General features: G+C 46.1%; 3 protein-coding genes, 3 long non-coding RNA genes and 1 pseudogene across 9 annotated transcripts; 4 read left to right on the top strand and 3 right to left on the bottom strand.

Annotated features, from left to right (window-relative positions):
- Positions 1 to 1,133: 1,133 nt before the first annotated feature.
- Positions 1,134 to 2,205, top strand: LOC146187585 (uncharacterized; the record flags this gene model as incomplete). The annotated part of the gene is made up of 1 exon (XM_084608230.1): positions 1,134 to 2,205. A coding segment is annotated over exon 1 (723 nt), but the record flags the coding sequence as incomplete, so codon positions are not given.
- Positions 2,206 to 2,693: 488 nt separating this feature from the next.
- LOC146187584 (uncharacterized) lies at positions 2,694 to 9,563 on the bottom strand. Of its 3 annotated transcripts, none has more exons than XR_014708276.1 (4): positions 9,425 to 9,563; positions 7,929 to 8,054; positions 7,280 to 7,446; positions 2,694 to 3,049 (listed from the first exon to the last, which is right to left on the bottom strand). It is a non-coding gene; the product is annotated as an uncharacterized LOC146187584 (long non-coding RNA). The 3 variants fall into 3 exon arrangements; XR_014708274.1 differs by having other exon boundaries at positions 7,288 to 7,446; XR_014708275.1 differs by lacking the exon at positions 7,280 to 7,446 and having other exon boundaries at positions 2,700 to 3,049.
- A 1,066-nt stretch (positions 9,564 to 10,629) lies between these two features.
- On the top strand, positions 10,630 to 12,032 carry LOC146187583 (uncharacterized; annotated as a pseudogene).
- Positions 12,033 to 45,307: 33,275 nt separating this feature from the next.
- LOC146187581 (cytoplasmic aconitate hydratase-like) lies at positions 45,308 to 238,299 on the top strand. 2 transcript variants are annotated; one of them, XM_084607747.1, is made up of 21 exons: positions 45,308 to 45,589; positions 46,005 to 46,097; positions 62,285 to 62,453; positions 69,850 to 69,987; positions 70,440 to 70,538; positions 87,113 to 87,182; positions 96,358 to 96,541; positions 102,099 to 102,410; positions 110,457 to 110,557; positions 115,962 to 116,078; positions 118,376 to 118,535; positions 123,308 to 123,528; positions 126,503 to 126,659; positions 138,145 to 138,209; positions 140,710 to 140,769; positions 178,264 to 178,368; positions 187,936 to 188,078; positions 193,863 to 194,010; positions 198,053 to 198,181; positions 234,558 to 234,743; positions 238,104 to 238,299. In XM_084607747.1, the coding sequence occupies exons 1-21, from the start codon at positions 45,580 to 45,582 to the stop codon at positions 238,212 to 238,214; spliced, it is 2,778 nt and encodes a 925-aa protein (XP_084463873.1). In that variant the 5' UTR covers positions 45,308 to 45,579; the 3' UTR covers positions 238,215 to 238,299. The 2 variants fall into 2 exon arrangements, with proteins under 2 accessions (XP_084463873.1, XP_084463874.1); XM_084607748.1 differs by lacking the exon at positions 70,440 to 70,538 and having other exon boundaries at positions 45,310 to 45,589.
- LOC146187582 (uncharacterized) lies at positions 164,749 to 172,044 on the bottom strand. Its single transcript, XM_084605839.1, has 2 exons — positions 171,959 to 172,044; positions 164,749 to 165,445 (listed from the first exon to the last, which is right to left on the bottom strand). Exons 1-2 carry the CDS (start codon positions 172,042 to 172,044, stop codon positions 164,749 to 164,751), a joined length of 783 nt encoding a protein of 260 aa, XP_084461965.1.
- A 5,207-nt stretch (positions 238,300 to 243,506) lies between the features above and the next one.
- Positions 243,507 to 270,288, top strand: LOC146187579 (uncharacterized). Its single transcript, XR_014708273.1, has 4 exons — positions 243,507 to 243,589; positions 268,200 to 268,310; positions 268,847 to 269,068; positions 269,865 to 270,288. It is a non-coding gene; the product is annotated as an uncharacterized LOC146187579 (long non-coding RNA).
- On the bottom strand, positions 258,687 to 266,141 carry LOC146187580 (uncharacterized). The gene is made up of 3 exons (XR_014708272.1): positions 265,993 to 266,141; positions 264,553 to 264,678; positions 258,687 to 259,777 (listed from the first exon to the last, which is right to left on the bottom strand). It is a non-coding gene; the product is annotated as an uncharacterized LOC146187580 (long non-coding RNA).
- Positions 270,289 to 288,358: the final 18,070 nt, after the last annotated feature.

Raw genomic sequence — 288,358 nt, 5'->3', positions numbered from 1 at the left:
GGGGCAATAAAATCTCACCTTCACCGCTCAATTAAAACATGCAGCGATACGCCGCTCATGCAGACGTGTATCCGTAAAACAAGCCACCACTTTTGCGACGTGCCTGGGAGGCCGAGCCGAGCCGCCGAGCTGTGACGCAGCATTGTCCCATCGTCCGGAAATGCGCACATGCAGCGGCAATCAGTTTCTCATCGAGCACACACAGTCTTCGCCTTGCTGTAAAGCTCTACCACAACCAGCATAATAAAATACTGACTGTTTGTTACAGATAACCCACTCTGTACGCAGCACGCAACGATGAACGTTGAACCGGGGCCGATGACGCACCCATTCCGCGGATGAAAAAAGCTTTGGTCTGAGCCATATCTGAGCTTTGGGCAACTACGCAGCGGATAATAAGTGGCCGAGAGAGGCCGTTAGAAACAAGTTAAAATATTATTAAAAATGTGACACGTTTTTTCTTGCGTAAGAAACAAAAACTGCATTCATTCCTGAATGCAGTTTTTGGGATCTTGGGATCTGCAAGTAGATACAATCATTAGGAAAATATCCAGAGTATCCGGAGTACTTTCTAAATTGAGACATTGCCTCCCTACATGTGTAAAACGCTTTATATATAACTCTCTTTTTATGTCAATAATAAACTACTGTTATTTAGTCTGGGGGACAACCACTTTATAAAACATTAATCAGTTACATATAATACAAAATAAGGCTGTTCGAGCGATCATGAATGTCCCATACCTTGCTCATTCCGAACCACTATTCAGGGAGTTAAAATTAGTGCCGCTTCCTGAACTTTATCACCATACTCTCAGAAAGCGTTATCAAACAGGTATCAGAAAGAAAAACAAAACTCTTGAAATTATATCGAGTCTAACACTAAACAGAAATGTTCGGGACACTCGCTATCACGAGACTTGGGAGGTTCCGTGTAACCGCACAAAATATGGTGACCAGATGCTGCGATTTCAACTGCCGAAATTACTTAACTGATTACGCACACATATATATATATTTTTTTTTTTTCAAGTTACAACGCGTTCGCCTCTGTGTTTTTTGCACTTATTTATTGACTGTTTGTTCAGATGTGTGGTGATATTGTTACTTTCCTATCATTATTTTTTGTATGCAAAGTGTTACCTGCCTAGTTTTTTTGCACAAGTTCTTTTCATTGATTTCATGTCTTGCTCATATCTAATGTATATTTGCACTGCTGTGTCGCTGTCAAGAAGACGGTCAGTGGGCGCTGCCAAGCCCTATTTTTGTGGCTTTTTGCCCACTGTCCGTGACATCAGTGTCTGTGGGTATTGATGTTGAAATAAATTGGAATTGGAATTGAATTGCAATTGGAACTTTTCAAGCTTAAAATTTTCGCTTTTAGGTTATGGTTCGCGCAGCTATGAAATAACTGCCGACACTGAGCAATTCTGACGAACTTCACTCATTTCTGCTCTTGCATTTCCTTTTGTTTGTGCAGCTATGGTCCACCACCAAAGAAAGGCTCCTAAGGAGAGAGGCACACCCGCTCTACCAACTACATCAAACTCAACAGTGCAGGAACAAGGACCTGGCGTTTTTGCGGATTGCGATGAGCCTGGGGGAACGAACTTAAGTGAAGAGGTTGTCTATCAGCCTAGCGATGGACAAACAGAGCAAAATGAAGGCTGCGATGCACATTCATCCAGTAGTTGTTGCGCTCAACTGAGAAAACAACTGGAAGATGTGAGAAATAACCACAGACAACTTCAAGAAGTGCATAAAAAAGCCAACTTGACTATTAACTCTCTTAGAAAGAAGGTGCGAAAGCTAAAAAGCGCCGTAGAGCACTTTGAAAAAAGGATAAAATTTTTAAATAAAGATCAAGTTCGTGCACTTTCCCGAAAAAGCAACAAGGGAAGCATCTGGTCGCCGCAGACTATTAAACAGGGGCTTCAACTGAAGTTTTCTTGTGGGAAGTCTGGTTACAGAACTCTCAGACAGCTCGGCTATCCACTTCCGGCAGAAAGAACTCTATCTCGTCGCCTCCACTGGCTCAAGTTCTCACCAGGAATTCTTACAGACGTTGTAGAACTTCTCCAAGCGAAGGCACAAGGCATGGAAGATGTAGAAAAAGACTGCGTCCTCTTTATCGATGAGATGGAGATTGCCAGAGGGTTTCAGCTTGACCGCGCTGAAGAGATTGCCCAGACGGCCATAGACGTCCGACGGTCGGCCGACGGACGTCCGTTTTCGGACCTTCGGACATCCGACGGAAGTCCGGTTATGTTCGATATACGTACAGCGGACGTCCGTCGGACTATCGTTCGTGGATCCGGATCGCGTCCCACGGACGTCCGACGGGCAGCCGGAGGCGGACATTCGGACGTTTCCCGGAACATGCTTGCAGGGCCCGCTATTGGTGTAAAAACTTGCCAATAACATTTGTGTAAAGCTCAGGAAGCATGTGCCATGGAAATTTCAGTCACATACTAGTGCTCAATGCCTTTGTCGTGAGAGTAAAGCAGACAACAGAATATGCAACAGGTTCAAGTTTCCTGTTGTCTGCTTTACTTTCACACACAAAGCACTGAACAGTAGTGTGCAATTACAACTTCCATCAAAGAGACACATATGCTAGCTGAGCTTTACACAAATGCACCATTCCTGAAAACATGCTAAGTGCATAGGCATACCAGCATGCGAGGTTGTAAAAAAAGCATTTTTTTTGCTTTATTGCAAAAACTGCATGCATAAATAGTCTACACTAAAAAAATATCGATGTTAAGGAATGGCATGGTAAAATGCAGGCCAACTGCAGTATTAAGAATCTACTTGAATAATTTTTTTAATTATCCTTGGCCGTGACAGCTCTTCCCTTGGGGAGGTGGTGAAAGAAAAGGTGTTTATTGAAACCTAATATTTCGGAACTAGCGAGGAGATGATCAAGTTCTCTGTGGGCGGCCTCCGCAGGCCGGGATTCCAGGAGCAGTTACTATCCTGTGCATTTGCTCGATCAGCTGTTGCTGGTCTTTCAGGCCTAAGATGGAAAGAGCAGGCTGGGCTCCTCCTGCAATAGAAGGGAAAATGAAATTCAAGTTATCTGTGCTGAACTTTGATTACACATCTCGAAGGGCAACTGTCAGTTTCTCTCAATTGCTTTTTCCAGATGGCACTGTATGCATGCATCTCCATTCAGAACTGTCACATACTATATAGAAAGGTCATATAACTGCAGCAAAACCCATGCAGAATAACAAGATACAAACGTAGTTTGACCAGAACCTGGCATTCAGTATTTTAATGTTTTTATGTCGTCTCTTTCAACATGCCACTCTGACCAAACATGGCATGTTATGCTTGCTGCTATGCGCCTTCAGCAATGCCCAAGACATGGAGTGCACATGCAGGGAAACTAAGCATAAAGGATGCTGTATATGAACATAAAGCACAGCCAGAGCATTGCAATATTACACAGGTACGCATTGGCGGCAGAAACCTGCATTTTGAGCGGTTTAACAGGCAGATTTCTAAAGTCATTGTTCCTGCTCTGAAAAGAAGTGATCAATAATAACATCATTTAAAATTGTTACCTTTTTGTTCTGTAAACTGCACATTTCGCTGGTTTCCATGTACCCTCTACCGAAGACATTTCCTGGGCGTGTCGGGGGTATATCGACATCAACATCTAGGCTACAAGCGTCTAGAAAGCGTCTCCTCAGAGCACCTGCGACGAAGTAACTTATCTGATAACATGTAAGCTGCTGCAGCAGAATAAAGAGAGACATTTGACATGTGGCTAAAGCCCAATGTGGAAGCATAGCCCGCTGCAGTGATTGCGCAGTGTTCATGCTTCTACAAGAGTTAAAAGTAAAGTTATTTGTTTACCCACAGCGCTATATGTGACATTACAATAGCAAGGCTTATAGTTACACAAAACACAAAAAGCTGACAACCACAAGCTCCTGATGTATTACCGGCAGCATGCAGCATGGATGTTACTGAAATATGGTTGCATAATTCTGGCAACCAGCTGTGCATGTATGTCATGGATTTTTCAACTACGCTCAACAAATTACAAAAAATAATGGTATTTATAAATGCAGCCAGCTGTTCACAAGAAACACTAGCTTTTTATGGGGAAGGTAGTGGGCGCCAAAGAAACTGCCCCTGTAAAGGCACCTAATTTGCCCCTATGTAATATCAGGGACAAGTGTGTGGACTACACAAACTGCAATCAAAGCACATAACTTTCACATCGACCAGGAAACTCGGACCATACTTGTCGATGTGAAAGTTGAACGTTAGTTCTTTCATGTGTGCAAGAGAAATAAGGTCACAATTCGTTTACATCGCGATTCTAGTCCAAAATCTCCAGACATACTGTCCAGAGACTTTCGCCCCCGCAGTATAGGCCAACACTTGGGTAAGAGATTAGTAAAAGTGTATAAAAGACATTAGTGCATTTGGACAGCCATAGCTATAAAAATGGTATTGACATTGGAGTACTGCCTTAAGGCGGGGCCTAGGGCATTACAAAAGCAAGAGTTAGTGTCCGCTGGTCCTCATTTGAACGAACAAAAAGAGAGGGGGGGGGGGAAGAAATCTACCTCAACTACATGTTTTGAGTGACACCAAGCCGCAGTTAGTATTAAAGATATCACACAGTTTTGCGGAAGATTTGAGAGCGCTTTGCTGCTTTCTTACAGGATTGGACAAAAGAGCTCACCATCTTCAGAAAGGCACGTTATATAGAAATGAAAATAGTGAATTTACTGCATCTGGCCACAACTTGCACACGGAGAGGAAGATGAACTGAAAATTTTATAAATGAATGTACGTATTTACAACAGGTGAAACAATGACCATCTATGCCGAAGAGGAAAGAGATCAAAATCTAGCTCAGAACGAGTTCTCCAGGCCGCGGGGCCGTTTCATTAACTTCGGGACTCCGCCCACATTTCTCATCCCCAATAAAAACGAACTCACACATGACTGGCTAACAAACATTTTGGCATGTCTTTCCACTTTCATAAGTTCTTCATCCTCTCCCTAATACAAGCAATGCAACAGGGACAACAAATTCGTTTCACAACAAACGGAATTTAGAGAATGGACCTCGAAATGATTGGCTCACTAGGTCACATACCAAACTCTCTCCCCTAGGAAAAAAAAATTAGAACCCATCAAAACGGTGTCCCACGTGCGCAACCATTGCCCAAAGCTTGCATCCTTGGCGGCTCCTTTTACAGGGCAATTATTGCAATTATTGGCGTCCGAGTCAGCACCATTGCGGACCACATCAGAATAGCCAACCCACATCCTCCCGCTCCGCATCATACCGTCACTGTTACACACTTGCCCTTTTTCAACGCCACCATCTCCCACCATTGTTGACATCCAGGGTTGGAATCCTTAACGAGATCCTACTCAGCGTACCTGCACTGAATAATTGTCACTTTTATGGGCTCCCTAACAAGGAAGAGGGCCTTACACCCTTCAACCTGACAGTGTTTTTTCTTTGAACGATAAGCAGTTCTTCCAAAAGAGGTGCTCGTTTCAAAGCTGTGCTGCCTCCGGGTGATGGGTCCAGTCAGAGTACTAAGGACCCCTTAGTACGCTTAGTACTAAGGACCCCTTAGTTGTATACTGTTCGTAAAGCTCCTAAAATAAAAATGAGCCGCCTACATGACACAGCAATGAGAACAAACTGCCGGTCCCCGCGTCTTCGAGTGCGACAGCAAAGTCCTCGGAAGAGGGGACTTCTTTCCCTCTCTGCCTACGTTTCCGTTAAGCACTGTTGCTGCTGTAGCTGCCTCTCTGTGCGCGTCTCTCTGCCTCCTGTCCGAGGGCAAGTGGGAGACGGCCGCAGCTGGGCATTGAACAGGTGACCCAAAAAGAGCAGACTAATAATGGTGCCTAGCATACCCACCGATCCCTTACAGAAATCATTAAAGAAATGAAAGCAACACATCAGATAACGCTACAATGTTTCTAAGTGCAAAGTCGACAACTCCAAGTCATATAAATATATGTACATCTCCGCACATTAGCTAGACAGAAACAGTGCAGAGTAAACTAATAATTCAGTGTCTAGCAACACTATTAAAAGGGGATAAAGGCCACGGGGGGCTACGATTATTAGTACCGTTTTGCCTTTAAACTACAATAACATACTTGTTGCAAGCTTAAAATCAAAGATTCACACCTGTCCCACCCACAGCAATGGAACACACATCTGACTTAAGTCTGCAGAGAAAGAGCAAGCTAGACTATTACAGACGCACCCTTGGTTATTTTTCTGGCATTTCTGAGGGGGAAGAATCCGACTTGTCAGTAGCATGTATATGAATAAGAATCCTATGACAGTAAATGCATCAGATTTTCTGGAGTGGCTTTTCTTTGCTGACCACATATGAGGTGAGCTATAATTTATCCAACTTGGCCTAGGTTTATTCTATGAATAACAAAGCTATAGCAGGTACACAGTCGTCCACTCAGGCTGAACATGCGAGTGCATGGCATGCACTTTTTGAGATGCCACTGCATCCATCGCAGCTGCACACCGTAGCGAAGAGGCAGACAGCGTGAAGTACCAGCCTCTAGTCCCTCTACCACCACTGGGGTCCCAAACTAGGGACCCCTTGTTTTTGTCAGGACAGGCCCCCTCAGGGTCAGCTAGTGAGTAACCTCCTGTATTTGTATCTGATGGCAATGTTTTCGACCACCACCCACAATACGCAGCTGCGCATCATAGCAGTTGTGAAGCAACAGCTCCTGATCCTTCTATGCGTAAGCCACTTTGCCTTGATGCATGCTTGCGCACCATAGTAAAGAACCTGTATGTGAGGGATGCGGAGAGGAACTAACAATAAATCACATATTACTTCCATGCACTAAGCTTGAGAAATTAAGGAAAAAATATTTTAAACGTTTTTACAATGAACAAATCCCGTTTCATCCTAGCCTGCTTTTGGGAGAAGACAGACTAGTAGAAACTTCTCATGTTTTTAAATTCCTAAAAGAGGCAAAGCTCCTAAGCAAACTTTAAAATTTCTCATCTACAAAATAAAAACACCTTGCTCTTGGTGCATGATAGCCTCAGTTGCTTATGCGCCAAAAAACCCAACACAACACGCACCATAGTAAAGAGGCAGACGACATGACGCAGCAGCTCATGGTACCTTTACACATGAGCCCCCCCATTGTACTTCGATACGCACCATAGCAAATATACAGACTACGCCACACAGCAGCTCCTGGTCCCTCTATGCATAAGCCATCTTGCCTCAATACGCACCTGCGTACCTGAGTGAAGAGGCAGATGTGAAGCTGCAGCTCCTGGGCCCTCCATGCACAAGCCACTTAGCATCAATGCACGGCTGTGCACTGTAGTAAAGAGGCGAAGGACGTTAAGCAGCAGCTCCTGGTCCCTCTACACATCAGCCATTTTGCCTCGATGCGCATCTGCACACCGTAACAAACAGCCAGATGTGACAAAGAAGCTCCTGGTTTCTCTACACATAAACCACTTTGCCTCAATGCACGTCTGCACACCGGAGCAAAGAGGCAGATGACGTGAAGCTGGAGCGGCTGGTCCCTCTACGCACAAGCCACTTAGCCTTGATGCATGGCTGTGACGGATGAATTGCTATTTTGCAAACTGCATGCCACACATTCCCATTCAAGCTAAGAGTGGACGACTGTGTAAACGTAAAATACTGGTTATTTACTTCAATGGACAATGACAAAAAGTAACATGGTGGACAATGTAAAAAGAATTTGCTGCATAAAGTTTGTTGAAACCAGTTCTACATCCTACATGTAAACAAGCTAAAACCTTAATGTCGAAGGGATGTCCTGTGTGTTTAAAATCACCACGCTCAAACAACTTCAACACTGACAATCATGATTCAATATTAATAATATAGATATGATACAATACTCACTTTTAGCCATACCAAAGAAATGAGAATGCAAAGGGATGTTGCTGTTTTTCCCTCGTGGATGACAGTTTTCCAGGTTCAAAATGCTGCTTCCTGTTGGCCTACGAAATCGGCTACAGCAAATGGCATCTGAAAAATTTTTGGAAGCCTCATGCTAGTCTTCAACAAGAAAAGCATTGTCATACAGAAGCAGAACACAAATACTTTTACAACACACTAAAAGCACCAACTGCGGTGCTGTTTTTAGGATGACTAGGTAGAGGTTTTGCTGTAGCAAGCCAAATGTTAGCCTTCAATAAGGAAAGCATTCCCATACAGAAACAGAACACAAAAACTTTTACAACACATTAAAAGCATCAATTGCACAAATGCTTGTAAGATGACCAGGTACAGGTTTCTGCTATAGCCCACATCATGTGACCAGCGGTTATCAGAAGCCTTGTATGTGAGCATGATGCCCTAGATTCAATTTATGGCTATCACTGTATTAACAAGCATGGGTTTAAAGCTACTTTAATATGATAATCTAAGAACATGGTAAGAGCTTTCAATGTGAGACATAAGGCCAGTATCATGCACTATAAGGTGCTGCATGGCTCTAGTGTAGCTTTGGCATTATCTCACTGTCAATAATGCAGTGAAGTTCTGAGGAGCCTTTGAATATCTGTAAGGACAAAGCAACAACAATTTTGTTTTCATCTCACTTTTGCTCAGCTCGGTCTTTTTTTCTTTTTTTTTTAGAGCCCGCGGCTTGCATGGCCTCCCTGTATGCCTGTTTTGTATAAAAGAAGGCGTTGCAGGCACCAGAGCTCACAGCCCAAATTTATCGCGGCGGCGGTATGTCAAATTCGTGCCAGAACAGCGCAGAACAACGGGTCAAGAAAAAGACAAGTGCTGACTTTTTTTTCCTCTCATCTCCTTGTCCGGTTGTTCTGCGCGGTTCGGTCCCACATGCATAACCAACATGCGCAAGGTGCTGCCTTGGTTTGTCAAAGATGAATGAGTGTACTAAACCATTAGTTATTTAGTAGCTACAGCACAGTGTACACAGCCGTTCCTTCTAGAAACTGTAGTTGCTGTAAAGATCAAGAGAGAAAGATCAGCGGCTGTCCATTAAAAAAACTCGCGACGTTTTCACAAGTGTAGGCATGTCGCACGATAGGCTCGAGGAGTGCAAAAGTTTCTGGTATAGTTTTTACAATCCAGCACGTTGCGCATGGTTAACAAATTAACTCCTTTAAAGCTCGGGCAGGCACTCCTTTATCAGAGACAGAGAAGTTGCGCGGCTTACTGGCGCAGCGTCCAGTAATGCCGAGAAAGATGGCCCTCAGACTTGAGGCTGCACTTTAGTTAGTCGGCGCGGAGCCATCCTGTCAGTCTCGCCTAAAACACTCGACCGTTCGGCTGCTGTACAGAGCTGTTTCCTTACCCAAAAGCTCACCACTATCGGTGCATCGAAAAGTTCCACTAAAGAAACAAACGTTCGGTGAAATACTTACTTTGGAATCGGCGGGTGAACAAAGTGTGCCAGCCGCACCAAGCCACAGCAAAAACAATGCTAGCAGTGCATTACAGCCGTAGGTATTTGTAACTGCGCAGAAAATGCAGAACACGGAAACGTGAAGCCATCTTCCATGACTAAACTTCAACTTGTCAGGTGGATTGGATTGGCTCATTTCAGATTTTTTTTTAGGATAGCTTCGGTTTCGTTCTTTTTGAGCATGCTGCTTGCTGCGTCTATTCAGCCACTGATTAAAATTTCACCGAAGCATCATGATAGGAAAATGTTTAATGGTCATTTAACTTTTAATCAAAAATTTTTGATGGAAGAATTCAACGACGAAACATGCGGAAAATAAAAAAAAAACTGTTTAATGGAAACGCTTTCTATCGCATCGATTCGCTCTGGCATCATATAATCATATAATGCAGACTTGACGGCATTACTGATTTATACGCAGTTCAGACGAGCACGACGACTACAAACTATATCATAGCTGTGTAAAAGCAAATCCAGTGGCGGACGTATGGCGGCTGTCCGCTGGGCGAACGGATTCGACCATCCGCTTTCGTACGTACGCCGGAATTCCGGCGGACGTCCGAAATCGGCCGCCGAGTTACGGCTGAGTTCGGTTGTCCGTCGGACGTCAGTGGCCGTCTGGGTGTGTATGGGGGAGTGACATTGCCACAAAAGCCAGATGAGCCTGCTAATCACGCTCTGGTGTTTATGGTTGGAGGTCTCAACCAGCGATGGAAGCAGGTGATAGCTTATCATTTCACTGGAAGCCATGTGGATGGCCGCACGCTCAAGGACATTGTTCTGCAAGTTGTCCAACTCTGCGCCGATATTTCCCTCAGAGTTCGGGTTGTAACGTCCGACATGGGCGCCTCAAATCGAGCGATGTGGCGTGAGCTGGGATTTTCTAGCCACCGAAATTCGAAGACAACCTGCTCAATACCACACCCTTCGCTCAATGATATGGAGTTGTTCTTCAACGCAGACGCTGCTCATGTTTTGAAGAATATTAAAGGTCAGTTGATAACATCTCATGCATTTACATTAAGTGAAGCAACAGCCAGCCAGTGCGATCTTCCCTCACGTGAAGTGAAACTGGATCATGTGCATGCTGTGCTGGAGTTTGACAAGGAAAGGGAGCCAAAGCTCGCACCGAAGCTCTCTGAAGCCCATGTCTCATCTGGACATTTTACGAAAATGAAAGTCGGACTTGCCGTGCAATTTTTCAGAGAAGCTCCCAGTGCAATCCGATACCTCATCAAGGAAAAAGTGCTGGACATAGAGGCAGAAACAACAGCTTGGTTTTTAGAGCTGGTATCAAGATGGTACGCATTAATGTCGTCGCGTCATCCATCTGTTGCCCTAAGTCTGCACGATGTGGCGAAGCATCATAGAGCTCTGGAAACTCTAAACCTGGCTCTAAACACCTTTCAAGGGATGAGCATGGGCAGCACGTCTCAGTGGAAGCCATCGCAGGCGGGCCTCCTGATCTCCACAACGGTCGTGCTTCGCCTGCAAGACATTCTTTTGAACTCGGAGGGCTACAGCTTCTTACTCACCAGCAGGCTGCTAAAAGATTGCCTTGAGAATCTTTTCTCTGTGGTTCGTCTCAGGAAGCCTGTCCCAGACGCCTATGATATGAAATGCCCACTGAAACTTGTGTGCATAAGCAAATTTTTGCACACGCCGTCGTTGACGATTCTGAGTACCTGGTTGACCTTCTGTCAAACGGGAAACGTGAACTCGCTGAAGCCGAGGTAAAGGAAATCGATGACTCGGAGGTTCTTTTCATTGAAGCGCTAACATCGACTGAATGCAGCATTCTGTTCCATATTGCCGGATTCCTCGTTAAAGAAATTCTGAAAGCCATAAATAATTGCGAGCAGTGCAAAGCTACTCTGCTCGGTTCTAGTGACGCTGAAAATGCATATCTCACAAGGCTGAAGGAGTACCTCGAAAATGGCGACAACCTGCATTACCCCAGTCCTGAAGTGATGAAAGTGCTGAAGTCGTGCGAGGAGCATTTTAAGGGCATCACAGAATGGGCGGAAAGCCTTCTAACTATGAAATCTCCAGTGCAGGCTGTGATAACATACCTAAGACAAATGGTTCCGTTTAATGTTGAAACATGCCAGGTTCACAACGAAATCATTCAGAAGTTGTTATACTCGACCTACGCTCGAACGAGGCTGCGAATTCACCTGCGACAACTGGAAGAAAAAAAAGTCAATGGACATGCAAGCAAAACGTGTGCTGGCGTCAGCTTGCCGTGAAGAGATTTGTAAATATTGTGTATAAATGTCAAATTCACCATAGTTCGCTTGTCTCCTATTTTTTGACAGTAGCTTTAATAATTTACAACATAAATAAACTGCATTATTACAACTCCTAAGTGAAATTTATGCACTTACGTTTCTCATTAACTCTTCACACTATATAAGAAAAACTTCCTCAGTCGATGAGACACGCGCATTTTCCCAATATAGGCTCTGTTGATAGATGTTATTTTTTTGCCTTTTCATGAGAGTATTTTTCACAGTCAAGTTTGCGTTCACTTAATGTTTTCGGTGAAGGTATGAAGGCGCCGAAATTATCCCATGCTTTGTTAAAGTGGTTACTTTTTACGGAGCGGCGGGAGAGGGCGCACATCGAGGCACCCTAGCTAAGGTTATCTCTAAAGCTCTGGGCTTTAGAGGTAACAGTGGCCGGGTGAATAAACCGGCGGTGGAAACTAGCAAAAAACGGCTGGAAGATTCGTGGCTTAAAAGCAGAGAAGTGACATAATGTTAGTAATGTAGGAGCAAAATTTATTAAATAGAATGATGGTTTAGTTAACAATTCGAAATCAATAATTAAGATATATGGAGAAAAATGAGCATGATAGCTACTGCTACCACCCCGTTTCAAAGGGGACGCTCCTATATTCCGTCCATCCATCCGTGACAGTTGACAGCCGTGTTGTGCGGACGCGTGTTCCATCGCTCCTCCGATTGCACGTGGGTACCGGAAACGGACGGACTGGCGACAGCGGGAGCTTCCGAAGCGTCAAATAGATGAGCTCTTTCTTTTATTAACTTTATTTCGTTTTCAGCTAGTTAGGTTAGGTGCAGCCTAAAGAATAGATTTTAGCTCTTGGTCCTAGCGGCCTGGTTTTTCGTGCCGGCAGCTAGGTTTTCTTGGCGTTCATTAATTAGCTATCTTGTTTAGATAAATATTTTTTCTAGGCTATTGGCATTCGCAGAATTGGTTATTAACGCGTGTTTGCTAGTCGTTTCTTGTGTCTTCTTTTGGCAATTTGTATATTCTGAGAATTCGTAACAGTTATAGTTCAGTCGATGAGCGCTTAAGATGTGCAATCAAAAGAAGGTAAAGTGTACTCAGTGTGAGGCGCAGGTTAATCTCAAAGAAACGCGTTTTGACTCTGTAGCTGAAGCGGAAGGCAGAGACTTTTTGTGTCCGTGTTGCGTACTGAGTGCGCGTCTGGATAGATCTGATCAAGAAAGGGGCAGTTTAGTGTCTCGTGTGGATGACTTAGAAAATGAAGTACTTTTGTTAAGAGCGGAAAATCAGAAACTGCTTGGACAGCTTACTCAAATTGAAAAAGAAGGGGCCGACTTTATCCTTGGAACCAACGAGGACGAACATTCCATTGCGGGCCACGTGGCTGGGGCCAGCACTAGCATGGAAGGCATAAGCAAAGTAGGTCAGGCGGATCCGAACCGTCAGAGTTATTTAGAAGCAGCTAAGACGCCGGAAAAAAGGAATAAGTAAGGCAGAATGAAAATCCCAGAGATAAGGACACAGATAACCGAAAGCAGGAGCCAACAGCTGGGAGAGGGAAAGAGAAGGCCCAGGTACTTATCGCCGGAGATTCTAACATGTACAGGTGCAAGCGAGATATCTTGGAACGTGTAAGGGGTGATAAGAGAGTGTTGGTTGGAGCCTTCCCAGGGAGAACAATGAGGGCAGTGCTAAAAGAGAGTAAAAATAGGCTGTTGAAGAATTCCGCAGAGCGCAGTATGGTAATAGTAGCCGCGGGGCTAAATGATGTCCTAAATGGTGACGCTGCAGCAGTGGTGGAAAGTTTAGCTAAGGGAGTTGACGAGATCAAGGAGATAGCACAGCAGACGCAGATAGTTGTATGCACAGTACCAGAGGTGCTAGGATTGAACGGAAAGATGGAAAAGGACGTGGTGACAGTTAATCAGGACATAAGAAAGTTAAGCCTGGAAAAGCGTTTCGAAGTGGTTGAGGTAAACAGGGAGGTGCATAAAGCAGGTTTTGGTAGGGCTTTTCAGCGAGATGGCATTCATTTTAACAGAAGGGTGGGAGCAGAGATCGGCTGGCGCCTGGCAGGCAGGGCTGTAGCTTTTTTAGGGGGTCCGCGAGGACTCCGTGCACAGAGGTAGTTATAAGAGAAGCAGAAGAAAGTGTAATAATGGAGGCTGAGCCCCCAAAAATGGGAAAGAGTAGGTCGAGAAAGAAAAGTACAAAAAAGAAATTTAACACTGGGATCAGCTACATAAACATGCAAGGAGGTAGAAAGAGAGCGAAATGGCTAGAGATAGAACAGCAGTTGAAGGATTACAAAATAGGTGTGTACGCTCTTTGCGAGACTCATCTCAGGCATCTAGAAGATCTGCCGTTTATAGAAGGCTACGTCTGGGATGGGTGCAACAGAACGAGAACGGAAAAAATGGTGGAGGGGTAGGTATGTTGATACACCAGGGAACAAATTGGCAAAGAATTAAATCATCTTGTAAAGAACATATCTGGGTTTCAGGAACAATTGCCGGCATAAGGACATGTCTAGGGGTTGTTTATTTAGGAACAGGACATCAATGCAGGCAAGAAAACAGGGATCTTGTTGAATGTCTCAGTGACGATATAAGCCAGTTTGGAAACGGGGCCAATATTATTCTACTGGGGGACATGAACGGCCACATCGACGATCTGGATGGATACGCGGATTGTAACGGCAAGCTAATGCTAGATTTCTGTGAGCGACACGATCTAGTTATAGTAAATAGAGAAACAAAATGTGAAGGCCAAATCACGTGGGAATTCCGCAACAGGCAGACGACCATTGACTATTGTCTAATGTCACAGGAAATTTATAGCAAGGTCACAAAAATGCAAATAGACGAAGAAGGGGAGTGTAGTCTGGGAAGTGATCATAAACGTATTAGTCTGCAGATGGGGCCCTTGATGAAAAGAGAAATGGAACTTAGACAAAACGTAAACGCAAAATTAAACGACGATCAAATAGCACAGATAGCAGCAGACATAGAGGAAGCAATAGAAAAAAGCCCCATGGAAGACTGGAATTATGAACTGGTAGAACTACTCATAAGGAGGAAAATTCAGGTTAAATTAGCAAACCGCTGGAAGGGAAAGAGGAAGCCACGGAGCCGGTGGAATAAGGAAATCAGGGAAGCTATTGAACAACGACGGGCTGCTTCAAGGGAACACCGAATGGCAAAGAAGGCACAGGTATCTCAGGAGGAAATCGACCAAAAATGGGAATCATATCGACAAAACAAACTTCAAGTGCAGGCCCTCGTCCAAAGTAAAATAAGACAGTCCACCGATCGCTGGATGGCTGATATGCACGATGCCTCTAGAGGCGGAGCAAGAAAATTCTGGAACCATATAAGCTGGCTAGGGAAGAAGAATCAAAGAAAGCAGGATCGGATTCAAGATAACGAGGGAAATTGTTTAAAGGGAGATAACGCTGTGAACTACATTACATCAGTTATAGCCGAGTCATTTAAGAGCGACGATAGGGTAATCTCCGCAAATCAGGAAGCAACACAAGGTAGCAGAATACAAAGCAGCTTAGAACTGACCAATCTAAACTGGAAAAAGGCCGAAAAAAATATTCCTAAAAACACATCTACAGGAATAGATGGAATTCCGATCAAGCTGATTAAAGAACTCGGTCCAAAAAGTAAGGAAACGTTGTTAAAAGCTCTGGAAATAGTCATAACGAAGAAGCAAATTCCGGACAGCTGGCGGCAGAGTAAAATGAATTTGGTTTATAAAGGGAAAGGAGACAGGATGCACATAAAATCCTACAGGCCGATTACCATAACATCTGTTATGTGCAGGTTAGCCATGCAGGCGGTGAAATTAAAGGTGCAAGCATGGGTTGAAAGTAACAAGATACTTGGAGAATTTCAGAACGGCTTTAGAAATGGTAGCCGCTTAGATGACAGCCTGTTCGTGCTTACCCAATGCATTGAAATATCTAGAGTGAAAAATAGACCTTTGTATTTGGCCTTCCTGGACATAAACGGGGCGTACGACAACGTAAGCAGGGAACTCCTGTGGAACATATTAAAAGAAGAAGGTATCGGCTATGAGATAATAGAGTTCCTACAGGAAATATACCGGGATAACAATATAGAAGTTGCGTGGGAAGGGATAAGAAGTACGGAGGATGTCAAAGTATGCAAAGGATTAAGACAAGGCTGTCCTCTATCACCGGTGCTGTTCATGCTTTATATGATAAACCTGGAACGGAGGATTCAAGACAGTAACCTAGGTTTTAACCTGCCATATAGATTAGGTGGAAAAGCGGTAGAGCAGCGCCTCCCCGGTTTGATGTATGCAGAATATATTGTGCTGCTAGCTGAGAGTCTGGAAGAATTGCAAACTCTAGTTAAATATTGCGGAGACGAAGGGGACGCTGTAGGCTTCAGTTTCAGAGCAGTTAAGTCGGGTCTGATGATTTTCAACGGCTCAACTGATCAGGGCCTTAAAATACAAGGCCTTGAAATACCTAGAGTAGCATAATATAAATATCTGGGGGTATGGGTAAACGAAGGATTGGCATACATTGGTAAGCATGAGCAATCACTTAAGGCCAAAGGGCGACGGAATGCCGGGATAATGAAGCATAAGGCATTGTGGGGATACAATAGGTATGAGGTTTTGAGGGGTATTTGGAAAGGAATTATGGTGCCCGGACTTACTTTCGGAAATGCGGATTTGTGCCTAAAGTCAGAGGTACAGTCGACATTAGAAACAAATCAGAGATCCGTTGGACGATTAGCACTAGGTGCCCACGGCAAAACTACAAATGAGGCGGTACATGGAGATATGGGCTGGGCATCTTTCGAAGTACGGGAAGCTCAGAGTAAAATATTATATGAGGAACGCCTGAGGAAATTTGACAGTAACAGATGGGCAGCTAAAGCATTTAAATACCTGCACTTAAAAAGCGTTGACTCACAATGGAGGAAAAGAACTAGGAAACTAACTAGTAAGTATGCTAGTAAGAAGGACGGAGAAATAAAGAGCATTAAGCAACAGGCGAAAAAACCAGAAGGTAAAAATTAGATAAATTCGATGGAAAAGAAACAGAGTGTGGAATTATACCGAAAGTGGAAAATGCAGATCAGGAAGGAAGATTTCTTTGATAACTCAAGAGGCAGTGCCCTACTTTTTGAAGCTAGATCAGGGTGCCTTAGAACACGCAGCTACAAAAAGAAATTTAACAATGGAGATGACGCATGTGCTGTATGTGGAAACTCCAGTGAAACAATTGACCATATTATACTCGAATGTAATGGTATCCATCTGGAAGTTGGTGCAGGCGCAATCACTGTTCCTGAAGCTCTGGGGTTTAGAGAAAACAGTGGCCGGGTGAATAAACCGGCGGTGGAAACTAGCAAAAAACGAATGGAAGATTGGTGGCTTAAAAGCAGAGAAGTGACAATGTTAGTAATGTAGAAACAAAAAATTTAAGGAATAGAATGATGGTTTAGTTAACCATTCTAAATCAATAATTAAGATATAAGGGGAAAAATCAGCATGATAGCTACTGCTACCACCCCGTTTCAAAGGGGACGCTCCTATGTTCCATCCATCCATCCATCCGTGACGTCGACGCACCTCCTCCATGCCGTCGACTATAGTGAACTAGAATACTTTCTAGTGGCGCGAACAGAAGGAAAATGGGCGCCTCTTGCCACGGCCGGTCTCGAGGGAGAGAGCGCGCGCTCTTTCTTACGGCTTTCTCAATCGCCGCGTGAACAATGGGAACTTTTCTCCTTGAGTTACGCTCTCCGCCGCCGCAAGGGGCGCGACCTGCTCACTTTTCGCTCCGCATCTGCTTCAGTAGCGGCGGGTGGCTTTTGCCTGGTTTCGCGCTGTCGCCCGCGGGTTTCGTGGTGAGTGCAGCCCCTAAATGAAAGATTACAGAAGGTAGATGCTGCAGCGGCATCCTGTCAGGGTGCTACATACGTGAATGGAGTCTTTATATTAAAAAACACTGTCGCTCAGCAAACGTTCCACAAGCATATGACATGTATTGCGGCATGGTATCTACTTTTGTTCATTTTAATCTGAATTTTTTCCCAAGCCTGTACAGGAAGAGAAATAAAAAAAATAATGAGCAGTGATCACATCGAAGCTTCTTCAAGGCAAACACAACAGCAACAATGGGAAAACCGTCTTTCAGCGCTAGATGAGAAACCATCGAGGTAACACCGAAGATAAAAATAATTTTATAAAAATGTAATGTAAGTTGCACAATGCTTACATGACATAAAGTATTAGTAGTATAACGTCAGAGTAAACGATTTTAAGTTTTGTTTTCAATTTTGCTATAATTTATAGACCAGCAAATGTTTTATGTTGTATTATAAACACTATTTTAATTTTGGAAATAAACGTTGGTTTAATGAAATGTTTACAGGATATCATGATTATTTCATGAAAAAAACAGGAAATCTATTTCAAGCACTAATTCCTAGCAATATTTTCTTTCTTTTTGTAGTATGTTTTTGAGCTAATAGTTCCTTGTAACTACCTGTGCAGTGATGCCTTCCTTAGAGAGCAGTCGCTGACCCATTATTTTGGTAGAATGCTTTGCTTATTACACATTCGCCACTGTTACTCAAGGGACACTCCTCAACAATGGATATAAAAGCTTTTCTCTGTGCTATTTATTCAGAGGTGCCTTATAGGAGTTGTATGTCGCGCTGTATTGCGTAGTTGTGTACCGTCACCAATGGTAGGCTACATGCTCGTGCAGGGTTGTTTTGTCATTTTCATGAACGTTAGAATAATGCTGCATATATATTAGATATATGTTGTTAAAATGTTTATAGAAAGGGTATGCTAGCGTTTACTTATAGCTTTATTAGGCGTTAAAAAAAAGAACGTTAGAAACACCGAAATAACATTTCACAAAACTGAAATTGAACACTACTGTAATATTTTGAGCGATAGCTGGGCCGAAATGGAGGAGAACAAAAAAAATGATTTGCAGTCGTGCCTCATTAATATGGACAGTTTTGTTCCCGAGCAAATTTGTCCTTAAAACGAGTTGTCCGTAATAACGAATCGCGAATAAAAATTTTTCAAATATTATGCCATGAAAGGATCTGCTTCTGCGCATAGTGGGGTTCATTGAAGTTGGAATTAGACAATATTTTTGCCGCTCCAATCTCATTATCCTGGTTGTAATTATGCCTGAAATAACATAGTTCGGCTTCACTCGCCTGGATATTTATACGCTTGATGGCATATCTTATGTCTAGATGACCTACTCTTACCACGGCTGTTCACATCACACGACTCGACGACCCGGTCGACTACCCAATTATGTTTTCTGCGAAGCCAAATTAAACTAAAGAGAAATAGTGTCTTCAGATGCATTCATGCAATGCTGTAAATAATAAGAGCTGTGGTCTAGGCAATTTAACTTGTACTATGAAATAATAAACCCCCAAATGAAAGGGCCATCATGCACGTTTTTCACTGCATACTACTGGCATCCTGCATGCAAAATGCAGGAAATAAAACATCTGGTTAGGAAAGAAGAGATTTTGTTCTCGGCACTGTCCATAACGCGCCGAACATGTATGATCTTCGAGGGGCTCTTTGCAATTCCACGCTGTCCACTGTCCGGACAGTGAGTTTCCATATTAACGAGCGCAAATACATTGGAAAAGTTTGGTCCCCAGAAAAATACGGTCCCTAATTCGAGTCGTCCAAAGTTTGTAGCCCTCTTGGACAAGGTTGTATCTTTTTTTGAAAAAAGCTGTCGTGCACCTACCACACACAAATGTCCTTGAAGTCCTTCAAATCTTAATCCAGCCAGCACTTGAGAACTCACCTTTGCTGAGTTGCCCGGAAGGCATTGATAATAGCCATGCTATAAGGTCCGCTTCTTTAATATATGAGAAATTCTCAGATTCCTTCTTGTCAATTATGCTAAGAAAGTGACAGACAGCAACGAAAGGCCAGCTCCTTATGTGCACAAACCTTCCAGAAAGATTTTGAGACTTTAATTTTCTAGTCGCATGTACCGTTTTGATGAATGAGTGCAATGTGTTAACTTTGAAGGACATTTTTTTTTTTGCTTGCCGCTCTTTTCAATTATGCATTTCTGTTTATGCCCATTTCCTTGGTTAAATGTTGTTTATTTATCACTGTATTAAACTGACTACGACTGTCTACGTGTGCGTCAGTCGCGAGACTACGTATACATCTGCTGTCTTTCAACCTACTGATTTGTTTTAAGCGAAGCTAGAACAGCCTACTTCACTAGACAACTGAAATTTTAACTGTATGCGTGAATTTTTGTTCCTTACTCTGAATCTGAGACGTGCTATAAATTTTCGTCAGTGCCTCTTTTGCTCTAAACGAAAACGGCAGCGGTTGACAGAATATCCACCGAACAGTTTGCCATGCACTAGCGTCAGGCCGCGCTATACCTGCTTACACCTTTCAAAGGCACATTGCATAAAATGGTACATATAGTTTTGTGAAAAATTTAGGGGCAAAAAATGTTGATGTAAGTGCACCGAAACTTCATTCGACCGTGCGCGACAGCACTGACGAAGGCGCTCGCGCCTTTGAAAGCTGTAAGCAGGTATAACGCCACCTGACGCTAGTCTGCATGGCAAACTGTTCGGTGGATATTCCAAGTATTCTGTCAACCGCTGCCGTTTTCGTTTAGAGCAAAACAGGCACTGACGAAAATTCATAGCACGTCTCAGATTCAGAGTAAGGAACAAAAATTTACGCATACAGTTAAGATTTCAGTTGTCTAGTGGAGTGAGCTGTTCTAGCTTCGCTTAAAATAAATCAGTAGGTTGAAAGACAGCAGATGTATACGTAGTCTCGCGACTGACGCACACGTAGGCAGTCGTAGTCAGTGTAATACCAGTAATAAAAAAAAAACATTTAATCAAGGAAATATGGGCATAAACAGATATGCATAATTGAAAAGAGCAGCAAGCAATAAAAAAACTATCCTTCAAAGTTAACACATTGCACTCATTCATCAAAACGGTGCATGCGGCTAGAAAATTAAATACTCAAAATCTTTTTGGACGGTTTGTGCACATAAAGAGCTGGCCTTTCGTTCCTGTTCGTCACCTTCTTAGCATAATTGACAATAAGGAGTCCGAGAAATTTCTCACATATAAAAGAAGCGGGCCTTGGCTATTGTCAATGCCTTCCGGGCAACTAAGCAAAGGTGAGTTCTCAAGTGCTGGCTGGATTAAGATTTGAAGGACTTCAAAGACATTTGTGTGTGGTAGGTGTACAGCTTTTTCAAAAAAAGACACAACCTTGTCCAAGAGGGCTACAAACTCTGGTTTTGGATAATGCAGTCCGCTAGAATCTTGTCCTCGCAGAATAGTGTACATGGGGCTGCTTCTCTCGCTGGTTTTAAGAAGGATAGCACGTCACACCCGAAGTCACTGAATAACTTCACAATGTATCCAGCGACGTAAGCTAAACCAGAATACGTGACAGTAGGCAATGGGATGACAGGAGATACCATCCCTTCTTTCAGTTCCTCGGTTACTGATTGCGGCAGAGCTGAAATGATTTCGTCGGTGTCGACACTAGGTGACTAGGCGCGCAATACAGCGCGACATACAACTCCTATAGTCACCTCTGAATAAATAGCACAGAGAAAAGCTTTTATATCCATTATTGAGGAGTGTCCCTTGAGTAACAGTGGCGAATGTGTAATAAGCAACGCATTCTACCAAAATAATGGGGAAGCGATTGCTCTCTAAGGCAGGCATTACTGCACAGATAGTTACAAAGAACTATTAGTTCAAAAACATACTAGAAAAAGAAAGAAAATATTGCTAGAAATTAGTGCTTGAAATAGATTTCCTGTTTTTTTCATGAAATAATCATGATATCATGTAAACATTTCATTAAACCAACGTTTATTTGCAAAATTAAAATAGTGTTTATAATACAACATAAAACATTTGCTGGTCTATAAATTATAGCAAAATTGAAAACAAAACTTAAAATCGTTTACTCTGACGTTGTACTACTAACACTTTATGCCATGTAAGCATTGTGCAACTTACATTAAATTTTTATAAAATTATTTTCATCTTCGGTGTTACCTCGATGGTTTCTCATCTAGCGCTGAAAGACGGTTTTGCCATTGTTGCTGTTATGTTTGCCTTGAATTAAGAAGCTTCGATGTGATCACTGCTCATTCACTTTTTTTATTCATCTTCTTGTACAGGCTTGGGCAAAAATTCAGATTAAAATGAACAAAAGTAGATACAATGCCGCAATACATGTCATACGCTTGTCGAGCGTTTGCTGAGCGACAGTGTTTTTTAATATAAAGACTCCATTCCCGTGTGTAGCACGCTGACAGGATGCCGCTGCAGCATCTACCTTCTGTAATCTTTCATTTAGGGGCTGCACTCACCACGAAACCCGCGGGCGACAGCGCGAAACCAGGCAAAAGCCACCCGCCGCCACTGAAGCAGATGTGGAGCGAGCAGTGAGCAGGTCGCGCCCCTTGCGGCGGCGGAGAGCGTGACTCAAGGAGAAAAGTTCCATTGTTCACGCGGCGATTGAGGAGGCCGTAAGAAAGAGCGCGCGCTCTTTCTTACGGCCTTCTCAATCGCCGCGTGAACAATGGAACTTTTCTCCTTGAGTCACGCTCTCCGCCGCCGCAAGGGGCGCGACCTGCTCACTGCTCGCTCCACATCTGCTTCAGTGGCGGCGGGTGGCTTTTGCCTGGTTTCGCGCTGTCGCCCGCGGGTTTCGTGGTGAGTGCAGCCCCTAAATGAAAGATTACAGAAGGTAGATGCTGCAGCGGCATCCTGTCAGCGTGCTACACACGTGAATGGAGTCTTTATATTAAAAAACACTGTCGCTCAGCAAACGCTCGACAAACATATGACATGTTTTGCGGCATGGTATCTAGTTTTGTTCATTTTAATCTGAATTTTTGCCCAAGCCTGTACAAGAAGATGAATATAAAAAGTGAATGAGCAGTGATCACATCGAAGCTTCTTCAAGGCAAACATAACAGCAACAATGGGAAAACCGTCTTTCAGCGCTAGATGAGAAACCATCGAGGTATACACCGAAGATGAAAATAATTTTATAAAAATGTAATGTAAGTTGCACAATGCTTACATGACGTAAAGTATTAGTAGTATAACGTCAGAGTTAACGCTTTTAAGTTTTGTTTTCAATTTTGCTATAATTTATAGACCAGCAAATGTTTTATGTTGTATTATAAACATTATTTTAATTTTGGAAATAAACATTGGTTTAATGAAATGTTTACATAATATCACAATTATTTCATGAAAAAAAAAGCAGGAAATCTATTTCAAGCACTAATTCCTAGCAATATTTTATTTCTTTTTCTAGTATGTTTTTGAACTAATAGTTCCTTGTAACTATCTGTGCAGTAATGCCTGCCTTAGAGAGCAATCGCTGCCCCATTATTTTGGTAGAATGCTTTGCTTATTACACATTCGCCACTGTTACTCAAGGGACACTCCTCAATAATGGATATAAAAGCTTTTCTCTGTGCTATTTATTCAGAGGTGACTATAGGAGTTGTATGTCGCACTGTATTGCGCGCCTAGTCACCTAGTGTCGACACCGACGAAATCATTTCAGCTCTGCCGCAATCAGTAACCGAGGAACTGAAAGAAGTGATGGTATCTCCTATCATCCCATTACCCACTGTCACGTATTCTGGTTTAGCTTACGTCGCTGGATACATTGTGAAGTTAATCAGTGACTTCGGGTGAGACGTTTGTGCTATCCTTCTTGAAACCAGCAAAAGAAGCAGCCCCATGTACACTATTCTGCGAGGACAAGATTCTAGCGGACTGCATTATCCAAAACCAGAGTTTGTAGCTCTCTTGGGCAAGGTTGTGTCTTTTTTTGAAAAAGCTGTCATGCACCTACCACACACAAATTTCCTTGAAGTCCTTCAAATCTTAATCCAGCCAGCACTTGAGAACTCACCTTTGCTGAGTTGCCCGGAAGGCATTGACAATAGCCGAGGTCCGCTTCTTTAATATATGAGAAATTTCTCAGACTCCTTCTTTTCGCTTATGCTAAGAAGGTGACATACAGGAACGAAAGGCCAGCTCTTTATGTGCACAAACCGTCCAGAAAGATTTTGAGACTTTAATTTTCTAGCCGCATGTACCGTTTTGATGAATGAGCGCAATGTGTTAACTTTGAAGGACATTTTTTTTATTGCTTGCTGCTCTTTTCAATTATGCATATCTGTTTATACCCATTTCATTGATTAATTGTTCTTTTTTTATCACTGGTATTAAACTGACTACGGACTGTCTACGTGTGCGTCAGTCGCGAGACTATACGTATACATCTGCTGTCTTTCCACCTACTGATTTAAACGAAGCTAGAACAGCCCACATCACTAGACAACTGAAATTTTAACTGTATGCGTAAATTTTTGTTCCTTACTCTGAATCTGAGACGTGCTATGAATTTTCGTCACTGCCTCTTTTGCTCTAAACGAAAACGGCAGCGGTTGACAGAATACTTGGAATATCCACCGAACAGTTTGCCATGCAATAGCGTCAGGTCGCGCTATACCTGCTTACAGCTTTCAAAGGCACACTGCATAAAATGGTAGATATAGTTTTGTGAAAAATTTAGGGGCAAAAGGTGTTGATGTAAGTGCACCCGAAACTTCATTCGACCCTGCGCGACAGCACTGACGAAGGCGCGCGCGCTCTCGCGCGCACGCTCATAATTGACGATTTTATTGCTCATACACGATAAATCAGACATAAGGGGTGAAATATCAGGACCTGCCGGTTGCAACCGATGCGGGCGGAGCGAAGAGCGAGCGCGCGTTTCCCTTGCGCGTGAACGGCTGTAGCGGAGGAGCAGCAGTGGGGCGGTGGCGACCCCACCGAGGCGCGGCGGGAGGTGGAAACAGACCCCATTGGAGAGGCCGTAAGAGAAGAGAGAAACGTGCTCTCCCTCGAGACCGGCCGTGCTCTTGCACGCCGGACGCCACTGACCGCCGCTGGTGGCGCTGCAGTTACGTTTACTAGGACCGCGCGCGCGTCCGCAAAGGGAAGTCAAGGCTTGGCGCGCCGTGCAATCTGCACATTCTTGCGATTTTGCCCTCGAACTTTCAGTTCTGCCTTCCATCACAGCAACTAAGACATCTCAGCTCTTCAAAAGCACCATGCGATGTTCGAAATGGCCAGGAAAAAGACCAACTCGCACTTTTTGCTCCGAGATGCCGAAGCGCGGCTATCAGTCACCTTTGTTTGCTGCTCTGAGGGACAATAAACATCGCACAAAGTGGAAAGGAAGCTTGTGAAGGCAGGAAAAGCCTCTCACAGAAACATTGGCAGTTTGTGAGCATCTCATCCTGCTGCGTGACTACGCATATATATGATAAACGGCAGAAGTGAGGATATATACCGCGTGAAAAGCCATCACTGTCACTTGATGCGGTGCCTATACATACTTGCCGGGTTGTCCGGCATATATTACCGTGAAACCCGTGAAGCCAAGGCTGGATGTGGACAATATTGACGTTGCAGAGAGTTGCGCTCAGTGCAGATTCTTGCTATTAAGCCTGTGGCACCAAACGATAGCCGACATATTTTATACCGCGTGTCCAAGCTAACTTCAGCCAAGAGTTAAAAATAAACCATTTAAGATAGGCCAGAGAAACCACTTGCTGACAGCCACCTGGCGCACCAGGTCTGAACAAAAGGAAGACTTCGGGGGAAGAAAGCTTCGACTGTTTGCGTGATCTTGAATACTACCACTGGCTCGATAAAGTAGACAGCTGAGATTAAATTAAATTCAATTCCGCGTGTCATGGTATGTCCTTGGATCTCTAGCTGGCACATTTATTAAATAATTTATTCATTCTTCATATCACACCCTACTGATGTCCCAAGACAATAAATATCGATAAAAAAAAACGGTGCAGGCAATTTTTCATTTTGCAATTCTAATTTACTAAGTATTGCTTTCAAATAAATGTGATGTGCAAAGTTGGGGAGGACTTTCTGAAACCCCCATTTAATTTATTCCCGATAAAGAAAACCTCACGTGCATAGTTTTTCCCACCTCTATAGAAAGCCCGCGAAATAAAAAAAAAATCACGTGATGACGCATTCATGCGCTACGATATTGTTGTGCTCCCAACCGTGCATGGTTTGAGTGACAGAAATTAGCTGCGGCCGTGACTCAACAGCCCAGTCTCAGCGCTATACAGGCTGATAATTTTTGTATTTCGCGGGCTTTCTTTAGAGCTTGGAAAAACGATGAGGCTTTCTTTATTGGAAATAAATGGAATGGAGGTTTTAGAAGGCGCTCTCAAATTCTGCAAACCCAGTTATTGTCTAAAGGCAATAGTTAGTCAATTAAAAAAATAATTACTAATTACTTAACTTCAAAATAAAACATTGCCTTGGGTGACCCAGTTGGCTGGCAACTGTATACAATAGTGGTCTCTCTATCTTACCTCAAATCCTACCTCAAACTAACTGTGAGAAAGGCTTTAATCTTTTTCTGAAAAGAAAAAGATGTCACATGTATTAAACTCGGCTAATTTTACTAATTTTAAGGACAAAAGAGGCCTTTTGTACCCTTCAAGTGATACCAGTTTGTGGCTGACCTTGAGAATGTGTTTACAACCTGCTTCAGTCTAAATTCAAGCAGACAGCTTGTACTCAGTATATGCTACTGGCCAAGCAAACCTGCTAACTTCGGTGCTCTGACCACTGTCAAATTGGTGCAGCTGAAATCACTGCTTAAGTACCCGCATGCACTTTTTCACAAAATGCATTAACCAGCGCAATGTCAAGCTTCAAAGCACCTGAAGATGAGCAGACGGATGCTCTTAGGACTGTTTGTGTAGTCAATTTCACAAAACAACTCATTGTTGATTGCTTTTGTCCTATATGCGCTCAAATAAAATAAAATAGCAGTGGAGAAGCCTTGTGAAGTACCTAAACAAAACTGTTCTGCCCTCCTCATGTATGTATTTTTGGCATATATGTTATGCACATGAGATGATGAAAAGATTTTAATTAGCACCTGGCTTACAGCGATGATTTATAACAGATATTGTTGCTGTGAACAGAGAATAATGGTGACGCCCCAGAATATCGCTGGATGATTTGTTTCAAAGCGTAGGATTTCTTTTTTCATGACCACTTTGTCAAAAAAAACAACGTAACAGCCTGAAGCTGCTCCTCACTTTACCAGTTGGCAAATTTCCTAACGCTAAGCAGATATCAAGCTGGTAATATGCGTTGTGGGGCTAGTTGGTTCATACTCAGATAGGTTGTATGCGCACAAAAATACGACACAAAAAGACAAGGGAGACAGGACGGAGCGCAACTTTCAACTGTTTTATTCAGGAAATGTACACGACATTTATACCAAAAAAAAATTATCATTGCATAATCATCAGTACCACGTGCGAGCCCAGGAAAAGCACGAAGGAGGGCACAGGTCACCCACCTCTTATATAATTTATCTAATCTTTATCATACATTGTCACAGATGGTGCGCTAATACATGAACTTCCACTTTTTCTAATATGGTAGGCATCAGCCAATTCTCACGCAAGCGTGTCAGTGCTCATCGTATACAGATATGTGGCGCAAATAAACACAAACACAGGAGAAGGAACACAGCACACGCGCACACTACCAACTGTAAGAAGAACCGGAAAACACTTCCTCTTCTACACTCAGGCACGTCTCAACTTCCTCTTCTTCTCATTTTCAACTGAGAGGAAAGTGGTTTTTTCGGCCCCAAGGAAACTCTCTTCTTTGTGTCGTCTGGTTTCGCAAGATGGTAGCCGCAACTCAGACTGCAAAATCAAACATGTTAATAAGTTTGTGAAGTGTGAAAAAGGGGTCGTGTACAGGATTCCGTTGAAGTGTGGGAAGGTGTACATTGGGCAGTCGGGCCGATGTGTTAATGACCGGTTAAGGGAGCACAATTTGTCTTTGAGGAACGGTACCGGTTTGCACCTGCCGGCGCACATCAGTGAGTGTGGAAAAGATAATGACCATAAACAGAAAGCAGAAAAACTGTGTGATGCAACGCTACAAGGCACCGGCATCTTGTGCAGGAGCACTGACACGCTTGCGCGAGAATTGGCTGAGGCCTACCATATTAGAAAAAGCGGAATTTCATGTATAAGCGCACCATCTGTGACAATGTATGATAAAGATTTTGTCTTTTTAGATAGATTAGATAAGAGGTGAGTGACCTGTGCCCTCCTTTGTGCTTTCCTGGGCTCGCACGTGGTACTGATGATTATGCAATAATTTTTTTTTGGTATAGATGTCGTGTACATTTCCGGAATAAAACAGTTGAAAGTTGCGCTCCGTCCTGTCTCCCTTGTCTTTTTGTGTCGTATTTTTGTGCGCATAAAACCTATCTGAGATATCAAGCTAAAATGAGCATTCCTGGTTACCAGTGGATACCGAATAGCGCAGTGTAATATAATCATTATTGGCTAAAGGAGAGTTACTGCGGCGTGGTTGGAGAGATGCGAGAACCCGTACGTGCGCACGATGCCTGGCCACTCTGCTACCAGTCTGCTGCTGACAGTTGAGTTGGCTGTGTAATAAAGCGGGCTCTGCAGGGCTAAAAAAAAAATACCCGTCCTGTACAAATAAATGTGCCGTAACGATTTACAGTGCGCGATAACTCGTCCCGCATGAGCTGTAGCAGACGGCAGCTAAATAAGAGCGCTTTCATCCTAGTTGGGCGAAACCCCGAATAATGTCGAATGAAACGCCTTCTATCATGGGTGGAGGTCCACATATGTCGGCATAGGGAAAAAAATTACTACTTTTACTGAATAGGCGCACAAAAGCATCGGTACTATTTCGCACTATTGCAAGAAAGCATTGAAAAGTCGACTAGTAGATGTTGCAGTGGCGCCATCTGGCGGCGTCAATGAAACTCGGCGTGCCCGAGCGTCGTCGTTCGCGCCACTAGAAAGTATTCTAGTTCACTATACCACGGCCGCTCAATAGGCTCCCAAAGCATCGCTGGGCGGCGCTGCGGCTCCTGATGGGCAGCGCCATCTGCGGCAGAAAAATACACAGTGGGGCGCCGCCGGCTTGGCTCGCTGCCTTTGCGGCGTGCGCCGCGCGCTTTCTCTCGCACGAGCACGCGCCCTGACGCGCCCCCGCAGGCGCATCGCGACATGCCGTCTGCATTCCGTCTTGATTATTGGACAACCTGCCGCGTATTTCCATGGAGGAAGCGTAATTATAGGCGAGAAAACTTTTATTCACGTTTGTACTGCCCAGCAGACGACAGACGGCAATGAGTAAATACTGATTGTGAATGCGTTTCCCACGTTAGCGAAAACGTAGGAAGTGTATTTCGACGTAAGTCTGCTATGTAATTATATTATTGTATATAAAATGTTTAAAAACTGCAAACGTATTATCAGTACTCTGAAATAAAGAGGCTCGCTCGTTGATCATCGTTTTGGCCTGTAGCATTAGATCTGTATACGGTTTTGTTTTTATTATAACGACGTTGCTAACGCAAATCTTGCAGTAGAAGAATGAGTTATAGTCCGAAGGAGGTGTTTCTTCAAAGGTACGAACGCTAGCAGTCTCAAAAGCACATGTGTGCTGCACGCGACATAACCAGCTCGCTGGCTCGGAAGGCAGGTGATATCCAAGCTTGTACTACACAGTGTTTTATTTCGGTTCTTATTAAATGGTTGTGCTTCATTTCTATTTGGTTTGCATTAACGAAACCTGTGACGCGAATAGGGTGCTCCGCGCGAGTATTGTCAATCGAGCCATAACTAGGATCGCTTTTGTATTGCACTTCCGACATATTTTCGTTATGAATAATAATAATGTTGGTTCATTTATTGGCTAATTTGCGGAAATCTGTAAAAGAGTTTCAGCTCAGCAAGGCATGTCCCCCCCCCCCTCCCCCCTTTCCAAGAAAAAAAAAAAAGGTCTCGTTCCTAGATATTGTCTTGGTCTTAGGGTACATTCACACAACATTGTCGATCGTGGACGTCGCACGCTGGATATCTGTTGATTTGGTTGCTTTCAGAGCACTCGCAAAGCAGGGAGAGAGCACAGAACAAAGCAAGACACGCGGGTAGCGAAGAGCTGGATATTCCTTCACCCCCTTCGCTTTGTATGCATGGTGTTAAACCACTGTACTCTTTCGATGCCTCTCCAAGCCGTCTTTACCAACTGTCGACATTTCTGAGTTTATGGAGGAGGAAATTAGCTCTTTTCGTTTCCACAAAGAACGCAACACTTCTTAGAACGCTGTCACGCGGTTGGAAAACAGGTTTTGTGGAAACGCTTCCAAAGGAATCTGCAAAGTTTCACACATGAGCCTCGTCTTTTGGCGCTTCGCCTACTATTGTGGCTGCCAATAACACAATGCTACTTAGTACCTCCGTTTCGCATCAGCGGAAGCGTTTTTGTATCGCCAAATAACCGCCAGGCGCAACTCAATCGCCGCACGCGCACAGGAAGCTAGCGGAGCGTCTGCTCCGGCGACGTCCCATCGTTTCACATTTCGCCACCATGCCAGGAATACGGCGCTGCCATCGCGCGGCGAAACTTGAGCTTGGGTTCCCTATGGAGTGCGCCTCCATTGAGCGGCCGTGACTATACCGTCGACGCCGTCGGCCGCCGGCGCGCCCTTGATTTGCCGTAGTTGCGCTGGCCGAGCCATCAGTGGTTCGAGCGCTTTTGACGCGTCTACGCTGTTCTTTTGTTTTAGTCGTTCTGTTCCTTGCATTCATCTGAGAGAATTAAATTTGCAACGACTAATGATGCTAAAAATAAAGCATCAGGGCAGGGAAAAGACCTATATGTTTCGTGTCGCTCTGTCGGAGTGCCTACCGCTCGAATCAGGACTAGGTTTCTATGTTCGGTGTGCCATCGGACCCTGCGCAACTTGCGTAGTGGAAGCGGCTGATTAAAAGACAGGACCGCAATGTTGACTTCAACGTGTGTTGTCTGCGAAAAATATTTTGAGGAGAGCTCCATCGAGAGAACGTTCAAAGTGACGGTGAACGGCATCGTCAACGAGCTCGCTAGAGACCACGCCTTAAGCCCGAAACCGTGCCAACGCTATTCGACCATTATCCGAACCATCTTCTGCCTAAGAAGACATCGAAAAGGAAGTTGAGGAACCTCTCTTACCAACCGGCCGCTAAACGACAAAAGCGTAGTGCCAGTAATGCCATGTGGTGCAGACGACAGCCACGGACCGTCGAGGATGTTTGACAATGCTTCCAAGGAGCCGGCAGCAGAAGAGCCGAGCGAGAAGTCATGCCCGCAGCAGCAGACGTGCAGCTTTCAACCTCAGGATCCGTTTGACTCAATTTACATCCCTGCAAGTTGGACCAAATTAACCGAAGCACCTACTGGCTCTGTAGCCTACGCGCGTTATCGAGCCGGAAAAAAAAAAAAAAAGAAAAAAAAAACTTTGCCACTTTGTACATAGAAAAAATGTTAACTTTTGGAAGCTTGAAGCCTGAATGCAGTTCTGTGAACGCTACCGTGTCTATTCTCGGAAAGGAAAAAAACAGCATGTACAATACAACGGTATCTAAAGCTGAAGAGCTATAGGCAGAGTGCACTGGAGGGTACGTCTTTGTTCCGGATGTGGCCTGCAACCAGCTGATTCAGGAAGCACATATCATTAATGGGAATGTATTTTGCAGAAAACGTATCGCTTGACCGTCAACTCTGAGAGGGTTAGCTGCGCTTAATGCAAATACCAGCGGAAGCTTACACAAGATGCGCAGAAAGAAGGAAACATGCAACCAGCCAAAGAAATGCTGTCTCGCGCTTTGAGAAGAGCTAAGAGAAAACTGGCATGGAACGCAGAAGCAAGTGGCTCTATTGAAAGCGCAAAATGAGGCGCTAACTATAAGTGAGTCTGCGGTTGAAGCTTTTTTTTTTTTATCCCGCGCGTGACCTAGACAATTGTGACCGTACAACAACCGCTCGGCTGCTGAAACCGCGAAGCCGAAACTGGTGAAGAATGTAAAATTAATTATAAATTACTTAGCGGTGGTAAGCGAAAAACCACGTGGAGAATTATACAGGAATATCTAGCGCATCATTAGCAAGTGAAAAAAAAAACTACCACAAAAAATTGCTATCATACTACTTTAAAATTATTGCGGTGTCATATGTGCGGCGTTCTTCCAAAACCTTTAGCGGTGCATTTCTATATTTTTACTTGTTTATTGTTGCTGCGCCTTTTTGCTCAAATTTTACTGTATTGTAAACTTTGTAAAAAAAAGAATCAATGACACAATCACACACTTTTGTTTCTTGCCTTTCCTTCAGTTACAAAAGAAAGCACACCGCATAATAATCATTTATGTATGAGGCAACAATTAAGTCACTTCCTAATAAGACACATGAATAAAGAGTAAGAACAAAAACTGAAGTCAGATTCAGACTGCTTGTGTTTATTGTCGCATGCGATCTTTGAAAACATGCGCGCGTGCCATATGTTACGAAAAAGCAAGATCACCCTTCTTTTCTGTAGCATATATGTGACGCTATGAAACGTCACTAACTTGATATATATCACCTTAGCAATAAGCATGACTGAAGTGCAAAAACGTCGACGTAACTTATCCGAAAGCATGAGGCCCGTATTGACGTTCGTAGCACTTGACTGCGGCATCGCGATATACCATGGACCATAAACAAAGACCGAAGAGTAAATAAAATTCAAAGTTCGATTAATGAACAGTGTAAAATATTAAGGGTATTTTCTGATACCTGTTTTACACGGACAATAACAGTCGTCGTCGATCCTTTCCGGGTTAGATCGCGATTGAGAATATATAGTTGCCATAATTCGGGACAACCACCTGGGATATGAGCTGACGGAGCGCTCACTCAGAAGGAAGATGCATACGATACCCTACATCTGCGATGGCGATGCATGGATCGCAATCGAGTGGCTTCAGATCAAATAAAATCGGCATCGGAATATTTCATAGCAATATATTGAACCCGGCCCGGACTCGATCGTTTAATCAAAACAAAGTATTGCGACCAACGTGTAAACTTTAGGTGCTTGTTTCAAATTTCTTGTCTCGCTGGATATCAGAAAGTCAATATGTGTTCTGCTTAACACCTTATCCGGTTCAGCTGAATAAATAAAACAGTAAGATATAGCAGACATATATGAACCCGACAGTATTTGTTAAACGCTTCCTCGAGCGCTATTGCGTATGATTTTCTTCGAACAGTATTAGGACGGTACGATTGTCTTCCACGAAGACTGTTTTTAGACAAAAAGTGTGCTCAAACCGTCAAGAGACAGGTTTCGCAGTGTAAAGCGCGGCGCGCTATCCGGACCTATATATGCCGCCTATGCTGCCAAGGCCGCGAACGCGGAGCGATAGCATGGATGGATGGATGGATGGATGGATGGATGGATGGATGGATGGATGGATGGATGGATGGATGGATGGATGGATGGATGGATGGATGGATGGATGGATGGATGGATGGATGGATGGATGGATGGATGGATGGATGGATGGATGGATGGATGGATGGATGGATGGATGGATGGATGGATGGATGGATGGAATATAGGAGCGTCCCCTTTGAAACGGGGTGGTAGCAGTAGCTATCATGCTCATTTTTCTCCATATATCTTAAATATTGATTTAGAATGGTTAACTAAACCATCATTCTATTTATTAAATTTTGCTCCTACATTACTAACATTATGTCACTTCTCTGCTTTTAAGCCACCAATCTTCCAGCCGTTTTTTGCTAGTTTCCACCGCCGGTTTATTCACCCGGCCATTGTTATCTCTAAACCCCAGAGCTTCAGGAACAGTGATTGCGCCTGCATCAATTTCGGATGGATACCATTGCCACGGCCGCTCGATGGAAGCGCACTGGGTGCGGCCTGCTGCGTTGCGCCGCCGTCAATGGGCAAGCGCGTCCTTGGGGAGTTTACAGTTGCGCCCGCTATTTCTGCTGAGGGCGCCACTGTTCGGGGACACGTCGCTGCCGGGGTGCTTCCTTTCTGGGCGCGTTCGCCTCGCGTCTGCGTGGTAAACGGAAATTTTTTTGTGAGCGCGTGTGCAAGCACGTTAACGTTGAGACTGGATGCGTTTGTTTTTTAAGGCGAAAGCCGTTCTAGGCTCATGGAGCGAAAATCTATGCACAGAAGCTGTGCCTGTTATCTGTGTGTCGCATCTGTGCACTGGTGTGCCAGTCGCAAAAGCGGACGTGCAAGGAGGGAGATTAAGAATGAAAATGATTGATGGTGATAGGTAATCAACAAAAGTTATAAATAGACATTGATAGAGGTAATGACTAATGCTAATGATTAATAATGGTTAATAATGACTAAAATGATTTGTAATGACCAGTATATCAAACTACGACATGTAATGACCGCAATTGATTAGAAATGAGTAAAAGTGCTTAGCGATGTGTGGTAATGTTTATAATAGCTAGGCAATGCTCATCATTACTGTTAATGACTACGAAATGACCAATATGTGAAACGACGACATTTAATGACCACAGCTGATTCTAAATGAGTAACCTGCTTAGTTATGAGTGATAAGGGCTACAATGACTACGCAGACAGACTCATCATGACTGAGAAACGACCAATATATAAAACGACGACTTGAAATGACGAACTCTGGCAAACGATGAGAGGCAAACGATAGGAGAAGGGTAGGCTTTCGCCGTCCTCCGCCTAAGAGACATCTAAGAGACCCTCTAATTTTATCTGCTGAGCTCGCTTCAGGCAAAGACAGCAGCGAGGAGTGGAAATGCACTCGCTTCCTTTGAAATGAAAGCGGCGCTGCGGTTAAAAAGTCCAGATGCTGAAGCATAATGCCCTATCAGCTGGCATTGAATTTGATACAAGGGACAGCAGATTGGACTTGTTGGTGATTAATTATAGGTTAACCGTGCAAACAACGTGACGGGAGCAGGAGAAGACTGCACAACCGCGCTAGTTGTGTCGTCCTCTTTTCCTGTGTTCCCGTCACGTTGTTTAACCTATTTAGTTAGTTATCAGGGAGCTGGTCAGTGAGCTAGGATTGTTAACGATGTGTTGTGAAGCAGATGAACACGATGAGGTAGCGCCACGAGCTTTTCTTGCAGGTTATGTTGTGAGAACATACCAGAAAAAGCTACGAAGAGTTTTTTTTTATATAAGCATGCAATTTGTTCTAAATTTTGCCGCGCTAGACTGAGTGACCTTGCAAGTAAAGGAGCCTGTGCATACAACATTTGTTTATACTGTTGAGACTGTTTGAGCTGATGCGATAAAATGAAAAGCCACGTTCCACAGAAAATCCGGCGCCCGCTCTGTCGGCGGAAAGTCGGATAAAAAACCTCTCTGGGAAGAGGCACTTTAGTTGGTGATATGGTCAGACACCTTTGGCGCAATGAGAACACATGGCATGTTCAATGTGGCAGGAGCTGCCAAACCAGAGAGAGTCAATGAGATGTAAGGGTGAAATGTGAATTATTGAAAGCGGGACCCTTAGATCCCAAGTCAGGCACACTATACTCCTATAGGGCACGTTCGTACGGCTTCGGTAAAGAGGGGCTTTATATAGCTATGTGTAGGGTACTATTTCATATAATGCGGTGGCTTAAGGGTGCATTCTAATGATATGCGACAGAGGCAGCAGTTACGGGATACGGTGAATAAGCAGGTAGCAAAGTGCGGGCACTCTAACAAGTAGACTTAAGAACCCCAAGTTTTGTTTATCACTGCCAGGTTGTTGCTTAATTTATGCGATATTTGGTAATGGTTTTGAGGCGGCATGTCAGTCGAGCAAGAGCCTGTTGCAGGAAATATGAGTCAACTGGACCAGTTACAGGTTAATGAAAACCAAGGACAAGGGAGGCTTGATGTAACCCGCAAAGGAAGTAATCAAGCTTTGTCAGCTTACGAGTATCTTCAATAACAGGATGATGAAGTCTGAAGAGGTCCGGCGAAGTAGCAAGCTGTGTAAACTTTTGGTTTCATCATTGTTTTCTCACTGTACACAATACCTGCAGCTAATCTATAAAAACAATGATCGTGCCCATGCTAAGGCGCTATGCAAGATATCGTTAAGTTGCTGTCCCCACTGATAGCGAGCTGGGCTGGAAATGTCAACTCAACAGTGGAGCGACGTTTATGGCTATAGGATAAACCTCTCTCAGGAAAGGTTTTCCGTTTGCGATTGGTAATTTTCTTCCTTTTTTGTGTGGCCATTAAATAAGCGTACTCGGCTGCTCGCCGAATCTCTGCTGCAGTTGCGCTCTGACGCGTGAACATTCTTATGATCAAAGCTAAAAGTTTCACAACAGCAACACTCGATGCGCGCTCTTCCATTGAAAATTACGAACCAGCAAAATTGTATGGGTTTGCGAGCAGCCAATAAAAATAGTAATAAAAAGTTTCGGCGCATATACGTAGCACCTTGAGGCAGACCGGCTCTATCAAGCGCGCTTACTTTGTCCGGTCATGCAAAATGCGGGAAGCCATGACGGATAGCGTTCTGGCGTACAAAGTTTAAGGTCTCCAACTGAGTCGAAGATCGCAGGTTGTCATCTAGATTTAACCTAATAAACATCTTCATATTTCCACCGTAAAATTTGTCACAATGAGATAGAAAGGTTGGTTACATATCGCATTTTCACAGAGGTTGCTCATAGTAGGACATTTTTTTCATTGGATAGCGCTGGCAGCTTAGAACAGGTTAACATCAATTTGTGTATAAAAGCTGTATGCAGGAATGAGTAAATGGTATGAAAATGACACACGGAATTCGCGACATAGTTAATTAAGTGGTTATGCATTAGGCTACCATGACAGCTGAACAGCATCGAATTGTTCACAGCCGGGTCACATTTTAATGTGACGAACAACTGAAATGCGATCACGGTAATGCGAGGTCTCTAATCGAGTGGCCTTGAACCATCGCCACTATAAGTTTTTCGGGGTACACTCCAGTATACATCCATACATCCTTGCCGAGCAAGCGCTAAGTGCTGACATATTCACACTAGACATGACAGTATATACTAATTTTTGTTGCCAAATTGTGTGAAGCGGAGCTCTTATATCATTAAAATAAAGGGCTTCTACCACGCCGACGCCTCCCTCAATGCGCAGCCAGGTGCAGCTCTCCGCGCGCGCCTGTCCCCGAACGGTGGCGTCGCGGCGGTGGCGACTGTAAAATCCCTTGATAATTTGAAAGTAGCGACACTCTCCTCCGCGCCGCGCTTTCCTCCTCGATTCTCCTCGCGCGGCGGCGGCGAGCGCTGCGCACGACACGCTTTTTCCCCTTGACGCCCGCCGGCCGGCCGCAGCAGTGAGTGAAGCGCGAGCTTTTGGGCCAGGTCTGCGCTTCAGGAGTGCACAAAATTTTTGAAAAATTGCGAGAAAAGCATTGAGAATGCCGAAAGTAAAGTTCATGAATTGATTGGTTTCTTCTTAGAACAGTTTGAATGGGGAATACTGATAAACAAAGCTTTCAGGTGAGTTCTGTGCTACAGACACTTTTTAAGTCTCATGATAAGGTTTTACTTTGTGAACTTAATCTAGTACTGCCTCTGACTTTGTGTTTTTTTTTTAGAGCGTGAAATCTGTCACCGCGGTAAAACTTCGGAAAACGATCCAGGCTGGTGCTTTGAACTTCAAGATCAGAGAAGGTCAAAGCAGGACTTAGTCTATTTCGCTACTGTCAAGCTATCTCTCTAAGCATAGTATATGTCACGTGATCAACCATGAGATTGGATTACTGGTTAATTGTACATGTATTTCGATCAATTTCTGAGCCAAATTAATTGGTATTTAGTAAATTGCAAATAAAATCTAAATTTTAGCTGCAACATCGAACCGTATACCGTTGGAAAGCTTAGGCCAAGTGTAATGGCACTGTGCTAGTTAGCGATCCGCGATAATCTGCGTTAATTAGTTAATTTTGTATAAAACCAAATGTTGAGCTGTTCCTTGCCGCTTCGAGGTAAGGAAAAGGTTTGCCACGGCAGTCTTGATATGATGCTGATGGAGGAATTAAATAATTTTATGAGTACGCGGCCACTCACTGACTACGCGTGTGGTTAAATGACAGCAGGGTACACTGGGAGAAGTGGTGGGCCCTATTGCCGACACACTGAAGTTCTGAGGCAAGCATGCTGCTGCCTCATGCGCTATGTAAAAGAGCGTGATTTCATTGAACGCAACAATCAAATAAAAAAATTACAAGGTGCCCATAGGTCTTCAACGTGCGGAAATGAGAAAGGATATAACTGCCAATTCTTTAACTGTCGCTATCCTATCTATCACTATATCTACTAATGCCAGAGACCTATCGTAACTGTCACTATCCACAACGAACACTATCACCTCACTATCCGGGCCTATTACTATAATTTACTATTATTATTTGTAACAGTCACCATCATTACCTATCACTATTCAAAACCATCACTATTTAATCTGATGCCGCCCCATGACCCATTGATATACTTCAATTTTCATTGACTTACGTTGTCAGTCATATCTCTGTTATCTCATAATATCTGACGAGACAACTATACATTGACTTTTAATTCTTATACGTTCTTATTTTCTTATAAATGGAGGTGGGAAAAGAGCAAGCCACAGAAATAACTGACTACTATCAGCGCGAGGTTCATGTCTCTGTCGAGGAGGCTTCCTTTACTTCAGGACAGGTCGGTGAGAGAAAATTGATGGAACTGCGTTTGGCCTGTTTTTTTTTTTCGAGTTCGTGTAATATTGGCGGCTCAAACTGGTCTTCAGTGAAATGTAGCTAGAACATAGAGCGATGAGTTAATCACTCAGGCTAGGTGAAAAAAAAATCTTCTTGCATACAATTGAAATGAGTAATATGTTACAGTGTTAAGAATTGTTGCTCGCAAAATGTTCCTTTATTTTTACATCATAACTATATTCATTATTGATTGTTTAAGTTTCGTAAATACAGAAAATTGATGCAATGATTCCGGCTGATTTGACATCGATAGGATAACTTTCCTCGCAATAAATGAATACGCGGAATCGCGGTTTTAGAGCTCCAGCTTTCAAAGCGAAGTTAACCTGCCAACGCCTAGTAGTCATAGTCAAAGTGAAGCGTGTGTGATCATATGAACACCTCCTGCACATTGGCCGTATCCCTGGTAAAACGAACGCATACCTTTTAACCCACGCGTGCGTCGAAGCGTGGCAACACATTCAAGAATTGAAAAAAAAAATGCCGTACGACCTAACTAGTGCAGATTACCCGCAATACTTCGGGTTTACTTGCCAAAGAGTTTTTCAGGGCCAGTATTAATTGCTCCCGAGTGACCGACGCACACTACAAGTACAAGCTGGAAAGGCTAGCTCCTCTACAAGCCCGAATTTTGAGTTTTAGTGAAGGAGGCCAGGGATCCTAGCATAATAGCGACAAATGCAATCGAGAGACTGTAATTTTCCAGTTATCTCTGACAGCAAAAAGCAGATTATAGCGCCCTGTTTCTGACTGTACAGAAGTCGAAGCGTGTTAAATGATGGAGCCTTGGAGCCTCGCATCACCTGACGCAGCGTCAGGTGATGCAATAAAAGCACAGCGCGCAATATTCGCTCGCCGAGACTAGGAGAAAAATGGCGCGAAGGAAAAAGAAAACACAAGGAAAACGCCGGACGCGCGTTGGTTTCCAAGGGCAACGGCAGGGAGACCAATCGTCGCTCAGGAAATCGGGCGCAGAGCCGGCCTTCAGCGAAGGGGCGCGCAAGGAGCGAGGAGGAGGCGAGGAGGTAGCGCGGCGGCGGCAAAGTTCAATCGTTGGCGTAACTTTCAAAGTATCAAGGGGTTTTAGGCGACTGGAAGTAGGCGCCTCCCGCCACGGCCGGTCTCGAGGGAGAGAGCGCTTCTCTTCTCTTACGGCCTCTCCAATGGGGTCTGTTTCTACCGCCCGCCGCGCCTCGGTGGGGTCGCCAACACCCCACTGCTGCTCCTCCGCTACAGCCGTTCACGCGCAAGGGAAACGCGCGCTCGCTTTTAGCTTCGCCCGCGTCAGTTGCAACCGGCAGGTCCTGACATTTCGCCCCTTATGGTTTATACAAAATCCGTAATCAACATCGAATATTTATCGTGTACGAGAAATAAAATACAGTCAACAATCCACTCACGCGTGCGCTCCTTCGTCAGTGCGGCCGTGCACGGTCGAATGAAGCTTTGGGTACACTTTAACATTTTTTACACCTAAGTTTTGTACAAAACTAAATTTACCAGGCTATGCAATGTGCCTTTGAATGTTTTCAGCAGGTGTAGCGCGACCTGACGTGAGTGCATGGTGAACTATTGGGTGGAGATTCTGTCAACCGCTACCGTTTTCGTTTAGATCAGAAGAGGCACGGGCAAAAATTCATGGCGCGTCTCATATTCAGAGTAAAGAACAAAAATTTACTCATATAGTAAAAATTTCACTTGTCTAGTGGAGTGGGCTGTTCTAGCTTCGTTATAAACATATCAGTCAGTTGAAAGACCGAATATGTATATGTAGTCTCGCGACTACTTTTAATCAAGGAAATCGGCATAAACAGTTAAGCAGAATCGAAAAGAGCGGCAAACAATAAAAAAATTGTCCTTCAAAGTTACACATTGCGCTATATGTTCATCAATTCATCAAAACGCGACCTGCGTCTAGAAAATTCAGTCTCAAAATCTTCCTGCACGGCTTGTGCACATAAGGAGTTGGCCTCTCGGTCTTCTCTGTCACTTTCCTGGTATAATTAATTGAGAAGAAGAATTCTGAGAAATGTTTCAAATATCAAAGAAGCGGACCTAATAATATAACTGTTGTCAATTCCTTTCGGGCAACTCTGTGTTGAATTCTGAAATGCTGACTGAATCAGGATCTGAAGTACTTCGAGAACATTTGTGTGTATAGTAGGTGCACGGCAGCTTTTTCAAAAAAAAAAAAGCTTGTCCAATAGGGCAACAAGCTCTGGTTTCGGATGATACAGTCCAGTAGAATATTGTCCTCGCAGAAGAGCGTACTACATGGGGCTGCTTTCGCTAGTTTCAAGAAGAATAGAGCAAGCGTCATACCCGAAGTTGATTAACTAAACGATATATTCAGCGGCGTAAGATAAACCGGATTATGTGACAGTGGGAAATGGGATGGTAGGAGATGCCATCACTTCCTTCAGTGCTTTGATTTTGCTCTCAGATGAAACGTCTGTCTTGACAATGTAGTCATGTGCCGCTAGCTGTTACGGCCCTCGCATCTAGCATATATCATTCCCTTTCGCACATTAACCGTACTTTCCCGGAGAGAGCCTCAATGGGTCGCTATATTGGGCTTGAAATGAGTCTTCAGTGAGAGTGTCCTTCTTTAACGCTTTAAAGTTTCTTGCATACTTTCGATATAGCAGGTAAGTCAGGTAACTCATTTGTAAGTCATTACATCGAGTATCACCTTCATCGTTTATTGGACTCATTTGTAAGTCATTACATCGAGTATCACCTTCATCGTTTATTGGCCTCTTTTTACCACATCGAGCACAAGTGGTGTCATGAATATCAAACCACTTTTTAGTGCTTTCATAACAGGCTTAATATCATGTAAAAATCTCATTAAAACAATGTTTATTTGCAAAATTAAAATAATGTGTATAATACCACACATTGGCTAATATATGAATTGTAATAACATTTAAAACTCAACTCTACAATGTTTACTTTGACTGTTATACTAATCTGTTATATCATGCAAGCATTTTGCAATTTACATTACATTTTTATGAAATTATTTTCATCTTCGGTGTTACATGAATCGTTTCGCATCTAGCGCTAAAGGCGGTTTTGCTGTAGCAGACAAGTTGTTGTCATGTTAGCCTTGGAGAAGCTTCGATGTGATCACTTCTCATTCAGTTTTTTTTTGTTCCTATTCTTGTACAGGCTTGGGAAAAATTCGGACTAAAATGGACAAAAGTAGCTACCATGCCGCAATTTATGCCATGCTTGTCGAACGTTTGCTGAACGACAGTGTTTTTTATATCCATTCACGTGTGTAGTACGTTGACGACATGCCGCTGCATCATCTACGTTCTGTGTTCTTTAATTTCGGGGCTGCACTAACCACGAAACTCGCGAGCGACAGCGCGAAACCAGGCAAAAGACACCCGCCGCCGCTGAAGCAGACGCGGAGCGAACAGTGAGCAGGTCGCGCCCCTTACGGTGGCGGAGAGCGCAACTCAAGGAGAAACACTCCCATTCTTCCCGCGGCGATTGAGAAGGCCGTAAGAAAGAGCGCGCGCTCTCTCCCTCGAGACCGGCCGTGCTCCCGCCGGTTTCGGGCGACGTAGCAGGCCGCACCTAGTGCGCTTCCATCGAGCGGCCGTGCCATTGCATTCGAGTATAATATGGTCAATTGTTTCACTGGAGTTTCCACATACAGCACATGCGTCATCTCCATTGTTAAATTTCTTTTTGTAGCTGCGCGTGTTCTAAGGCACCCTGATCTAGCTTCAAAAAGTAGGGCACTGCCTTTTGAGTTATCAAAAAACTCTTCCTTCCTGATCTGCATTTTCTACTTTCAGTATAATTCCACACTCTGTTTTTTTTCCATCGAATTTATCCAATTTTTACCTTCTGTGTTTTTCACCTGTTCCTTAATGCTCTTTATATCTCCGTCCTTGTTACTAGCATACTTACTAGTTAGTTTCCCAGTTCTTTTCCTCCACTGTGAGTCAACGCTTTTTAGGTACAGGTATTTAAATACCTTAGCTGCCCATCTGTTACTGTCCAATTTCCTCAGGCGTTCCTCATATAATATTTTACTCTGAGCTTCCCGTACTTCGAAAGATGCCCAGCCCATATCTCCCTGTACCGCCTCATTTGTAGTTTTGCCGTGGGCACCTAGTGCTAATCGTCCAACGGATCTCTGATTTGTTTCTAATGTCGACTGTACCTCTGACTTTGGTTGGTTGGTTGGTTCACAGGAAGGGAAAGGCGCAGTATCTGTCACACTTGTTCTGTGGACACCTGAACCGCGCCGTAAGGGAAGGGAGAACGATGGGAGTGAAGGTGTAAAGAGAGAAAGGGGAGCCGCAGTGGAGGGCTACGGAGTAATTTCGACCACCTGGGGATCTTTAACGTGCGCTGACATCGCACAGCAACACGGACGCCTCTTCGTTTCGCCTCCATCGAAACGCAGCCGCCGAGGTCGGGTTCGAACCCGGGAACTCCGGCACAGTGGTCGGGCGTCTTACCACTGCGCCACCCCGGCGGGGCCCTCTGACTTTAGGCACAAAACCGCATTTCCGAAAGTAAGTCCGGGCACCATAATTCCTTTCCAAATACCCCTCAAAACCTCGTATCTATTGTATCCCCACAATGCCTTATGCTTCATTATCCCGGCATTCCTTCGCCCTTTGGCCTTAAGTGATTGCTCATGCTTTCCAATGTATGCCAATCCTTCGTTTACCCATACCCCCAAATATTTATATTCTGCTACTCTAGGTATTTCAAGGCCTTGTATTTTAAGACCCTGATGAGTTGAGTCGTTGAAAATCATCAGACCCGACTTAATTACGCTGAAACTGAAGCCTAGAGCGTCCCCTTCGTCTCCGCAATACTTAACTAGAGTTTGCAATTCTTTCAGACTCTCAGCTAGCAGCACAATATCGTCTGCATACATCAAACCGGGGAGGCGCTGCTCTACCGCCTTTTCACCTAATCTATATGACAGGTTAAAACCTAGGTTACTGTCTTGTATCCTCCGTTCCAGGTTTATCATATAAAGCATGAACAGCTCCGGTGATAGAGGACAGCCTTGTCTTAATCCTTTGCATACTTTGACGTCCTCCGTACTTCCTACCCCTTCCCACGTAATTTCTACTTTGTTATCCCGGTATATTTCCTGTAGGAACTCTGTTATCTCATAAACGATACCTTCTTCTTTTAATATGTTCCACAGGAGTTCCCTGCTTACGTTGTCGTACGCCCCGTTTATGTCCAGGAAGGCCAAATACAAAGGTCTATTTTCCACTCTAGATATTTCGAGGCACCTTAGCTATTGGTAGCGCCGCCCCGCGGTGGCGGCGGGAAGGCATCACCGGGCGGCCACGCGAGCGCGCGCCCTCGGCACACTAACCAGTATATTCTAGGCACTATAGTAAGAGTAAGGTTGGCGATGGTTTGAACAGAAGAGAAAAGAAGCGTAACGCGCTCTCCCTCTAGACCGGCCGTGGTTGAGTTTGGGCACTGTGGGTGCGTTCCAATACCCCCTCGTAGACGTCTACTTAGACGGCTACGCGAGCAGCCGCCATCTTGGGACGCGTTCCAATTCTCGCGAAGCAGTCTCGCGAAGACGGCTTCGCCGAAGTCAACATCGATGCAGACTACTTTGCTGTCTAAACATGGCGGACAGAGCGCGGTTCGCGCTGAGCGAGTCGTGCGTGCGGTGATTGCAGTAGCTGTTCGGTGGTCGTGCTCTTTGCGAACGCCGGAATATGCATATGAACGATCTTTCAAACGTGAGTTGTTACGTCAATGTATGCGCTAGCTAGAGGCTAATTTAGCTGTCTTTATGGTCGTGAGATTCATAGCACTGCAGATTCTTGTACCGCGCTCTGAGAGGAAAGCGTTCGTTGGATGCTGTTGGTCTTCTTTTTTAACTTGACGACGAGTTTCTTCAGTCTTGATGTTATCGACGAACTCGTCGCTTTCTCTGCACCTCGCCGGGAGTCAGGACGGCTGCTGTACGGCGCACGTGTGTGTTTCTATCTTGCTGTAGTAACCGTGTCAAACTCTTCTTCCGCGGATTTTCAGTTAATCTGGGAAGAACGAACTCGCCTGACGATGCCGACTTGTTGCGCATTGATTTTTTTGTGCCTGTACATTATTAAAACGAGTTGTCTTTGGTTTCCTCGTCTAGTGACTGTAGACAATAGGTGTAACGGCATGAATTTTTTCGTTTGCTGTAGCCGCGGTTATTACCTTTCGTCTGTAATCCCCTCAAGTTTACTGTATTTTGCATGTTTTCATTATTACAGCTGTGTGAATGAGACATCTGAGAAGCATGTACACTTCAGCATCAGTAATAAAAAAAGGAAAAACGGACTAACGTTCTCTTCCGTCAATTCTTGAGCGGGCTCATTGCGTGAGAAGTCGGTCTGCTAAAAGTTAAACTATTAATAGTCTATCTACGTTGTGGCGATTACACATGTAATATTGTTGCTGCAAAAAATCGGCAAACCGTTAAAAACGTGATTTTCACCTGTATTGTCGCAAATCTTTAAAGAAAACAGCGTTATAATAATTATTCAAACGTTTTAGTTCAACCTTTATGCCGCGAGGTGACGCCAGGCGTAGACAGGTAGACGCGTTCCAATACGCGAACCCGTAGACGTCTACGTAGACGTCTACGAAGCAGTCTTGCTAGACGTCTAAGAATTGGAACGCACCCTATATAGTCGCTGCTGATCGCAGCGCCTCTTTTGGTTGCCACGCTAGCTACCATAGGTTGGCTGAGTGCTCTCACTATTTTGAAGTTCAGACTGCTCGACGTTCGTTCCTCTCCGTAGTATGTTATGGTGGCTATCCGTAGCCGCCGTAGCTTCCTCTTGCTGCTCTGCTTGTTTGTGCACCAATCATGTGATGAGGTGGCGAGTTCCACTGCCGGAAAGATTAGAGACCAACTCGTTTTCCTCCTTTCTATTTATCAGAACACTAGACACTAGTCGGTTCGGACGGGAGTGCGGTCTTCTGGCTGTGTGGTGGAAGCTGTTCTTGCCCGGCGCTACGTGAGCTCCGTGTCTGCGGTTATGGCTAGCGGTACGCTCTTTGCTGCTGCTGTTCCTCCCGCGTCGCACAGGGTGCAAGACGCCGACCCCGAAGCGGTGTTCCGTGAGCGGCCCAATTAAAAGCATCTAATATCGCTGTGAAGGAGCCGTTGTCAACGTATCAGCTGACTGTGTTTGCATACTAGCTGAGGTTTGAATTCGTCCGTGGTCAATCGTATAGGTATTAAGCGTTGAGCAATCGCAGATTTCCCCCTTCTGTCACCTCTTCCCTGCTTGTGCTTACGTTTAGCCTTGTTCAAACAGCGATTTTGTTTTAACAAGCGGAAAGGCGCAACGCAATGCTCCAACTGCTGCTTCAGCGAAAAGCTTACCGAGAAAGGCCGAGATAGCGTTGTTTTGTTGCGTGATTAGCTGGGCACCGATGGGTGAAATTGTGGTATTTACAGTGAACCCGTACAGTGGCTGCTTGAAAACTTTGACCGTGGATGGCAAGGAGTACCGGTATTACAGCCTTCCTGACCTTAAGGATGCCCGCTATGGTGAGTTTATGACTGCTTACTAGCGAGCGTCAGCGCGGGTCGTGCGACCACGCCACGAGTGTGAACCAAGACGAGTTGCCGGTTCTGTCCAGATTTGCGGATGAAGCAAATACCGAGCTATGGGACGCAGCAAGACGCCATTGGTGTTTTCATTCTAATTTTCCTGTTGCACTGGCATGTCTTGTGTGCTGTTTTCTTCCATTACGGTCTGCCAGAGTCAACTTACGTATGTGGAAAAATGATTTCATTTTGTGGACAAGACAGTGCGCTGACAGTGTTAACAGGTATGCAGCTTTTTGACGTACTGTTTACATACCTACAGGCTGCTAGTTCGGTACATACATGCTTGGTCAGGGTTAAAGTTGTTCCTCCATTGAAAGGGAATGGCCACATTGCTGCATGGTTTTTCAGATTTCACACAGACAAAATACATCTACAGTGACGCCTTTCATGCAACCGGTTTTAATGCTATAACATCTGCCTTGGGAAACCCGAACCATGGTGTCTTTCCTTGTAATCATTGATGCATGCTTGTGCATGTGTGCACACTTGGATTGATGGATATCAGCTGTGCATTCTTTGTGTTGGCTAAGTACAAAAGTTCTCAAACTGGGTTTTCTTCCTAGTGCTGTCACATTTCCATTGCCTAATTCCGGAATCAGTCATACTGTAACTGCTTGTGACAGACTATTTCAGTGCACAGCTAGAAATAGTTCTTTTCACAGGTTGGAAGTCCAGCACTGTTTAGAAAGCTGCTAGGGTTTCCCAAGACTGAATGTTACAATGCAGACCCCTGGCTTGGGCAGAACGTTGGAGAGCCAGCACTTACATGGCTGTCCTGTGTAAGGTGTATAAATGCCTGTAACCTTCTTCCCCATCATTTGCAGTTAGTACACTAACTACATGAAATCAGTGAAGAAAAGTAGATGGTTCAGCTAACAGGAGGAGGTTCAGGAGTGCAAAAGAAGACACGGACCATGCGAGGGAGCAGGTTTGGTGCTGTATTTCAACAAGCTTTATTTGACAGAGATGGTTGAAGTACTCTCTCTAATCTACCACAGTGTTTGTATGATCAAAACTATGAACCAAGAAACCTGTTATCATTTCACTAAGCTAAGCTTGCAGAAGTGCACTGACTGCTACTCAAGGTTGAGGGCATTTTGTGGCCACCGTTAATGTGTGGCCATATCGTATGATTCATACTCTATGACAAGTTCTGCCAAATGAATCAACTGTTTAAAGTACATTAAATGTATTAACTGTTTAAGACTTTTTAAATGTGGCATGTATGTATTTTGTCTGAATATAGGCATAACTTATGCAGCTTGTCTAATTACGAGACTGGTGCAACTATAGTGGCTGGGCAGATTGTTTATATACAGACACCGCTATCTCAACAGCTTTGCAGGAGTGGACACAGGGCAGCTGAATACATGCTCTTTTTGACATGAATATTGCAGCACAAAAGCAGCGAACCATCTTAGCTGTCCCATAAGTCAGCCTTCTAATTTAGGATGCTTGCATTTACAAGACAATTTGTGCCTGGTAACACTCATTAGACTGCCATGTGCGTGCTGAACCACAAGGATTGGGGAAAATTGTTGAAGCAAAAAGGCTGTTGACGGCCCACGGTGCTTAAATATCTTGTAATGCGCTTCCTGCAGCACTGCACCCCATTAACTTTGCTTCCTTGGTCATTTGAGTGGTAGTCATTTTGCCAGGAGTGTTCCACCAGAGTGTGCACCAAAAACATACCAGTCTTTGGCAATGCGGGATGCTTGACGCAACTTGAGCCAAGGATAAAAAATCTGCGGGGCACTGCAGCTGGGTGAAACCAGCAAAGTTCTTCATCGTGTTGCGCATTTTGCTGTGTTGTTAAAATTATAATTATTAAATAATTGTGGTGAATTACACACAAGTGTTGATCTTCACTGTATGGTCAAATGCATTTCTATAAATTGAAGAGGTGGTCGGGAAAGCATTGAAGAATGTGCTTTCTATTCTTTCCCAGAGTTTGAAGAAAGCTATTCAGATATGAAAAAAAAAAAAAGGTATAATGTGATTCTGCTCCACCGTATTGTGGTGCTGCCAAACATATTTTGAATGGAATGAAGGGTGTGTGGTCACATAGGTGAGCAGCAGGCGCCACCGTGGGTGTAATTAAAAATGCATCAGCACATTTTTCTGGACCAAGATAAGCACACCATGACTTGCAATAAATGATGGGCTGGCGACTGACAGCCAGATCTGGTGGAGCTTAGACAAAACAATGGAAGAGACAGCAATCAAGTCTCATCGTTCAGGGTAGTCCGTGTGTTTATAACTCTGCAGCAATCCATCAGACTGAGCAGCGGCTACCTCAGTGCTTACTTTTAGTTCCTTCAAAACGCAGTTGGCAGTAGTGCAGTGTGGTAGTGTAGATTATTTTTCATACTTTGTGGGCTTTATTTGAGTGCAAAAAAGAAGAACCACTCAGGATGCAGTTGCCATTGAAAACTCAATTGGTTGCTTCAGTGACAGCCTAATGAAAGGCACTTTAGCCTTAAAATGAATGTCAGAAATTTTGCATAATTCATCTTAGCTAATAAACCAAATAAGCACGATGTCAAAAGCTCTCTGGCATGGCATGATGGTAAACTAGTATGTGTTGCTGGTTGCACCCAGCTGCGGTCTCCTAATTCTTTTTAAAATTCTTGGACCTTGGTGAATGAAAGCAACCAAAAATGCCATCTAGAAATGCAGTGGGTCTACTTGCTGGGGGACACCAAATTGGGAAACAAGGTCAAGCAGTGAGAGCCTGTTATCACATTATCTCTCACCGGGTCTTTGCTCTGAGCTATGCGCTGGGGCTGCAATAAGGCTGTGCTGGTAGATGTGCATAGCAGTGTGTGGAATCCAGGCAGACCCAGTGCACCTTGTTTTTTTCTTCTTCTCACTCAATTCTGCAATTATTAAACAGTATTAGAACTTCTGCTTCCTCTCTGAAGGAAAAACTGTGTGTTGGATAAAAGCATTTGAGTGCAGCTTAATGAGGTGCTCTTCCGCATACAGTTCAGGAGCAGACAGGTACACTTCTGCAAGGTAAGACTACATGTCACATCACTTAAAAGAAAATAATGGTTGGGAAAGTAACAAAAGCTAAGTGGAATGAGGCTTCCACTTGGACTGCATATACAAATAAAAAGCATTCAATGCAAATTGGGTGTAGTTTCACGAAAAAAGCGACGGAAAACACAATCTCGAACAAACACACTGAAAACGGAAGCTAAAGCCCAGATGGGGCATCACGGTTTACCATGAATTCTGTATAAATTGCACGCTTTGATACATATCTGTGTAGGATAAAATGTGCATTAGAGAGTTTGATGTTGAAGCTTTGCCAGGTGGCTGAACAGGCAAATGACATGCACATGTGAGACAAAAGGGATAAACCAGTTTGTACTGAAAGAATTAATCCGAAACACATGTTGTCAGCCATGGCATGAGCAGATTTTCAGTTCCAGCTTGTCTTTTCTTTTTAATGTAGCAGTTTAGATTAACTGACTGGTTAAGCATAGATAAAATAATGTATTATAAACTTTATAAACTTTACCTTATAAAGTATTATATAATGCATTATAAGCATTGTGCAACAGCCTCGCTACTGTTAGTTGAAGCTTCAATTCCTTGATCATGAACACCGTGAGCTTGAGTACACACTGGACTGCGCGGAGAAAGGCTGATGGAGAAACAGTAGTGTACATACCTTGCAATGTCTTGAAAGGGTCTCTCTCTTGGCCCCACTCGGTCTACTCACGCGAGCACGGCAGTTGAAACGGGGCCATGTTATCGCTGTAAGGCGCCAATGGGAAAGGGCATTAACACGCTAGGGAGGAGGTTTGGCTGAGTGACAGTCACAAGTTTTTCGGACACTTCTCTGCCACCTGAGGCAAGAGAAAGGAAAATAGGAGAGCACCATAGGAAACGGGCTATTGCTGTGAAAAGGGCGCGATAGGCAGCCCGAATCCTGCATTCGCCTCTCCTTAATTGCCCTCCTACCCATCAGCAAAAGCATGCCAGCAGGTCCCCAAGCATACAAACAATGCTATCATCACGTAGCCGTCAAACTGCATTTCAGCTCCAGCCAAAAAGATGCCTAAAAGGCAAGGTGCACAAGAAAGACAAACACTGGCAAGACGCACAAAAATAGAAAAAAGACTTGAAGAATATATTCAGAGTTCAGAAGACCAACTAAATACAACTGTGTACAGAAGGATGTCAAGGGCAAAGTTTTCATGTTCGTGGGTGCCACTCCAGGAGCCTGCTAATTCTTGGTGGCCAGTTGGCAGTTGCTGGCTGGAGATAATCTCTGTCGGTGTGGAAACAAGGTCGTTGAAGAGGCTTGAAGCGTGGAAACTCTGCAGCGATCCAAGGCGCACTGTTTCCCACCATGCTCACACACGCGCTGAAGAGCACACGCAGCACAAAGCCATCGCCTCCGTTTGTGGGCACGTGCATGCACAGCCACTCGCACACCACAAAAGGGTGACATCGATCTTCAGGGGTTAAGCTGTCCCCAAGCACCTTAGCAGCCATAGCCACGGTGGTCTTGAGTGAAAGTGGGCATCGTCCATGCACCCCAGATGTCACCAACTTCCCCTCCACACGCATAGGTATCACCCCCCCCCCCCCCCCATTTATGGTCAAAAGAGGCACGGGATCCCCTTTACGGTTACATGTCGTCCCTCTATGAGGTTTGAGAACGAATTTAATTGTTAGGCTGGTCAACCCGGGAAGCACGTGTGTTGGTGTGTGATTGAGGAATAAGTTCAAATAGGTCACTTTCTTTACAAACAATTGAATGTTTATAAATAGTGTTCCGAATTACGCTGCATAATAATAGAGTACAATAAAAAATAAAACTCCACGACAAGATATTGATAAACAAATGACGAATTAAATGACAAGAGTTTTTCTCTTGTCATTTAATTCGTCGTTTGTTTATCAATATGCAATGAACAAAACGCTGTGACAAAAGATGACTATAAAGTTAATAAAGCAAGTATTCTAGGTATAAGTATGGGCAAAAGTCACATAGAAAACACAGTGAAAATTATTACTAAGTCAGGTAAAGGTTAACAAAAGTGAAAATAATGTTCGATTGAACAACAGTCTGTGGTGAATGAAATTTTCACGGCTTTCTTGTTTGTTGAGGCGTTGAAGGCTGAGTTGCTCGGTAGCGGCGGCTGTACTGGTGCAGGGAACGATGCGTCGATTGCGGGCCCGAAGAAACACAATACGCTTTCTCGGAGCGCCGCGAGAGTGGCCGGAAGTCTGAATTTCCCCAGGCGCTCTGGTGCGGGCGTTCTGCGGTCGGTTATTTTATACACTTGTCTTGTGCGCAGCGTCCACGTCAAGGACAGTTGGTCGCTGCCCCTGCCGACAGGCTGAATCTTGCCCAGAGGAGTGGCGGGGTCCCGTGAATTTCGCTCTATATCTGGGGTATAAGCACCCGCACCCCACTGGAGAATACACAAGCGCCGAGTACGATGTTATTACGCCCCGATAGAGGGGTGCAGTAGATTGGGTCCGTTCGATGCACTTAAGATCATTCGTCACTCACTACGGTTCATGACGCTTACCATATACGCACTGATCAGAACCCGCACAGCACCACAGCACTGTAGTTCGTCGGTCATGTCTTGAGTACATGTCACAAGTCACGATCACTGATAACAATCAAGTGAGCACAAATAGACAGGCACATCGTGTACGATTTTCATTACACAATCAACACAATGCAGCTAGGTAGTAGTGCAAGCTGAATAATTATTACAGCCGGCTCATGTAATCTGCTCCCACGTTCTCTCTGCCTTTAATATACATGACATGGAAGTTGTATTCCTAAAGCTTAATACTCCAGTGAAGAACGCGGCTGTTCGCAGATTTTGTTTCTTTTATGGACTTCAAAGGCTGGTGATCCGTCTGAATGAGAAACCTTTTGCCGTAAAGAAAGACTTGAAATTTCTTGATTCCCCAAACGAGTGCTAAAGCCTCTTTCTCAGTGGTTGAATAGGCTACCTCTCGAGGGAGCAACTTGCGGCTCGCATAGGCAACTGGGTGCAAGATTTCGTCATGTGATTGAAGCAGAACGGCTCCAATACCTCTTTCAGAAGCATCCGTTCGCTGGACGAATTCCCTGTCAAAATCTGGAAGTTCAGAATCGGTGCCTCAGCCAGTTTTTCCCGCAAGTTCTTGAAAGCCCGTTCTTGCTCGGGGCCCCAGCTCACGACTGAAGGTTGACCCTTCCGTGTTAGATCTGACAGAGGACAGGTCAGGTCAGCATAGTTCGGAATGAAATCACGGTAGTTACCCGTTACTCCTAAGAAGGATCGGACCTGCTTCTTTGTTGTTGGAAGTGAAGCTTCTTGTATCTTCTATAGTGTCTTGGTGAGGGGTGACAATTCTTCGGATGCAATTTGGTGGCCCAGGAATGCTATGGTTTCTATTCTGATCTCGCATTTGAGCAGTTTGATGGTGAGACCAGCCACTTCGATTTGAGCAAAGACCTCATACAATGTTTGGCGATGCTGTTCCCATGTCGCACTTGCACACTTGCACTTTGAGCACATCGTCGAAGTAGTACGCACGTCGGGAATATTGGCCAAGATGGTCCGCATCAGCTTCGTAAAGATGGCTGGCGTATTTCGAAGGGTTGGAATTGAAACCTCCCCGTGCACATCCGTGAAAGCAGTCATCGCCTTTGAATCGGGGGACAACGGCACTTGCCAATATCCCTTAGATAAGTCCAGCCTGGAAAAGAATTTCTTGCGGCCTACCGAGGCGATAAGGTTCTCCGCACGTGTAAGGACTAGGCGTCGGCTGCGATGACTTCGTTTAGCTTCCGAAAGTCAATACATAGCCGATGCGTCCCGTCAGGCTTGCCTACGACAATCACAGAGGAGTTGTAGGGCGACTCCGATGGCTCATATGTCTAATTGGAGCAAGTCGTCCACTTCTGATGCAATTGCCTGTCTCAAAGCTTACGGTAGTGGACATTGTTTTACATTTATTGGCCTGTCGCTCTGTAACTCCAGTTGGCACTCGATCAGCGTGTTCTTTCCCGGAAGGTCTGAAAATATGCTTTTGTACTGTTGCAGAAGTTTCTTGGCTTCATTCTGGTCTATGTTGGTCAGTTTCTCGGAAATGGGCACATCCCCGATAGACTGCGTCTGGGAGGGCTTAGGAAGCTCTATCTCTCCAGCATCTGTGTCTTCTGCTGATATTACTGCACCGACAGCTGCCACGATGGTGTCTTCTTTTCTTTGCTGGTATCTCTTGAGCACATTGATGTGGAATATTTTTGTGGCATGGCCCAAATCCACTTCATAGTCGACATCGCCCCTGCGGTTGATGACCAAAAAAAGGACCCTTCCATTGCATGAGCAGCTTATTGGGCTTTGTGGGAAGAAGGATAAGAACATTCTCTCCCGGTTTGAGTGAGCGTTTGCGGCTCTTGATGTTGTAGTAGCGGTTATAATGCTCTCCTGCGCGCTCTAGCTCTTCGTGGGCAAGTTTACAGGTATTCTCCAGTCTGTCCCGTAGAGCAAGCACATACTTGTACGTAGTTCGCAACTCATCAGGGATGGTTGCATTCGTCCAAAGCTCTGTAAGTGCAACCAGGGGTCCACACATATTTCGCCCATATAGCAGTTCGAATGGGGAAAAGCCGAGGCTTTCTTGGGGTACTTCCCTGTATGCGAACAGGAGTGGAGCCAGGTAGCGATCCCAATCAGTTGGTCTCTCCTGACACATGCGCTTGAGCATTTGTTTTAGCGTGTAGTTAAATCGTTCGACTAGGCCGTTCGCTATCGGGTGGTAGGGAGAGGTATGCAGCTGTTTTTACTGACAACAGACGGCTAACCTCTTTCATTACTTCGAACGTAAAATTAGTGCCCCTGTCACTGAGGACCTCTCTGGGCACTCCTACACGGGAAAACATTTCGACAAGTGCTTCGGCTACCCTTTCGGTCTCTATGCTAGGAAGTGCGACTGCATCAGGGTACCGAGTGGCATAGTCCACCATGGTCAGGATGTACCGATTACCTTGAGCGGACTTCGGGTTGAGTGGGCCAACAATGTCTATCGCCACCCTCTAGAACGGGGTCTCAATGACGGGCACTCGAACCACAGGCGCTCATGTGGTGTGACCCTTCGGAGTTGTGCATTGGCATAAATCGTAAGAGGCAACGAACCGCTTAGCGCCAGCCTGCATTGCGGGCCAGAAGAATTCTGTCTGAAGCTTCAGTAGGCTTTTCTTCGCGCCTTGGTGGCCTCCCATCGACCCATCATGTGCGAGCTTGAGAATAGCTGATCTGCACTTTTGGGGCACAACAACTTGAGTGTACTCCCCGCCTGACTCGGCGACATATTTCCAACTGAAGAACGCCGCTAGCCATGAAAAACTGGTGGCTGCCCTTTCCTTTCTTCGCTTGTGGCTGGTCTACGCGATCGAAGCACGAGCGTAGGGTCGCGTCATTCTCTTGCTCTTGAACCAACTCTTCCTGGCATACACTAGGGAGGCCTTGCAGGACTTTTACCTTTTTCAGCGTTTTATTCCTGCACGCCTGCGCTCTAGCCAGTACCGGACAAGCTTTAGTTGCATCCCAAATGGATGGGTGTGGTGCTCTCGGTGTCAGGCGCTAACTGTTCGACTTTTACTTCAGCGGACTTTGTAGTCTTGCTTTCTGTTGTCTTGTGCCGGTTTGGATAGGGGGTGCATATTTTGCTGACATGTAGTCACGTGGGGGGCTAAACTGAAAGTACTAGGGTTTCTCCGCTAGATAGTGCCTCTGTTGTTTTTATGCGATTTTTAATGGCAAATTAAAATTGTAAAGCCTCTTTTCTTTGATATTGTAGTGCTCGATTTGTACTATATGAGGCAAGATCTTTTCATCTCCTCCATAATCTCATGACATATTTTGGCCAGTGTTCTGTCCCTTTAAAGTATGGGGTGTCGACATCGAGCCAAGCTTCTGGGATCATTAGGACTGAGCGGTCAAGTAGGTAAACAGGAGACTTCGTATCGATGATATCTTCCCTCCGTACTAAGTTCTTCCTTACCACCACCGTGTTGCAGCCTGTGTCTCTCAAGACTCGGACTGTCTGGCCCCCAATCATGCCGGCTACGACAGGTAAGCATTCCCTGACTGTGCATTCTTTACTGGTGAAGCCAGCATTGATGACGCGAATCTTTCCTCCGTTCTTAAGTTCGAGGTATCCATTCTCAACGCATACTGCAGCGGAATCCCGATTTTCTCTCTGTTTTGGGGCCCCATTTGCCCAGCATCTCCAGCTTGGATGACCTGGCTTGTCGCATTTGTGACATTTCTTAGGCGGTCCCGATCTGTCGGAGGTGGCGGCCTGGCAATATTGGGGGGGTGTCCTGTGCGTGAACAAATAAAACATTTCTTTTCATCTTCCCTTTCCCTTTCTCTCGGTAGTTTTGGAGATGGCATTTTCTGCCTTGTCTTTCGGGATACTTCGCTTTCCGAAGTTTGACCAGCCATGGGCCTCCACATACTTTTCTGCCCTTGCTACTGTTTCCGAGAAGAATGTGTCCTTCTTTTCTTTCAAAAACATTTTAGCAGAGTGGCACAGTTAGAAAGGAACTGTTCCTTTAGAATCAGGTCCAAGAGATCTGCGTAATCTTTCTTTGTGTCCGACAGCTCTATCCATCTGTTTAGGAAGTTCTGTCGATGCGTCACGAATTGTGAGCACGTTTCCTCATTCCGGGGACTAGCAGACTTGAATTTTTCTCGGAACTGTTCCTCTGTCATTCGGAAGTGAATCGTGAGTGCCTGCCAGTGCTTGTTGCAGTCCAAGCACTCGGACGCAGACATGAGACTAAAAACGCTGAGCGCTTCGCCGCTTAAACGTAGACTAAGGGCTGTAGCCCACTGATCGTGAGGCCAATTCTGACTCACAGTGACACTCTCGAAACGCATGAGGTAAGCGTCAAGGTCGTCCCTGCCCTCATTAAAAACTGGCATCAGTTTGTGTGTGCTTATGTGTTCTGGCCGACCAACTTGACTCTCCCCCATTTCTGACCTTGTCTCTCCGGAGCTATTAGCGTCAGTTGCCGGATTATTTGGTAGGTCTCGTCGGAGCATCAGTAACTCCTTTTCTCCACTAACCGGAGTTGGGCTTTCTGCGACTCTCCTTTTCTTTCATCTCTGCCATCCGTAAATCAAACTCCTCTTTCCGCCGCGCACGTTCCTCATTGCTTTTCTTGCCACGAGCTCGCTCCTGATCTACCCATTTGAGCAGCTCTTGACCCTCAAAGCCAAAAGTTCTTCCATACTCAACAAGTCGTTCTAACTCTACATCAGCCGTCTTAGGAGTGAAGCATTATGAAGTGCTAAGACACAACACTAAAAAAAAATTCTCTCTCTCTCACCGACACTTGGCTGACCAGTCCTGTTGCGGACGCCAATTATGTCACAACCCCCCCCCCCCCCCCCCCTTTACTGTCAAAAGAGGCGCAGGATCCCCTTTACGGTTGCTCGTCGTCATTCTATGAGGTTTGAGAACACATCTAAAAGTTAGGCAGGTCAACCCGTGAAGCACGGGTGTCGGCATGTGATTGAGGAATAAGTTCAAATAAGTCACTTTCTTTACACACAGTTGAATGTTTATAAATAGTAGTCCGAATTACACTGCATAATAATAGAGTACAATAAAGAAATAAAATGCCATGACAAGATATTGATTAAAAAACTACTAATTAAATGAAAAGAGGAAAACCCGGCAACGAACAAAACGCTGCAACAAAAGATGACTATAAAGTGAACAAAGCAAGTATTCTAGGTATAAGTATGGGCAAAAGTCACAAAGAAAACACAGCGACAATTATTACTAAGTCGGGTAAAGGTTAACAAAAGCAGAAATAATGCTCGATTGAACAACAGTCTGTGGTGAATGAAATTTTCACGGCTTTCTTGTTTGTTGAGGCGTTGAAGGCTGGGTTGCTCGGTAGCGGCGGCCGTACAGGTGCAGAGAACGATGCGTCGATCGCAGGCCCGAAGAAACACAATACGCTTTCTCGGAGCGCCGCGAGAGTGGCCGGAAGTCTGAATCTCCCCAGGCGCACTGGCTCGGGTGTCCTGCGGTGGGTTATTTTACACACTTGCCTTATGCGCAGTGTCCGCGTCAAGGGCAGGCAGTTGCTGCCCCTGCCGGCAGGCTGATTCTTGCCCAGAGGTGCGGTGGGGTCCCGTGAATTTCTCTATATCTGGGGCAGAAGCTCCCGCAACTTCCGCTGTATAATAGGTGAGGCAGCTTGTGACAATCGGAAACAGCCGCGATATGGGGCTCCTTAATAAGCAATCTTCGCTTGTTCAAATGGAAAGAGGAGAGAAAAGACGTACTGTACAAAAGAAGGCACAATCTCTGTATACATAGGAAGTGAGAACGGAAACGAAATATGCCAGGAGAGACGAAATAAAATATTAACACTCACAGGGCTTGTACTGAGTGGGCAAGAAAAGAAAAGGGGAAACAACCTTGCTTCTGAATATACGGTCTGACATGAAATCTTGCACGGTAAGGCGGTATGCCTTTGGTTGCGGATAACGTCTATTGTCCAGCATCAATCATACAGGTGACCATTGCCTCAGGTTGTATCGATGCGGGGCACCCTTGCGTTCTGCTGCACCAGGTGTGCTTCTGTTTGCCTGTGGTGACAGGGCACTGACACAAGCTCATCACACTGTGACACATAGGCCTTCAGGTACACACGAGTAGGGGGATCCTCCAGCAGGGACACGAGTGGTGACCAGACTCTGACCACCCAGTATGGACCAAGACACTTAGGAAACCCTTGCTTGCATCACTGAGATCGTGGTTGTGCTTCAGTACAAGGTCGCCCATTTGAAAAGTAAGGCTGCAGTGCTTGTGGTAATATGAGCCTTCTGCTGGGCTCTGGCTGCTGGCAAACTCTGCGTTGCTCTTGTGAGAGCCTGACATAGCTGGTCTCAAGACACAAGCAGTTTGCTTGCACCTTCTCTTCCCCAAGCTGGTTCTGAATGACTCGACATCAGATTTACCAGCTCCCTTCCGAAATTGAGGAAGGTAGTAGAGAAACCAGTTGAGCAATTCTGGGCTGTTCGAATGGCGAACACAAACCCACTCCAAAGGCCTCCAGCATTGGCTTCAGTGTTCTGTTGATCCATTTGTTCATGTTGGACTGGGTATAGTAGGATGAAGTGGTGTAGTGCTTGTTTCTGAGGGAGTGGCACATATTGCCAAACACCCAAGCGGTGAAATAGGATGCAGTGTCTGTGATAAGCCTTTCTGGAAAGCTGAACTGGCAGAAAGCTTCTTGGAGTTTATCCAGCATCGCTCCTACTGACACTTTCCGAAGAGGGTACTACTTGGCCCACTTAGAATTAGGGCCATTGACTATTTCCAGGTAAATGAGCACCTGTTTGGTTCTGGGGTAAGGCCCCATCAAATTGCAGGTGGCCATCTGCCATGGACATATACTGTCAACTGGTTTCACCATGCCTGTTGGCTTGCCACCCCTTGACTTCACCATTTGGCAGACATCACAGGGACGACATTAGTTGGAAATCTTGCACTTCACGTCACGGATTGACTCAGATTCGTGAAAACTTTGGAGCCAGTCAGGTGACTGAGCAATGGTTCGTCATGAGAGAAACACAATCTGACTTTTGGGGATAACTACCATAGATGGGTCAAGGGACTCATCGTCCTTGGCTATGTCAGGAGGCTGTCATGGTCCAGTAAATATGAATCCCTGATGCTCGTCAAGACACACGCTGGCGCTTGCTCTCCTGTGCTTGCTCAGTAGAAGTAGTGTGAGGACACTCTGTCTCCCAGAGACCATCGCTCACCTTTAAAAAAAAAAAGGGCTCATTTTGCATTGCTGTCATAGCTTTGCATGATTGAAAACAGTCATCCCAAAGGAGAGCCTGGTTTTGTCCCACCCAAAACATCTGCTAGCGTCTCAGAGGTACTCACAGAGAGCTTTCCCTTTTGCCCATTTGACGAAGCGCTACTTGCCTGGACAGCACAATGAGTGGGCCCATTTGCGAGCATCCCCTTCATGCCGATCTGTGTCCAATGTTTTGCCGTCTTTGCTGGTCAGCTTAAAGGTGCCTCATTGGGGCACAGAATAATGTATCAGCTACTATGTCTTTCTCCCCTTTCTATACTGCACCAAAAAGTCGAAATGCTGTGTGCCAGCTGGCTCGTACACTCGTGGAACAGCCATCTGAGCGCACTGTCTCTGCAGGGAGTCCAGCCGACACCTCACTGTTCCCTGAGCAGAACTGACTGCTAGCGGGGCACAGCTGCGGTTGTGTGGAGCTGCCAGTAGTGTCAGCATCACACATGCTGTTTTCGCATTGGGTGTAAAGGTCAAACAGTGGAGGCATGTGGTCAATGATCGCATTGCAGGGCAGTCCAGAGAATCATGTAGTGCGTTTCAGTTTTGCTACCAAGTGCTGCACAGGGGTCGGCGCACATCAAGGCTTGGCCAATGTGCTATCCAATGGCTCAAGGAGGTAGGACTTTGCATGTTGGGCGCCAGCTGTAGTTTCTATATGGACACGGGCCACCAACTACCACAGGTTCGAGTTTCGTGCGAGCCGAGGCTCCGATCAGCTGTTGCCACACACACACTGAAGCACTGTAGCCCGCACTCAGCCTCCGCAGTGAAGAGAGCAGTTCGTTGCAATGAAACAAGTCTCGAAGTTCACAAAGGAGATGTTTAATTGAACGCCGTTCTTCTGCGATACACACTCACCGCATCCCGGGAGCGTGCGAGGAGCAGGGTACCGCTGCTCGCCTGAAGTGACGAGGAATGCGTGCCGTGACCTCTCTCGCAGTGAACACAGGATGGTTGGTCTCTTTGAGAGAGTGACTGGGCAACCAATGCAAGGTACGCTTGACAGGGATCGCTGGACCCTGATCGACATTCTCAGTCAAGCTGCGCTCTAAAGTATGAACCTGAGTGGGCAAGCTACGTGTATACATTGGTCTGTACGAATAAAGATTGGAAGATAAGAACAATAGGGTACGCACCTTGCAATGTCTCGGAGGGTCTCCTTTTTTTGGCCCCGCTTGAATTGTTGCATGAGCGCGGCAGCATAAGGAGTGCTGTTTTTCTGCCGAAAAGGCGCCAGCGGGAAAAGGTCGTTGGGACACCGAGGCAGAGCTGTGGCAGAGCGGCAGTCACAAGCCACAAATCGTCCAGGTACCTCTGTGCCACCTGAGCCAGGACAGAGCCAGGAGAAAAGAAAAGAACACCGCAGGAAAAAGGCGGCGGCGGCACAAATGGCTCAGCTGGAAACCCAAATCCCACAAGATCTCTCTATTGATATCAGCAAGGCCTTATACTTACTTGATCATGATATTATAGCTTGCAAGTTGTCCACTCATGGTATCTGAGGTACACCTTTTGCCTTACTGAAATCATATTTGCACAACAGGAAACAATTGGTCTAGTTATATAATGAACACTCCTCTTTCTTAACAGTGCCAAATGACATTCTTCAATGAAGCATGTTTTGTCTGCTGTGGCCTAACTTGTCTGGAAATGACACTGTAAACATAGATAACAATGCCTATTTTGTAATATACACAGATGAAAGCACTCTCCTTTTGTCTAGCTCGGAGGCTAAGTAATGACCAGATTTCAAAAATGTAATAATTTACTAGGTAAACTACATAGTTGGTTCACTAAAAATTCACTAATGATTAATCCACAGAAAAGCAGAGCAATACTCTTCCGAGCTGACGATATAGCCATCAACGGAATACAACCACTTCGTCATGCAAATCGGGACATATTCAGTTCGTAAGGCAGCATAAAAGTTTTGGTGTCATGTATTCTGAGCTACTTAGCTGGGATCAGCATGTCACCAATATTTGCATCTATCTGATGTAACTATTTCGCTCACCCAATGTCGTTAATTGCTACCAACAAAAGTTAAATTACGAATATACGACGCACTCTTCCTGTCTCGCACAAGTTACTGCAGCAAAGTATGGGTGACTACGATCAAAGTGAACATCACCGAAGTGCAGTGGGTGCAGAAAAGAATTATGAGACAGGTGTCAAGCATAGATCTTTTATCTTGAACACAATTTGCATTCAGAAAATACATTACTAAACTTTAGCACTGGTATTATAATTAAATTTCACTTTCATCTTATTTTTTCACTGACGACTTTAAGAAATTGTAAGAGATATTGCATGTTTAACATCAAACCGAGACCATGCACATACTCGAAATACCGAAGCGCGATTTATTCCATGGTCTGTAAAAATTAAAAATTTCAGACATTGCAGTATAACTTGGCATGTAGCCCAAATGAGTGCTGAAGGGTAGAAAATTCCATAATAAATGAAGTGGGCTTTTTTAGTGTTATTACTATGTTCTGTAGCTATTTTCTGCATATTTGATGAGGATAGAGTTCAAGGTAATTTAGTTTTATAGTTATCTCCATCGTTGCACATTTTAAGGACATATTACAAATTACATATACAAATTACAAGGGCATTTTACAAATGCACTTCCACTTGTCAAACTGTTTGTCTTTGCAATTTTTCTACATATATGCACTGTTATACCATCCCGTTTCTATTTTTGTGCTGTTATTTGCACTGTGTAACTCGATGATTGCTGTCAAATGCCATATTTTTGCTTTGCTGTTTGTAGAGTTGCACCACCATCTGCCAAGTGATGGGGCTCTGTGGCCTCGTCAAGCTAACAGCTTTTAGCCCATGGGACCCTTCTTTCCAGCGTGTTTTCTTTGCAAATAAAGATATGAAATGTAAGTTGCGAAATAAATTGTGCTTAAATATGTGCACTCTGTGGGTTTATCAGACGGTTGCACTGCCTCTAAGCTGGGCAGCCAGCTATTGATGGCAGCCTGCATCCGGTGCCTGAAGGATTCAATGCCAGACATAAAGCGGGAGCGCAAGTTTTGATGGAGGAGCTACACTAGGTAAAGAACGACCTAAGGAAAAAACTACACTGAGTAACATGGACTTACTATGTGTGTTAGTAAGGAGATACATGGAAGTATGTCAAAGGTTACAACATTTCTTTCTTTTGGTTTTCATCGGTCAATATGTTTTAGGAAGGGGGCTGAGCCACATTGTCATTGCCTTCCAGGCAAGCTGCCATTTGCCGTGCGTGTGCTACTCGAGAGTGCGGTGCGCCACTGCGATGGTTTTCAAGTGAAGCAGCGGGATGTGGAGGCGCTCCTCGACTGGCAGTCTCTGCAGGGCAAAGATGTCGAGATTGCTTTCAAGCCGGCCCGGGTGCTCCTGCAGGACTTTACGTGAGTGTGGTATTCTGCAATTTAAACTCTGCAATGTTAAGAATGATAAGGTGTTCATTGATAGGCCCAGCTCCGGGATGTATTGGAACTCCTTTGACGCCGCTATAATCAACACAATCTACTTTACTTTTCCTGTAAACGCTCTGTTTTCAGAGAAATCGTGTTAGAAGTTAGATGTGTTCTGAGACTCTTTAACGAGAGGATGCATTTGCCTTAGCTGTGCGCATTGCTAAAATTCAGTCAGAAAAAGGACGAAGAGAAGAGATGTACGCCACGACGACTGGACTAGCAACTGTGTTTACTGAAGACTGCAAATACCCAGCAAAGCTGACAGGGAATGTGCAGCATCACAATCCGAAAATCACATGAGGAAAAACACTTGAATCTATCGCGGGCGATCAAAGAAAGCCACTTATTTTTCCAACAAGCGCATCAATGTCTTATTGGTACTGTTAAGGCCACTCACACTGATGAAGTAGGCCTCTAGAATTTCATGCCCTTCTTTGCCCCCGACCTCTGCCAAGAATAGTAATATTGCCTAGCAGGGTGTAGCAATCACACTTCCTGCAATGATGAGGCAAGTTGTATCCATCATCAGTGGAACTCAGGGACTTGTGGTGTTCACGCAGCCAGTGATTAATACATCAGCCTGTTTGGCTGATATATACCTTTTTGTAGGTAAGCGGAAACTTGTAGACCACGCATGTGGCACACTGCGTGAACAGGTTCTCATGCTGAGTCAAATATACGGGAGTTCTTGACCCGCCTTTTGAGGTGTGCAAGCACTAGCCAGATAGCTTACAAGGGGCAGAAAACAATGTTCCTTAATGACAATAACTTGGAGAAGGTGGCAAAGGCTGTGAAGGATTGCAAGGTGCTTACAAATGTCCTTTGCTGCAAAAACGCATAAGTGAGCCATTGTTACGGAGGCAGGCTCTCCAGCGACCCTCAACGAACACTTGCAGCACACTTGCAGCCTGTCGGCTGATGCCTTTCTAGAACTGCTGTTCGTTTATATATCCGCCACAGTGGTTGATTTTAAGGGTTCCCTGTACCTACAGAAAAAAAGAATTTGCATTGGTTCCAGTGTGGCTCCAGTGTTGTGCCACATATTTATAGCAAAATTTTACAGGTCGCTTTAGGGATTCCTTCATGACAAGCATGTGCGTAGTGTTTAGGTACATTGACGATTTCTTAGTGCTTGTACAGCTTCTTGCTAATGACTCCCTTCCCTTGGTTGCAGGCGACGTTTTAACGGCTTTCAAAGCTTTATCACAGACTCTAACCTTCACGCATGAACTACTTAGCCACCATTCCATAAGGTTCCTAGAACTTCATATAACTTTTCATGACGAAGGGCATTTATGCTGGATTTTTTTACCCAAGCCAAAAAACCACTCCTGCCTTTTTGGCCTGCTCACTCAAAGATATTGAAAAAAGCCATTTCAATCAATCGTTTTCGAAAATCATTGGAAAAAGGCTTCCACCACGCTATCAAAGACAGCTTTGACAACGATTTCCAACATTTGGAAGCCACTGGGTTCCCTGGAGCACTTTTAAAAGTGGTGGTTGAATCGTTGCTTCAGAAGGTAAAGAGGGAGCATGTGAAGCTTGATCATGATGTTGCAACTTGGCAAAATAAAGTTGAAATTATGCCTTATGTTCACAAGGTAACCCACAACATTTGGAAGGTAGCTATAAAGCAGGGCATAGACGTGTTTTCTGCCCCTTGTAAGCTATCTGGCTTGGGCTCGCACATCTCAAGAGGTGGGTCAAGAACTCCGGTTTGTTTGACTCAGCATGAAAACCTGTTCACGCAGTGTGCCACGCACATGGTCTACGAGTTTCCGCTTAGCTGTGAAAAGGTTTATATTGTCCAAACAGGCTGATGTAATAACGATTGGCTGCGTGAACACCACAAGTCCCTGAGTTCCACTGATGATGGATCTAACTTGCCTCATCATTGCAGGAAGTGTGATTGCTACCCCCTGCTAGGCAATATTACTATTCTTGGCAGAGGTAGGGGCAAAGAAGGACGTGAAATTCTAGAGGCCTACTTCATCAGTGTGAGTGGTCTTAACACATTCCTGTCTGCAGGAAAAGGAATTGTTTTTGGGTGGTGTCAATAGTTTTTTTCTTTAAATAAATTCGCTTGGTACAAGAGTGTCTAGTATTATATTGTAGTGGAGGAATTCCTCTTCACAGTAATATTAGTGACAATCCACATATTTATTTTATAAGTCATGAAGAAAAGATCAGCAAAAACTTGTAGTTAAAAAAAATGCACAAAAGTATAAAAGTTTCTTGATACAAATACAACAAAAAATTTTCAAAATATACATTTTTTACAATAGGGACCAATGCAGCATTGCAGTGAATTCTAGCTTTCTGTGTACACTATTTGCTGAGTTAGGCAAGAAAACAGTAGTCGAGGGACAACATGACTCCCTGCGCTGCCGGCGGCAAGTAATATACTACCCAAAAGACGTTGTCACCCTGCAGATAACAGTTGTGACCTTCAGAACAGTGGTCTCTTTCGATCAGTGCGCAACAAAAGTGGAAATGTTTTGGGAGCGAACATGAAACTTATCAAGGCATGGCTGTCCACGTTCCATGTCGGTTTGTCCTAGTTTCGCTGTCGGTGCTAAACTCTGAAGAGCTGAATTCGTCTTTCGAGTCATCACTGCTGCAGTTCGCATCCAAAAAATAGCTCTTCGATGTGTCAACTTCAGCGGAAACACCCGTTTTTGTGCAGCAGGAGCGCACGACGCCTTGATGTAAATGAGCAGCGTCGATCATCATCATCATCATCATCATAATCATCATCATCATCATCAGCCTGATTATACCCACTGCAGAGCGAAGGCCTCACCCATATTTCTCCACTTAACCCGGTTCTGTGCTAGCTGCATCCACTTGACCCCTGCAAACTTCTTAATCTCATCCGCCCACCTAACTTTCTGCCGCCCCCTGCTACGCTTTCCTTCCCTTGGAATCCAGTTTGTTACCCTCAGCAACCATCGGTTATCCTCTCTTCGCACTACATGTCCTGCCCATGTCCATTTCTTCTTCTTAATTTCTATTAGAATGTCGGTAACTTGAGTTATTTCTCTGACCCACTCTGCACGCTTTCTATCTCTTGATGTTACCCCTACCATTTTTCGTTCCATAGCCCTCTGGGTTGTCCTCAACTTAAGTAGAACTCTTTTGGTTAGCCTCCACGTTTCAGCCCCATAGGTGAGTACAGGCAAGATGCAACTGTTGTATACTTTCCTCTTGAGCGATACTGGTAAGCTGCGAGTCATAATCTGCGAGTGCTTGCCAAATGCGCTCCATCCCAATCTTATTCTTCTTGTTATTTCCTTTTCGTGGTCCGGATCTGCGGTTACTACCTGTCCTAAGTAGACATATTCGCCTACTACTTCCAGTATTTCGCTACCTAATGTAAACTGCTGTTCATTCCCGAGGCTGTTGAACATTACCTTAGTCTTCTGCATATTGATTTTCAAGCCTACCTTTCTACTTTTCCTGTTTAGGTCATCAATCATTATTTGCAGTTCATCCCCCGAGTTGCTTAGCAAGGCAATGTCATCAGCAAATCGCAGGTTACTGAGGTATTCTCCATCTACCCTTATCCCTAACTGCTCCCATTCCAAGTCTCTGAATACTTCCTCTAAACAAGCTGTGAATAGTACTGGGGAGATTGTGTCTCCTTGCCTAACACCTTTCCTTATGGGAATTTTGTTACTTTCTTTATGCAGAACTATGGTTGCTGTGCAGCCACTATATATATCTTCCAGCACTTTCACGTACGGCTCGTCTACCCCCTGATTTCGCAATGCCTGCATCACCGCCGAGGTTTCAACTGAGTCAAATGCTTTTTCGTAATCAATGAATGCTATGTATAAGGGCTGGTTTTATTCCGAGCATTTTTCTATCACCTGATTGATGGTATGGATATGATCGATAGTAGAGTACCGTTTCCGAAACCCTGCTTGATTGCAGTCTAAGGCTGTCCTGATTCTATTAGCGATTACCTTAGTAAATACCTTATACGTAACAGACAGTAAGCTGATTGGTCTGTAATTTTTAAGGTCCTTAGAGTCCCCTTTCTTGTGAATGAGGATAAGGTTTGCATTCTTCCATGGTTCCGGTACCGTCGATGACACCAGGCACTGCGTATACAGGGTGGCCAGTTTTTCTAGCACGATATCCCCCCCGTCCTTCAGCAAATCTGTAGTTATCTGATCCTCTCCAGCTGATTTCCCCCTTTTCATAGTTTCTAGTGCTTTCTGGACCTCGTCCTTCGTCACTGGTGGAACCTCTGACTGTTTTTCCCTACCGCCAATCTCATTACGGTCCTGACTACTTTGGCTACTGTAGAGATCTGTATAGAACTCCTCGGCTACTTTGACTATCTTTTCCATATTAGTGAGGACGTTGCCCGCCTTGTCCCTTACCGCATACATCCGGTTTTTGCCTATGCCCAATTTCTTCTTTACCGCTTTAAGGCTTCCCCCGTTCTTTACAGCATGCTCAATTTTCTCCATGTTATACTTCCTTATATCGGCCACCTTGCGCTTATTGATTAGCGTCGATCGCCTGACTCCAGAGACCATCTGGACGGGCGCGGCACGGCGGAAAATTTAAATCATAAGCAAAACTAAAAGAAGGGTTCCTCTATTTCCCATTGGATGACGTCACTTGTCAAGGAGTGCTTTGAAAGCGGGAAAATTCGAATCGTGAAACCATTGATAGCGGGCTATCTATGGGAGTAGGCACAGATAGGAAAGCATTAACAGTATCAATACGACATCAATGCACTTGTTGGAAAAAGAATTGGCTTTCTTTGATCGCCCGCAATAGATTCGAGTGTTTTTCCCCATGTGATTTCCGGATTGTGGCACTGCTTGTGTTGCACATTCCCTTGTCAGCCTTGCTGGGTGTTTGGCGTTTTCAATAAACACAGTTGCTTGTCCAGTCGTCGTGATGTATGTCTCTTCTTTTCGTCTTTCTTTTTTTTGACTGGTTCTCCTCTTCACAATGTACTAACTGGCCCAGATTTTCACTCTTTTGCTAAAATCCTTGAAGTGAAATGTTTGGAGCCATGCAGTATTTATTGACTGGAGTAAAATTTATTCGTTATCATTCTTATGGCAGTGGACTTTTCCATGTCAGCCTGCATTTATTTTGGCTTTGCTCACAGCCAGGTAAAATTCACACAGCCTCACGCGTGTTGATGCTTCGTGTACTTAAAATCCAAATGCTCTGTGCTTGTCCAAATCTTCATCAAACGCGCAAGAAAATTCAAACGCATCCTCTCTAGAAGACAAGATTCACCGATGCTCTAGAATATTGGGCAGGGTGACGACTGGAGAGCAGGCCACTTTTGTGATGACTGCTACCAGCTCTCGCGAGAGGGCGCAATGTGTGACAGGAAGGCTCTATGTGGGTACTGGGGCTACACTGAAGTTGCGCACTCCTTTTGAGGCTATCTTCGCATGAAATGGCAGCTACGTATTTCGGGTGTTCGACAGATCGGCGCAATTTTTTATACTTTTTTGCAGGTGCATGCTTGAGAGCAGCGCGTGGCTTTGGTATTGCTATGTCATATTGGTTTCAAGAAAGCTTACATTTTTTTGCTGTTTATTTTCTGTCCCATAGGAGAGTAAAGGTTGCTGCCAAGTTGCTTTGGCTTAATTTAAAGGGCAACTGAAGCGGTTTTAGAATTCAGCTAAATTAAAGGAGCCAAACGTTTGAAGGGTGAGATTAAATCATTTCAAGCCGGTTTGCGCTAGCATTTAAATTGACAACATAATCGCTGAATGAAATCATTTCGGCATTGAGGCTTCTCCGCTGTACACGATAACGAGTAGGGACACCAGTGACGACGTCATTTGTAGAGGTGATGCATTTCCAATGCAGGAACGTTTGCTCTGAGGAAGTAGACCAACGAAGGTAAAGCTCGCGGGGCATTGTTCGGTGCCATCTGGTGAGTCACATAAGGCAAAAGGCGTTGAAATTATATAAATAATTATGTCTGGTTTCACCGCACAGTTGAGAATTGTTGCATTTTTAATAGTAGATTACATCATAACTTTAAATGGCAGCACGAAACCTTTTCGTGAGCTTAATCTACAAGTTTCATACACAGTTATACCTCGTTAATCCAGATCGGAATTGACTGGCAAAAATGTCAGAGTTAAATGAATTCCGGATTATCGAGTTTATTATGAAAACAAAAAAAGTACTGGGCATACATATACCTTTATTTCATGAAAAACTGTTACTTTTGTTTGTTTCTTCATCGGAATTTGCGTAATAATTTTTTCAGTCCCATCAAGTGGTGGTGCGCATGCTCACTGTCGCGTGATCTGACGCAAAATTTCCCCAGTACAGCGAGAGCCCCAGTGGCCTCTTTCACAGTGTGACATCGCGGCCTTGGCTGCTCATGACTTTCATCACCGGAACAATTTCCATCTTCATCCAGAACTTTCAATAATATGTTGTCATCGGTGAGCATTCCAGCGGCGGAAACCTTGTCCTCGCTTAACTGGAAGGGCGGTCGCCATCATTGTGGAGCGCAACGGCAGCAGCAACAAGCCCCAAACACAGTCGAACAGAGCAGCAGGCGCTTATTTGCATGGTTCGCGCACTGTCACCGTCGCATCACAAACAGTCGGGGCAAAGAAATCAGGCGGGCAGCCAGTGCAGCCACGGGGACAGCAGTGACAGTCATATCACAGCAAAATACAGTCTCGCTGCCTTGATATAGATGATGATGTGATTTTTCCCTTTGAAGCGCACGGTCACTGGCGCCACCTAACCACTGCTCACATGATCCGCTATCATCGTCATATTTCGTGCCTTTCAGTTATTCTTTTTTTTTTTTTTGTCGCTGTTTTTTCGTTTTTGCCGAGCAAATTTTCCATTGCCTGCCCGCTGTGGATGCACATCCGTGCTGTATTGCACAGTTACGCAGGAAAGTTGGTTGCCCTCATCGGAGTTCTCAGAGTTAACCGATGTGCAGGTAAATCCCTCCGAGATAATGAGCGTCTGCCGTCATTGAACTATACACAGTCTTGCCAGGACTGCTCAGCGAGTCCGAGTTAACCGGATGAACAAGTTTTACTGTATTCTAATGCATGCACTTCAGGAAGTTGTCAAAAAAAGCATTTCAGCTTGCCTTTAACATCCCAGAGTGACTCTGAAAATTCCAGAGTGATGACTCCGCAAAATAAGAAGTGAAAGGCAGTACAACAGAGATAGATGTACTTATTAGAGTGCAATACGCTTAAACTTGAGTCAAAGAAATCCCGGCAAGTTCAGCTTAACCCATCTTGGTGGGAATGTGGACCCTTTCTGGTCCACTGAGGTGTTTGTCCTGTCTGTGCAGGGGTGTTCCAGCCGTGGTGGATTTTGCCGCCATGCGAGATGCAGTGCAGCGGCTGGGTGGGGACCCCTGCAAGATCAACCCCCTGTGCCCCTCAGACCTGGTGGTGGACCATTCCATCCAAGTGGACTTCTCTCGCATGTGAGCCACTGTGTGTGCTTTGCACGTGTGAGGGAAATGCACCTGCAGAGGTGCGTGCCGCGACTCGGGGGCATTCAGCCTGGCCCACGTGTCCCAGGTTGGCCAGTGCCTGTGCTTGTGTTCTGTCCGGCGGGCGCGTTCCAATTTCACCAGTAGATAGGTGCCTCTTTCCCTCGTGTATGAGAGACCATGTGCGGTCTCTGTGTGGGAGGCTTAGGTACCTGGAGTACTTTTGTTATCCAAAGCGGTGGCAGATTTGGTTGGGAAATTGGGGGGGGGGGGGGGGGGGGGGGGGGGGGGGGGGGGGGGGGGGGGGGGGGGGAAGTAGCTCACTGATCGGCCCTTCTGCTCAGCTTGCGTACCCTCAGAGGTGCATCATCTCATGAGGTGGGTTTGGAACGTGCCCTTCTTCCCTTCCTGGGAGGAGGGGCTGAAGTCAGCCCTGTTTCCAGCCTCTTGTGCCAGGTGCCCAACCCCGGAGGAGGAGGAGGAGGCCTGTGGCCACGCCTGCAGCACACCATCTGCCCTTTCCATGGCCGCCCGGCCGTCGGGTGCGTCCCTCTCTAGAAGGGGCCACCGGGTGAGTCGCTCCACGGGGCGCACGGTAGAACACCAGGAGAAAAGGGGTTGCCTCTCTCCAAATATACACTTAGCTAGGCCCTGAAAAAGTTTCCTTTCTGAAAAGAATAGCAGCTGAAGGATATGGGATCAACCGTGTGTTTGAATGTCACACTTTGGCAGTGTCACAACACATCGCTACACCACACATGGCAATTGCACCTATTGCCTTTGTTCTCTTGCTCTCTCCTGGCTTTTGTTTTTCCTGGTACCCTACACCTAGCATCTTCGTAACTCTTGGTAACTGCAAAGTCTACTAGCGTCATGCCATGGCACTGCGGTTTTCATGATCAGTCACAGCAGGCTCCTTTGGCTCCTGACAACTGGCACTCACACATGTACAGTATTTTACATTTTTATGGTGAACACTTTCAATTTCCTGCTTCAACCGTTGGCTCGTTTACAGTGAAAATGCACACAACTTTTGTGTTGTGGCAAGTTTTCCAACGTTGGCCCATGCATGGTGCAAAAGCGTAATCGCCTGCGCCGAGATAGACTATCTGAAACCTGTAAACGTCATTTTCTCACTGAAGAGCGTCGGTGGAGCCATCTCACAATCAGCCATAACACTGCCGCCACTTTATTTTTTGCACTGTTCAATCTTATACCACAGCTCCACACTCCACACTGCATTGAAACAAAGATGTGAGAACATTGTAGAAGAATAAAAACTCCCGCAGCATACAACAAAATACATAAACCAGAAAAACATAGCTGAGGGCTCCACAGTGTCACCCTCCCGCTGCTCACAATATTAGCTGAATTGGATGAAGTCACTGACATTAAAGGAGGTCAAAGAATGCCTTTTTATTGCAAAAGCCTCATTAAGCCAGTTGTTTTTCATATTTATTTTGCACTAAGCGGGATGCACATGTTTGAAGTGCATCAGTTGAAGCAGACGAAACAGCCGGAATCGCGCCTTCAAGAAGGTGCTGTGTACCTTTCAAACCTCGTCTCGGTGCCTTGTGTTCCACTGCAGTGAGATGGTTGTGTTGTGAGATGGCTTCAATGCCTCCCTTCAGCAAGAAAACGGCATTTGTGGGTTTAAGTTTCTATCTCACCGTGGGCATAGAATTTTTTTATTTTACCCCTCAAGGCCAAGCCATGAGAAATACACGTGTTATAAATGAAAAAAAAAAAATTGTTCTAACTACAGTCGAACCCGGATATATCGAACCCGGATATATCGAATTTTGGTTATATCGAACTCGCGGAATATCCTCTTGAAAATCCCATGTAAAAGTATAGGAAAGCTGCGTCGTATATCGAACTCAATTTCACCGGTCGTTCGATATATCGAACTCCGCACCACGCATTGGACGGTGCGCTTTTCCCCCAAAGACGATCGCATCACCTCGGCCGTTTGCCGCGTGACATTTTCAAGCCACGCGCGGACGGAATGAGAGGACACAGCTCTGTGACGGCTGGTCTAGGGCAGCGCCACGCCCTTCCTCCAAAGGCGCGCGCAACATCTGCGGTTGTCGTTTCCCTCGCGCCAGCACGTGAAGTTTGCAAGTCATCTGTGTGAAGGAACGAGAGGGAACTAATGCAGCCGTGATGTTCGGGAAAGGGGAAAAACGCGATAGAGCGGAGCGCAAGGGTGTGCCCACTCCTGCTGAGCTCTATCCCTCCCCTTGCTCTCTCTTTCCCAGTCTCGTTCGCAGCAGCGCGCACTACGCATGCGCGGACAAGCCAGCTCGGCCCGTTGCAGACGCTTCTCCAGTGTGTTTTGTGAACGCTCTGCGCACGGCGGCTGGCGTGCGATGAGCGTCTCGTGTCGTCCTGCTGAAAGCGCGTAAGCTACAGTGGCCGCGGACGTTAAAAAACGGCAGATTTGTTTTTTTTTTTTTGCAAGTTGGCGGGCTGAACATGCGGCGCAGCATAAGCTAGCCCCGCTGGGGTGGTGCAGTGGTAAGACGTCCGACTACTGTGCCGGAGTACCCGGGTTCGAACCCGAACTCGGCGGCTGCGTTTCGATGGAGGCGAAACGAAGAGGCATCCGTGTGTTGTGCGATGTCAGCGCACGTTAAAGATCCCCAGGTGGTCGAAATTACTCCGTAGCCGTCCACTACGGCTCCTCTTTCTCTCTTTCCACTTTCTCTCCTACCTTCCTTCCTTCCCTTATGATGCTGTTGAGGTGTCCACAGAAAACAAGTGAGACAGTTACCTCGCCTTTCCCTTTCTATAAATCAATCAATCAGCGTAAGCTATGGCGGCTGCGAACGTTAAGAAGCGGCAGCTTTTTTTTTTCTTTTTTTTTTTTTGCGAGAGTCGTTCATTCTTGCATCTACGAATCAATGAAAGCATGCGGTCGGCTGCGGTCATGCCACTGGCTTTTAACATTGTTCGTTCCAAACGGCATTTGCAGCCATCGCTCTTTCCAGTGATTTTGTAGCAGTGGACTACGCCCGCCCCAACCCAAGCGTGGCACGATAAATCGAACCAGGCTTGCACAATCAAGCCATCACGCAGGCACTCTGCCAAGTTCGCTCTCTATCAGGATCTATGAAAAGTGTAGTTAAAAGATAAACACGTCGTGGCGCTATCGCTGCGCAGCATCTTGGCGCGCTGCCAATAAATGAGCTGTGGATGCGACGGTCGAAATGGAGGAACGCGCCATCGAACGCCTTTTTTTTTTTCAAATTCTCGGGGGCAAAAATGGGGAGTGGGTTCATTATGCGAGTGGGTAGACTATGCGACAAATACCGTATCATTTTTCACGATCGCAAGTGGCGTCTCAAGCCGATTTTTGTATATCAAATTATCGATATATCGAACTATTTCGCGATCCCCTTCGAGTTCGATATATCCGGGTTCGACTGTATACAACGCTAGAAAAGAGCCTGAGTATTACAGTGGTAGCTAAAGCAGAGTAAGAAAGGTAGTTATCATTAATATTCACTACTTCCGCGGAAAGGTTCCACTCGCGTGCAGTACGGAGTACAACTGACTAGCTTCTGTTCTTGATGATTCGGTGCAAGGCTGGACAAGTAAGTATCGTTGCAATATGCAAGCTCTGCACACAGTTTCACCACAAATGAGCCATCAGTTGAAGAAGGAAAATTTTTGAAAGTCCTCATGATAAAAATGCAAAACACTGTACAAATGTACACATGTAGGTGTATGTTGAAGCATGGACAGAAGTTTACTGAATGTGGATTCACAAAAATAAAATTTGCATTTGTTGACTCCTTAGCCAATTGTCTGGTACTGGTTCCAGTGGAGGGGGTACTATCATTTCTGGTGTATAAGTCACACTTTCTGCAAAAGCATTTTTAAGCATCAGATGATTTTAGCTTGCGCTGTTGGCAACCTTGAGCTGACTTCGGGCCAACACCAGGAGCAAACATGCAGGCTTGAATTTTCCTTCATTCAGGCACCGAAACATGAATATCAGGGTACTGAATAAGATTTAATGAGGCGAGTTCTCCCCTCAGTAAAGATTCTTCCCCTGAGATGGCATCACAGTACCACACACAGGTGCGTGGAACACTGCTTGACACCGGCAATCGGTTTGAAGCACAGCACATTTGGAGTCAAGTCTGTCGCTGTGTTGCAGCGCGAGCTCATGGCAGTTCATTTTCAGCAAATGGTTTCATATACGTTCTTTGTAAACGTGCTGCTTCTACATTCTTCTCTGACTCCTTGGAAGCATGCAGCCTCAGTCTGCCTTCGTTCCTCAGTATTGAGCCATTGTCCACACCCTCAGCAGCATGCTAGTTTGTGTCAGGGATAATTCTTTTGCTCACAGTTACCATTGTTCGCAATGGCATATAATTTAACTCAGCTTCCTAGGTCCTTCATCTCATAGTGGTGTCATGTTAAGAAACAGCATCACACTAATTTCGTTATAACTTCAAGTTGGGCTAGTTGGTAACGGCCTGCCGGAATCATTTTCTAGCGCTTTATAAAAAGAAACACAAACATTTGTGTGTATCGTCTTTATTTGTATCTGTTTTTATATACCGCTAGAAAATGATTCTAGCAACCAATGCAGTATGCCCAGTACCCAGAAATGTGGTGCCACAAACACAGTCACATGAGAAGAAACACAACACAGGCTCACACTACCAACTACTATAGATCTGAACACACTTCCCCTTCACCACTCATCCTCTTCTACACCCAAGTACATCTTCTTCACACACCTCTTCTTTGCCAAGGAGATAGTAGCACTTTGTTCCCCTCAGAACTCAAACATCGTCCAAGCATGACAGTCACAAATTCTACACCCAAGTACATCTCCACACACCTCTTCTTTGCCAAGCAGCTATTACCACAAACGTCCCAGTACAACACAACCATCGTCCAAGCAGGACAGTCACAAAGTCCACCACATAGACACACACTAGCAAACAACTACCACACATGTGCAGTAAGACATGTCTATCCAAAGCACGTCACTTGTGAAGTTCCTATGTAAACAAAAGGATCTGTAACTTGCCCGGCATGTCAAGAAGCGATGCGAGCATTGAGCACATGTACTTGTGAGAATGCAGCATGCGCACGAAGCAATACAGATGTGGTGCTGAAATTAGAACTTTCAAGAATATGGTTTAGTTTGTGGGGTTTAACGTCCCGAAGAGACTCGGGCTATGAGAGTCGCCTACGAGAATATGACTTGAGCAGATGTGGTGGCAGTGTATGCATTGCCTTCTCATCCAGTTAAATATCAGCAAAATGGTGACTTTACCCATAAGATAAAATCACCTTGTTGAGCAAAGTATTGCCATGACAAAAGGGAGCATGTGTGCTGGTGCATCATATTTTTCTATGTATGTAATTCACTTCGTCGTGTAGGACACTCCATTGGAAGATTTGGGAAAAACTTGCTGGTTTAAGTTCATATCACTCTTGGTTCTGTGCGTTTCATTAACTTGCACAGTGTTAGTGCTTGAGAGTAGGCATTTTTACTGCATCCCTTACATTTTTGTCCATGAATGTGCAGTACAGGTTCCACACACCGGTACTCACTGTGTGCAATGATTAGGTCATTCATAAATGACTTGTGTCATTTACTTTTCTCAATGTAACTGATGAGCCCAAACGCTAGACACAGGTGTGGAAGTGCTGCTCCATTCTGCTTCAAACTTCTTTTCTTGTTCCATCCTGCTCCAAAATTCAATATTGCTCCAAAACTGCTCCAAATTTAGCGGAACTGGGGAACAGTGCACAGCACCAGAGGCAAAGATAACGCATCTTGCACTGCACTTTATAAAAATGAGATTTTTGTAAGGGAAGGAAGCATGGATTATATATTTGTTTGCAACTAAATTTAGTATGAGCCGCTGTCGATTGAAGATAATTGCAGAGAAAAAATGCACTGTGCATGTAACGTAGCACCTCCTCCCAGCCTTTTGAATCGCCGGTGGAGAGAGAGGCGAGAGCAGCAAGCGAAGCAGATAGCGCAAACTACTGTGAGCTGTTAGGAAACTTGTCCGACTGCAATAACTTCATGAGTTGTTCTAATGATTCTGGTGTGGAAACAAGACTTCACCATTGAACCTCTTTGTCAGTGACAAGCTTATCAGGCCTATGGCAGACAAAATCATACTTGAATCTTTATGTGTTGTTACGCCAAAATTTCAGTTGCTAGGAAGCTTCTTAAGAGTGTTGGAAAGCCATACAGGGCCTATGCCAAGATGTTAAAATGAGCCCCAGCATTGCTCAAATAAAGAATGATGAACTATTGGCATAAGATAGTGAACTGAAAAAAGCAGAAGGATGAAAAGGCTTCAGTGCTATCTATCTTTCTTGAAGGCACTACTGACCAGTGCTCAGAAATTTATCAGCACAGGCATATGATCAAAATGGATATGCACAAGATAGAGCAGAAATGTTGTGCCCATTAATCTGAACTCCAAATTAGTGACGCTGCTTGAGCACATCGAAGTGGTAGACTCGACATTTGAATCTGTTAAGTCAAAATAGGCAAATGCTTAAAGTCACGCTAGGTGTTCAGTTATGAAGGTCACCAGCAAGCGTTATCCTTGCTGCTGGTCTGTTCCAAGTTTGTTGGTCGTTTGTCCTGTCAGAGATGAGTGCGAAGTTGGCAAGGCATTGAACTTGCAGAAAAATTAATCGTATTGGAGGAGGGAAAACTGCGATCATCAGAGGCATCTGACCTTAGAAACTTGCTCCAAGATATAATTGAAATGCTCAAAAATTCTGGTTTCATTGCTCCAAAATGCTCAAGCCTGCTTCACTCCTGTCGACATTCCACGGAGAAGGGAACGCACAAGGGCAGTAGCACTTGTGCTTTCCCTTGTCAGTGGTTCGTCTAATGTTTGCACCCATCCTTAAGAAAATCATAAAGCAACAAAATATTATTCTCTCATTTACGAATGGCCAAAGGCTTGGTAAAACAGCAGCTTATCTTGCAGTTGTCATGTTTTTAAAAGGCCAGTTGCAATAAATGTGCCATTAGGGTGCTGTGTACAAATGGTGCCAGCCCTGAGGGTTGTGACGCGTTCCTGAGCACAGGGTCCCATCCATGACGCAAAGATTGATCTGGAAGGGCATCGCTGCTCCTGAGCAAAAAGCTTTACTGGGTGTGCTGTTCTTGCAGTCCACTTGCGTCAGCTCATCTCTTGGGGAGCTTTTGTCCTTTCTTGAAATTCTCCAGGGCGACCAGGGGTGCTGGCCAAGAACTGTGCTCATTAGAATAACAACTAGGGTTGTCCATTTTGATCCCAGTGACCTAACCACAGTGACCACAGGATGGTAACATCTCGAATTAGTCTAGATTTGAAGAGGGATCAGTACAGAGGTTGTCCATCAAGGAATTAGCAGTGAGAGCCAAGGTACAAGAAACAAGGATCTGCATTACAGAATAGATATTCAGTTTTATCCGAGGAACACAACTTGAGTGCAGAAACGATGAATGATATCTTCAGATAGCATTGCTCAGACAATGCAGAGAGCTGTGTAACGGAAAGTGGTGTAGGGAGTTAAGAGATAGGAAGCATGCAGAGTGGGTCAACCAGATTTAAATGAAATTCTAGTGGAAATCTAGAGGAAAAAATGGGCAGGACATGCAGTGCGAAGAGAGGATAACTGATGGTCGTTAACGATAACCAGCTGGATTCCAAGGGAAGGAAAGCATAGCAGGGGACGGTTGAAAGCCAGTTGGGCACATGAGGTCAAAAAGCTTGCAGGGTACATGGAAAGTGTAGCACGGGATTAATTAGAGGATTATGGGTAAGGTCATCGCCTTGTATAGTCCAGCTGATGATGATCATCATCATCATCATCAGTCTGACTATACCCACTGCAGGGCGAAGGCCTCTCCCATATTTCTTCAATTAACCCGGTTCTGTGCTAGCTGCATCCACTTGACCCCTGCAAACTTCTTAACCTCATCCGTCCACCTAACTTTCTGCCGCCCCCTGCTACACTTTCCTTCCCTTGAAATCCAGATTGTTACCCTAAGCGACCATCGGTTATCCTCTCTTCGCACTACCTGTCCTGCCCATGCCCCAGGCCTCGTTTTTACTGCTTGTATAGCACTTCTCCATCTCTGATTCCTGTACAGACCGTCCGGTGAAGCCCATGTGTACAGGCACCTCTTGTGCTGTTGAAAATGAGTATTCGCTATGGTCAGGTTGTTTTCTTGACAAAACTCTACTAGCCTCTGCCCAGCTTCATTTGGCTCACCAAGACCGAACTTGCCTGTAATTCCGGATATTTCTTCACTCCCCACCTTAACATTCCAGTCTCCTATGAGAAAAAGGACGTCTGATGATGGAGTGCGGTCTAAAACGCATTGCAGGTCGGCATAAAATCTCTCAACATGAGCTTCTTCAGCAGTAGAGGTTGATGGATAGACTTGGATAACTGTTATGTTGAAAGGGTGGCCTTGGATCTGAAGTGAAATCATTCGGTCGTTTTTGGGGTTGTACCCTAGCACTGCTTTGCCCATTGTTCTGTTTACTATGAGAGCGACCCCATTCCTTCTCCTGGATTCGTGCCCACAATAAAAGACATAATGGTCGCCGGAGTTGAATTCTCCCATTCCGGTCCACTTGAGCTCGCTTATACACAAGATATCAATGTTCAATCTGTCCATTTCTCGCTTGACGACATCCAGTTTACCTTGCGTCATAGATCTTACATTCCATGTTGCTATTTGATATATCTCCTTGCAACAGCGGACTTTCCGGTCGCTTCCCGACACATCCACTACTGAGCGTCCTTCTGGCTTTAGCCCAGCCGCTTCATTCATCCTGGAGCTACTAGGAATCGCCCTTTGTTCATCCCCAGTAACATGTGGGACGCCTTCCAACCTGGGGGGCTCATCTTCCGGAGCGATATCTTTAATGGTATTGTGACTGGCCATAGGGTTTTCTTGGCAGGAAATACTGGAGTGGGTTGCCATTACCTTCTCCAGCGAATCACATTGGGGATGGTACGTGCCCATCCCCAATGGTACGGCGGCACTCTACGCCGTACCATCCCCAGACAAATGGCCTCGTCGAACGTACAAACCGGACACTGACGAACATGCTTGCGATGTATGTTGACTCGCGGCACAAGAACTGGGATGACGTGCTTCCTTTCATTCAGTTCAGTTCAGGCGTTCAGTCGTGTCCGACTCTTCGTGACCCTATGGACCATGTCACGCCACGCTTTCCGGTCTCTCACTATCTTCTTAACATCACATAGCTTCATCTGCAATGCCTCGAGAATGCCATCTAACTATCGCGTTCGCTGCCTACCCCTTCTCCGGCAACCCTCAACCTTTCCCAACATCAAATCTTTCTCCAGCGACTCCTCTCTTCTCATCAGATGACCAAAGTAGCTGAGCTATAACTTTAGAATTTGACCCTCCAATGAGCAGTCAGGGTTTATGGTCGACAATATCGACTGATTTGATCTTCTGGCAGTCCAAGGAACTCTTAAGAGTCTTCGCCAGCACCACAATTCAAACGCGTCAATTCTTCGGCGGTCAGCCTTTTTCACAGTCCAACTCTCGCATCCATACATCACAACTGGAAAGACCATAGCACGGGTTATACAGATCTTGGTTGGCAGACTAATGTCTCTGCTCTTTACTAGGCGGTCAAGGCTAACCATTGCTCTCTTTCCCAGAAGCAGGCGTCTCCTAATTTCATGGCTGCAGTCTCCTTCCGAGGTAATCTTGGCGCCCAAGAACAGAAAATCTGTCACAGCTTCCACTTCTTGTCCATTGATGCTCCAGGACTTGATAGGGCAAGACGCCATGATCTTCGTCTTTTTAATGTTCAGTTTAAGCCCAAACTTCTCACTCTCTTCTTGTACGCGCATCAGAAGTCTCTTGAGTTCCACTTCACTTTCTGCCATTAAAGTGGTATCATCCGCACATCTAAGGTTGTTGATACGTTTTCCAGCAATCTTCACTCCAGCTGAAGACTCGTCCAGACCGGCCTTCCTCATGATGCACTCTGCATATAGGTTAAATAGGCAGGGCGACGGTATGCAGCCTTGCCTCACCCTTTTCTCAATCGGAAACCAATCAGTAAGACCATGCCCAGTTCTGACTGTGGCCTCTTGCCCTTCATAAAGGTTCCTGAGGAGACAGATGAGGTGAATTGGAACTCCCATCTCTTGGAGAGCTTGCCACAATCTGCTGTGATCTACGCAGTCAAACGCTTTCGCATAATCAATAAAGCAGAAGTAAATGGGTTTCTGGAACTCTCTTGCTTTTTTCATGATCCAGCGAAGGTTGGCAATTTGGTCTCTAGTTCCTCTGCCCTTGCGAAACCCAGCTTGCACGTCCGGAAGCTCCCGATCCGCATACTGCTGCAGCCTACCTTGCAGGATTTTTAACATCACCTTGCTAGCATGCGAAATAAGCGCGATCGTGCGGTAGTTGGAACAATCTTTGGCACGGCCTTTCTTTGGAATGGGGATGTAAACTGACCTCCTCCAATCCTGTGGCCACTGCAGGGTTGTCCAAATCTTTTGACATAATGTATGCAGCGTGTTAACAGCGTCGTGGTTGAGGTTTTGAAGCAACTCAGCTGGAATACCATCAATTCCGCTCGCTTTGTTCTTAGCAAGGCTGGCTAAGGCCCATTCAACTTCACTCTTCAGGATGCCCGGCTCGAGATCAGTAATCACAACTGTCCTATGTTGGGTTTGCACATCCGGGTCCTTCTTGTACAGTTCTTCTGTGTATTCCTGCCACCTCTTCTTTATCTCTGAGGCTTCAGTGAGGTCCTTGCCTCGTTTGTCCTTTATCACGCCCAGCTTAGCACAGAAGCTTCCTTTGATATATTTGATTGTCTTATACAGAGCTCTTGTGTTCCTTAATTGGCTGTTGTCCTCAACTGCTTGACACTGTATGTTCAGGTAGGCATTCTTATCTCTCCTTGCTATTTTCTGAAAATCCGCATTGAGAACCTTGTATCTTTCTCTTTCCCCCATACCTTTTGCCATTCTCCTTTCCTCAGCTATTTGCAAAGCCTCTTCAGATAACCAGTTTGCTTTTTTGCATTTCTTTTGCTTTGGAACTACCTTAGTAGCAACTTCTTGCATTATATCACGAACATCAGTCCACATCTCTTCGGGCTCTTTGTCTTCTAGATCTAATTCTTGAAATCGATTCCTCACTTCCACAGCATATTCTAATGGAATCTGATCCAGATCATACCTGAAAGGCCTTCTAGTTTTCTGCGTTTTCCTGAATCGAAGCTTAATTTTGGCAACAAGAAGTTGATGATCGGTGCCACAATCGGCCCCAGGCCTTGTTTTTACTGCTTGTATAGCGCTTCTCCATCTCTGCTGGCAAATAATATAATCGATCTGATTCCTGTACAGACCGTCCGGTGAAATCCATGTGTACAGGCGCCTCTTGTGCTGTTGAAAATGAGTATTCGCTATGGTCAGGTTGTTTTCTTGACAGAACTCTACTAGCCTCTGCCCAGCTTCATTTGGCTCACCAAGACCGAACTTGCCTGTAATTCCAGATATTTCTTCACTCCCGACTTTAGCATTCCAGTCTCCTATGAGAAAAACGACGTCTGATGATGGGGTGCGGTCTAAAAGGCATTGTAGGTCCGCATAAAATCTCTCAACGTCAGCTTCTTCAGCAGCAGTGGTCGGTGCATAGACTTGGATAACTGTTATGTTGAAAGGGTGACCTTGGATCCGAAGTGAAATCATTCGGTCGTTTTTGGGGTTGTACCCTAGCACTGCTTTGCCCATTCTTCTGTTTACTATGAGAGCGACCCCACTCCTTCTCTTGGATTCGTGCCCACAATAAAAGACATAATGGTCGCCGGTGTTAAATTCTGCCATTCCGGTCCACTTGAGCTCGCTAATACCCAAGATACCAATGTTCAATCTGTTCATTTCTCGCTTGACGACATCCAGTTTACCTTGCGTCATAGATCTTACATTCCATGTTGCTATGTGATATATCTTCTTGCAACATCGGACTTTCCGGTCGCTTCCTGACCCATCTACAACTGAGTGTCCTTTTTGCTTTAGCCCAGCCGCTTCATTCATCCTGGAGCTACTAGCAATTGCACTTTGTTCATCCCCAGTAACATGTGGGACGCCTTCCAACCTGGGGGGCTCATCTTCCGGCGCCATATCATTAATGCCATTGTGACTGGCCATAGGGTTTTCTTGGCAGGAAATACTGGAGTGGGTTGTCATTACCTTCTCCGGTGAATCACATTTTGTCAGAACTCTCTGCCGTGACCTGTCTATCTTGGGTGGCCCTACACAGCAGAGCTCACGACTTCGAGTTTCGGAAGCCCCTCTGCCACAACAAGGCAGTGATTCTTAGTCTTCTCCATATTGATTTTCAATCCTACCTTTTTACTTTGTCTAGGTCACCAATCATTCTTTGCAGTCCATCTCCTGAGTTACTTAGCAAGGCAATGTCATCAGCAAATCGCAGATTACTGAGGTATTCATCTACCCTTATACCTAACTGCTCCGATTCCAAGTCTCTGAATACTTCCTCTAAGCAAGCTGTGAATAGTACTGGGGAGATCGTGTCTCCTTACCTAACACCTTTCTTTATGGGAATTTTGTCACTTTCTTTATGCAGAACTATGGTTGCTGTGCAGCCACTATATATATATATATATATCTTCCAGCACTTTCACGTACGGCTCGTCTACCCCCTGATTTCGCAATGCCTGCATCACCGCCGAGGTTTCTGCTGAGTGAAATGCTTTTTTCGTAATCGATGAATGCTTTGTATAAGGGCTGGTTATATTCTGAGCATTTTTCTATCACCTGGTTGATGGTATGGATATGATCGATAGTAGAGTACCGTTTCCGAAAACCTGCTTGACCCTTTGCTTGATTGCAGTCTAAGGTTATCTTGATTCTATTAGAAATTACCTTAGTAAATACCTTATACGTAACAGGCAGTAAGCTGATTGGTCTGTAATTTTTAAGGTCCTTAGAGTCCCCTTTCTTGTGAATGAGGATAATGTTTGCGTTCTTCCATGGGTCCAGTGCCGTCGATGACACCAGGCACTGCGTATACAGGGTGGCCAGTTTTTCTAGCACGATATCCCCCCTCTTCTTCAGCAAATTTATGGTTATCTGTTCCTCTCCAGCTGCTTTCCCCCTTTTCATAGTTTCTATTGCTTTCTTAACCTCGTCCTTCGTCACTGGTGGAACGTCTGACTGTTTTTCCCTACCGCCAATTTCATTACGATCCTGACTACTTTGGCTACTGTAGAGATCAGTATAGATCTCTTTGACTACTTTGACAATGTTGTCCATATTCGTGATGACGTTGCCCGCCTTGTCCCTTAGCGCATATATCTGATTTTTGCTTATGCCCAATTTCTTCTTCACCGCTTTTAAGCTTCCCCCGTTCTTTACAGCTTGCTCAATTTTGTCCATGCAATGCTTCCTTATATTGGCCACTTTGCTCTTATTGATTAGCTTTGATATCTCGGCCAATTCGATCTGGTCTGTTGGATTGGAAGCTTTTATACTCTGGCTTTTCTTAATCAAATCTTTCGTCTCCTTAGACAGCTTACCGGTATCCTCTCTAACTATCCTACCGCCTACTTCTACAGCACACTCAGTAATGATATCTCTAAAATGATTATTCATTGCTTCTAGAGTAATGTCGCCATCCTCTGTTAGAGCTGAATATCTTTTCTGTAGAGAGATCCTGAACTCGTCTGCCCTCCCCCTCACCGCTAATTCGTTGATGGACTGCTTTCTTACTAATCTGTTGCTTTCCTTCTTTAGATTTAGACTAATTTGGGACCTCATCATCCTGTGGTCACTGCATCGCACTTTCCCGATTACCTCTACATCTGCCATAATGGCGGGGGTTGCACACAGTATGAAGTCAATTTCATTTTGTCTCCCCGTTTTGGCTTTTCCATGTCCACTTCCGGTTCTTCCGTTTGCTGAAGAAGGTGTTATGATTTTTAAGTTATTGCGCTCTGCAAACTCAACTAGTAACTCCCCCCTGCTATTCCTAGAACCAATAGTCACCTACTGCCTGGTCTCCTGCCTGCTTTTTCCTTACCTTGGCATTGGAGTCGCCCATTAGTACAGTATACTGATTCTCTACTTTTGACTGAAAAACAACAAAGCATGAATAATAAATTTCGGGCCAGTTGTTTCATCCCAAGGGAGAACAGTCTCCCCTTTTGTTGTCCTTGTGCTCTTCTGGCTTGCAACAAAGAATAGCCTATGGATAAGGAAAAGCAGCTTTAGTCATGTCAGGAACAGGTCTGCCTTGACATTTTCTCCTTCCATGCATGATTTTCTTGTCACAATGGCCTGATCAGGTCACATTCTGGGGCCGGAGCTAACATTGCAGCGAAAAAGACCTTGGAAGATTACCATGGTAATAATAGTGGAAGGCAACAGGTCTGTAGGTTATGAAGGCCACTGCATGAGTATTCAAGTCAAATTTAAAACCTCACTGTGGACCTTTTACAGTTATACCTGGCTTATAACGAAATTGTCAAATGTCCGGTATTTTTTGTTGCGTCCAGGTTTTTGTTGTATGCAGTTTTCATGTGAATGCAGAATGAAAAGGAGCTTAGGAATTGAATGTAAGGAAAACCATTTTGAAAATGTCAAGTCAGAATTGCTTCAAGTTATTGAACTGGCAAAACTGAAGACGTGGCGCGACTACAGCACCTGTCTGGTGGGGGAAATAGTATGGCCGCACCAGGAGAGGGAGACCTTCATGCATGTTCTCACTCGGTCTCCAGGAAACCGACTCATTTGACTCGCGCTGCTGTTCGCTGGTCCTGCTACCGACGCGCGAAAGCTCACATGCATTTGTGTAGCGGCAATGGGTGCACACTGCTTGCCTCTTGTCATTCATTATTTTGCACTGACTTGAGTGCCATATTTCAAAAGTGAAAGCAGCAGAGACTGTTGGCACGTAGAGCGCTGAAACACGGCGCAAAGCATCAACTCTGGTTGCAGGCAGTGATTGTAGACGCTCCTCAGACGTGAGTTCATGTTATATTGTCGTGAAACTTGCAAGGTTCTGCCAAATATTCAGTAATTCAGCACTAGCTAAGATATTCAGCCCCGTGGGGCGGTATTGAAATTGAAAAATTTGGTAACATCAAGAAATTTGCTACGTGGAGGTTTATTACATAGAGGTTTAAGTGGGGAAGAGGGGATTGGAATACGAAAATTTCCAAAAAAGTTGATTTTAGAAAACTTGGCTTTTCGGCATCTGAAACACTCATTCTCTCTTGTACTGAAATATTTTTCCCCAAAACAAATTCTAAGTTCTCCAAATAAACATACAGGCAACGAAATGTACAGTCGACGTCACCCTTGTGTAGAGCGCTCGGGCAGTGCTCATCCCGCAATAAAAACTGAAATTAAGAACCAGTCCACGATTTGCGGACAAAGTGCTCATGCTCATCTTCTTCACAGGTCTGTGTGGATCTACTTCCGTACAAGGATTGCTTGTAAAAAGTAGAAACTGCGACGAGGTATCGAGTTTTATGCAGGGAAGTGCGCCGATCGAGCGCTCTACACACGGGTCACGTTGACTGTACATATGCAGTGTATGCTAGTTTAGAACATTTTTCTCAAAAGTTGGTTTTGAGCACATCACCTTGCTCGTGGAAAGTATAACATCGTAAGGGATGCACGGATTTGAATGCCCTTTGTTTTGTTGCAATTGCTGACATATGCTTTGTATCAAGACAGTCTCAAATTTACCATCTAGGCTCACATTTTTTTTATTAATGAGTAATGAGGCCATTGTGCATTGTAAATATTGGGGAAAAGTGCATATTGCACCCTTAGAAAAAAGCCGGGAAATTCAAAAAGAAATTAGGAATGTCTTCATTTTGACCATACTTATTTATTTAAAGACTCATAGCCAGTGTTGTAGCAGGGGGCGGCAGAACGTTAGGTGGGCGGATGAGGTCAAGAAGTTTGCAGGGGTCAACTGGATGCAGCTAGCACAGAACTGGGTTAATTGGAGAAATGTGGGAGAGGCCTTCGCCCTGCAGTGGGTATAGTCTGCCTAATGATGATGATGATGAGCCAGTGTTGTAGCCAGTCTAGCCTTTCCACAAGCAAGCAAGTGAACAATGTATATTCTGTGATAAAACGAAAACTGTTGAAGATATCACAGTGAAACTTTGCATCCGACTGTTTGATGGTTTTTTCAAGCCAGAGTACTAATTTGTATCACTCTAAGTCGAGAAATTCAAGGCTAACGAAGAAGCTTCTAGTTAAGTTGAGAACAATGCAGAGGGCTATGGAACAAAAAATGGTAGGTGTAACATTAAGAGATAGGAAGCGTGCAGAATGGGTCAGAGAAATAAGTCTAGTTAATGACGTCCTTGTTGAAATCAAAAAGAAGAAATGGGCATGGGCAGGACATATGGGGCTGTGCATAGAGGTGACAATCGATGTTTGCTTAGGGCAACAAATTAGATTCCAAGGGAAGGAAAGCGTAGCAGGGGGTGGAAGAAAGTTAGGTGGGCTGGTGAGGTTCAGAAGCTCGCTGGGATAAAGTGGATGCAGCTAGCACAGGACTGTTTTAATTGGAGGAATATGGCATAGGCCTTTGCCCTGCAGTGGGTATAGTCTGGGTGATGATGAATGATGAAGTCGAAAAATAAGGAAGTTGCCTCCGATCCCCTCATCCCCCCTTAATGTAATCTGCAAGTAATTTTTAAGAATTGCCCCTGGCGATTGCAACCTGCCTGTTCTTGTTGATGTCAACTGGTCTTTCTGGGTTCAATCTGTCGTTGGTGCTTTAAAGTAATGTGAGTGGGACAAGGTGCAGTGGTGCGCATCGCGACCTGCTTTTGGGACTTTTTGTTGCATTGCTGATACCTTTGGCTGCAGTGAAGGTAGATTAAAATTCTTTGCATTTGGGAATGGAGTACCAGTTGTTTGTAGTCGTGGTAGGTAGCAGCAGTGCATAGCATGTGTGCCGAATGGCAGACCTTGGTGTCACCGTGCGCCCCTGTGCGACTCGTCCTCTTCAGTGTGCTGGAGTGTGGGGGGACGGCTGCAGGGGTGTGTCTCCATCATGCAGGGCGGAGGCACTCCAGAAGAACCAGGACCTGGAGTTTGAACGCAACAAGGAGCGCTTCCTCTTCCTCAAGGTGGGCACTGAGAGTAGTTTAGATGGTCCCAGCCGTCTTCTGTTTTTTCGCTGTGCCCTACAATTAGGAAGTGGATGGAAACAGTGGGGCTCAGGAAAAAGATGGGGCTTGCCACACTGCAAAGGGCATCTCAAGTGTCTTGTCCACAGGAGTAATGCCTAACGGCACTAGTTCGCCCCTTGACATAGCAAGCATGGCAGGACTTGGGGAAGTTTTTGGCTTCTATGAGTCCTGAATGAATGGATGGCCCCATAAATCCATTCATTGTGTGCTTCATGCTCCTGGAAACCCAATTCTGAAAGTTCACCTGAGTCTTCCTGTTGCATGGGGCAGGCTAAAACTAGTGCTGTCAGGCAACAGTAGAAAAGAAACTTGCACTTACAAGCATGGACATTCTTGTAAGAAAGCTAGGCAATTGAACTATATTGTTTGCAGACTTCTCTGGTCTTTGTTTAACCTAGTTGCACTCTAATTCACCTGCTGTGCATGTTTGGCTGAAAAGCATACTAGCTGTTCCCAACGTAACAATTTCCTTTATAATGTGATTGAAAGGAGACACTTGTTTTACTGATCCTCACCCTGGACTAAATATTTAGAGTGTATTGAGATGATGGGCAAAAGATTCATTTTAATGAAGCTTTGACCTTTGAAATTTAAGTGAAATGGATTTAATGGATGTTTCAGCTGCATGGGAAAAGGACAGTTTTTGGGCAGAGATTATGATCTGGTGGCTTATTGCATTTTTTAGATATTAAATCAAGTCTTCTGGCATCGCTTTGCATGAAAAACATCCTTCTCCATGCATTCTCCAGAGTTGGCACTTGCAAAGTAATGTTGAGCATTGCTTGCGGGTGCAAGAGAATTTTAGGCATTGTGGTGGCCTGTGAAACAGCGTGAAACAGAAGCCAGGAGGCAAGTGGGCCTGTTACGGTATGCACACAAAGGGGCCTTTAGTATTGGAGAGAGAAGACAGAGAGTTGTTTGCTCTCTGGACTTACTCTCTCCACACATGCATTGTTGGCCGAACATTCTAAAAGAGCTGTACATGGGCACACTATTCAGGGTGAAAAGTGAAGGTCAGCGAAAACAGGTCTTATCTCTGAGCGTGTGCAAACACAAAGGCACCCAAATAAGGGGCTTGTCAAAGTATGAGAAGCTGAAGGACGTCCAGAAAATATGGAAATGTGGAAAATAGCATGCCTCCCGGTAGAAAGCAAAAGCAATGTCACTGGGGAACATGCTTGAGGATAGATTGCTCCCAGCATACTAGTGGGTGCCCCTGAAAAAGATTGGATAGCTACTGCCATATGTTACATGCATCTGTTCATAATCAGTTATCTTTAAGGATTGCACTGCTCATTGTGGAACCTACGCTTTCGTGGGTTGCTGTTTTTGCGTGTTGCATAGAGCCTTTAGGCTGTGAGATCCTTTGGCTAATTCCATTACACTATACAGTAGACCCTTGTTAAGGTCAACTCATGGGCAGTAGAAACAATGCAAGGCCATTGGTTGCTTTCCCATAAAAGTTTCCTGTTGTTTAGGTGAATTTTTGCAGCGACCCCTCACAAGAGCGTACATGTGACGAGGGAAAAAAAATCAACATGCTCCTGCACAAGGAAGCGGGTCCTTGCAGGATGGCTTCCATGTGTCACTGCAGAAGAGTGCGAAGAAGCCATCGTGCATCTGTGCAGTTGCTTGGGGTGAAGCTTTTTTGACGATGCACAAAGGGCACGATGGCACCAACGGAGATGGCCATATTTTGCATCACTGCCTCCTACAGACTAAACAGCGTGCAGACTGCTCGTTGACTGGAGTTGTTAGCCACTTTGCAGAATGCAGTGTCGCTGTGTAAAGATAGCGGTGTTACGCACTATGCCTGTAATATCAAAGAAGACAGCTGGTGCATTTGATTAACTGACTACAACATGGCAACCAGAGTGTAACAGCCGCCGGTTGCCTTCTGTCTTTCCGGGGCAATTGAAGAGAGGCTGCAATACTTGAAGCTGTATGGAAAGCAAACTTTAAGGAAGGAAGGCAAATACAGCTGCTGCTGTGGGTGCAGTGAGAAGAATGAGAGTGGAGAAAGAAAACTAGGCACTCCCAAGTAGTGTAAAGGAGCTGGTTTGATTCACTCACTCTTATATTACTTCATATGTAGTTTAATAAATGCTCTCTTTACAATCGTCCTCTATCTGGAAGGGGATTTTATTGATTGTTTTCATGTGACATGTGTTTGGCCTGGTCACATATCCCGGGCATCGTAAGGGAGCTGACTGTAATGGAGTAGAACCTCGGTGATACGAATCTCACGGGGTCGCAATAAATTCGTGTCATCTGAACATTCGTGTCCTCAGAACGAAAGAAAATAAGTATCCAGAAGCATGGGAAAGGTAGTCGCGCAGATCTGTTTACAGCCGATAAGGTTTGTTACAGTTGCGCGGTCACAGCTCGCCACTTGCGGCGCACAGACAGAAGATCTCGACGTCGGCGAAATGCAGGTCGCTTGTCTCAGCGAATTTCTCGCTGCGTATTCAGCACGTCAAGAGATGGCGACGTGCTGGCTGAGTGGCGCCACACTCTGCTCGTGACTAGCTGTTGTGAAGTCTACGATGTGCCCGTGCGCGCCGCCGACTACTACTTATGGTCGCACGCTTGCTGCAGTCTTTTCACGCCGTAAAAAACGATCGAGATGCCGCCGTTGTGCGGTCCGCCTGCTTCTGCATACTTCTTGCTGCGCCTACAGCACGACAACGGGCCGCACAACGCTGCAAATTGCTTGTGGATCATGATCGCGGAGCCAACGATCTGCGGTCTATGCGCTCGTGCTGCGTATGCTGCTGCCAATTGCTGTGGTTGTGAAATTTGGTTTTTGGGCCACACGCTGCAGAAAGCTTTGTGCGGCATGAGCCCGTCAGACAATCACGACGTCGGCGAGGGGCAACCGATGCATCACCGCAAACTGCTCGTGATGCGCACTTACAGCGCGGCTAACGATCGCGGAGTGAATGATGTGCGGGCAGGGCTTAGTGCCATAGCCTCCTGTATTTTTTCTGTGCCTGCCGGATCGCGGAGCGAACAAAGGGAACGCGCCGTCGCTGCAGTTGCGCGGCGCCGCCACTCATCGTGATAGGGGCGCCACTCATGTTTGGGTGCTGCTGCGCATGCAGTTTCAAGGGCGCATTGGTGGTCGCGCGCCGCTCGTGAGGCAGGTTCCCCATATTTCTATGGATTTCCTGCGCTGTTTAATAGCGTCCACAAATAATTTTTACAAGCTCGCTGATTCTTAAACGTATGCTGAACCGTACATGCATAAATATTCACGCGAATAGCACATGCATGCTAAAGCAAGGGACTAATCGCATTTATAATGTCTATAAAGCATCATTTTAAGCAAGAACTTGTACAGCTTAATTGTAAGGTAGTAGCTGTTGTAGGCACCTCATGTCGGATGTAATCGGGGGCTGTGTAAAAAATCCTATCACGGTAATTTGTAGTTCTAGTAGTTGATTGTTATGTGGTAACTAGGAAATGTCGAGTATTTTATTGATGAATTAAAACATGAACAAGAAAATTAAAATAAAAAGGGGGCTCAAACGTGTCAAAATGCTCAGAATGAGAAGCAAATGCCTAATGATGCTAATTCACGGAATTAAATTTTTCATTTCGTGAATAACTATTATGGTGGTGTTAAAGGCGCTATATCGGCATCCTCTCTTAAGACAAAGCTTGAGTGTCCCCCTGATTTTTCGGTACCTAAACACTGCGTGAACATCAGAAAGAAAAACCAAGCTTTTTCATCCAAAAGAACGAGGAAAAAGAAAATTTATTCCCAGCTTGAAGAGGAAACACAGTGAAGCATCAGTTTTAAACTTCACATATTTTCTTGACAGTGGTTTCTGAAAGTAAGTTACAAGGAAAAAAGAATTATTCCCAGCTTTGAAAGGAAACACACAGAAGCATCAATTTACAACTTCACATACTTCCTTGACAGTGGCTTCTTCCTTTTTTCTGTCAAGACCAGATACATAGGCCGTTCAAATATATTGCTCGAAGTTTTGAATTACACATCCGTGTAGAATAAAAAATACCACCTCTTACACCTTAGGTGAATGACATTACAAAGAGTCTGTGATAATTCAAATTGACCCCACGAGGGTGGCGCAATGGTTAGGGCGCTCGACTTCTGTGCCCAACGATTCAAGATCGAATCCCGGCCTTAGCGGTCGCTTTTCGATGGTGGCTTAAAGGAAGGCGTCCGTGTGCTATGCGACGTCAGTGCACATTAAAGAAACCCAGGTGGTCAAAATTTTCGGAGTCCTTTGCTACGGTGTCTCTCATAGCATGAGTCGCTTTGGGCTGTTAAGCCTTACAAACCAAATGCTTAAATCCTTTGCACCGTTTTTCTGTTCGGCGCACTTTAGTGTCTTGTTGATTTGTTCGGGCTCGAAACCACCGTCAGGCGGTTTTGTCATTTTGCGACATGATGTGCAACAAGGTTTATCTCGAATGATCGCTGCCACACGCAACCTTATTCTTGTTGATTACGCTGAAGGCTCCGCCTTCTAGAATACGGGTCCGCGAGCGATGGTCTCGCCCGACGAGTGAAAAACCAAGTCTTTCTTAAAAACACCGGTTTATTCCGGATCAACAGAAAAGTATAAAATAGAAAAGAAACAGCATTGGTCAAAACTGCGCTGGAAACATGCCGTCAAAGTCCACGACAATGGACTATGCAGAATAAAATGGAACCTGGATCAGGGCTTCACCGCGGCAACACAAAACACACTGTGGCGCGGATAGGGCAAGTAATAGGGCCAAAGCGTTAATGACGGTACAAAAGCAGTGTTACTCGCGTCGCAGCACTCACGCTAACACTCCTAAGGCATTCTTGTAGGCGCCGCTTCCGTCTTCGTCTCGCAGGACTCCGCTCCGTCGTCCGTGTAAATCCCGCTGGCCTGGGACGCTGCCTCGCCGCCCTTCGCTGGCCGGCCGCCCGGCGTAAAAGCGCCGAGCCCTGCTTCCGACGCGCTTATCTACCCTCGGTCTTGCGCCGATAACATGCCGCCCCCGCTCCGGACAGCTCGCTCATGCGTACTTGCATTGCCCGGGCGGATACCAACACAAGCAGAAAAAAAGCACGCGCGGTTTGAAACACTAAAAGGGGCTGTGGGGACCCCATACTCCCCCCCTCTCAAGACTGGACACCTCCCGAGGTGTAAAACAAAAATAACGCAGGATAAGGACGGAACTGGTACTGCTGCTGGTGGGGCGCATGCTTGGAGGTATCCGCCGAGTGTGGGTAGCCAAAGTGCCTGGTAGGTGAAGTGGTTCTATGTGGCTAATGGACGGCCGTGGTAAGCTCGGAGATCGGCCACATTGACTGGTCCGGTTTCTTGACCATCCTGCACATGGCGAATAAAGTAAGAAAGCAGAGACACGCACTTTGTTATCGTGTAAGGGCCAGTTCATCGTGGAGCGAGAGAAGCAGCAAACCCTTTTGCTGCATCACTTAGTGGGTGCGTGCGGCGAAGGACTTTGTCGCCAACTGTGAACTCCAAAGGTCGCCTTCCCTTGTTGTACTGGTTACAGTGTTCCAGGCGGGCAAGGTCCAAGTTTTCCCTTGCCTCCTTCAGAGTCTCGGCCAAGCGGCTGGAAAGATCATGCACAAATTTAGAATGGCTAAGACCGGGTAAATCAGAGCCATTCAGAGCATTCTCAATAGGGACCCTGAGCTCACGACCAAGGAGAATGGCCGCTGGCGTAAAACCTGTTGACCGGTTTACCGTGGTTCTTGTGGCTAAGGCCATCTCCTGGATACGAGCGTCCCAGTCCTTGTGCCGCTCCGTGAATGCCACCATCATAGTCTTGAGATTTCGATTCACTCGCTCTGTAATGTTTGCTTGAGGGTGGTAGGGCGTAGACTTTTTGTGCGGCACGCCAAGAACTTTGCAGGTCTCACTGAACATCCTACCAGTGAAATACGTAACATTATCAGTGATAAGCTGAGCTGGGAAGCCAAAGCGAGTGAATGTTTCTAGTAGCTTATCCCAAATTATTTTCGAGTCTAGCTTACTCAGGGGATACAATCCTACCCATTTCGAGAAATGATCAGTGATTACTAACAGGTAGCGATTCCCTTTCACTGATCTGGGATGGGGATCCATTATGTCGCAGGCTACGATTTCCCATGGGTATTGGCTCTCTCCAGGTTGCGTGAGGCCCAGTGGCTTCCCTCCCCTCGGCTTCGAGGTCTGGCAGGTATGACAAGTGCGGACGTATGTCAGGACATCCCTTCTCATGCGGGGCCATGTTGCAACGCGACACAATTTGTCATATGTTTTCTTGTCATCGCTGTGGCCTGCGAGGCGTGTATCGTGGAAGTACTCTAGAAAATGCTTACGTAGGCCCTTAGGAACGACCACACGAAATGCGGATTCACCACTCTCGGTGTCTGCAGCAGGTATATACCGCAGGATCAAGCCACCTTCTGCTTCCACGTAGCTGTCGTAGCTTCCGTTAAGCACCCGGCTCCCTGCAGGGTTGGCGCTGTTCAGGCTTTGGCGTATCTGGTTGCACTGGTCGTCTGAGAGCTGAGTGTCGAGGAGCTGCTGACGGGACACCAGTGTGCCCCAGGTGTCTGCAGGAGCTGTCACAGCATGGACCGCGGGTGCTCGCTCTCCCTCACCAGGAAGTGGAGCTCGGGACAGGGCATCGGCCACTTTGTTTAAAGTGCCTCTTCTGTATTCTACCCTGTAATTATACTTTTGGAGAGCGAGTGACCAGCGGGCTAGACGGCCAGCTGGATTTTGCAACCTTGAAAGCCATGATAGGGCCTGCTAGTCGGTCTGAATAGTGAATTCTGCGCCATCCAAATACATGTCAAATTTCTTGAGGGCAAACACAATCGCGAGACACTCTTTCTCTGTCACAGTATAGTTCCTTTCCGGTGCCGTCAGTGTGTGACTTGCAAACGCCAATGAGCAAAGCTTTCCTTGATGTTCTTGAAGCAATACCGCACCAATTCCGTACTCACTTGCATCCGTTTGTACTGTGAATGGCCGGTTAAGGTCTGGAAGCCGCAGGCGTGCAGTATCCGCGATGACTGCAGACAGTGAACGGAATGATCCCTGCTCGGCTTCTGTCCATGACCAGCGGGCACCCTTCTGGAGGAGCTGATGGAGGGGTCGCGCCAGGTCAGTGCAGTTTGGGATGAAGGGGCGGTACAATTCCACCATGGCCCAAGAAACGCTGGAGGCTCTTTATGTTGGTTCGTGGTGGGAGCTGTAGAATGGCCTGAAGCTTCTCTTCATCCGGGCGAACTGTGCCCTGTTTCACAATGAAACCAAGAAGGTTGATTGTGCTTGTCACCAACTGAACCTTGCCGGGGTTAATGGTGATACCCGCATTCTGCATTCGTTGAAGGACATTCGTTAGATGAAGGAGGTGCTTTTCTAAGCTTTCTGAGAACACTACTACGTCATCCATGTAGGCCATAGCGTAGTTAAATTTAGCGCCTCCGAGCACAATGTCCATCACCCGTTGAAAAGTAGCAGGTGAATTGCACAACCCGAAAGGCAATCGCACAAATTCGAACAGTCCCCAGTGGCAAGTGAGAGCCGTTTTCTCAATGTCACAGCGGTCAATAGAGATTTACAGAATACCCCTACTGCAGTCAAGAGTTGTAAAAAGTTTTGCTGACCCAAGTGAGTACATGACAGAGTCAACAGACGGGAAAGGGTAAGAGTCTCGCACTGTCACAGCATTCAGACGTTGATAATCTACACACAACCGTGCTGTGCCATCTTTCTTAGGCGCGAGAACAACAGGAAACGCCCAGGAGCTTTTTGATGGTCTCACCGCACCGGTAGCCATCATTTCGTCGAGGGCCCCATCCAGCAGCGTTCGCTTGTGGACACTCAAGGGCCTTAGATTAAATCGGATAGGACGAGCATCGCCGATGTCGATCCTGTGAGTTAGTACGTTGTCCTTCCCCGGAGCCTCTGTGAACATTGCTGCAAAGGGCCTGAGCACTGTCTCGATTCTGCATTTTTCCGCTGGTGACCCCGTGAAGGAATTCAGAACGGTTAGAATACTACTTCCGTTCGTGGCAAGCAACTGTGACTGTGGCTCAGCGGCCTTGGTCCTGAACTGAAATGCTTCTGTACCGGTGCCGTACCGGTAGGTTCCCTTACTGAGATCCATCACGATTACTGCCTTCACTATGAAGTTACGGCCTAGTATGACTGGCCAGGATAGTCCAGGGAGGTGTAAAAAACACTGTCTAATCTTTCGACCATTTATAGTAACTGTTAGGCGGGCTGCTGAGGTTGCGGGTACTATGTGAGTCGACGCCATACGAAGGTTAGTGTTTACACTCCGCAACCGGATATGTTTTGTCTCACAGGAATTCTTTACCTGATCGCCGAAGGCTGACACCGTAGATCAGTCGCATTTCATGTATTTTTATCTTCCGTAGTGGCACGGGAGAGTGTTCGGAACATCAGAAATTTCACACATTGTACACAATGCGTTCCGGCTGGAGAATTTTGCGACTTTGTATCAACTGGATTTGTATCGCTGAGATTTTACTGTAGCACTTTCACCCTCTTGTGACTGGTTGTTGCATTGATAACGGCGGAGTGGAATTGTTTCCTGGAAAAACGCTAGCAGAAAAGCCCACAGGTGACGATTTTGATAAGATGAATATGTTATTCTGTCACGCTTCAAGCCATGTATATATACTTTTCAACTTCTGGAAATAAAATCAGTTGTCAGTCAGCGCTGTGTTTGTGTCCTTCTGATCTTCGTCCTCGTCCTTCGCGCTGTTATTCCAAATGTATTACCAACTAGCCGGCACAAGAAGTTTGATCTGCTGGAAAATGTGTTTCTTGTTTTATTTATGTGCATGTTATGATAGAATCTGTGATTTTTTTTGCACAAACTACTTTATGAAAAGAACTCACGCCAGAATGTAGTTTTGTATAATTTTTGTATAGATGTTTGTTTTGTTTCTCAAAGGTATGAGACATGTCTATCTTTTTCCTTGTGTAAGTTTTAACGAGCCCTATAAAGCTTTGGCAGGCGAATTGCATTCATTAAATGTTGGTGATATACAGTATTATTATGAAACAAACTGCAGATGAGGTGCAAGTTGTGTTGTGGTCTTCTCCTCCAGTGGGGTTCCCAGGCGTTGCAGAACATGCGCATTGTGCCCCCGGGGTCAGGCATTGTGCACCAAGTGAACCTGGAGTTCCTGGGGCGCGTGGTGTTTCAGAGCGACGGCTGCCTCTACCCGGACAGCCTGGTGGGGGCCGACTCACACACCACCATGATTAACGGCCTCGGGGTGCTGGGCTGGGGTGAGTCCTTCTTTCACTCTTAGGGCCTGTGCTTTGGTCTCTTTTTTGTCACAACTGTTTCTGGACATGGAACAGAAGCCTTGTTTTCTTACGTAGACTAAGAATCTGTTTTCTTTGGAAGCTTGCTACATTGTCGGTACTCACTGTTTAGGGCACAATTCTTACTCAATTGCCAATTTTTAATCCCTAGTTACAATATATTTTGCTAGGACAGAGGACTGGCCTCGTGCACCAGTGGTAAAGTGGATGAGGAAAGCAACGCACCAGATGCCCCAAACTATGCGATGGACATTGGCCAGAATAGCCACCACCAAGTTAGTGCTCCCCACTGTGGAGTGCTAAGGGGCCATCAGTTTTCTACTATGTCAGCAAAAGAAACTTATTTGCATGTTGCTAATGCCTAAAATGAATGCAGCATCTGCAGTTTCTGACTGGCATTTTTCACACACCGCCATCACTGAAGTGCACATCACCAGAGGAGCCATTCAGTTTATTTCGTTTTTCTCCCATGGTAAAACTACCGCATGGACATAGCGAACATTGTCAGGATGGCCTTGTTTTAGAGCGCAGCTTTTTGGCGCCCGTTCCTGGGTTTCATGCCATCGTCGGCATTGACCGCGTCGGCCTCATAACCAGCTCCACCCCCCTTTCATTCCCCCCAGTTCGAGCCGGCACTTTGGCAACCAGAGCCTCGCAAAAAGGGGGGGGGGGGGGAGGGGGGTACACTCAGCGGCTAACTATGGGGGCAGGAGTGCACGCAGCAACCGCAGAACACCATGAAAGGAGGGGGGGTGGGGGGGGGCTCGCTGAAGGCAGTGCTAGCAGCGACTGACTGATGCCGCTGCCGCTGCTAGCGAGTCAAGACAAAGGGGAGGTTGCCGAAATGCCGGCTCGCTATCAGCGGATCACAATGCGTGCATTCCGTTTTCACTCTCTTCACTCGCTAGCGGCATCAGCGGCATCAGTTAGTCGCTGCTATCTGTTCGTCGCGCAACGTTCCTATGGGCCCACGCGTTGCTTCCCACAAACTTCCGATAACTCATTTGCTCTCTTCTTTTCTCCGACTACAAAGCTTCTTTCATGACAGCCAAGAACTGTTAGTGGAGTGTTTCTTGAAGGAATACGTGTGAAAAAGTAAAAAAAGTTGTCTGTAATTGTACATACGTGTCTTGCTCGAAATCTTTGCCTCAATCTATTGGAAAGGTGAAACGCTGCGCTCAAATTTAGCATTAGGAAATAACATACCGTGTACACGCGTGTCATGGCCGCACGCATGTAATGGCCACACCCTGAACTTTAGAAAGAAAATTGGAAAAAAAAAACTTTTAAAAAATTTCCAGAGTAAAAGCCGCACCATGAGTTTCAGGAAGTTGGGCAGTGCCGTCTACTGTGCGGTGCAAGAAATACGGAACGTTTTGTGGTTACTGCCGCCAGGTGGGGCCCAAAAATCAAGTGAAAGCCAAAATGAAGTGTAAGGTTAGAAGTAGAATTGCCAATAAGAATTAAGAACAAAATATTTGAGGAAAAAAAAAAGTCGAGCATGGGGGCAGCGGCCACCACCTCCGTTACAAAGGGGGCGCTCCTAGCCGCAGCGATGCCCGCCCGTTACAAAGGGTGAGGCCAGCAAATCCAATCCAATCCAATCCAAGTCTGTTCGCTCCTCCGTTTTACAGCCATTTCCTCAATTGCCCGAAGCATATCACGTGCAATCTCGCAATCTGAACGCATCGCTGCCCTGATTTGTTCTGCGCTCGTGAGCTGAAGATTTTCTTTTTCCTCGATGGGAAAATATGTTAGTTATACCGCTCACTTTAAGCTGGAAGTGATTCACTACGCTAAAGAAGAAGGAAAAAGAGCGGCTGGACGAAAGTTCAGCGTTGACGAAAAATGTGTACGGCGAGGAGTGATGTTTTGGACATGGGACGAGCCTGAAATCCCGACGAGTTTAGCGGAGGAGGACGAGGAGTTTTTTGGCATTAATAAAGGCAGGTACCACCGCAAATAATTTTTTTCGCTGTCTTTTTTCTCATGTAATCGCCGCACCCCCTGATTTTCACCCCAATCTGAGAAAAAATAGTGCGGCCATTACACGCGTGTATACGGTAATCGTGGGCAATTTTTTTTCTCTTGTTGGTGCTGCAGTCACTGGCACCGCCTGGATTTCTTTCTGGCTCCTTGGCATTCAAGTTGATGATTTCAGGAGCTCATCCTTTTCAAATTTGCTAACCAGTGTTACTTTTCTTATCAGAGTACCCTCTTCATTACTTGTAGCACACACACAGGTTTTGGGAACTTGGCAGGGAGGAATAGCTGGCCAAACACTGTGGCACCTTGTTCAGTACTGGGTTGACCTGAATTTCACCAACAAGACTGACTCCGTATTACTCTCCAGTCCTGGTAGCTTGCATAGAAAAGGAAGGCTGGAAAAATAGTTACAAAATTTGAAATAAAGAAAATAAAAAAAAGGAAAATTTAGTATGAAGCAGGATTTTGAACCCCAGCTCTTCAGACCTTTACCGTTGCGCCACACTGATTTTTTTTCTTTATTTGTTCTTCACAATCAAAAGTACAGTGGGATTAGTCTCACTTAAGTGCAACGCCACAAAGAGTGCGAGCCCCATGTTGCCAACAAAGTTGTCGTTTTCATTATTATACAGTCTAACCTTGCTATAACCAACACGGATATAGTGAATTATCAGATAAAACAAACCAAAATCAAAGTTTGGTTGGTCGATAGTTTATTTCCGTGGGAGTTCTTTCTGTATAACGAAACAAAAATTTCAAAATTTGATGCTAGATAGATTACAGTCGAACTCGGATATATCGAACTCGAAAGGAATCGCGAAATAGTTCGATATATCGATAATTCGATATACAGAAATCGGCTTGTGACGGCACTTACGATGCAAGAAAACGATACCGTATTTGTCGTGTAATCAACCCACTCACATAATATACCCACCCTCCACTTTTGCACCCGAGAATTTAAAAAAAAGAAGCGTTAAGGCCAACTTGCTCACATGCAAGCGATGTCAGCGACGAGCGGCAGCGACAGAGCGAAAGATTTCCATCTTGTTGGAACTGGTAGAGCACACCGCGGCAGTTCAAAGCAAGGCTTCTGTGTCGGCGTGGAAAGAAATCGCCAGCGTTTTCGCTTGCATGTCGCAGTCGTCTCATCCACAGCTCATTTCTTGGCAGCGTGCCAAGAGGCTGCGCATCGGTAATGTCGGGGCGCGTTTATCTTTTGATAGCTTCTGCGGTGGCGGGGAGCGAACTTGGCAGAGTGCCCGTGATGGCTTGATTGCACAAGCCTGGTTCGATTTATCACGCCGCGCTTGGGGCGGGCGTCATGATCGCAGCAGCTTACCGTGTGCTTTCGTCGATTCATACATGCAAAGATAAACGACTCCCGCAAAAAAAAAAAATTTAAAAAAAAAAACCTGCCGCTTTTTAACGTCTGAACAGCACAATGATAAATGATAACTCACAAAAACAAAAACAAAAAAAAAAAACTTGGAGAGCTGCCGCTTTTTAACGTCCGCAGGCGCCATAGTCACGCCAGCCGCCACGCGCAGAGGGTTCGCAACACACGCTGGAGAAAGCGTCCGACGCCTGTCTAAAAACGGGCTGAGCTGGCTTGGCGCATGCATAGCGCGTGCTGAAGGGGAGAGATAGCTCGGCAAAAGGATGGGCGCACCCCCGCACATAGCTTGCAAACGTCATGTGTTGGCGCGCGGGAAACGATGATTGCAGATGCGCGCGCCTTTGGGGAATGGGCGCGGCGCGGCGCTGCCCAGACCAGCCGTCACCGAACTGTCCCCTCTCATTCCTTCCGCGAGTGGCTTGAAAACGTCACGCGTCAGACCGCCAAGGGTGATACGATCGTCTTTGGGGAAGGCACACTTTCCAGTGCTTGGGACAGAGTTCGATATATCGAACGACCGGTGAAATTAAGTTCGATATATGACGTGGCATTCCTATACTTTAACATGGGGTTTTCAAGGGGATATTCCGTGAGTTCGATATAACCAAAATTCGATATATCCGGGTTCAATATAACTGGGTTCGACTGTATGTGAAAAATGCCCCTGACACTTTACCTGTCAGTCATAATGGGGGCTGGTGATGTCAGTGGCCACAGCTTGCTTTGGTGCCTCATTGCTCGGAAATTCATGATATCCTGCTTGTAGGCCGGTGTTTTGTGCTAGTGCTTTGTTGTCAAGCTTGGGAACGCAATCTACAGGTGATGCAAACAAAGCAATGGACCCGGTCAGCGGTAGCTTAATTTCGACTGCTGCTAGCGCTCACTACTCGCCATGCACCAGCAGTCACAAAGTTTGTTTGCGTCATTTTACTCATAACCTAGATGGGGAAAACAGTTGGAATCGCAGCAACAGGAAAAAAAACTCTTCAGCTTCCAATCGAAATGCTGCTGGCAGTAAACGCGTCTTTCGTTGCTTGGCAAGCATGAGGCATGAAATGCCATACTGTTGGATTTTGCTAACATTTCAGTTGTTATGGGGCTTGTTTTAGTGTTGCTTTAATGTATCCTTTATAAGCATCCAGAATAGACTGGAAAATAAGTAAAATGAAATGAAAATTTAAAAATTCAGTGCCTGTAGGGCCAGACTTTAGCATTGACATAGGCTGTGCAGTTATTTATTTCCAGATCTGGAAGTCTGTTTCTGTTCAAAGAAAATTTTTAGAACAATAAATATATCTTTGTTGCTGCTGGACAAACATCACCAGAAAGAGCCACGAAAGTTGCTTGTACTGATGGGATGGAATTGTCCACATTTGTTTACAACAAACCTGCACTAGAGGTCCTGCTTTCCATTTTCAGACATGTTCCTGGGTTTTGTCATTGTGTTGAGTTTTTGCAACTGCTACATTCTGACTACATACCACTGTGCAGAGAGTGCGCATTCACGGTTTCAGTCGTCATGCCCTTGGTGGCTTGTGACGTCACTTGAAGAAACTGCCGCAGTTGCAACTTCTAGCAAGCCTTCCCCTTTGACAGCTTTTTTGAGAAAAATACGACAGATTCTTGTGGGAAAAAGTTCTTTTGTCCTTGGGTCTTCAATCTCACTTTTGCACAGCCAGGACTAGCCACACAAAATGGACCAAATGTCTGTTGTCACTCTTAGATTTCAACAGCAATATAACAAGTATTGGCAATTTAATGGGGGGTAGATGATGTGGGGATTTTCTAGTGTCAAAGCTCTAATCCACGTTCAAGCCTTTCACAATCGTCTTGTAAACTGTCCGTGCAGCAGGACCCTCTCGTTGCACCGGCTTCCGAGATAGGCTCATATCTCGGAGGCAACACGAATCACCGCAGCAGGGGACATGACCAGGTCAAACCTCCGTCATTTCTTGTCCTTGATTCCTGCGTAATTTGGCATAAAAGGAGCAGCTGGATTTTCACCATCATTTTTGTTTTGTTGTTTTGTTAGGCTGTAATGCTAACTTCCAGTATTTCTTACTGTAATTCCGTAGCCATAGTACTTGTAAAATGAAGCAGTTAAACAATTGAAAAACAAACATTGTTGCACAGGTGTGGGTGGCATTGAAGCTGAGGCCGTCATGCTTGGCCAGGCGACCAGCATGCTGCTGCCACCTGTGGTGGGCTACCGGCTGACTGGCCGGCTGCCAGCAGGTGCCACCTCCACCGACCTAGTGCTCACCATCACCAAGCACCTGCGCCAGGTGGGAGTGGTGGGCAAGTTTGTGGAGTTCTTTGGCCCCGGCGTGGAGCAGCTGTCCATTGCTGATAGGGCCACTGTGTCCAACATGTGCCCGGAGTATGGTGCCACTGTCGGCTTCTTCCCTGTAGACACCAAGACCCTGGACTACCTGCGCCAGACAGGTGGGCTCATACTATCGCAGACTAATTTTTCGGACCTACCTTATTATTTGAACTGTGCCATGGCACCGTCACGCGTTCCATAGATAGTCATTTCATTTTATTACCTTAAAGACCCATGAGGGCTATTACATAAGCGGTGGGTACACATATTTTGGTGAGCAAGTGTTAACACAAAGTAAGGCATTTAATGCAGAAATTTGAGCAAGTTGGTTTTTAGATTCAACAGACATACCGTATTTACTCTCATAATGCTCGCACTCACAACATTGGGCATAAAAAATTGGAATTTTTTTTTTTCCTCGCATAATCATCGCACCAGCAATTTTACCACCACAAGAGTCTGCTAGTAAAGCCCCTCGATAATTCGAAAGTAGCGACACTCTCCTCCGCTCCGGCACTTTCCTCCTCGAATATCCTCGCCCGCCGCCTGCGCGCGCTGCACACGGCACGCTTTTTTGGGCAGCGCTTCTTCGTCGTCCGGGGAATTGGCTGGCACGCGCGCGCGCTCTTAAGTTTGCGCTTTTTCCACGCTCTGTTATGGAATATAGGCTCGAGTAAGACATGCGACTCGCTTGACTGTACCACGAGCCACATAAATTAGCATCTCGTACGCGCAATGAAAGTGCAAATTACGAGCGCTTGCCGCATGAACAAAAACCGCTTGCTGCATACACCTCACAATCCTTTTGACTTTTCATTACCGTGTGTCTCAACACGGCATAATATATTAAGCATAATATTTGCTATATATGTGAACATTCCTGTATATTCTCAGCATACCGATGCTGAGTTAAACGTAGATTTACCTCAAACTAATTTTAGGGCCCCGCCGGGGTGGCGCAGTGGTTACGGCGCTCGACTACTGTTCCCAAGGATGCGGGATCGAATCCCGGCCTCGGTGGCCGCTTTTCGATGGAGGCGAAAAGCAAGGCGCCCGTGTGCTGTGCGATGTCAGGGCACGTTAAAGAACCCCAGGTGGTCGAAATTTCCGGAGTCCTCCACTACGGTGTCTCTCATAGCCTGAGTTGCTTTGGGACGTTAAACCCCACAAATCAAATCAAATCAATTAATTTTAGCGGAAGTAAAGTTTATGGAGTTGTTAACGAGCGGAGTTTTATTAATGCGATGGTTGCTAGCAAGAGGCTGGAACAAATGCTTTGATGGTCATCCCAAAATTTTCAATAAGGTTTAGACTGAGTTTGGTACCGCGCAGTGCACATGCAGCTGCTTAGTTGTTTTCGTAGTTAAAAATTTTCGCGGCTGCTTGAAAACGATTGAATATCAACTTTTTTCTGTTAAGCATGAAACGGATCTAGCTCCTGCTGTCGGCAGCCTTGAAGTGACGTCGAGCCGAAACCGAGATCCAAAATCAGGCCACCGATTTTCCGTCGTCCGCACCCCAAAATTTGGCCCTGTCGACCACCGATACTTCACCTTGTCGGAAAGTTCATCCACATTGGTGTCAACTCTAATTTTAGTATAACCAATACTTTTTTCTTTTGCTTTGACTAGACTAAAGAAACGTGACCCAAAACGTTTTCAACTCTTTTAGTGGCAAAATGTGGAACAAGTACAGGCCTTATGTCGATAACTGCGACAGGATGCGCACGTACAAAATACTGCTATGTCAACTCAAGACCAAAGAGTATTGTTTTCTTTGTACACACTAGACCTCTCGGGTCTACGGCCGACGGCTACTCTACGCTACGAAAACGGACATGACGCCCGTTAACTATAAGCAAATAATTAGGTAGGCCCACCTAAATTTGGAAGTCGACTGAGTTGGCCACATACAAATTAGGTTATAGACACCAATTTCCGGTCAGACTCAGACCAGGTCAAGTTTTGGGGATTCAGAGGGCCACATTTCGGGGGTGGCCCTCCTAAATTTGCAGATTACCACTGAATTCCCCATACTCAAAAAGGTCGGACACCGATTTTGGTCAAATTCGGACGAGGTCGAACTTCGGGGGTCCAGAGAGCTAAATTTTGGCAATGGCCCACGTAAGTTTGGAAGTATCCCCTGAATTCGCACTACGCAAATGAGGTTGGTCATTAATTTTGCCACCCTTGGAAGTGGTCAAATTTAAGGGGTTTCTGGGGCTACATTCTGAGGGAGGCCCACCGAAATTTGGACGTAACCAGTAAATTCGCCATATTCAAATTAGGTTGGACATCAATTTTCGCCAGATTAGGACGAGGTCTAATTTCGAGGGTCTAAAGAGACAAAATTTTGATGTGCAGATATATATACTCTGTGGACAAGTTCTGCGAAAGAGTCCTCTACACGCTCCTGCGACATAAGCCTATTAATGAATTAACAATCTCCCTCATTGCACGCGTTAGCGCTGAAAAGTGAGACCTTTAGTTCAGAAATTAAAGCGGCTATTGTATGCGCATTGTATGCATCAGCAGTCGCTATTATATAGCACATTGAGCGGAACCATGAAGTGAAAACAATAATGCGCATAACGGCGCAAAATGATGAGTGACTTAAATGAGATTATCAGCTTTGTGATGCGCTTGCAAGCAGTTTCATGTCGCTTGGAACAAATGCACAGTACGTCGCAGAGGTGACTAGTCTTCGTCGGGGTGAAGTTCTTGCGGCCGATGTTGTTGAACCACTTTTTATTCGAATGGTGGCCTTCTTCCCGCTCGTAATTGCGAAAAGAATGAAGCCTTTTTCACGACAGTTTGTGCAATTAAATACGCAGCAACTAGGCATAGCGCTGCACTAAAACAGCGCGCCTAGCGCGAAGTGCAAGCGCGGAATGCTAGGGAGCTCGCTCCTACAAACAGCGGCTGCCTAAAAAATGGCGCCGGCTAAAAATGAAAACACAGAAAGAGCGAACTTTTCGCGCGCTTTTCCCGGCGACGGCCCGCGGAGCCAATCACCGTTGAGAAGAGTGCCGATGGGAGAGTTGAGAGAGGAGGATCTGCGAGGGGGCGCGAAGCAGCGGCAAAGTTCACAGAAAGTCGCTACTTTCGTATTATCAAGGGACTTTATCTGCTAGTAGTGACAAGCGCCATCTTTGGAGCGCTACTGAACCTAGCTGGCCTCGTTGTGTGCACGCGCTACCAGGCAGCGATAGCGTGCTTGGGTAGATCATCATCATCGGTTATGCTCGTCTATTTTTTTTTTTACCTCCATGATGCTTGTAGACGCTGCCATTTTGCGAGGTGTCTTCGCGTCTCGTTGTCATTGTTCCTTCGTTCCGTCTGTGTTACTTGCTTTGTTCTACCATCTACCGTGTTCTTGGTGCTGCATCGCGGTGTCGCGGTACGCAAGTTATACAGGGGCTTTTAAGCTGGAAGCTTTTGAGTACGGGCTACAGCATGGCAACCGCGCTGCCAGCAGGCATTTCGGCGTCAACGAGTTCTGCGCATAAGGAGACAGCGATTACAGTGTCGACACGGACTCGGATGAAGTCTCTGATCTATGTATGGTCTGCTGTGAGCATTATACCACGAAACGCGGGGAGTGATGATGAGGCTGCGTACAGTAAATAAAGTGCTTTAGCAATTTGTGCTTTTTGCGACCCTGTACTTTTATAACAAGGGTAAGTTCTGCTTGAAAGTAATGCTTTGGTTATATTTACAATAGCTGACCTATGAATCCCAATTCGCACCTATTTAAATTTGCTTTTAGTGCTCCAAAACATTTGCTCAAAAATTTTCTGCACATAATTATCGCAACCCCCAACTTAGCATCAATTTTCTGTGAAAAAAAAGTGCGAGCATTATGCGGGTAAATACGGTAGTTCTAGCACTTTAAACAGGGACGAAGGAAGAACACAGACACCGCATCAATTAGTTTATTGACAGTAATGCGTAGTGCGTGCTGCTGCGAACGAGACCGGGAAAGGGAGAGTGGAAGGGGAGAGATAATGCTCAGCAGAAGTGGGCACACCCTTGTACTTTGCTCTATCGCGTTTTCCCCTCTCCCGAACACCACGGCTGCATTGGTTCCCTCTCGTTCCTTCACACACATGACTTGCAAACTTCACGTGCTGGCGCGAGGGAAACGACAACCGCAGATGTTGCGCGCGCCTTTGGAGGAAGGGCATGGCGCTGCCCTAGACCAGCCGTCGCCAAGCTGTGTCCTCTCATTCCCTCCGCGCGTGGCTTGAAAACGTCACGCGGCAAACGGTCGAGGTGATGCGATCGTCTTGGGGGGAGGTGCACCGTCTAATGTGTGGTGCGGAGTTCGATATATCGAGCGACCGGTGAAATTGAATTCAATATACGATGCAGCTTTCCTATACTTTTACATGGGATTTTCAAGGGGATATTCCGCGAGTTCGATATAACCAAAATTCGAAGTATTCAGGTTCGATATACAGTTGAACCTGGATAGAACGAAATTGAAAAAGCCCGTGAAATATTCGTTATAGGGAGGTTTTCGTTATATGCAGTTTCCGCGAGAAAGTTCGAAAAATAAATACAGAAACGAAACTAAGCTGAAAATCAAGGCTAGTGAACTCGCCCAGAACGCTTTTATTGCACTGAGAAGTAACGAGTGATTTTGCTTTGCTGTTTGTTGACGAGGGTCGGCACCACTGATCGCTCGTAGGTCATTGAAGCACTTAAAGCTGAACCACCATCATTCAGCGAGCCGGCGACGCGCCGCAAAACGTCGATGGCGTCCAACACTTCATTCGTTGAAGGCATAGCACATGGTGGCTCGACCTCTGGGAATCCATCACCGTCGGTCTGACATCGGATACTTTCCACCAGCGCCTCATCCGACATCTCTTCAGAAGTCACGGCACAGTCATCCACATGCAAAAAGTCGCAGAGCTGCACGTCATCCGGGGCTGCTCCGTTCACGCGCAATAAACCCCAAGCTTCGGCGAGATCGGGCGGCGATGAAGGCTCCAAGCGCTCCTCTTCATCGTCAGCTTGCGCAGTCTGAACTTCTTTTGTAATGCGGGCTTTTCTGAAACAGTTAGCGATAATGTCCGCACCTGTTTCTCGCCACGATGCTTCAAGCATCTCAACTGTCCACTTTCATTTCCCGCTGAAGACGAATGTTCAGAAGCAGCCTTTGAATCAGTCTACGCCGGTAGCTGCACTTCACGCTATTAATAATTCCTTTGTCGAGGGGCTGAATGAGTGAAGTGCAGTTAGCGGGCAAATACTGCAGTTCAATATTTGAAAGGTCGAGGCCTTCAACATGGTGCGCAGCACAGTTACCTAGGAATAAGCAAATGGTGCGGTTCTGCTTCTTGACATCTTCATTAAATGCCTTCAACCAGGCACCAAATATAGCCCACGTCATCCACGCTTTCGTATTGGCTACGTATTTCACGGGCATCCGGTGCGTTCCTTTGAAGCACCTGGGGCGGGCACTCTTGCCGATAATCAGTGGGACGCGCTTGTGAGTTTACACACAGCAAAACAATTATGCGAAGTTTGCTTTGCTTGCCGCCGTGGCAGACGTCACCTTTTAGGCTGAGGGTGCGGTTTGGAAGCAACTGATAAAAAAGAGCCGTCTCATCACAGTTGTAGATTTCGGACGCGTCTTAGCGCTCCAAAATTGCTGGAAGTTTCTCTTCAACCCAAGAATTGGCAGCATCGCTGTCCGCAGACGAGGACTTACCGCTTATCATCTTTCCAGCGATGCCATGCCTCTTTTTGAAGCCTTGCAGCTATCCGTTGCTCGCTTTTAGGTCATCAAAGCCCAAGATGCAAGCATAATCACGTGCCTTTTGTTGCAAGAGAGCGCCGCTGATCGTAAGATTTCTAGCCCTCGTGTCCATGAACCATGCGAACACCGCTTTGTCCACGTCGGCATATGTTGATGGCTTCAGCTTCTTTTTTTTGCCGTCAGCACCAGACTCCATTGCACCACGAATCGCTTCTTTCGCGTTGAGTATGGTAGAGAGAGAGCTGGCTGGGATTCCAAACCTGGCAGCTATATCCTTCTTTTTTTTGCCTCCAGCAGCGGCGTCCAGAATAGCAATTTTGTCCTCAAGAGACAATATTTTCCGTTTTTTCGTGGACGCATTCATTCTCGATGTCTTAAAGCACCAACACGACCCGGCGCACAGATACATGAAGACAAAAACGAAATGCACACGCCGGAAGCAAGCTTGCCGGAACGACGTAGGGCAACAAAGAGATGGACCCGAAAAGCACCGAATGAAAACAAACAACAAAGTTCGAGAAACGCCTGTCGCGCCACCTAGTGTCACGCATACGAAGTGGTGATTTCTGCATCAGTCAAAGAGGGGCGCTGCTAGCGGAGCGCCTGTGCATTATCATCATCACCACCGCGTGGGCGAGTAATATGCTCGCTCGCCGCGGCTGCGAATGTTTTTTTAGGCGGTCATCATTCTTGATCATTAACCAACGAAAAAATCTGGCACAACTTTGCTCTATGTTCTTAAAATATGCGGCAAAAAGACTAGGCGGTTGACGGCCCGAATTCGTTACTTCAAGGTTCTCTCCCCTAGCCACTTTGTTACATTGAGGTCAAAAATACATGGGTTTCTATGGGACTGGCGATGGGGAATAGAAAAACTTCGTAAAATCGAGGAATTCGTTGTATGGAGGTTCGTTATAAGCAGGTTCAACTGTAAACGGTTTCGACTGTATATGGTATTTGCAAACACAATTAAACTAGATTTGCACAGAAGTGTATACCCTACTGAGAAATGCAGTATATATTTTACAGAGTTTCATGTACCAGTTTTCTTATACAGAAGCGTCTGCATGAAAGTGGGTGCAGCTGTCCTATCGCTGCTGAATAAAGTAAGCTTTTGTTAGTTGAGCCTTCAAGGAATCCAGAAAAAAAATGTCCAAGTTAACCGGGAGCTCGAGTTATCGAATGGGCCTGAAAAAACTGCCTAAAGCTGTTTACATCACAGTAATTTTGTCTGATAAACACCTGTCTGCATTTTAGAGGAAGTGAGGATGTTCTTTTGTCAAATGCGTCACTTTGCGTAGGCTGTTGGGAAGACCCATAAGAAGGAAGGTCCCTCTACATAAAATGACTCCGTCACATTTTGAAAATGCTTCACTGCATAGCCCATGCGTTGAAGCATTGCGGTGAAGTGCGGGGAAACTGTAGTGAATTTGAAAATGTTCGGTGTATTCGGAAATTTTCCAAGATTCGTAAATTCTGAATGTCAGTTTTCCAATATCAGTGACTGACGAGCGCGCATACCGCAGCCTTTATACCAGCCATGCATGGATGGAGGGAATTGTTACTTGGAAACTCAGTGTACAGCTGCATTGCAGTCAAGTGCGTCTTGTTTTTCAGTCGCATATCAGACAGCTTGTGGCTGGCCCAGGGGGCTGTCGTTTGACTGGTTTATCGTAAAATTGGAACCTGGTGTCTGCACTTAGCAACCAAATCGTGAACTGCACTTTGAATTATGAGTCAGATATACGTTCGAAATTAGGGGATCACGGAAAGTCTTCCTTTTACCCAGGATTTCAAATTAAGTCTGACTTATCCAGATGGTGCGAGTGATGCCAGTCTTCCTGACTCTCAGGCCCAATTGTTGAAATACAGCCTTGTTTGATGTGAAAGTAGGACAAGAACTACACAAGGGACAAAAAAAGGGAACACCTTTCCAATGTTTTCTATCCCAAATGAAGAACCAGCAGGCTCAAATTATGTGGTTTTTAATAGCCAAGTTGAAAATGACAGAGATGCTGGCCACATCAAAAATGGAGCTGCCATATAAGCTGGCAGTTTTCACTGGCATGTGCTCCTCAAGCTTAGCACAGTCCAGCCTTGGCGTCCAGGTTCCGGAAGGCTAAGACAGAGGAGTGGGATTTATTCTTATCAGGGTCAGAAATATCGATGGAGTTGTCCTCTTGTGACTCAAGGAGGCAGCCATATTTTTTAGTATGCCCCAGTTACCTATTTCATTTTCTTAACCTCTCAAACAGATGACCTTCGCTGGCACTGTGCTTCATCAATTGCCATTCATTTACATTAAGCGGCCCTAAAATTTAATGTGTGCCACCAGTGAGGTTTTATGACCCTTGAGCCGAAACCACATTTGGCTTGACCGTACATCCCTTCTTCAGGGCGGGATGAGGCGACTCTCCGCTATGCAGAGGCATACTTGGAAGCCAATGGGATGCTGAGGAATTACTCGGATGCCTCCCAGGATCCCTTCTACTCACAGGTGAGCGACCAGGAAAGAGTTGTCATTTCAGCATTTTGTTAGTAGATGAGTCCTTTTAACCTTCCCACTTGCAGGTAGCCTACCAGCCAGTGGCAATCCACAGGTGTGAATACAAAAGAACCCGGATATATCGAACTCGAAGGGGATCGCGAAATAGTTCGATATATCGATAATTTGAAATACAGAAATCAGCCTGGGACGGCACTTACAATGCGAAAAAACGATACCGTATTTGTCGCGTAATCAACCCACTCGCATAATAACCCACCCTCCACTTTTGCACCCACGAATTTTGAAAAAAAAAAAAAAAAAAAAAAGCATTAAGGCCAGCTCGCTCACAAGCGATTGAGCTATCTCAGCGACGAGCGGCAGCGACAGAGCGAAAAATTTCCAACTTGTTGGAACTACGTCCCTCTCGCCGCTCGAGCCACCGCGGCAGCTCAAAACAAGGTTTCTGTGTCGCCGCGGCGAGGCGTTTTCGATTTCATGTCGATGGCGCGAGTCACTCCGTTTCAGTCGTCTCATCCAAAGCTCGTTTCTTGGCAGCGTGCCAAGATGCTGCGCAGTGATAACGTCACAGCGTGTTTATCTTTTGATAGCTCCTGCGGTGGCAGGGAGCGAACTTGTGGCTGATTGCACAAGCCTGGTTCGATTTATCACGCCGTGCTTGAGCCGGGCGTAGTCCGCTGCCACAAAATAATTGGAAAGCGTGATAGCTAAATGCTGTTTGAAGCGAAAAATGCTAAAAGCCGGTGTCATGATCGCAGCTGACCGCATGCTTTCGTTGACTCATACATGCAAGAAACGACTCCCGCAAAAAAAAAAAAAACAAAAAAAGAAAAAAAAACTGTCGCTTCTTAACTTCCCGCAGCCGCCATATCTTACGCTACGCCGCGCGTACAGCACAACGATAAGAATGAACAACTCTCGCAAAAAAAAGAAAAAAGAAAGAGAGAGAGAGAGAGATCTGCCGCTTCTCAATGTCCGCCGGCCCCATAGCCACGTTAGCCGCGGCGCGCAGAGGGTTCGCAACATGCGCTGGAGAAAGCGTCCGACGTTATGTCTGAAAAAAGGCTGAGCTGGCTTGGCGCATGCGTAGCACGTGCTACTGCGAACGAAGGCCGGAAGAGAGGAAGGGGAGAGATAGCTCGGCAAAGGAATGGTCGCACCCTTGCGCTTCGCTCTATCGCGTTTTTCCCCTCTCTTTCCCACCAGCTCTCTCTGGTTCATTCACGCACACGGCTTGCAAACGTCACGTGCTGGCGCGCGGGAAACGATAACGCTGATGCGCGCGCCTTTGAGGAATGGGCGCGGCCCTGCCCTAGACCAGCCGTCGCCGAACTGTCCCCTCTCATTCCTTCCGCGCGTGGCTTGAGAACATCACGTGACAAACGGCCAAGGGTGATGCGATCGTCTTTGGGGAAGGCACATTTTCCAGTGCGTAGTGCGGAGTTCGATATATCGAACGACCGGTGAAATTGAGTTCGATATATAACGTGGCTTTCCTATACTTTTACATGGGATTTTCAAGGGGATATTCCGTGAGTTCGATATTACCAAAATTCGATATATCCGCGTTCGATATATCCGGGTTTGACTGTATTTGCCCGATTAGTAGGTGAAGAATTAAGCGCAAAAATCAGAGACAAAATAGACATGTAGGACAGTCACAAGTGTCCTTCTTTTTGTCCTTTGTCCGTATTTTTGCGCTGACTCCTTTACATTATGAATCACCAACTAGCCCGGTAGCTTGCTCTTCTGGACTTGTCCCGTTGCTCTGAAGAGTCACATTTTCCACATGAGTGTCATTTCTTTGTGCAAGCTGACCTTGTGCTGGAGCTCCCTGTGCGTAGATCGCACACACACACAACAAAACACCCAGGTTTAGGGGCTGTTCACTGTCGTCGACAGGTGGAAGTGGTGCCCATCCCTTTGTGAGTTGGGTTCCCCATGCCTGCGAGCATGTAATAATGGTGGGCTTGTTTTACACCGGAAGGTAACTGGTGCCCAAAAGTACTAGTAGTAGCACATAATGAAAAATTTCTTAACATTTCTTGATTGTAAGTATTTAACACTTCCCTGAGACGTGAATAATACAGTGTGCATGCATTGTCTCTTTCTTGTGCTGCCCTCATTGCAGCGCCATTCTCTAATGAGGCTTCTAAGGTTGATGCTGGTGGCAAAACTATTTCAGCTGTTGTGTGAAACTTGCAATATCCGTTGGGGTGCTGCTTTTTGCTTTCTTTTTTATTTGCTGAAGATAATACTTTAATTATGTCATCTTGCAAAGAATCAATTTAGATTTCTCCCACTCTGGATGTTTGGGGGCTATCCTGGGCTGTGAGCGCTACGCATTAATTTTGGCCTTCCGCCGATAACATGCTCGATTATCTTGAGTATTGCACCTCCATTGAGGTGCCACTGCTTTGCGACTAGCTGCCAGACCACGCTAGGTTGTACAGCGCCCTTTCAGAAGCCACATGCAGGATGGGGTGAAAACCACAGGTAGTGTTATGCCTATTTTGCAGACTGTTCCCTCACTCATTGCCCTATCACCTTTTACATGTCATTGTCAAACACTAATCAAAATTTAGCAGCAGTGAAATTCGCGGGATATGCTCACAATTTAGCCTAGTGAAAATATAGCTGTCTTAACGTTGGCCTTCAGTAGTAACAAGACGCTGTGCTAGCAAAGTTGTTTGTTTAGAAATAAGTCATCTTACGATGCTTTCGTTCTTCATACCTTTATAGTTGAGTTACTCAGACCAGCAGAAAGTTCTACCACAGTAAAACTTCATTAATTCAAAGTCATTAGCATTGAGAAAAATGTTAAAACACACTGGGGGCGCAGTCGTAATCCGCGAATCGGCGCATTCCTGCAGGAGTTTGGGGCTCACACACTAAGTACTACAGTCGACGACCGATTTTTCGGACTCTCAACGGACCACGAAAATGTCTGAAAAATCGGGCAGTCCGAAAAAACAAATGTGCACCAAAAAAGCTCAATTTATTGCCTATTATTCACTTTGAGGCCGGAAAAAGTCATGAATGCTTTTCTGCACCACGCTCCGCTTCCGTGCTAACAGGTCCACCAGAATTTCGCTTGCATCAGCTCAGCTTGCGTCGGCTGCGCTGCTGCAGGTGAGTCATCATCGTCCTCGCTCTCAGACTCCACAAGCACTTGGCGAATAATTCCTGTATCTATGAGCCCAGAGCACAGTTGCAACTGGGGGTCCACGTCTGTGAACTTTGAAAATGAGACGGCCGATGGAATTTCGACACCAGCAGTGCGAAGATCGTGAATGAACTGCTCACTGCCTGACAACTGCTCGACGATGCTCTCCTCGTCCAAGGCAGCCGACTCGTCATTCAGTACAAATCCCGCGTCGCAGAAGCAATTGCGCAGCGTTGTGGGTGCTACAGACTTCCACGCATCGGCGAGGGTGCTAAGTGCTCCAAGCAAATCGACAGAGTAGGTTTTCCCACTGTCGAGGCACACCGCAACCACCAAACACTGAATCACAACACTGACTTTGTTGAGTGCCTTCTCGCTGTCACGTTGCACGAAAAAAAAAAAATGTTATAGAATCCGGAAACAGAACTGAAGCCGATTCAATAAAATGCGAGCCACAGTAGCGACAGAACGTAGTTCTCGCATCAGCATGACCACGGCTAGGCCTACACGGCAAACACACACACGCTAAAAGAAAAAAACAAAAAAGCACTCCGGCAGCGACGTTGTCCCGGAAATGGAAGCTGCTAGGCAAATATTATAGCCTCGATTCAGCGTGTTTAGCTAAGGAGCGGCACGCAAGGCCGGCACCAGTTTCGAGGCTATCGAAGGAAAAAGTAAACAAACAAGATGGTGGTGACACCGCTCAAAATATGTGGCAGTTGGCCCGGCTGACGCTTGGAATGTCCGAAAAATCGAATAGCCCTCCTTACGAAATTTTGAGCAGCGTAATACATTGACTTTATAAGGTATGTCCTGGGGCCGGGAAAAAGTCAGAATAATCAAGCATGTCCGAAAAATTGAGTGTCCGATAAATCGGTCGTCGACTGTAAATGGTGTATATTTATGTTGAAGAACTCGCGAGTCGTCTACTGGACAAGCACTAGGAAAACGCAAGGTTAAAGGTTAGGCTCTGGAGTCGGTCAAAGTCGCACGCGTAGCTTTCGGGGGAGGCAAGACAGAGACAGCAGTGGCTGGGAGACTGGTTCAGTGTGGGCAGTGAAGCGCATTCGAATCGCATTCAGTTTTGGAATGACGGGACTGAAGCGGTGGCGGCGCACGAAAGTGTGCTTCGCCGCGACGCTTTCATGCGCAGCTTTCGCTCGTGGCCGTGGCCAGACTGAACATAGTTTTGCAAAAATGCTTTACTAGCAGAAAATAATTACCTAACCGCTTCGTTCAAAAGTTTTGTATGCTCCTCTTATGTCTCAAGGTGTGCTCTCGCCCCAATATATGCTTGTTTGGTTTTTCCTCTTACTTTTTGGACGGAAAAAGGGACGGGCAATAGCTCGGCAATAAGCAACTCAGTGCTAAACACCACCCCCTTTCGAGATGCACACGGTGGAAGGAAACATTGGACAATATGCAGGAGCGCTTGTTGATAAAACAAGCTAACTATCATAACGTATGAATAATATGCTTCTGATTGTATGCTTAAATAATAAAGCATGAATCCATAGATTTCGGCCTCCTCGGCAATTTCTAGACGGAAGCCCAAAAAAGTCCTAGGATCACCAAGGACGCATATCATGTGAAGGCTTCTCAAAGAAAAAGGAGAATATGCAGATAAAATATTTTTCCTGAAGAAAAAAAAAACCTCTCAGCGACCATCGTCCATAGTGTGCATGCAGGAGTGCAGCCGACACCACAAATAGCAGACATGGAGACAATATGTCATTGTGACGACAGCAGCCAGTGGTTGCCAGACCTTCGAATTAATAAAAATATTCACTTTTCTAAACTCCCACTTCCTCTCATAGGCTGAGTCGCTTTGGGACATTAAACCATTTTCCATGCATATTTTGCCTCATAGTTCTTTGCAGAGCCTAAGGGTTAAGCTGTCATTGCCATTCTATCGTCTGGCACATCTGTTTGCCAATCCTAGGCTATGCGCATTCCTTGGGAACTATGTCGTTTCTTTACTAAAGATGTCTTTAATTTGATCAGAAAAGTCATTTATGGTGTCTGGAGATTCATTTTTCATTAATTTTTACTGTACCTGAGTGCTGTGACCTCATTGCTGTACGTAAAGTTCTTTCGTCCCCTGACCTTTGCCACTGTCATCTGACCGTCACCTCTTCTGCTGAAACGACCTCTAAGAGGTGTTAATGTAACAGAGCCTTTCGTAGTACTGCTGTTCAGGTGGCAGTATCACGGTGTGTGCCTGTGTAGGTGGTGGAACTGGACCTGGCCAGTGTGGTGCCCTCCCTGAGTGGTCCCAAGAGGCCCCAGGACCGGGTCGCCATGGACGCCATGCAGCAGGACTTCCGCCAATGCCTCGCGTCCAAGGTTGGTCGCTGCTCTACTGTCATGACACTAGTGCAGTCCACTTATAACGATACCAGATATAATGATATGTTGCTTATAGATATCAAATTCTTTATCAGTTTTCCCATTGGGCCAACGTAAAAATAAACCAGATATAATGATTGATTATTGGTGGTACATCGGATACAATGATAGCTTTATCACCGCCCGGTAGATGTTAACCACGAAAGTTTGCCTGAATGTTCAATAATAAAAAAAATACTAAGAAGTGAGTGACGGGAAAACTCGACATGTGCGGCAAATATGGACTGTTGTGGAGAAATCTGCGAGCGCCATTGCGTGCGTATTTGAAAGTGAGCCCTATCATCGTCATCGCAATCGCTGCCTGTTGCCACGCAAAGGGTGTGACCGTATCATCATCGCCATTGCCGATTGTGTGTCTGTGGAAGATGGCACCGACCACATTGGCAAAGCGATAGCTATGACGTGAAATGGCAGATTCGTCGGGATTTCTGGCAGGGTTTCAAGGTTGGAAGCCTCTTGAAAAAATAAGGGCATTTGCACTCTATGATTTTACCCACTGGGGATGTCTGCAGTTCATCCAGTCGCTGATCGGTTTTGTGCATGCAAAAAGGACGGCCGCCAGCGCTCGCGGCGATACTCAAAGTGATTGTTCAGACTTTTTTAGGTATGCTTAAGTTATTTTATGGCTATTGATGTATCCTGTAATAGTTTTTAGTGCTCTTTACGATGATTAGCGTTGTTCAACCCGATTTACTCAGCGCTGATAAGTAGGCAGGCCTACATGCATGGGAAAATATGCGTGTGTGTGGGCTTTTTTTTTTCTTTTTTTTTTTGCCTGTCCAGATGTAACGATAATCTGTTATAACGATCAGATTTTCTGGTTTTCTCAATATTGTTTCGAGTAAACTGCATTGTACTTAGAAACAACACAGGATTGCTGTCAACTGCAATTTTATTTTAGGTACAGATGGAGAGTACACACGGTCTGTCCTCGATGTATCAGACTCGAAAGTGATCACGAAATAGGATCCTCCATGTAGTGAATTCCTCGATGTTACAAATTTTTTCAATTCCCCATTGAATTGCATCTCTGTGAGATGTCCATGTAATGAGCATGCTGCGGTAGTTGACTTTGATATCGCGAACTTGCGGCAATGGCTGTCTCTTAGCTTGTGCTGATTACAGGAAATTTGGCAAAACCCCGCAAGTTTCGTGACGATATAACACGAACTGACATGAAAGAAACATTTGCGATCATGATGAGCGACTGCAGTTGATGCATCGCACCACGTCTCAGCTCTGACAGTGCATCTACCTGCCAAACACAACCGTCTCCACTGTTTTCGCTTTTAGAATGTGGCACTACAGCAGTTCATGCTCAAAATTAGCGTGAAATAACTGCGCAAAGAAAAAAAACGCAGGGCCATTAGTGCGCACTCATCGCCGCTGCGCGGTTGCTCGCAAACTCTCACGCGTCAGTGGGACTGTCAAAACTGCATACAACTAAAACCTGGATCTAACAAATGTCGCAGGCATTTTACATTTTCGTTATAACCACATATAAAATACTGCGACGAATAAGGTTTCCTCTGGCCTACAGGTAAAAGTATGGTACACGCAAGCTATAGAGACACTGGCAGCAGGCTGGGTTTCGTTAGGCTTATCTCGCTTCAAATTGAAGCCACTGTGGAGGTTTTTGTAGCCGCTACCTGGCATAAGAGACCTAGTTGTGTTACTGCTGCACAGTGATGCATTGTGTTACTAAGGTGCAGGTGGTTTTTGCACCGCTTTTAGCAAGAGGGTAGTGAGCACCGCCGATCAGCCAGGTTAGCTTCATCGCATGGCACCAAAACCACACCCAGGCAGTGTGTGAAATGGCACTGCTCGACTGAAAGCCAATCATGTGCCATGTTCATCATGTCACAGTAGCACATGCTGCCTAGCGTGACATTGGTCCGCATGCACAAAATAAACGCCCTTGGAAAAGTGCAGGGTCACAGCAAGTCGTTGAGTGTAATACCTCATGTTCTGTTTCTGGGAGTGCATTGGATTTTAAAGGGAATTAATTTGAGGGGAAGTTTGATATTCGATGCTCATCTTGGTTGGGTTGTAAATCGTTGAAAAAGAAATAAGGGAAGCGGATGTGACAAGAGCTTTGCCCTAGAATGTTCTTAAATTTCTTGTTTTGTTTATTTACGGGGTCTCTTCCCCTTGGGTCATGATGGTGTATCTGCTTTCTCTCAGAAATGAAATTTCCCTCTGTATTTCTGAGCTGGCGTGGCTCTTTGTCACAGGTGGGCTTCAAGGGCTACGGCTTAAAGCCCGAGCAGCTGGCGGCCCAGGCCAGCTTTACCCACGAGGGCCAGGAGCACCGCCTACAGCATGGCTCGGTGGTCATTGCTGCCATCACCAGCTGCACCAACACTAGCAACCCCTCCGTCATGCTGGGCGCTGGTTAGTCTTCTACTGCCCTGCAAAGTTGCTGGTTGGGCATCTCGTGTATCAGCTCGGCAAACTTCCAACTGTTGCTAAAGATGCTCTGAAAGGAAAGGGAAGGAAAAAAGAATACAGTCGAACCCGGTTATATCGAACCCGGATATATCGAATTTTGGTTATATCGAACTCACGAAATATCCTCTTGAAAATCCCATGTAAAAGTATAGGAAAGCCGAATATATCGAACTCAATTTCACCGGTCGTTCGATATATCGAACTCCGCACCCCGCACTGGAAAGTGTGCCTTCCCCAAAGACGATCGCATCACCCTTGGCCGTTTGCCGCGTGACGTTTTCAAGCCACGCGCGGAAGGAATGAGAGGGGACAGTTCGGCGACAGCTGGTCTGGGCAGCGCCGCACCCATTCCCCAAAGGCGCGCGCATCTGCAGTTGTTTCCCGTGCACCAACACATGACGTTTGCAAGCAATGTGCGTGGGGGGGTGTGCCCATTCTTTTGCTGAGCTATCTCTCTCCTTCAGCACGCGCAATGCATGCGCCAAGCCAGCTCAGCCCGTTTTCAGACAGACGTCGGACGCTTTCTCCAGCGTGTGTTGCGAACCTTCTACGTGTGGCAGCGCGGCGGCGGACTTGGCTATGGCGCCTGGCTTTTTTTTTTTTTTTTGCGAGAGTCATCCTTTCCTATCGTTGAGCTGTACGCGCGGCGTAGCATAAGATATGGCGGCTGCGGACGTTAAAAAGCGGCAGGGATTTTTTTTTCTTTTCGGGTTTTTTTTTTTTTTTTTTTTTATCGTTTATCCTTGCATGTATGAATCAGCGAAAGCAAGCGGTCAGCTGCTGCGATCATGACGTCCGCCCCAAGCGCGGCGTGATAAATCGAACCAGGCTTGTGCAATCAAGCCATCACGGGCACTCTGCCAAGTTCGCTCCCCGCCACCGCAGGAGCTATCAAAAGATAAACGCGCCCTGACGTTATCGCTGCGCAATATCTTTGCAAGCTGCCAATGAGCTGTGGATGAGACGACCGAAATGGACTGACGCACGCCATCGACATGCAAGCGAAAATGCTCGCGATTTCCTGCCGCTGCGGCGACACAGAAACCTTGTTTTGAGCTGCCGCGGTGGCTCGAGCGGCGAGAGGGACGCAGTTCCAACAAGTTTGAAAATTTGCGCTCTGTCGCTGCCGCTCGTCGCTTGCATGTGAGCGAGTTAGCCTCAACGCATTTTTTTTTTCAAATTCTCGGGTGCAAAAGTGGAGGGTGGGTTCATTATGCGAGTGGGTTGATTACGCGACAAACATGGTATCGTTTTGTCGCATCGTAAGTGCCGTCACAAGCCGATTTCTATATATCGAACTATTTCGCGATCCCCTTTGAGTTCGATATATCCGGGTTCGACTGTATTATGATAGAAACAGGCTTGTAATTACCACCCGTATAAGAACCTTAGTCGGTGCACGCTCTCACCCCCTTCTCCTTTGCGAGCAGCCTTGATCGCCTCGATTATCTGTCAGACACGCTGATCTTTGTGTCGTGTCACAGTTGAACTTGTTTTAAGGCCTTTCTTGGCTCATGGTCAGAATCTCGGGTGTGCCAGATCTGTGCACGAGATGTGTCCTCCCTGTCTAGCATTCCTGCCATCTCTATGGCAACATAGAGGGCACAATGATGAGCCGCACTGCGCTGTACCGTCAATCCCACACTTGGAACTGGCGTGCGCCAAGGAACGCCACGTAACAGGCATGACAGTGCACTGTCCAATCTCACATTTGCAGGAGCACTGCAGTGAACGCATGCCAGTAATAATAATAATAATAATAATAATAATAATAATAATAATAATAATAATAATAATAATAATAATAATAATTAGCTGTCAGGAGACGAACGGCGCAGTATCTGTCACACTTTCTGTGGACACCTGGCCGCGCCATAAGGGAGGCGAGGAAGATAGAGTGAAAGTGGAAAGAGAGAGGTGCCGTAATATAGTGTTGTAGAGTAATTACAAACGCCTAGGGATTTTTAATGTGACTTCAGACAGCACACGCACACCTTTTTGTTTGCTCTCCATCGAAACGCAGCCGCCGGCAGTCGGGACAAGGAAAGGAAATATCCACTGTGCGGCACCATGCATGGCCTTGCTAGCATGCATTTCAACAATACAGGAAAATCAGGGGCAAACACAGGCGCTTACAATGCCGCAGGCTAGAACTGGCTACCACTCTTCATCCTTCCCTAGAACTGTAGCCAAGTGGAGCGCCTTACTGTACAAGTTTGCCGATATTCCACCCATTGAATCGTTTGTAATGGCCGTCATACCTTATATATTATTCAGAAAATACAGTTGAACCCGGATATATCGAACTCGAAGGGGATCGCGAAATAGTTCGATATATCGATAATTCGATATACAAAAATCGGCTTGTGACGGCCCTTACGATGTGAAAAAACGATACCGTATTTGTAGCATAATCAACCCACCCTCCACTTTTGCACCCGAGAATTTGAAAAAAAAAAAAAAGCGTTAAGGCCAGCTCGCTCACATGCAAGCAATTGAGCGATCTCAGCGACGAGCGGCAGCGACAGAGCGAAAAATTTCAAACTTGTTGGAACTGCGTCCCTCTCGCCGCTCGAGCCACCGCGGCAGCTCAAAACAAGGTTTCTGTGTCGCCGCGGCAGAAATCGCGAGCGTTTTCGCTTGCATGTCTATGGCGCGCGTCACTCTGTTTTGGTCCTCTCATCCACAGCTCATTGGCAGCGTGCCAAGATGCTGCGCAGCGATACCGTCTGGGCGCGTTTATCTTTTGATAGCTCCTGCGGTGGCGGGGAGCGAACTTGGCAGAGTGCCCGTGAAGGCTTGATTGCACAAGCCTGGTTCGATTTATCACGCCTCATGATCGCAGCAGCTGACGCGTGCTTTCGTTGATTCATACATGCAAGGATAAACGACTCCCGGAAAAAGAAAAAAACAAAAAAAATACACCTGCTGCTTTTTAATGTCACAACGATCAAAAAGGGTGACCCGCAAAAAAAAAAAATCAGAGCGAGAGCTGTCGCTTTTTAACGTCCGCAGGCGCCATAGCCACGTCAGCCGCTGCGCGCAGAGGGTTGGGTTCGCAACAAACGTTGCAGAAAACATCCGACGCCTGTCTGAAAACGGGCTGAGCTGGCTTGGCGCATGCGTAGCGCGTGCTGAAGGAGAGAGATAGCTCGGCAAAGGAATGGGCACACCCACGCACATGGCTTGCAAACGTCATGTGTTGGCACGCGGAAAACGGTAATTGCAGATGTGCGCCTTTGGGGAATGGGCGCGGCTCTGCCCAGACCAGCCGTCGCCGAACTGTCCCCTCTAATTCCTTGCGCGCGTGGCTTGAAAACGTCACGCGGCAAACGGCCAAGGGTGATGCTATCGTCTTTGGGGAAGGCACATTTTCCAGTTCGTAGTGCGGAGTTCGATATATCGAACGACTGGTGAAATTAAGTTCGATATATGACGTGGCTTTCCTATACTTTTACATGGGATTTTCAAGGGGATATTCCGTGAGTTCGATATAACCAAAATCGATATATCCGGGTTCGATATAACCGGGTTCGACTGTATTTCCTTGTAATAATATTTTTTTCTTTTTGACTGTGTGTATTCTCCCATGGCTGATTGTCAGTCACATGTTCTGTTTTCCTGCCTTAAAATGCGACTCGGCACTGTTTTCAAGAACACTGCATCTCTACCTGTCCTGACTGCGAAGAGGCAATTCGCAGTATTTAATAACTAAATAATAAATAAAATAAAGTTAGCATTTCGTTATTAATCTAAGCAGGACAGGGACGCAGACACAAAGAAAGATAGGAGAGCGTAGAGGTCTTGCAGCTGTCTACCTGGCCTGTTTTTTTATTCTCCACTATCATATATGTCCAACTCCACATGACTTGCATTAACCATTGTAGCTCCTACACCTTGCAGGCTGTGTCATGTGGAGAAACAGCGTGTGCGAATCTCTTCTCGCTGTCAGCGCAGCCAGTTTATTTTATCTTAAAAGTTAAATGTTACAACTTGATAGAGTTTTTTTTTTTAAACGTCTGTTTTCTTTGCGAGCATAATTACTGGACATGACAAATGATAGCACACCCAGTTGTGCACCACTTATTTTTTGTATATAAATTTCACCTTTATGTAAGGTGCATATTCACGAAAATTACAGGTGAAGCTGTGTGCATGATAGTTACTACATTCGCTGACACTCAGAAAAAATCTCGTGAGGGCAGACATTTTTTTAAAGCAATGATTATCAATGCTTGCTCATAATCCAGTCAATTTCTGACAGTTGATGAAGCATGGCTGCATCGTCATACACAACAGTCCAGTAAACTATCCCAGTGAATGGGCTGTTTAAAAAGCAGGAAAGTGGTGACCGCTGTTTTTGGATACTCCCAAAAGTCGTCAGCGACCTCCTGCAAAATCTCAAATATCATGCAGCACTTCTGAATAGGCTGGGAGAGGGATGGCCTACAAATGGTGGCATGAAATATCCTCATTCACCACGAATAACACTGCTCCATCTCATTTGTTGATTTTTTGCCATGGCCAGACTGGCTTTCAAAGATCCACCTCATTTAGCCCCTTTCTGGCTGTGTGGGAAAAATAAGGAGGCAATTTCCACTGATATTGATTCCTTTGAAGGCCTCTAGATGTTGTTCTTTCTATTTCGATGATGGACGAAGTCTGTGGGGTCACTTCCCATTGCACTTGCAAGGTGTTGGCATGCTCATGTGCAGGGCTGCTGGCCAAGAAGGCGGTGGAGCGGGGCCTGTGCGTGGCGCCATATATCAAGACGAGCCTGTCGCCGGGCAGTGGAGTGGTCACTTCCTATCTACAGGAATCGGGCGTGGTGCCCTACCTGGAGCAGCTGGGCTTCCACATTGTGGGCTACGGCTGTATGACCTGCATCGGCAACAGTGGGCCTCTACCCGAACCAGTGGTTGAGGCCATCGAAAAGGTCAGGGCTTACGTTGCTGTGCACCACTCCTGTGCACCACACGGTGCCCTCCTACCAGGGGCGGTGTGTGATGCTCTTGGAGCTCTTCCTTCTTCCCATTGTAGTGCCTGTGATGTAGCTCTGTCCCTGTAATTTTTTTGGTAAATTCTGGCATGTAGAACCAGACAGCTGAGCAGTTTATGTTCAGATAAAAGCCCAGCGAGGCTAACAATCAGTGGCTTGCAGTAGTTCGGGCTTAGATGATTTGAACTTTCGGTTAGCACAAACCAGCTTCAGAAGTTCAGTTGGTCAGTTTTATTTTTGATGCATTCTAAAACCTCCCAACTTGTGTGAATTTCTCTTAGTTTTGCCTTATTCAGACTTATTTCATGCTCCAATACCCCTGGCATGCAAAGGAGCTAACATTAGATATTTGAAGTTTGTAGTACCGCGGGAACTTAGGCGAGGCTGTGTCCTGTTGGCACTGCAAGCAGTCACAGGCACCACATACAGTCGAACCCGGATAATTCAAATTTTGGTTATATCGAACTCACGGAATATCCCCTTGACAATCCCATGTAAAAGTATAGTAAAGCTGCGTCGTATATCGAACTCAATTTCAGTGGTCATTCGGTATATCAAACTCCGCACCACGCATTGGTCGGTGCGTCTTCTCCAAAGACGATCACAATCACCCTTGGCCGTTTGTGGCGTGACGTTTTCAGGCCACGCGCTGAATGAATGAGAGGGCACAGTTCGGCGACGGCTGGTCTGGGGCAGCGTCGCGCCCTTTCCCAGAGGCACGCATCTGCGGTGATCGCTGCTGTGCGCCAACACGTGATGTTTGCAAGCCATGTGAGTGAAGGAACGAGAGGAAACCAATGCAGCCGTGGTGTTTGGGAGAAAGGAAAAACGCAGTAGAGTGAAGCACAAAGGTGTGCCCACTCTTCTGCTGAGCTTTATCTCTCCCCTCCCTCTCTTTGCCGGTCTTCGTTTGCAGCAGCACGCAGTATGCATGCGCGGACAAGCCAGCTCAGCCCGTGGCAGATGCTTTCTCTAGTGTGTGTTGTGAACGCTTTGCGCCCAGCGGCTGACATGCGATGCGCGTCTCGTGTCGTCCTGCTGAATGTGCGTAAGCTATGGCAGCTGCGAACGCTAAGAAGCGGCAGTTCTTTTTTCTTTTTTTTTCTGCGAGAGTCGTTCATTCTTGCCATCGTGCTGAATGTGTAGCGCATTTTTTTTTTGTGAGAGTCATCCATTCTTACATCTGTGAATCAATGAAAGCATGTGGTCAGCTGCAATCATGACACTGACTTTTCGCATTGTTTGCTTTAAACGGCATTTGCAGCTATCATGCTTTCCAATGATTTTGTGGCAGTGGACTACGCCCGCCCCAAGCGCGGCGTGATAAATCGAATCAGGCTTGTGTAATCAAGCGATCACGGCCACTGTGCCAAATTCGCCTCCTGCCACTGTAGGATCTATCAAAGTGTAGTCAAAAGATAAACACACCATGACGTTATCGTTGCGTAGCATCTCGGCGCGCTGCCAAAAACTGAGCTTTGCATGTGACGTCGAAACGAAGGGACGCACCATCGAACGCTTTTTTTTTTTTTTACAGATTCTTAGGGGCAAAGGGGGGGGGGGGGGGGGGGGGGTTCATTATACTAGTGGGTTAATTACGCAACAAATACGATATCAGTTTTCACGATCGCAAGCGGCACCTCAATTATCGATATATCGAACTATTTCGTGATCCCCTTCGAGTTCGATATATCTGGGTTTGACTGTACTGCATATTCATTTTGCAAATTGAGTAACTTAAGAACTTTTTGTTCAATTCATGTTTGGTTATTCGACTATTTGCATGCCCCCTAATTACTGTTATATATTGCAGGCATTGCTGTTTATGGCAAATTGTCATGCATTCTTCAACTTCAGGGGCATTTGCGCGTCAGTACACCAGTGTTACTGTTTTTTAAAGTCTAGTCTTGCGCTCTGCAATAAAAGAGGCCATGCATACCAGGCAGTGAAAGGCAACTTAACTATGTCTGTCAAAAGGAAAGCCTGCAGTGTAGTTCCCTTTTGCCAAAAAGTCACCTGTGTGGCTGAAACCTGGGAGGAGGAGGCTTGAATAGTGTGGAATAGAAAATTACTTCATATTTACACGTGAGTCTAATCGTATATTAAAAACAGTTAAGTATGTTTGAATTCCTTGTGTATTGCATATCTTTTGTAATGTCGTGCTACAGCATACATAGTACGCTGAATGTTGTTACTGTTACATCAGGTTTTAAATAGGTCTGCGCCGTAGGATGCTCCTCTCGTCTAAGCCGCTGAATCCTCGCAGCTCGAAATACGCACAGAAATGGCATTTGGTCAGTATTTTTTCTCATGTGGGAAATTTGCTTGGGGGTACTTGCCTGATTCAATCAGAAGTCTTATACGGTGGCGGTGAAGCAAGACAAGCTGCTACCCTAGCAACAGTTGTGCCATCTTGTGCAATTTCCAGCAACTCTATCACAGCAGAAGGAGAGGCAGCACAAGATGGTCTCAGCCGCCACATGCAATACAAACACCTGACTTCTAAAGAGCCGACCAAATGCCATTTCTGTGCGAAATTTGTGCTGCGAGGGTTAGCTGGGGGAAACATTCCGCATGTGCAGCACGCTGTGTAAAGCTGAGAATTGTTCCTGTTTCTTTCTTTTTTTTTTTTTTTTTTTGCAGTCTGTTTTGTTCAGCATGCCAAATATTTTTCTGTCTGAGGCAGAAGCCTTTGTCAGGTCATGAGTGTTTGCTCCTGCTTAATTTTTGCTGTAGAGAGAGCTAGAGAGAGAAATGAAATAAAGACAGAGGCCTCTGTTGGTCTGAAATGAACTACGGATATTTCCACAGCAAAGGTATGCTGGCATCCACACTTGTTTGCAGCCCTTCCTGAGGTTAGTGTGCCTTGATTGCAGCAGTGCCTGGAGTGTGTAACATGATTGCTCCGCAGGGGGACCTGGTGGCGGTGGGCATCCTGTCGGGGAACCGCAACTTCGAGGGTCGCGTGCACCCCAACACGCGGGCCAACTACCTGGCCTCCCCTCTGCTGGTGGTGGCCTACGCCATCGCAGGCACTGTCGACATTGACCTGGAAAGAGACCCCATTGGTAGGCCTCCTTCCATGTTTTGACCTAGATGAACTTAACAGATTAAAAGTTATTGACACGATTAATACGGATGCTGCTCTGAGAATTTTAACCAGTTTTTTTATGGTGTGTTTTCAGAATGAGATGAATATGAAACAAAAGCAACGACTGCACCAGAGAATGGCATTGAAATAACTCGTGAGGGTGTCCTGGACATGCTGTTAAAACTGGACATTAGAAAGAAACACCCGGTGGTCTTCCGAATGTAATTTTGAGGTGATATGCTGAGCAAATGTTAAGTTTTCTCACAGATATCTTTAAACTGTCGTTAGCAAGCGGAGAAATTCCTGCACATTGGAAAATAGCACGTGTGGTTCCAGTATATAAAAAAGGTGATTGATTGTCAGTTTCAAATTATTGACCTGTTTTTATAACAAGCAGTGGCTGTAAAATGCTGAAGCATATTGTTGCCGGCTGCCTGCGAAAGTTCCTGAGTGATCATAATCTCTTGTCTGATAATCAGTACGGGTTTAGGCATGGGTTATCCACAGTTACTCAGACTGTTCTATCTGTGCGTGTGCTTGATATGTCCGGGCAAACGGATGTGGTTTTCTTTGACTTCAGCAAGGCATTTGATAAGGTGCCACATGGAAAACTTCTGTGTAAGATGGAATGTATGGGTGTGCCTTTTTCTATCATCCGATGGATTCAATCCTATCTTAGAGACAGACGTCAATATGTAGAAATTAATAAGGCTTCTAGCGTCCTCAGTGTTCAATCAGGAGTACCGCAGGGAAGTGTGCTGGGACTATTGTTGTTCTTAATATATGTAAATGATATAATTAGTGTTGTACCTACCGATGTATCTGTTAAGTTATTCGCGGACGATTGCGTTGTGTTTAAACAAATTTCATCTGGAAATGACCACAGCTCTGTACAAAAAGCAGTTTTCGCTATTGATGAGTGGTGTCTTAAATGGGCTGTAGAACTTAAGGGGGGAGGCTACCCTTGAACACCAACTTTTTTATTTCTTGAGATATTTGAATGAAATTTTCAGGGTATGCTCATAGTACACACATTTGAAGAACTACCAAGTTTCATGGAGCTGGGCTCATCGGTTCTCACGTTAGAGGAGTATATCAAAATAGTTTACATAGGTTCCTAGGGGCAGGCCTGGAGAATTTGCAAAATGTGCTAGCAGTGTGAAATTTGTTATGGTCATTCCTGGATAGTTTCCCCAGGGCAAGACAATTCCCTTTTTCCAAATTTCCTCTCTGAAAAATTTTAGTACAGCCCCAAATTTAGTGTTAAAATTTACACCTGACTTAACGATATTTTAATTGACTGCCCCTAATTACACATGAAATATTTTGAAGAAAACGAATTGTCTTGCCCTCAGAAATATACTTAGGTATGTAACAAAAAAAAAAAACCTCATGAAAATCCAATAAGCGGTTCATCAGCCACACCCTGCAAAAAATTGATTCTGAGAAAATGGCTCTCAAAGGTTGAGAGAACAATAACTTTTTTGTTTCTCAAGTTATCATGATGAAATTATCATGATAAAAAAAACCACCAAGTTTCATAAAATTGTGCATGCTCATTCCTAGATAGGTTCCTCAGGGCAAAACAAAGTCCTTTTTCTAAATTTTCTTGCTGAGAAATAGCATAGCACTGAATTTTTTTGTTATCAATTAGATCTATGGTGATTAATCAAATAAATTATAAAAAATTCCAGACATAATATTTTGAATACATGGGCTTCCCTCGCCCTCAAAAATTTATTCAGGTAGTCGAGCCCACTTATAACGACCCCACTTAAGACGAACACTTGCTTATCACAAACAAGCCCGGTGCGGCCATCAAAATACAGTCAAACCCGGATATATCGAACTCGAAGGGGATCGCGAAATAGTTCGATATATCGATAATTCGATATACAAAAATCGGCTTGTGACGGCACTTACGATGCGAAAAAACAATACCGTATTTGTCGCGTAATCAACCCACTCGCATAATGAACGCACCCTCCACTTTTGCACCCGAGAATTTGAAAAAAAAAGCGTTAAGGCCAGCTCACTCACATGCAAGCGACTGAGCGATCTCAGCGACGAGCGGCAGCGACAGAGCGAAAATTTTCAAACTTGTTGGAACTGCGTCCCTCTCGCCGCTCGAGCCACCGCGGCAGCTCAATACAAGGTTTTTGTGTCGCTGCGGCGGCAGAAATCGTGAGCATTTTCGCTTGCATGTCGATGGCCGTTTCGGTCGTCTCATCCACAGCTCATTGGCAGCGTGCCAAGATGCTGCGCAGCGATAACGTCAGGGCGCGTTTATCTTGACAGCTCCTGCGGTGGCGGGGAGCGAACTTGGCAGAGTGCCCGTGCTGGCTCGATTGCACAAGCCTGGTTCGATTTATCACGCCGCGCTTGGGGCGGGCGTCATGATCGCAGCAGCTGATCGCGTGCTTTCGCCAATTCATACATGCAAGGATAAACGATAAAAAAAAATAAACATCCCCGCAAAAAAAAAAGAAAAACACCTGTCGCTTCTTAACACCCGCAGCCGCCATATCTTACGCTACGCCGCGCGTACAGCACAACGATAAAAAAGGATGACTCTCGCAAAAAAAATAAAAAAAAAAGAGAGAGAGAGAGCTGCCACTTCATCCACTTCATCACGTCCGCCGCCGCGCCGCCGCACGCAGAGGGTCACGTCCGCCGCACGCCGCACATGGCTTGCAAACGTCATGTGTTGGCGCGCGGGAAACAACTGCAGATGCGCGCGCCTTTGGGGAATGGGCGCGGCGCTGCCCAGACCAGCCGTCGCCGAACTGTCCCCTCTCATTCCTTCCGCGCATGGCTTGAAAACGTCACGCGGCAAACGGCCAAGGGTGATGCGATCGTCTTTAGCGAAGGCACACTTTCCAGTGCGTGGTGCGGAGTTCGATATATCGAACGACTGGTGAAATTGAGTTCGATATATGACGCGGCTTTCCTATACTTTTACATGGAATTTTCAAGGGGATATTTCGTGAGTTCGATATAACCAAAATTCGATATATCCGGGTTCGATATAACCTTGTTCGACTGTATACATTGGGGCTATGGTGCTCCGTCTCGGATACAACGAACATCAGTGCGACTAGCCGATCGGCTACAGCGAACGCCTTGGTGCCGTGGTCCACTTTCCACATGCTGAGATCCGTCTATCCTGTGCTCTGTAAGCCGCGACAACCGGCATTCCCGATTCCCCCGTGGCATTTCGCTCAAGGCATGATGGGCGGCGCAGACGCAGCAATCGGCTTCGCGGTTTATCTCTCGCGGCATCTCGCCAGAGGAATGAGGAGTGTCCCAAACGCGGCAAGCGACTTCCCGGGTTATCTTCCGCGGCATAAGCGCCAAAACGAAAAAAAAAAAAAATCTAGCCAAGTCTCCACTGAATGCGTGTCGCATCTTGAGGCATCGTGAGCGACCACGCAACGTTTAACACGTTGCACGAAACCGTTCAGAGGGCACGACGAGAGATCGTAAATCTGGCAATTGCAAAAATCGCGAAAGGCGAACAGAACACACGAAGTACAAAGACCGCCAACAACGACAGCAAGCAAAGAGTCGGAGCAGACGACGCGGGGAGGTAGCCGGCGGAAACCGACGCGTCAGCGGCCGCAGCAACCAATAGTAGTCGCCCGATCCCCCGCATTCTCGCGGAGCGCGCGCTTTGCCCAGTCGCAGCCTTGAATTCGAGCGCGGGAAACTTGAAAGCCGCCAAGAGGCTCCATATCGGAAGCAAGCCACACCTCGACCGCGTCGCCGTCGCCGCCGCCGAGGGTGACAGAAGAAAGCGCAAGAATTCACAAACAAAACAAGACCAAGATGGCGGTGCTCAGTTCGGCGGGAGAGGAATGGCGCGCGCGCGAAGTTTGGGAATTTCCGGCGCTTGCTCGCTGCTCCACGGCTGCCGCCGCTTGTTAAATAATTTTGAGTATTTCTACGGCGAGTTGGGCATTGATAATTACAGAAATGGTAGTTTATAAGACATACTACCAGAATATATAATCTTCCAAAAAATCGACTGTTTTGAGATTTTTCGGTTTTCAAAGGTCGCGTCCCCCTTTAATACTGAAAAAACTGTTCTCTTACGAATAACAAGAAAAAAAAAAAATCTCCTATTTTGCTTCCTTACTTTCTTCACTGAGGTACGATTTTGGAAGTTGAAGAATATAAATATTTAGGTGTAACACTTGACAAAAAGTTAAAATGGACAGCACATATTACTAATGTTTCTACAGCTGCATTACGAAAGCTATGGTTTTTATGAAGAAAGCTAAAAACTGCCCTGGCACATATAAAATGATTAGCTTATGAAACTTGCGTACGGTCTTCACTTGAATACGCTTCAGTAGTTTGGGACCCGTACACGAAAAAGGCATAATGCTTCTTGAAAAAGTCAACTGGAAAGCTGTTAGGTTTATATTCGGAAAATATAGAAGGGAGGACTCCCTACACAGTTAATGAATTTCAATAACATTCATACACTGGAAACCCGCAGAAAGCTTGCCCGATTGACATTCCTTTTTAATAGTTTAACAGGAAAAAATAAACTCAAGCTTCCAAAGTGCATTAAGTGTCCACTAGTGACAAGGACTCACAGTGTTAAGGAGCATTCACTTACTCCCATTTTTGCCTAAACTAACAGTTTTAAATTCAGTTTTTTGCCTAGAACAGTGGAAGGTTGGAATTTGTTACCGGCATCTGTTTTATCCTCACATAAATTTTCTGATGCATTACAACGTCTATTTACCTGCTAATATTATTGTTTTACGTACCGTATACACGCGTGTAATGGCCGCACTTTTTTTTCCGAGATTGGGGTGAAAATCAGGGGGTGCGGCGATTACATGAGAAAAAAGACAGCGAAAAAAATTATTTGCAGTGGTACCTGCCTTTATTATTGTAAAAAAACTCCTCGTCCTCCTCCACTAAACTCGTCGGGATTTCAGGCTCGTCCCGTGTCCAAAACATCACTCCTCGTCGTCGTCCTCCTCCTCCTCCGAACTCATCGGGACATCAGGCTCGGAAAGCACGCCTTTGAACATTTGTTTTCCTGAGGGCATCTTCTTGGGAGCACCATCGTGGTACACATTTTTCGTCAACGCCGAACTATCGTCCAGCTGCTCTCTTTCCTTCTTCTTTCGAGTAGTGAATCACTTTCAGCTTAAAGTGAGCGGTATAACTAACGTATTTTCCCATCGAGGAAAAAGAAAATCTTCAGCTCACGAGCGCAGAACAAATCAGGGCAGCAATGCGTTCCGATTGCGAGATTGCACGTGATATGCTTCGGGCAATTGAGGAAATGGCTGTAAAACGGAGGAGCAAACAGACTTGGATTGGATTGGATTGGATTTGTTGGCCTCACCCTTTGTAACGGGCGGGCATCGCTGCGGCTAGGAGCGCCCCCTTTGTAACGGAGGTGGTGGCCGCTGCCCCCATGCTCGACTTTTTTTTTTCCTCAAATATTTTGTTCTTAATTCTTATTGGCAATTCTACTTCTAACCTTACACTTCATTTTGGCTTTCACTTGATTTTTGGGCCCCACCTGGCAGCGGTAACCACAAAACGTTCCGTATTTCTTGCACCGCACAGTAGACGGCACTGCCCAACTTCCTGAAACTCATGGTGCAGCTTTTACTCTGGAAATTTTTTTAAAGTTTTTTTTTCCCAATTTTCTTTCTAAAGTTCGGGGTGCGGCCATTACACGCATGTATACGGTATATTTTGTATTTTTGTGCTGGTAATATTGTGTAATTTTATTCTTTTCATTATGTAACAATGTGAATTCACTCCTGCTTGGGCCAAGCAATGGCCTGCAGTATTTCAAACAAATAAATAAATAAATGAGGTGTGTGCAGATGTTTGAAAGAATATTGGAAAATTTCTAAATACACCCAATGTTTTTCACTTCACCACAGTTATATAGCGTGGAGTGTGCAGTGAAACAAGAGGGGCCTTCCTGTGCGCAAAGGCAAGCACTTGATGAAACCGTTCAAATGCAGTCAGATTAACTTACTCTGATGTAAACAGTTTTAGGGCCATTCTATAATTTGAGCCTCAGATGTTTTCCTCAAAGGTGGTGGTGGTGGTAGTGGTTGATTTTTTTTTTTAAATAATCAAAAAGAAGGAAAAGAGTATTGCCGGCCGCGGCAACTGCTATCTAAAAAACTGAAGCACTTGAGCTGCGGCTGGCGGGAAGGAAAAGAGGATAGGGAGGGGAAGTAGAGAGGGGAGCGATAGGAAGAAAGGAAAGGGGAGCTTTGTACATTATTTACAAAGAAAAGACGGTCAACGAGTTCGCATCGCTCGCGCGCAAGTGTCCGAGCACTGTCCACAAATGCCTGCGCGCGAGCGGCCCCTGCAAATGTTTACAAAATATTACACATATATATGTAATACCATTGATGTATATACATAGTCGCGCGCACGTAGCGTCCTGTCGCAGACAGATCGCGCGCGCGACACTCAAAGGCCAAATTAACGAGAGTGTTCTGTACAGCTGCACCCATTTTCATGCATGTTCTTCCTGTACACAAAAACTGGTATACACCGGTATGGAAATCCTCTGTAAATGTCTACACTGGATATTTCAGTAGAGCATGCACTTGTGTGCAATTCTAGTTTAATTTTACCATGTGAAGTTTGCTATTCTTTATTCTCAGGTTTTGTTTTGCTGGCCAGATATTCAATATTTGATTTGTATTTGAAAATTTCAATGTTCACACACCCCTAGCCTTTACTTGCAGCACAGCATGTTGCCATGAACCAGAGTGTTTCCCAGCCAAGTCTTGCTGGAATATAGCCTTCTCTGTGTAGCTGACCACACGGGTTGTGGCATTATATCCTCCCCTTTGAAGGTCTCAGTGCTGAGCAAAATAGAGAGAGGCTAAGATGGTGCTTGATAAGGCAGGGCTATAGATGAGAGACAAGCCATTCAAGATCACATGGGCAGGGAGGCAGCGGTCAGCCAAAAGGCACATGCAGTGATTCACTGTTTAAAAGAGTGCGTTAAAGTGTACTGTGCACACAAAACAAGGACGCGGAGGTGCATGCAACAATTTCATACTCGCGACTAAATTCATATGAAGCGTGGGGATGATTGTACAAGTAACCATTCAATCAATCTTTGTAAAAATGAAGACAGATTTCTGAACTGCGCATGGTCCTAATTATGACTCTTGAAGGCATGTAAGATGTGTTTCCTTTCATATGAATTCAATCGCGAGTCTGCGTTTGTTATGTGTACCTTCACGTCCTTGTATGCGCAGTATACAGTCGAACCCGGATATATCGAATTCGAAGGGGATCGCGAAATAGTTCAATATATCGATAATTCGATACAGTTGAGCCCGCTTATAACGAACCTGAGCGTCACGCGGCGTCCGTTCGTTATATCCCGAAGTTCGTAGTAACTGGACCACAAACTAAAAAAGAGAAAAAAAAAAAAAAGTTGGCGGTCAAAACACGAAATTTATTTCTTAGCAAAAAAAGTCTGTGATGCTCGTCTGTTTCTGCAGTGCGGTCTCCAGTTTATTTAAAGCACTAGCGTGCTCTTCGCCGAGTCCCTTGGCATAGACAAGTTGTCTCAGGCCCTCTATATAGCCCATTGCTACAGATGTGCTTACGGGTGCTGGCTCAGACGTTTCATCTTCATCTGATTCTTCCGCGTCACTCTCGGCCCGCACTTCAGAAACGATGCCTTCGTCCGTGCACGGTTCCGCAATATCCGCATCTTCATCCGCAGAAATAAAATCCTGCCAACCAATGCCAGGGCCTCCCATGTCGGAGTCGACGACGCGCTGCCACAAATCGCCGCCGGAATCATCATCATCGGAGGCATCAGGCCCGACGTCCGGTACTGCGTTGACGAAGCCGGCCTTGCGGAAACAGTTTCGCACGCAAGCGGTCGTCACCTCCGCCCAGGCCGCCTTCACCATCTCAAAGGCTGAATATAATGAAACTCGGAGCGGCAAGTTAGCGGCCGGACGGTCAACGGTGATGAGCAAGCGCTGCACAATGCGGCGCCTATACGATGCCTTAAAGGAGCGTATTATGCCCAAATCAAGAGGCTGCACTTTAGAAGTGGTATTGGGCGGCAGGAAAAGTACAGTCACTGCTATCAGAGACGTTTGCACGTGGTGCGCTGAGCAATTGTCGAGCAACAGCAGCATGCGCCTGCTTTGCCTCTGCATGTCGCGGTCAAACTCGCCCAGCCACTCTGCGAATAAATCCCGTGTCATCCAGGACTTAGTATTGTGCCTGTAGCGCACGGGTACATGGTTCCGAAAGCAACGTGGCTTCTTGGATTTTCCGATTACAAACGGCATGCGCCGGTCGCTGCCATTCATATTAGTGCACAGAAGAACTGTAACGCGCACTTTACTGTGTTTACCGCCAGCGCATGACTCCCCTTTCGTGGAGTGCATCTTGTCTGGAAGCATCTGATAAAATAATGCAGTTTCATCTGCGTTATACACATCCTGCTCCGCGAGCTTGCAATAATGGCTCGGTTTGTTGCAAGCCAATTGGCAACGTCCTGGTCTCGGTAAGTGACCAGAACGTTGCCGAACGCGCCTCACTGACAATCGATTTGAAAACAATCCCATGCCACACTTTGAACCGATGTAGCCAGCTATTGCCTGGGCAGAAGTCGGGAAAATTTAGTAGGAATTCGAAGTCTTTGGCTTTGCCCAGCATCATTGGTCCACTTATCGGAATGTTGCGAGCCCGTGCATCGACGAACCACTTCAGCAGCGCATCCTCTACGTCCGCATAGGTGGCCTTCCGCAGGCGCTTTCTGTCCGCTGTGTTGGCGTCTGAGCTAGCGATCTTTTCCTTATTCTTCAGAATTGTCGAGATGGTTGATTTCGACACATTGTACTTCTTCACCAGCTCGCAATTTTTAGCACCTTGAGACAGTTCCGTCACAATTGCTCGCTTCGTTGCCATGTCCAGTGCTTTTCGTTTCGTGACCGCTGGAGGCAGGCAATTCCCGTCCGCCATCCCGAATTATACGACTCAGGCCCGACAGACGAAGCGCTCACACCACACACACGAAAATGACAACAAAGCGCCGCAACTGACGGAGCACGTGCGCACGTGCGACAATCACGCGAGACAAGCGAGGAAGTGCCTAAGGAATGGAACGGAACGGACACACAGCGGGGCATGGTATGCAGCGGGGAGACCAATGAGAGGCATCCCTAAGCGTCAGTGCTGCCACCTGCTGGCTCCTACCGTAGTTGCTTTCAACCGCCCATGGCCTCCGAGATTACCTCCGCAAATCTCGGAGGCCACGAACCGTCACCGTCGTACTGAATGCGCGCGGCGCGCGCCGCTGCGCATTCAGTCCGCCCGTGCAAACAGTACAACCGCTAGCGTATGGAGAGGCCTGCCTCCTGGCGCCCCGCGCCCCTGGCACGGCCGCTCAATGGAATAGCCAGGAAACGAAACGACGAAACTTCGAAGACTATGCCGGCGGCCGGCGCTGTGGAGACAGGCGAAGACGAGGGAATGGCGAGAGGAGAGGGGAGCGGAGTTGCGAGGAGGGGCGGCAGCGTGGCCTTGGAGGCCACACCACGCGCCGACACTCGTAGGCAGCGCGCGTCGGCGAGCAAAGGGTAGCTCGCTTGCGAGGAGGATTGCGAAAACAGACCAAAAGGGATGGGAGCCCATCGTTATCTCGTATTGGGGCGCCGGGTTTACGCCGTCCGTTCGCTGTAACCGATCGGCAGCGCTCATGGACGTTCGTTATACGTGTGATCTTGTGCCATTAAAGTAATGTATATTTTGGCGGTCGCTCCGGTCTCGTTCGTTATAAGCGAAAATTCGTCTTAAGTGGGGCCGTTATAAGTGGGCTCGACTGTATACAAAATCAGCTTGAGACGCCACTTGAGATCGTGAAAAATAATACGGTATTTGTCACGTAGTCAACCCACTCGCATAATGAACCCACTCCCCATTTTCGCCTTTCGCCCCCGAGAATTATTTAAAAAAAAAGCGTTCGGTGGCGCATTCTTCTGTTTCGACCGTCGCATCCACCGCTCATTTATTGGCAGCGCGCCAAGATGCTTTGGAGCGAACAATGCTAATAGCCGGTGGCATGATAGCAGCCGACCGCGTGCTTTCTTTGATTCATAGATGCAAGAATGAACGACTCTCGCAAAAAAAAAAGAAAGCTGTTGCTTTTTAACGTCCGCAGCCGCCATAGCTTACGCTGCGCCACACGTTCAGCCCGGCAAGAACAACTCTCGCAAAAGAAAAAAATTTGCCGCTTCTTAAGCTCCGCAGCCGCCATAGCATACGTTCAGCACGACAGCAATAAACGACTCTTGCAAAAAGAAAATAAATGATCTGCCGCTTTTTAGCTTCCGCAGCCGCCGTAGCTTACGCGCGTTCAGCACGATGACACGAGACACTCATGACGCTCATGACCGACGCGGCAGTGAGTGGCATTGGAGAGAAGGAATGGCGACCGCGGCAAGGTCAATGCATGGCCGCGACGGCGGCTGCCTGCTCTCTCTTCTGCGCAACCTCCGTAGCTTGCAACTAAATACTCTTAATTCCAGCCCTGTTAATTTGGAAATAAGGATAAGTACTGTTGGCTCGGTCCCAGCCAACGCCCATGAAAGGCTGTAATCTCGGACGGGCACTATGGGATAAACTTGTTTCTTTTTTTTTTCTTTTGCGACAGCCATCCATCCTTCCACCCATCAGTCGTCAACAACGAAAGCACGGGAGTCAGCCGCGATGACGCCAGCTTTTAGCATAGTTCGCTTCAAAAGCCACTTGCTGCTATCGCAGTAGATGGCGCCTGCTCATAGCATGATAAAGTGAACATACTCAAAAGGAGGCTTGCACAACCGGACAAGCGCTGGCACTTTGCCACGTTTTCTCCCCCCCCCCCCCCTCTCCCCTGCTGGAGCTAAAGTCAAAAGGTAAACACGGCGTTATCGCTGCGCAGCATCTTTTGCGCACTGCCAAGAAACGTGTTGTGGACCGTGACAGAGCGAAACGGAGAAATGCGCTGACGATTGACGCCTTTTTTTCTTTTTTTTTTCCAGATTTGTGGGCACAAATCGGGGCTGGGTGGGTTCATTATGTGAGTGAGTTCGTTACGCAACTAAATAGGTGCATTTATCGTAATACAAGTGGTTCTTGTCAGTTGTTTTGAGGCCATTCGATAATTCGAACATCTGATAGTTCGAACTTTTTCCCGGTACCGTGGAGTTCAAATTAACGAGCTTTTACTGTATCTGGGTTCGACTGTTTGTTTTCACTGTGCTTACTTTCTTGAGGTGTGCTGCGATGGCCAAGCATGGCTAATTGCTTGGAGGGGACAAACTGATGTCACATGGAGGTGGTTCTGGGGACCATAATACAAGTGAAGGACGTGCAGGGCGATTGTGGTGCAAGTTTTGCTGGCTTCATCAGCCTACATCAAATGTTGATTGCAGGTCAAGGTTCGGATGGCAAGCCTGTCTTCCTGTGTGACATTTGGCCTTCTAGGGAAGAAATTCAGGTCAGTACCAAGGGTATTGCCTGGCTGCACCATGTGTTCTGTATTACTTTTCTTGGCTGGTGGCTTCACATTTACATACAGCAGTGGAGGCTTATAGTGATATAGTAATGCAGTTTTTGCCTACCTTTGGTCCCATAGGATTCTGCGATCGGTTATATTGCGGTTTCAAAATTAGCTGGAGCACAGAATAGCAGGGGCACTTTCCTGCATAGCACAGCACATCACACCATGTGTTTAGGGTGCGACACAAGAGCATGATCTGCACACGTGCAGCTTGTTTCCCCTTTCAGTACTGTCTTGCACAAGATTGCACAACAGCTGTTCTTCTCCCTCTGTCGCTCTTTTGCATGCCACAGCTTGGGATTGAATGTCGTCGATGGCCTTTGCTTCATTCCACGTGTCAAGGGGGGGGGGACCAGGAACGAGTTCTCTGGGAGGTAGATTGGCCCAACAATCCCAAAATAAATGACTTAATGGTGCACCGCAGAAGTGACAGGTTGAATTTGAAACAATGTATCATGGGTTAGGGAATGTATCAATTTCTAGTGTTCTCCACATCATCTGTTGCTCTCTGGAGAGGGAGCTGTGGGGTGTAATCGTGGTATGGTTTGCAGTTCGGCTGGCTTCTACTCAAGCCTATGTGTGGGCTCCCCTGTTTCCTCACATGTCAAGGTTAAGGAGAAAGCTCGTTGTAACAAACTTCAGTGTAATGAAGTCCTCGATGTAACCAAGTATTTTGGCTTTCACTACCGAGTGTCCATAGAACATCATGCATTCTTAGCCTCAGTTTAAGGAACCAAATTGTATTACACCTTCAATGTTGGAAAATTTCGTTGCTGCCTCAAAATGAACCAGCAGAAAAATTGTTCTTCAAGCGCGAAAGGTTGAGCGGAATGCGTGCCGAACTGCGCATCGGAGTGCAGGCTTGAAGGTGTGCCACCCGGAAGACAGATGAAAAGCACATGGTAGGGGAGCGTGCTGCCTTCTGCACCATCTGGGGCAGTATGGGTGAGGTTCGCGAACGTAGCGTTGGGGAAACTACTAAGCAGCATGAGCGTTTGCGCAGCGTGCAGTCAGCAAGTCTGAACGCGTGGCTCTGGCAGAATGGCGCAGTCGGTCGCAATCCTGCCTGAACTGGTCACCAAATGCGGTGTGGCACCTCAAAGGAACCTGTGCTGTGATTATCGCTTTTACCCATAATGCTCGGTGAAAGAACTGGAAGGGTAGGCACACCTGTCTGCCTGACAACCTCACTTTCCACTCGGTGCACATGCGAGCCAGGACACGCTTCCAGTGAAAAATGATGATCATCCTGATAAGTGTGTCAGGTGGAGGGTTTTTGCTGTTAGTGAATTAGAGAAAGTGAGGCGAAAAATGTGGCATAGCCTGCTGCTGCTGTCGCCAGCCTTCATTTCCCTGGCTCCCGTGAACTCTTCTGCAGCGGCGGAGGCGGTTGAATGTGGCGTCGAATCGACAATGTGATCAGGAACTCAGGTGGGCGACGATGATGGTGGCACCAAAAGTCCTCATCATGTACGTAATAATAACGCCCACCACAATTCAAAGCTTTCCCTCTGAAATGGTGATTGAGGCGTTTCAGGATTGTATCGGACGAAGCTACTGTGGTAGGGGCCATTTGTGATCCTGAGTTGAGCAGGGGGGCCTCCGACGGGTTAGGGATTAGGGAAGGGACGCAGCCTTGTTTTCATGGCATGTCGTGGAGACCCGCAGTTTCTCCGTTGTGCCAGATATTGTTGCCTGTAACGGTGTGGGTATCAGGTGAGTTCCATCGTTGCTAGCAAAGGTTTCTTCTTGGTTGCAAACGGATTGAATTGGATTGGCTTAGCTAGGCTTGGGCAGTCTCTGTACTACTTTGCTGCTGCTTGATTTAACATCATTTTTCATCTGTATCAAAGTGGCTGACAGAGAGCAAACACACTGATACCGGGATAACAGCCATTCCCACCGCGGCTCACACAGTGCTCCTGTTTGGAGGGGGTAAGAGTGGGGACAGCTGGTGTTTCAAACCACAAAGCAGTGGGAAATGCCCTTTTCTCACGTGTGATGACACAAGCGTGGAATTCACAAAGCTGCTACACATTGTGGTATCTGTGACATGAGATGTTGTAGTGGGGACAGGATGAAAACATCGCTCTGTTTCAGATATAATTTAGGAAGAGCAACATACAAAATGGTGGAAGTGACAATCTTTCAATTAAATTAAGATCATTTGTGAGCATCTGTACTGAGTAGTCACATAATGAAGCCATGGCATAATTGAGCAGATTTCAAAGAGCTTCATAAAAGCAAAGCAGCCATTGATTGGGTCTGAGGTTCCATCTGTGTGTACTTAGGAAAATTGGTTGGTGGCGCACTGAGGGGTCAAGGTGCATATGGCTTCGAAATTTGCTGCAATGGTGGATGTGTTTCTAACTCCAGCTCTCTTTGGCTGTCAGCACTTTTCCTGCAATGAATGTTGACTTAATGTTGATGTTTGCAGGCAGTGGAGAATGAGCATGTGCTGCCGAGGATGTTCAAGGAGGTGTACGCCAAGGTGGAGGTGAGCATGCTTGCCAAGAGCAGTGTAACCAGAGTTTCAGTGACAAAAAATGAGTGGTGGTTCCTGAGTAGGCTGCCATTATTGGCAGTGAGCATTCTGGCGACGGCGTGTTCTAGAGTGGTTCTGAGCGATATGTTTTAGATAGCGGCAGTTTTACCCTTTTATCGTTGAGATGAGGGTCTCGGCAGTTGAAGAGTTCTTTCCTTCTTCTTTCTAAAAAGGTTTCGAAGAAGGAATTTTGCTCCAAACAGCTAGGATTCTCAGGGCAGCTAGTTGTAGTATACAGAAGACCAGAATATGTGTCTTCTTTGCATGAGAATCCAGGGTTTCTTATGTGTGCAAGATGAGTACGTGTTGTGCTTGTGCACCTGACGGTTGACATACTTGCGTAGAGGCTGAAAGTTTACGTTGAAGAAATTACCTTAGGCAATCAATTTTTGCATAGATATGGTCCACCTGGTCCTATCACAGGTGGCGCACATAAAGAAAGTGCGTTCAGTCTGTACCAGGGACGCTGGTTGTGGAAACAATGTTTGAGGAAGGAACACAAGCTGGAGACTTACTGCGCTGGAATGGGCACTGGAAAAGCAGCTTTGGGAGGAAATAGAGGGGCTACCACTCAGAGGATGGTGAACAGGAAGCAGAAATGTAGGCCACAGAGAGGAAGTGGAGCCAAGGCTGGTTCCAACCTGGGCAGCAGTAGATGGGCGCATCTGCAGGCTGCATGCGGAAACTGGAGAAGAACCTGATGAGGACCTAATGGGGAACGAAGGCTGCAAATGGTAGCTGATTGCAGCAAACAGGGAAGTCTGACAAAGGAAGGGAACAGTAGTGGACCTTGAGGTGCAAGGCTTTCACATGGGATGGAATCCATTTTTATTGTTACCTTGGACCATTGGTGGGGCACCAGGCAAGAGCGTTCTGAGGAGGAGTTGAGGAAGGCCAAATTGGTCATGAGGTCGGGTAAATCAAGGCGGAGCTTACAGGAGCATAGAAAAGAGCTCAGCAAATGTTCGATACTTCACAATAGTCTGGTAAATAATCAACAGATATTTGATTCACTCTGAATGTTTGGTACTGACAATGTAAAAGTATTCATGTCAAGGGAATAACATTTGTGGCATGCTTTCTTCATGTGGTTTCAGTTTTACAAACCTCCTCCAGTATGGAATTATTGTGGTGCGAGAGCAACCAAGGTCCAGAATGCATAGACACCATTGAAGTATATATCCCTGCATGTACAGTAAAACCTCATTGATACGTTTTTAAAAAAAAAAATATGGGAAAAACATATTATCCAACAAAATGTGTAATCTGAACTGCCTGATTTTGAAAACTTTTACTCCTGATTTAGGTACGAAGGCATTTAGAATTGACTTTCACTGCGTAAAAGTGTAGATTAGCATTTATAGACATCTACTATACACAGCTCCTTTTCTAGCTCTTTCAGAGTTCAGTCTGCATTTATATTGTCGTAAACACGGAAGAGATTTAGTAACAAATCCAGTTCATAGAAGGCAATGACAAGCCAGGATCGCTTTCTTGCTTGTTTCGGGATATCTCGCCCCCCTTACACCAGTGACATGTGAAGGCCGTTTTTGCTCGTGTTCCGTCCCACCTACTGCAAGTGAATAGTTGTAGCTATCAAATGTTCACCCCTAAGGCATCAGAAAGAAGCCACCGCATTGCTTCTCATGAAGTGAAGTTTGTTAGCTTTTTTTTGATGCTTCGCTTCATTGCACCCAAGTACTGCAGAAAAGCAACTGGGGCAGGTGAGCGCCGCTGATCAGTTTTTCATATCGCGAGCGCTCGTTACCACCTGTGCAGTTTATTGCAAAACATATTATATGGCCACAGTTTGTCGAAATTTCAAACATAGCGAAGGAAAATCGTGTTGTCCGGGAACGTACAGTGAAAGCTCGTTAATCCGGATCTCAAGGGAACGGAAAAAATGTCCGAGTTAACCGAATTCCGGATTATCGAATGGATCATGAAAACAACAAGAAAAATGGTTTGGTTTGTTTGGTTTTTGGGTTTAACGTCCCTTTGCAACTCAGGCTATGAGCGACGTTGTAGTGGAGGACTCCGAAATTTCGACCACCTGGGGTTCTTTAACGTGCACTGACATCGCACAGCACACGGGCGCCTTGCTTTTCACCTCCATCAACAAGAAAAATTTACTGGGCACAGGCATACCTTTATTGCATAAAAAACTGCTTTATTTTTGTTTGCCTAGTCGCCGGAATTTGCGCAGGAACGATTTTCTTCAACCCCATCAGGTGGTGGTGCGCACGCTCACTGTCGCGACACTCCACACAAAATTCCTCTAGTACATCGAGGGCCTCCGCGGCCTCTTGCACGGTGCGAGTCGCGATCATCTTCATCGGAATGATTTTCGTCCCTGTCGAGCACTTCTGACAATATGTCGTCGTCAGTCAGCAGGCCAGCAACGGCAGCATCATTGTCTATTGCTACGTAGTCGGCAAGCTGGACACCACTAGGTAGGAGAAATTCAAAGCGCCTGTCATCGACCTCTTCGTTGTCCATATTTTAAGTGGGCTCTGGGATATCATCTGCAGTCACCTCTGGAGGAACGTCACAGTCATCAGGGTGGACACCATGGTGGAGTTCGACCGGCGTGTCGTTCTAAACTTGCACTAAAATGTGAATTGCACTGAGGAGGTTTAGGTCATATTCTCGTCCTGCCTCCTTGCACAGCAGCATCCGTTCTAGCACATGCTTCCTGTATCTGCATTTTACGTGCTGAATTATGCCCTGATCCAGCGGTTGCAGAGCAGCCATCGTGTTCGGAGGAAGGAATACGAGCTTGATGCACTCCAGCCCTGTCACTCGGGTGTGTGCGCTGCAGTTGTCGACTACAAGTAAAACCTTGCACTTGTTAGCGGAGAAGCGGCGGTCGAGCTGCCACAGCCAAGATTGGAAAATATCTGAGATCATCCAGGCTTTTCTATTGGCTCGATACTCCACAGGCAAACGGTGAATGTTCTTAAAGCACCTTGGGTTTTTTGCCTTTCCGATGACAAGTAGTGGCAGGCGCTCCGTGCCCGACATATTTGAAGCGAGAAGCACAGTGACCCTTTCCTTGCTCCTCTTCCCTCAAAAGCACGGGTCACCCTTAAAGGATATTTTTTGTCTGGAAATGCTTTGAAAAACAGTGCCGTTTCGTCGACATTGAAGACGTCGGCAGGTTCGTAACGAGCGAGGTACTGGAGAAGCTTGGTTGTCTTCCAATCAGCAATGCGGCATTCATCCACTGCTGCCTTCTCCCCACACACGCTTCGAAAGACCAATCTGTGCCTTTCTTTGAAGCGGGGGAACCATACTTCAGACGCACTGAAAGATTCAATGTTCATTTCTTGTGCGTACCTGTCAGCTTGCTGACAGATCAGCGGGCCGCTCAAAGGAAGCTGTCCATCACGCATGTCTGTAATCCACCGTAGCAGTGCTTCTTCCAGTTTTGGGTGCGCAGCCGTCCTTACCCTTTTTCTCTTCCCAGTGAATTTGCCGCTGTTAAACGCTTTGAAAATTTTTTCTTTGTTTTTCGCGTAGTCTCTTAACGTGCTTCTCTTGATGCCATACTTTTTCATTACCTCTTGCCGAGAAATGCCTTTGTTCAGCTCCTTCAATATCTTTACTTTTCTTTCTAAACCATTTGCTGGCTGCTGTGGTCGTTTCGCTGGGGTGGCGGTTGCCATCACTATGAAGAACGACGGCACAACGCACAAGCACAATCAACGAATGCAACATGCACCCACAACACAAAGAATGAAGCAGCGTAGGGGCACTGTAGCGTAGGCGTAGCACACGTGACGTTGAGCGGCAAAACAAACCATCCCGTCATCCTTGCAGCTTTCAGTAGATGCTGGATGGTACAGCGGCCCAAAGCCCCGAACCCATGCATTGGGTGGTGGCTGGCGCCACCTAGCCACTGCTCGCTCATTCACTATCATCATCGTCATTCTCAAACTCCTCATGCAGCTCTTCTTCGGTTTCGGTTTCTCCAACTCTCCTGCAGTCTCCTGCCACGCCGTCGGTTACGGCAAGGAGTGTGTGCCTCCGAACCGCCGAGTATCGTGCGGCTCACTGGAAGTTGCGATAGCCATCGGGAGGTGTTCGAGTTAACCGGTGCGCGGCTAAATGCCTCTGAGCTAACGAGCATTTCACACCATTGAACTATACACAGTTTTGCTGGGACTGCGCCGCGAGTCCGAGTTAACCGAATTTCCGAGTTAACGAGATCCGGATAAACGAGGTTTTACTGTATTAGCTGGGACAGGGTATCTAACAACCGGGAAAACCAGGAAAACCAGGAATTGCCATGAAATTTTATGCACCGGGAAAAATCGGGGCAATGTCAGGGGAACCATAAAAAAATTACACTAAGTTGGGCAAAATGGCACTATACAGTCGAACCCGGATATATCGAATTTTAGTTATATCGAACTCACGGAATATTCCCTTGAAAATTCCATGTAAAAGTATAGGAAAGCCGCGTCATATATCAAACTCAATTTTACCGGTCGTTTGATGTATCAAACTCTGCACCACGCACTGGAAAGTGTGCCTTCCCCAAAGATGATTGCATCACCTTCGGCCGTTTGCCGTGTAATGTTTTCAAGCCACGCGCAGAAGGAATGAGAGGGGACAGTTCGGCGACGGCTGGTCTAGGGCAGCGCCGCACCCATTCCCCAAGGCGCGCGCATCTGCGGTAATCGTTTTCCGCGCGTCAGCACTTGACGTTTGCAAGCAATGTGCGTGAATGAACCAGAGAGAACCGGTGGGAACGAGAGAGGAAAAACGCGATAGAGCGAAGCGCAAGGGTGTGTCCATTCTTTTGCCAAGCTATCTCTCTCCTTCCTCTCTCCCGGCCTTCGTTCGCAGTAGCATGCTCTACGCATGCGCCAAGCCAGCTCAGCCCGTTTTATGACATAACGTCGGACGCTTTCTCCAGTGTGTGTTGCGAACCCTCTGCGCACGGCGGCTGACGTGGCTGTGGCACCTGCGGACGTTAAGAAGCGGCAGATCTTCTTTTTTTTTTTTTGCGAGAGTTGTCCATTCTTACCGTTGTGCTGTACGCGCGGCGTAGCATAAGATATGGCGGCTGCGGACGTTAAGAAGCAGCATTTTTTTTTTTTTGCAAGAGTCGTTTATTTTTGCATGTATGAATCAATGAAAGCACACGGTCAGCTGCGATCATGACACCGGCTTTTAGCATTTTTCGCTTCAAACAGCATTTGCAGTTATCACGCTTTCCGGTGATTTTGTGGCAGTGGACTAAGCTCGCCCTGAGCGCGCCATGAGGAATCTAACCAGGTTTGTGCAATCAAGCCATCACGGGCACTCTGCCAAGTTCGCTCCCCGCTACTGCAGGAGCTATCAAAAGATAAACATGCGGTGACGTTATCTCTACCTGCACAGTATCTTGGCATGCTGTCAAGAAATGAGCTGTGGATGAGACGACCGAAATGGAGTGGCACGCGCTATCGACATGCAAGCGAAAACGCTCGCGATTTCTGCCACGGCGACACAGAAAGCTTGTTTTGAGCTGCCGCAGTGGCTCGAGCGGCGAGAAGGATGCAGTTCCAACAAGTTGGAAATTTCTTGCTCTGTCGCTGCCGCTCGTCGCTGAGATCTCTCAATTGCTTGCACGTGAGCGAGCTGGCCTTAATCCTTTCTTTTTTTCTTTTTCAAAATTTTCGGTTACAAAAGTGGAGGGTGGGTTTATTATGCGAGTGGGTTGATTACACGACAAATACGGTATTGTTTTTTCGCTTCGTAAGTGCCATCACAAGCCGATTTCTGTATATCGAATTATCGATATATCGAACTATTTCGCGATTCTTTTCGAGTTCGATATATCCGGGTTTAACTATACAGTCGACTCTCGACAATTCGAAGCCGCTTAATTGGAATTTTCGGTTAATTAGAAGTGAAGTGCTGGTTCCGTCAGTTTTGCATTTAATCCTATGTAAAAAATCACTCGATAATTCGAAGTCCTCAGCCAATAATATTATTTAATTGGAAGTTAATTTTCAGTCGGGTTCCTCGATTCGACCGTTGTTTTTTGGTAGAATGTGCAATTTTTAAGTTCCACAACAGTACCGTGCTCCGCGTTGGTGTCATTGATACCGCAGCCGTCCGCAGCGCCGCCCTTCTTGGAGCGGCGCGATTATTCAATGCTATGGCTGCCGCGGCCTCCAAGATCGGCCCCGGCAGGAGGCCAAGCGGCTGCCTCGTGTTACCAGAGCTGATTGCGGAGGCCAAGCGGGTCCCATAGGTGCGCGCAGCGCTGCATACTGGCAGTGGTGAGATTGCGAGATTAGGCTTGCAGCGAATGTCGACTTTGTTGAGTGCCCTTGTGCATTGTGCGACTAGAGTGTTGGCTAGTTTGTGTCGCGGGGGATTCTATGCTTCGGAATTGTAGTCGTGCTGTTGATAGCCATGGCAAACCGTGGCTCTTATCGTACGCTCGACCTGGCGACGAAAGTCGAGGTTTTAAAGGAAGTGGATAAGGGAGGTGCCGCCAAAAAAGACATTGCGCGGAAGTACGGTATCAAGCCGAACACGCTGTCCAACTTCATCAAGAACAAGCGCACAATAATGGATGCATTTGAGAACTACAACTTCAAGACGTCTCAGAAGCGAATGCGCACAGGCGCTTACCCAGAGTTGGAGAAGGCTCTGCTGGTTTGGATTAGAGAGGCCCGAAGCAACAAACTTCAGCTCAGTGGAGATATCGTTGCGATGAAAGCTCGAACGCTTGCAGAAATGTTGGGGATCGATGACTTCGTTTCGTCTGATGAATGGCTGACGCGCTTTAAAGGTCGCCATGACCTGGTTTTTAAAAGCGTGTGTGGTGAAAAAGTGTTCGTTAACTAGGTAACATCCGCAGTGTGGAAGGACGGAAAGCTGCGGGAATACCTAAGCGAATACAAGCCGGAATTCATCTTCAACGCAGATGAGACTGCACTCTTCTATTGGCTGTTACCAGAGAAGACCTTGACGTTCAAGGATGACGACTGTGCTGGGAGCAAACGCAGCAAGGAAAGGGTGTCGGTGCTGATCGCGGCAAACATGACTGGCACGGAACGATGCCTCCTACTCGTTATCGGGAAATCCGCCAAGCAGAGGTGCTTTAAGGGCATAAAGACTCTGCCTGTGGACTATGAGTCAAACGAGAAAGCATGGATGACGGCAGAAATCTTCAAGAGGTGGATAACCAAATTGGACCGCAAGTTTGCTGCCTCGAACCGCGAAGTGTTGTTTCTTGTGGACCACTGCAGTGCTCACGGGAATATGCCAGCCTTGAGTGCTATACACCTTGCCTTTTTGTCTGCAAACACTTCTGTTTTGCAGCCAATGGACCAAGGCATCATAAAGAATGTTAAGGTCCTGTACAGGTGGCACCTCCTCTAGCGCGTGGTTTTGTGTATGGACAACTCCACAAAATACGAGGTGAGCCTGCTCAGTGCCATGCATATGTTAGCGCGAGCATGGGATCGTGTAAAGCAAGACACGATGGCAAACTGCGTCGGGGCTTGCGGTTTTGTGGCAACTTTGGGGGATGCCTCTGCAATTTCTTCGGAGGAAGCGTCAACAAGCGAGCTTGACGGCACTGATTTTGGTGATGCTCTTGGGGACGTCAACGCTGACGGATAGCAAGATTGTAGAGATTATTCGGCCCCAGGAATCGACCCAGGACAGCGACGACGACGACAACGTTGAAGACGAGCCGCAACCAAAGGCTGCCGATGTAGCTGCGGGCCTTGCTCTCGTGGAGCGCTTTTTTGCCGCTGAAGGTAACATGGAAGAAGCGTTCTGCCACGTCTACAGCCTGCAGAACTTGCTTTCAGCAGCGCGATTCGGCAAGAAGGAGCAAAGCAAGATGATCGACTATTTTTCTTAAGAGAAAATCTCGATTTCGTTACTAATAAAGACGCTGTTTTTGTGTTTTATGGTTAATTGAAAGTTCGTTTAATTCGAAGTTTTTTGCGTTCCCCGTGAACTTCGTATTAACGGGAGTCGACTGTATATTCTGCAATGCATTTTCGTTTTAAGGGGGCACACAGTAAGTATTTTGTTTACGCAGACTTTTTTTTTTTGTGTGTGTGTGTTGAGCGTGCGGCCGTCACTGTGGCCGCGCTGACACTTTCATGTTCACAATTGCGAACTCGGTACTGGCGTTGCATGCCGCACTGATGGCAAGGTGGAAACTCTCGTTAGGTCGCTGACTTCCCTGACAAAATGGATCTTGCGCCGACCATTCAACACAGTGCGCCGGCTCCGCCGGCAGCAGTGTCAACACGAAGTGTACCATGATCCGAGATGCGATTAGCACTGTAATTTTAACCCGCGGTGTCGTCATCGGACAGCGTGGTTTATGTTCCCTACACATCTAACAAGTCTGGCATCGGCTCTAACGCAGGTTGCGACGGCACGCTTGTGGCCGGTATCTTCTGGTTTTTGTTCCACGCCCGTTTCTTACGGCTTCCAAAGGCTCGTTGCGTGCACGGTTACAATCTCCTGTTTCCCGGCATTGAGATCTCGATCGCAAGGAAAAAATGTGCACAAAGTGATACATCAAGAAACACAAGTGAAATGCAGACGTGTACGAAAAGGCAGCGATGGCGGCGAATGCAAAACAGAAAGAAAAAAAAAATTCTTAGAAGGTTTGTTTTGTGGCCAGTTGGTGATCTATACTTCAAGAAATGCTTTGGCGTGACAGACAAGGTCAAGACGTAGCAAGCACACCACTTAGCGCCATTTTTTTTTTATTCACACAAGCGACCATCGTCTGCACCAAATCCAATCATACAGTAAAACCTCGATAATTCGAACTCGGTTAATTCGAAATCCCGGATAATTCGAAGGTTTTCTGCGGTCCCGTATTTTCCAATGTAAATTTGGCCGGATAATTCGAACAGGCAGCCTGCGCCAGCCCGGTTAATTCGAAAATTTGGACTGCTATGCGGCAATGCCTGATCCATGTTTCGCCGCAAACCCGGCGAAACGACGGCCCTACGGAGCCGCGAGGCAAAGCCACATAGTAATGGTGATGATTTATAGGTGAAGCGCCCCAGCCGGAGCACTCTCTGCACAAAAATCGGTCCACAGTGCGCCTCGCGCACCGCCGAAACACGCGCCTGCAGAGGAGAAGACGTGCTTCACTGCAACACGGCAGGCATACCGGTTTTTATCACGTGACCTCGCCCCCACTCCATCCCTTGGTGTGCTTCGCCCACTCTTCCCCCGTGCCTCCGACGCTGCAAGTACGCCACTACCACCGCCGCGCCGGTCTCGCCTGCGCCATTTCTTTGTGTTGTGCGCTGTGGTTAGGGGTCGGCTACTGTGCCGTTTTTTTGGGCGGGACTGTGCAGAAGTGCTAGCTTTGTGACCGTAGCAGTGCAGAAATGCCAAAGTATAAGACTTTAACGCTGCAGCAGAAGTTCTGCTTGATCCAGGAAGCAGGCAAGAGCACTTGTTCGAAGACCGAGGATGAGTCCAACGCAGTCGGCTTCGCCGAGTATATCGACATTGAGAGCGAAGAGCAGACTGGCTACTCTGACTTGGAGAGTGAGATCACTGCTGGTACGAACATGCGTGATGACAGCGACGATAGCGACGACGACCCCGACGAGCCTCCCCGAGCACCTGCTCTTGGTGAAGTTATCGGATCGCTGAACGTTATCCGCAGTTTTGTTGAGTGCTGCGGTGGAAGTTCAGAGATGTTTCGTCTATTTGACCAACTCGAGAGCATGACCTTAGGAGCCGCAAACTACCGGACGCGGCAAACCAGCATCTCTGATTACTTTCAGTAGTAATTCAAAATATGCCGAATAAAGGTAACACGTTCCTGCAACGAATTTTTTTGCCTAAGTCTTATTCCTTGGTGTGTTCGGTTAATTCGAAAACCCGCTTAATTCGAAGATTTCTCGCGGTCCCGATGACTTCGAATTAACGAGGTTGTACTGTATTGATAGAAATTCTAATTCTTTGTTGAGCAGTGTCACAGATGGATTGCTCACGCATGTGTTTGTCCCCGAACGAAGAATGGCTGCTGCTTCAAAAAATTTGAGGACACTTTGGCGCTCGAGAGAAAGAGAGAGTAAACTTTATATAATGCAAAAAAAAAAAAAAAAATGTAGAGCTCCCGTGGTTGGGCCCTCATTCCAGGACTCCCGTGGCCTTTGCTGCCCGATTGTGCCTGTTCGGTCAGCCAAAGCTCGTTTTTCGATTCCGAACGGGACAGTGCAGCCTCCCACTGCTCGACATGCCGCTGTGAATTATAAGCACTGCATCTATTTTCTGGCAGGCCCATGTATTATGATAAATTGTCGGTTTCTGTCCACACCAGGGACATGTGTTCCTGTATACGGTCGGATGTATCTTGTTGTATAAAGACAGGCATAGATAAGAATTTTGTAGCTGCCGTCAAGGCACTGACTGTTTCCTGTTTAAGGGGGGACGCGGGCTTTGAAAGTCGAAAAATCGCAAAAAAGTCGGCTTATCAAAAAGTACATATCTCAGCTGTATATGTTATATACTACCTTTCCTGTAATTATAAACGCCTAATTCATCGTGGAACTGCTTTAAATTAAATATACAACTGGGCGCGGCAGCCCCAGAGTTGCGAGCGAACGGCAAAAGTACCCAAACTTTGCGCAAGCGCCATTTCTCTGCCGCTGAACCGAGTGCCGCCATCTTGGTCTTGTTTTGTTTGTGAATGCTTGCCCTTTTCCATGTTGCCTTCGCCGGCGGCGTCCGCGCCGTAGCAGGAGCATGGCTCGCTTGTGATTGGGGGCCTCACAGGAATTGTTGAGCTTCCCGCGTCTCGAATTCGGGCTGTGATTGGACAAAGTGCGCGCTCCGTGAGAACGCGGGGGATCGCGCGACTGCTATTGGCTGCTGCGCGCGCTGACACGGTGGCCCCTCCCCGGCGCGTCGTCTGCTCCGGCTGCCTACTGAGCTGGCGTTCTTTGTGCGCTCGCTGAATCGCTTCACGTTTCACCATTTTGAGATCGTGATCATCATTCGTTACGAATTCTGGTGGCGTGTTTTGAACGGTTATGTGCACTTTGTGGATTATTGCACGATCGGCCACAATGCGCGCTAAGAAGTTCAAAACACTGCATACGTCGTCGTTCTGTGAATGCCGTCCGAATCGCGAAGTTAGCGAAAAGCGTTGCCAACGGGCGCAGAGACTCTTCTATTAGTGCTGCTTCTGCTACATCACTACTAGACCGACTGCGCTGCCACTTCCAACTGCGTATCTTTTGCGTCAACGTAAGAAGTCGGCGTTTGAAGCGTGCCTGCTGTACCGACTATATCAACCTCGGCGATCTCGGCCTCCCGTATCGCGTCTGTCATCGCAAGCGATAACGCGTCGTCAGCGTCGTCTGCTGTTCGCATGAAAATGCACTTTCCGAGAGAATCGGGGAGGTGGAGGCACAACGTGCTGCAGTGAAAAACAAACTTTAGACTTGAAAATGCTGTTTTAAACTTCAAGGGCCATTGTTTCAGAATGAATTTTTTTCATGGTATGGTTGCTTATTCCCGCAGTATTTCTGGAACCGCTAATCGGATTCCCACCTGGTTTTTTTTATTGTGTGCCTGAATAAATTTCCGAGGGCAAGACAAGCTCATTTTTTCAAATTATTGAGTCTGGAATTTATAATAAACAATCAAAATTAGGCTAATGCAAGTCCAATTAGTGGCACTAGCCTCAATGCACTGCTAAAATTTTTCGGCAGTGAACTTAGAAGGTGAACTTAAAAAAAGGGCTCTGTCTTGCCCTGTGGTAACTATTCAGGAACCTTCATAATGAATTTCATAGTGCCAACACATTTTGCAAGTTCACCAGGCATGGAACAAGGAACCCATGTGAACCATTCTGATATACTTCTCTAACTTGAGTACCAATGTGCGCAGCTCCATGAAACTTTGCAGTTATTCAAATGACTGTGCCATGAGTCTACCCTGAAAATTTCATTCAATTATCTCAAGAAACAACAAAGTTGGTATTCAAAGGTAGCCTCCCCCCTTAACAACTTGTGGGGCGGAGGATACAGTCTTCTGGTCCCCCGGTAGGGCATCAAAATGTCTGCGTAGGCATGCCACTTTGGCGACTAAAGTGATGAAAGGCGAAAGCCTGAGTGCTGCATTCTGCTATGAGACTGTTTCGCATGTAGCTATGAATGCTGCTACGAGTAAAGTGAGCGACTGCTCTTTCACATTCTGCGAGTGCATTTATGCTCCTAATTGCATCTTCGCAGTCGTTCTACGTTTACTGTTGTGCAGTTGATTTTACCGGGTGTGTGGCAGTAATTAGTAATTGATTGATTATGCAATTATCACTAATTAGACATATTTATGAATTGGTCATTAATTAGTAATTGTTATTCCATTACTCTATAATTAGTCATTAATTAATTATTGATTAGTAATAAATTATTGGTTGGCATATGGCTATATAAGGCACGCATTCGCACATACTGTGGTGTTGCGCTGTGATTGGCCAAGACCTCCATGACGTCATCCTGTCTCGACCACTCGGAGCCTCCGCAAAAGCGTGGCACTTTTGCTGACGACAGCGATGAGGCAATAAAGGCTTTCGCCTTAAAATATCTCTTTCAAACTGGTCTTTTTTGCGGCCTAAAATAACTGTACCGTTGAAAAGCGGAAAATAGCCGCATCCTTTGCAGTGTGCCGGCAGGTGCTCCCCAGTGCTGTTCTTGAGAGAGTTTGAGTGTTCTCTTAGTCTGTCATTTATGCACCTGCCAGTTTATCCAACATAAGGCGCTCTGTGGTGTGCCTTCTACGTCTTGCCGTCTGTCGCGCTGAAGCATTTCTTGAAGTAAGAAAAAAAATGACGCGCCAATCATGCCAGCCAATGGGAGACTCTGGTGAGAGCTAATCGGAGACTATAAACGGCCTTCGGAAAACCGGCACGCGCAGCCAGTCTACTTCAGTGAAGCCATTTTGAGGTGGCGTAAGTTCCACACAAAGAAAACAGTTTCAAACCAAGCCCAAGATGGCGACGATCGGCCGGCAGCAACGCCCGCAGCGAGCGGGAATTTCGAACAAATTTGTTCTTTTTGGGGGTCATGTCGTGGCTGCCGTGACGTCTTGAAAGTCGATTTTATCGCATTTCCTGACTGAATTCAGCGGTAATAATATTATAAAAATAGCTCTTAGGGCCAGTTTATTTATTTAACCATTATTCATCTACCTACATTGCGCCCAGAGGGCATTACAGTAGGGGGTATATTACAGAAAGTGTCCTGATGACTGTGCTTTGTTTTTACATGTCAGTAATCAAGAGTGGTAAGTCTTCAGCGTAGAAGTGAAACAATAAAGTGAGGATAAGCAGGGTGTCTAGCAACTGGGAAAATCTGGAATTGTCAGGTAAATTTTATGCACCAGGAAAAATCAGGGAAATGTCAGGGAAACCATCAAATATTTCGCTAGGTCAGGGAAAATGGCACGATATATTCTACAGTGCATTTGCAGTTTAAGCTGGCTCACAGCAAGTATGTTATTCATGCAGATTATTTTTTTTCTCGTGCTGAGCGCGCGGTTCCCACCACGCCGCAACGCGAGGTGTGCGATATTACTTTGATGCCAGCGCATGGGTCAGCTGCCACAATAGAAGAACCTATGTGCGCGTGATTTGGGTATTCAATAAAATATGCGAAAGCACTGCATGCGAGTAGTACGCGACAAAAAGCAGGAATAATCGTGCCGGCAACGGCCAGCGCGAAAGCGGTCTGCAAGCTGAGCTCAGCTGAGGTTTGTTATGACACTCCAGCGGTTGACCGCTCACGTCTTCGCAGTCTCGGCTCAGGTTCTGCGCTTCGTGTGTGCGATAAAATTGCTTAACACTTTCATGTCCACAATCGCGAACTGGGTACCGGCATCGCATTCCGCGCTAACACCGAGGTGAAACTCGCGTTGGACTTTGCCGACATAACAGACTTCCGCCATAGAGTAGTACACGGCGGCGTCAACTTAGTATACCGTGATCTAGGATGCAATTCGCGCTGTAATTTGAACCCGCGGTGTCGTCATTGGGCAGTGTGGTTGATGTTCTCTGCACTTCTAACAAGTCTGGCACCGGCTGTAACTCCGGCACGCTCGTGGCCGGCGTCTTCTGGTTTTTGTTCCACGTCCATTTCTTATGTCTTCCAAATGTTCGCTGTGTGCACGGTTAGAATCTACTGTTTTCCGGCATCTCGATCGCAACGAAAAACTCTGCACAAAGCTGTGCATCGAGAAACATGAGTGCCAAGGAAATGCGCATGAATTGCCGGTCATGGCTGCGGACACAAAACAGCAAGAAAAAAAAGTTAGCTGTGGCTTAGCCTAAGGTTAAGCCTGGATATCTCGAAGTGAACAGCCGCTCGTCTAGCCTTTCGCTTTTCATATCTTTGAACCTCTTCACTCGTCAGGGAATTTGACCTGAAGTAATCAGGGAAAACCTCGAAAAGTCTGGGATTGTGAAAATAGTGGTTTGTTAGACACCCTGGATAAGGTAAACAAGTAAACGGACCCAACACTGACAACTTGCCAGCAACATACTAAGCTAAGAAAAAATAAAGCAGAAAAGCAGGAATACAAAAGTGACAAGTAAAACGAAGCATAATAGTCAAGGCAATCAGCCAGAATGGCAAGTCATCAGGGTATGAAGGAAGAAGTCAACTGAAAAGACTGTAAGCAGGCATAGCAGACTCAACCCAAACTAGCCAGCAGCATATACTAAAAGCAGGAATCGAATCTTTACACTGAGGCAAGCAGGTGATGCAACAGTAGGACTGGAAAAGTGTCGTCAGCCGCCGAGACTACACATTCTGATTGTTTGTTTCATAGTTTTATTGTTCGTGGGAAAAAAGACGATTGGTACACAGTTGTGCGGCAGGCTATTTCACGAATTTTGCAACTGTGGTCTTTCCTGGCAGAGATAAACGTAGGCGGTTTTAGATAAACATCGCGATCAACTGAAACCTTTTCCCGTGCTATTTGTTTCAACAGTGTAAGCCTAGATACGGAACAGCATGTTTCAAGAAGATGCCATGAAAGGGCTTTCTTCAGTGCGGTAACACTACTGTTGTACATGTAGGAATTCGTCATGAACGTGCACCCCTATTCTCACTAGTAAAACCTCGTTACAAGAGACACTCAAGGGACCCGAAAAAGATGTGATGTCTCTTGTAACCAAAGAATTCCTACCAACTCGTATGTGCGGCAGTTTAGATTCCCTTAACTAAATTCTGTTCCATATCAGTGTCCTGTTTTGTTGCACTATGCCAGGAACCAAGAAGGAGTGCCTCCTCTTGACTGGAAAGTAGAATGTCCTTATTTAGCCACTGTCATTACATTCCTGTGAGAGTGAAACAACAGGGACATTTTGATGTGTGACTGAAACAATAAGGACATTTTGACTTCCCAGTCAAGAGGAGGCCCTCCTTCTCGGTTCCTGAAAGACTGCAACAAAAAAATGACACTGATATGGAACAGAATTTAGTTAAGGGAATCTAAACTGCCGCACATACGAGTTGGTACAAGTCAGCTGCGTTGCATCAGTGTACCTGTGTAGTGTCTCTTATAAATAGTGAAGAAGTTACTTTAGGGACCTGCAAAAGTTGTGCTTAGTAACAGAGTGTCTCTTGTAACCATGTCTCTTGTACGCAACGGCAAACATAGGAAAAACCAACCAAACCATTTTCAAGTGTCTCTTATAACCGAGTCTCTCGTAGCCATGCGTCTTGTAACGAAATTCTACTGTAGCTTCTCATTTATGTGTAAGTGTAGTGGAATTCGGATCCCAGAATGCAGCGGCATACTCTCAATAGAGCAGACATTAGTAAAGTACAAAGTTTCCTTAACATCACGAGGGGCAGCCTTGAAATTGCGCTTGATGAAATTAAGTGCACGGCCAGCTACATGTTTACGTAGCTGGCCGTGCACTTAATGGCCGTGCACGTAGAATGGCCGTGCACGGCCATTTCTACGTGTTTATTGCATGTCAGGTTGGAGGAAAAAATTATTCCAGGGTATTTAACATTATCAACCAAAACTAAAACTCATACTTAGCACATAAAAAGACCAGCACAAAAAACGGACAAAGGAACACAAAACGACAGAAAAGCAGGAATATAAAAGTGATATGCAAAATGAAGCATAATAGTCAAAGCAATCAGCCAGAACAGCAAGTCGCTTTGTCGCTTTGTGTTCCTTTGTCTCCGTTTTTTGCGCTGGTCTTTTTATTGGTTAATAATTTGAGTGCAGGTGCTCGAAAAGATAAACGTTACAAGAATGAGTTTTTCTCAATATAGGTTTTTGACCGTTTTCGACCATTCTAAGACTCTCGTCTCCCCTTAACTCTACTGCTGTTATATTTAAGAATTTTCGCTACTGCAAGTCTTCAACTAATTTTATTTTCTAGGTGATTGCGCATTTATCAACAATCGAAAGCTTGCAACTTAGACGCTGTTTTCTTTAATAGCCGCAGGCACCGACACTATTATGCACCAGGAGTGCCTGAGTGCCTCGATGCGAGGCATCCTATATACACCCGAATTTTGATCAATCAAAACCGCAGTTTTTTGATACATGGTAGTTTCAAAGAGCTCTGCTGGCACCAGTGCGCTTTTAATTTTCAGTAAGCTTTTGACATGTTTACCAGCCATTAACACTAATAACAGGCTTTCACTGTTCTAAATTGCAGAATATGATTAATAAATAGCTTTTTGTTGGCAGTTATTCATCCATGCTCATCATCAGCAGCTACATTTTTGAGCCTCTTCACTTGTCAGGGAATTTGAACTGGAATAGTCAGGGAAAACCTTGAAAAGTCAGGGGTTTTTAAAATAGTGGTTTGCTAGACACCCTGTGGGAGAACAATAGTGTAACTCTATGGGAGATGCTTTAGTGCCTGTGATTATTAGCGTATGAAACGAGAATGTATCAACGAGGTTCTACTGATTGGGTCTGCTCATGCATGAGGCAGCAGTCGTAAGTAGGCATCACTACCTGCCAAGCACCACTTGGAGGTTGCGAGGCTGGATGAGCTGACACTGCTACTCTTCTCGTGGGAAAGCAACTACATACCTGCCAGGGCTCCCGAATTATCTGGGAGACTCCCTAATTTTGATGATTTTGTACGATTGTATGACCAAAACAGAAATCTCCTGGAAACGCTCCCACGTTTGCCCAAATCTGTTTTCTAGTCTGGTCACATAACTCCGATGCTCCAAGGCTACCTACCATGTGACACCAATTGACATCGTGATCAGTGAAGAGTCTAAAAAGCATAGTCGGCCAAGCGCAGTAGTTAAACCTGCCAGAACTGCTTTTATTTTGCTGTTTGTTACTATTTTGTCACCTTCGGCAGCTCAGGTGCATGATCTGGTGCAATTTTTAGGAGGCCTGCGTTGGTGCGTTGTCTAGCGCCGCATTAACATAGGCCGAAAGTCTTCGGCCATGGCGCTGAGTAAAGAGTGCAAGACATATTGTTACAGTATTGTGGCAATATCTTCAAGTCTTCCTAAGGCAGTATGCTGCTGAGTTTGGATGTATTGTGGTGTCGCGGAATGGTGAGCATCATGAATTTTGCACAGTTTGCAATTGTGACATCAGCATCTCGCATGGCAACAGAACAGATTTGGCTACGCACATTTCGTCGAAGAAGCTCTCAAGCAACCTTCAGTGTCAAGACAAGTAGCACCATCTCCAAGATTTCTTCAGTGCACAAGATGACAGCGGTGTCATCCGTGTGGAGTGCATAATGTCCCACTGAGTGCCTCTGCGCTTGTGGGACCTCTTTGCACGAAATGTTCCCGAAGTCTGACGTTGCGAAGTGCTACGCATATTCTAGGACCAAGGTGACAGCAGTTGTCGGTGAAACGGTGGTGAGTGCCCTGAAAAAGAAAGTGTTTTTTGTTGCCATAGATGGCAGTAACGATGGCCAAGCACAGCAGTACCTGATTATGGTTACCTATTTTGTCAAAGAATTACGCTTGATCTAGCGCAAACGTCTTGCACTCTGCACCCTAGAGGGCCAGTCAACTGGGCACAATATCGCCAGATTGCTGATAGATACTCTCAGTTCCTTGGACATACCGTTGTCTAATTGCATAGCTTCTGGCTCTAACAATTCCAACGGGATGCTGGGAAAGAAAAATGGCGTAGCAGCAGAGCTGACGGAGGTCCATGAAAACGTTATTATAGTTAGTTGTCCACACTATTTAACATTGCAGCAGAAAATGCGGCCTCTTGTCTCCCAGCGAAGGTGAATGTAGTCCTTGTAGACATTGTTTTTTTATTTGGAAAAAGTGTGAAAAGAAAAGCTGCACTTAAGCATTTTCATGAAATCCACAGTATTGAAAAATTTTGAAGCACGGGCCAACCTTATGGCTGTCGCTTGGGAAATGCCTGGAAAGGTTAACAAATCAATGGGAACCTCAGTTGAGTTCTTTCCTTCACGAGGCGAAAAAAAGATGCCGCACAATTTGTCATACTACCAAATTCTAAACACTCCAGTGGGGTCAGCGCAAAGTGCACAACTGGAGCACATGCCTTGCAGACACTGCACCAGTGGCAGTGAAAAAGGCCACACTCAGTTTTTGACTTCAACAAAGCGTGCTGTCTTTTTTTGAATAACACCATTCCTGTCTTCTCCTCAAATACATGCACTGCAATCTTGGGCTTTCTGAAGACCTCCTTTCAAGGTTCGTGTGTCCCTGCCTCCTAAAGGAACACAAGGACCTACTTACAGTTGATTACTAGGACAGAGATGGACAGAAGGATGATGAAGCCTTTGTGGTTGGACTGGAAGCCAAACTCAGAAACTCAAGCTCAATGAGCAGGAACAGTTTTATGAGGCTGTTTGGAAACACTGCCTGTGATTATGTTGGCATCAAATTCCTTTTGGCTGAAGTCTATCGACACTCTTCTTTTGTGGAGAAATTTCCAGCCTTACTGCCACTAAAGCAGCAAGACTCGAAAGACCAAGCTTTGAATTCTCTTGTCAAACTTCACGACATTCCTCAAGATGTGCTACAAGAGGAACATGCTGACAAGTAGGGGATTGGCATGTTCCAGCTCAAAAGGGCAAAAGGCCGTATCTCAGCAGTAATGTTCGGTTTATACCACACAGCAGTGCTGAATGTGAGAGGCAGTTTAGTATTGTAAAAAAAATAGCACCCAGTTCCGAAACAACCCTTGGCAAAATGTCGCAGGGGCAAACATTGTTACGCCCGGCAGTGCTCAAAGGAATTTCTGAAAAGGCAGCATCAAAGATTCCCCAATAGTGAGCAGTGGTTTGCACAGAAAAACAGCCAGATTCTTTTGAACTACAATTCGGCTATTACAACTCCTCTCTCACTCCTGTTCAGCTGCCCTTTAAGGGTATCCTGAATAAAAGAATTGCCGCTGAGATTTCCAGCGCAGATGGTAGCTATCGCATCGAAAGTGATCAAAACAATCCACTTTATGAGCAGAAATGAGCGGAAAGTAACTATTTTAATGAATATTTCTCAAATCGCCGCACCTAGCAGGCTCCTGTGAAAGCTCTGACAAAACCGGATATCACATCACATTTACCTACCTCCCTCATGCCTCCCTAGCCACCCCCATCGCGAACGGTCGCACCTGTTCATTTTTCCTTTACCCCGTGGCACTCGCAAAGCGCACGGACAGACGTGTTTTTTGTTCTTGTTTTTTTTTTTTTTTTTTTTTTTTGCTGCTCATGTTCCTGCGCACCATTCATCATTCCCTCCGCAATTGTCCGCAATACATGCCCTCCGTATGCGTCCCCCTCGACCTCTCTCGTATGCAGCAATCCACACCTAGAAGCATTGTGCACGGTGCGAAGCCGACACTGCGTGCAGCCGGTGCGGGGGTGGCAGCGGTAAGATCGCGGGGCCATGATGTTGCTGACGCTGCCATGACGTCACCCCCGCCGGCTTACAGACAGTAGTGCACTGCCTCTGGCCCGGCGGCCACTCAGAAAACATACAAAAAGATTTGCTGTGGCTTAGCTCTGGTTAAGCCTGAGTGATTGCGAAAGCAATACCTCCCTGGCTGCGCTTGGCTCTGCTGGTGGTTTGGCATGGCTTCGCCTTTTGTGCAACTAAAAGATTTACTCTAGACACAACATGGTTTCTACTGTTTGTTTATAGGGGAGAAAACCTGGACCAGGGGGCGCTGCACCGCTCTGTGCGTGAGCTAAAACTACAAATGAGGCGGTACAGGGACATATGGGCTGGGCATCTTTCGAAGTACGGGAAGCTCAGAGTAAAATATTACATGAGGAACGCCTGAGGAAATTGGACAGTAACAGATGGGCAGCTAAAGTATTTAAATACCTGTACTTAAAAAGCGTTGACTCACAATGGAGGAAATGAACTAGGAAACTAAGTAAGTAAGTATGCTAGTCACAAGGACGGAGAAATAAAGAGCATTAAGCAACAGGGGAAAAACACAGAAGGTAAAAATTGGATAAATTCGCTGGAAAAGAAACAGTGTGGAATTATACCGAAAGTGGAAAATGCAGATCAGGAAGGAAGATTTCTTTGATAACTCAAGAGGCAGTGCCCTACTTTTTGACGCTAGATCAGGGTGCCTTAGAACACGCAGCTACAAAAATAAATTTAACAATGGAGATGACGCATGTGCTGTATGTGGAAACTCCAGTGAAACAATTCACATCACATCACTTTATTTTCCTTAAAGACCCCTTGCGGGGTGTTACATAAGGGGTGGGTTTTTATTAAGTACAGGTGTTCAATGCAGTCATGAATGTTCCAGGGCAGGTGATGGCAGCGATATCGTGGGGAAGGCCGTTCCAGTCAGCTGCTACTCGGCAAAAAAATGAATTAGAGAAAACAGTGGTACGGGCACGTGGGCGCAAAACTTGAAGAGGGTGACTGATGCGATGGGATCTGCGCGGCGGGGGTGCGCAGATGTAGGGTTCTTGTCTGAGTGGTGAATAAAAAAACTTGTGAAATAAGACGAGACTGGCAGTGCGACGGCGAGCAGAAAGATTAGATAGACCTGATTGCAATTTTAGAGATGATATGCTAACGTCGTATGAATACGAGGAATGAATGAATCTGGTGGCCCTGTTCTGCACAGCTTCGAGGGTGTTTGTTAGATATGCTTGGTGAGGGTTCCAGATGGCCGAAGCAAATTCCAGTTTAGTTCTGATGAGTGAAATGTATGCTTGTAGTCTTACATGTTGAGGGGCATCCCGCAGGTGACGTTTCAAGAAGCCAAGTGTTTTATTAGCTGATGATATCAGGTTAGTCACATGCAAACGCCAGGATAAATCGTTAGAAATGGTGATACCTAAGTATTTGTACGACTGGACGAGGTCGACAGAGGAGTTAGAAATTGTGTACTGGAAAACAAAAGGATTTCGGCGGCGGTGAAAAGACATATACTTACATTTGTTAGGGTTGAGTGTCATCAGCCGCTGCAAACACCAGTTTTGCACATGGTTTAGGTCAGCCTGTAGGGATTCTTGGTCAGAAGGGTTAGTGACTGAACGATAAATAACGCAGTCATCAGCAAACAGACGGATATGACAAGATACATGCTGGGGTAGGTCGTTAATGTAAATAAGGAATAACAAAGGACCGAGAACGGAACCCTGCGGGACGCCGGAGGTTACTGGAAGCGGGTGGGAGGGCTGATTATTAATGAAGACAGACTGAGAATGATGCGTGAGGAATTCTTTAATCCACGCGATGATGTTTGGATCTAGGTTCAGCTGAGAGAGTTTGAGAAGCAAGCGTTGATGAGGTACTTTGTCGAAAGCCTTAGCGAAGTCTAGGAATATGGCATCAGTTTGTAGGTTAGTGTCAAGGTTGGCGTGAATGTCATGAAGAAAAATGGCTAGCTGAGTTTCGCAGGAAATTCCTTTCTGAAATCCATGCTGGGACGGATGGAAGAAGTGATTGGAATCTAGGAATTGTATGATTTGGCTGTAAATGACATGTTCCATTAATTTGCAGGGTACACTTGTTAATGAAATAGGGCTATAATTAAGAGGTGAATCAGTAGTACCTGTTTTGTGGATGGGAACGACCTTCCCCACTTTCCAGTCGTCAGGTATGGCTCCTTCAGACAATGATTGCGTAAACAGTGCACAAAGGATACTGGAGCAAGCTAGTTTAGCGTTCTTTAAAATTTTTGAGTTTATATCATCTATGCCGGTAGCGGACGAGTTCTTTATTTTATCAATTATGCATGAAATTCCGCTACTGTTGAAAGTTATGGGTTCCATGGCTGTGGTGATAACAAGTGGTAATGTAGAACAGGGCAATTCGGATTCGTCAGTAAAAATGGACGAAAAAGCAGTGTTAAATGCGTTTGCACATTCGGTATCAGTCATTGTAACACCGGCATTGTTAGTGAGGGTGATAGCGCGCGTTTCTTTTGGGTTTATCACTTTCCAGAATTTTTTGGGGTTATCGACTATCATTTTTGGTAGGTCGACTTCATAGAAGGAGCGCTTAGCTTTAACAATCGCGGCCAAGTACAAGTGTTCAACTTCATGGTATTTTACCCACGCATTTGGGCTTCCTTGTCGCTTCGCTGTACGAAATGCGCGTTTTTTCTTATTTTCGAGTCTTTTTAGTGTTTTGGTGAACCACGGCTTCTGATTACGCTTCCTAAAACTGCACGTCGGGATATATTTATTGGTTACGTCAGCTATTTTATGTTTGAAGAGTGTCCAGTTTTCATTTACACTTCTGCTGTGAAAGGATGTTTCAAACATTGACAAGAAGTTATTTAATTCATTGCGGATTGCTTCGTAGTTTCCCTTGTCGTAGAGCATAATAGTTTTCCGGGAAGGTTCTTTTAACACAGGTGTAAAGCTGAAAGTGGCATGAATTACTTTATGTTCGCTGATTTCGTGGAGGTACGTAAGGGATTCTAAGCTATCTGGATGAGTGGTCAGAATGAGGTCTAGAGTGTTAGCTGCTTCTCCTGCGACACGTGTTGGTTCAGATACTAATTGGGTCAAATTAAAATTAAGACAGACATCAAGGAATTCTCTCGACTCTTCCTGACTGACCATGGGCTGAGGTTGACTATTCCAGTCGATATTGGGGTAGTTGAAATCCCCAAATAGGAGGATATGTGCCTTAGGGTGCTTTGAAACCAGTTGATTTAGGATGTTGTGAAGCTTGCGAGGAAAGTCGGGACTACTTCGAGGTGGTCTATAGCACACCCCAATTAGAAGTGTCAGGGGGGAAGCACGGCACATGAGCCAGAGTATTTCCAAGTCCGAGCAGACATTGATGACGGAGCATGATAACTGTTCGTTGACTGCAATTAGAACTCCCCCTCCGCGGGCTTCTTTCCTATCGGCGCGAAAAAGACGAAAATTTGGCAAATCAAACAAGATCTCTGAGTCATTTATATCGCTGTTCAACCACGTTTCGGTTAATACAAGTAGATCGCTGCCTGAGGATGAAATAAGGTTTGACACGATATCGCGTTTCGGCAAGAAGCTGCGGATGTTAGTAAAGATAACCGATAGGGAAAAGTTGGCACGAGGAGTAGGTGGGGAATAATGCAGTGGCCGGCAGGGGTGAGTTGATTGTTAAGATATTTCTTTAACAGTTTCAGAACTTTCATCGAAAATGTAACGCTTTGGGCCGATATGCAGTGTTTTAAACCACAGGGAATAAGACACAGACTTTGCCTTAGCGAAAGCTATAAGCTGTTTTCGGCATTTCTGGACGCGGCGCGAAAAATCTTCACCTACGCTGTAGCCTGTATCTTTGAACTTTGGACCTTTGGAAAGAACTGATTCTTTTGTTTTGAAGGATGTAAATTTGACGATAATCGGGCGTTGCTGATCCTGAGAGTGTCTTCCGAGGCGGTGAGCACGTTCAATTTTGATTGGGCTTAACTGGATATCAAGGTATTGAGAGCAGTGGTGAGTGATTATTTCTTCGGATTGCGAATAGGTTTCAGAGGGGTTGGTATCAGGTAAACCATTAGGTTGCTCCGCCGGGAGCGGTTTTCAACGTCTTCCAGGCGAGCCTCTAGCACACTAACTAGGCGAGTCGTTTCAGTCGTAGTGGTTTGGATTGCTTCTAGGTCAGTGCGTATTGTAGACAGATTTCCGCAGTGAGTTTCTAAAGTGCTGAGACGGGTGGTGAAATCTGCCATTTTTTGGTCCATTGAGAGAAGTTGGCTCTTAAGCTCCTGCACTTCAGTTACTAATTTGGTCTGGCCAGAAGACATCTTTTTTAGTTCGTCAAGAATAATGTCTAGCTTGTCAGGACCGGGGTTGCTCTCAATATCACCACACGACAGTAACAAAGAATGAACAACGTGAAGACACTCAACACTGATAACAAGGCAGCACTGAGGGCTCGGGAGCTGCACCAAAAAACGGTTACTCGTTTTCTTTGAAAAGAGACTGTGATGGCCACCAACCTGCATGGTGAAGACGAGCGGATTAGAGAACTGTGTTGTGGCACAGCCACCGAGCCCACAGAGTGCCGGTGACGGTCGCTGTTCATTTATAGTTGACACGTTGAATGTAGTCGCTGACGATGGGGCCTTCCATATTATACTCGAATGTAATCGTATCCATCCGGAAGTTGATGCAGGCGCAATCACTGTTCCTGAAGCTCTGGGGTTTAGAGATAACAGTGGCCGGGTGAATAAACCGGCGGTGGAAACTAGCAAAACACGACTGGAAGATTGGTGGCTTAAAAGCAAAGAAGTGACATAATGTTAGTATTGTAGGAACAAAAATTTAATAAATAGAATGATGGCTTAGTTAACCAATCTAAATCAATAATTAAGATATAGGGAGAAAAATGAGCATGATAGCTACTGCTACTACCCCGTTTCAAAGGGGACGCTCCTATATTCCATCCATCCATTCATCCGTCAGCGCCCTCCATGGAGACCCTGTGTAAACCTCTGCGCAACGCGGCCGCATTGTCTGCTCCCCGCCACATCGGAAAGCATGCTGTCGTCTGCTTCGCGCTGCTTTCCAGCACGTGTTCGCGCGCGCGCGCTCGGTTGTTTCTCTTCTCCTCCGGCCGCGTTCTGGCCGCCGTCGCGCTCCAACAAAGGGGGAAAAAAAACTATGAAAAAGTGACGGCGCGCTTTTTCGCAGAAGTTGTGTGGAAACGGTAACAGAATGGTTGTTGGCTTTTTTTTTTTAGGTATCTCGTACCGCTCGTATCTCGCACCTCTGTTTGTAACTGGCGGTGCCGCAGCAGCCATCGCAGAACCAAGTCGGCCTCAAGAAACAGATATACGTCATTAATGCCATCACTTGGCGCTTATAAAGGAAAAACACATACGTGAATCGTTCGGTCTGTCCTCATACGCGATCCTGCTTCGGGAGCTCAAAACTGCACATTCGCTAGAGGAGATAACTGAACTAGGAATTGCACAGCGTAGCTGGCTGTGGAATTAAGAAGACAATGGTTTCTGTGGAGAGATGTCCCCGCCAGCATGGAAAGTCATCAGGCATTTCCTCTCTCTTCGTATCGTAGAGAGAGGAAACTGCCGCAAAAATGGCATGCCTCGGCTTCTCGTCAGTGACCTAGGTCGTTAAGAAACCCCTCATCGTTAAAGGTAGATAGGTCATTGATTTCGGATGTCAGTGCCTCAGCAGCGAACTCCCCCTGGCCGCTGTCAGCAGGAACCAAAGGGTAAGGCAGCATGCTTTGTGCCTTTGTAGGGAACGCGTCTTAAACGCGCCGAAAGCAGTCACCACGGCGCCGGTAGCATCGCCTAAAACGTCTGTCCCCAAAGAGTTGAATAGGCCCCTTTCAAGTTAGCAGTCACAAATGGAAAGGAAGCTCCCCAACCAGCGCCCGGAGCACTTGTCACTGTGTACACGCATATCAATTCTCAATCAGAAGGCTGGACCCTTCATTCTCTGAACAACATGGACAGAGACATCAAGAGGTGCCGCCTCAAGTCCTTCAAAATACCTGTCGCTTGCCTATGTTTTCAAGCAGCGAATTCGCGTTCATGTTTTTTTGTTTTTTAATGTCTGATCCTGCCAACAAGCGCTCTTTGAAAACAATGTCCGCGACGATCAAATTATCATAATTTCTCGCTTTCGAAAGCACCGATAAAAAACATGCTTCCAGTCAGCCTCTATGTCAGCCGGGGCACGGAAAAAAGCAAAAATAAGAAACCCCTCTGGCAAAGAGTGCCGGCTTTGCGCACGCAGACGCGCGTACATCCCCTCTCCTCCTCACTCTCCTTCTCCCGCTCCGCGTGCACGTGCGGCTTCCTGTAGCATGGGCTCCCGAGCGAGCGGGCTGCACAGACTCCGCAGACAGCCGCGTGCAGCGTGTGCGCAGATGCGCATAGGTTTTGTGGTGCCTCTCCGTTCCGCTAGAAACCGAGCGCTGGCGTCGCGGAGCAAACTCTAGCTTTGGTTCCCTATTCCAATGAACACGCTTTGGTGCTCCGTAAAGTAGTGACTCTTGGTCTGAACACTGGCTCGCTCACTGAACTTGTTGAACGCCGCCGGGCTCGCCATTCTGCAGCATAGGCGCGTTGCTTAGCCAACCACTCTTGCCTTTTTTCATCTGTCTCCTCGGCACGGCGCCGGCGTTTGCACGCAGCACGTCGCTCCAGCGACGCCTTGTACAACTCCTCAGACATGACTAAGCGGAGCACGCCTGTGGCACCCCGTTTATCCTCTCCAAGCGAGGGCCCTCACGCGTCGGGCCGAGGAGGTCGTCACGTGGTAGCCGCCGCACCGAGCGAAGGAACGACTACAGCCGAAGAGACGAGTTGGGGCCCCTTCTCTCCTCTGGTGATGACGTCACGCTGTCACATGGTAGCCGGAGCGAAGGAACGACCTCCACCGACGGCAGAAAAGTGCTAGCAGTATTGCTTTCGCAATGAAATACAGCCATCCACTGAAAACTAACCCGAATTATGTGTCTGTACTAGTGTAATCGTGTCTTAAGAGTGCAATTGTGGTGCTTTCTCAATATTCTTGGATATTTGTTCAGTATACGCCATGTGCAGCGCCTATAGGGGCGCCATTGAAAGCCGCGTAGCGACGGCTGTCGGAACCCGAAGCGGGCCTCATGCGGCAAGCACGGCCATGGTGCACGTGTGCGATCTGCCGTTTGTGCGCGTCTTGCGGGCACTTCCGCAGTGACAGTGTGCCCAAGGGGATCGCAATTTATAATAGCGGACATGTGTTCGATATCACTGCCGTCTGGAACTACATCGCCTCCATACGCATCAAGTGTCTCCTGCAGACGAGCGTCAACAAGGTTGCGTACGAAGTGGAGCTCGTTTTGAGTATCCCGCTTTCATTACAACGCCACGCTAATTCACTCATTCCTTGCCCTATGAACCAATCTTTCTTTGCTTAATGGTACACGCTTGCTTCGTTTACATGCAATATATTGCTACAGTAAACTAGGCAGCGTCGTCGAAACTGCGAGTGGTTTCGTACCGGTGCGACCACAGGAAAAGCCAGCGAGCTTGCAAACAAACATTCTGAGCATCAGAAAAATAGCGCATATTGGGCTCCTGTAATAAGAGTTCAAATTTTTCGTGCTTGCCCTTTACCACTGCCTGTACGGCATGGATTTCACGTATTCTGTCGTCAAAAATGCAGAGCGGGTAGATAATTTCATGGGGGAGTGAGATATCAGCAGAGGCAATATCTGAAAAGCTGCATCATCTCAGGTTAGCCAAGAGCATAAATTTTATGTCCTATTTTATTATTGTAGTATCATCTTCATTTCATTTGTGTCACCCTCGTGCCCAACTGCAGAATTACAGGGCGCTTTATAACAAGCTCTAGACCCTTTAGTCTGAATAGCAAGTGCAGCGACATGTTATGTTTTCGTAATCTTGCCAGCCAATAGGAACACTGGCTCTGGTCTTCAAAGTAATTGCATGGCAAGTTTCAAAACGTATATTGGCAAATATGTGTTCAATAACCCGCCACAGTGGCTCAGGCTACTGAGGAGGATCGAGTTATTGGGATCGAAGTCGACCGCGCCGCCCGCGTTTAGGTGGAGGTGAAACACAAAATGCAACCGTGTGCTGTGCGATGTCAATGCACGCTTAAGATCGTCTGGCTAAGCGTTTCCTAAATCTAATGCGTATTGTATCTCCCCGGCTAGCGGAAGCGACCAAATTTAAACAAGAAGTGTTCACGGAAGGTGCTGTGACAAGCAGAAAACACTGAAAAAAAATAGTTATCACTCAGCCCAGCCACAAGTCAAATTTAATGCCTTTCTGTATCGAATGGCACTCATTCAAAATGCCACTTGCATTAAATACTACTGTGCTCCTATAATTTTGCTGCTAGTCATCTATAAGAAATATTCCAAATAGCGTCGTAAAAAAAAAAAAAAAAAAAAAAAAAAAAAAAAAAAAAAACTGGCACCCATCGCTATCAGCCAACCCGTCGCCTCCGCACTCAGCGCGGGCGTAACAGGTCGCTCATTTCGTCGGCGCCGAGTTGCCGACACGACGGATTTCTTTCGCCACCTTCGGAAAAGCATGCTCTGTTCATCTTAAATAATACGCGCATAATTTGAGGAAGGAATCTAAAAAAGTTATCTTTACTGAGGAGCGCGGTTATGTAACGGTTATGTAACGAGATTTCGGAAGAAGTGACAACAGCAATACAAGCAAATTTCTGCTTTTAGCAGCTGCCGCCGGTGCGACGCAGCTCATCCGATTTCGTTCTCTAGCTCCGCTGGTAAGGCGTCGCCGAAGTTACACCTTCCGTTTACTGTAAGACAATTTGTGAGACAATTGAACTGACAGTAAGGCAGTTTTATGAATAGGAAATTGACTATTTCCAAAGCACTTCCAGCTATGGCTTTTATGCGAAACCATTTAGGCCTAGCGACGACTAGGCCTAAATGGTTAGAGCGCCGTCGTCGGCCGCCTTCGCGGGCAGCGTCGCTACGGTAAGCTCGCGGCATCCGATGTAGCAGGCGTTACGAATTTGCGGTATTCTTTCTTGATGAGGCTAAGCTCAAGCATTTTTCGACGGGCCTTAATATGCCGAGCGAATGATTTGGCGAAAACGTACGAGAGTCAACGGGGCTGCAGTATGCTGCGCCATAGGGCAATGCTTGAAGGTCCTATAAAATCGCCGTCGGACAGTACACTAGATACTGCCTATTTTACGTGTTGCTCTTGACACTTGCTTTAGTGTGGAAAGTGTACATTGTTGAAACTCGTACGAGTTTCGCAATCGAGCGCAGAAGTGCGCACCTTCCGTACCCTTTCGTAAGCAAATGCCAGCGACACAGAAGCTAACTTCGTAATTGATAGTCGTAATCAAAAAGTTGGTTACAAGGTATGCAAGACATGAATGTCAATTTAAAGGCTGCTTTCGTTTACAGCGCCTTCATCTTCGCAACAAATTGAAGGCACTCCAATATTTGCATATCAGTCACAGTTACCATAATTTGGAAATGGCATTAGCTTTGGTCATGTAGCAGTGCATTGAAAAAATGACATTAACCTGAACAAATGTCATTCGGTGCGATTGCTTGCTTTCTGCGTCAAACAGCCGCGATTCATGACCCCCGTTGTTCTCATGAAGCATCACTGAAACTTATACAAACGCGTTCCTGGCAAGGTTTTATGTGTGTTCGAAAAACCAACTACACAGTAATTCTTCCTGGACATTGCTAAATGTTGACAGCGGCGTTATATCCGTTAAACCGCGACCAACGACGAAAACACGACGCGCGCGCGTAGACGCTGACGCGAACAGCGCCCGACCGAGCCCGCCTACGCTTTGCTCCTTTGGCGACAGGTGGCGTTGTCGGCGTTTTGCGCATCGCGTATACCTTTAATAGTGGGAAGCCTACATCAGACATACTTAAAGCACTGTGGGGGTAGCATTGTTGTTGTTGGCGGGCTGAAATTAAGGTAGACTCAGCATTGCTCAAGCACAAATGCTGTCAAGGAGGAAGGGGCTATCCTCCTTGAAGGCACTAATGACTAGTGCCCAGAAATTTGTTACCACAGGCATCGGTATACACAAGATAGAGAGCATAAATGTGCTGCTCATTGATGTCAAGTCAAGCATGGTGTTTGGTAATGCAGTGCACAAGCAAACATTCCTTTTGCTGCTAGTCTGTTCCAAACTGTTGTTCAGGTCAGTTGTGCATTTGAAACATCTGTACAGGTTTTGGCCATTTGTCTTGTCAGGTATGCATTCATACTCGCAGCACTGAACGTTGATTAAAAGGACTGAAACTGGAGTGTTTTGTGTGTCAATGCACCTGACCTTACAAACATGCTCCAAAACAGAATGCTCTAAAACTCCAATTAATAATAATTTGGTACTTTTTAATCTTGCATTTCTTTTTTTACAAATCAGATATTGAAATGCATTTTTTTCCCCCTATACATATTCAATTCATATTCAATATTTGCACAGCCCTACTTCTCCCTCATGTAAAGGGATTTACACTTCGCATTAAAACTGACTTACAGAATCTTGCAAAGTGTTTTTTTTTTTGTTAATCTTTTTTATGATGAGTGTGTGGGGTGTTTTTTGGTTTTTCATATTAGGTTTTGTGAATTTTTTTTCTTGTTTTAAAATTGTGAATGGGTACATGTATTTCTGATTCGGCCATATCGGTTCACATCAAGTTCTCTGTTTGCTGCACATCCTGTCGGCTCTGCGGCACTCAACTGCCAAGTTTGATCACAACTGGGGTAGCCTCATTTTCCATCGCACAAAATGCAAGGAAACTGCCCAATGTCTGTGAGCATTAAAGAATCCTAGGTGGTCGAAATTATGTGGAGCCCTGCACTATGGCATCTCTCGTATCCCCTTCAGGACATTAATAAAACCAGACCATGTCCATCTGCTACGCATGTTGTTCCACGAATGATAATGCTGCGACGCCGCTGTATTTCCTGTTGAACCTTGTCGCTCTGTCAGTTTTATCAAATGGGAATTATTTACAGACACATGGGGTTGTTCCATCCTTGCGTGACATATCGCAGGGTTTTTTCTAGATGTATTTGCATGGTTCTTTTAACGGAACTGTACAGGTGAATAAGTATGGACCTGGCCCTGTGGGAATGAAGCGTTATTCTGCAAACTTGGCAGAGCACCAGTAATAATAATAATAGGGAAAAGCTGATTTATGCGCACCTTGATGACTCTCCAGCCATCAGCAGTAGTGTAGCACACAGGAGCGATGGCAGAAACGGCTTGCTCGGCACCTTGCTTGAAAGCATGGTGTTCAGCACATTGTCTCTATCTTGCCATGCTCTGTCGGTGCTGTACAAAATTATTAGATTGCACCGTGACAGACCAAATTGTGTTGCCTTCCATTGATAGTAGATGGGCAGCCAGAAGTGTGATCTGACTGGTAAAAAGAGAAACACAAAGCTGTTTAAAAAATCTCATCCACAATTGGTGGCAGCAGTTGGGCTTGTTGGCAGTGTGGAATCATCTGAAGTGCCGCCAGTGCTTTTCTGGCTTGTGCATAAAGAAAGCTTATGGACTTCAGAAGCCATTGTGGGATTTGACATTTTTTCGTTCTGGAGAGAAATCAAATGCATTAAATGTTTTGACTGTTGGCATTGGAAATATTCTGTTCCAACAAGAAATTTGTACTTGCAGTTTTCTTTGTTGCGGTGTTCATCTGTGCAAGTTCTTAAAAAGCACAGGAACAAATGTGAAACTCATCGCTTGTAGGGCTCGTGGCGCGCCGCGCATTCGAAGGCCGCGCCACTTCCCAATGCTCCCTGCGCGCGTGCCTGTTTCCCTCTCCCCACTCGCGCGGGGATAACCGGTCCCGCGCGAGGTCGGTGTTCGCCCTTCAGCTCGGTTCGGTGGCTAGCGCCAACCAAGCCACAGCTGCGGCGGCAGTCTCGCGTCCGCGGATAAATGTAGAGGTTCCCTCCTTCTCCGGTTATACGGACGTAAAGTCAGTCCACGAGTTCCTGCAAGAACTCGAGGATTATCAGACGGCACTGGGTTCCCCAGACGACGTGGTGCTAGCGCAGGTAATCCCCGTGGCACTTGTTGAGAGCGCGGCGCGGTGGAGACGCTGCCAGCCGGCCTTCCAGTCGATGGCAGACTTCACAGATCGCTTCCGCGCCGAGTTCTTGCCGCCCGATTACGAACGCCGGATGCTTGAGGAGCTAGCGTTGCGCACACAGCACCCAGAGGAGAGCCTCCTCGAGTATGTACGCGCAATGCAGGAGCTCTACAAGAGGGCAGATCCCACGGCAACCGATCTTGAACAGGTCGCGCGCGTGATGAGGCAATGCCATCCGCGCTTCAAGCCGTATTTGCGGGGACGTGGTTTTGCAAACCTCGAGGCCCTAGCACAGGAAGCGAAGGTAGTACAGGCGGATTTACTCGCTGAATTGCGCTACCAGCCACCCCCCAGGCCAGCCGAATCGCTAGAGCCGCAATGCGCCTGGGCCGGAGGCCATGACTCCGCGCCGCGCGCCAGGGGCGCAGACGTAATGACGGTAGGGCAGGAAAGGCCAGCGGAAGGCTCCGATATTCCTCGCGCTCTTGACCCGTACGCGTTCGAGCAGCGGCGTCGAGCTGGGCTCGCCAGCGACGTACGCACAGGCGCGGAGAGAGGGGAAAGACGTCCCCAACAGCTTCGTGGAACGCGGCATCCCCCGTCCGCGCGGCAGGTGAACGACCGGCTTTGCTGGAATTGCAACCAGCCGGGCCACGTGGCACGAGAGTGTCAAGCAAGGCGTATGCAGGGAAACGCGGACCGCCGGCGGCCATAATTGGTAACACCAGCCTGTCGCCGTCGGCGGGAGAATTTCGTGGTAGCCACGGCGGAAAATGGGAAATGTACTCCCACGCCGCGTCACCGGGCGCTGAGGCTTTTGTCCCCCTCGCCTGTAGAGCGCAAGGAATGTTGTCGCGCTCGAGCCCTTTTATGCTAGTGCGGTTAGTTGGTCAAAGCTACTCGGCACTCGTTGACACGGGCTCAACTCTGTCATTGGTCGGTGATGATGTTTTCGAAGCCTGCCGTAGATGTAACATCCGTGTAAGGCCAGCAGAAACCACTTTGAGCTTAGCAGCAGGGACAACAAAAGCAGAAGGAGCGGTGCGTCTGGTCCTGCGTTTTGACGGCAGGAAGCGGAGGCATCGCTTCGTCTATCTGCCCGGCTTAGCCATACCAGTTATTCTGGGAAGAGATTTTCTTTCGAGCGAAGGCATTGTGCTTGACATGGGGGAGAACGGCTATCGCTACAGCCCCTTCACCCCCCTCATTCCCTTTGTTAGCGCACCCAAGCAGGAATGCGTCGCTGAGCGAGCGAGCGTTCACGCTTTTGTCGCAGAGGGCTCCCCCGCGACACTGAATGGTAGCCCATTAGAAGCAATTATCGCGTCCTTCTCGGGAACCGGTAGTCAGCGCCGAAGGCTCGTAGAAACTTTACTCCCGTTTTCGGATTGTTTCACAGAGAAACCAGGCAGGACCGACTTGCTTCAGCACGAGATCGAAACGGGTGATGCGCGCCCTTTCAGATGTAACCCGCGGCCGTTAAGCGCGCATAAGAGACAACTTCTCGACAGCGCCCTTGACGAGATGATAGATACCGGCGCGGTGAGACCCTCACAAAGTCCCTGGGCGTCCCCAGTGGTTCTAGCGCCAAAGAAAGATGGTTCGGTCAGGCTGTGTGTTGATTATCGAAAGCTCAACTCACTGACGCCTACGGTTGCGTACCCTTTCCAGTCGATCGAGGCTGTGATGTACGCGTTAGGGAACGCAAGGTTCTTCACAGTCCTGGATGCAAGCAGAGGGTACCTGCAGATTGAGGTGGCGGAAGGTGACATTCAGAAAACCGCATTCACCTGTCACCGCGGGCTCTTCGAATTTACTCGACTCCCGTTTGGCTTGTCTAATGCACCGAGCACGTTCATGCGATTGATGGACATCGTGCTGGGCGATGCAAGGTTCAACTACGCGATGGCGTACCTCGACGACGTCGTGATATTCTCACAGTCGTTCGAAGAGCATCTCATTCACTTGAATTCCGTTCTTGAAAGAATGAGACGTGCGGGTATAACGATCAACCCAAAGAAAGTGCAGTTGGCATCGAAGAGAGTGAACCTCTTGGGATTTGTGGTTGATGATGGCACTTTGAGACCGAACGATGACAAACTGCAGGCAATTCTGAACTACCCCTGCCCGACGGACGTGAAAAGCTTGCAGAGGTTTTTGGGAATGGTTGCCTTCTACAGACAATTCATCCCTAGTTGTTCAGAGCTCGCTAGGCCGTTGAACCAGCTGTTGCGAAAAGGCTCGAAGTGGGTCTGGGGCAAGGAACAGAACGACGCTTTTGTTGCCTTGGCTCGCGCGATAGCGAACACCGCTAGTTTGCGCCTCCCCGACCTGAACAAGCCGTTTGTCTTGCAGACAGATGCTAGTGATGCCGGTGTAGGAGCGGTTTTGTTGCAGGAACACGAGGGCAAGCTGCGCCCTGTCGCGTTCGCTAGCCGCACGCTCACATCAGCGGAGCGGAATTACTCCGTGACCGAAAAGGAATGCCTGGCGATAATGTTCGCATTGTCAAAGTTCGACATGTACCTAGACGGAGCGGTTTTCACCGTGCAGACAGATCACCAGGCACTTTCGTGGTTAAAGAGGCTGAAAAACCCCGCAGGCAGACTCGCGAGATGGGCGCTGACGTTGCAACGTTACGCGTACGCCATTGAGTACCGCCGGGGCAGCATGAATAAGGTGGCCGATGCGTTATCGCGCGCACCGTTGAAGGCTGGCAGAAGCGCAGAAGAGGCGCAGACCAGCATTGCTGAAAGCGGCGTCGCCGCTAGTGGAGAGGAGGAGAGGGCGGACGCGAGTGTCGCGCCCTGCGTTGTTAAAGAGAGAAATGAGGCGGACAGAGTTGCCGCGCGGTGCTGCGAGAGAGAGAAGGCGCAGCAGCTGGTGGCGGCGACTACTCGCCTGCCAAGAAGCAAGGCAGAGAGAAATCTGTCATGGGGAGTAGCGGTCAGTAGGGAAGAGCTAATTGAGGCCCAGAAAGCAGACGGTCTATGCCAGCGGGTGCTGACAGAGCTTGCGAGTAGTGCAGCTTGCACCGGGAACGCTGAGGGCAAGTACGACGCGTATCTGCTGGGCGATGATGGCTTACTGCTCCGCTACATCCCCCAACTTGACGAGGAAGAGGCGATTGCATCCCCCTTCCGAGTCGTGGTCCCGAGGAAGTTGCGGAAACGATTCCTCCAGTACTTCCATGACTCAGCGCTGGCAGGCCATGGCAGCGGCAGTAAGACTTACGACAAGTTATGCCGTGTCGCGACCTGGCCAGGTATGAGAAAGGATGTGCTGGGTTACGCCCGTACATGTCCTGTTTGCCAGGTAGCCAAGCCTCGGGCGGGGAAACCCGCTGGCATGATGAAGCCGGTAGTTAGCAACTATCCGTGGCAAGTGGTCGCGTGCGATATCATGGGACCCCTCCCTCGCTCCGCGCGCGGACACCAATATATCCTGGTAATAACGGACCACTATTCCAAGTGGGTTGAGGTTTTCCCCCTTAGGAAGCTTGTGTCAGAACGGATTTGGGAGAAACTGTTGGAGACATTCACTCGTTTCGGTTTCCCCTCCGACCTCATTACAGACAATGCTTCGTATTTCACAAGCAAAGTCTTTGTTGATTCCTGTCGGGCGCTTCAAATCCGCCACAGGAAAACGAGTCCCTACCACGCTCAGAGCAACATGACCGAGAGAGTGAATCGGAATGTTAAGAGTATGCTGATTGCGACGACCGAGCAGCACAGAGATTGGGACGCACGGTTGTCCGAACTGGCTTTCGCCACTAGAACAACCGTGAACAGGTCGGTGGGTATGACACCTGCTTACTTGAATTTTGGGAAAGAGATCGCTTTTCCGCTAGAGAACGCCCTACTTGACGCGGCGGGGCTCGCGCCCCCTCCGCTTACACAGTACGCGGCAAAGCTCCGCGAGCGCCTTGAGGCAGCGCAGCGCGCGGCTCGTGAAAACCTCGATGTCGCGCGCATGGAGCAAGCGGATCAGTACAACAAAGGTCGTCGTCACGTCGTTTTCAACACGGGCGACTTGGTACTGAAAAGAACGCACCCGCTTAGTAACGCAGCGCGTGGTTTCGCCGCGTCGCTAGCGCACAAGTGGGTTGGACCGTTCGAAGTTACGGCACGGACAACGCCACTCACCTACCAGCTGCGGTTGTTGGCGAGCGGTGAAACCGCTGGTCCGGTGCACGTCGCAGACTTGAAAGCTTACCACCTTCGCAAGGACGATAACTGCGAAGCGGGGGAAGCTCAAAACGATGCAGGTAGCAACCCGGTTCGCAACCGACGCTATAACCTAAGGCCAAGGTAGTGCACTACTTTGTCTAACGTCTTTGCTTCTTTCAGAATGCATTCTGATAAGATTTTGCAGCAGCCAGATGAACCACCGTCGCTGGGGCGGGAAACCGCACCGAGCGCTTGGTTCAAGGAGGGGCCACTTAAACAGGGGGTACCCCCTAGTTTGTGGCCCATTATTGTGACCAGCGCGGCCATGCTGGCCGTCTTCAACGCGTCTGGAGTGGAGCCCGCTGCCCAGGCCTGGAGTACGGGCCTCAGGAAGCCAGGTGTGCCCGGGGCGAAAACGCCTGCTGCAATGTACATCCAGCACGGCGCCACGTGGCAAGGGGTCCACGATGCAGAGCAGCAGCTCAGGGCCGCTGCCAGGCGTATCCAGGGCCAAGCCCAGCTGCGCTGTGACCCCGAGGATGTGGCCGCTGCTGGAGAGGGACCAGCCGGAACAGCCCCGCCATGCCTGCTGCTTCTCCCGTCCCACGGACCAGCTAAGATGGCATCCCGCCAGAGCCAGGCGACAAGCCTTCATATTTTACGCTGACCCGGGCTCGGACATGGACATGGCCCGGCTGTTGGCGGAGCCCGGGTCGGACGCTGAGGGGGGGGAAGATGTAGGGCTCGTGGCGCGCCGCGCATTCGAAGGCCGCGCCACTTCCCAATGCTCCCTGCGCGCGTGCCTGTTTCCCTCTCCCCACTCGCGCGGGGATAACCGGTCCCGCGCGAGGGGGCTATAAAAGAAGGCACGCGCCGCCGTCGCGCTCTCTTCTTGGTCCCTGGCGCTTCCTGGTCCCTGGCTCGTCGCTCCCGCTTCCCTCCCGGCTCTCCACGGAAACGACCCGCAGCCACCCGGACGACAAGATCCCTGTGAGATTAAATATGTTTGTTATACGGCCCACTGTGTGTTTGTCGTGCGCATCCCTCGGGCAGAGGAATCGCCCACACGCTGGAAAGCTTGAGGAAATATTTTTTGTGTTTGTAGACTCAACTTGTGGCGCTATTAGTAAAGCATGCTAGTCAGTTATGGTTCGAGGGAATACTGAAGAAAGCTGGTTATAATAGTAGGCTGACATGTCTCGTTGACTGCAGAAGCCATGTAGATGTGTTGTCTTGTGCAGATTGGCAGCAGGCACTGGCAGGCCTTGGATGCCCCCAAGTCCCTGCTCTACCCGTGGGACAGCAACTCCACGTACATCAAGTGTCCACCCTTCTTTGAATCTATGGTGAGCACATTGTTGGATGAGCCTTGACAATTTTGGTTTTGTTATGTTTGCTGATGCGGCAGTTGTGGTGAAACCTCGGCCAGGCGTACCTCCTGGGAGAAGAATTGTGCGCCAGTGCGCTCTACTTGAAATCAGCTTAAATGTTAATTTGAAATCATCGGGACTGCATGAAGTATTCATATTAACTGGGGTTTTGAAATAACCGAACGCATCAAAAATTGGGATCCATGGAAAAACATTTGTTGGACAAAGTTGCCATACAGTGTCTCGTAAAAGTCACCTGTCTGCACTGACCATTGCCACTGCACCATGTCCCAAATGTCCTATGAGGCACATACATGAAGCACTAAACACCTAACCAACATCTGTTAACACAGATGTCTGCGTGTACTGTGTGACTCCACCAAGCAGCCACGCTTAGCCATGCGTGGCATGTCTGGGGAAAAGGGGATCCTAGTGGTTGAGCCGATGCTGAGTGTTTGGACCCTTAAGGTCTCAGATGCAACACACCACTTTGGCCCACGCTTCCCACAGACGGCACCTCCGGGCTGGCCCACCCGGGGGAAATTGGCAGTTGTCTTTTCCTATCCTCCCCTTTATCTTTTACTTTCCTATCTTCTTTCTTATAAATGTCCTGTCTTTTCCTACCTTCTTTGTTTCTTCCTACTTCCAGGCGGTTAACCTTGTGTTGCTGATCACCCTGAGTTACGCCAGATTCGGTTATAGTCAGGGTGTACGGCTGGCGTTGGCAGGACTATCTTGAAAGTTCCTGTCACGTCCCCTTGTTGGGCTCCATGGTGGGTGATATGCATTTCTTATGGCTACCTCTTCTTTTTCAACTGATCGCTCTCCTTCGAAACAGGGGCGCACCGACCAAACTGCCCAGTTCTTTTTGAAAACAGAGCACCTTCCCACATTTTTATGTAGCTCATAGTGAGCACTCAAAAAAGACAGCAAGACAAGTCTCACTGTTCATTGTTGCAAAGACACTGATTGAAGCTATAGGCAAGGGTTACAAGATCAAGAAGCTTGCAAATGGAGACCTGCTTTTGGAACTTATATATCATCATCAGTATGAGAAACTCTCAGGAGTCAATGCTTTTGGTGACATTCCAGTTGTGATTAGCCCACATCGTTCTTTGAATACTGTTCGCGGTGTTCGTTCCGACCACGATTTGAAGTACATGACAGAGGAGGAACTGCTGGATGGGCTGAAAAAGCAACACGTGACAAATTTATACCGAATAAAAATAAGACGTGGCAACAAAGAAATTGAGACAAGTGCAAACTGTCACGGCAATCATCTTGCCTATTCACGTAGCTATCCAGTATGATTATCACTCTCAAGGTGAAGGAAAATATGAAGTTCACCGAAGCACGCAAACGGTTTTCAATTCAACACTCTTCTTATTTCGCTGTGGCGCAGCAGGGTGCGGCACCACGGGGGTCTTCGGTACCTACCCAGGTCACACACTGTGAGCCTGGGATGGTGCCATTCACATCCCTGGTGGAAGTGGCTGGTGCTGCTCCACTACCCCCAAACAGGCTGCGCCGACCCCCAGGCCAGCAGGCCTTAAGGCCTCGTCCCAAGGGTTGAGTCCTAAAGCAAGTGCACCCGTGCCTTCTGCACGAGCGTCCAGCACATCTGAGGATGTGATGGACACATCTCCTTGCCCCTGCATCAGCGGGGGCAAAGCTCTCTTGAGCGTAAAAGAAGGCACAAAGTCCCAACTACCTAGGTTTTTTAAACTCTATCCCCAACTAATATTTAACCATGGCATTTCGAGTTCACTGGAACTGTCGTGGACTTTTAAACAACTACACTTACATAACATATATTAAGCATTTTCCCCAGTCGTATTGTGTCTCCAGGAGCCAAACCTTGGACCGCAGAATAAAAACATCCTTAAAAGATTGGCTGGGGTTTAGCTCGGTTAAGCCCGGATATCAGAAGCGAAAAGCTTCGGCGATGCCATGTTATGCGCATGGCATTACTTACCAGTCTTAAATCTCGTAGATGCCACAGTCTTTCGCAGACGTCACATACATGACCGAACGGATTGTCCTCAAGCTCAGTCTTAAACATCTTTGTAGCACCAGCGCTTTCACACACTTTCAATGTGTAGTCTCTACACCGGCGACTATTCAGTTTGTCGTTGATGGCCTCGTCACTTTCACTCTGCTCACTGTTAAAACTGGTGGTAGTTGAAAGCCGTCTTTGAGCTTCTTGTCGTCGTCGTATCGCCAGGCGCTCCTCTCTTTGCTTAGGCGTCTCCACTGCTCATTTGTCTCGACGCCTCTCATTATATCGTTCTTTTCTGCGTTCGGAATCTTCGTGCCTCTTTGTCACCGTGTAACAAGGCGAGCCTCCCGCTCATCAGGTGTTTCAGCAGCTTGTTGAGCCCTACGTCTGGCATTTTTTCGCTCCTTCTTGGCCAATTTCCACACCACCACTTCAGCATTGCCTTCTTCCATGGCCGCCTGCGCTCCCCTTAGAGAGCTCCTACATATATACCGACCGCTGCGACCATAGCCGCGTATCTGCAGCAGCGCACGGCAGCAGCTAAAGGTCAACCGGCAGAACCAGCATGCGCCTCTCATCTGACGTCATGTGGTTCTCGCAGAGCTGCGGCAGCGGCAGCGGCGGCTCGACCACGTGCGCCTCTCCTCTGACGTCCCGCAGTTTCGTGCATGCGCAGCTGTGGCTTTTTCTGACGACGATGCCACACTCGCCCCGATGTTGACTAGCCTAGTGAAGCTTTTCGCTTCGAAAGCATCATGTCTTTTGTTGCGACCGACAGAATTCAAGCAGATTCTCTGGAGGCACTGCTATTGGGGTCCAAGGTGGTATTGCAACTCTAAAAATCGACATTAAAACCTCATTCGAAGCAGTCGCAGTGCTCCATTTTAAAACCATAACAATATGTTCCATATACATTGAGCATCATATCTTTTAGTTGGGATTTTAATGCTCACTCCTCTTTTTGGGGATGCAAACAGACATGAGAGGTCAGGTTTTAGATTTTATCCTGTGCAACAATGTCTGCCTGCTGAATACAGGGAAACACACATATTGCTCTCCAAGCACTGGCAAATTCAGCTGTCTAGATTTGTCTTTTTGTTCACCAAGTGTTTTTACCAATCTTAAATGGGACGTTCTTGAAAACCCCTATGGGAGCGATTATCTTCCTGTCATTATCAGTCTAGCGTCATCGCAATTAATCACGTTAACAAAACCACGGTGCTGGAAGCTGGATTTGGCCGACTGGGCACTGTTCTGCTAGAAGCTGCCCTAGAAGGAATCTATTCGGACAGTTCTAATGTGGACAAATTTAATGAAACATTCACAGCATGTATTATTGCCACCGCTCGCCTAGCCATTCCTCGGACTTCTGGTGTGGTGAGACAAAATTGTAAAGCTTGGTATACGCAAGAATGTAGAAAAGCAAAAAGGAACAAAACAAAGCATGGGGAATTTTACGGCGCTACCCTAGCACATGAAAACCTGAAAAATTTCAAAAAGGTGATAGCTAAAGCGCGGTATATCCGCTGCACAACTGAAAACAATCATGGCAGAGCTATGTGTCTTGCGTCAACAGCTCGGTTTTATTCAAAAAATGTGCGGAAAATGTTCATAAACTGAATGGAAATACTCCCCCCTTACAGCTCCACTGGCACACAAGTATGGAGGAACAAGCAGACACATTGGGAGAACATTTTGCTGCAGCTTCAAGTTGTACACAGTCTTTTTTAAAGTACAAATCAACAGCTGAAAAACAAAAACTGCCAATGACTTGTAGCGTAAATGAACCTTTTAATGCTTTAATTACACTAGAAGAAATGCATAGAGTACTGTTAATTGGCAAACACACCAGACCAGGGCCCGGTGATGTTCACCACGAAATGTTAGCCCTTTTATCAGAAACAACTATAGAAGCATTGTTAAAACTATTTAACAAATCTGGATATCCGGGGAAATTCCCTGCACTTTGAAGAAGGCCATTATAGTGCCACTTTTGAAGCCTGGGAAGTCTCCAAGCTCCCCAGGCAGTTATAGGCCAATAGTCCTTACAAGCTATCCTGCGAAGTGTTTTGGAAGTATTCTAAATATAAGATTGAACATCATCATCATCAGCCTGACTATACCCAGCGCAGGGCGAAGGTCTTTCCCATATTCCTCCAATTAACACGGTCCTGTGCTAGCTGCATCCACTTGACCCCTGCGAACTTCTTAACCTCATCCGCCCACCTAACTTTCTGCCGCCCCTTGCTACGCTTTCCTACTCTTGGAATCCAGTTTGTTACCCTAAGCGACCATCGGTTATCCTCTATGCGCACTACATGTCCTGCCCACGCCCATTTCTTCTTTTTGATTTCCACTAGAATGTCAGTAACTTGAGTTATTTCTCTGACCCACTCTGCACGCTTCCTATCTCTTAATATTATCCCTACCATTTTTCGTTCCGTAGCCCTCTCCGTTGTCCTCAACTAAGTAGAACACTCTTCGTTAGTCTCCACGTTTCAGCCCCATAGGTGAGTACAGGCAGTATGCAACTGTTGTATACTTTCCTCTTGAGCGATACCGGTAAGCTGCTAGTCATATTCTGCGAATACTGCGGAAGGTCTGAAACCGCAACTGCGTCATACAAAGCCGCCATTTTGGCTATCTCCCAGTCTGCGTATCATGTCACAGCTTTGAACAACTAGCCGTACCAAGCCGTCACACACCGATTTGGTCTGGCCACTCTGGCTATGTTCACCAGCGCCTCTTCCGGAGTTTCCGTCGACGCACCGAAGCACCGTCGACGCCGTGACCGTTTCGCCTTTTCGTTGCGCAGACTCATTGCAGACCACATGGTGTTTCGCTAAGCTGGTGCATAGTTTTGCTACGTGCTACGTATTGTGTCAAGTGTGCTCTGCGACGCTAGGCCTAGGTGCTTCGACACTTCGCAGCAAGAGGATTTTGCTTGCCCGTGATGGCCCCCACTCCATTCTCGTCGTCCTCGCCGATGGCATCGAAGCACGGAAAACAGTACCGTCGGTTAACAATAGAGAAGAAAGCCGCCATTATTAAACAAGTAATGAGCGGACGATCGCAGGCTGACGTGGGTAAGGAGTTCGGCATTTTCAAGCAAACAGTCTCGGATTTTCTCAAGAACAAGGGCAAAATCCTGGAAGCGGCCGAAAAACCATCTGGTGCAAAAAAAAGAATGCAAGCTAAGGCATTCACCTAAAGCTTGAGGAAGCCCTCATCGTTTGGCTTAATTCAATGACTGCAAAGCGGTTGCCGGTTTCAGGCGGCGTCTTGAAAGAAAAAGCGGAAACTCTGGTGCTTCAAATGGGCATTGACGATTTTAAGTTTAGTGATGGCTGGCTGAGAAACTTTAAACATCGGAATGACCTCAAGTTTAAGAAGGTGTGTGGTGAGAGGGCGTCGTCGACAATGCAGTTATTGAGCAGTACCGCAATGGAAAACTGCAGTCTTTGTTGCAGCAGTTCTCTGCTGACAATGTTTTAAACTGCGACGAAACTGGCTTATTTAATAAGATGTTGCCGGAAAGAATGCTTGCTTTTGCTGGTGACCCATGCCACGGTGGCAAGCATAGTAAAGAGCGGCTGACTGTTCTTGTCGGCAGCAACATGTCTGGCAGCGAGAAGCTTCCTTTGCTTGTAATCGGGAAGTCGAAGAACCCGAGGTGCTTTAAAGGGGCGTCGCTGCCAGTGTTGTACGAAGCCAACAAAAAGGCATGGGTCACTCAGCAGTTGTTTTAGAATTACGTCCGCAGGTTGGACAGGAAGTTTGAACTTCAGAACAGACGTGTCGTGCTCTTCGTTGACAACTGCTAGGCTCATGGTCACATCAAGAATTTGAAGGCTGTAGAGCTGGAGTTCATCCCTCCCAACACGACTGCAATTCTCCAACCGATGGACCAAGGCGTCGTCCGCAATCTGAAACTTTTGTACCGTTCACGGGTACCAAACCGCATGGTGTTGTGTACGGAAGGGATGGCAGAAGGGTCTCTCCAGTCATGCTGGCCCTACAGCCGAATCACTGAAAAATCAGACTGTATTCCTTAGTTTGAAGCTGTGACTCAACCTTCTTGTGATACTTATGTTTTAACTGACTCTTTGCACGACCTGGTTGGGCAGTATCTGGGTTAAGCTCTTTGTCACCGGAATACAGCATTAGTAGCACTAAGCAAGCAGAATTATTTTGATGCTAGAGCATCCAGCCAGGAACCGCACCAAGGCAGAGCTCCTTTGAGCATGTTGCCTACCATGTGATTGCAGTCCAAGTCGTCACCCATATCAGCAAACATGACGAATTTCACTGGGACATTTTCAACAAACATCTGACCTTGTACAGTCGAACCCAGATAATTCGAATTTCGGTTATATTGAACTCACAGAATATCCTCCTAAAAATCACATTTAAAAGTACAGGAAAGCTACATATCAAACTCCAATTTTACTGGTCATTCGATATATTGAACTCCGCTTCACGCACTGGAAGGTGCACCTTTTCCAAAGACGATCTCGTCACCCTCGGCCATTTGCCGCGTGATGTTTTCAAGCCACGCGCGAGAGGAATGAGAGAGAACAGTTCGGCGACGGCTGGTCTAGAGCAGCGCCGTGTCCTTTCCACAAAGGCGCGCGTCTGCTGTGATCGTTTGCCTCGTGCCAGCACGTGACGTTTGCAAGCCATGTGCGTGAAGGAACGGGAGGGAACTGGTTTGGCAACGGGCGGTACGGAGCAGACACAGCCAGTGCAGCCATGGTGTTCGGGAAATGACAAACAATGCGATGGAGCGAAGCGCAAGGGTGTGCCCATTCTTAACTTTCTCTCTTCTTCCTGTCTTTTCCGGTACAGTACCTTAATGTAATGAACTTCAATGTAACGAAATTTGCAACGTAACAAATTTTTTTTATTTCCCGATCTCTGCACCATTGAAAACCATGTATCATTTTTTCGCGATTTAACAAAGTAATTTTGTACCACACTCTCGATTTAACGAAGTCCTCGTGCATTGCGTGTATGTACCAGTAGCCATCTGGGCAATCGGATCAGACTAAAACTTCAGCCCTGACACACCACTTTTTACATCTGCTCTTTTATGTGCCAATTTTGCCACCAGTCTGGAATTTGCAAGCAAAATAAAATCCCTCGTGTGCATACAAAACTCGTGGTGCAGAAGTTTTAGAACGCGTCATGTCATGGCGTAACTGGCCAGTCCGAACAAAAAAGCACTAACCGGAAATACCGTATTTACTCGCGTAATGAACCGACTTTTTTTTTTCAAGAAAAATCCACTGGAGTTTGAGGAAAGGGTTCAATACGCGGGAAAAGTTGAGATTCTTCCTTTCTTTTTTTTACGAGTCGTCCATCCCAGCCATCAATCATCAAAAAAAGCATGCGGTCAGCCGCAGTCGGGATGGCAGCTCTTAGCATCGTTCTCTTAAAAGGTGCTTGCTGCAGTCACACGTTCCAATGATTTTGTGGTAGCAGACGGCACCCACCGCATCACTGCTTTATCACTGCGTGATAAAGCAGATAAAGCAATGTACTGAAAACCAGGCTTGCGCAGCTGAGCAGGTAGCCTTGGCACTCTGCCAAGTTCGCTCCCCCCCTCCCCCCCCTTTACCCCATCACTAAAGCTAACGCAAGATACCCACTGTGCTGTTCTCGCTACGCAGCACCTTGGCGCGCTGCCAAGAAACGAAATACACTGGACAGCGGCGGCGCAAAGCGGAGGGGCGCCGTAAAGACGTTTTTTTTATTATTTTTATTTTTTCCAAGTTCTCAGTGGCAAAAGTGGGAAGTGGGTTCTTATGAAAGTAAATATCGTAGGCGTACGTGAAGCCTGAACAAAGATTGCAACACCCAAGGTAGCCGCGCCAGCGTGGGCGATGCAGACATACGACTAAATCTAGTTCACTATAATACGACAGCATCTCTGTTAAAGTCCCTAGACCAGCTGATCTAGAGACTCTTATTAACTCTCTCTTGTCTACGTTTGCTAACGTTGAACGATGATGATGATACCAATGACTGCATCTGGCAGTGGCTTTGAGTACTAGGTACTGTGCTCGCTCTTGCGCACGTGGAGAAAAATTATGCGTTCGCATCCATTTGTTATCACTCATTATGTGCTCCGGATATACAGAATAACTTCCGATGCCCTTGTAGCACTATTATTGCTAGAATTCCTTGCTTATTTTCTGATTTCGTAATTTACATGTTCTTAACCATGAACCCTGACTGCTCATTGGAGGGTCAAATTCTAAAGTTAAAGCTCAGCTACTTTGGTCATCTGATGAGAAGAGAGGAGTCGCTGGAGAAAGATTTGATGTTGGGAAAGGTTCAGGGTCACCGGAGAAGGGGTAGGCAGCGAACGCGATGGTTAGATGGCATCCTCGAGGCGCTGCAGATGAAGTTAAGTGATGTTAGGAAGATACTGAGAGACCGGAAAGCGTGGCGTGATATGGTCCATAGGGTCACGAAGAGTCGGACACAACTGAACGACTGAACTGAACTGAAGAGTGTTCCACGTACCTGTTACTTCATTTGGGCTGCTAAAACATATCAACCTCGACGCAACAAAATTTGCAATTTAACTAAATGTTCGGCTGCATGTAGGACTTGGTTATATCGAGGTTTGACTGTATTCATTTGCAGCAGCACGCACTATGCATGCACCGACAAGCCAGCGCAGCCTGTGGCAGACACAACGTCGGACGCTTTCTCCAGTGTATTTTGTGCGTGACAGGTTACGTACGTCGTGCTGAACGTGCGGCGTAGCATAAGCTATTGATGGCAGCTGCGGACGTTGAGAAGTGGCAGATTGTTATTTATTTATTCTTTATTTTTTGCAAGAGTCGTCCATCCTTGTCAGCGTGCTGAACGTTCGGCGTAGCGCAAGCTATGGCGGCTGTCGACGTTAAGCGGTTAAGAAGCGTTTTTTTTTTTTGTGTGTGTGAGTCGTCCAATCTTGCATCTATGATGAGGTTAAGCACGCGATCAGCTGCGATTATGAAACCGGCTTTTAGCATTGTTCGCTTCAAACGGCATTTGCAGCTAGCATGGTTTCGAATTATTTTGTGTCAGTGGACTCTGCCCACCCCCAGCGGCGTGATAAATCGAACCAGGCTCGTGTTATCAAGCCATCACGGGCACTCTGCCAAGTTCGCTCCCCGCCACCGCAAGAGCTAACATCAAAAGTGTAGTGAAAAGATAAACACACCATGACTTTATCACTGCACAGCAACTATCCCGAGTTGATGACATTACAATTATGAAGAGATGACTTTAATCGAAACTGGCGCTTTTACAAGCTAGAGCAGACCAAGAAATAAGTTGTCATCACTGGCCTATTTCACATGTAAAATTAACGGGTCAACACTCTATTTTGGGCATAGATCCCAAAAGCTCTTGGGAGCACTGGAATTTGCTTGACGAGGGGATCTCTGGGAAATGCCGTTGGGGGCACCTGATTGGTTAGGCTGGCTGGTTGACTTGCATCTGTTGGCTTTCCCCTGAGTCCCTCCTCTTTTCCAAACCTGGTGCAGGAGCGTGAGCCACGGCCCACCCAGTCTATTGAGGGTGCCTATGTGCTGCTCAACCTGGGGGACTCGGTCACAACTGACCACATTTCGCCAGCTGGCAGCATTGCACGCAACAGCCCAGCTGCCCGCTACCTGGCTGCCCGGGGGTATGTGTTAACTGAATAATTTCCCTTCCAGGTGCACATTTATGTCAGTTTGGCACCGCAATCAAGTTGTGCTAATATCGTAAATTTTTTCAGGTATGAACTGAATGTTAGTAACATGAGTTTTTCCCCGGACCCACTCTGAACACTTCCTATCTCTTAACATTACACCTACCATTTTCCACTCCATGGCCCTCTGCGGTGTCCTCAACTTAAGTAGAACCCTTTTTGTTAATTTCTATGTTTCAGCCCCATAGGTGAGTTTTGGTAGGATGCAACTGTTATATACTTTCCTCTTAAGCGATACCGATAAGCTGTAAGTCATAATCTGCGAGTGCTTGCCAAATGCGCTCCATCCCTTTCTTATTTCCCTGGCTATTTCACTTTCGGGATCCAAATCTGTGGTCACTACTTGAACTAAGTAGACATATACGCTAATCGAAATTAAGAAGAAGAAATGGGCATTGAGCAGGACATGTAGTTCGAAGAGAGGATAACCGATGGTCTCTAAGGGTAGCTAATTCGATTCCAAGGGAAGGTAAGCGTAGCAGGTGGTGGCAGAAAATTAGGTGGGTGGATGAGGTTAAGAAATTCGCAAGGGTCGGGTGGATGCATCTAGCACAGGACAGGTTTAAGGGGAGACCCTGGTCTTTGACCTAATTTTGTTAATATTTAACTTAGAGAAATGAAGCTTTTGTTGCTAGTCTATTTTAGTATCCTAAAAACAAATATGCAATCAGATTTCAAAATTTGTATTTTTTAATTACTCAACATTCTGGCCAAGTTATATAATTTGTACAATAATTACTGGCAAATATTTTATGCCTACCTGTTCTACTGTAACCCTAGAGTGCAACTATACATTCACCAGTTCAAAAGTTTTAGCCTTTCATAGGATGTGTATAAATTTGTCAGATCGTTTTCTTCCATTGAAGTGCTAAATTAATTAAATTTTGCCAAATAAAACTAGTAGTTTTTTGTTATAGTTGCACAGAAGGATATATAAGCTTTCATGTATACATCAAGAATTATCTGACCACTACATCACCTTGGGCAACAGTGCATGTCATGCAAAGAAAAACACGTTTGAGAAAACGAAGAAAGGAGTTTAAAAACATATTCTGAATTTATTTACTGAAAACTTGGGGGCACGAAATTGGACACACTTTGTACTAAGGCCTTCCAGGGGAACATAAGTCATTTTCCTTGGTGCACTTTATGGCTTTACGAAAGTTGTCAGCACTTGTAGGGTTTTTGTCTGAAGTTGTGAGCTTCTGCTGGTCTTTTTCAGCACATCTCTGAAGTACCGTGCTACCTCGATTGAGGTTCAGCTCAATCAGAATTGCCTCAGTGGCACACTGTTTGCCCGAATTAAACCTGAGCACTGCTTCAGCGACTGCAGCTTCAACTGTTAAGAGTGAGGCATGCCTGGTCTTTGGTACAAGTGACCGAATGACAAGACTCGTTTGCGTTCTGAGTCTTCCCCCTCTACGCTCCAGAAGCTTCCTCGCAGAGAGACGTGTGTAGAATGGTAGCGAGGCTTCTGGAGGCAGGTTGTTTTTGTGTTTTGGTGGAGCTTCTTGCTTTGCCCTGTTGCAGCTGCACCTGTTGGGCATCTGTCGGTGTAGGTAATATGGCCAGCATTTTGCTTCTCATCAATATTTCCGTGGCGAGCCTTCAATGCTATGCCATACAGTCGAACCCTTATATATTGAACTCGAAGGGGATCGCGAAATAGTTCGATATATTGATAATTCGATATACAGAAATTGGCTTGGGACGGCACTTACGATGCAAAAAAAGGTCAGGTTCTTGCCTTTGGTTTCCTTGTTTTTGAACAGAAGACTGCGAAGGGCTGCACCCATGAACATGGTTCACGCAATCTTCTTTTTTCTATTCTCCAGTAGCCATAGACTCTTCCTTCCTGGAGGCTAATAAAAGCTCGACTGTCTTCATCACACAGCATTTTTGTGTACCGAAGTCCAAGCTTCTTTGAAGCCTGGCAGCTTCCACCTCCATCTGACCATGTTTGCTTAAAGTATTTTTTTGGCAGATCTGGCTAGCTGACCACTCTTGGTGCTGATCATCATCTCCTTTGGGGCCAAGCAAAAGTTTGATACCCCCACAAATTCAAGCACAAATCCTGCAAATAACAGTTCCCACACAAATGTGTGGCGAGTGATCTCTAGTTAACCAAGTTTCCTCAAAAGGAACGGCGGTATTGCCTGGATTTGAAAACTGCAGATCCGATTAGAGCGACTTTAGTGCTCCCACTCACTTCCCTGTCACAAGTGCAGCTGCTTTCAGGGCTGCAGGATTAAGTTCAATTTTTTTTTTACATAGTCCTGGTAGGCTTTTTTGTGCATCTGATGGTGGAAGATATTCATTGCAGCAAAGACATCGTTTAGCACAGTTTGGCCGTTACCAGTGTTCAATAACATATGAGTTGCGAGCAAATTCACCTCGAAAGCATTACAGGTTGTATTATCACTGGCCCTTGGTGAACTCTATCTGACTCCAAATTTTTCACAGACATCACAGCTCATAACAAGCTTCACTGCAGTTCCATATTGTCGCCCTTTCTTCGAAATGTCCACTGGGCTGCTACACACTTTGCATCGCACGCATTGCTGAAGCAGATCGTTTACCTCCAGATTCAGCACAATGGACTCTGTTCCATTTGTCGCACGGAACTTCAGCTGAGGACGAAGTCAAAAGAGAATGTTTTAGGTGACATTGAAGACGACCGGTGCTGTTCCTCGTTTAGCTGCTGCAATCTGACTAAACTCTTTGTCAATGCGCACTGTTTGCCCCACTTCACCGGCTGTGGGGGCCGCTATTTCGTTGCAAGAACGACACACCACGTCAGTGTGCACTGTTTGTCCCACATCAACCGGCACAATGGTTGTGGCACATGTGACTGCATCTGCCGCGAGTACATAGGCTGGAGCGTTTGTTGCTGTCGCTAACTTGTAGCGCTTTCGAGGCCGCCCTTTTCGTTTCTTATCTAAACGATTCACAGTCCAGAACTTTCGATGTCCACCAGCCATCGTAGCGAGAATGAGAAAGTCGCGTTGCATGCCAGTTAGCAGCTGTACGAGCGACGCTTCAAGATTGCAACTGACGTGCTTTTGTCTGGCAGATGACGCTTCCAATATCCAATCAGGAGCCTACATTTGCCCCACGTGATGTGAAAGCACCAATGCTGTGCGTTTATTTAATTTTTTTCAATACGTATACTGCCATGATTGCTGGTCAGAAAAAATTTCCCCACTAAAAAGGACTGTAGAAGAGTGCAGCTTTCAAACGAGACCAAAATGACCACACTTTTTGCAGCCGTTATCACAATGCGCGATGTTGAAATTCGCAATTCTGGGGGCATTTTTATGAGCCAGAACAATCCTGTTACTGACTTTGATCACTAATATCTCAATAAATACACATCAGAAGACACTAATATTTCAGGAATAACTTCCTTAGAGCTTATAATTTGGGATAAAAATTATGTGAAAAAAAAAAAAAGATTTTTTGACTTTTTCATCTTCAAAGACCCAGGTCTCCTCCTAAGCGTAAGGCACCCACCTAATTGATCGGGGAGTCAAATAAGGGGTTATGGTTTTTGTAAAATCACCATTCTGCAACTCTAATTTCACTTGTTTGACAGTAATCACATATGCGAATCGGGACCTGTGGGGGTGATTTCAGAACGCTTTTTTTTCACCATCCAGGTATAATGATAACCACTTGTAGTGATGGAATTTTTTCGTACGTTAATATCGTTATAAGTGTACTACACTGTACACTCAAATATGACAGAAAGATTGGTGTCCTGTCTAACTATCACAGCGCATACTTCTACCGTGCCCTCAGTAATGATATCTCTGAAATTATCATTCATTCCTTCTACACTGAGGACGTCATCCTTGGTTAAGCGATTACATGGGTACTAGACCTACAGTAGAACCCCGTTGTAGTAAAGTCAGATATAGTAAAAACTCGTGTATAGTAAAGTGAAACTGAAGTTCCACTTCGTCTTCTGTAGACTAGACTACTGTACATTTTCGCCCCTTTAAATTAGACATTTTTGGCAAAAATTGGTTATAGTAAAAGGTGTCTGGCCGCGGCGACATCTTTCCATGAAATGACATTGCTGCTTGCGTGCTACCTAGGATCGCAAGGCAATTTCTTTTCTTTTTTTTTTCTTTTTTTGACGCCACCATCGGGTGTTCTTTTTCTAAGTGTCTTTACCATCAAGCTCAGCAGCACACAGGAGAGGCCAACTTTGCGTAGGTCTTGGGGATGTGAGGAAAAGCATACAGTGAAAAAAAGTAAAGTTGTCTACAAAGAAGGCAGCGTGGTCCATACAGAAAGCACAGGAGAGTAAAAGTGCAGCTATAAATAGGGAAGGGAATAGCACTGTGTAGTACGAAGCACAAGGCAGCAGTGGCAAGAAGTGGAGGTGTGGCATGTTCCATTTTACTGCTCTTGACTGTATTTTTCATCTGTTAAATGACAGACACAGCGGAGGATGATGCCTTGTTCGTGCAAGGTTTTGGTATTTATATGAAGTCACACTCAGTTGTATTCATAGCCATGCTGACCTCATGCTTAAGAGGTATGTCCACAAGATGTAAACAAAAAATTTTATAACTGAAAAAAGAGTGCGAAGAGATCTTTTTACTAACCAACAAGACATTCTGTAAGTAGCGGTTTCATTACCAGACAGCATCCTCGGGACCATATCATCACCTACAGCTCATATAGTGAAGATCTTTGCTGGTCCCAGTGACTTTACTATAAAGGGGTTCTTTGTTTACAGTCCAAATGAAATGAAACTCTGGACAGAATTAAGATTTTTTTCTGGGATTTCAGATATGCTATTTTTCTTGTAGGTCAGTTAGTTCCCCAGATATTAGAAAATTCTTACTAGTATTTGCCCAGACAAAGAAAAAAAAAATTGGTTTTCAAAAATTGTTTTTAATGAAAGGGTTCAGTTCAGTTCAGCCCATTCAGTCGTGTCCGAATCTTCGTGACCCTATGGACCATATCGCGCCACGCTTTCCGGTCTCTCACTATCTTCCTAACATCACATAACTTCATCTGCAGCGCCTTGAGGATGCCATCTAACCATCGCGCTCGCTGCCTACCCCTTCTCCGCTGACTCTCAACCTTTCCCAACATCGAATCTTTCTCCAGCGGCTCCTCTCTTCTCAACTGAAAGGGTAGATACTATAAAGTGTAAGAAATGAAATTTTTGAAGCTGTTCTTGAATTGAGTTACTATTAGAGATCTAGCATCATACTGAACTTGCCCAGTGTGGCAGCTGGGCAAGAAAAATAATAATGTTTAGAAAGAAATATGTGAAAACTGTTTCCAACATTACATCCTTTATACTTCCAGCTTCACACTGCTCTAGCTATTCCACATGCCTTGGGCAAACTTGGAACCGATCACAAAACACAGTTTTGAGTAAAGGAGAAAGAACGGACAGAACTAAGCGTAATCATTGCAAACAAAAAATAATTGCACATTCACTTCTTTGAAAAGTTAAAAAGTAGGCTTGTGTGAATATCGAAGCGAATTATGTGGTACAGTCGATTATTAATATAAACAGCGCGAACACGAAAACAAGGGACAAGAAACACGAATTCTTGTTTTCGTGTTCGCGCTGTTTATATTAATAATGAATAAGTACCAACTCGCCCAACAAAGTATCTTGGTACAGTCGAATCCAGATATATCGAATAATCCCCATAATACATGTGCTGCATTAAAATGGTGGTACAGGCTGACCCCCCGAGAGTTCAACTCATACGGGGCTCGCCGTGGAAACGACGATGTCATGGCACGGGGCACATTTGCCAACATTCGCCTGGTGAACAAGTTTCTGGACAAGCCAGGCCCACGCACCATTCATTTGCCATCAGGAGACGAGGTGAGAGACAGCTGTGGCTGTATTATGCCAGGACGGTACACTGCTCAAAGCTGCTTTTATGGATACACTTTGAGCAGCAGCAGTTGACTGCAATAGGGCACACAGCTGCTCCAACAATTTTCTGTGTTTGGTTAGACTGCAGTTTTGATACAAAGTTGAACAGACTGAATTTTCACTCATATACAAACTTGTCAATTTAAACCGGCAGCATTGCTTCCGGCTTGCAAATTGCTTGTGTTTTCTTTGTGTCCTAGATGGTCCTGTGAACATGTGGAATGCTTTATTGAAGTCACCTTGCATTGTCATTGAATTGGATGTACACCCACCCCTGTGCAAAAGCAGAGAGACCACGCAAACTGCTACAAACAATTATTACTTTTCTGTATAAAACGATGCACCAGAATAAGTTGCTGGGGCAAGATAGCAAGCTTATTAGTGAGGCTACCCTATGCATGACTTAGAAATAACCGCTTCACCGTCAGAAAATGCTGGCTTGAAGTTTTGTCAAAATGGGTGGTCTCTCCACTTTTGTGCAACCTTAGAAGAATTTGGATCTACCGATTTTAAACAATTTTGTATTCATGAAACCAAGGGGCTAGGTATTAACGATGACAGATTGATTACGATTAATAAAGAATTCTTCTATCCATCTTAATATATTAGGGTCTAGTCTAGGAGCTAAAGTTTTAGTAGCAAACACTGGTCAAATACTTTATCAAAGGCTTTAGCATAATCTAAAAAGACAGCGTCAGTCTGAAGGTTACAATCAAGATTAGCATGCACGTCGTGAAGAAAAAGTGCCAGCTGTCTTTCACAAGAACATCTTTTCCAAAAGCCATGCTGTGAATTGTAAAAAAAAGTTAACATCTATGAAGTTCATGATCTGTGAGTATATGACGTGTTTTATGATTTTCCACGGTACACTGGTTAGTAAAATAGGATGGTAGTGGGGACCTTTTATTGCCTGATTTGTAGATAGAAGCAGCCTTTCCCACCTACCAGTCATGAGGCAAATGACCTGTAGACAATGACTGCAAAAATGTAAGGCGTAAAGATTTCCCAGAAATATGTTTGATATTCGTCAATGTTGGCTGACAATGAGCGTTTGATATTTTCAATCACAGAAACAGTTCCATCAACAGAGAAGGCTATGGCTGTCATGTGATTTCTTATATATTCATTATAGGATGAGGTGTTCCTTTGTTAACACAGATGAAAATGCTCGATTGAACATATTAGCAGTGCTGATTTTGGATTCGCTGGTCAGTATAGTCTAGTGGGATTGTTGGCCGTTTATTATTTTCCAGGATTGTGACGTAATATGTTTTGTAAATCATTGTTTAAAAATGAGCGTTTTGTGCAATGGAGAACTGCAAGATACAATTTTCACCAAATTATTGTCTGTTCAATGTCGAGGTGCTTGGGTTCAGTTTGGCTGCGCAAAAGTGTCTTTTCTTCTTATTTTCTATTCGTTTTATGGATCTGGTGAACCACGGTTTGTTACGGCTTTGCTTAAGTCTTGTTTGGGGGATAAAATTGTTTGTTAGGTTCTGTAGCTTAGTTTTAAATATGCTCCAGTTTCCTTCAGCCGATCTGTTATGACGTGATGCTTTAAAGGATAGAAGGAAGACAGTTAGCTGATATCAGTTTTTTTGTAAGTGACTCTAGGTGCTGGAGTGAAGGAAACTGTAGCATGGATAACCTTGTTATTGCTGATTAATAATGATGTAATTTCTGGGTAATAGGCATCATTCTTTCAGGATAATTTGTTAGTATGACAGCTAAAGTATATTGCCAGAATCTTCGGTTCTTTAACGAGTTGTGCAAGATTGAAGTTGAGATGCATCTAGGAAATTTGTTGCTTCAGTGTTAGTAGCTTTTTCATTAAACCAGTCAGCGCTTGGGAAGTTATGGGTTTGCAGAAGGGCTTTACAGCAAGGAAGCCACCTCCTGTTCCTGTAATGTGTGCTTATTTTAGTTTGTTTTGGTACTTTCCGAGCTAATGGAGCAATAAGTTTGCAATCAGCCATGGGGGAACTAGAATGCCAAGGGCGAATAGAATAGTCTGTAAACACAGTGTCACCACCCCACTCTTCGCTTCACACATAAGCATACTTGGCTGCTAAAACGAGGCAGCTCACACTTAGAGACGATGATATTTCACGGTGGGTGGAGTGAGGCAGGGTCATGGTAGAAGAACAAATGGTAGCGCAACTCCCATAGAAGCCTGCGTGTCGACTCTGAGTGAGGCTTTAGTTTCCCGGCGCCCCCTGCGAACTGTGAGGCACAACAAACACGTGACGTTGCTTGTGACGTCACAACAACATACTTTTGGCGGGGAATTTGATTGTCTTTTTACTTATGAACGAAAAACAAGGCCAACAATTATGGAGGCAGAACGATGCTCGGGATAAAGCAGAAAAATGGACACCGTAACTGTTCAGCCAACTTCACTTGACATGGATTTCTACTGTCAAGTTTTACGTTAACTGAAATGTTACGGCATCTTTAACCACCTTATCATAGCATCGTTCTGCCTCCGTCGTCGTTAGCCTAGTCTTTCGTCGCGCGTCATGTAAACGCATTCTGGGGCTTATTTCTTCGGGCACGTTTGTGAACAAGGGCCTTCAAGTGAATTCGGCAAGCACATGGATAGAATCACATGGCTTGAGGCATTTCACTAAGGGCATAAATGAGTGAAGCTGTGCTGCATAGAAAGCCAAGCTTTATTAATTCACGATTACTTACATAGACGCTTCACGACAATGAAATCTTTAAGTGTAGGAAAGCGACCACCGCTCATTCGTCACGGTCTTCATGAAATCCTCGTGATAACAAAATGACCTGAGCGTAGGTCTCCTAACGAGACGCAGTGAGATTATAAAAGGGTAAAATATCTTGCTAACAAACAAAGTACATATCAGTGTCAAAGCAAAAACAAACGAACGGAATAACTAACGCTGGCGCTAGAACGCCAACCTGTAAGAGCTTAGGTAAGCAATTCAAATTGGGATTGCTAGTATTTAGAAGTTAATGCATCTGAGAAGTGAAAATATCTACGATGTAGCTTCGCTCCAATAAATCTCGCCCTGTTCATGATTCCATTATTTTACTCGCGTTTCATTTGCCACTGAGAGGAGTCAATGTGAGGTTACAAATTTACAACTTAAGCATTTAACATGTTCATGAGAAAGATCCCATTGACAATAGGAACATCACTGTGATAACAGCTAAAGCACATTCAGCAAACTTTGGTGTGGTAATACGACGCAGTAAGCAAAACACGCAGTAAAGGGAGCGGAACGGAAGGCTTTGCACAATGCGACACGCTTCGTGGGGGCAATAAATCTCACCTTCACCGTTCAATTAAACATGCAGCGATACGCCGTTCATGCAGACATGTATCCATAAAACAAGCCACCACTTTTTGCGACGTGCCTGGGAGGCCGAGCCGAGCCGCCGAGCTGTGACGCAGCATTGTCCCATCGTCTGGAAATGCGCACATGCAGCGGCAATCAGTTTCTCATCGAGCACAGACAGTCTTCGCCTTGCTGTAAAGCTCTACCACAACCAGCAAAATGAAATACTGACTGTTTGTTACAGATAACCCACTCTGTACGCAGCACGCAACGATGAACGTTGAACCGGGGCCGATGACGCACTCATTCCGCAGATGAAAAAAGCTTTGGTCTGAGCCATATCTGAGCTTTGGGCAACTACGCAGCGGATAATAAGTGGCCGAGAGAGGCCGTTAGAAACAAGTTAAAATATTATTAAAAATGTGACACGTTTTTTCTTACGCAAGAAACAAAAACTGCATTCATTCCTGAGCGCGAATATCATGTTTACTTTCTAGTTCTTTGGAGTTCTGGCAGATCTTATTTTCTGTGCGCTAGTAATTTGCCTCACAGTTCGCAGGAGCCCTCATCATCGAGTTGATGCCGCTGGCAGTAGGCAGCTGCACGCGTTTTCTTCCAAGTTGCGCGACCAGTCGTACATAGACCTTGGCAGGGTTTCCTAGCTTGGATCATCCCCTGTGCAGATGGACATCTTTGATGCGGCTGAACGCTACAAGAAGGAGGAGGGTGGCCCCCCACTCATGGTGCTCGCAGGCAAGGAGTATGGCTCAGGCTCTTCCCGGGACTGGGCAGCCAAGGGGCCCTACCTGCTGGTGAGGAGACCAACATTAATTGCAGCGCAACTTGCTTACTGTGGCCTGCGCAGACAGTGTTGGCAGTTTTGTTCATTAGTAATTTCATGGGACAACTGCCTACTGTCACCCTACCGATTCCAGTACGCTGCAGTTTAAAACTACTTGGAATGAATAGTAAATTGTTTGCTTTTAAATTCAGTTGGAAGGTTTGGTATTGGTCTCAGGTGTATAATGTTTCTGTCACCTTAGCCAATCGTGTTTTCAGCCATACAGGGATGCACTCATGGCTCTCCAAATCTATGCAAGTTGAAGAGAACTGTGTGCCTTCAGGAAAACCATGATGGCTACACTTGAGAGGCAAATCATGCTGCCAAGCCCAAATAGCACCTTTTGGAGTCAGTGTGCAGTACCTAGATTTGTGCCTGCACCCACGCTACTCACTCCAGGGGATGCCTTTTGTGAGCCTGTGGTTTGTTGCTGCTCATCTTGCATAAGCACATGAAATGCTCTTGCCAGTGTGCATGGAGTCGCTACTTTGAATCAACAACCAAACAACAGATATGTTGCACGTCAAAGAAATCAGCTGACTACATGCAGAGGTCGACTTCTCTGTTAGCTATTTTTTTAGGGCTGTGCAAATATTCGGAACTTCCGATTATCGGAGCATACAATGTAGTAATCAATTGATTCCTTGAAGTGAATAGCAGTATTCGGAAACCTCACAAATTGGAAAAATAAACTTTTGGAAGAGGCACACAGGCGGCGCAGTGGCAATGGCTGCAGCAGGCCATGGGACAAAGCTCAGATGTGAAAGCAAGCACGCCACTGCACTGTGTCACAGAAAGTGGACGTTACTAAAAGCATAACATTGCACAACTACCACCGAGCAGAGCACCCTGTTGGCTCTCACAGCTATGCTGTTGTTGGAAACTAATTTCGAAGCAGTGGACAGACAGCTTTAATCATTATGTCTTTCGTAGGTCAAAATTAGTATAAAAGTGTCTTGATAAGGGTGTACGGTGCTCTTTGCGAAGAGGCACTGTTGCATAGGGGCCTTCCTTGCCCACTCTTCTTTGCTTCCTTTCACATGTTTAAGCAGAAGTATGCGCCTCAGAAGAATCGACTTCAAGAATGCTTTCCATGGATATGTGCACCCTGCCCACCTTCATGCACATCTGCCTGCGAGAAGCCATGGTCACATAACCTCGCGCACAGGCCCACGCTGATGCGAGAACAGTGCCATGCAAAACTATTTTAATAGTACAGTAGACGCTTTATATGAATACAGGTGTCATACTCTGCAGGTAAAAAATGCACCTGCACAGAAGACTACTTATCTAGAGGTGTCTCGGGGGTGTACACATGGTGCAGTCAATACTACAGAGCATGACAACGTGCTCTTCTCCCACTTCATAAAACATTCGTCTACACACGGGTCCTTGGCAAAACTTGCAAACACTACCGCGTCCTCCGATTGGCGTTCACCAACATGACACGGGGCTGTGTGCCACTTTCACGTAACAGACAACCCTGGCAGTCTGACGAAAGTGCAATCACGAGCGTGCAGTGCAGGAATTGTGGTGTGAGGAGATGTCTGAAATTTGTCACTCAACGCTGGGATGTGCCACCCAGAGTCGTGAAAGTTTGCATTGTAAATGATGTCTGCGAAATATTTCAGCACTTTAAACTATGATGCTTAGTTCAGTTTGCTGCTGTTTGTGCACATGCATGCATGTTTGAAAATATTTACAGTAGAATCTCGGTGATACGAATATCACGAAGTCACTGAAAAAATTTGTATCATCAATACGAACAAAAAGAAGTGTGCAGAAGCATTGGAAAGGCAGTCACGCAGATCTCTTTGCGGCGGCGGCCGGTAATGTTTATTACGGTTGCATTGTCCCAGCTCACCACTTCCGCCACCACTTGCGACAGGCTACCGCAATGTGGGTGATGTGCGGGCCACGTGCCTCCGTGGACGTCTTGCAGCGCATACAGCACAACAGGAGATGGCGATGTGCCAGCCACATGGTGCCGCAGACTGCTTGCGATGCGTATAGCACGACTAGCGATCGTGAATCTACGATGTGCGGGCCGTGCATGCTTGCTGCATGCCACTGACTACTACTCAGTGTACAGCATCGCGAGTGGCAGTTGCAGTGTGGGTGATTTGTGGGCTGTGCACTGCTGAAAACTTTTCGCGGCGTGTAAGCGCGATGCGATTGCAACGTCTGCAACTTGCGAGCTATGCGTCACTGCAAACTGCTCGTGATGCGTACAGCATGGCTGGCGATCGCGGAGCCATAGATGAGCAGGCAATGTGTAGTGCTCAAGGTTGCGGTCGCAGTTCATGTGTTCATATCATCTGTAGTGGCACAAGAGAGTGTTCGGAACATCCGAAACCTTGCACGTTGTATGCAGTGCACTCCGATTGAGGAATTTTGCAAATTCGTATCAACCGAATTCGTATCACTGAGATTTTACTGTATTTTTATTTTGTTCAGTGGCCTTAAAATAAATTCTGCAAACATCTTTTAGCAAATGCTAGTGAACTGTCTGCCTTTTTTTTTTTTCTACTTGGAACTGAAAATTCACCATTCACACATGCTTACCATTTTTTCAAAAGTGCAACATAGCTTCATTGAGCATGGCAAGTCTTCAGTACACTCTTTCTTTTTTTTTGTAATGGTCTTGCTTTTTAGAAAAATGCAGGATTTTTAGTTAACGGTTACAGTACCATCCATCCTTTTTTGGGGTCCCAGTATTGAATATTCGATGCAAAATTATTTGAAGAAAGTTACTATTCACTTCAAATTTCCAAATAACCAGAAAACCACTACAGTAGAACCTTGTTGGTACATTCCTTGTTCATGCGATTGCTTGTCTATATGCTCAAAATCACAGTAAAACATCTCCCATAGTGTTACACTGTTTTTCTCTCCTTGCATACGTTCCCAAATAACACTGTTTCCCGGTTACTATGACCAAAATTTTGACAAATTATGATCGTTTAGTGTATTTTGCGATCAACCGAACATTTTCTAACGGGCACTTGCGGCATGAAGAAACTGATCAGCGGTGTTCAACTGCCACAGTTGCTATCCTGCGGTGCCTAGATGCAAAGGGGCATAGCATAAAAAAAACAAACAAACAAAGCCAACGGACTTCTGTTTCCCGTAGCAAATGACTTCACGAATAGAAACGCACTGGCTTCTTTACAGTGCCTTAAGGGCATAGAGGTTAACCATTTGATAACTGCAACTATTCGCTTGCATATGAACTGGCCGGGTGTGGGGGATGCACCATGAAAAGTGTGGTGGCTGTAAGCAACTGATTGCTTCTCCACATGTCACTGGTGTAAGGGGACAAAGCATCCCGAAACGCGCAAGAAAGCGATTCTGGCTTGTCATTGCCTTCTATGAACCGGATTTATTACTAAATCTCTTCCGTGCTTAGGACAATATAAATGCAGACTGAACTCTGAAAGAGCTAGAAAAGGAGCTGTGCATTGTGGATGTCTATAAATGCTAATCTACACTTTTATGCAGTGCAAGTATCAATTCTGAATGCCTTCGTACCTCATTCGGGAGTAAAATTTTTCAAAATTCTGCAATTCGGATTATACCTTTTTTCCCACATTAAAAAAAAAAAATGTATTAACAAGGTTTTACTGTATTTGCGCGAGTCTACTAATTACAAACTGCGGTCATCTTATAGCTTTCCATATTGAAGCTGGCATGGAGAAACATTAATGCAAACCTTTCTTCCCATGTTCTGAAGTCGCAACATCAAAATCATGTAACCCAAGTTCTGTGATAGGCAGGAATTGGATTCCTTTATGTCAAGGCATGCATTTCAGAAAGTTCCCTACAACAAATTTTTAAAAGGACCTTCATAAAGAACTTGCAAGAACACATCTTCTCTAAAAACGTCATAGTTGCGAAATCATTACTAATAATTCTTTTTTTTGACCAGCTTCCTCCTTGCATGTACTATGCGTGGCATCGCCATGTCTGGGGAAAAGGGGATCCTAGTTGTTGGGCCGATGCCAAGTGTTTGGACCTTTCAGGCTCCTTGGAGGGAGCAACGCACCACTTTGGCCCACACTTCAAATAGACAGCACCTCCACCCTGTCCTAACTGGGGGAAATCGGCAGTCGACTTTTTCTATTCTCCTCTCCATCTTTCATTTTCCTATACTCTTTCTTACAATTGTCCCGTCTTCTCTCCTTTTATGTTTTCTTGTTTTCCTAGAAGTCAGGGTTACTCTGTATGGCTAATTACCCTATATTACGCTATATTTGGTTCTAGTCAGGGTTTACAGTTCGCGTGGGCAGGAGTTCAGGGGTGGAGGCACTGCTCCAATTGCTCCATTCTGTTCTAAACTACTTTGTCTGCTCCAAAACTGCTCCAAACTAGCTGCCTTGATTTTCTGCCATCAAATTTAGCAAAACTCAGGAACAGTGTCTCAGCGCCAGGGGCAAAGATATAACACATCTTGCACTGGGCTTAATACAAATGAAATTTTTGTAAGGAAAGGAAGCATGAAGCATAATAAATATTTCTTCGCAAGTAAATTTAGTATGAGTCACATGTTATTGGAGATAGTCAATTGCAAAAAAAATGCACTGTGCATCTGACGTAGCACCTCTTTCCAGCCTTTTGAATCGCCAGTGGAGAGAGTAGCGAGAGTAGCAAACGAAGCAGATAGCGTAAACTATCGCGAGCCATTAGGAAACTTGTCCAGCTGCAAAAGAATGCACGGGTCTTTGTAGGGCTTTTACTATGAAAACAAGCAATACTTCAACATCAAGCTCATTTGTCCCTGAGAAGCATGTCAGGCCTACGTCAGACAAAATCATACTTGAAGCGTTATGGGTTGGAACGCCAAAGCTGTTAGTCACTAGGAAGCTTCTCAAAATTGTTGGAAAGGCATATGGCCTGCTGCCAAGATATTAAAAATGAGCCCCAGCATTGCTCAAGCAAAGACTGATAAACTATTGGCAGGAGGCAGTGAAGTAAAGCTGAATGATCATATCCCCTTCAAAGCCATTGGCTATGTCCCAAAGTTGCTCCAAAAGTCTCGAGCCGCTTCCACCCCTGCAGACCTCCTCCATGTTTATAAACAAACAAGGCGATCGAGGTGGCGCTGCAGTCATCTGCTGTCCCACAGTAGGCAAAAAGTATGAAAGCAGCGCTGGCACCAAGCTTATCAAGCTGGGTTATTGTGGTCTGAATGCGCGTTTTTGGCAGACCAAATAACCGATTCTCAGGAATTTATCAGATAAGGCCAGACATAGGATCAAAATGGATTATGTAATACCCCGTATTTGAGGGCTTTGAGCTGTATTCTACAGTCGAATCCACTTATAACAATATTCAAGTGCCACGATATTTCCATTGTTATAACCGATAATTGTTATGAACGGTTTGCACGAAAAAAAGCATAACTGCAGAGAGGGGTCACGGACGGCAAGTGACATGCGAGCTCCGCCGAGATATCGTTTTGGGGTCTTGTAAAAAATACGAGAAGGTTGCCACGGCTGCCCCTCAGCTTGAGAAATCCCGAAGTAACGCTGGGGTGAAGAGAGAGAGACGAAACTTTTATTTAAAAGCAGAGGAGATTGGGGCACGCAGGCCCCTGGGGTGAAATCGTCACAAGCATCTCACCACGTACATCTCACTGGCTTGCACGAGAAAACCCCATGTCCGTTAACCTTGCTTGCCTCACGCGAAGCGTGTCGACATCCTTCTCCATGGTATCTAGGTACACCACGTAGGGCAGCGGAAAGTCCCTCGCGAAAACAAAGCCCCAGAGGGACTGAATCAACTGCAGGGCCTCTTGCGAGAACAACGTTGAGGCAGCTTGCCCTACCGCGTCATTGTCGCTGTCGTCGCCGTCACTGTTGTCGTCAGGCACCTTGTCGAATGCGTTTGCGACCACTGTCAAGCGAGGACTTTTCTTTTTCAAACTTCTCAGCGGAGCGGATGATCGTCGACACCGTCGGTTGCAATAGTGCGTACTCCTTCATGATACTGCACTTCGTCTCCAAATCGATAGCCGTGCGCTTTCTTTTCACCGGCAACGTCCGATAATCAGCGGATGGATCAGCCATCTTCTGTTTTGGCGGCGATTCAAATGAGACGAACAAACCGCGTGGCTAGGAACAACTTTGACGCAATCAACTTGCACAAACAACCAAATCCGTTCGCAGAACTGCGCAAAATGAGGGGCGAGGGGATGAGTGAGCAGATTAGCGGATCAGCGCTGTTGGCACATTGGCGAAGTTAATTTGTGCTTCGGAGGGTGGCACAGGGCAGAGCTGAGGGCGCAGACCATTTGTGTTCTGAAGAGTGAAGGGGCAGCGGGAGAAAGGCACGTGTGGCTTACAATGCGAAGGCCAGAAAACAGGTTCTACTGTATGAGCGCGCGACGGGGAGGGTGCAGCAGCTGGAATTTCTTTTTTTTTTTCTTTTCAAGGATTTCGCATTCCACTACCTTTGGCACGAGCACTCGGGAGCCTGACTTCATTGTTATAACCGATAATGTGGCAAGAGGGCATTGTAGTAAGCGGGTTATTTTACCATAGAAAGCATACAAAAGTGGATGGTACAGCAGGTTTTCATTGTTGTAGCCGATATACAGTCCAACCCGGATATATCGAACTCGAAGGGGATCGTGAAATAGTTCGATATATCGATAATTCAATATAGAAAAATCGGCTTGTGACGGCACTTACGATGCGAAAAAACGATACTGTATTTGTCGCGTAATCAACCCACTCGCATAATGAACCCAACCTCCACTTTTGCATCCGAGAATTAAAAAAAAAAAATGTGTTAAGGCCAGCTCGCTCACATGCAAGCGACTGAGCGATCTCAGCGATGAGCGGCAGCGACAGAGCGAAAATTTTCAAACTTGCTGGAACTGCGTCCCTCTCGCCCTCGAGCCACCGCGGCAGCTCAAAACAAGGTTTCTGTGTCGCCACGGCGGCAGAAATCCCGAGCATTTTCGCTTGCATGTCGATGGCGCGCGTCAATCCGTTTCAGTCGTCTCATCCACAGCTCATTGGCAGCGTGCCAAGATGCTGCGCAGCGATAACGTCAGGGCGCGTTTATCTTTTGATAGCTCCTGCGGTGGCGGGGAGCGAACTTGGCAGAGTGCCCGTGATGGCTTGATTGCACAAGCCTGGTTCGATTTATCACGCCGCGCTTGAGGCGGGCGTCATGATCGCAGCAGCTGACCGCGTGCTTTCGCTGATTCATACATGCAAGGATAAACGATAAAAAAATAAATAAAATAAACATCCTCGCAAAAAAAAAACCCTGCCGCTTCTTAACGTCCGCAGCCGCCATATCTTACGCTACGCCGCGCGTACAGCACAACGATAAGAAAGGATGACTCTCGCAAACAAACAAAAAAAAGAAACAGAGAGAGCTGTCGCTTCTTTAAGTCCGCAGGCGCCATAGTCACATCAGCCACCACGCCACCGCACGCAGAGGGTTCGCAACACACGCTGGAGAAAGCGTCCGACGTCTGTCTGAAAATGGGCTGAGCTGGCTTCGCGCATGCGTTGCGCGTGCTGAAGGAGAGAGATAGCTCGGCAAAAGAATGGGCACACCCACGCACATGGCTTGCAAACGTCATGTGTTGGCGCACGAGAAAGGATGATTGCAGATGCGCGCGCCTTTGGGGAATGGGCGCGGCGCGGCGCTGCCCAGACCAGCCGTCACCGAACTGTCCCCTCTCATTCCTTCCGCGAGTGGCTTGAAAACGTCACGCGGCAGACCGCCAAGGCTGATACGATCGTCTTTGGGGAAGGCACACTTTCCAGTGCTTGGGACGGAGTTCGATATATCGAACGACCGGTGAAATTAAGTTAAGTGTTCACTAAATCATGGCACATCTGACCAACATATACTGCGTCAACAAGACCTTCAACGTGCTATTTGCAGGCGTCGTAAACAAAAGGGGCATACTTGCCACTCATACCAAGGAGAGCGTCGATATATTGCGCTCGTCGCCCGGCGAAAAAAAGGGCCTCGGGTAAAATGTAAAAACTAAAAATAACGAAGCACCAGAAATACATTACAAAAGGTTAAAAAAAATCGATTTGTAAAAAAAAAAAATAAATAAAAGCAACCGCCAGAAGCGGTAAGATTCGAACTCGCTACTGCTTGCTCCGTAACGTTCGGCGCTAACCGCTTGGCTACACCTCGGCACAGGAACCTTGGAAATATTTCTAGTTTTTATGTCATGGCCCCATTTACAATAAAGTGTTTCTGCTGCCGGTCTAACAATTACTTCTTGATCATCGGCGCATGCTGCCTGCTCTCACGTCTTGCAACTAATGTTCTGGATGCCTATGCGCACTATATTGTGCACTAGATCCATTTTAACATGTGGAATTTCACAGCGCTGGCAAATGTAGTGGCGCCGGCACTTCGGTCATGTCTTGCTACCGTGGACGTAATTTTCGCTGAACACGGAGCTGTAGCACAAACCTTGAAGGAAAAAAGTGCGACGAAGCTTCAAAACTGACAAGCGCAGCAGCGAGGACACTATTTTGCTGGTAACTAAATCTTATTTGTATGTAAACATGTCGGGAAGCGTTGCGATGACCGAGGGCTTGGTTTGTTTATACACAGTGCAAGAAGGAGCGCAAAAGCTTGAGAAACATGTGAAGTATTGTGCATTACAAGCGCTCTATGTTTTTTTTTTCTTCCTTTATGAGCCCATCGCTCGGTAAATTACTCTCTTCATCGTTTTATTTATTTCGGCTGAGGCAGTCATTGCGAGTACGCTGTTGCCAAGTTGGCCCTTGAGGGATGCGACGCCGCGGGCCGCGCCGGCTCGCTAGCTATCACGGAGTCTCCGCTTACGTCATAGTGTGCGTCACTCAACTCCAACTACGTAGTAGGAGGCCACAGTTTGAATTCGACCGGCGGGAACAAGAAAAAACCTCAACTTCTTATCGCAATATCTCAGCAATTATTCAATTTTTTGCTGCCGGATATGCGGCAACAGTGTCACCAAATGTAGTTTACAGTGCAATCCACTTATAACGATATTGAGAAAACGGGAAAATCCGATCGTTATAACCGATTATCGTTATATCTGGACCGGCAAAAAAAAAAGTAAAAAAAAAACAAAAAAAAACAAGAGAGCGCACATACATTTGCCCGTGCATGCAGACTTACCTACTTGCCAGCGACGATTCAATCGGATAAAACAAAGCTAGTCACTAAAGAACACTCAACACTTTATTGCTGTACTATATATAAAGGGAATAAATAACTTAATCTCGCTTAAAGAAGTCTGAAATCCGCGCTTGCTTGAGCGGCAGCTGACGCTTGATAATTTCAGTCTGCATAGTCTCCAGTTGTTGCGCGTACATGTGCGGCAGTCCTGTAGCATGGATGAAGCCTATCAGCGACTGGATGGACTGTACGGCACTTCGTGACGACAATGGAGCTGGCGTGGTGGTGTCACTGCCATCGTTGTCCATGGTGCCGTCATCGTCGTCACTATTTTCACCATCGCTCGATGCCGCTTTTTGTCGCTGCTCCTCGGCAATGGCCTCATCGGTAAATTCCTCACACGAAGCAGCAGCGCAGTCAGCGTTTAAAAAGTCTTCCAAGAGCGCTCCGCCGGCATTATCGGAAGATGCAACATGATCCCATAGTGCACACACATCGGCAGTTTCGGGGAGCAAGTCATCTGTATCTGTCCCTTCTGAGACCGCACAGTCGTGGCGCACGAAGCCTGCTTTTCTAAAGCAGTTCTGGATTGTGGACTGCTTCACTTCGTACCACGCACCATACACAAACCGCACCGCTTCGATCAAGCTCACCTTCAGGTGAGCAGGCCCGGAAGCATCCTCTGGCGATCCCAAACGGTCTATTTTTAAGATCAGCCATTCGAGCATACGACGTCTATAGAGAGCCTTGAAATTGGCAATTACGCCTGCGTCCATGGGCTGCAGACCTGCCGTGGTGTTCGGGGGCAGGAACAGCAACTCGACAGACGTCAGCTTCACGCTGACGCTGTGTGCTGTGCAATTGTCGAGGACTAGAACCACTTTCCTCTTCTTTTGCTCCATTAGGCCGTCAAATTCAAGCAGCCATTCCTGAAACAGGTCGCGAGTCATCCACGCTTTCTTGTTATTCCGATAGCGGACCGGAATGTGTTGGTTCCTGAAGCAGTGGGGCCTCTTCGATTTCCCAATCACAAAAGGCTTCAGACGCTCGCTACCGTCCATGCTGGCGCACAAAAACACAGTCACTCGGACCTTGCTGTGCTTCCCACCGCTGCACGGATCTCCTTTGAGAGCGTGCGTCCTTGAAGGCAGCATTTCGTAGAAAAGCGCTGTCTCGTCCCCATTGAAAATGTCCTTCTGTTCATAGCGCTCCAACAGCTCGGGCAGTTTCGTCGCCAGCCACTCGTCTTTCGCCGACACGTCCAGCGAGGCAGCCTCCCCGACCACGTTTCTGAATCTTTGGATCCATCCTCCGCCGGGCTCGAAGTTTTCTCGTCCCAGAAGAAAAGCGAATTTCTTCGCCTTTGCACAAAGAATCGGTCCTGTGATGGGAACATTCTGGTTGCGAGCGTTCAGAAACCACTGGTAGAGAGACTCTTCCACATCACTGTACAAAGGGTCTCTAACCCTCTTTCGCTGGTCGTCGTGGCCGCTGGAGCCGGCTTTCTCGAGGACATCTGCAGCCTTGATTATGGTTGAAACCGTCGACTGCGAAAGCCCATACTTTTTAGTGAGGCTTCCCACCTTGAAGCCCTGCCGAAAATCTTGGTGAATTTGGTGCTTCACCTCGAGAGAAATTGCCTTCCGCTTAGTCGGCGCCATCTTCCACGTACAACGGCCAAGGACGCGCTCCCCTTCTCCCCACCTTCTCTCTTCAGCGATTGCGATGATGATGGCGCTCGCTTCCAAAGGCCGTACGCATCGCCTCCTTGCGGATTTCTCCACAACGGTCTATTTGCGGCACTTTTCGCGTCATTCTAATCAAATAATTTTATTTTTCGCAAATATTTATACGAAATTTGCTAGTAAATATTTTCCAGGCGGTCAAAATTCTATCGTTGTATCCGATATATCGCCGATAATCGTATCGTTATATGTGGTTTATTTTTACATAGGGGCAATGGGAAAATTGATAAATCTAAATTATTTGATCGTTATAACCGATATATCGTTATATCTGGTATCGTTATAAGTGGATTACACTGTATTAGATTTTCATACCATCTTTGGCTGTCTTTAGTGTCCCTTTAAGCCTAATTACGATGCCTGCCACCCTCTCATTAATACTATAGAATTCATCTATATTACCCGCTATATACTTATTGACAAGGGAACCTATTCCTAGTTCTCGCCTCTCCGGTAAGCCTTGATAACGCAGTACATGCCCATCCTTCAGTACAGTATATGCCTCACTCGGCCTGCTAACCTCACTAAGCCCTATGACATCCCATTTCATACCCTCTAGTTCCTCTAACAGCACTGCTAGACTAGCTTCACTAGCTAGGGTTCCAGCGTTAAACGTTACCAGGGTCAGTTTAAAAAATAGGAGTAGAAATAAACTATTTTTTTTTCATAGAATTGTGCATGGTGCCCATGCGGACCTGGCTCCCAGGCTCCCATGATGGATGCTTTAAACATTTGGGTGCTTATTTAGGCATCGCCTATTAATACCAGAACGAGATTATGCTTCGGCCCCGTTTGCATCGCAGATTCAGTAAGTCTATCTTTATTCAGCTTGAAACAGCGAGCTTTCGCGACCGATGAGCGGGTCTGTCTTGCAACGCGAAAGTCGTGGGTTCGACTTACACCCCCTCAAAGATGACTCCGAATATTTTTTTTTTATTTCCGCTCAATTACGTTCCTTCAGTTACAAAATTTCCTTGAGAAATTTAGCGTTAACTTTAGGATTTCAATCTGCTCCTGGATTTTAAATAGAGATTTTTCGTTCACGGCGAAGGATGAAGACGGCGAATTTTCTGTGATACAGGACCGTTATCGACCTTCCAATAAAGTCATTTGAATTCGGCCGATGAAGCGATATGCCTATAAAAGAGCGGTCCTGGCGCGGTGTAACGGCGGTGGCGCAGAATATCGAATATATTAGATCAAGGCGCGACAAAGGCAGGGTCAATGAAAAAGAAACAGCGATTATTCTGTTAAAGTAATTGATCAGTCGAGGCAGCATACCCACAAAATCAGGGCTCAAAAATGCATGGTCATTTAGCGTTTGTTTGTAGAAGGCACCTGGCGCATGTGCGCATTATCTTCTCCCAGATGGCCGCAGCATCATCAATGTTTTCGCCTCTATACAAGGCCTACCTTAACTTTATATACAATATCGCCCCCACGAACATCGCCAATCCTCGCGACCAGATTAAGAATTAATTTTAAGAGAAGCTGCCTTGAAATTGTTACAGTAAATCAGAATAATTCGAGGTTACATAAGCGCTGAAACATTTCGCGACCGTGCTGATGGCGTGACGCGACTGCAGCAACAGCCTCCACCGCAGCTGGCGCAACGCATCTACAAGAGAGCAGGGAAGGGGGTGGAGAAGAAATTCAAGGAGAGTCTGCGCGCTCATGCCGCCATCTGGCGAGGAGGCACCTGCACTTTCCCGCTTTTTGTTTTTAAAAGCCCACCGAGTACATCATCAGGTGCGCCTCCCATAGTTTTTGGAGAATATCCGCATTGGGGTTGAGGCTCCAGCCAGGGACATGAAAGTTCAGGTGAGGCTGGCAATGCACAAAGGGTTGTGCATACAGTCGAACCCGGATATATCGAACTCGAAGGGGATCGCGAAATAGTTCGATATATCGAAAATTTGATATGCCGAAATCGGCTTAAGACGCCCCTTGCGATTGTGAAAAATGATACTGTATTTGTCGCATAGCCAACCCACTTGAATAATGAACTCGCCCTCCACTTTTGCCGCCTAGAATGTGAAAAAAAAAAAAGTTAGTCAGTGCCGCGTCCCTTCATTTTACTCCACCGCAGGCCACAGTTTTTGTTAGCAACGCACCAAGCTGCTGTGCAGACGTCGCAGCCTATTTATACTTTTGGCACTAGCTCCTGCAGTGGCGGGAAGCGAACTTGGCAGAGTGCTCATGATGGCTTGATTGCACAGCTAGTTCGATTTAATCATGTCACGCTAAGGGTGGACAGTGTCGCTGCCACAAAATTATTGGAACGCGTGACAGCAGCAAATGCCATTTGAAGTGAACGATGTTAAAAGCTGGCGTCGGGATTCCAGCGGGCTGGGTGCTTTCTTTGATTCATGGCCGGATAAACGACTCTCGCAACAAAACAAAAAAAAGGCTTCGTAATAAACTTTTTCCTCAAGCTGATGTCAATTTAAAAAAAAAATGGGTTCATTATGCGAGTACATATATCGGCAGCTTACCATTCGGAGTATTCAAGAAAAGTCCGTACGCTCAACGTAAAGATGCACTTTATTTCACAGAAAAAAAAATCACTAATCTTTGACTGCTTCTTCCTCTGGACAATGAAGCAGAAAACGCTGGTCTTGATCCTGTCCAGATTTTCCACATGTGAAAGGCCGGTGCCCTCCATCTCACCGCAACAGCGCTGAATCAAATTGAACGCCGAAGCCAGCTCCGCGGTTATGTACGGGTGCATTTCATCGAGATCACAGTGGTGGTCATCATCACTTGAATCGCCGTCCTCGTGAGTGCCCGCTACTCCCGCCACGTCTTCGTCAGCCAAGATGGCCACGGCTTGAATGTCGCGGTTGACGTTGACAAAATCATCAACTGTGATTTCGGGCGGGACAACACCCGGAAAATGTGAGAGATCATGGAATGCCGCATGTAAGCTTCCGTCTTCGTCCGAGGCTTCTGGAATTTCTGGACAGTCACCTGCGGCCACTGCAAGACCTGCCTTGTGAAAACAATTGACCACTGTCCTGCTTTACGTCGTTCCAGGCGCCAGTGATCATTTGAATGGCCCCCAGCAAGTCAATCTTCAGATCAACTCCCATTCTAAGATCAATTAGGAGCCGCTGAGCAAGTCTCCTTCTGTAGCCGACCTTAAAGGTCCCCTGAAAGGGGTCACAAAGAAGAATAAACAACGCCATAACACTGATAGTTATTGAACCACCCATCATTCTCCCGCAAAAATTTTCGATCTAGCTTCTGCAACACCAGAGATATCGGCGATTAAAAATGACCCTTTCAATTTTCCCTCTCAACTCGTACGCCGAAGGGAGCCATAAAAAACAAAGAATACAAGCAAGTTCAAAGCTCCGCCCAGACATACGTCACTTCGACGAACTTCCGGTTGCCGCGCGCTCGCTCGCTGGCGTACTTGCGCCAACCCGTCCTCGCTCGCACACGCCTGAGGAGTTCGCCAGTTCGCGCAGCGACGGTTAGTGTAACTGCGAACCCGTGGTTATCCTATGTTACACGGCGGACCAAACCATGGTTGCACCACTAACCGCGGTTACCGCAAACCGAGCTTGACGACCTCGGTTTGCAGCGTTAACCGAGGTTATGACGGCGTCTGTTGACGGAAGCTACTCGTCGGCGTCCGAGTGCGCGAAACGTACGAGCGGGTCTGCTTCACAAAGTTATTCATTTGCCCACTGTATCACGTTTAAAGATCGATGTATAGATTATGGTGCCGCCCGACGTCTTCGATTACGGCCGACAGCGCAGCGACTGCGTACTGAAGCCTTGTCTTGCCTACAGTATCGTTTGAACGGCTTGTTGCTGAGCAGAACGTCAAAAAATACGCGGCCTTAGCTATGAAAGTACACGAGTTTGCAACGCTTGCAGCACGGGATGCCGCGAGCAGGCTGAGGTACGTTACACAATTACCGCGGGGGTGGAACGTGCGAGCGCGGCGAACGCCGGCGCCGTGCGTGACCGTCCCTAGTCGTCGCTAGGCCTACATTGTTTCGCTTCGAAGCCGCGGCGGTCGACGCTTTGGAACATGATCAACGCTGTCGTAAATCGTCTACTTATGAAACTGCCTTATAGTGATTCCTATCCTGCCATAGTAAAATAATTATAGGATTAACTCTGCCGACGCATTAATCGCAGAGCTAGTACGAGCAGATCAGATCAGCCGAAATGCACCAGCGGCAGCTGGCTTGAGCAGAAACTAGCTTGTATCACAGCTATCGCTCTTACCAGCAATTTGCTGCTGGTCAGCGATCCTCACGAGGGCTTCATACTTGATATTCGGCTCAATATTCCAGACGCCAACAAATTTTAGCACGCTTTATTTCGGACATCGGTGCTAACGATCCGCCGTGTGGTTCGCGAACGGTTTGCGGAAGGAGAGGCCACAGCGGCGATGTTTACGGCGGTCAAGGAGGTGCTGCCATCGTGCGGTGCTTGACCGTGCTGTTGACGCCTCGTCGGACGACACTCCGATACTCCTGAAACCACGTTATATAAATAAGATATTTGTAAATGCAGCTTCGTTCTGCCGATTCCTGCGTCGCTTCGGTTGTTGCACTTAATGGCAATGGCCCACCTAACCGATAAGGGCGGCGAGCTGTGTAACAGCCCGCACAGAGTTCGAGCAGCGCATGAGCAGATGACTTTCGCAGCTACCGGAAATGTGTCTGTGACGTCATGGTTGCAGTGACCGCAGCGAATGGCAGCTTCCAGCAAGCCTTGCCAGTCAACCGACCCGTGACGTCACGGGACTAGGAAATAGTTCCATGCGACACCGCCAAGCGACATTCTCTCTGCCCGCGAATTTCAAAAAATGCTGTTTTTTAAAATTAATAATAAATCGCTGGCTTTGTTCCAAGGAGTTATACTTTGCGTTAATGCTCAAAAGGATGTGTTCTACACACTGAACACGTTTATCAGTGGTTTCTTGGGGGCCGTTTCCGTGGACCTTTAAATGCCTTTATAATGCCCTGATCGAATGGCTGCAACCTCGCTGTCATGTTAGGCGGAAGAAATTTCAGTTCTATATGATGCAGCTCGCACGTGGTGTGATGGGCCGAGCAGTTGTCAACGAGGAGGCAAACTCTGCGGCCTGATTTGCTTAACTCCATCTCCCATGCCTGAAGCCATTCAGAAAAATGTTGACGCGTCATCCACGCTTTCCTGTTGAAGCCGTAGCGTACTGGAAGTTGCTTGCAGTTCTTGAAACAGCGAGGCAACATGCTTTTCCCAATCACGAATGGCTTTAATTTAAGATCCATCGATATTTGCCGCAAGCAAAACAGTGACCCTCACTTTGCTCATCTTCCCTCCGTGATATGTGCTCCCTCGGAGATTGAGCGTCTTGCTTGGCAACATCTGCCAAAAAAGGCCAGTCTCATTCGCGTTAAAGATTTCTGCAGGAGAAAACTCCTTGGCGATCTTTGGCCACTCCTCGGAAAGCCACTGTTGCATTTCTTGGCTGCTGACGCTTTCACTCTCGCCTGAAATCGCTTTTCTCACGATGCTGTATTGGTTTTTAAACCTGTGCATCCACCCAGTTCCGCCAGAAAAGTTTTCCTCGCCGAGAACAGTTGCGAACCATTTCACCCTTTCCATTAACATGGGCCCATCTATGGGGATGTTTTTAGCCCAGACCTCCAGAAACTATGCATAAAGGGCCTGCTCAACTTTCTCAAAAGCCGCAGGACGCACACGACACGCTCCGGAGCGACTTTGCTCACCTTTTTTGAGCTTAATTTCTTCTTTGTTTTTTAGCAGCATGCTTAGAGTGCTCCTTGAAATGCCAAATGCATCTGCCACCGATGACTTCTTGCCCTCATCGACGCTCTGTATGGCGGCCAACTTAGTTGCGAAATATAAATTCTTCCACTTTTTAACGTTCATAGCCGACATAGCTTACGCGACGCCCCACGCTCCTCGCCGCGAAACAAAGAGAAACGTGCACTGCAGAAATCGTCCGACACGATAACGATCGGGAGGTGGTCTGACCTGTCTGTCATGCGCATAGCTGGCCTGCCGGCGCGTGCTGCGCTGCAGCGGAGACCGAAAAAGAGGAAGGAAAGAATGGGTACATGGGTACATACACCCTTGCGCTTCACTCTCGCCCGTCGTTTCTCCTCGCCGCAACGCCACGGCTGCATTGGCTGCATCTGCTCCGTACTAGCCGCCTGTCGCCAAAACGGTCCCCTCTTGTTCTTCCCGCTCATGGCTTGCAGACATCACGTGCTGCCGCGCGGGGCACCTTAAACGCGCGCGGATTTGGGGAAAGGGCGCGGCGCAGCTCTAGTCCGGTCGTCGCCGAACCAGTTCTCTCTCATTCCGCACGTGGCTTGAAAAACATCATGCGGAAAACGGCTGTGGATGATGCGATCGTCTTTGTGGACGGCGCGCCTTCCAGTGCGTGGGGCGGAGTTCGGTATATCGAACGACCAGTGAATTTGAGTTCGATATGCGATTTTCAAGGGGATATTCCATGAGTTCGATATAGCCAAAATTCTATATATCCGGGTTCAATATATCCAGGTTTGACTGTAAAGCCTTTGTCCAAGAATATGCATCGAGTATATCATAAAGGTCGCAGGAAGGGAAGAGCCAGAGATTTATATGCTAAGTATGGGAACTACAATGGGGCCGTCTATGTAGACGTCACAGATTATAGTGGCAAGAACAGAATATGCATCAAGTATATCATAAAGGTCGCAGGAAGGGAAGAGCCAGGGATTTATATGCTAAGTATGGGAACTACAATGGGGCCGTCTATGTAGATGGCACAGATTATAGGGACAAGGACGCATCTGCAGTTGTGGTAGAGAACGGACGAGGACACTCGATGACCTCTAGATCAAACAGAACCCAGTCCTCATAACCTACAGACGAGGCAACTATATATATAGCATTAGCTACATCTCACACTAATACTGACCTGATATTCAGTGATTCAAAACCAGTCATCTGAAATTTGGCGAGGGGCAGAATACCTGGTCATCATCATCAGCCTGACTATACCCACTGCAGGGCGCAGGCCTCTCCTATATTCCTACAATTAACCCGATCCTATGCTAGCTACATCCATTTGACATCTGTAAACTTCTCTGACCCACTCTGCACGCTTCCTATCTCCTAACGTCACCCCTACCACTTTTCGTTCCGTAGCTCTCTGCGTTGTCCTCAACTTAAGTAGAACCCTCTCTGTTAGCCTCCACATTTCAGCCCCATAAGTGAGTACGGGTAAGGTGCAACTGCTGTATACTTTCCCCTTGAGCGATACCGGTTAGCTGTTAGTCGTAATGTGCGAGTGCTTCCCAAATGCGCTTCATCCCAATTGTATTCTCCTTGTTATTTCCCTTTCATGGTCCGGATCTGCGGTTACTACCCGTCCTAAATAGACATACAGTCGAACCCGGATATATCGAATTTTGGTTATATCGAACTCACGGAATATCCCCTTGAAAATCCCATGTAAAAGTATAGGAAAGCCACGTCATATATCGAACTCAATTTCGCCGGTCGTTCGATATATCGAACTCTGCACCACGCATTGGAAAGTGTGCCTTTCCCAAAGGCGATCGTATCACCCTTGGCCGTTTGCCGCGTGACGTTTTTCAAGCCACGCGCGGAAAGAATGAGAGGGGACAAGACAGTTCGGCTAGGGCAGCGCCGCGCCCATTCCCCAAAGACGCGCGAATCTGCGGTATCGTTTCCCGCGCGCTAGCACGTGACGTTTGCAAGCCATGTGCGTGAATAAACCAGAGAGAACCGGTAGAAACGAGAGGGGGAAAACGCGATAGAGCGAAGCGCAAGGCTGTGCACATTCTTTTGTCGAGCTATCTCTCTCCTTCCTCTTTCCCGGCCTTGGTTCGCAGTAGCACGCGCTACGCATGCGCCAAGCCAGCTCAGCCCGCTTTCAGACAGAACGTCGGACGCTTTCTCCAGCGTGTGTTGCGAACCCTCTGCGCGCGGCGGCTGACGGGGCTATGGCGCCTGCGAAAGTTAAGAAGCGGCAGATTTTTTTTTTTTTTTTCTTTTTTTTTTGCGAGAGTCGTCTATTCTTATCGTTGTGCTGTACGCGTGGCGTAGCGTAAGATATAACGTTATGGAGCTTTTTTTTTTTTTTTTCTTTTTTTGCCGGAGTCGTTTATTCTTGCATGTATGAATTAACGAAAGCACGCGGTCAGCTGTGATCATGACACCGGCTTTTAGCATTTTTCGTTTCAAACAGCATTTGCAGCTGCTGTATCACGCTTTCCAATGATTTTGTGGCAGTGGACTATGCCCCGCCCCAAGCGCGGCGTGATAAATCGAACCAGGCTTGCGTAATCAAGCCATCACGGGCAGTCTGCCAAGCTCGCTCCCCGCTGCCGCAGGAGCTATCAAAGGATAAACACCCCGCGACGTTATCGCTGCGCAACATCTTGGCACGCTGCCAAGAAATGAGCTGCGGATAAGACGACCGAAACGGAGTGTGACATACAAGCGAAAACGCTGGCGATTTCTGCCGTGGCGACACACAAACCTTGTTTTGAGCTGCCGCGGTGGCTCAAACGGCAGAGGGACGCAGTTCCAAAAAGTTGAAAATTTTTTGCTTCGTTGCTGCCGCTCGTCGCTGAGATCGCTTAATCGCTTGCATGTGAGCGAGCCGGCCTTAACGCTTTTTTTTTTTGTTCCCCCAAATTCTCGAGTGCAAAAGTGGAGGGTGGGTTCATTATGCGAGTTGATTACGCGACAAATACGGTATCGTTTTTTTGCATCGTAAGTGCCGTCCCAAGCCAATTTCTGTATATCGAATTATCAATATACAGTCGAACCTCGATATATCGAACAGCGCGGTGATTGCAAAATAGTTCAATATAGCCGGAATTCGATATAAAAAATCACGTAGAAAACGCGTCAAAAACTAGTACAAATCAATCAATGAACCAATCGTGGCACAGTGGCGCAATAAATACTCACTTGAAGTTTCAAACAAAGTATTTATTCCTTTGGCTTAAAGTACTGTAGCAGCGTAGCTTGCTTCAAATTGGCAACCGCGTGCTTAACCACTGCGTCCTCAACGTAGTCTAAACGGTCTACAAGCGATAGTTCAGCGCCTTCTATTGCGCCGCAGTAGCGGCGTACAAGGTCCAAAGCAGCTACAGCCTCAGTTGCAGTCGGGAGCGGGGCAGCGCTTACGGGATCAACCTCGGCAGCGTCTTCGTTTGGCCGCTCAGCAGTAACTTCCGCCGCAATCTCTACATCTGTCAACTCCGCCACTGTTCCGGTGCGGTCATCACCGTCAACGAAGTCATCAATGCACATGCTGTGTGGCTCAGCACCGACAAAGCGCTCCAACTGGCTCCAGGTTGCTTCGAGCTGGCATTCTTCCTCTGTGCCGTCGTCCAACGCTGATTCTTCAGTTGCTTGCTCGGAAGCTTCTTCAATGCAGCTTACAAAACTCGCATGCCGAAAAAAGCAGTGAACTACTGTCGACTGCTTGACGCTGTCCCACGAGGCTTTCAGCATTTGAATGGCACCCAAAAGGTCTATCTTTAGCTCTTGGCCCATCCGCAGCTTGAGAAGCAAAATGTCGATCAGCCGACGTTTATAAATGCATTTGAAAGCGCGAATAATGCCCTGGTCCAATGGTTGCAGCTTCGACGTCGTGTTCGGCGGCAAAAACTTAATTTCAATGTTGCTCAGCTCGACATCAGTGTGGTGTGCTGTGCAATTGTCAACGATGAGGCAAACCGTCCGGCCTTGACGCGCCAGCTCTGAGTCCCATGCCTTCAACCATTTTTGGAATATCTCCCGAGTCATCCACGATTTCTTGTTCCATGCGTATGTCACCGGAACACTGGGGCAGTTGCGCATGCATCTCGGGGTTTGGAACTTGCCTATGACAAGTGGCCGCAGCTTCGTGCTGCCGTCCATAGACGCGGTTAGTCGTTGACAAACTAAATCAGGCTAGCCACCCTAGCCCGGCCAAGCCGCCGCGTGCATACGCCGCTACGTTCAAATGGCGCCCTCGGCGCGACCTATGTATGCAGCGATCGTACGCAGCAGTCGGGAACGCCCATCGCGCCGCTGCTATCTTCGAGGGCATTGAGGGAAAGCTCGCCTCCTGTCAACAGAGTGCACATGGTTTGGGGTGGCGGAGTTCGATTTATCCATTTGGCAACCGACGCCGTTCGAAATAAAGAATTAAAAATGCATGCGATTTTCCGCGTGATATAGAAAGTGTTCGATATAATCAATAATTCGATATATCCGTGTTCGATATATCGAGGTTCAACTGTATCGAACTATTTCGCGATCCCCTTCGGGTTCGATATATCCGGGTTCGACTGTATTCGCATACTTCCCGTGCTGCGCTACCTAAGGTCAACTGCTGTTCCTTCCCGAGGCTGTTTAACATTACCTTAGTATTCTGCATATTGATTTTCAAGCCTGCCTTTCTATTTTTCCTGTCTAGGTCATCATTCTTTGCAGTTCATCCCCTGAGTTACTTAGCAAGGCAATGTCATCAGCAAATCACAGATTACTGAGTTATTCTCCATCTACCTTTATCCCTAATTACTCCCATTCCAAGTCTCTGAATACTTGCTCTAAGCAAGCTGTGAGTAGTACTGGGGAGATCGTGTCTTCTTGCCTAACGCCTTTCTTTATAGGAATTTTGTTACTTTCTTTATACAGAACTATGGTTGCTGTGTAGCCACTATATATATATATCTTCCAGCACTTTCACGTACGGCTCGTCTACACCCTGATTTCGCAATGCCTGCATGACCGCCATGGTTTCTACCGAGTCAAATGCGTTTTTGTAATCAATGAATGCTATGTATAAGCACTGGCTATATTCTGAGCATTTTTCTATCACCTGGTTGATGGTATGGATATGATCGATAGTAGAGTACCCTTTCCAAAAACTTGCTTGATCCTTTGCTTGGTTGCAGTCTAAGGTTGTCTTGATTCTATTAGCGATTACCATGGTGCATAGCTTATACGTAACAGACAGTAAGCTGATTAGATTTCACACATTGGGCTGGAGGAGTGCCACTGGAGCAAGGCAAACAAGAGGCCCTGATAAACAATAGCAAAATAACAATGCACTACGGACTAAGCAGGAGGGTCCTACCACCACCAGACCCCAGGCAAAGAGGAAGCAATAGCATGTCGAAAGCTACAGACAAATAGATACCCGAACCCAGTTCTAGTCAACCATATATGGCCAGAAATAAAATCGGACCGTTCATTATGTAAGGAAAGGGGATCACATAATAAGGGAATGGGGGAAGTCACCAGGCAGAGTTAAATATATAACTAAAGACGCCTGGGAGACCCTTCTGTGAAGCTCAGACCCAAGAGCCCAAAAAGAAATTGTTCCACTGGCCGAAGGTTCCGCCAGAGTCTAAGAACTACTGGCGTGCAGCTAAGGCGACTGTCCCACCTTCCGGGTCTAACCCCCGAAGAGCGGGATAGTACTCTGTTGGACATATAAATGTTCTCTCTCTCTCTCTCTGGTCTGTAATTTTTCAGGTCCTTAGCGTCCTCTTTCTTATGAATTGTTCCAGTATCGTCGATGACACCAGGCACTACGTATACAGGGTGGCCAGTTTTCCTAGCACGATATCCCCCCCCCGTCTTTCAACAAATCTGTAGTTACCTGAACCTCTCCAGCTGCCTTCCTCCTTTTCAAAGTTTCTAATGCTTTCATATCCTCGTCCTTCGACACTGGTGTAACGTCTGACTGCTTTTCCCTACTGCCAATCTCATTATTCTTCTGACTACTTTAGCTACTGTAGAGATTAGTACAGAACTCCTCCGCTACTTTGACTATCTTGTCCATACTCGTGATGACATTCCCCGCCTTGTCCCTTGGCGCATACATCTGATTTTTGCCTACACCCAATTTCTTCTTCACCGCTTTAAGGCGCTTGTAATATCTGCTTGAATATCTGGTAGAGCAGCACAACTGCTTAATCAGGCCAAGGGACAAGAGTTTAGGGAGGTGGAAATTATATGGGTACCGGCACACTCTGGGAACCAGGCGGCTCACATGAATGTGCTAGGTTTCGTCAGCCAAGCAGGCAAGCCAGCAATTCCAGGGAGGTCCACGAGAGATGGGCTGGTATCCTTTCACCATATCTTAAATCACTATAAACTAGCGGATATATCCACCCCCGGACAAGCAGTTGCTCAAGACACAAGAATGCGTCTGGCAAAGATTGCAGACGTGATCTTTCCTCAATCCCTATAGGTATCTTTTGAGTAAAAAAAAATTACGAGGGACTTCAGCGACTAAAGTAGTGAAAGGCGAAAGCCTGAGAAGTCTCATTTTGTCTAGCATTCCTGCCGTCTGCATTCCCACACTTGAACGCGCGTCAAGGAACGCCACGCGACAGGAGCGATGGCGTACCATCCAAACGCACACTTGTTGGAGAAAGTGTGACAGATACTGCGCCTTTCCTCCAGAAGTCTCATCTTGTCTAGTGTCCCTGCCATCTGCAATCCCACACTCGAACGCGCGCCAAGGAATGTCACGCGACAGCCGCCGCAAAAGCGGGACACATTTTGTCCACGACAGTATGAGCCATTAAAGGCTTTGCCTCAATATTGTTACGGGGCGGCAAACCGGCGAACACAGGAGAGAAAGAACTGAGAGATGAGGTTCGATGATAGTGAGATGACGTTTTTAATGAAATGTTAGTGGGCCTAGCGCAAGCACTCCTGCCCGCGCCACTGCCCTCTTCTTCCTCCTTCGTCCGCGACATGACCTGGGGCCACCGACCGATCGTCTCGATCGTAGACGAGGAAGTTTGTCGATGTTGATGACTTCATGACATGACTATGGGCGTGCCTGGATAGCTGAAGAAGAGGAAGAAGGAAGAAAACTGCTTGGTGCCACGACGATCCTCAGACGAATCCTCGCCCAGGATGCTTTCAGACCACTGGTCTCCAATATCCGATGGCCGAGGCATAGGCACGCACCGCAGGGCATGGGCAGAGGTAATGTGTTCATGTTTGGCAGCGTCTTGCGTCGGTGAGGTCTCGGGTCGGCAAATCAGGTTAATAGTGTCACATGGTCTTCGGCTGTGTCACTGTGTCTTATGGTCGTGTGGGTGGCATCTCAGGCCAGTCTCCGTCGTCGTGTCTTGTGGTCGGGGCTGGGGCTGAGGAACGGCAAGGTCTTCTTGGGTGCGGCAGGCTGGGGACTAGCCATGCGATGCCTCTTAGCCTAACCTTCAGCCGACGGCGCAAGGAGTCGCAGGGCGCCGAAGCTCCGGACCATGATGAGGGGGTGTTGATGAAGCACCCAGCACCTCCACCAAAGGTTACGTGGCGGCAAGCCAATGAACACAGGAGAAAGAGAACTGAGATCGCGAGCGCTCCTGCCCGCACCGCTGCCCTCTTCTTCCTCCTTTGTTCATAACACTATACTCGGATGTGATTAAGCTGGAGTGTAGATGGTGCCAGGGGCTGGCAACATGTGACCACATCTTATGGGAGTGCTGCATAGCCCCGGCGGATATTATGCGGGATCATTTGGAGCACTTGGAGGCTGTGTTGGCCAGCTCACGCCGGGTCGTCCAGACCAGGGCTGTGGACTGGGCTACCCAGGTCGCTGTCAGCCATGGGTTGGTGGCCACCTAACACAGAACAGTCCTCATCTGCTGTCTGACGAAATAAAATTTTTCCATCCATCCATCCATGCGCCTTCACGCTGTTCCCACTCGCCCACTGCCATTGCCCCAGGAAACCAACTCTGCCTCACATCGCCAAAGCACTCCGCTGTTCCCGCTTCCGACGCGCGGGAGCCCACGAGCAACTGCTTGGCAGTGATGAACGCACACTGCTCGCTCCGTGACTTTTATTTTATTTATTTACAAACACTGTTAGCCCTTCCGGGCTGTTACAGGGTGGGCAAGGTACATTTAAATAGTGCAGCAAATTTCCAACTCTTTCTCAAAAGTTTCCAAAGAACAAGCTTTTTCAAATTTGCGTCAGTCAAGGTTATTTCATTCAAGGACTATTTTAAGTAGAAACGAAAATTTAACACATCAACTCTTAGCACATAGGACATCACTGCAAAGGGATGATGAGATCACAGTCTCCCGGGGTGGCCACAAGTACAAGCCGGAATCCAAATTGAATTTATTGTTATAAAGCTGGTAAAGGAACTTGAGCCTAGCAATTTTTCTGCGAATAGCTAAGGTTGGTAAATCAGCAAGTGAAATAAGTTCTGTTGTGGACTGTGTTCTTCGATAGCGGGAAAATATGAACCTTGCTGCTAATCTCTGAACCCGCTCAAGTTTGTGTATGAGATATTTCTGGTTTGGATCCCAAATTATGCTCGCGTATTTCAGACTTGGAACAACTATTGATTAATAAGCTTTCAGTTTGACTGCCAATGGCCCATCTCTTAGCTTTCGCCGTAAGAATCCGAGTTTTCGTTGGGCTACTCCACAAATATTCTGTACATGATCACTCCAGTTCAAATCATGAGAAATCGTAACACCTAAATATTTTAATTTATTGGAATGTTTTATTTCAGTGTTATTAATTGTATGCAGGAACACTAATGGAGTTTTTTCCTTAGACACAATCATAGAAATTGACTTAGAGATTGACTTTTCAAAATTGATTTCCATGTCTCATAATGCACCATTCATACCCAAGTTTTAAAAGAACGTTCAAAAGGACTTGGTCTTGCACGCTTTTTATGCGACAGAATAACACAATGTCATCAGCAAATAATCGAGCTTCGACGAGAGGGTGTATGTCCTTTACAATGTCGTTTATATACAATAAAAACAAAAAACCAAGAACGGATCCTTGCAGAACACTGTATGATACTGGTGATGTTGATGAGCAATCATTATCAATAACTGTTTTCTGTTAAGTAAGCCTGAATCCAACTGATAATTTGCACATCGATACCGGCGTAGCGGTGGCGTAGCAGTAGAACATCCGCCTCGCATGCAAGAGGACCGGGCCTCAAATCCCGGTGCCACGCAATTCTCCACCAGATAAAAAGAAAAAAAAAATTTGTGTGTCGATGGAATTGCATAAAAAAGGTTTGGGGTGCGACCTGATGCCGGTGAACACCTCCGGAAACGCACTCTCTTACCAGAACAGGAGTTGGCCACCCTGGTGCAGTAATTGGCCGCAACCTCTCATGATTAGTTTCATAAAAACCCGGCCCTCAGTCACCAGCGGCTGCGGAACAACTGACCACGGCGGCGGTCAGACCTGTGACACAGCAGGGGGTGCTAAGAACTTCTGGCTCCGCTGGACAGGCCGCCATTGGAAACTGACCCTGGCAACATTTAACGCTAGAACCCTAGCTAGTGAAGCTAGCTTAGCAGTGCTGTTAAAGGAACTAGAGGATATGAAATGGGATGTCATAGGGCTTAGTGAGGTTAGCAGGCCGAGTGAGGCATATACTGTACTGAAGGATGGGCATGTACTGTGTTATAGAGGCTTACCGGAGAGGCGAGAACTAGGAGCTAGTTTCCTTGTCAATAAGTATATAGCGGGCAATATAGATGCATTCTATAGCATAAATGAGAGGGTGGCAGGCATCGTAATTAGGCTTACGAAGCGGTGGCCTTGTGGCAGGGCATCCGCCTCGCATTCGGGAGGTACTGGGGTTCGATCCCCAGTGCCGCCGGGTACCCACCGGTTTCCAATGGGTACAAGATTTCCCCCGGCCTGGTGCTCGGCTCTTCTGGGGTGAAATGCTTGAGAAAAGGGGTCACGGCCCAAATAGTTGCGCTGATGTGGCAGTGATCCGTTCCGCCATCAGACAACAATAAGTCCGCCTCGCGCGGCAAAAGCCCATAATGTGGCTCTTTTTCTTCAGCACGGCCTTTGCAGGCCATTGTTGTTCGAAACTAAGCCCTCGAGGGAGCACAGCAGTGTTAGCTGAGCCTCTTCCAAACGCACACCCCTAATAAGTGTGTCAGCAAGACTTCTCTTGCTCTTTCAAGCAAAGAGGTGTCTTTTTAAGTGATTTTTTGTGCAGCAGGTGAACCCAGGGGTTGTTTCACATGACTTTCGTTTTCTTCATGTTTGTTTTTTCTGGGTCTTGGAGTAAAGGGCTTAGGCATAGTTGTGAGTCGGCGCTTGTACTGTGACTTTCTTTTATCTTGTCCTTTGTCTTCGTGTTCGCGCTGTTTATATTCATCATCATCAGCCTGATTATACCCACTGCAGGGCGAAGGCCTCTCCCATATTTCTCCACTTAACCCGGTTCTGTGCTAGCTGCATCCACTTGACCCCTGCGAACTTCTTAATCTCATCCGCCCACTTAACTTTCTGCCGCCCCCTGCTACGCTTTCCTTCCCTTAAAATCCAGTTTGTTACCCTCAGCGACCATCGGTTATCCTCTCTTCGCACTACATGTCCTGCCCATGTTCATTTCTTCTTCTTAATTTCCACTAGAATGTCGGTAACTTGAGTTATTTCTCTGACCCACTCTGCACGCTTTCTATCTCTTAATGTTTATATTTATAATGAATTACTCTGTTTATATTAATAATGAATAAGTACCAACTCGCCCAACAAAGTATCTTGTTAATAAGCGCTATAAACTGAAGGTTGTACAGGCTTATGCACCCACATGTAGTTATGATGACCAGGCAGTTGAAAGCTTCTACGAAAATGTAGAATCAGCAATGTGAAAAGTAAAGACGCAGTATACAGTACTAATGGGCGACTTCAATGTCAAGGTGGGGAAAAAGCAGGCAGGAGACCAGGCAGTAGGTGACTATGGCATTGGTTCTAGGAATAGCAAGGGGGAGTTACTAGTTGAGTTTGCAGAGCGCTATAACTTAAGAATTATGAATACCTTCTTCAGCAAACGGAAGAACCGGAAATGGACATTGGTAAAGTCCTAACGGGGAGACTAAAAATGAAATTGACCTCATTCTGTGTTCAACCCCCGCCATTATACAACATGTAGAGTTAATCGGAAAAGTGCGATGCAGTGGCCACAGGATGGTGAGGTCCCGTATTTGCTTATATCTGAAGAAAAAACGCAGCAGATTATTAAGAAAGAAACCCATCAATGAAGTAGCGGTGATGGGGAGGGCAGAAGAGTTCAGGATCTCGCTACAGAATAGATATTCAGATCTAACTGAGGATGGCGACATTACCCTAGAAGCAATGAACAATAATTTCAGAGATATCATTACTGAGTGCGCTGTAGAAGTATGCGGTAGGATAGTTAGAGAGGATACCGGTAAGCTGTCTAAGGAGATGAAAGATTTGATTAAGAAACGCCAGAGTATAAAAGCTTCCAATCCAATAGACTAGATAGAATTGGCCAAGATATCAAAGCTAATCAATAAGCGTAAGCTAGCCGATATAAGGAAGTATAACATGGAGAAAATTGAGCATGCTGTAAAGAACAGGGGAAGCCTTAAAACGGTAAAGAAAAAATTGGGCATAGGCAAAAACCAGATGTATGCGATAAGGTAAGGGACAAGGCAGGCAACGTCATCACGAACATGGACAAGATAGTCAAAGTAGCCGAGGAGTTCTATACAGATCTCTACAGCAGCCAAAGTAGTCAGGATCGTAATGAGATTGGCGGTAGGGAAAAACAGTCAGACGTTCCACCAGTGACGAATGACGAGGTCAAGAAAGCATTAGAAACTATGAAAAGGGGGAAATCAGCTGGAGAGGATCAGATAACTACAGATTTGTTAAAGGACGGGGAGGATATTGTGCTAGAAAAACTGGCCACCCTGTATACGCAGTGCCTGGTGTCATCGACGGTACCGGAACCATCATCATCATCATCATCATCAGCCTGATTATACCCACTGCAGGGCGAAGGCCTCTCCCATATCTCTCCACTTAACCCGGTTCTGTGCTAGCTGCATCCACTTGACCCCTGCGAACTTCTTAATCTCATCCGCCCACCTAACTTTCTGCCGCCCCCTGCTACGCTTTCCTTCCCTTGGAATCCAGTTTGTTACCCTCAGCGACCATCGGTTATCCTCTCTTCGCACTACATGTCCTGCCCATGCCCATTTCTTCTTCTTAATTTCCACTAGAATGTCGTTAACTTGAGTTATTTCTCTGACCCACTCTGCACGCTTTCTATCTCTTAATGTTACCCCTACCATTTTTCGTTCCATAGCCCTCTGGGTTGTCCTCAACTTAAGTAGAACTCTCTTGGTTAGCCTCCACGTTTCAGCCCCATAGGTGAGTACAGGCAAGATGCAACTGTTGTATACTTTCCTCTTGAGCGATACCGGTAAGCTGCTAGTCATAATCTGCGAGTGCTTGCCAAATGCGGTCCATCCCAATCTTATTCTTCTTGTTATTTCCTTTTCATGGTCCGGATCTGCGGTTACTACCTCTCCTAAGTAGATATATTCGCCTACTACTTCCAGTATTTCGCTACCTAATGTAAACTCCTGTTCCTTCCTGAGGCTGTTGAACATTACCTTAGTCTTCTGCATATTGATTTTCAAGCCTACCTTTCTACTTTTCCTGTCTAGGTCATCAATCATTATTTGCAGTTCATCTCCCGAGTTGCTTAGCAAGGCAATGTCATCAGCAAATCGCAGATTACTGAGGTATTCTCCATCTACCCTTATCCCTAACTGCTCCCATTCCAAGTCTCTGAATACTTTCTCTAAACAAGCTGTGAATAGTACTGGGGAGATTGTGTCTCCTTGCCTAACACCTTTCTTTATGGGAATTTTGTTACTTTCTTTATGCAGAACTATGGTTGCTGTGCAGCCACTATATATATCTTCCAGCACTTTCACGTACGGCTCGTCTACCCCCTGATTTCGCAATGCCTGCATCACCGCCGAGGTTTCAACTGAGTCAAATGCTTTTTCGTAATCAATGAATGCTATGTATAAGGGCTGGTTATATTCCGAGCATTTTTCTATCACCTGATTGATGGTATGGATCTGATCGATAGTAGAGTACCGTTTCCGAAACCCTGCTTGATCCTTTGCTTGATTGCAGTCTAAGGTTGTCCTGATTCTATTAGCGATTACCTTAGTAAATACCTTATACGTAACAGACAGTAAGCTGATTGGTCTGTAATTTTTAAGGTCCTTAGAGTCCCCTTTCTTGTGAATGAGGATAATGTTTGCATTCTTCCATGCTTCCGGTACCGTCGATGACACCAGGCACTGCGTATACAGGGTGGCCAGTTTTTCTAGCACGATATCCCCTCCGTCCTTCAGCAAATCTGTAGTTATCTGATCCTCTCCAGCTGATTTCCCCCTTTTCATAGTTTCTAGTGCTTTCTTGACCTCGTCCTTCGTCACTGGTGGAACGTCTGACTGTTTTTCCCTACCGCCAATCTCATTACGGTCCTGACTACTTTGGCTACTGTAGAGATCTGTATAGAACTCCTCGGCTACTTTGACTATCTTGTCCATATTAGTGATGACGTTGCCCGCCTTGTCCCTTATCGCATACATCTGGTTTTTGCCTATGCCCAATTTCTTCTTTACCGCTTTAAGGCTTCCCCCGTTCTTTACAGCATGCTCAATTTTCTCCATGTTATACTTCCTTATATCGGCCACCTTGCGCTTATTGATTAGCTTTGATATCTCGGCCAATTCGATCTGGTCTGTTGGATTGGAAGCTTTCATACTCTGCCGTTTCTTAATCAAATCTTTCGTCTCCTTAGACAGCTTACCGGTATCCTCTCTAACTATCCTACCACCTACTTCTACCGCGCACTCAGTAATGATATCTCTGAAATTATTGTTCCTTGCCTCTAGGGTAATGTCGCCATCTTCAGTTAGAGCTGAATACCTATTCTGTAGCGAGATCCTGAACTCTTCTGCCCTCCCCCTCACCGCTAATTCGTTGATGGGTTTCTTTCTTACTAATCTATTGCGTTCCTTCTTCAGATTTAGGCTAATTCGGGACCTCACCATCCTGTGGTCACTACATCGAACTTTCCCGATTACCTCTACATCCTGCACAATGGCGGGGGTTGAACACATTATGAAGTCGATTTCATTTTTAGTCTCTCCGTTAGGACTTTTCCATGTCCATTTTCGGTTCTTCCGTTTGCTGAAGAAGGTATTCATGATGCGTAAGTTATTGCGCTCTGCAAATTCAACTAGTAATTCCCCCCTGCTATTCCTAGAACCAATGCCATAGTCACCTACTGCCTTGCCTCCCGCCTGTTTTTTCCCTACCTTGGCATTGAAGTCGCCCATTAGTACAGTATACTGCGTCTTTACTTTTCGCATTGCCGATTCTACATCTTCATAGAAGCTTTCAACTGCCTGGTCATCATAACTACATGTAGGTGCATAGGCCTGTACAACCTTCAGTTTATACCGCTTATTAAGCCTAATTACGATGCCTGCAACCCTCTCATTAATACTATAGAATTCATCTATATTACCCGCTATATACTTATTGACAAGGAAACCTACTCCTAGTTGTCGCCTCTCTGGTAAACCTCGATAACACAGTACATGCCCATCCTTCAGTACAGTATATGCCTCATTCGGCCTCCTAACCTCACTAAGCCCTATGACATCCCATTTCATGCCCTCTAGTTCCTCTAACAGCACTGCTAAACTAGCTTCACTAGCTAGGGTTCTAGCATTAAACGTTGCCAGGGTCAGTTTCCAATGGCGGCCTGTCCAGCGGAGCCAGGCTTTCTTAGCACCCCCTGCTGCGTCACAGGTCTGACCGCCGCCGTGGTCAGTTGTTCCGCAGCCGCTGGTGACTGAGGGCCGGGGTTTTATGGAGCCGGAACCGGGGAAATGTGGCATTTATGGAGCCGGAACCATGGAAGAATGCAAACATTATCCTCATTCATAAGAAAGGGGACTCTAAGGACCTTAAAAATTACAGACCAATCAGCTTACTGTCTGTTACGTATAAGGTACTGGTAATCGCTAATGGAATCAGGACAACCTTAGACTGCAATCAAGCAAAGGATCAAGCAGGTTTTCGGAAACGATACTCTACTATCGATCATATCCATACCATCAACCAGGTGATAGAAAAATGCTCGGAATATAACCAGCCCTTATACATAGCATTCATTGATTACGAAAAAGCATTTGACTCAGTTGAAATTTCGGCGGTGATGCAGGCATTGCGAAATCAGGGGGTAGACGAGCCGTACGTGAAAGTGCTGGAAGATATATATAGTGGCTGCACAGCAACCACAGTTCTGCATAAATAAAGTAACAAAATTCCCATAAAGAAAGGTGTTAGGCAAGGAGACACGATCTCCCTAGTACTATTCACAGCTTGCTTAGAGGAAGTATTCAGAGACTTGGAATGGGAGCATTTAGGGATAAGGGTAGATGGAGAATACCTCAGTAATCTGCGATTTGCTGATGACGCTGCCTTGCTAAGTAAATCGGGGGATGAACTGCAAATAATGATTGATGACCTAGACAGGAAAAGTAAAAAGCTAGGCTTAAAAATCAATATGCAGAAGATTAAGGTAATGTTCAACAGCCTCGGGAAGGAACAGCAGTATACGTTAGGTAGCGAAGCACTGGAAGTAGTAGGCGAATATGTCTACTTAGGACAGGTAGTAACCGCAGATCAGGACCATGAAAAGGAAATAACAAGGAGAATAAGATTGATATGGAGCGCATTTGGCAAGCACTCGCAGATTATGACTAGCAGCTTGCCGGTATCGCTCAAAAGGAAAGTATACAACAGTTGCATCTTACCTCTACTCACCTATGGGGCTGAAACGTGGAGGCTAACCAAGAGGGTTCTACTTAAGTTGAGGACAACTCAGAGGGCTATGGAACGAAAAATGGTAGGGGTAACATTAAGAGATAGGAAGCGTGCAGAGTGGGTCAGAGAAATAACTCAAGGTGCCGACATTCTAGTGGAAATTAAGAAGAAATGGGCATGGGCAGGACATGTAGTATTCAGAAATGTGGCATTTCTGAATACTATGCAGCACCAACTAGCCCCTCAAGCCGTTATTTTGAGGACATGTAGTGCGAAGAGAGGATAACCGATGGTCGCTTAGGGTAACAAATTGGATTCCAAGGGAAGGAAAGCGTAGCAGGGAGCAGCAGAAAGTTAGGTAAGCAAATAAGGTTAAGAAGTTCGCAGGGGTCAAGTGGATGCACCTAGCACAGAACCGGGTTAATTGGAGAAATATGGGAGAGGCCTTCACCCTGCAGTGGGTATTGTCAGGCTGATGATGATGATGACCAAACTCTTGCAGCTTTTGTTCTTTGTTTTGGTATTCTTTGATACTTAAGTGCTTTAACTATTTTATTGCCACATTCTAAAAGTGAAAGCAGCAGTATTTCCCAAGTAGATGTGCCATTGCCGCTGTGATTGCTCGTTGCTACCGTAAACGTCCCTCTCACGTCAGTTTGTTTTTTATCGTCGTGAAATTTGAGGGATTCTTCCAAATTTTCAGTAATTCAGCACTAGCAGAGATAATCAGTGCCGTGAGTTCATTATATCAAGCTCAACCGCTGTGACATGTTCATTACATGGAGTTTTCAAATACACGCACTTCAATGGGAGTGTTGTTGGGGAATTGAAGAACTTAGTAATATAGAGAAATTTGCTACATGGAGGTTTGTTACATAGAGTACACTGTACACCTCGTGCTTGACGCATGATAGCCTTCATTGCTTAATCACCAAAAAACAGAACAAAACACATTTTATTTGAAGCCGTTTTGGTACTCTCAGTCAAAGTTTTAACAAGATCTATGCACCTTAGTTAACGACATATTCTGCACATGATTTAACGAGCATGGCAGTCAATTGTTCATAGATCAGCATTGAGTTACTACAGTAAAAGCTCGTTAATTCAAACTCGAAGGGGCCGAGAAAATTGTTCGAATTAAGCGGAGTTCGAATTAACAGTCGGGCACTGGAATGAGCGCCGTCGTGGCCCACTGTGCTGGCAGAGCCCACATGTTAACTCATTACCATGAGTAAAGAGGGCTAGGCACTACTGCACGTTTACGGAGGGCGATTTCGATAATTTTTGCAATTGAGCCGCAACGGCGAATGAACGGGACTAATCGGTCAGTCATGCGCTGCAAACAAGAACCGGAATGCATTCGTGTGAGTAGCGAGCTTCAAAACATGTTTATTTACACGGAAAAATAATCGGTAATGTGCGTTTGCTTGCGTTTCTTGTGCCGCGACTCCACAAGCATCGACTGCAGCTTGCCCAAGAGTTCCAGCGCAGGATCCGAATTCTCATCGGCAGAAAAGTATCGTGCAGCGAGATCGAGCGCCGACGCTACTTCACATGCACTAGGGGGTGGCACCGGATCGTCGCCTTCGTCGAACTCTTCATCGCTTTCAGCCGTGTTCGCCACCCGTGAGCCCTGTGGAGCACATGCAGCCGCGATTATATCCTCATCACTCAAGGGTCCAGACGTCTCCACACCATTGTCAACGTTAACGTAGGCTTCAAAGGCGACACCCTCCGACAAAGCCGCGTAGCCACGGTCGAGCACGACGGAGTCATCATCAGACGAAGCCTCTGCTACCACCGCGCTGCATGCTTCTGGGGCGTCACCGAAGCCACGCTTGCGCAAAAAATTTTTGATAGTTTCTGGCTTGACGATATTCCACGATGATGCCAGCATGTGGACAGCTTCAAGCAAATCGATGTCGTACGACTTGCCACTGTTCAAACAAAGAAGTCTCTCTAGGAGGTGGCGCCTGTATAGCATGTTTAAGTTCTGAATAACTCCAAGATCCATAGGCTGGAGCACAGAAGTCGTGTTTTTAGGCAAAAATGCCAAGCGGATTGCTGTCAGTCCACTCATGTCACAATGAGCTGTACAGTTGTCCACAAACATGAGAACATTCCTGTTCTGTGCAGCGAATTTCCTGTCTAGCTTGCGCAGCCAGTCGGTGAAAATTTCCCGTGTCATCCACGGCTTTTTGTTTGCGGTGTAATCAACAGGAAGCGTCTTGATGCCTTTAAAACAGCGAGGCTCCTCTGCCTTGCCGATCACCAGCAAGCGGCACCGTTCCGTGCCCGTCGCATTTGCGCGCATCATGACGGCGATTCTTTCTTTGCTTCTCTTTCCGCCAGTACAAGTGTCGCCTTTGTAAGTGACGGTCTTGTTGGGGAGCAATTTGAAATACAGCGCCGTCTTGTCAGCATTAAATACATCGCTGAGCGCATAATCAGCGAGGAGTTCCTGCATTTCATTGGAGACCCACTGTTCACACGTTTCCTTGTCGACTTCAGCTGACTCCCCACAAACGTTTCTAAATGTCAGCCCGTGACGCGCCTTGAAACGCGACAGCCAGCCTTCCGACGCGCTGAACTCGCTGATGCCCATTTGGCTGGCAAAGACTGCAGCCTTCGCAGCAATTATGGGCCCGCTTAACGGAATGTTTCGGCTGCGAACTTCTTTTATCCATGCCATTACGGCACTCTCCACTTCGGGATGGGCCGACGTCCGTAGCCTTTTGCGAGAGGGCTCCATAACGTCTTTACGAAAGGCAGCACTGATCGATTCCTTCTTCCTGAGACACGTTGACAGCGTGCTCTTTTTGATGAGGACACCACGTTCCACCTCACTCAAAATCTCCATTTTCGTCTTGAGGTCCTTTGCCGTGTATTTACCGCGGTTTGCCATGGCTGTCACAATCGATGAGTCGTCGCTGGCAAAGCGGTGAGGCTACGAAAATGGTAAAACTTGGACCACCGTGGTACGAACAAATGCACGACACCGGCAACTGCGTTGTGCACACGTGACCACAGGACAAAAAGAAAAAAGGCTTGTCAAAAGCGCACCCAGCAACCGCGGTGCAGCCAAAACCTGCAACGGCTTGCGCCGGACCGTTGGTGTGATGGAGCCTGGCAGCACCCGGCAGCGAAAACCTGCTACGGCATGCACCGGAATGCTCGCTGTGACTGTCGAGTGCGCACCTCGTCTCGCGCGCGCCGGCATGGGCCGACTTCTGTCTGCGAGGAGCTGTGTGAACCACGGGCTCCTAGTTCGAATTAACCGTTGTGGATACTGGCATCTTCGAATGATCGGGCATTTTCTTCTATTGAAATACATAGGGCCATGCCGGGACCCGAGCGTCAGTTCGAATTAACTGTAAGTTCGAATTAACCGAGTTCGAATTAACGAGGTTTTACTGTATACAGTTTTGCCCACAACGTCATTGTTTGCAGACGTCGACTACCAAAGAGAGAACGAGGCTACCACATGGAAACATAAAGTTTTAAATGGTTCTGCCTTTTGTGTGAGTTCTACAGCTGGGTATTTGAGGATGGAACTTTCTAGTGAACCGAGCAAAAAAAAAAAGTTAAAAAAGTCAGTAGACTGTCTCTTGTGGTTTTACTTAAAAATGAATTTGCTGTCAAGAAGTGGAAAAAATGACCCAGTGCATGTAATATTTACAAGAGGAAACATAAAATTTGTTTTGCAATGAAGGGTCCTGGTGCTAATAGCCCTGTTGTGTGCAGGGCATCCGGCTGGTGCTGGCTGAGAGCTATGAGCGCATCCACCGCAGCAACCTGGTAGGCATGGGCATTGTGCCCCTGCAGTACCTGCCGGGCCAGAACGCGCACACCCTGGGGCTCTCCGGCAGGGAGCGCTTCAGCCTCTCTCTGGGCCAGCACCTGTTGCCTGGCCAGAAGGTGACGCTGCAGGTCAGTATCGTCACATGTTTTGGCTGTGCTCAACACAAGGCTGATTGTGAGATTAGGCCCCATAGGCAGTTACAGCAATAGCAATGTAGAAAGAAGCACTCTGCAAACGTTTGCCTTGGTTGCATCCCGAATCACAAACCAGCAGCTTTGGGTAGAGGCAAACAAGAATCTCCTTCTGAAGGGCCTCTAATTTTATTCAGAGCCTGCTTGTGCTAATATAGCATAAATTTATTTGACTGCTCTTAAGGGGAAACGCCCCTCTTAAAACTGTTTTCTTTATTTATTGGTGGATCTGATTGAAACTTGCACTGTTAATATATCTTCGCATGCTCATTTCAAATATTTGATTAGTTTTCTTGTAGATGAAGTATTTTTCAAAATATTGCCTAATTCATGGTCTTCATTTGGAGGTGAGTTAATTACTAAACACTTTGTAGTATGATGAGAATAGACCTGCCAGAGTGATCTAGAAGGATCATACACTGCCGCTAGCCAGTGCCGCTAGAAGAGTTTGACCCAAAGTTACACTAAGTCAAACTTTTATGACTTAAAGCCCAAGTTGGCACCTAAAATTGATAATTTTGTAAATGTTGCCACATAATAACTACATATTTTAGTCCTATTTCTCTGTCCAAGGGTTTTTCTTTCTAACAAGACAAGAATGAGAGCTATAGCGCAAATAGTTTGAGATATCTCTCCTCCAAAAGTGCAGCACCCTCAAAATTGCAGTTTTGAGAAAACAAGGAAAAACATTTCACAGTATCTAGATGTCAATGATTGATATGTCAACAAAATCAGAAGCAGGTCGAAAGTAATTTAAAGCAAAAATTAATGGCCTATGCCAATTTGAGCCAAAGTTATGCAATAGGAAACCTTTGAAAGGAAAGGTCCATTTGGGTACCCAAGACAAGATAACCTTATCAGTAAATTTTCCTTTGTGGTCACTGCATTTACCTTTGTTTCACAAGACTGGCAGGATTCCCTTTTTAAAAAAAAATTATAGCAACAGCAAGAACAGGACCAGAGATATTGAGCTTCTCCAAAATTGCAGCACCCTCAAAAATGCTGTCTTGAGAAAACAAGGAAAAACATTTCAGAACATGTAGATTTAAATTATGACAATGTCTGTCATATCAGTATTATCAAAAATTGTTGGAAAGTAAATTAAAGCAAAAATTAATTTTCTATACCAATTTGAGTCAAAGTTACACCATAAGAAAATAAATACTCAAAGTAACGGTCCATTTTGGTGCCAAGACAAATTTTTCAGTAAATTTTCTCTTATGGTTATTACATTTACCTTGGTGTCAAAAGATCATGAGGTTAGCTTTCTAGCAAAAGAAAACTGTAGCAAGAGCAGGACCAGAAATATTGATCTGGTGACTGTGTCCAAAATTTAATTTTGAGAAATCGGCGAAAAATGTCTTGGGCATATTTTTGAATTAGCAAGGCTCAGCAACTTGATAAAATGAGTTATGACTGGTTTTTGTGTGAATACACCATTTTCCATCGAGATAATTGCCCCTGCATCTCAGAAGTAAATTTATTTCGACAACGTATGCCATTCCGCATACTGCATGTGGCGCCGTTTCGCGACTGCCGCCACGCCACTAACTTTTCCGAGGGTTTGATCTTTCGCGCCCATGAAAACTGCTTAGGTATCACTTTTTCATCTGCATCGTCATGATTACGATGCTCGTTCGCTCTCCTATCTGTCATGCGGAGAACCATCGGAGCACCAACGCCCTTATCGGCCCATCGCGGAGCGTCGGCGCTTCGTCGCTGATTGCTGAAAACATGATGCCGCATCACCGGCACGGCTCTTCGGTTTTTAGGCTAGCATTGCGCTCGAACTTTAATTTTCCCCGTTTTACCCCTTGGCCATGACAATGGAACGTCGCTAAACCTAACTACGGGACCTTTTCAAAATGGTGCCAAGCCACAAGCAGTTGACGCCGGCAGCCAACCAAAAGTGGTCGTTTGGTTCACATGCGCACGTGTTTCACACAAATTTGTCTCTCTGTTTTCCGCTTCGGGTGTTCGCTCACGGACGCAGATCGTGGCATGGGAATAGCTTGAATCGCGATCTTTCGAACAAGACCAAAATGATGCCGGTGGAGCACATATTTCTCTATCTGCGGCCGATCAAAACTCAGTGCGATTTGACCTCAATTTAAAGGGGCAAACGTTTAGATTCGCAACTTTGGAGCGCTGTAACGTGCGAAATAAGCAGTATTTTTCAACCTAAATTTGCAGGTAGTTGTGGAAACGTCTCGGGACCGCGAAAATAAAGAAATAAAAAAATCTATTCTTAGACTGATTTGCAGCCGCAAAGAGTCCAGTCCAACCTTAAGGGATGTTGAGGTGAAACTGAAATGGTCCTGCAATGATACCTGACCAGTTTATAAGAACAAAAAGGCTCCATTTGCAAGCAGTGATCATTTACGGTGTTAGCAGTACAGGACAGGGTTTGCAGTTCTGGGCCACCCATGGTATGTGGGCAGTCACAGCACAATTGATGGCTGCCAGCAGTGCTGTTTTATTCTTGCTGCGCAGTCCCATGAGCTGAGCTGTCACAGTATGTCACACCCTATGGGCATCAAGGACTTCTTTTGAATCAAGTGGCAGAGAAACTTTCTTTTACTTATTTATTCAATGCTTCCAGCTACCTCTTGGTGACTAAGGCAGGCTTCTGGTTTTTCACAAAAGGGTTGGTAATTGTTCTCTTTCTTGACTGGACACTGACCTCGCCCTCTATCGAAGTGAAATCACTTGGGGTGTACAAATAGTATTTTTTGGTTCAAGGTGAACAGTGGTTTTTTTTTATAATTTTTTTGTCCAGTTTCAGCGCTGCTAAGGGTTGCATGTGGCAGAGCTCGGCAGTAAGCAGGATAACGTGAACAATTACATGGTTGTGTTTAAACTAGTCTTTAGGAGAGCTGAAACCTGGGTACATATTTTCAGAACACTATGGTGTCTTCTTCAGAAGGACCTGGAAGGTTGGCCTCAGCTAATTCAGATGCTGAACTGCTGATAGAGCAGTGCTAATGCTGTTTCATCACTTGCACTGAAAAGCTTTCATTTTTGTCGCTTTTCTGCTTTCTTCAGGAGTGCTGCACAGTTAAGGGGCTGTCACTTGCGAAAGTTCATTTTAATCAATCAGCACATGTCAAGTGCTCGTCTTAGGTGGAGTTTTCTTTTGCTGACTGTATGGGTTACTAAGCAAATGTTCTTACACTGTACATATTAATGTCAGTCTGCCATATCCACTAACCACAGGAGAAAAGTGCCAAAACGCTTTTATGTGGAATGTCGGTAATATGACCAGATTTGTTGGTTCGGGGGTTGACCTGTGCACAGCTGAGTGACGGCCGGAGCATGGAAGCCCTACTGCGCTTTGACACGGAGGTGGAGCTGGCCTACTTCCACCATGGTGGCATCCTACCTTATGTGCTGCGCCAGATGCTGTGATCCACCACCTGTCTGCTTTTTCCATCCACCAATGCTGTCTCCAGTTACATTGAACAGGAATGGTTAATAAATATGAAGCAAGCCATGTTGGTCTTTTTACAGTGTGTATCATGGGTGAGTTGGTTTGCATACAAGAACTGCTGAGGCTACAACTTAGCTGAGCAGTGGCATAGGAATTATTTTTCTGCTCAGGAACTGAGAAAAGGCTTCTCTGGGTGTCCTCATCATCATGTATTTTCCTTGTGGACTTTCCACGTGCTGTCGCAGGTATTCACTGGCAACATTGGGTAAATGAAAACGTTCTGTGCACCAACATATCACCATGAGGTAAAATATAAACAACACGTTGGCTTGGTAACTGCAGCAAATGCCATGCAGTGTGACTGTAATAGCAGGAATTGTTGAAATGCTTTTAAGAACGGAATTGTCTAAACCTAGCTGATTTTGCTAAACAGGGTGCGCACAGGTGCTTGAAACTTTGAATACCATTGAATTACGGAAGTCTGTTTTCAAGGCCCTTAAAAACCTTGAATTTATGACTGGTCCTTGAAGATTCTTGAATTCCTTGAATACAAAATTTGAACTGGTGTTTTTCGTCATGAAAACGTTTTTGTTGCTAAACTGTTATTCTTGACTGAGTTCTGAATGAACTGGGGGGAGGAAACGTATCGATTTTTAGCCTATTTAGCGCATTCTCGTTAGGTGGCTGGCAACACTGCAGTGGGCGCGCGGCTGCGTCGTCCCATCGCTATCGCATCGCCATCACTCACCGAGCCCAACGTTTTTAGATAGGTTTACCGAGCCGTGCGGCCGTGTCTACGCTGGCGTTGCCCTAGTGCTTGCATTTTTGGAATGAGCGTGGCTTCTGCCTGTCACGCACGTGATATTTTCATATGTGACACAATGCCCGGAAAGAGCAAGTTTCAGGCTACGTGGCTCCACCATGATGAATACAAGCAGTGGATTGCGCCTGATACAACGAGTCCGCATCGGGCTAAGTGCAAGCTTTGCGGTAAAACTGTGGATGTGACTGCCATGGGTGAATCCGCTTTAAAAAGTCGCATGAAAAGCGGAAAGCATATTGGCGCAATGAAGGTAGCGCGTTGAAAAGGTACCTGACGCCGGTCGCGGTAGAGCAGTCTACTGGCACGTGTTCCTCGCAGTCGCCAAGCCTAAACGATGCTTGCAAAGCGCACGAGCTTGTCACTGACGCTGAAATTCTTCGGACTCTGAAAGCTATATTTAATTTTTTTCTGTGCAATAGAAGCAAATCTGCGTAGTGTTGTTTTTTTTCTTTGTGGAATAAATATTTCAGACGTTTTGAGAGCACTGTTTGAAGATCTTTAACATGGAAAAAAAAAATTAAGCCCTCGAAGGGGGTCTTGAAAATCCCCCTATGGGGGCTTGAAATTCCTTGAATATCCTTGAATTTTTTTCTTTGCCACCTGTACGAACCCTGTGCTATAAGACGACGAGAAAAGTTTGAGATAAAAGGGCGATATCTGAACGTTTCCATGCTTTTAAGCCGTGTAAAGTATGTGCAACCAGCGGAATAACTGAAAATGTGTGTCATCATCATCATCAGCCTGACTATACCCACTGCAGGGTGAAGGCCTCTCCCATATTTCTCCACTTAACCTGGTTCTGTGCTAGCTGCATCCACTTGACGCCTGCAAACTTCTTAACCTCATCTGTCCACCTAACTTTCTGCCACCCCCTGCTACGCTTTCCTTCCCTTGAAATCCAGTTTGTTACCCTAAGCAACCATCGGTTATTCTCTCTTCGCACTACATGTCCTGTCCATGCCCATTTCTTCTTCTTAATTTTCACTAGAATGTCGGTAACTTGAGTTATTTCTCTGACCCACTCTGCACGCTTCCTATCTCTTAATGTTACCCCTACCATTTTTCGTTCCATAGCCCTCTCAGTTGTCCTCAACTTAAGCAGAACTCTCTTGGTTAGCCTCCACGTTTCAGCCCCATAGGTGAGTACAGGCAAGATGCAACTGTTGTATACTTTCCTCTTGAGCGATACCGGTAAGCTGCTAGTCATAATCTGCGAGTGCATGCCAAATGCGCTCCATTCCAATCTTATTCTTCTTGTTATTTCCTTTTTCATGGTCCGGATCTGCTGTTACTTTATGTCCTAAGCAGACATATTCGCCTACTATTTCCAGTACTTCGCTACCTAATGTAAACTGCTGTTCCTTCCCGAGACTGTTGAACATTACCTTAGTCTTCTGCATATATATTTTCAAGCCTACCTTTCTACTTTTCCTGTCTTGGTCATCAGTCATCATTTGCAGTTCATCCCTTGAGTTGCTTAGCAAGGCAATGGCATCAGCAAATCGCAGATTACTGAGGTATTCTCCATCTACCCTTATCCCTAACTGCTCCCATTCAAAGTCTCTGAATACTTCCTCTAATTTTTTACTTTCTTTATGCAGAACTATGGTTGCTGTGCAGCCACTATATGTATCTTCCATTACTTTCACGTACGACTCGTCTACGCCCTGATTTCGCAATGCCTGCACCACCGCCGAGGTTTCAACTGAGTCAAATCCTTTTTCGTAATCAATGAATGCTATGTATAAAGGCTGGTTATATTCCGAGCATTTTTTTGTATGGATATGATCGATAGTAGAGTACTGTTTCCGAAAACCTGCTTGATCCTTTGCTTGATTGCAGTCTAAGGTTGCCCTGATTCTATTAGCGATTACCTTAGTAAATATCTTATACGTAACAGACAGTAAGCTGATTGGTCTGTAATTTTTAAGATCCTTAGAGTCCCCTTTCTTATGGATGAGGATATTGTTTGCATTCTTCCATGGTTCCGGTACCGTCGATGACCCCAGGCACTGCGTATACAGGGTGGCCAGTTTTTCTAGCACGATATCCCCCGCGTCTTTTAACAAATCTTTAGTTATTTGATCTTCTACAGCTGATTTCCCCCTTTTAGTTTCTAATGCTTTCTTGACCTCGTCTTTCGTCACTGGTGGAATGCCTGACTTTTTCCCTACCCGCAAATCTCATCACGGTCCTGACTACTTTGGCTACTGTAGAGATCTGTATAGAACTCCTCGGCTACTTTATCTTGTCCATATTCGTAATGGTGTTGCCCGCCTTGTCCCTTATCGCATACATCTGGTTTTTACCTATGGCCAATTTCTTCTTTACCGCTTTAAGGCTTCCCCCGTTCTTTGCAGCATGCTCAATTTTCTCCATGTTATACTTCTTTATATCGGCCACCTTGCGCTTATTGATTACCGTATTTACTCGCGTAATGAACCCACCTTTTTTCCAGATAAGTTGACATAAGTTTGGGGGGAGGGTTCATTACGCGGGGAAAAAAAATTTAGATATTTTTTAGGTCGAAATTTCATGTCACAATGAAGATAGGAAAATCGCAATCCCAACCTTACCTTTATAGTAAAAACACGTACGCGATGAATGTGAATTAAAAATTCATTTTTATTTTTATGCTGCTGGCTGCTTATGGTCTGTGTCACTCGGGCTCGCTATCTGAATCCACGCTTCAACTCATATCGCTTGCGACTTCGTCGGCGTCGTCGTCTTCCCACAGCGCGTCGTCTTCACTGCCGTCGAGGCTGTTGGAGATGCCAGTCTTTTTGAAGCTGCGGACGACCATCTCGCTGGGAATCACACTCCATGCTTCTAGAATCCATCGACAGAGCATGTCGATGGTGGGCCTTCTAATCTTACCTGCGGGAGTCAGGTCGTGGTTTCCCGCGGCCATCCACTCTGTATAGGAGGTATGCACGTGACGTCATCCGCTAGGGGCGCTAGCGGCCAGCGCAGAATTCGCCATACGCGTGGTCGTGTGTGTGGGCGCCGCACCCAGCCGCAGTATTCAACTCGTTCTGATCCGTGGGGTAAGCCTTTCGTGCCATTACAGAATTTCTGCGTGCGCCAGCGGAAACCATGCGAGCGAGTAGATACACCCGTGGACTTCGTGGAACAAGAAAAACGACTGCCTGGACAAAATGTTTGACTCTGTGAAAACACCGGCTCGTACGACCGCGGTAACTTCGTCGAGGTGTGTCGTGTACTACAAGACCACTGCTTCGCGTTGAATTCCCTGATATCGGTGCCTGCCATGTGAAGTGCGGTCTTAAGTTTTGCGACAGGTGAAGAAATTAAAACGTACTAAGCCATGAATGTGTTTTAATTTTTGGCAAGAAAGCGAGGCCAAGAGCCACACGTGCGTGAGGGTGTCAATGACCGGCGTGCCGTTTTTAGAGGTGAGCACATTGCGACGTGTCTGTTAATTCGATTAGCTAACACTGTCACCTCCTCCAACTTGCAAGTGACATGTTACAACTTTATCAAGCGTTATCGCTGCACATTGCGTCGTTGCGAACCTAGGTTCCATGGATTATGTGCATCTCAAGCAGAGCTACGTTCAGTTCAATTCAGTCGTGTCCGACTCTTCGTGACCCTATGGACCGTGTCACGTCACGCTTTCCGGTCTCTCACTATCTTAACATCACATAACTTCATCTGCAGTGCCTCGAGGATGCCATCTAACCATCGCGTTCGCTGCCTACCCCTTCTCCGGCGACCCGATACTAAATGTGTAAAACATGCTCTCTGGGTGTGCCGTTTATCCTGCGAGTGCGTGACAGCACTTTTTTCTCGACCTTCTGTCTGCCAAATTAAGCAACTGCATTGATTCGCTTTATTGCTGGAACAGTGCCTGTGGAAGCTTCGGCAGTTTGCCGACTACTGCCACTAGATGTGTACGTTTCGCTGCCATGCCAGCTTTGGAATTGGGGAATTTAATGCGCTCGCTGTCTTTCCAAGATGTGTTCTGCCTCAGATGCAGCTAATAACAGATTTAACGAGCTGCAAGTCGTTTTTCGCGAAATGGGTAACCGGCCACTTTTGCTGTCGAGCTGTTGCACGGGTGATGCCTAGGTGCAACATTGAACAGCGTGTTATGTTCCGGAGCATCAAAATATCGCTGCAGACTCCATGCTCATAAAGGGCTCAACAAAGAAAAGTGGATGTGGACGTAATTACCAGCTTGATAAAACTTTACGGATCACTTCCAATATACGGCGGGCGCCTGACAGCGAACCTAAAACTGCGCGATCCGACGCGCGCCGATACCACCGGCGACCTCCGACATGGCGGACGAGGCGGGACAATGCTCGCGCCATCTGGTAGTACGACCTCAGTAGGAGGTATTCACTGAGGTCGTACTACCTACCAGATGGCGCGAGCATCGTCCCGCCTCGTCCGCCATGTCGGAGGTCGCCGGTGGCATCGGCGCGCGTCGGCTCGCGCTGTTTCAGGTTCGCTGTCAGGTGCCCGCCGTATATTGGAAGCGAGCCGCAAAGTTTTATCAAGCTGGTAAATACATCCACATACACTTTTCTTTGTTGAGCCCTTTATGGGCACGGAGTTTGCAGCGATATTTTGATGCTCCGGGACATAACACGCTGTTCAGTGTTGCACCAGGCATCACCCGTGCAACAGCTCGACAGCAAAAGTGGCCGGTTACCCTTTTAGCGAAAAACGACTTTCAGCTCGTTAAACCCGTTGTTGGCTGCCACTGAGGCAGAGAACATCGTGAAAAGACAGCGAGCGCATTAAATTCTCCAATTCCAAAGCTGGCATGGCAGCGAAACATACACTTTTAGTGGCGGTAGTCGGCAAACTGGCGAAGCTTCCACAGGCGCTGTTCCAGCAGTAAAGCGAATCAATGCAGTTGCTTAATTTGGGTGACAGAAGGTCGAGAAAAAAAGGTACTGTCATGTCCTCGCAGGATAAACGGCCCACCCAGAGGGCATGTTTTACAAATTTAGTATCGGCTACGTAGCTCTGCTCGAAATGCACATAACCCATGGAACCTAGGTTCGCAACAACGCGATGTACAGCGATAACACTTGATAAAGTTGTAACTTGTTACTTGCAAGTCGGAGGAGGACAGACACGTCGCAATGCGCTTACCTCTAAAAACGACACGCCGGTCATCGACACCCTCACGCACGTGTGGCTCTTGGCCTCGCTTTCTTGCCAAAAATTAAAACACATTCGTGGCTTAGTACGTTTTAATTTCTTCACCTGTCGCAAAACTTCAGACCGCACATCACGTAACAGGCACCGATGTCAGGGAATTCAACGCGAAGCAGTGGTCTTGTAGTACACGACACACCTCGACGAAGTTACCGCGGTCGTACGAGCCGGTGTTTTCACGAAGTCAAACATTTTGTCCAGACAGTCGTTTTTCTTGTTCCACGAAGTCCACGGGTGTATCCACTCGCTCGCATGGTTTTCGCTGGCGCACGCAGAAATTCTGTAAAGGCACGAAGGGCTTACCCCACGGATCAGAACGAGTTGAATACTGCGGCTGGGTGCGGCGCCCACACACACGACCCATGCACGACCACGCGTATGGCGAATTCTGCGCTGGCCGCTAGCGCCCCTAGCGGATGACGTCAAGTGAATACCTCCTATAGAGCCGGCGCATGTTGTCCTTAAAGGGCTTATTAATGGAAACATCAAGGGGCTGCAGCACTGATGTCAAGCCACCTGGGATGATAGCGAGGTCCGTGCGTAACTCGCTCATTCGGCAGCGGACATTTTTTTCCAGATGGCCGCGGAAGCTGTCCATAACAAGCAGCGATGGCAGGAGAAGAGCCCCGGGCCGCCGTCCCCAGACTGTTTTCAGCCAGTCGGACACCAGCTCGGCCGACATCCACCCTTTCTCCTGGGCGCGAATGTGGATACCGGCAGGAAGAGTTCCCTTTGGCAGAGTCTTTCTTTTGAAGACGACGAACGGCGGCAGCTTCCTGCCGTCCGCTGTTACAGCTAACATCACGGTGCACCGCTGCTTCTCGGCGCCCGTCGTCTTAACCTGCACACTTTTCGCACCTTTGATATCGACAGTGCTGTTTCTTGGCATGTCAAAGTTTATAGGCGTCTGGTCCGCGTTCCCGATTTGCGACAGCAGGAACTTTTTGTCCTCACGGATCCGAATGACAGCGGTGGAAATCACGCACTTTGTCCCCACAGTCTGCCGGCAGCCGCTGGCATAACGTAGTACGCCTTCTGAGGCACAACCCGTTCCGGCGCATGAAACGAGTCGTCCAACCACTGGTCGCCTTAAATTCACTCGCGGCAATGCCGTGACTTCTTGCAGTGGCCCGCGCGTGATTCTGTATCAGCTCGTGGGATACGGCACATCCTTCGTTGCGGAGCCTTTTCACATAGCTCAGAACTTCTTCCTCGACGCGAGGAAACTTGCCCTGCTTCGGCCCGCGAAAGGCCCGGCGATCTTTCTTCGTCGCTCTGAATTCCTCTTGTTGATTCCTCCAGTAGCGCACACGCACGGGGTCTACACTAAAATGCCGTCCAGCCGCGCGATTGCCATGCTCCAAAGTATGCTCCACGACTTTGAGCTTAAAACCGGCCGTGTAGCTAGCGTAACGCCCCATCGCACAACGCGCAGAAAATGCACAGCACGCACGAAATAATGCAAAGGTCGTAGCGAAGCACTTAAACAGCAACAAAATAGGACTGGCGAAATGGCGACCGACGCTGTCCAAGTGCGTTGTCTTTACTTCGTTCTGCCGCCGCCGCGCATGCATGGCGCTATAAGCAGAGGTTTGCTTTGCATTTAATAGATGGCACTCGGCAACCTGCATCATCATCATCATTGTAAAAAAAAATAGAGAAGTTTGACAAATTGGTTCGAGAAATACAAAGAAAATAGCCGAGCGTGGTGGAAACTGCCGTCACCCCATTTCAAAGAGGACGCCCCAGTAAAGCCCTTTGCGCATCCACCAACGAATCATGCAAGGTCAATGAACGATCAACGAAAGTACAGTGAACTAGAATATTGGGTAGTGTGCTCACTCCGCGGCGGCTCTACGGGGAGCGGAGGCCCCGCGTGTGTCGACAGGCGACTGCTTCGCGGCGCCGGCACCAGGTGACGCCACGGTAGACTTCACGGTAGGATTTTGCTCCGCCCGTCGCTGTCAGCCGGTTCAATTTGTCACTGCGTTGTGTGCATTTGTGGCTTCGTTGTTGCTCTGCTGTGCGCATGTTCTTTTGGCGCTTATCGGAGGTCACTTCAAGCGTTTGTTCAGTAAAGGCCAGTTCAGGCTCTTGTTTAAGCTCCCATCGAAAGTGAGTGTTGACTACACCACGTGCGTCGGTGTATGTTCTGCCTGGAGATCAGAACTCTTTGTGCTTTTCTTTCGCACATGAGGGGGTAAGCAGACATGTGGCCTGTACTAACCGGTTAATTCACTGGGACAGACTGCTAATAATAATAATAATAACAATATTTATTTAGTATAGTTAGAACAACATACACATACGGAAGCGCCGAAGCCACAAGCGGGCTTGTGCGGCGACAACCGGCAGCCGCTGCAATCTTCGCGCCACATCAGAACTCCATCAGAGGCAAAAAAAAAAAAAAAAAGAAGAAACATTTGGCACAACACACTATCAAAAATGAACTGACAACACCAGTACATATTATATGTTCTCTAACGCTTTAACAGCAACTTTCAATGTTTTGCGGGTGGTCAAAGAAAATACGTCGTCCAGTAGTTCGTTGAGGATGGCTGGAACATAATAGCGTCTTGTTGCTTTACCGTAATGAATGCGGACTCTCGGTTTAAGATAACGAGGAACATGTCTCAACGGTACCGGTTTCGTGTTTTTGTGCCTGTATGCACTGCTCCAAAAATATTTTAGTACTACAATTTGTTTAAAAAGATTGTCAAAAGCAGGCAAACCGCCTGTTCTAAAGACACTGCTGGGCAAATTCTCCTGTGGCATGTAGAGGACGCTTGTAGCGATGTTTTTCAAACTCCTATTAACTCCATTTGAAAGAGCAGTTAAAAAAACACATACCGTATCTTTGAACACTACCCCAGAGCATGGGCGATTAGTTTTCTGATAGAAAAAGGCATCATGGTTTTCAAATTAAACAACAAAGATGCAACACTTCTAAGTTTCTTACAAATGTGGGTCAACTGAGTACTCCATGTCAGATCACTGTATATGGGTACACCAAGATACGTAACCGACGGGACGCTAGATATAGGTTGACAAGAACACAAATAGCAATATGAGGGGTTTAAATATATAGAACCTACATTTGGTACATCTTTGTGCGGGCTACGAAAACAGACAAGTCTGGATTTGGTGCCATTTATTTGTATTAAGTTTGAGACAAACCAATGACTAAATTTAATAGCGCCTCCTGAAGGTTAGCCAAGGCACATGAAAACTTAGGTTTGCCTGATACTAGTAAAGGGTCATCGGCGTAAAGGAATATAGTGGATGCTTTCACGTGGTCACATATATCATTCACATATACCCCCACAACAAACTTACCGCGTCACTGCAGATAGGCCCAAACCAAAATATGCCGGCCCGTCGTCAAAACCATTGCTACGCGCCTGGATGCAATACTGGCTATGTGCATACTAAAGGTGGCCCAAAAATAGCCCTGCTAGGCGTTCCCAAAGATGACTTTTAAGGAAGCAGTGGGAGATCAACCTCCGTCACTCGGACAAGCGGCTGGATGAGAGCTGTGGAGCTGTGCTGTTTGTGAGCTTCATTTCGAACTTCGTTTCGTTCTACGGGGCTATGTTCATATTGTGAACGGGGGAAAAAGTCCGCATCCCTCGTGGGAAGCCAGCATTATCCCCCGATGCCACACCGACGCTATTGCCAAATCTGCCGGCCTATCTTTCAAAAAATATGCCGAAAGAAAGACAACAAAGGAAGAGTAAACCCACTGGTGTTGTAACTCATACGTGCCACGAAAACAAAATTTTCTAGTCTGCCCGATATACCCGTAACAACGGAAGAGTAGGAATCGGCCCCAAACGAACAGATTCTGAAAGTATTCTTGATATTTTGGAAGTGGTTAGAAATAGACTGCATAAAGAAGTTGGTTGCCCCGTTCACGCAGAAGGCCGATCTGAAGAAGTAATAAGGTTTTATTTAGTCACCAGACTGCACTTCTATGTGAAAGGGGTTAATTCAAAAAAAGGCAGAAAAACGAGAACGGGCGAAACACCTCAAACTAAGCCATTGCTAACGTTGTTGTGAAGTGCTGGAGCAAGTGAAGGAAATAAGCGGCAAAATACGTGAACATAAATATACGCAGCGGTGACAAATCTGTTCATATGTTTCATAAAGCAGTGACTTTATGTCTCTCCAAATAAGTATGCAGTAGCTGGTTTGAAAACCTTGTGGTGCGGCTCCCGTGCTGCGAAAAACGCGAATTGTAAATAATGCATCTTTCCTTTTACTTTGTCAGAATTACATGCATTCATTCTACCTGTCATCTCCATGTCCTTTTTGTTTTTTGGGTGTTTGGTGTTTGTGAATAAGCAGTTGTTGCGGCCGACACTCCTTCATTCCTCGTTTATCCCTGGCATGAATCCCAAGCTATTACTATTGACTTTAAGCATTAATGGAAAGAGCTTTATAACCCCCGAATATGCAGTGCATTATAATTTCTTTCCAGTGAAACAATGTAGGCTCGAGTGACATACACCACGTGAACGTCCCAACGAGCCAAGCGCATTGATTAACATTGTTTGAACATGTGCACAGCGCAGATATAAAGTTCAATTCAAGGTCCGCTTAACCATTTCAGCAAAACCCACGCAAATGTTGCGGTAATATTTCAATTTGTCGGCGCGGCTACTGCGACGCCGGCCGAGCGCGGCACTGGCTTTTACGCTTTTACCCGTGGAGCGCGCGCGCTTCGAAGCACCTACCGTGGAGACGCGCGCAGCGCCACCGCTAACCGCCGCTCCCCGTCGACACCGGCGGGGACACCTCGAGCGGCGCTTGTGAGCACACTACCCAATATTCTAGTTCACTGTAACGAAAGCGTGCAGTCGACGCCCGCGTCACCCGCGTTCGCGTCGCCGGTGTTCAGCATCGTTGGCTTCAAATGATGTTTATTTTATCACTGCGCGATCAGACAATTTTATGATCGTCGACAGTCGACAGCGCCGGCCAATTGAGCCGAGATAACGCGAACGTGCTGAACACCGACCCTGCGGGCGGGTGCGCGTTATTTACGCGACGTAAAAAAAAAATTCAATTTTCGACGACAAAAGTGGGGGGTGGGTTCATTACGCGAGTGGGTTCATTACGCGAGTAAATACGGTAGCTTTGATATCTCGGCCAATTCTATCTGGTCTATTGGATTGGAAGCTTTCCTACTCTGGCGTTTCTTAATCAAATCTTTCGTCTCCTTAGACAGCTTACCGGTATCCTCTCTAAATATCCTACCGCCTACTTCTACCGTACACTCAGTAATGGTATCTCTGAAATTATTGTTCACTGCTTCTAGGGTAATGTCGCCATCCTCGGTTAGAGCTTAATATCTATTCTGTAGCGGGATCCTGAACTCTTCTGCCCTCCCCCTCACCGCTAATTCGTTGATAGGTTTCTTTCTTACTAATCTGTTGCGTTCCTTCTTCAGATTTAGGCTAATTCGGGACCCCACCAGCCTGTGGTCACTGCACCGCACTTTCCCGATTACCTCTACATCTTTGCATAATGACGGGAGTTGAACACATTATGAAGTCAGTTTCATTTTTAGTCTTCCCGTTAGGACTTTTCCATGTCTATTTCCAGTTCTTCCGTTTGCTGAAGAAGGTATTCATGATTCTTAAGTTATTGCGCTCTGCAAACTCAACTAGTAACTCCCCCGTGCTATTCCTAGAGCCAATGCCATAGCCACCTACTGCCTGGTCTCCTGCCTGCTTCTTCCCTACCTTGGCATTGAAGTCGCCCATTAGTACAGTATACAGTGTATTTCACGCTAGAAGGGTGAGAAAGGACGTTTTGGAGCTGAAACAGATATCTGAATGTTTGCATTAAGTTAAGCCACATATTGTACGTTTAAAGTGTGGATTCGTTGAAAACTAGGATAGGTTAGGTTCCTTACTGTTAAAATGCACATATAGTATGAGGTTCTTTTTTTCTGGATTTTATATTATATTTGCACCTCGTAATATATTCGAAAAAATCAGCCCAAATTCACAGTCCCGGCCTTGTTATTAATCAGCGCTATCAGCATCGGGCTTCCAGCAAGAGGAGACCATCTAGCAATGCACAGCGTCTACTGACTGTTTTTATGGTTTCGCCACGCTGGCCCCGCAATCCTCGAGACTATGGTGCCCACGACGCACATGATCGGAAGAAGGTTGATTGCACTTTGCACAGTGAAGGGATGGCGAAAACGTCATTCATCACGTGTCTCTAGCAGTCCTCTCTAGGCGTGCTGTCAACGCCGTACAGCGTGCCAGTTATGCTTACGAGAAATGCAGGGTGTTGTAACGTTTTAGAGGTACTGAAGAAGAGTTTCTGCAGAAATTATATCGCTGGAGTCTCCGCTTACAGGAGTTCGACGTCACTATTGTGTACAAGTCCGGCAAGAAACACAGTGACACTGGCTGTCTATCCCGAGACCCTATCCCGTGTTTTTCAATAGAAACAGATGACTCCGTTTTTTTCGGTGCTCTCACGACGCCAGATCTCGCTCAACAGCAGCGAGGCACCGAACTGCGGCCCCTCATCGATTACCTCGAGGGAACCGCCTCATCGCCGCCTCACCTTTTCACGCGTGGCCTGTCGTTCTGCTTGCATGACGGCGACGGCGTTCTCTACAAGAAAAACTACGCTTCTACAGACATTCAGTATCCGCTGGAGGTCCCACCGTCGCTCCGTACAGACGTTTTGCAGGCATGCCACGACGAGCTTTCTGCCTGACATCTCAGTTTTTCTCGCACCTTGGTAGAATACGACAAAAGTTCTACAGTCGAACACGGTTATATCGAACCCGGATATACCGAATTTTGGTTATATTGAACTCACGGAATATCCCCTTGAAAATCTTATGTAAAAGTACAGGAAAGCCGCGTCATATATCGAACTCGATTTCACCGGTACTTCGATATATCGAACTCTGCACCACCACTGGAAAGTGTGACTTCCCCAAAGACGATTGCATCACCCATGGCCGTTGGCCGTGTGACGTTTTCAAGCCACGCGCGGAATGAATGAGAGGGGACAGTTCGGCGACGGCTGGTCCGGGCAGCGCCGTGCCCATTCCCCAAAGGCGCGCGCGCCTGCAGTTGTCCTTTCTCGCGCGCCAAAACATGACGTTTGCAAGCAATGTGCATGGGTGTGCCCATTCTTTTGCCGAGCTATCTCTCTCCATCAGCACCCCCAAAGCATGCGCCAAGCCAGCTTAGCCCGTTTTCAGACAGACGTCGAACGCTTTCTCTAGCGTGTGTTGCGAACCCTCTGCGCGCGGTGGCGCGGCGGCTGACGTGGCTATGGCGCCTGCGGATGTTAAGAAGCGGCTGCTTTCTCTCTCTCTCTTTACTTTTTTTGTTTTTTTTTTGCGAGAGTCATTTTTTTCTTATCGTTGTGCTGTACGCACGGCGTAGCATGAGATATGGCGGCTGAGGACGTTAAGAAGCGGCAGGTTTTTTTTTTTTTTATCGTTTATCCTTGCATGTATGAATCAGCGAAAGCATGCGGTCAGCTGCTGCGATCATGACGCCCGCCCCAAGCGCGGCGTGATAAATCGAACCAGGCTTGTGCAATAAAGCCATCACGGGCACTCTGCCAAGTTCTCTCCCGCCACCGCAGGAGCTATCAAAAGATAAACGCGCCCTGACATTATCGCTACGCAGCATCTTGGCATGCTGCCAATGAGCTGTGGATGAGACGACCGAAACGGACTGATGCGCGCCATCGACATGCAAGCGAAAATGCTCGCGATTTCTGCCGCCGCGGCGATACAGAAACCTTGTTTTGAGCTGCCGCGGTGGCTTGAGCGGCGAGAGGGACGCAGTTCCAACAAGTTTGAAAATTTTCGCTCTGTCGCTGCCGCTCGTCGCTGAGATCGCTCAGTCGTCTGCATGTGAGCGAGCTGGCCTTAACGCACTTTTTTTTTTTTTTCAAATTCTGGGGTGCAAAAGTGGAGGGTGGGTTCATTATGCGAGTGGTTTGATTACGCGACAAATACGGTATCGTTTTTTCGCGTCGTAAGTGCCGTCACAAGCCGATTTCTGTATATCAAATTATCGATATATCGAACTATTTCGCGATCCCCTTCGAGTTCGATATATCCGGGCTCGACTGTACTGGCCCAAGCTTGCCGCTATTGTTCAGCGCTATGTTAGGACGTGCCGTGATTGCCAACATCGGAAGATTGCCAATGCCGGCCAGCCTGCTGCAGCCTACTGTTTCTCCGCGAGTACCTTTTCACCAAGTCAGTATAGACTTGCTTGGCCCGTTTCCTACGTCATCATTGAAGAACCGGTACATTATCGTCGCCACTGATTACTTACCCACTATTGTTAGACGAAAGCTCTTTCCAACGGCATTTCTACTGATATTGCGAACTTTTTCATCTTTCATCTAGTCCTTCGTCACGGTGCCTCTGCGATCATTTTAACTGACAGAAGCACGGCCTTTACTTCAGCTCTAACTCGGGAAGTGATGCGGCTCAGTGGCTCTTGTCATCGCAGAACAACAGCTTACCATCCTCAGACGAATGGCCTTACTGAGCGACTCAGTAAGACCATCCCCGATATGCTTCCTATGTTTGTTGACGAAGACCATAAGAACTGGGACCAGATACTACTATATGCAACATTTGCGTATAAAACTGCAGTCCAGGAAACGACCCGCTTCACACCGTGTCGTTTGGTATACGGTTGCGAAGCTGTCACCATGCTCGACGCAATGCTACTGCCAGATGTTGCCCACCCATCAATTGCCGGTGCTGACCAATTCGTGCAGCATGCCGAGGCCGCTCGCCAGCTGGCTAGACCGAGAGTCCGGACACAGCAAGCTAAAGATGCTCGACGTTATAACCTTGGTCACAGGGAGGTAATTTACAACCCTGGTGATCATGTTTGGGTGTGGACACCTGTTCGCCAGCGGGGTTGCTCCGAGAAGCTTCTGCACCGCTACTTCGGCCCGTACGAAGTACAACTCAAACTCAGCGACGTCACCTACGAAGTGAGTGTGCAAGGAACTGTTTGCTCATCCCGACGGCAAGCACAATCAGAAGTCGTACATGTCGCCAGGATGAAGCCCTTCTACTGCCGCTAGGTCAATCTATATGTGTCTTTTTTTTTTTTGCTTCCTTTAACTGCTTTGTGTGAACGCGGCATCCTCGCCGACGACAGTTATCCGACACTAGGCATTGGGACGATGCCTTTTCCACCGGGAGGGGCAATGCCGCAATGTCATCTTACTGGCTCCGCCATGTGGCGAGCTCGGGAGACTGGCGGTGCTCGCCCGTCAGTCGGTTCCGGGCCTTCTTTTGCCGGTGCCTTTGCGTAGGTGAAATTAAATCAGCCTACCCAGTTTTACTGGCTTCTGTGAAAATATCTAGCAAGGGACTCTCGGTAGGCGATACACGTACCGGACGACGATGATCGCGGCAACCATGAGTCTAAGAACAGTTAATAGGCGTACGCACCGAGCGCCTGCAAGCGGTGCTAGACGCGACCACGGCGCATGACGGTCGACAGCTTGTGCGGTGTCATCCCGTGTCCGAGTTGTACTGGCTTTAAAACAGCCGAAGGCTTCCGCGTTTAGGAGGGCGAATGTGAGATGCTTTTGTCCTCACGGTGCATGAAATTCTCCATCTAGTGTGTCGGTGCGAGCCAGCACCGGCACATGAATGTTTGGGTTGGGGGGTCATCTGACGCAAAAGCCGAGTGCATACGATTCGCGGTACAGCTGCGAAATATGTGGTGGAAATAAATACTTTCACTGATCTTTCCTCGCTCGTATTCTATGCAGATGAAAACATTTTTTTTTTTTCGTTACTTCTATCCCAAAATCACACCACATTATATGCAGGTTCATGTCATATGTGGGTTTCTACAGTATTTATCCACAGCGCCAAGCGAAACTACAGCCTGGAATGGTATACATGAAGAGAAAACAACACAAGCTGTATCAGCTACAACCCTAGTAGCACACTTTGTTGCCTCAATGTGGCCGCAATGTTTGCTTTCAACATTGCCTTAACGTGGCTAGTGTCCTCTTTTTGCCACGTTGATGCAACATACATAAGACAACATTGAAGCAACATTGCACCAATGTTACAACAACCTTTAGTCAATGTTTAAGCCACTTCTGAAGACGATATTAATGCAACATGGCTGCAACATTTTCTTAATATTGGTACAACTTTTTATTTGCACACATGCAACATTCCCATGACAACGTTAGTGCAATATTGCTGCAAAGCTATTGTAATGTTGCAGAAACTTTCAGGCAGCATTCCAAGCTACTGAAATATTCCGCCGCAGTGATGGCCACTAGCTATCGATGCTTGCTGTTCAATAAATTTATCCTGTGAAAGGCTAAACCATGTGCAATAGTATCGATGTACCACAATGGTTATGGTAGCTTAAGGTCGCAAGAATGAGCAACTGAACATTACTCGTTGCCACACGGCAGTGCGGTGCAGAGGAGTACGAATACCTAAATGGCTGCACTGGATAACACAGCTTTTCCCCACTTTTCAAGCCGCTTGCTCTGAATGAGACCTTAAATGTAATATTCATCAGCTCTGTACCAGTGCTCATTTAGACGCTATAAGCTGCTGTGACCTGAAAATGGCACTGAAAGTGGTTATTCTGGCAATTAGAATGATTTATATATATGCATGTGCATTACAAATAACCATCATTTGTTTTTTAGCACTATTTTATTTGTCAAGAATTTATTCAATTAGCCTAACAGCAAGCTTGATTCCAGTATACTCATTAGCTTGACATACAGCAGCTAGTTTCACAAATGTAAGACATTTATTTCAAGACAATCGTTTTATGCAGAAACTTGCAACAATCATACATAACACACAGCCGATTTGGCTACTCAAGAACAGGAAGCACAAATAATGTCAACAGTTACTAAGCACATCAGCATAGCTTTAAAATGTGCATGTCCCTCAACTTGAGTTTTACAAACATGACACTTTAGTAAATTATTAATTGCAGAAACTTGCAACAAAATATAAAACAGCAGTACTGCCTATTCAGAAAAAGGAAGCAGATATATAACATACTGAACATTTTCACAGGCACATTGGCATAGATTGAAAAATGTGCCACATGGGCCTACATTTCACAGACAAGATTTATTTTATTTAATTACTTTACAAAGTAACTTGCAACAAAGTTACAAAACAACACCCAGGCTACTCAGGAACAAAAACCAGAGATAATGTTTTGAACAGTTACTGGGCACAATAGCATAGCATGAAAATGCACCCACCACCCCTCAACTTGCATTTAAAAATATAAAACACTTCAGTAAACTAGTGGGCTACACTGTTTTACACTGTAGTGTAAAACGGTGTAGCACTGTTTTGTGCAGAAACTTGACACAAATATACAAAGTAGGAGTACAACCTAGTTCGGTATTCAAAAACAAGCAGACGTATTATGAACAGTAGAGTCATTACGACTAGTTTAATCCTTCCTTCTTTGGACATGCGCCATTGCACTGGAAAACTACAAACAAGTATTGTCAGCATATGACTGAACAATTTAGCATGTCTAAAAATGCTAGTGCCCTGGTAGCATCCAGCTGGTCACGATGAGGGTCTCTTCCAAATCATGATGTTGTCACAAGTGAAACTGCATCCCTGAAAAAAAAAAAAAATCGATTTGCTAAGCTAAGCATCTTGGTGGGCACATCTCTAATTACAAAATTTTTACACTGCTCTATGAACACAGACATGGACAGCTGTCACGACCATTATCAGGACTGACATCTGCCGAAGAGTTTTCTAATTCGTCGTTAACAGCCTCTGCTATTCTTCGTCGTTGCCGGATCGACACTTCGCTTAGCGAACACTTTACTCTCTTCATGATCTGCTGTCACGACCATTATCAGGACTGACATCTGCCGAACAGTTTTCTAGTCGTCATTAACAGCCTCTGCTATTCTTCGGCGTCATTGCCGGATCGACACTTCGCTTAGCGAACACTTCACTCTCTTCATGATACAATGAATGTAGCACTTTACCAAACTATCACGAAGGGCATGGGTAACACATGCATATATGCACTACTGGCTTTGTGCCAGGCAACACGTGTCACAGCTCAACAACGTAGGTTAGAAATCACTCACCACTGATGTTATCCTCTGTGCAGGCCTCCATCATTTCAGCTGAATTCTTATGAAGCCGCAATGCAACACAGCAGCAAGGACACGGCGACCACAAGAAAACTATGCTAGAATAAGGGAAACACACGTGAGCCATGGAGGAAGGAAAATGCTCCACGCACGTGAAGAATTTGCCGCGATCGCTCCCGCTTAAAGGTGTATCCACACGACGGACCACGGACCTGTTTTGGTCCGCGGACCAAGCGTCACGTGACGTTCCACTTCCGGTTTATGAGGTCCGCGCCAGGTCCGCGGACCGGAGCGGGCGAAAATGGCTGGGCATTTTTCTCGGACCGCGGACCGCGGACCTGGCGGTGTTTGTGAACGGAGGAGCCGCGTTTGCGCCCGATTAAAGCGCATGAGCTAGCCCACATCAACAAAGTGCACTTTGAGCACGTTTTGAAGAGCACCAAGTAAAATATAGGTAGTATCTAGAGTGGCGTACGATGGTGTTTTTATTCAGCCTTCGAGTACCGCGTACCACGGTACGTGTAGCACTACGTACTGCTGCCCCGCCACGTCCCGGACGAGTGTTTTACAGCGGCGTGTTTAGTGAAAAGCGTCAAAAAACATCGGACCCCAGCTACATCATGAAAGAAAAGTTCCCAAATGAACACGTCCGACGCCGAATGCCACGAGTTTGCCGGAGCGGTGCCGCCACAAGCGCGGTGGACGACGGCGCAATACTCCCTAGTCGTCACTAGGCCTATAGATTGTTTCGCATCGAAGCCACCGCGAACGGTGCTTTCGGTTTGACCAGCACTGTTGTAAATGGCCTGCCCAGTGAAAAAAAAAAAAAAAGAGGTTTGCCGACTGTCTTGTAACAAAAAAATAAAAAATATGGCCATATATGGGCGAGGCCTTAGCAGCGGAGACAGCTTATAAGAAGACCGGGTGAGCCGGCGCGTTGCACATGCGGCAGCTGTTATGCAGAAACTTGTTATCACAGTGATCCTCCCGAAGTGGTCAGTTCGGTTACGCCTTTATGTGAGGCTTGTTATTCTATAGGAAAGACTATTTCCCTACGCACGCTGACGTAAGAGATATCCGCCGCTGCTGTAGCACGCCTCGACGTGGCGGATAGGGCGATGCATGAGCGCACTATTCCGAGTCGAAAGTAACCCCACGCACGGTGTTACAAATAATTAGGATAATTGTAACCGCAGCTCTGTTATGCTGATCGCCTAAATAGCAACGGTTGCGCGCTGTGCAGCAGTGGTGAGCTGCTATTCGCGTTAACTGCGACTAAGTTCGATCCACAGTTAAGGCGTCCGCGTATGCTGATGTGGTCCTTATCACCTTCATCTTCGCATCTGGAATTAAACGGATTAAGTGGAACGCTGTCAACTTAGGTACGTTGTTAGGGCGGCACAGGTGCGTCCATGTTTTTATGAAGCCCCTATAGACGAAGGCCGTACCTGAATATTGCCCAAATGCACGCCAAATTTGGCAGTGGGAAATAATGTAAAACAAAAAATCGGAGGCAGTGTCCAACGAGTGCATCGCGAAACGGCGAAGTAAATAGTGTATACCTTCGACCGGCCCTGCGGTCCGGCTTGTCGGCTGCTATTTTGGCCCGCCGTGTGGATGCTGTTGCGGGCCGGACCTAGCCGGACCGAGCGCGATCGACGCCACGTGACCGGTCCGCGGACCAGTCCGTGGTCCGTCGTGTGGATACACCTTTACACGCGGTTTGGCAGGAATGGCTCTCGGCGCGGCCACGATTTCGACTTGATTTGGATTCGCGACGATCTTCATGACCATTAGGCTGCGGGGGCATTAGTGAAAACAGAACTAAATTTCTTCAGCAGTTATAATTTTAGTCCGCATGTTTAATTGAAAGATAATGCAATCTCAGCATTCTAAATATATTGCATATAAAAAATATATTTATATATATATATATATATATATATATATATATATATATATATATATATATATATATTTCTATCTCAATGTAACAAAGTTCAGTACACTTGTACTGTTCATTGCATGCACATGACATGCAAGGTTGCACTCAAACTAAAATTAAATAAACATTGTCATGCGGGGAAGTGACAAGGTCAATGGAGTGACCTAATACCGGCTTTTCTGTTTCGGCTGCAGAAATAGTATGAAAGAACGACTAAAATAAATGTTATAGCAATGTCATCGTATGTGGTTCAACATTTATACATCATTTGATAATATTGCTGCAATGTGGAAAGACCACTTTAGAGCAACATTGCCAGCATGTTACTTGTTAACATTGCAGCAACGTAATCGAATGTTGAAAGTTTTCGCATTATGTTGGATAAATGTAGTCCAATGTTATCGCAACATTGTACAACATTGACAATGTTGTTGCAATGTTACAGAAACATATTGTGCTACTAGGGAAGTCATGACATCAACAAACAACATGAACTTGGAGCGCCACAAAACCAAAATGGTCATTGCAATACAGAAAACATCATTAAAGCAGTCCCAGACGGCCATAGACGTCCGACGGTCGACCGACGGACGTCCGTTTTCGGACCTTCGGACATCCGACGGAAGTCCGGTTATGTTCGATATACGTACAGCGGACGTCCGTCGGACTATCGTTCGTGGATCCGGATCGCGTCCCACGGACGTCCGACGGGCAGCCGGAGGCGGACATTCGGACGTTTCCCGGAACATGCTTGCAGGGCCCGCTATTGGTGTAAAAACTTGCCAATAACATTTGTGTAAAGCTCAGCAAGCATGTGCCATGGAAATTTCAGTCACATACTAGTGCTCAATGCCTTTGTCGTGAGAGTAAAGCAGACAACAGAATATGCAACAGGTTCAAGTTTCCTGTTGTCTGCTTTACTTTCACGTACAAAGCACTGAACAATAGTGTGCAATTATAACTTCCATCAAAGAGGCACATATGCTAGCTGAGCTTTACACAAATGCACCATTCCTGAAAACATGCTAAGTGCATAGGCATACCAGCATGAGAGGTTGTAAAAAAAGCATTTTTTTTTTGGCTTTATTGCAAAAACTGCATGCATAAATAGTCTACACTAAAAAAATATTGATGTTAAGGAATGGCATGGTAAAATGCAGGCCAACTGGAGTATTAAGAATCTACTTGAATAATTTTTTTTAATTATCCTTGGCCGTGACAGCTCTTCCCTTGGGGAGGTGGTGAAGGAAAAGGTATTTATTGAAACCTAATATTTCGGAATTAACGAGGATATGATCAAGTTCTCTGTGGGCGGCCTCCGCAGGCCGGGATTCCAAGAGCAGTTACTATCCTGTGCATTTGCTCGATCAGCTGTTGCTGGTCTTTCAGGCCTAAGATGGAAAGAGCAGGCTGGGCTCCTCCTGCAATAGAAGGGAAAATGAAATTCAAGTTATCTGTGCCGAACTTTGATTACACATCTCCAAGGGCAACTGCCAGTTTCTCTCAATTGCTTTTTCCAGATGGCACTGTACGCATGCATCTCCATTCAGAACTGTCACATACTATATAGAAAGGTCATATAACTGCAGCAAAACCCATGCAGAATAACAAAAGATACAAACATAGTTTGACCAGTACCTGGCATTCAGTATTTTAATGTTTTTATGTCGTCTCTTTGAACATGCCACTCTGACCAAACATGGCATGTTATGCTTGCTGCTATGCGCCCTCAGCAATGCCCAAGACATGGAGTGCACATGCAGAGAAACTAAGCATAAAGGATGCTGTATATGAACATAAAGCACAGCCAGAGCATTGCAGTATTACACAGGTACGCATTGGCGGCAGAAACCTGCATTTTGAGCGGTTTAACAGGCAGATTTCTAAAGTCATTGTTCCTGCTCTGAAAAGAAGTGATCAATAATAACATCATTTAAAATTGTTACCTTTTTGTTCTGTAAACTGCACATTTCACTGGTTTCCATGTACCCTCTACCGAAGACATTCCCTGGGCGTGTCGGGGGTATATCGACATCAACATCTAGGCTACAAGCGTCTAGAAAGCGTCTCCTTAGAGCAGCTGCGACGAATTAACTTATCTGATAACATGCAAGCTGCTGCAGCAGAATAAAGATAGACATTTGACATGTGGCTAAAGCCCAATGTGGAAGCATAGCCCGCCGCAGTGATTGCGCAGTGTTCATGCTTCTACAAGAGCTAAAAGTAAAGTTATTTGTTTACCCACAGCGCTATATGTGACATTACAATAGCAAGGCTTATAGTTACACAAAACACAAAAAGCTGACAACCACAAGCTCCTGATGTATTACCGGCAGCATGCAGCATGGATGTTAGTTACTGAAATATGGTTGCATAATTCTGGCAACCAGCTGTGCATGTATGTCATGGATTTCTCAACTACGCACAACAAATTACAAAAAAAATAATAGTATTTATAAATGCAGCCAGCTGTTCACAAGCAACACGGTAGCTTTTTTATGGGGAGGGTAGTGGGCGCCAAAGAAACTGCCGCTGTAAAGGCACCTAATTTGCCCCTATGTAATATCGGGGACAAGTGTGGACTACACAAACTGCAATCAAAGCACATAACTTTTACATCGACCAGGAAACTCGGACCATACTTGTCGATGTGAAAGTTGAACGCTAGTTCTTTCATGTGTGCAAGAGAAATAAGGTCACAATTCGTTTACATCGCGATTCTAGTCCAAAACCTCCAGACATACTGTCCAGAGACTTTCGCCTCCGCAGTATAAGCCACCACTTGGGTAAGAGATTAGTAAAAGAAGTGTATAAAAGACATTAGTGCTGTTGGACAGCCATAGCTATAAAAATGGTATTGACATTGGAGTACTGCTTTAAGGCGGGGCCTTGGGCATTACAAAAGCAAGAGTTAGTGTCCGCTGGTCCTCATTTGAACGAACAAAAAGAGGGGGGGGGGGGGAAGAAATCTACCTCAACTACATGTTTTGAGTGACACCAAGCCGCAGTTAGTATTAAAGATATCACACAGTTTTGTGGAAGATTTGGGAGCGCTTTGCTGCTTTCTTACAGGATTGGACAAAAGAGCTCACCATCTTCAGAAAGGCACGTTATATAGAAATGAAAATAGCGAATTTACTGCATCTGGCCACAACAACTTGCACACGGAGAGGAAGATGAACTGAAACTTTTATACATGAATGTATGTATTTACAACAGGTGAAACAATGACCATGATCTATGCCGAAGAGGAAAGAGATCAAAATCTAGCTCAGAACGAGTTCTCCAGGCCGCAGGGCCGTTTCATTAACTTCGGGACACCACCCACATTTCTCATCCCCAATGACAACGAACTCACACATGACTGGCTAACAAACGTTTTGGCATGTCTTTCCACTTTCATAAGTTCTTCATCCTCTCCCTAATACAAGCAATGCAAAAGGGACAACAAATTCGTTTCACAACAAACGGAATTTAGAGAATGGACCTCGAAATGATTGGCTCACTAGGTCAAATGCCAAACTCTCTCCCCTAGGAAAAAAAAAAGAGAAAAAATAAATAGAACCCATCAAAACGGTGTCCCACGTGCGCAACCATTGCCCAAAGCTTGCATCCTTGGCGGCTCCTTTTACAGGGCAATTAGTGCAATTATTGGCGTCCGAGTCAGCACCATTGCGGACCACATCAGAAGAGCCAACCCACATCCTCCCGCTCCGCATCATACCGTCACTGTTACACACTTGCCCTTTTTCAACGACGCCATCTCCCACCATTGTTGACATCCAGGGTTGGAATCCTCAACGAGACCCCACTCAGCGCGCCTGCACTGAATAATTGTCACTTTTATGGGCTCCCCAACAAGGAAGAGGGCCTTACACCCTTCAACCTCACAGTGTTTTTTCTTTGAACGATAAGCAGTTCTTCCAAAAGAGGTGCTCGTTTCAAAGCTGTGCTACCTCCGGGTGATGGGTCCAGTCAGAGTACTAAGGACCCCTTAGTACGCTTAGTACTAAGGACCCCTTAGTTGTATACTGTTCGTAAAGCTCCTGAAATAAAAATGAGCCCCCTACATGACAAAGCAACGAGAACAAACTGCTTGTCCTCGCGTCTTCGAGTGCGACAGCAAAGTCCTCGGAAGAGGGAACTTCTTTCCCTCTCTGCCTACATTTCCGTTAAGCACTTTAGCTGCTGTAGCTGCCTCTCTGTGCACGTCTCTCTGCCTCCTGTCCGAGGGCAAGTGGGAGACGGCCGCAGCTGGGCAGTGAACAGGTGACCCAAAAAGAGCAGACTAATAATGGTGCCTAGCATACCCACCGATCCCTTACAGAAATCATTAAAGAAATGAAAGCAACACATCAGATAACGCTACAATGTTTCTAAGTGCAAAGTCGACAACTCCAAGTCATATAAATATATGTACAGGGTCGTCCACTTCTAGCTATAACACAGACACTGCTTTCAAATAAACATTACGTACGAAACAGCCACATATCGATGCAAATCGGTGCACACACACAGGGACCCGGATGTGCTGCTTCACATGGCCTGCCACTTAGCTTTATTGTGTGGCCGGTTCGAACGCAGCGTTTTGAAGGAGGTGAGCATGTTATAGCTAGAAGTGGACGAGGCTGTACATCTCCGCACATTAACTAGACAGAAACAGTGCAGAGTAAACTAATAATTCAGTGTCTAGCAACACTATTAAAAGGGGATAAAGGCCACGGGGGGCTACGATTATTAGTACCGTTTTGCCTTTAAACTACAATAACATACTTGTTGCAAGCTTAAAATCAAAGATTCACACCTTTCCCACCCACAGCAATGCAGAGAAAGAGTGAGCTAGACTATTACAGACGCACCCTTGGTTATTTTTCTGGCATTTCTGAGGGTGAAGAATCTGACTTGTCAGTAGCATGTATATGAATAAGAATCCTATGACAGTAAATGCATCAGATTTTCTGGAGTGGCTTTTCTTTGCTGACCACATATGAGGTGAGCTATCCAACTTGGCCTAGGTTTATTCTATGAATAACAAAGCTATAGCAGGTACACAGTCGTCCACTCAGGCTGAACATGCGAGTGCGTGGCATGCACTTTTTGAGATGCCACTGCATCCATCGCAGCTGCACACCGTAGCGAAGAGGCAGACAGCGTGAAGTACCAGTTCTAGTCCCTCTACCACCACTGGGGTCCCAAACTAGGGACCCCTTGTTTTTGTCAGGTCAGGCCCCCTCAGGGTCAGCTAGTGAGTAACCTCCTGTATTTGTATCTGATGGCAATGTTTTCCACCACCACCCACAATACGCAGCTGCGCATCATAGCAGATGTGAAGCAACAGCTCCTGGTCCTTCTATGCATAAGCCACTTTGCCTTGATGCATGCTTGCGCACCATAGTAAAGAGGCAGACGACATGACGCAGCAGCTCATGGTACCTTTACACATGAGCCCCCCCCATTGTACTTCGATACGCACCATAGCAAATATACAGACTACGCCACACAGCAGCTCCTGGTCCCTCTATGCATAAGCCATCTTGCCTCAATACGCACCTGCGTACCTGAGTGAAGAGGCAGACGTGAAGCTGCAGCTCCTGGACCCTCCACAAGCCACTTAGCATCAATGCACGGCTGTGCACTGTAGTAAAGAGGCGAAGGACGTTAAGCAGCAGCTCCTGGTCCCTCTACACATCAGCCATTTTGCCTCGATGTGCATCTGCACACCGTAACAAACAGCCAGATGTGACAAAGAAGCTCCTGGTTTCTCTACACATAAACCACGTTGCCTCAATGCACGTCTGCACACCGGAGCAAAGAGGCAGATGACGTGAAGCTGGAGCGGCTGGTCCCTCTACGCACAAGCCACTTAGCCTTGATGCATGGCTGTGACGGATGCATTGCTATTTTGCAAACTGCATGCCACACATTCCCATTCAAGCTAAGAGTGGACGACTGTGTAAACGTAAAATACTGGTTATTTACTTCAATGGACAATGACAAAAAGTAACATGGTGGACAATGTAAAAAGAATTTGCTGCATAAAGTTTGTTGAAACCAGTTCTACATCCTACATGTAAACAAGCTAAAACCTTAATGTCGAAGGGATGTCCTGTATGTTTAAAATCATCACGCTCAAACAACTTCAACACTGACAATCATGATTCAATATTAATAATATAGATAATGATACAATACTCACTTTTAGCCATACCAAAGAAATGAGAATGCAAAGGGATGTTGCTGTTTTTCCCCCGTGGATGACAGTTTTCCATGTTCAAAATGCTGCTTCCTGTTGGCCTACGAAATCGGCTACAGCAAATGGCATCTGAAAAATTTTTGGAAGCCTCATGCTAGTCTTCAACGAGAAGCATTGCCATACAGAAGCAGAACACAAATACTTTTACAACACACTAAAAGCACCAACTGCGGTGCTGTTTTTAGGATGACTAGGTAGAGGTTTTGCTGTAGCAAGCCAAATGTTAGCCTTCAGTAAGGAAAGCATTCCCATACAGAAACAGAACACAAAAACTTTTACAACACATTAAAAGCATCAATTGCACAAATGCTTGTAAGATGACCAGGTACAGGTTTCTGCTATAGCCCACATCATGTGACCAGCGGTCATCAGAAGCCTTGTATGTGAGCATGATGCCCTAGATTCAATTTATGGCTATCACTGTATTAACAAGCATGGGTTTAAAGCTACTTTAATATGATATAAGGTGCTGCATGGCTCTAGTGTAGCTTTGGCATTATCTCGCTGTCAATAATGCAGTGAAGTTCTGAGGAGCCTTTGAATATCTGTAAGGACAAAGCAACAATTTTGTTTCATCTCACTTTTGCTCAACTCGGGTTTTTTTTTTTTTTTTTTTTTAGCCCGCGGCTTGCATGGCCTCCCAGTATGCCTGTTTTGCATAAAAGAAGGCGTTGCAGGTACCAGAGCTCACAGCCCAACTGTATCGCGGCGGCGGTATGCCAAATTCGTGCCAGAACAGCGCAGAGCAACGGGTCAAGAAAAAGAGAAGTGCTAACTTTTTTTTTCTCTCTCATCTCCTTGTCCGGTTGTTCTGCGCGGTTCGGTCCCACATGCATAACCAACATGCGCAAGGTGCTGTCCTGGTTCGTCAAAGCTGAAGGAGAGTACTAAACCTTTAGTTATTTAGTAGCTACAGCCGTTCCTTGTAGAAACTGTAGTTGCCGTAAAGCTCGAGAGAGAAAGATAAGCGGCTGTCCATTAAAAAAAAAAGAAAAAAAGAAAAAAAACGCGACGTTTTCACAAGTGTAGGCATGTCGCACGATAGGCTCGAGGAGTGCAAAAGTTTTCTCGTATAGTTTTTACAACCCAGCACGTTGCGCATGGTTAACAAATTAACTCCTTTAAAGCTCGGGCAGGCACTCCTTTATCAGAGACAGAGAAGTTGCGCGGCTTACTGGCGCAGCGTCCAGTAATGCCGAGAAAGATGGCCCTCAGACTTGAGGCTGCACTTTAGTTAGTCGGCGCGGAGCCATCATGTCAGTCTCGCCTAAAACACTCGACCGTTCGGCTGCTGTACAGAGCTGTTTCCTTACCCAAAAGCTCACCACTATCGGTGCATCGAAAAGTTCCACTAAAGAAACAAAAGTTCGGTGAAATACTTACTTTGGAATCGGCGGGTGAACAAAGTGTGCCAGCCGCACAAAGCCACAGCAAAAACAATGCTAGCAGTGCATTACAGCCGTAGGTATTTGTAACTGCGCAGAAAATGCAGAACATGGAAACGTGAAGCCATCTTCCATGACTGAACTTCAACTTGTCAGGTGGATTGGATTGGCTCATTTCAGATTTTTTTGAGGATAGGTTCGGTTTCGTTCTTTTTGAGCTTGCTGCTTGCTGCGTCTATTCAGCCACTGATTAAAATTTCACCGAAGCATCATGATAGAAAAATGTTTAATGGTCATTTAACTTTTAATCAAAAATTTTGATGGAAGAATTCAACGATGAAACACGCGGAAAATAAAAAAAACTGTTTAATGGAAACGCTTTCTATCGCATCGATTCGCTCTGGCATCATATAATGCAGACTTGACGGTATTACTGATTTATACGCAGTTCAGACGAGCACGACGACTACAAACTATATCATAGCTGTGTAAAAGCAAATCCAGTGGCGGACGTACGGCGGCTGTCCGCTGGGCGAACGGATTCGACCATCCGCTTTCGTACGTACGCCGGAATTCCGGCGGACGTCCGAAATCGGCCGCCGAGTTGCGGCCGAGTTCGGTTGTCCGTCGGACGTCAGTGGCCGTCTGGGGTGCCGAAAGTAATTTATTCCAATCTCATATATTCTATTGGCAAAAAGAATCGAAATACATGTCTTACATCAGACTGTTGTAGAAGCTCGGAACTACACGGTCAGAGATATAGTGATGGGCTAGTATATATTTATTCCTTCCCAACAGAACAATCGTGTGAAATCACGAGTCTCAAATTTCCAAGTGCTTCCATGCTCTCTTTCTTGCAAAGTCTCACCTCAAAAATTTCTCCAGTACAAATCCCTGATACAAACTGACCAGCTATTCTGAACCCTTTCTAAAAATAATTCTTTAGTAAGTATTTATTTCAGTTGCTTACAGTCACTGTTGGGCATTATTGTACGGGGTTCATTGCAAACATAAAGGTAAAAAAACAAGAGCGGATTGTGAAGCATACAATCACTTCTAAAGCACAAAAAGAGATATAAACCCGTTTTGACAAATAAGATGGAAACACATTCAATGCCAAATGTAAAAGAGGAAACAAAAAATTGTTGCCTCTACACTGCATGTACACTGTACACTGCATGTAATGTAAAACAGGTTCATATAATGTTTTCAATGGTAGGTGCAAAATTTGGCACAGATACGGCGTCATCCGGGAGTAAATTCCAATCTGAAAGTTAGCGTGGAAAGAATAAAAACTTAAAGGCGTTTATGCGACTTTGATATGACATAATTTTTTTGGAATTGCCTTATCTCTTAGCCTGATAATGAGGTTGTTTTAAATATGTGTTCCTATCGATTCCTGTGTTACCGTTGTGAATGTTGTTCAAAAGCTTTAATCAGAAGATTTTCCTGCGTCGAACTCGTACCAAACAAGAAGACAGAAGGAAGCCTTTTCATCCTGAATGTGTACCGTTCACACCACGTAAACACTGATGCACTCACACTGAACTGGACACAAGCACAAGGTGTATCGAACGTCAAAACAGAGACCACTGCCAGGGATTCAGGCCCAGAACACGCGCCAAGCGCACAGACTTTGTCAGTCTCATGTTCGATGAGTCGACCCGTAGCATGGCCCCCGAGCGCAGAAGCACCGTCACGGTGCTGCTCAGTGAGTGTCGGGACAAGGTAGATTGTAGGGCTTAAAGGAGTAGACACAAACATTTCGCGTGATGGTTTTTGCTTGATGCCTTGGTACCCACTGAGCATAACACGCAGCATAAAAAGTTTCAGCGCGCCACGAATAATTAATTACGAAGCTATTTAGTATGGTCAGTTTCGATTTCCAGTGTTAGCAGCACGCACTGCCGCGTGACATCGAAGCGTGCGCGCAACAGGTTAGTGATCACGTGACCTCAAAACTTGTGACGCGGTGGCGTAAGCATTCGTCTGCTTTGAAAAACACATGCGTAACCATGTGCGTGACACACCACATGCGTCCGCATTGACAATGGCATCGTCACCGTCGTCTTCATCGTCTTCGCATTCATCGCCCTTGTCATCGTCGTCGTTTCCTTTATGACCATCTTCGCCGTCATCCAGCGACGTCAATGATGTATGGGACGAATATTTTGCCGCCAATGCGGGCCCACAAAACCATTACAGGTTTGACCCGCTGGCGAGCCCGTCACAAATCCCGCCACCCCATGGTCCGGGCAACGCCGTCGAAAACGAGGAGGCTGGTGACCAAGGTGACCGCCTAGGCAACAACAACTGGTAAGCAGTTGCAGATGCACTGCATAGCTTTGATGTTATACAACACCTACATGTGTCGTTTGGAATTTGTTCCTAATTTCACGAGAGCGTGACTGACTGAAAAACATTATTTGAGCAGGGATAAGGGACGTGTAGGTGGGCTCCCTAGTCCGGGACTCCAGCGACAGAGCTGGATAGGGCAGCCTTCCACCCCTCAATTTTGGCACTGCATTTCGGTCATCAGATGGATTGTGTGGCCAGCTCCGTACCGCATGACTTTCGGCCAGCGCCATATGCGAGTGTTAAAAAAAATCTGCAATCAGTGAAATGAGTACACATGAATTAGGCACGCGCATGTTTTCGGACAGTGCTATGCGAGTGATGTTAGAAAAAAGCTATCAAGTATACGAGTGAAAAAGAATGCCTGAGGCACGAATTTTTTTTTTTTTTTTCGATGCAATAACTGCATGCCTATGAGTCTGTTTATTCGCTGATCCACGTGCGCGTTGCGTGTCAAGCGCAAGGACGGAAATGAACGTTGCCGAACATTCTCTTAGGTGCCAGTGCAGCTGATGCCGCCCGATGGGGACCCAACAGGAGAGTATCTACTGCCGCGAGGTGCGGCGTGTGAACGCCTTGATCGAGAATGAGGCAGCATGCATCACTGCCCACGCTGCATTTCATGCAGCAGTGCTGAATATTCACGCCATTGAGGTGGCATATTATGAGCTGATAGAAAACCGGCCGGCTGCTGTGAAGGACCAGCTGGAGATACACTGGTATGTGACGAGATCGTATCTCTATTTAATAATTGTTCTCAGTGCACCGATTCTCCAATCATAAGGTGCCTCTGCACGAGTTTGTACTATCGTGGAACAGCTGCGCTGGCAGATGAGGACAAAAGGAAGATACACACACACAACTGCGCTGAACTTACAACTTTATTTGGACATGTTTTGATCCGTGCTTTATATTTAACAGAAAGGTATCAACGCGCTAGCGCACCTACAAGACAGATACGACAATCTCAGTAGCCACGTTTTTTTTTTCTTTATCGCGAAAAAACACACGTGGCTACCGAGATTTCCATATCTGTCTTGTAGGTACGCTTGCGCATTGATACCCTTTTGTTAAATAAAAGCGGGGATCAAAACATGTACAAATAAAGTTTAAAGTGCAGTGTAGTATTTCGCCCCGTTGTCCTCGACTGCCAGCCCTGCGATTTTATGATGTTCGACAAGTACCAACTAGCCCAGCAGCATACCTTATATGATTAACTGTGTATTTTCGCGATATTTGCATTGGCTCGTCAAAAACCCAATTCATATGTTCAAAGTGACAGTTTTAAAAAAACAAGGCATCCGTGCATGGTACAATGTCAGTGGTACTAAAATCCTATAAGTCAAGCATTTCTCAAAACTGCATTTGTGTATAAGCAATATTACATCTGTGCTAATACACAGATAGATGTAATATGGCTTATAGCTGCAGTGATAAATTCGTAAAGCAGTGAAAGTATATTTCTAGAACTATGTCGTGTTCTCACACCTGTTACATCATGCTTGCCTTTTTCAGCCGCTACAGATGCGCTGCTTACCGCCAGTTCATGCAGTGGGTCTACCACCGGCTTGGCAAATATAACAGAGTAGTGCTGCCTAGCTGTGTTGTAAATGCCATAAGAGAAAGATTCCCTTCAGAGGAGTATAAGGGATTTAGGTATTCTTGGTTTTAATAAACATCTTGCACAAAATAAAACGGTATCTTTAATTCAAGTTGCCATTTTTCATGAAGACATAAAAGGGTGAAAAACATGAGTGGCAGCAATAAAGGTACAGAACAAACTTATGAGGCACACACAAAAAAAGCATGCTGCTTAAGCACATCATTACAGAAGCCATATGGAATCATGGAGATAAGGTACCAATGTCATAAGGTCAATTATGTCACATGTGGCACTAACAAATAGGCTCACCAAATAATTAAAATATAAACAACAAAAGCAATGTGACACAACTATGCGAGTAATATAACCTGGGCTCATTCTGCCACTTTACAGGAACAAGCATCTGCTCAAATTATACAGGGCAGTCGTCCAATATTAGTGATCACAAGTACAAGCCTCGTTAATTACATTCTATGGCAAGGGAATTGCTGCACAACCAGACAGGCATGCTAAGTGCAACCTGCCTGAAATGACTGGGTGGTGGATAATGTCATTCTCTTCAATCTGTATGAGATCAAGTGTAATGACTGTACAGGCCAATGTTCGACTGGAGCAGACATCCTACATTGCAGGGAGGGAAGTAAAGGGTAGCAATAAACTGCAGTGAAAAATTGCAAATGACTGAGCAATGGCCCTTATTATTTCAGTCGTGCTTTACAGTTTCGCGCCGTCTTCATAATCCACTTCAACCATGAACCAACTAGCCCAAAGCAAAGTACTTCTTGTTCCTCCACTCCAAGGTGGCGACGAACGTTCTGAGCAGCTACAAGGGCTGCCCAACTGGCTTCAACTTCGGCTAATATTTGAGTGTAAACATAAAAGGCTCAATAACGAGTGCCTAGAACTTTGCGGTGCATCGTCCTTCATACCACTACACAGAGAAGTCAAGAAAATCTCTTCTGACAAGGAAGTAGCCTGTACAGTTCGCATTCTGTGGACATGCTACCAGTGCACAGTAATAGCATTGAGGAGCACCCTTTAAAGACTGCACAGCAACATTTGAATATGAAACTTCACTTAATCACCAAGACACCATTACAAGCACGAAACTTCACTGCAACCTATACTTCATGCACAAACACCAAGCCACCAACACATCAAAATGTTTCACTACATGCTCAAACAGTGAACCATGTAATGAAGCTGAAATAGCCACCACATGTACCTGCAAATATGAACATCACTGAAGCGAAAGGAGGTATGGGCTGCTAGGGCATGAAGCGAACCTCATCACGACATGTTGAAGACTGACTCATGACTCAAAAACCAGTGGGTGTTCTCATAAGGGAATCCACGAACTCCCCCCCTCCCACACACATGCACGCACGCACTAAAATGTTGTGCGATAGCTCTCATCTGGACAGACACTGCTTTCCAGGGCCTTTAAAACCATGAAGGTTCAAAGCAGATTTTGGGTTCTCAGAAATGAGAGGGGGGGGGGGGGCGTCAAAATGGAGGGTGCACACGAGAGAGAGAGCCAGTCTACAGTGTTCATCGATGCTGGTATCAGTGAAACTCCAGGTCTGCTACACTGCTGGATGGGGCAGCAATGCAAGTCTCTCTCGGGTGCCTGACAAGCGAGCAGCACGGTGTTGGTAGGAGTCGAAACCATTCTAGTGGCATGCCTACAAATGCTGATGCATCACCTCCCTATGTCCTCTGCAGGCCGCGACACACTGCCTTGTCATTTGCCTGCTTTTTAGAGGCCAGTTTAGTTGTGATTAAATCCAAATTCCACAACCTGTGGCAGCAGAACAATCCCCCCCCCCCCCCCCCCAATACCACACCCACAGCCGAGAAGCGCTGCTTTAAACGGTGCTAAACACAACAAGGAACACTAATTGCATGCTGTTTCCGTCCACAATGAAGCACAATAAAATTTCTGAGAACACTGTCGAGCAGTCTGGACTGACACCTGCTGTACCTCATCATCATCATCATCATCATCAGCCTGACTATACCCACTGCAGGGTGAAGGCCTCTCCCATATCTCCCCAACTAACCCGGTTCTGTGCTAGCTGCATCCACTTGACCCCTGCAAACTTCTTAACCTCATCCGCCCACCTAACTTTCTGCCGCCCCCTGCTACGCCTTCCTTCCATCCAGTTTGTTATCCTAAGCGACCATCGGTTATTCTCTCGTCGCACATGTCCTGCCCACGCCCATTTCTTCTTAATTTCCACTAGAATGTCAGTAACTTGAGTTATTTCTCTGGTCCACTCTGCACGCTTCCTATCTCTTAATGTTAACCCTACTATTTTTCGTTTCATAGCCCTCTGAGTTGTCCTCAACTTAAGTAGAACCCTCTTGGTTAGCCTCCACGTTTCAGCCCCATAGGTGAGTACAGGTAAGATGCAACTGTTGTATACTTTCCTCTTGAGCGATACCGGTAAGCTGCTAGTCATAATATGCGAGTGCTTACCAAATGCGCTCCATCCCAATCTTATTCTTGTTACTTCTATTTCATGGTCCGGATCTGCGGTTACTGCCTGTCCTAAGTAGACATATTCGCCTACTACCAGTATTTCGCTACCTAATGTAAACTGCTGTTTCTTCCCGAGGCTGTTGAACATTATCTTAGTCTTCTGCATATTGATTTTTAAGCCTACCTTTTTACTTTTCCTGTCTAGGTAATCAATCATTATTTGCAGTTCATCCCCTGAGTTACTTAGCAAGGCAATGTCATCAGCAAATCGCAGATTACTGAGGTATTCTCCATCTACCCTTATCCCTAAATGCTTCCATTCCAAGTCTCTGAATACTTCCTCCAAGCAAGCTGTGAATAGTACTAGGGAGATCGTGTCTCCTTGCCTAACACCTTTCTTTATGGGAATTTTGTTACTTAATTTATGCAGAACTATGGTTGCTGTGCAGCCACTATATATATCTTCCAGCAATTTCACGTACGGCTCGTCTACCCCCTGATTTCGCAATGCCTGCATCACCGCCGAAATTTCAACTGAGTCAAATGCTTTTTCGTAATCAATGAATGCTATGTATAAGGGCTGGTTATATTCCGAGCATTTTTCTATCACCTGGTTGATGGTATGGATATGATCGATAGTAGAGTATCGTTTCCGAAAACCTGCTTGATCCTTTGCTTGATTGCAGTCTAAGGTTGTCCTAATTCCATTAGCGATTACCAGTACCTTATACGTAACAGACAGTAAGCTGATTGGTCTGTAATTTTTAAGGTCCTTAGAGTCCCCTTTCTTATGAATGAGGATAATGTTTGCATTCTTCCATGGTTCCGGTACCGTCGATGACACCAGGCACTGCGTATACAGGGTGGCCAGTTTTTCTAGCACGATATCCCCCCCGTCCTTCAGCAAATCTGTAGTTATCTGATCCTCTCCAGCTGATTTCCCCCTTTTCATAGTTTCTAATGCTTTCTTGACCTCGTCATTCGTCACTGGTGGAACGTCTGACTGTTTTTCCCTACCGCCAATCTCATTACGGTCCTGACTACTTTGGCTGCTGTAGAGATCTGTATAGAACTCCTCGGCTACTTTGACTATCTTGTCCATGTTCGTGATGACGTTGCCCGCCTTGTCCCTTACCTTATCGCATACATCTGGTTTTTGCCTATGTCCAATTTTTTCTTCACCGTTTTAAGGCTTCCCCTGTTCTTTACAGCATGCTCAATTTTCTCCATGTTATACTTCTTTATATTGGCCACCTTGCGCTTATTGATTAGCTTTGATATCTCGGCCAATTCTGTCTGGTCTATTGGATTGGAAGCTTTCCTACTCTGGCGCTTCTTAATCAAATCTTTCGTCTCCTTAGACAGTTTACTGGTATCCTCTCTAACTATCCTACCGCCATCTTCTACCCTGCACTCAGTAATGATATCTCTGAAATTATTGTTCATTCTTCTAGGGTGATGTCACCATCCTTGGTTAGAGCTGAATATCCTGTAGCGAGATCCTGAACTCTTCTGTTCTCCCCGTCACCGCTAATTCGTTGATGGGTGACCTCAAAGCAGGCAAAACAGTGAAAGCACTGTCCAACCGGCAACTATTTCATCTAACAATCCATCAGAGGCTTACACTTCACACTTCGGGAAACCAACCGAAGTAAGACCACACCCACAATTTGACTACATGCATGTGATAAGCCTCCCAAGTGTAAACTAACTATTCTGCTCATGAACGAAGCACTACATGAGCATTTCACTAATTTCTCTGACAGACCTGACATTGAAACTGCACCTGCAGATTAAAAAAAAAAAATAAACGAAAGAAAACCCAATTCGTGACACATGATAAGCCTCCCCAGTGTACACTTACTGTTCTACTCATGAACGCAGCACCACATGAGCATTTCACTAATTTCTCTGACAGACCTGATATTGAAACTGCACCTGCAGATTAAAAAAAAAAATAAATGAACGAAAGAGATGCCAATTCGTGACACATGATAAGGATCGATGAGTGGGAGATTGAGTTGCAAAAAGCCTTACGAGTAGCAGAGCAGAAGAGAGCGCTCCGAGAGGGAATCTAGATGAAGGAGGAAGTCGAGCATAAGGGCCGCAAACACAACTGCATGGGAGATCATGGCCGGCATTACTAATGCGACCAGGGCAGATTCCATTAACAGTGATCGTTCCACTGTATGTATGACATGAACCCAAAAGCAGTTGTGAGAACTTTATGGAGCCGAGGGCAAATGTCTGCACTCATTGCAGAGACAAGTGCCAGTGTCAATGAACGTATGCACGGAAGCACAATCAACAGAAATGTCTGACTGGTTCAGTTGGCAGGTGCACAAATTTTGTGGGCCCCGGTCATGGATGCAGCTTCACTTCTGTGAGCTGCATCAGCTAGTTTTCAAAATTAACATGGACCTAAGGGGCAGCAGCTGAGGGGTGAGGAGCTGTGGGGATGCGGAGCTGGAAAACAGAGAGAAGGGGGAGGGGCTTGCGGATTCAGACGCTTGTAGGCTGGAATTGGGATGGAAAGTGATGGGGCATGTCTGGGTGGCAGCGATAATACTGGGAGATATCTGGGGGCTATGTGCTTGACAATGCCAGAAAAGGTGGCCGACCCAGGAGCAGTTAAAGCATACTGGGCAATCATGAGGCATTCCCCACTCTACCAGATTTCAGTAGCGAGGAGAATACGGAGGCCTAGGATAGAAAATGTTGGTGCTGAGTTACCGGACGCTGCAGTTCACGATGGAATAGACTTGTGGAGCTAGATCCAAATTTGCAAGTTCTTCGCATATGACAGCATGAAAGAGCGATACTGGGGCCAATTGGTGGTGCAAGTCAATAGGTCGGCACGGCACAGGTGCAAAAGCCTCCAGTACATGTGAACAATACGCATGACATTGTCGGTGACGTAGGGGTGGTAGTAGCAAGTGGACTAGATGGGAGGGGCTTTCTCTGCATATTAAATATGTGACTGCTGTATAGGGAAGCTATGGGAACTGCTGGAATATGCGCTGGCTTTCGACTTCCTCAAAGCAGCGGTATTCCACAATCAAGGTGCCTATAGTATCACAGCCCTTGCAAAGGAGCAAGTGGAAAACTCCTGCAATCGCCTTTCAAAGTGTGGCCTGCCTTCTCAGACTTCGCACTATGGTATCCATAACACGGAAAGTTGAGCTAGTTGGTACATATTTTTAAGGAATAACAGCGCGGAGACGAAGGACAAGGAAGAAGACAACACCTGCGCTGACTATCAACTGCAGTTTATTAGAAAGAAACACGCAAAATATACTCTTTTCACAACCAATAACGCATGTGCAACACCAATCGCCAAACAGATACCTCAGTCTTTTGAATCAAGATAGATTAGTTCACAGTCATGAACAGATACAGAAGGGGTGCTTACACAGGAGTCATGATTTTTATGAATATGAAAGGCTTCACTGATTTCCCTTGTTAGTTTATCTTTGTGTTTGTACAGAATTTTTGTTTCATTAAAAAGGGGAACACATGAATTTTTAGAACAATTCAGTTGGTTGTTAGGCGGACAGTTCCTGTAATGCAGAGCAAGATTTGAGGATGGGGCGCCCTTCAATGAAGTGTTCTGGTCAGGTAAGCGGGCATTTAAGCACTTTCCCGTTTGACCTATGTAGGTCTTCCCGCATGTAAAAGGCACTTCATACACAACTCCTTCTGCGCAACCGACAAACCTCAAGTCATGCTTTATCTGGCACCCTCTTTTCATTTTTCTTTGTTTCTTTTCATCTTCCCTAGATTTTGCTTCAACCATGGTGCATACTTTTCACAGCTTTTTGGGGGCAGAAAAAAGAACATCTACTCCATATCTGCTACCTACTTGCTTCAAACGGTGAGACATTTGGTGAATATACGGCAGAACTGCAATTTTATTTTTCTGTTTTTGGGAATGCTGAGGTGATTCTTGTCTACCGCACGATTTCATCCTTTTTAGTATCTTGCTGCATGCAAGAACTATGGTATCATCCGGAAATCCCGCTGTTCTTAGTCTTTGAACCTGTCGATTAAAACTGTCACTGATAGCATGTACACGACTTATAAATGGCGGCACCTAAACAAGAAACAGCTATACCACATTTTACAATCTTGGAATGCGCGGAATAATAACTAAGTAAAGGCTTTTCAGATCTCTGCAGAAAAGACCAGCACACATGATCCGGCTTCATTTCCAGTCTAATATCTAAAAATTGCAGCTCATTCCCATTAGGCTTTTCAAAGGTGAATGTAAGGCCGTGTCCACTGTACTCAAAAACCTTTAACACATCAATGAGCTGCCTAACCAATGCGAGACCCTTAGCATCCGTACGATGCTACAGCCCTACTTATCTGTCGGCTGGGACTGCCACTGACAAATACTTTTCCGTATTGCTGAATTACAGGAGGTCAAATTTACCAGCATTTTGAGTTGCAAGTCTGAGGTCATGCGGAACAGACAGCAAGCAGCCATTACCGGCACCCCACTACCCTCCCGTGTTGTGTGCCACCTTGCTGGTCATGTAATGGTTAGGCTTTACTCATTCTTCCATGGCACCTGGTTTTTTTCCTTTGTCCCTGTTTCAGACGCAGCCGCATAATTATGCTGCCTTAAGCGGGGACATTTCTTTGGCAATGTGCTCGGTGCCAGACATGGTGCAGTGCAGTTCAAATTATCTGTAACGGAATCGACTCTCTTTCAAATTAACGGGCATTTTTGTACACAGATCTTTATGAAGCTTGGCCGGACCAAGTAGTGCAGCTCAAGTTATCCAAAAATTCGAATGAACAAGGTTCAATTTAATGAGCTTTCACTATATGTAGAACCTGGCATGAGGCAAAGCAGCAATGGAGTAAACTTGCTCTGTCGCCAATTAACATCCACACCACTGATGAGACAGGAAATGCTTTCGCATTAAAACCACCACCTTGATCTTCACTGAATGTTAGTCGATGCCCCTGGATATCACATGACAGCCCTACACATGGAATCTTGATAGGTGGGCTTCCACAAGTTCCGCTTTGTTGACTGACTGGAATGCATTTGAGAGGGGTGGTCGAGCGACAGCGAGTTGCCAGCATTCAACCGGTCGTCAACGGCAGCGAAAAGGCAGGCCACATAGCCTGCATGAGTATTGAAATGAATAACTAAGATAAAGATATACAGGATGCAAACATCACAGCGGTTCGGTACAGAAGAATATGTTGCTTGCTTGAATTTAGTTCTGTGCTTTGCTCTACTTTATGATTGTTCATGAGGGTGACAGGTGTAGGCATTCACAGCACATTTTCCAAACCTTGCACTGGAATATCAAAACTGCAAACTGGTAACTGTCTTTCACATAAAACATTTGTGCACTCAACCTCAAAAATTGATGCTTGTGATGACATCAGGATATCAGTGCATTTGGGGCAGGCCGTACATGCAGGGTGCTGGTGATACTTGCTGCCCTCAGCTTGCCGAGGCTATCATGGCACTACTCTGGTACAGCTGTATGGTCTATGACTACAATATATAAATACTAAAGGAAGACCAAATGCTGAAATTTCATGAACTGTATGCTGGAGGACCAGCAACAGTTAACACACCAAATGTATACTGTTCTTTGATGGGGCAAACAGTGGCTTCATCCTTCCTGGCCTTGGGGTGCTTGACCTGCCAGCGCATGTCTCCCCTCCAATCACACTATTTCTGCATGCATATATACAATAGAGGCAAGCATCGTGACTTTTTTTAAAAGTCATCATCATCATCAGCCTGACTATACCCACTGCAGGGCAAAGGCCTCTCCCATATTTCTGCATTTAACCCAGTTCTGTGCTCAAAACTAACATAGACTAAACATGAAGGTGGCAAGGCAGTGCATTTCAGTGACTTCAATAAAGCACAAAAGGCTGGCCTTCTTGCTGCTATCTAAAGTATGTTCAGTAGTGCAGTAACACAGCTTAGACAGATTTAAAAAGATGATAAAAAATTGTGGAACTATCCTTGAACCAAGTTGTGTCAGCCATTGGTCAGGGGCGCATGTCCTGCTTCAATCTCTGCTCGATTCTGCACTAGATAAGCTTGTCGACAATGAGCTATCCTGGCTTCTCGTTGTTCAATGGTACCGGCAGCTTGTCTGGCACAACTGCGGCCTCTGTATGTAGCGAAAGTGGCTGCCTCTGCACCATGCTGCCTGTTTTTGCCATGCCGCTTCGTGGATCCGCCCATTACTATGCTCGCAGCCTCAGCCGCATTCTATACGAGTATGGCATGTTTACCTGGGTTAAATGGAGGAGCAACACAGATGGAACTTCGTGAAGATGATGACGTTCACGGCACAGTGAAAGAGCCTGTTGCAGTTTTGCCCAAGGTGTGGCAGTTACAGTATAGTGCTCTCATGCCTGGGCCAGGGAAACTGATCTGTTCGTTCTGGCACAGGCTTAAAACCGAGCCGTGGCAATGTTTTTGCACAATTTCGTTACAACCGAGGTGATGTTACACACTGTTGCTATGTGATGGGTTCGCACCATTGCCATGGCGACCACTGCTGTTTTCACATAGCGGAATAACACAACCTTGACGAACATGAGCAATAGAATGAAAGCTTTAAATTCATGTGCGATTATTCTTGAACCGAACAGAAATACATTTTCCAAGAGAGATGCTAAAAATGGCTTTGCTTCCTTATCACTTGTCTGTACGCATAAGTCAAAACCAGATTGTAGCCCATTCTGCAGGTGTCTGATGTCAGGCTCACGTTGACGTGGTTCCAGCATTCTCCACGTTTTTGTGGACTAGCTAAAAAATCGTGATACGAAGTGCTGTGAAAATGCACATTGCTTTGCAGTTCTTATGTACTAAGCACCCACTAACCTTTTTCAGGTACAGTACATTATATATATCAGCCACAAATAGCTTTTGCAATAGCGATCACAAAATCATAAAATATAAGGAACAGAGGCTGCAGGCAACACAAGGCCCCACTGTCAACTAAACAGTTCTCCACATGCCATGAAAGCCTACCAAATACTGTTTCTGTAATGAAGACATTAGTGGGTATTGATTTTGCCTTTCTTATGGCAATCGTGTGAGGAACCCTTACAGATCACAACAGACGCCTGAATTGAAAGCTAATAGCAAATATGAAGTATTACCATGATAAATCCACTTCCGTGGCTGCAGCTTGCCATGGTCACATTGCTTGTAGAGACTGCCGTGGTGTCGATGTATGTATTGAACATGGTTCAGGAGAGACAACCACACGGCCACTGCAGTGTCTCCATTTCCTGCGCCGGTCTCTGCAGCATAGTACACATGGCGCACAATGGACTTCCGCCACTCACCAAGCACTTCTCAGCCAGTACATTTGGCAGCTGCCATAAGCTTCTTGTTCAGCCCTATAAAAAGAAAAATGCACTGCTATAGAAGGTATCATAGCTGCTTTTTCTTGCATTAAATAACTGCAATAAGCCTGACCTTTGGCAACATGCCAGATGTCAATGTAGTGTTTGATGGCCTTCTGCTCCTTGAATTGCTTCCGAACCTGGGGGTGGCGATCAGTAACTATCTCGCCGACCTTCACTCTTTTCTGAGCAAGGTGCTTCATGGCCCTCTTCAGTCCCTCCAGCTCCATGTGCATGCTTGAAGGCACCTCGTTAGACTGCAGACAAATTGCAATTTTAATACATTATTACTTTAATTGTACATGAAACAAGGATTTCATGCCCAGCTTCATAACAGCATAAGGGGCTGTTTCCACCTTTTCTTTTAATTTCTAGTGTTGAGCAAGGTTTCTTTTCACGATTTAATAAAGCAATTTTATACTGCCCTTTCGATTTAACGAAGACGCCGACAAGCAGGTGAAAATGAAAACTTCATCTGGGGCAGACTAATTTCCATATGCCATTTTATGCCCAAACGTTGCTGGCAAGCTTCACTAGAGCTAGACAGGAGCAATACATACCGCTGCACCACCTGCTGTGTATGCATGAAACCTGCATTAAATTCACTCTACCGCCAGCCATTTGTGTTCTATAACTAAGGCGGAGTGACGAGAACAATTAACTGGTATAATTGTCCCAGCAAAAACCTCCCAGTGCATGCCAGACAGAGACTGTCAAGTGTGCTAACTGCTCGGGTGCCCATGAGGCGACGTCTAAGGACTGTCCTAAAATTCGTAACGAAAGACATATTAAAGAAGATGGTGTGAGATAATTCGACTCATCAAGAAGCGGCTGCATTTATTCGTCGCCGCAAGCAACGTTCCTGAGGCCGACACAAGGAATCAGGAGGCAAGCCTAGCCTGGATATGTCAAGTGAATGATACCGAGTCAAGTGATAACCAGAATATTGCCGAAGCGTTCAACGAGTACTTTGCCTCGGTATTTCTACGCGGTAGTGATGACAATAATCCAGAATTTTCAGGTTCTGGCTGTGAACTTCCGGACCTTTTTGTTTCTGAAGAAGGTATTCTTTCGTCCCTACTAAGCATAGATATAAAGAAATCTGCTGGTCCCGATGACATCCCAAATAATTTTCTTTTTAGGTACGCGGAGTGGTGCGCAAAATATCTGTTTATAATATTTAATGAAAGTCTAAGGCAAGGTGTCCTTCCTAATGATTGGACAGCAGCAAAGGTAATACCCATTTATAAGTCCGGAGATAAACTCAGTATTACTAATTACAGACCCGTTTCTCTTCTGTGCACCGCTAGTAAGGTGATGGAGCACTTTATTTTTAAGCACGTGATTAGCTTTCTAGAAAATAATAGTTTCTTTTCCGAAAAACAACATGGATTTCGGCGTGGCCTATCCACAGTTACACAGCTTCTACACATTACCAATGAGGTCATGGCAGCGCTGGACCGGGGCGGGCAAATAGACGTGCTTTTTCTCGATTTTCAGAAAGCGTTCGATCGTGTTTGTCACAATAGACTAAAACTGAAGCTACAATGCGTGCTAAAGAATGAACAAATTCTCCGCTGGCTTGACTCCTATTTATCTAACCGAACACAGTACGTCCGTATAGGAAACTCAATTTCTCTACCTGCTCCCGTACTTTCCGGTGTACCGCAAGGTTCAGTACTTGGACCCCTTCTCTTTTTAATTTATCTAAATGATTTGACCTTTGATTCCCCGGTACGATGCCGGTTCTTCGCAGATGATTGCATTGTGTATCATAACATTCAATCACTGCACGATCAGACTGCCATACATGATTACCTAACTGCAATCAATAATTGGTGTCAGTCCTGGCGCATGAACTTAAACGCGTCAAAATGCACACACATGGTCATTACAAGGAAGAAAACACCATTAATTTGTACATATAAAATCAACAATGTAGCAATTAAGCCGGTTGACAAATTTAAATACCTGGGTGTAGTAATTGACTCGAAGCTAACCTGGAATGCTCATGTTGAATATGTCGTTTCGGCGTCGCTAAGGAGACTATGGCTACTTAAACACCGGCTGAAGCATTGCACTAGTAGGACTAAACTCGCTGCCTATACGACACTCATTAGACCATTGCTCGATTACGCCGATGTTGTGTGGGATCCCCACACAAAAACTGCCATCAATAACATTGAAAACGTGCAAAAGAAAGCCCTTAGATTTATTTATAATACTTACAGTAGAAGAGCCTCGGTCACTGAACTCAGAACACGGTCCGGCCTCCCAACATTAGAATTTCGGCGTAGACTACATCGCCTACAAACGTTGTTTAATATAGTTAATAAACAAACAAAAATGGATTCCGACATCTACATCAATTTTAATAAGAGAAGAGAAACAAGAGGCAAGCATAGCAAAACAATTGTGATGCCACAGGCTAAGACTAGCGCTTATCGCTTCTCGTTCTTCCCTCGAACTATAGCAGAGTGGAATGCCCTACCGCAAGAAGTCGCCAATATGACCTCGGTCGAATCCTTTGCGTCTGCTGTGCACTCTTTGCAATGAAGTATGTTAATTTTAGAGTGTCCAGTCTCCTGTTTTTGCAGTTTGCAGATGTGTGTGTGTGTGTGTTTTTTTTTTTTTTTTGTTCTTTTTAATGTTCTTTTTTGTAATTTTGTATAAGCTGCTTTTGCCCGCGCAATAATCTGTATTGCAAGTCATTTCCTTATGTTTTCTTGTCACTCACATTCTTGTTTACCTTGATTTGTAGTGCCGACTGTACTTACTCACTCCTGCTTGGACTGCCAAGAGGCAGTTGGCAGTATCAAATAAATAAATAAATAAATAAACAGATTGAGCCTAATACCGCTGAGAATACTCTGCCTGTAATGTCACAGGCAAAGGATCAGACAGAAGCTGTTGTATTACGTGCCGCCTCTGATGTTGAGTGGCCTGCTCTACCATCAAAGGCTACTGCCAGGCCTCATCCCAGTTTGGTTACCACACGCGCTGAAAATTCTGACAACCTCGGCAGTCAGCAGGTGAAAGAAATGCTGAAACAACTTGTTCGTTCAATGCCGGTGCTGATCTCTAGCATCAACACGCAAACAGCAAATTTTGCTGTTCAGTTTTTGGACGCATTTGAGCCGCTTTTGGCGGCATTGCAATAATTCACAATGGCGCAACAAACTAACGCCACCTCTGTGACGATGCACTTGCGCCGCAGTGTAGTGATGCAGTGGAATGCCCGAGGCCTGCGTGGTCGTCTGAGTGACTTCCGACAGCGGGTACAGAAGTACCGCTTTCCTGTGATTGTGATCTGTGAGGCCAACATGCTGGCTGCTTTCCGCCTTTCTGGATATGTTCTGCTAAGGTCTCGAGAAGCAGACGAAACAAGCAAAATGCTGGTATACAACCTCACAACATGAATCACTACATCTGTTTGACATTAACCTTGAAAGCACGAGTATGTTCTCTAACTGGCACTTATATTCCGCCGAGGGGTGGCTTGGACAAGTCATATCTATTTTCAACCGTCCAGTGTTGTGCAGCTCCTCATATTATTGCGGGTGACTTTATTGCTCACCACCCTCAGCGGGGTAGTGCCCTAATGAGCAATCGAGGAAGAGACCTGGCAGACTTTATGCATACACAAGATCTCGTCAATATAAACGACGGCTCACCGACGTTTCTACGCGGAACAACCTACAGCAGCTGCTTGGATGTGGCGTTTGTTTACAGAATCCTCTATCCCTCTGTTTCTTGGTGTAGTGATGTGTAAACGCATGGGACTGATCACATACCAACGTACGTATGCATCAAGTGGTTCGCACCTAACACTTCACCTCGTGTGCAATACACAGACTGGCCCGCCTTTAGGGCATCGGTGGAGACTTCCAGCGTCGACCTCCAGTCACGATCTCAAATAGAGGGCCTCATTACTTCCTCTCTTAGTGAGAACACTCGATATATTTGTATGCCGGCGTCGGTGTCCAGCATCGACGTGGAATTCGAGTGGTCCGTCGGCGGGCTGAAAGTAAGTACAGAAGAACGAAATTCGTGCAAGATCTCACACTTTCTCGCAAAGCTAAACGACAAGTTTTACGCCACCTGGAGAGGTTAGGACAACAACGTTGGAGGCAGTTTTGCTCATCACTGGATCCCCATAAGCCCCTGTCGCGTATCTGGCATGTTGCTTGTGCACACCTCCGCAAGAAAGGCACCCTTTTCATGAACTGGCCCTTTATCAATGCCGCAATGAAATTGACGTAGCTAAAGATTTTTGTAAAATGGTTGTGGGCACAAACCAGCCACAGTTACCAATTTCAGAGGTTTTTGCGCCACCTTCGCCGAATGATCAATACGACTTGCTCTTTTCAATAGCTGAATTATATGCCGCTCTTGCTTCTCGTCGGCATTCATCTGCACCTGGTCCTGACCAGATTACTTATTCAACATTATCAAACCTAGGCAAGGATGGTAGAACTGCACTATTTACTTATTTCAATAATATATGGGCTTCAAGTACTGTTCCTGAACACTGGAAGATTAGCCACCTGGTTGCTCTTTTGAAGCCTGGAAAGCCCCCTCTAGAACTCACCTCATACCGGCCAGTTGCCCTGGCAAGCTGTGTTGGAAAAGTTATGGAGCTAATGGTGCTGCAAGACTTGAGTGGTTTCTAGAGAGTAAGGACCTTTGTCCGAATATGATGACTAGATTTCACCGGGGACGCTCTTCCATCAACAGCGTCATCGACCTTGTGGCGACAGTAGAACACGAAAAGCGAAGCGTCACCATCGACTTGTAGCTGCTGTCTTTTTAGATATAAAGGGGGCTTATGACAATGTCCTCCATGATGCTATTCTTGATGGATTTGACGACGTGGGAGAAGGTGGCCGGCTGTACTTGTGGAAGAACGGCTGATTGGGCGAGTTGGTGAACAATGATGGACAGTAATATAACTGCGCAACAAAGACGAGACAAAAAGGAAAAGTGGACAACGACGGCGCAGAACTGACAACTGATTTAATGGAAGAATGAAAGAGCATATATATACACACACACACTTGTACCCACATGTGCATAGTCAAAATTTATAAAAATATATCAGCACATGTAAAACGCCCCCAATCACATGCAAGTTGTGAAAACTGCCGACGCACTATCGATTGTGCAGCATGGTCATCTTTTTCTGTCAATACGACGGACGTTTTAGTGACACAAACATTTTGCTTCCGGTTAATATGGAAAGCCTCGGTGATTTATCGAGTAGTCTGGTCTTTATGAAGAAACAGTATATTAGTATCAACAAAGAAAGGTACACACTCGCACGCGTTACGTTTTGCTAAGTTTGTTTCATTCTCTTTTAAGGACTGCGCATGCTCCATCAGCCTAATGTTGATGCAAGGGCATATCTGCTCAATATACGTACGGCCACAGGACAACGTATTTGATATACTAAACTCATTCTACAAATAATGAAACTCTCGGCGTGATTAACCTGGCATCTGTTCTTACTTCTTGTGCCCGCCAGCTTTCTTTGAACTGCTGCACCTACCTTGCCAATCTTATTAGGGGCGGAAAACAACACCTGTACGCTATATTTTGCGCCTACTTTTTTAAACCGATGTGACAATGCATGTATATAAGGCACAACTGCAATTTTATTTCTTTCATTTTTTTTTCTATCTGTCCAGAACACTTCAGAGAACGCAGAACCTTATCAGCACTAGCTGCAAGCACTGAGTGGATAACCAGCCTCCCTACATCTATTAGCTTGGATTTCAAAGCTATTAAACATTTGATTTGCACAAGGCTTATTGACAGCCATCCTAAAACAAGCTGTTACTATTCCAGCTTTAACAAGCTTGGAGTAACATGACTTGTAGTTTAAAAGAGGCTTTACAGTCCTAGGAGAGTACTGCCAACACACATGATTCATATTAAAAGTCAACTTTGAATCTAAAAATTGCAATACATTTTTCTGAGGAACCTCAAAGATGAACTTCAGTCCTGTACCATTCCGAATAAAAATGTAAAGGATCTGAGGCAGCATCCAAGGATGTAACTAAAACAAGGAAATCATCTACGTATCGGAATATACGAATGAACTTTCCGGTCAGGTCACTCTCTATTTTTCTGTCGACATAACTACGATAAATATTGCTGAGAACGGGGGCTACTTTAGCGCCTATACACACACCAGACTTCTGCATGAATAACTTATCGTCCCACATTACATAGGTCTTCTGAAGATAAAATGACGAAAGTTCCAGGAAGGATCCAACAGTTGTACCGCACTCATTTCGAAACAAACACTCATCATTATCCTCTGTGATACAATTCTTCACACATTGTAGAAGTTGATTATGGGGAAGAGAATAAAAGAAGTCAACCACGTCTATGCTAAAGCCAGAGCAAGAAGCCATATTCTCGTCCAAAAGATGCTTTACAACGGTCTCTGAGTTAGGCACAAGAAACGGGTCAATAACGGAAAGTGCTGACAAATGATTGTTAAGGTAAGACGATACGACTACTTGCCAAGTCTGGCGCTCTGAAACTATTGCCCAGAAAGGGATGCCAGGCTTATGCGTTTAAAAGAAAATTTCAAGAACTGGAAGTTCAGCTTTCTTTACTTTGCTTGCCAACTTCTCTAGCCCCAAAGCCATGCAATAACGCCACAGCCTCCTTCTTGCACTCAACCGGATCCTGTCTGCTCACTCTAAAATGCTTCCTTGCTGACTCACATGCCTTTTCTGAAAACTGTTTCTCTGAAAGTACTGCAAAGTAGCCTTCTTTATCAGACATCACAACGTGCAAACGATTGTCACACAGGTAATTGACCAACGAGAGAAACCTGTTATTCCGCCGACCACTACACTTACTAAAGGCTACAGCATCAACACACTCTGAGATACACCTAGACCTATCATCGAACTGAGCTTTGGACGACACACTGCGAGCGAAAGCCAACTTCTCAACGGTTAGCATCCCAGGGTCAAGACAGAACTTTGGTCCGAGGCGTAAAGTCTTTTCATGCTTAGAATCCAAAATGACATCAACGAAGACCAAAAGCTTTCCTTCTGAGGCCGGTCTTCTCGTACCTTTTGGGAGGGTTGGACGTACTGCGCTCCAAAAGAATTCTGTCAGCTGATCGGTAGTCGTACACTAATCACGAAGCACATGCTGATTACGGCGAGTGTTCTCAACCAGGCACTTAGTCCGAAATAAGTTCTTGAACAGCCTCGCCTGCTGCCACCATTCACTCTTGAGAATTCTGCAGATTCTTCTGTTGTGCCCCGTAGAAGGCCGTAACCAGCCACAAAGTGCCTGCACATCTGGAGGGCAGGTAGCGTATCGGCAATGCCACGACGCAGTGCGGGCTCGGCAGATACACACGGCGGTGATGGGAGACAGTATTGCTTGGTTAGACAAATCGATGTTTCGACACAAAATAGAAGCCCATGTACAAGAAATTAACTGTAGAAGAAGGGCTGATTGGGCGAGTTGGTGAACCATGATGGACAGCAATATAAGTGCGCAACAAAGACGAGACAAAGAGAAGTGGACAACGACGGCGCAGAACTGACAACTGATTTAATGGAAGAACGGAAGAGCATATATATACACATACACACTTGTACCCACATGCGCATAGTCAAAATTTATAAAAATATATAAATATATATATGAAAATATATCAGCACATGTAAAACACACCCCATCACACGCACATGGTGAAAACTGCCGACGCACTATCGATTATGCGGCATGGTCATCTCTTTTTCTGTCAATGCGACGGACGTTTTACTGACACAAACATTTTGCTTCCAGTTAATATGGAAAGTCTCGGAGATTTCTAGAGTAGTCTGGTCTTTATGAAGAAACGGTATATTAGTATCAACAAAGAAAGGTACACACTCGCACGTGTTAATGTTTTGCTAAGTTTGTTTCATTTTTTTAAGGACTGCGCATGCTCCATCAGCCTAAAGTTGATGCAACGACCTGTCTGCCGAATATATGTACGGCCACAGGACAATGGTATTTGATATACTACACCCATCCTACAACTAATGAAACTCTTGGCGCGATTAACCTGGCATCTGTCCTTACTTCTTGTGCCCCCTAGCTTTCTTTGAACTGCTGCACCTACCTTGCCAATCTTATTAGGGGTGGAAAACAACACCTGTACGCCATATTTTGCGCCTACATTTTTAAACCAATGTGACAATGCATGTATATAAGGCACAACCGCAATTTTATTTCATTTTTTTCTTTCTATCTGTCCGGAACACTTCAGAGAACGCAGAACCTTATCAGCACTAGCTACAAGCACTGAGTCTGGATAACCAGCCTCCCTACATCTATTAGCTTGGATTTCAAGGCTATTAAACATTTGATGTGCACAAGGCTTATTGACAGCCATCCTAAAACAAGCTGTCACTACATTCCAGATTTAACAAGTTTGGAGTGACATGACTTGTAGTTTAAAAGAGGCTTTACACTCCTAGGAGAGTACTGCCAACA

The sequence above is a fragment of the Amblyomma maculatum genome, chromosome 6 (genome assembly GCF_055883805.1).
Source record: "Amblyomma maculatum isolate TAMU_Amacu chromosome 6, ASM5588380v1, whole genome shotgun sequence".
Classification (NCBI taxonomy): domain Eukaryota; kingdom Metazoa; phylum Arthropoda; class Arachnida; order Ixodida; family Ixodidae; genus Amblyomma; species Amblyomma maculatum.
The sequence above is the reverse complement of the archived record's forward strand: the minus strand, read 5'-3'. Positions and strand labels throughout refer to the sequence as shown.

What these genes read in the sequence shown, in the direction of transcription:
- LOC146187581 (XM_084607747.1), top strand. An exon ending in GGACTACCTGCGCCAGACAG is followed by an intron (nt 102,411 to 110,456) that starts GTGGGCTCATAC and finishes TCCCTTCTTCAG; the next exon opens with GGCGGGATGAGGCGACTCTC. An exon ending in CGCTACCTGGCTGCCCGGGG is followed by an intron (nt 188,079 to 193,862) that starts GTATGTGTTAAC and finishes ATGGTGGTACAG; the next exon opens with GCTGACCCCCCGAGAGTTCA.
- LOC146187582 (XM_084605839.1), bottom strand. Translation starts at nt 172,044, where the DNA reads ATGCTTTCAAGCAAGGTGCCGAGCAAGCCGTTTCTGCCATCGCTCCTG. An exon ending in ATGGCTGGAGAGTCATCAAG is followed by an intron (nt 165,446 to 171,958) that starts GTGCGCATAAAT and finishes TCTAAACCCCAG; the next exon opens with AGCTTCAGGAACAGTGATTG.